General features: G+C 37.3%; 8 protein-coding genes, 2 long non-coding RNA genes and 1 pseudogene across 24 annotated transcripts; 5 read left to right on the forward strand and 6 right to left on the reverse strand.

The window, feature by feature from the left end:
* Positions 1 to 33,236: 33,236 nt before the first annotated feature.
* Positions 33,237 to 54,026, forward strand: pdzrn3a (PDZ domain containing RING finger 3a). The gene is made up of 10 exons (XM_059527428.1): positions 33,237 to 33,962; positions 35,588 to 35,677; positions 37,202 to 37,309; positions 50,499 to 50,761; positions 50,884 to 50,974; positions 51,247 to 51,336; positions 51,490 to 51,552; positions 51,640 to 51,741; positions 51,965 to 52,072; positions 52,191 to 54,026. The coding sequence occupies exons 1-10, from the start codon at positions 33,252 to 33,254 to the stop codon at positions 53,676 to 53,678; spliced, it is 3,114 nt and encodes a 1,037-aa protein (XP_059383411.1). The 5' UTR covers positions 33,237 to 33,251; the 3' UTR covers positions 53,679 to 54,026.
* Positions 54,027 to 54,159: 133 nt separating this feature from the next.
* Positions 54,160 to 62,570, reverse strand: ppp4r2a (protein phosphatase 4, regulatory subunit 2a). Its single transcript, XM_059527429.1, has 9 exons — positions 62,395 to 62,570; positions 61,543 to 61,624; positions 58,624 to 58,794; positions 58,445 to 58,538; positions 58,297 to 58,334; positions 58,120 to 58,194; positions 57,820 to 57,957; positions 56,857 to 57,143; positions 54,160 to 55,655 (listed from the first exon to the last, which is right to left on the reverse strand). The coding sequence occupies exons 1-9, from the start codon at positions 62,426 to 62,428 to the stop codon at positions 55,300 to 55,302; spliced, it is 1,275 nt and encodes a 424-aa protein (XP_059383412.1). The 5' UTR covers positions 62,429 to 62,570; the 3' UTR covers positions 54,160 to 55,299.
* A 1,468-nt stretch (positions 62,571 to 64,038) lies between these two features.
* LOC132118004 (RING1 and YY1-binding protein A-like) lies at positions 64,039 to 85,365 on the forward strand. Its single transcript, XM_059527476.1, has 5 exons — positions 64,039 to 64,199; positions 74,896 to 75,021; positions 80,510 to 81,070; positions 82,026 to 82,118; positions 84,098 to 85,365. Exons 1-5 carry the CDS (start codon positions 64,174 to 64,176, stop codon positions 84,345 to 84,347), a joined length of 1,056 nt encoding a protein of 351 aa, XP_059383459.1. The 5' UTR covers positions 64,039 to 64,173; the 3' UTR covers positions 84,348 to 85,365.
* A 1,450-nt stretch (positions 85,366 to 86,815) lies between these two features.
* On the forward strand, positions 86,816 to 92,766 carry eif4e3 (eukaryotic translation initiation factor 4E family member 3). Its single transcript, XM_059527477.1, has 7 exons — positions 86,816 to 87,179; positions 88,305 to 88,377; positions 88,695 to 88,789; positions 90,293 to 90,353; positions 90,499 to 90,565; positions 90,652 to 90,807; positions 90,977 to 92,766. The coding sequence occupies exons 1-7, from the start codon at positions 87,004 to 87,006 to the stop codon at positions 91,021 to 91,023; spliced, it is 675 nt and encodes a 224-aa protein (XP_059383460.1). The 5' UTR covers positions 86,816 to 87,003; the 3' UTR covers positions 91,024 to 92,766.
* Positions 92,767 to 93,197: 431 nt separating this feature from the next.
* Positions 93,198 to 151,729, forward strand: LOC132118006 (forkhead box protein P1-B-like). The gene is made up of 17 exons (XM_059527478.1): positions 93,198 to 93,447; positions 115,906 to 116,057; positions 118,816 to 118,902; positions 127,335 to 127,472; positions 127,708 to 127,797; positions 128,060 to 128,183; positions 131,264 to 131,429; positions 137,830 to 137,934; positions 139,423 to 139,510; positions 139,778 to 139,861; positions 139,951 to 140,158; positions 140,930 to 141,006; positions 141,160 to 141,261; positions 141,334 to 141,455; positions 141,540 to 141,603; positions 142,995 to 143,158; positions 150,401 to 151,729. Exons 2-17 carry the CDS (start codon positions 115,920 to 115,922, stop codon positions 150,543 to 150,545), a joined length of 1,902 nt encoding a protein of 633 aa, XP_059383461.1. The 5' UTR covers positions 93,198 to 93,447; positions 115,906 to 115,919; the 3' UTR covers positions 150,546 to 151,729.
* A 279-nt stretch (positions 151,730 to 152,008) lies between these two features.
* Positions 152,009 to 153,514, reverse strand: LOC132118007 (uncharacterized). Its single transcript, XR_009425871.1, has 2 exons — positions 153,459 to 153,514; positions 152,009 to 153,037 (listed from the first exon to the last, which is right to left on the reverse strand). It is a non-coding gene; the product is annotated as an uncharacterized LOC132118007 (long non-coding RNA).
* A 471-nt stretch (positions 153,515 to 153,985) lies between these two features.
* Positions 153,986 to 203,389, reverse strand: LOC132118000 (tensin-2-like). Of its 12 annotated transcripts, none has more exons than XM_059527462.1 (30): positions 203,053 to 203,139; positions 186,940 to 187,005; positions 186,668 to 186,773; positions 185,756 to 185,793; positions 173,603 to 173,641; positions 173,480 to 173,509; positions 172,528 to 172,566; positions 171,855 to 171,904; positions 167,432 to 167,615; positions 167,282 to 167,332; positions 167,058 to 167,180; positions 166,028 to 166,092; positions 165,795 to 165,878; positions 165,603 to 165,715; positions 165,303 to 165,363; positions 165,007 to 165,082; positions 164,755 to 164,884; positions 164,190 to 164,255; positions 163,865 to 163,981; positions 161,793 to 163,241; positions 161,458 to 161,602; positions 160,194 to 161,167; positions 159,721 to 159,852; positions 159,023 to 159,121; positions 158,258 to 158,335; positions 156,810 to 156,887; positions 156,564 to 156,732; positions 156,370 to 156,438; positions 154,534 to 154,563; positions 153,986 to 154,319 (listed from the first exon to the last, which is right to left on the reverse strand). In XM_059527462.1, exons 2-30 carry the CDS (start codon positions 186,994 to 186,996, stop codon positions 154,178 to 154,180), a joined length of 4,794 nt encoding a protein of 1,597 aa, XP_059383445.1. In that variant the 5' UTR covers positions 186,997 to 187,005; positions 203,053 to 203,139; the 3' UTR covers positions 153,986 to 154,177. The 12 variants fall into 12 exon arrangements, with proteins under 12 accessions (XP_059383445.1, XP_059383446.1, XP_059383447.1 ...); XM_059527463.1 differs by lacking the exon at positions 203,053 to 203,139 and adding an exon at positions 195,626 to 195,695; XM_059527464.1 differs by lacking the exon at positions 203,053 to 203,139 and adding an exon at positions 190,146 to 190,294.
* LOC132118008 (uncharacterized) lies at positions 198,821 to 210,495 on the forward strand. The gene is made up of 3 exons (XR_009425872.1): positions 198,821 to 199,047; positions 208,718 to 208,845; positions 209,762 to 210,495. It is a non-coding gene; the product is annotated as an uncharacterized LOC132118008 (long non-coding RNA).
* A 9,462-nt stretch (positions 210,496 to 219,957) lies between these two features.
* On the reverse strand, positions 219,958 to 238,381 carry LOC132118003 (eukaryotic translation initiation factor 4B-like). 4 transcript variants are annotated; one of them, XM_059527472.1, is made up of 15 exons: positions 238,274 to 238,381; positions 236,445 to 236,585; positions 231,847 to 232,052; positions 230,438 to 230,554; positions 230,149 to 230,203; positions 229,884 to 230,027; positions 229,490 to 229,618; positions 229,192 to 229,359; positions 228,856 to 229,093; positions 226,608 to 226,696; positions 226,191 to 226,434; positions 225,226 to 225,263; positions 224,764 to 224,896; positions 222,891 to 222,963; positions 219,958 to 220,911 (listed from the first exon to the last, which is right to left on the reverse strand). In XM_059527472.1, the coding sequence occupies exons 1-15, from the start codon at positions 238,284 to 238,286 to the stop codon at positions 220,834 to 220,836; spliced, it is 1,866 nt and encodes a 621-aa protein (XP_059383455.1). In that variant the 5' UTR covers positions 238,287 to 238,381; the 3' UTR covers positions 219,958 to 220,833. The 4 variants fall into 4 exon arrangements, with proteins under 4 accessions (XP_059383455.1, XP_059383456.1, XP_059383457.1 ...); XM_059527473.1 differs by lacking the exon at positions 222,891 to 222,963; XM_059527474.1 differs by lacking the exons at positions 222,891 to 222,963; positions 224,764 to 224,896.
* A 17,960-nt stretch (positions 238,382 to 256,341) lies between these two features.
* Positions 256,342 to 257,150, reverse strand: LOC132118665 (keratin, type I cytoskeletal 18-like; annotated as a pseudogene).
* Positions 257,151 to 261,455: 4,305 nt separating this feature from the next.
* Positions 261,456 to 265,224, reverse strand: krt18a.1 (keratin 18a, tandem duplicate 1). The gene is made up of 7 exons (XM_059527430.1): positions 264,701 to 265,224; positions 263,182 to 263,264; positions 262,925 to 263,081; positions 262,646 to 262,810; positions 262,417 to 262,542; positions 262,051 to 262,271; positions 261,456 to 261,942 (listed from the first exon to the last, which is right to left on the reverse strand). Exons 1-7 carry the CDS (start codon positions 265,136 to 265,138, stop codon positions 261,828 to 261,830), a joined length of 1,305 nt encoding a protein of 434 aa, XP_059383413.1. The 5' UTR covers positions 265,139 to 265,224; the 3' UTR covers positions 261,456 to 261,827.
* Between the last annotated feature and the right edge of the window lie 23,134 nt (positions 265,225 to 288,358).

Raw genomic sequence — 288,358 nt, forward strand, 5'->3', positions numbered from 1 at the left:
GGTACTTTATGTATTCGAAGCTTGTTTAGCAAACCTCAGATAAATAGTTGGGGTTTTATTTGTCCCTTTTCCTGCTGTGCTGGACTGCGGCGCAGATTCTAGGCCACTCACCAGATGCTCCTCAGGGCCTTTATCAGCTGAATCAGATGTGTTTAGGAAAGTTTTTGCTTACCCAGTAACACTCAAATTGCTTTAGACTCATTCAGTCCTGGTAATTAAAGGAATAGTTCACCCAAAAATGAAAAATTGCTGAACATTTATCCCACCCCCTCACACCATCTGAAATATATATGAGATTGTTTCTTTGAGAAATGTAGCATTACTTCACTTTCTCAACAATGGATGCTCTGCAGTGAATGGGTGCCGTCAGAATGAGAGTCCAAACAGCTGATGAAAACATCACAATAATCCACCATTAAGGTCTTGTATGACTTGTGAATTATTGTGATGTTTTTATCAGCTGTTGGGACTCTCATTCTGACGGCACCCATTCACTGCAGAGGATCCACTGGTGAGCAAGTGATGTAATGATGAATTTGATGAAGAAACACACTTGTCTACTTCTTGGATGGCCTGAGGGTGAGTACATTTTCAGCATTTTTAGGTGAACTATTCCTTTAATTATTATGCTTGTGTATTGCAATCCTAAAATAAAATGTGGTCTAAAACGTTGCTGTCGAAAGATAGAAACACAAGAACACTGAAAAATTGAGAGCCATGATCTGAAAGAACATGATTTGACTGATCTTTACCGTGATGTAGAAGCCATTAAACCGCACTAATAAATTACAGTGAGCCCTACAGTGGCTTTTGACCAAATCTGCAAGGGAATAATGGTTATTAGCAGAGGCGAAGACAAGATGGATGTGAGATGAACAGCATGATGAGCTGTATCAGGACTGTCCAGACAGCTGACGAGCTTTGCTTTTCGTTCTTCTGTTTCTCCTCACGAAAGGGACGTGGCCACCTTTCTGTGCCATTTTTGGATGGCCGCACTCAAAGAGCCTGTACGACTCTCACTTCTGCACATGTGAGGAGACTCCAGGGTGTTGTTCAAGGCCGCCCGCACACTCGGCCTTGGTTTTGAATTGTTAGGTCAAATAGGAAGCAGTCTGAAGTGAGAGGAAATGAAAATGCTCTCTGAGTGAGAAAAGTCGCATTGTCCCTACAGACTTGCCGTACAATATAGATGTCACATCAAATTCTGTAGAAGCTCTTGGATGTTTTTGTGTCCGGGATGAAGGCTGCTGCATGATTTTGATTTAACCTTTGATTATGGCTGCTGACATTTAGTTGCCTGTTGGGACTTGTGTATTTTGTTCTGGATTGTCAGCCCATTTTGTGAATATTATTCATATTTTCTCTGGAGTTCCTTCGGAGTACTTCATCTGAGATCCTTAAGTGCTTATTATTAATGTAAAAAACAAAAACAAACAAAAAAGAAAATCATTGGTTTATGTGATTGTGTCTGAAAAAGGTGAAGAAAAAAAGAAGTGTTTTGTATTTTGTAAGTATTGTTTTGTTGTTTCAGTTTCATGACATCAAACTTGTAATGGCTTTTTTGTTAAAGGTCAAGTGTTGTCCTTTAAAAGTAAAGTAATTTGATTATGGCTGTCACAGATCGATTTGTGGAAAGATTATGTCGTGGAATGCAAGAATATATTTTGTTCCTCTTTGGTTGAAATGTTGACGAGATCAAGATTTTTCGTGTGTTAGATTCAAATAGATCCACCTTCCATATGAATACATGTAACAACACTTAACCTAATGTTTTGATATTTCTGTATTAATACATTGTTTATTGAATACATCTCTGTGAGATGATGTACTGGAGCTGAATACCGTTTTCACATTGAAAAGAATTAGATTGTGTATAGTAAAGCTGTGCATGTTGATTGTTTAATGTGTGTACATTTTCTAAAGCAAATTTAATAAAAACAACTTACTGGAGATTTACCTCCATAACGTCAAGCCACTGGGTCCTTTTATTCTGAAATTATTTTATAATTATTATATATATTTAAGCATAAATAAAGGCAGCAAGTAGCAGGATGACAAAGCCTGCTGGTAAATACAAAGTTATGTCATGAAACTCTAAACTAGATGGTGCAAGCTAATAGGTTCTAACTCAATCTGACATGATGACATCATTATTCACATGGCACAGGTCATTGGTTTCTCTTCACATCAGTAGACAATGAGCTTGCTGCTCAATATTCAAACACCTTTCTAATACTTATTATAGCAGTTGCAACATGCTTCTGAAACCCTTCTCCTTCCCCAGCTCCACCTGTATAGATCTGCTATAGGGTAATGTTATGTATGTAATATATGGGGGTAATTTCATATCTGCTATATGCTCAGCAGCAGTATTTCTTACATGCTCACAGCAGCATGTATGTGGATGTATTGGCAGTAGTAAGTCTATACTTTTTTTATACCTTTGCATTCTTATATAGTATGAGTCCTCACCAAAAAATGCTTTACCAAGTTTGACCAGTACCTAATTGTGATCATACTGCCTTCTGTAACATCAAAATCAAACCATTACCTTAGTCTAAAATCCACAGACAGACTATAACATTATTAGCTCATCCTAGTGTACCATTTGCAGGATTTCACCCTAATTACATTACGAATGTCAAAATTGTGCGTATGCTTTCAATAATTAGTTTGTAAGGGGAAGTAGTTTTGCACAAGCTATTTAACTGTGCTTAATATTGAAATACCTGTCACAAAAGCTGAATTATGATAACTCTTCCATTTCAAATTTGTCCTGTGTTCTATAGTCCCACTATTAAACCAGTTAGAAATAATGCATGAGCTGTTTAGGCCTGTTACATGACTAATAGGTTTCAGTGAAACTGCACTGTTCATCTTAGCGGTTCACTGACAGCCTCTAACCCAGGGGTGTCACACTCATTTTAGATCAATAGCTGGGCTGGATTAAACCGTTCTTTTTTATTTTTTTTTACCTGGTGTGCCCATGCTTTACTCAGTCTCAGTGGAGGCTTGTAAACAATTAGGAAATTAACTTAAAACCATTTTTTTCTTGTACATGTCTGTATTATCATGATCACAAATTTGGTTAAATGAGCCAGGCTGCCATGGGACAGTTGTGCTACCCACTGATCCAGTTTCAGATGAATAGCATGATATAACTCCACTGCTCTGACCTGAATTAACAGCTGATTTTGATTATAGGGCATGTGAGAGGATAACTGAACTCTGAAATACAAAGCACACACAGGTCATTTCTGATGAGTTTCATGTATTCTAGTGGTTCTGGATGAGAGGAAGAAGGGATAACTGCAACACGTTTTGTTTTTTCAGCTTTTTGAAATGTTTCCTCTAACATCTCTATATTAGCAATTACCAGTGTCAGATAAATTAATGTCTTGTTTGGGACTGATGCTGTTAGACTTAGTTACATGAAGGCCAATAACACCCATGTGGTATAATTTTCATTGTGATAAGCAATAAATATATCAGTAAATGGAGGAAGCTAATGTGAAGCGGCATGTATGTACGCTACACATTAATGTCAGTATTTGGACAAACCATTTCCTTCAACATGTACATGTTATTAAAGACAGGCTTTAATAGTGACATCGAAATACATGTAATCAAACAGCAAACACGATACTGAAAATAAATAAATAATGAATGCTATTAGGAGCCATTCACATAGAGCGAGTTTTTCAAAAAAACATGTTTTGTGCGAGTGGCCCCTAATAAAGATCATTATAAAGTATATTGATAAAAAAGCAGAAACCATTTTAACACAGAAATTGCTAGTAAATTTCACAAATTTCACATAAAAATAACTAGTATTTTCTTATAAAAATCTCTCCAGTAATCAGCGTCAAATGTGTTTTTTTTTTTTTTTTACAATGTATGTATAGTAAATGTTAGACACAAGCAGTCAAATGGGAAAAACCACAATGCTGCATATTATTTATTTAGTGAGTGGTCCTATAATAAGTGACAGAGGTCAATCCTGAAGGGCTTTATTTTGTAATAATAATGGGTTGGCTGTACATGAGCCTACTTAAACCCAATACAAATAAATGACTACACCAACAGTCAAATAAAAGAGTATTTTAAAATCAGGCCCTCATCTACATTTGAATATTTAGGCTACAGATATGTCGGATGCTTGTGTGATGGTGTATTTGTTTATTCACCATTTGCTGGACTCATTTCCACTGGCCTAGAGGCAGCCATTACATCCATACAAACAGAAACAACACAGATTTTTTGTAATTGCATCCAAATTGGGCACAAAACAACAACCAAATATATATTTCTTCTTTACCTGTATCAGTCAATACTGAAACTGTCCATTACTTTTTGGAGGAGGGCTGAATTGTGCTTGCTTGTAGCTGGATATGGCCATTGTGAGCGGATTGTGCATTCGATGTTATTACCGAAATTTATTGAGCATTGCAATCATTCCTGCTCGCGCCCTCTGAGCTGTTCTTGAAGAGACTCTATTGGTGTCTAAAGCCGTGATGTGCAGAAGGATTTACTGCAGTCCATTCCACATGACTTTTTATGTATCTTGGGGTGAACTATATTTTTTTAAGTGTTTTTTTTTTCCCCTTTTCTGTGCCTTTGCTTTGGCAGTGATTCATGCCGTGCCTTGCAAACCAGTAGCCCCTAGAATTGCTCTCCTGGCTATGGCCTGGCTCCCTCTGTGATGAATGCTGTATGCTCTGTGCTCTGTCTATGATAAACTGTCCATAGTGCCCTCATAAATTGCTGTGTGGTCGAGTCCGAAACAGCTGTCACGGGGAAAACAAACAAACAAATTCCAACCGTCAACCACTGTGAAATGCTTTGCGTGTCAGCCAAAAACATGCCTCCCATTTCAGCCAATCTGTTTGCTTCTAATTTGCTATACTGGAGAATTAACACATTTTTGAGCACTGGGAAATATTGAATGTCACGGGCCTATTTTATGCTAAATGTTATTACAAAATACGATTTTTAAAAATGACCTCATTATGTATGCATGTGCATTTCTATTTCCATCCAATTAATTCATAACAAAGGCCTATATGAGGAAAAAGCCTTGAGGGTTTATTGAAGAGTCTCTCTAAATTTAACAATGACAGCGGCCTCTAGAACCACCTGGCATTTAAGTAAATCTTTCGGATCGATACCTCTAGTGAGTATTTTACAACCTCTTGGCTCATGTAGAGGTGATTTAAAGGGAGAAAGCCAGCGGTGCACAGAACCTTATTAGATACAATTTTTCAATTAAAAGTGTCTGCTGAGTCCTGATCTAAACGACCCATGGCTTTAATACAGCCGTTGCCATGCACATTTTCCTTACGCTGTCCGCTTCACTTAATAACTTCAAGATGATCTCGTTTATATGTGAAACACATGCAGTTTTCATGTGTCTAGTGTGTACTGTAACACTGTGTGTTTAAGTGCATGTGTTGGTATTCATAAGTGCTATAATGTGTAATGGACCTGAGCGGAAGGAAGGAAGATATGATATAATCTTGCGTTTTATGTTTGTTTCTCAAAATAATGTTTAATTCAGCAATTTCAATGTGATCATCATAGAAGTGATGCATGTATTGTATCTATCTAAGTAAAGTTAAGATTATGTCGATCATTGCACTTTATGTATCAGTTACCTTTTAAATGTATTTTTGAAGGAATTTTTAGATCCAGACAATTATGATAGATCACAAAGTCTTTTTTCACTGGTGATTAATACAGATAGATCAGGAACGTATTAAATAGAGTCCGTTTTGATTTCATGTTGACTCTAAAGCTGACTAAGATAGCAAACCCTGGAGTATATTTGGACAAGAATCCAGTAAAACTCGTGGGACACTTTGTCATTCCTGAAGAAACAGGATAAAAATACAGCCCCTACCTCAGGGGAATGTAGTACTAGAATAAAAACATCCCTTGAGAGCAGTATTAGACACGACTTTTAAAGTTAACACGCAGGAACTGCCAGGAAATAAATTAGAGGTAAGAAAAATGTTAGTTTATTGTTATATTATCACATTATACATGTGTTGTGTGGGTTTCCCAAATGTGTGTTAGCACCAGATCCTCAAAAGTAACCTGCCTTTGGGGAATTTAAATATCATTGCCATGACAACACATCCACATAAGCACAATCCCAGAAAGTTTGGCTGTTCGCTGTGTGGGATGATGTGTGTGTGTGGGGAAGGGGTCTAAAAACACTGCTTTTGACAGTAAAGTTTTGGAAAAATATCAGATATAAATATTTCAGGACAATACAAGAGCCAATTTACTGTCCAATGCCTTAACAGCAGTGTTGGGAAGGTTACTTTGGAAATGTAATAGGTTACAGATTACAAGTTACCCTGTTTAAAATGTAATAGTAGTGTAACTTTTTCAATTACTTTATTAAAGTAATGTAACTAATTACTTTTGAGTACTTTTTGATTACTTTTCTAATTTTTTGTGAAAATTAAAGAATAATAAATAAAAGCATATACATCAACTTAAATACAGTTATCTAATAAGCATGTGACGTATTCTGTGTACTAAACTCCTGAATCATTGGTGTTTTTTTGAAACTGCTGTCTCTGTATATGATGATAGTTTTCTCAAAATAAGTAAAATGCACATGAAGTGACACAGAGCAGTTCTAGAAATTATGTTTATGTGCTCGTGTACTCCTATATTGAGGCGTTGAGGTTGAAAACACTGCGAGCTTCAGTAGGCCTATGTGTAGCAAATGAAACCATGTCTTCGCCATTAATTTACAGGAGGGGCGGACTGGGAAAAAAATTCAGACTGGAAAATTCTAACTCATACAAACAAATTCATGGACAAAACTATTTTTTGTATGGACCTGACATAAAAAAAGATTTAAATCTTTAATTTGGGGACATGCAAAATAATTAAAAGTTCTCTCCTGAACTGCACCTTCACTTCCTTTTTTCTCTTCAGTCTCTTTATTTTGCCCTGTTATCCATCTCTCTCATGACTTTAATACTCAAGATTTAACAAAACTATACTTTACAATACAATACTCTACAATACTACAATATCTTTATAGAAAAATCCTAATACTGTACACGAGTCATGTTTTTCCCTTACAAAAATTAACCTTGCTTTTATTAGCCTATATAAAAGTACAATAACCTTGTTTTGTTTTTTTGCAAATTTGTATTTATTTTTAAATAAATACAATTGTAAAATAATTTTACATTTTTGGTTACCACATTTAAACAATAGTAACCATTTTCTCTGGATTTATAGTTAAATATTAAAATGTTAAGGGTTGTGTTTGTCTGTCGTAGCTCCCCCTAAACCTTTAAAAAAATCAAAAAAATTTTCAGATAAATTACTACTGTAGCATTAAAACTGATAATAATGATGTCCTTTATATAGTAGGCTATTTTGAGTGATGACTTATGAGCAACGTGCTGCTGCTTGATTAAATAAAAAAAAAAAAACAAAGACAAAAAAGCATCTTTACAGATGAAACTGACCTGAAACCCTGAACAGTAGTTCTGCTTCTCTGCTCCAGCAGTCCTCTCTCTGTCTCTCTCTCTCTCTCTCTCTCTCTCTCTCTCTCTCTCTCTCTCTCTCTCTCTCTCTCTCTCTCTCGCATTGTTTACTCTGAGTCTGATCCAAACCGTTTGGCGGAGGCGCGGAGAGCGCGCGAGTCATGCCTAACAATTCATGATTTATTAGAGATTTAATTATCAAATGGCGGATTCGCAAATGATCGCTTTAGTACATTCGGCAGACAATTATACAATAGTGATATTAAATAGTGGAGCAAAATCGGCTGCCAGGCCACCGGGAATTGTCCCGGTTCTCCCGGTGTCCAGTCCGCGCCTGATTTCCACAGACACGCAGAATGTGCAAGTCATATAGGCTATTGCATTTTTGGGGCTTAATATTCACAGACACTAGTCGATGTCATGTTTTGATTCAAGTGTACTGACCTACTTTTGATTTAGTCATCCAAAATGTGGCATATTCCGTCCGCGTTAGGCATTTTGTTTTTATGACTGGATTCTACGAACCAGACTGTATTTCCGCATCCCGGAAATTATTAGGGCGGTATGTCTCAGAATAGTCAGTGCAATTTGGGAAAGGAATCAGTTAAATCTGTATGTGGATGTGTGTAAATATTCAAATGTAATCCCCTTTGTAATCGTAAAAAATTTCATAAGTAACTGTAATTTAATTACTCATTTTTTCGTAGTAACTGTAATAAATTACAGTTACAATAATTTTGTAATTAAATTACGTAACGCCGTTACATGTAACTAGTTACTCCCCAACACTGCTTAACAGCATATTATATTGACAAGAATTGACCCTTCGCAAAGGCCCTCCTTCATTACTGTTGCTACTGTATGACCAATAAGCCATGCCTCTCAGATAGCAGTTAAAACCAACAGATCACTTTAGCACCTCAGTTCAAGCAGCATATGAACCGATCAACTCTCCTTCTTTACGAGTTGTAGCATGAAATAACAACCCCAATCTCATGGCAAATACGTACCTCTGGGTACTTTTCTGCAACACTGGTTTTTCGTACCTTACTGATCATTTTGCTACAATTTCAAAGAGAAATGTCAACTGAGTTGTAAAACACAGGTTCAATATGTGAACTCCCTGGCACATTTTATTACGTTTATTTAGGTACGTATTGCTGTGTTTTTATTACGTTGCATCTGGTACATATTATGGCGGTTCAGAATTCAAATATCCAGGAACTGTCGCTAAAAGTTAATGCTCTATCTTGCTGGAAAAATACCAAACCCTAATCCTACCTGATAGTGTTAACAAATGCAAAACTGATTTGAAAACGCATTTGTTGATGCAACAGTACCATTTCAACTTCCTTACATGCAGATTTGAACTGCTTTGTCGAACTGTGGTCACACAGGATTCAAATTTGAGCACCTCGCCTCTGAAGTCCGTCTCCGTACTCCGTGAGCTACCAAACAAACCTACTGCCCCTGAAAACCCATAGATATTAAGCTGGATATGTGCGATGCTAACGTTCAAAAGCATCAGTTTTCAAATCTCCCATCATATTTATATTGTTTTGAAGTCATAACATGATATTCTTAAGTAATTGTGCAAAAATTAGCTTTATTAAACTAAACTCTGTAAATATTCATTAGTCAGTGCAGAGAAAATAAAATTTTCAGCATTGAAGGGTTAATTTTTGTTTAGCCAGGGCTGCAAAGACTCTGCTGAGGCGTTCATCATGACTCTCGGGGGTGGGCCCATGGATAATCACATCATCCAGGTAAATGGCCACCCCCGGTATACCAGCCAACACAGACACCATGATTTTTGGGAAACAGCTGGGGCAGAGCTGAGTTCGAATGCCATATGTGTTTAGTGAAACACACCTACATATGTCACAATGACTGTGAGGTTTCTGCTGTCGGGGTGGAGAGGCACTTGTAAGTAGCCCTGTCTGAGATCTAGTTTAGAGAACACAGTTGAGCCATGGAACTGAGCAATGAGCTCTTCTGAGATAGGCAAAGGGAACGCCCCTGATTTCTTCTGAGCTACCACCAGGTTTGAGACCCAGGGCGACACATCCACTGGTTATATAATGCCAACGTCCAGCAGCTGCTGAAGCTCAGCCAAGACACCATCACGGAGAGCCAAGGGAATGCATCAGAGTGGTTGGATGACTGATTTAATGGCAAGGTTCAGGAGAGGTTGATGGGCAAAAGCAGTAAGGCAGCCCAAGCCTTCAAACAGGGATGGCCAATTTTCCTGCCAAGGCATGGAAACTGTCAGGATCACAGCTCCCTTTGTTTCAACAAGAGAAAATCCCTGACCCGAGACCAAATCCAGACCCATCAGGTTGGCCTGCAATGGGTAACATGGAAGGTAAAGCTGGGCACCATCTTGTTGCCATATCCAACAGTGACTTGCAGGGAACCCACTAAGTCAATCTTTGAATCACCATAGCCACAGAGTGAAGCAGAAGGTGCCCAAAGTGTCAGTGCACCAAAAAAAGCTTTTCAGTTGAGACACACTTGCACCAGTGTCCAAAAGCAGTGGGATACACACATCATTTAGGCGTACTGAACATGCTTTAAATGAGACTGGCCCAGAGTAGACATAGTGAATGATTATTGGTGTTTGGGCTGACACAGCTGCAGACTGAAGCAAAATGATTGCGTTTACCACAGTTGCGGCATATTTGACCACGGGCTGGGCAGTTCTGTGCTCTAGACAGATGAAATGAAGATCCACAGTTATCACAGGGCCTGTGTCATTCTGGCTGGGTTGTAACATCGATGATGGCATGGCGGATGGGGCTGAGCACTCCATGATTGTTTGCTGTTTGGTCAGAGCCGACGCACATGCAGCTGCACTCTCTATTCATAATGCAGAGTTTAACGCACTTTGCATCGTTAGTATGTTCAATTAACTGGTCGCGAATCATTGCAACGCACCTAACTTGCATGTGGTGGCCAATCCCAACAGGCTGGCTACGTACTGTTACACAGACTCACCAAGAAGCTGGTGTCTTTGACGGAACAGAAAACGACTCAAACACTCCCAGCACGTGCTGACCCTCGGCTCCCAAGCAATGCAGTAACAGCGTTTTTTTGCGGGCTGCACTCACATCAGTCAACCCCACTGCCAAGATGAAAGTCTCAAAGGACTGCAACCAGCTAGTTCAGGGAATCGGAGGCTCACCGGGTAGAGCGAGGAAAGGAGCAGGAGGTGGTAGTGCGAAATAAACATGAATGAAAATCAGAAGGTATTGTTTCAACCACGAAAAGATGTCAATGCACACCATTTTTCAATTTCAAGTCCAGTGATGTAAATCTACTCTTCTGTCTGGTTTGTTTGTTCAACAAAATGGCAAATTCAGCTTTATTATTGGTCAGATCGCCTGTCAATCAAACTCTCAGTGAAGGGTCAGCTTGCTTCCTTCTTTTCTCAAAGTCAATCAAATCATTTTTTTTTTATCTGAAGTACCTTTACAGATGGTGATTCGCTGTTACTGCGTTGACCTCAAGGGCGGACTGGCCATCTGGATATTCTGGAGAAGTCGGCTGGCTGGTTCATCTTCAAAGAAAAGGTGTCAGATTAAGTGATGCTGTGACAGCAAACAAAAGAGGGCGCTAATACAAGCAATTTTTCCTTATAATAAACCGAAACTGACGCAAAGTAAAGTGAGCTCATGATGGCAAGCAAAAAATATGATGATAAAGGCACTTGGGAGAAGCTAAAATAAAAAAAGCGAACAGTTACATCAGGTTACCTTTGCCCGTCTCTCTCACTATAGAGCATGTAGCCTGTGAGCACTATAGTAAAATCCCAGTACACCCCTAGTCTGAACATCCACTGCTATTTATTACTCCACATTGTCTGATGTGAATATTCCATTCATTCATAATGAGACAGCAGAGATTTCTAGATTCTAGGTTTATGTTTATTATGTCATATACATTTTTGCTTTTTGCTTTTTTATGTAGATTTGAAATATTTTAGTTTATACAATAATACATTTATTTCAACCCCCTGCTGAAAAACATAAAAATAATAATAATTTTTAAAAAACTTAGAAACCATCAATAGAATTTGTAAAGGTTTTACTTGGCTTTACTTTTAATGGAAAATGTCATGGACCCTGTTGGTCTCTACTGGTAATTGGTCACCTAATATTGGTGGTTTTTGTTAAAACCACTAAATCCTAATGGAACATGTCCCAAATACACACTACAGGAAACCATTATTTAATGGTTAAAAGCTGATTGTTTGTAATGGTATTTCTTGTGGAAACCATTAGATTTTCCTACCTGGTCTCATGGCATAAATGTACCTGGGTGCACTTTTTTGCGAGATGCGAAATACGTACCAATAATTACATCACTTCAGTTTCCAAAATAAATAAACCCTTGAGGCAGTAAAACTCTGAGACCTTTTATTTCTTTTTACACAAATTTACAGAGTTTCGAATAAATAAAGCTAATTTTCGCACAATTAGATTTGAAAACTGATGCCTTTGAACGTTAGCATCACACATATCCAGCTTAATATCTAAGGGTTTTCCTAGCTGATAGCTTTGTTCGTTAGCTCATGGAGTACGGAGCTGGACTTGAGAGGCCTGGAGCTCCAATTAAAATCCTGTGTGACCACGGTTCGACAAAGCAATTCAAATCTGCATATAAGGAAGTTTAAATTCCACGGTTGCATCAACAAATGCATTTTTATATCAGCTTTGTATTTGTAGGGTAGGTTAATGGTTGGGTTTGGTGTAGGGCATATTTCCAACATGATAGAGCATTAACTTTTAGCGATAGTCCCCGGATAATTAAATTTAGATTTGCCGCGATACGTACCAGAAGCAACATAATAGAAACACAGCAATACGTTCCTATATCAATGTAATAAAAAACGTGATAGGGTTCACATATTGAACCGGTGTTTTAGTGCCACTCTTCTTTTTTCTCTTTGAAACTACGGCGAAACTTGCCGAAAGGTGTATAAAAATGGTGTGGCACAAAAAGTGCACAGAGGTAGCCTACATATTTTTATGAGATCAGGAGGAGATTTTCTGATTTATTAATTTTTTCAGCAAGGTCACAATGGGTTTTGTGATGTTATTTGCCGTAATTGGGATACATTGATTGCTGTAGTATTGTGAGATGGTAGAGGCCGTTTGTTGTTGTGGTGGGCCAATTTGGGAAGAAATTGTTTTTTTACTCTCAGTCCATCCCTGATTGTTCTCGTTCAAAGCACCTGGGAAATGAAAAGTATGATTGTCTATATCAGTTTGTTTCCTTAGATTTTAGTCAAAGCCTGAACGATTAGTACCAGATAAGAAGAAAAATTGCTTCATTTGCTCTCAAAATAGATTCTACAGTCTTAAGACAGCCAGCAAGGCTCAGGTCATTAAAGGAAGATCCTTGTCTTTCCTCAAAGAGCTCTTCTCCTGTTCTTCAACCACTGTCCTTCCAAATGAGTGACTTCTGTGTTTTTACTCTCCACAGCACTATTTGAGAAGCATTAAACTCTAATTCCAGTGGAGCAAAAGGAAGAAAAGCATCAACTAGCTGAATCGGAGACAGAGGGGGTCATTGTGCTGTTTGGTTGAGGTTTTCGGTCGGCGGTGACTTTTAGCAAGCGAGAGGCACTATGATTTAATTTGCCTGAGCTGTGATTCTTTAATATTGGCGTGTTGTCTAACATCCATATCCCCAGCCACTCTGAAAGAGTATGCTGCTTATTGCTTTTTAGAGAAGAATTCAATAACGTGAGATTTGGATCTGAGGGAATAGTGACACAGAAGGACCTTGCAGGTCATGGACTAATGAATGTATCTCCTCTCATCTTGAGGGCTGTAAGTGCCTCAGCACCCTGCTAAAACTTGTTATCTGTCTGCACAGTCAGTGCTCATGGTTCAGACCTCCATTGCCCGACTCAACTGCTTATCTTGAACCGCTACAGTACATCTAGATATCATGGTGAAGTTTGAGAGCTAACTCTGGTTTTAGGCAAAACAATGAAAAATGTGAGCTGTAGATGCTTTCTTCTAGTTAATGTACTTTCATAAGCCAACATCCGGCAACCTGGTATTGTGCTAGTTTTGCATGGGCAAGTGTCACTTGCAATAAAAACGTCTTTTTTTTTCTTTGTGGTATTAGTATTTTTTATTGTCCTATCAGCCGGGATGCGCTAGTCTCATCTTCATCTGTATCTGTTTAGAATGGAAAATAAATTGAGTGCTGAACACAAAAACACATTTTTAATGTCAAATACATGTGTCGAAGAAGGTTTCAATATTTGTTTTATGATAACAACAAGGCCAAATACACATATATGACTAAAAGAAAAGATGCGTTGTTTTCTATCTTTCTTTTCCTTCTGAAGCACACCCATGCATTTCATAGCAGCCATATTGGATTAAATGCCTCTAATTTAGTGAGGGTGCAATAATTTTACATATTACGCTTTATGAAACCAGCAAAACTGTGACCAAAATTTCACACAAGAGCAAATGTGATGAATGGCACCACAGCTTTCGATGATGCCTAAGGCATATATTTAAAAAAGAATCATATATAAATAAATCATTTTTTCAAGTCTGTAGTTTTTCGAGTTAGATTTAAAGGTATTTGTAAGCATAAAAATATGACAATTGAAATATGCAGTTTTTACACATTATTTTCTGGAATTATGATCACAGAATTTGAATGTGACTGCATTCATTATTAAATCATTTATCATCACAGTGAATGTGTTGAGATGGGGTCCAAAACTTTGACGCCACTAGTGACAATGCTTTTAGCATTTTTCTAATCTAATGCACTTTTTATTATCATAAATGATATTATTTGTATAATAGCTTCAGTAAAAAGTAAACATGTTCTTAAGAGTTTTTGCACCACTTAATATTTGCTAATTCATTTTACATTTAGAAAATTGCCATGTTTTATTTATTCGATTTTGAATCCCAGATTCTCCATTTGGACAGAATCTTGTAGGATATTTGAAGCCAAAATACACTTGATTTGGTTTAATTCCTGTAGCATGTTTAATTTGGCTTAATTACAGTAGTGTGCTTATTTATCAATTCATTTCTAGATTCTAAATTCCTCCTGGCTTATTTTGACATCTGATATTGAGTGCTGACATCAGATGAGTTTTATGGCTCTCACACAGTGCAAGACGAATGTAATATAAATTGTTGCACTCTCCAAATAATATGCTGACACTATGCCAAAGTAGCAAGAGGGTTGGCACATGTTCAGAGCCGACACAATTGGCCATTAAAGCACTAATGACTCTCACTGTAAAAACAAAAGGGATATTTCTCCATCTCTTTCATCAGGTGCCTCGCTAGACTGCAGAGTTCCAGCTAATCCAGCTCTGGAAAGTGTGTGTGTGTGTGGGGGGGGGGGGGGGGTCGATGCAATCAATGCATGATGCTCCGATGCAATCAGAAACAAGCAGGACCTGAGCTCCATGCTCTTTAAACACCAGGGAGCTCTTTATGATTACACTGTCTGACAATGACTGTGACAACTCACTGCCTATTAGCCAGCAGCATCTTAGCATGTCTGTACTGTCCCACAAGACATGAATGAGTCCCCCACACTACTACAACAAATCAATCACAGGATAATCAAACAATCATGGGATAACACAAATTCATTGCATAAATCAGAATGTTCTTTTGTGTTTCGCTACAAACTAAATAATAATAATAATAATAATTTACCGTATTATATTAATATAAAGGAATTATTTTTTCTTGATTTATTTATTTATTTTATTTTTTATTTTTTTGCACTGCATTGTGTTGTGTTTTAGGGTTAACAGAAAATACAAAAACATTTTTACAATACTCCAAAGAAAATCTGAGTGGTATTTACCCATGCATAATTGTTGTGCAGTTGCAGAAACATTGCTTGTACTCTTTGTGGAGAAGTCAACCCTGCACTGTGCTGAGCTGAGCTAAAAAAAATTAAAAAAAAAAATACACCTTCATATTGGTTTAGGCAAAAGAAAGTGCCTAGCAATACAATAAAAAACTATTATCTTAAAAATTTAATTAAAATCTATTAGTGTTATTTTAATATTATTTATATGTTACTATGTTTTTATGAATATTTTGTATTAGCTTTTTTTTTATATTTTCAGTTTTCATTTTAATTTTAATTTAAGTTTTAATCCATTTGTTATGTGCTTTTGTCATTATTATTATTATTATTATCATTATTATTATTGTTGTCATTTTTTCAATATTGCTTTTTAGGTTTTATTTATTTTATTTCAGTTTTAGTTTTAGTTGACTTTCAGTTGCCAAAACATTTTACTAAAGTAAAAATACTCCTGCTATATATTTTATGCAAATTAGTTAAAAGTTAATCATGCTTATTATGTAAATAGTTTAAGGGTTTAATAGTTTTATTATATAGAAAAGGTTAATATTGTGTGTTATATATTTTTATTAATAATATCAAGCCGTTAGCTTATTATTGAAATTAGCATTCAAGACCTCAAACATGAAGACATTAAAAAAGAAAAACAGAATGTAACCTAAACCCGTGAATTTTATCTGGGTAAATGTCACAGAACATTCTCATTCATTCTCTCTAAATGGAAACTATTTTTCCTATAAAGTAAGATGTACTGTGAACTACTAGTCTTTTGTACATTATTCTGCAGAAATCTCAAGGAATCAGATAATAAAAAAATAAGCAAATCAAACCAAGAGCTCTTTAGCATTCACCCAGTCCCATGAAACACTTCAAACGTGATCAAGTCAGTCAGTGTTTATTCTTACAAAAGTACAATGTCGTTATCTTAGCAACATGCTAATGCCAGACTCAATTCCTGACTGAACGGAAATCAATTCCTCTCCTCAACAAGCCGCATGATCTGAGGTAACACTCATGTACATAAAACAAGCAGTGTGGGAAGTTTAATTCTTTTGGGCATTTGAGCAAATAGAGATGTCTGCTTTAGCAAAAAGCACTAATTATCCTACATGATAACACTGTCTCACACCACACCAATTATTTTTATTTGGCATCACAGCAAATAGTGCTGATAATTCGACAGTGTATCAGTGTTGTAGTGGGACAGGGATGTTCTCACTTCATCAGGGCCAGTGTTCCATCATGATGCCAGTTAATGCATTTTCATTTGAACGCAACGTGCATTCCTGCTCGGCTGCAAGATAAGGAAATGAATTAATCTGGGTTTGAGGCACGTCATTAACGGAGGTCCTAGTACATATTAAACCTGAAACATATCTTAGCTGAGTGACCCAGGTGAGATGAGGCACGGAAATCCATATCTCTCTCCGTCTGAAGTTAACAGTGCATGGGCCCTCAGGGTCTCTGCTTGTAATGAAGAGCCACTCTTTATCTTCCAAATCAATGCAGAGACATATTAAAATGTCTGGTTCATGCACTCTGTCGTGTAACTCATGATTGGAAAAACTCTAAAATGTTCTCTTCAACGGTGCTTTTGTTGTATTTAAGATTTTCTGACTTTTTCTGTGCAATTATTTTGTTGTAATGTCATATATAATGTATATAATTAAATAACTACACAATTCTGTAGACTGTAAAATGGTTTTGTATATAAACATTATTGGAGTTCATTATAAAAGCAAATAATTATTTTAGCCTGTCTACCTCACTTTTGCATGTAAAATTCAATGTGTAATTTGCCATTTTGTAAATATATGTGAAATTTACTAGCAATTTCTGAGTGAAAATATGTTAATATCTTACAGTCAAATAAAATAATAAATATGACCTCACAAATGCTATAGAAATCATTTTCATTTAGAAATTGTTAGTAAACTTCACAAACAATTATTAAATAATGGTAAGTAACCCTGAATTAAACTTGAAAATTTGAAGAAGAAAAACAGAAAAGTATTTTCTTGCAAAGCCTAACAAAGGTTGTTTTTATTTATTTATTTATTTATTTTTACAGTATAGGTTGTATATATTAACATTAGTAACATCAATAATTAACCTGAACCAATGATGAACGATACTTTTTATTAATTATTAAATGAAAAAAATATAAAATGCATTATCTAATTAGAAACTTGTAAATCCTTTGTGTTACCCATAATATATATATATTATATATATATTAATCTAGATTAATCCCACCGTAATCTAGATTAATCTAGATTAAAATGGCTCATTTGAATTCTGCCAAAGGCATTCAGAATATGTGTGCTACCCAAATAAAATAATGACTAAGACTTGTTCTCGCCCCCTACAGTGCAATTCGGTCACACTGCACTTTTCGTTCCATTGACTTCCATTCATACGCATGCAAATGCGTCAGACCGGAAACGCAGGCTCATGCGAAAAATTTCGCATTTCGCTGCGTTCAAAAGTTCAAGTTTGGTGAACGCTGACCTGCGAATTCGCATCACGTGAAGTCGTGTGACCAGTAGATGATCGATACGTCACTGCGTGACCTCTCTGTACAGAAATTAAAAAATGAAGGAAGTGCTAATTTTAGCCGTAGCGCAGCATCCTATTTTATATAATACATATTTAAAAGATAATAAAAAAAGAAGCTGCATGGTTCGCAGTGTCAATGGAAACAGGACCAGATGGTACATTTGAATGAGGACACGTTCTATAATTTTCGTATTGTTTAGTGTGTATATATAGAGAGAGAGAGACGGAGAGTACAATATAATAAGACGCTTTCGACGCCGTCGCAAAAGACACAGTACAAGCACAGATTAATCCATGTTGTAATAACTGAGGGGAAACCGTTATATCTTACTCCCGCCCATATTAGCAGTGGCGTCCGAAATAATTTCACACGTTCAAAGGCTAGTGTGACCGCCCCTTTAGGCATACATCCGCGCCAAAATATCAAGGTATATATATATATATATATATATATATATATATATATATATATATATATATATATATATATATTAGGGGTGTAACGGTACGCAAAAATCATGGTTCGGTACGTACCTCGGTTTTAAAGTCACGGTTCGGTTAATGTTCGGTACAGTAAGGGAAAGAAAAGCAAACTTTAAACTGCAGGTTGTTTATTACTATACACTTTTTTTTTAAAAATACTTTTTAATAAAATATATATAAAATAAAAAAAGAATAAGAAATAAAATACTGCTGCAAAGTTCTCCACTAAATAAAATACTCTCAGTCTCAAACCAATATCATATAATAAAATATAATGAAAAATATAAATAAATAACTATGATTACAGTGCAGCATTACCAATCCCAGCTTGTAGACCTGTTTCACCAGAACCGTGCTGTGCCTGCTGCTGTAGGTGACAGGGAGACCGCCGACAGACCAGGCTCTTGTCTTCATGACAACAATATCTATACTTCATGTTGAGCATAAATATAAAGCCTACTGATAAAGGACACCGTCAACAGTATTGACGGCAAAATAGACTATGTTTGACAGGTGCAATATTTGAAAATCGATAATTAATCTTTTTTTTTTTAAATTACATTTATATCTGAATTTATGTCAACCTATAGACATTCAAACATCAAAGTGTCATGAATTAATATGTATTTGTGTACAAAATGACATATAAACATATTTTCCTATTCTATTTTGCCTTCCAACACGCTTGCGTGTCGCGTGAAACATAGGCGTCGGTTCTATTTCTAGCAAGCACGCGTTTTCCGTGCGGCTCGAGCCGCGCCTGAGATGCGCGTCTCACGCAGGCAGTCTGCAAGCTCTAACCTGTTAACATGGGAGCCGAATTAAAAACGGACACGCCACGCAGCTGAGACGCTTGCGCCACACATCCAGTGTGTCGCCGGCCTTAGAATCATCTGCAGGGCGGGATTTGCGCTAAACGCGGACACTTCCGCCACTTAATATGTTCGTTTGGAAACACGAAAATGTACTTACTTATTTATTTATTTATTTATTTTTGGGTGAATTAACCCTTTAAATCACACTTAAAAATGCCTGAGCTGTAAATAAAACAAAGATTATTGGATGTTACATTTACTACAAATTTGTGAGTGAAAATCGTTTCCAAGGGCTTTTTTTCAGTTGTAGTTTTTTCAGAAATTGTATCATTTTAAATCCAAATGTTTCTAATTAAATAATTCATTATTCTTAGACTGACTTTTTTTTACATGAAATAAATGCCTGTAACTTCCCACAAGCAATAAATCACAGCTATAAATCATGATTGATGTTTCATATCATCAGACAACGTACTGACCCCTATCACCAGGAAATGTATATCTCACAAACTGGTGAACATTCTTGTTCAGATAAGCACTTCACTGTCAAGATTCTGCAGCAGAAGAAAACACTATTTGATATATAAATGAATCGCTTACCCTTTGCTGAAGATAATAATCATACTTGAGAAATGACCAGCATTCTAACACCAACCACAGATACTAAGATAATGTCCCGCTGGAGGCTTTGCTATAGCAGGGACTGAAATTGATCTTTGAGTCATGATATACAACATTCAGTCCCAATGCAATGCTGATCCTGTGATTCAGAATAATAATAGACTTCATTGTGTGATGGTAAATTCACAGACTTGCATCCTGAAATGTTTTCAGATTAAACTGAGGGCAACCTCAAGGTCCATGCTAAATTACTATTGATTGCCGCTCTCCGTTTCTTTTTAGCTTTTGTCTATTGCTGCAAATTAACAGATGTTTGATTCGGGAGAGAAATTAATAAATAAATAGACTACATTTTAGCATTCAAGTTATTTTTAGTACATGCCTCCAATCTCTCTCTCTCTCTCTCTCTCTCTCTCTCTCTCTCTATGAGGTGTGATTTTCTGGCAGAGTGATCTGCTTGGTGGATTAAATCTGAGCCGAGCATCTTGTTCCACAAGCCTGTCGCTTTATCACCTTTCCGCATACCACATTTCAAGTCTTTGTTCCAGATTTTTAGCTGCAGCAGTTAATTTGTACAATCAGAGATGACAACTACTTCAGAGCAGGCAGTGGGACGCAGAGAAGGGAGAAGCTTAGAAACTCCTTTGTTGCATCACAGGAGCACTATTCAGATATCAATGGCTGTAAGCTCTATTGTAAAGCCGTAAATAAGAAGTAGGCCTAATCATCTCTATTCTCACACCAGGGCTATTCTTTGCCCAGTGCTGGTCTTGTAGAACCAGACTTTTGAGTATCAGCGTAAAGTCTGGTCCACTTTGCAGCTTATTCTGTCCAAGAACTGACCATTTTTTCAGTAAAGCAGTGTCAAAACTTCCAACAAATATACATAGATTTTCATATGTACATCACATATGCACCCACAGAATTATATATAAAAGATAACATGCACATAGTAAATTAATTGTAAAAAACACAAATACAATTATGCTGAATATGTTAATACTATCAATACTTGAAAAAAAAAAAAAAATCCTAAATAAAAAAAGAAAAATGTTAATAAATGCACTACAAATATTATTAATTGATACCTAATGTGTTATTTAATATTTTATATATTATCCTTAATAATAAAATGTACACCAGCAAAAGATAAATGAATTTATGATTTTTCTGTGAACTGTTGTCATGATCTGGTCACTGAACTGCCGTTAATTCACCACACAGACTTTCACACTACACAGTACACCCTGGACTACATTTCCCATGATCCACCAATCGCAAGTTCACCTGATAACAATCACACCGTGCACCTGAGATCAATCACACACACACACACACATCATCAGACACGCTTTATAAGCACTGGACTTCTTCTCACGCACTGCCGAGTATTGTTCAGCACTTATCCCTCTCCAAGCAATAGCTGCAATTCCGTGTTTGTTTTCTCAGTCTTGTTTAAGTTCCTGGTTTTCACAGTCTTGTTTCAGTTAATAGTTTTCATATTCTTGTTTAAGTTTATAGTTTTCATAGTCTTGTTTAAGTTTATAGTTTTCATAGTCTTGTTTCAGTTTATAGTTCTCATATTTTAGTCTTTTTTTTTATTTTTTTTTTATTTTTCTTTCCCTGTTTCTTGTGTTTTGACCCTTTGCTCTGGATTCTGGATTACCCCACTTCCTTAGCCCTCTGGATATTGTTTGCTGATCGGAGACCCTTGCTTCCCCTTGGATTATTCTTGTATACCTGTTTGCTCCTGTTTGACCCATGCCTGTTATGACAATGTCTCTGTTTTTTAAAAGCTCGCACATGGATCCGCACATCTCACGACTCGTCAGCCCCGTTACAGAATACTCGGCCACACAAGGATCCAGTGGCTTTTCTAAGGGACCCTGGCCAGGTATGGACCCATTTGAGCAGCTGCTAGACCTGCAACAAGGGAGTTTGTCCATTGATGAGTATGTTACACAGTTTTGCGATCTGTCTTGTAGGGTACCTTTTGGTGAGGTCTCATTAAAAGATATTTTTCGTTTCGGACTAAATGAGCCCATAAAGTTATTGCTACCCAAGGGGAGGTTTAATTGTAGTCTGAATAACTTTATAGACTATGCTTTGCTGTCTGCTTGCTCTGTGTTCATGGTGGGTTTTGCTGAGGAGAACACTGTGCCTGTGATCGCAGACGCACCAGTTCGCCTGCACAAAAGCAGATTCTGTTCACAAAATGGCAGTCATGGCAACGCTCCATCATGTCACTGTGTCATTCATGAGTCAAGTCAAGTCACTGTTGATCTTCCAGAGTCAAGTCAAGTCACCGCTGACCTTCAAGCGTCAAGTCTTGGTTGATCTTCCTTAACCCAAACAAGTCTCAGCTGAACTTCCAGAGTCTCGTCTCGCCTCCACTGATCATCCAGCGTCTCGTCTCGTCTCAGCTGATCATCCAGAGTTTCGTCTCGTCCCAGCTGATCATCCAGAGTCTCGTCTCGTCCCAGCTGATCATCCAGAGTTTCATATCGTCTCAGCTGATCATCCAGAGTCTCGTCTCGTCTCAGCTGATCATCCAGAGTCTCGTCTCAGCTGATCATCCAGAGTCTCGTCTCGTCTCGTCTCAGCTGATCATCCAGAGTCTAGTCTTGTCTCGTCTCGTCTCAGCTGATCATCCAGAGTCTCGTCTCGTCTCAGCTGATCATCCAGAGTCTCGTCTCGTCTCAGCTGATCATCCAGAGTCTCGTCTCGTCTCAGCTGATCATCCAGAGTCTCGTCTCGTCTCAGCTGATCATCCAGAGTCTCGTCTCATCTCAGCTGATCATCCAGAGTCTAGTCTCGTCTCAGCTGATCATCCAGAGTCTCATCTCATCTCAACTGATCATCCAGAGTCTTGTCTCATCCTGTCTGTTGCATCCAGATATTTAAGGTCAGTCCTTCGGTATCCCGGTCTGGGTTCCAGTGTGAGGGATACACCGCTGGTATCTGCACGTGCAGCTGGTATCCCCAAACCCACTCACTCTAACCCTTCTGTTCCTGAACTAACTCTCCTGTCTGAAGCTCTTCCCATTATGGGGATTGCTTTAGGTTGCATTTGGGCTGCGTACATCACCACAGCACTGCCTGAGGTGGCAACGTCCACTGTGATGTCTCCAGAGGTGGCAGTACATGCTGCAGAACCTGCTGAACTGGTGGTGCTTGCTTCAGCTCCTTGTATGGTGGTGGCGCCCAGCAATGTTCTCTCAGCCTGTTGTGTTGCTGTCAAGGAGACTGTTACTGCTGTGGAACCTCCAGAGGCGGTGGCAACTCCTGCAGAACCTTCGGAGGTGTCAGTAGTATCCATCCATGGACTCTCATCCTGTCCTGTCATGGCTATGGAGGCCGTCTATGAACTCTCGTCCTGTCCTGTCACGGCTATGAAGGCCGTATATGAACTCTCATCCTGTCCTGTCACGACTATAAAGGCCGTCTATGAACTCTCGTCCTGTCCTGTCACGGCTATGAAGGCCGTCTATGAACTCTCGTCCTGTCCTGTCACGGCTATGGAGGCCGTCAATTAACTCTCGTCCTGTCCTGTCACGGCTATGGAGGCCGTCAATTAACTCTCGTCCTGTCCTGTCACGGCTATGGAGGCCATCTATGAACTTTCGTCCTGTCCTGCCGCGGTCACGGAGGCCGCTCATGAAGTCTCTGCCTGTCCTGTCATGGCCACAAAGGCCACTCATGAACTCATTGCCTGTCTGCTCCGCCCTGGTGGGCTCCAGTGCCATCTGCTCTGCCCTGGTGGGCTCCAGTGCCGCCTGCTCCGTCCTGGTGGGCTCCAGTTCCACCTGCTCAACCCTGGCTTCCTGCTCTGCCGGCTCTGCCTTGGTCCCCAGCATCTCCTCTTCTACGTGGACCTGGCCTTGCATCCCTCTCCCTGTTCCACCTCTGCTCCACCCCCCCTTCTAGATTGTTTAAGAGTGTCTTAAAGCCGCTCTTTGGGGGGGAGGGGCTATGTCATGATCTGGTCACTGAACTGACGTTAATTCACCACACAGACTTTAGCGATAGCTGCAATTCCGTGTTTGTTTTCTCAATCTTGTTTAAGTTCCTGGTTTTCATAATCTTGTTTAAGTTTATAGTTTTCATAGTCTTGTTTCTGTTTGCCCTGTTTCTCGTGTTTTGACCCTTTGCTTTGGTTTCTGGATTACCCCTCTTGCTTAGCCCTCTGGATATTGTTTGCTGATCAGAGACCCTTGCTTCCCCTTGGATTATTCTTGTGTCTTGCCCATACCATACCTGTTTGCTCCTGTTTGACCCATGCCTGTTACGACACGTCTCTGTTTAATAAATGCTCACACATGGATCCGCACGTCTCACGACTTGTCAGCCCCATTACAACTGTGATCAATTTCTGAGCCATTTTATTTTTCAATTATTTTTAATTAAATGATCTCAAGATAATTTTTTGTGGATGGATGAAGTAATATTCCATCAGGTTCACACAGGTGTTTTAGGAGAATAACCCCTGGTGTAGTTAATTAAAATGTTTACATGTTGAACATATAATGTATATATAATATAATATAATATAAGTGGGGAAGTCGTGGCCTAGTGGTTAGAGCGTTTGACTCCTAACCCTAGGGTTGTGGGTTTGAATCTTGGGCCAGCAATACCACGACTGACGTGCCCTTGAGCAAGGCATTAAACCCCCAACTGCTCCCCGGGTGGTGCTGCATTAATGGCTGCCCACTGCTCCGGGTGTGTGTTCACAGTGTGTGTGTGTTCACAGCTCTGTGTGTGCACTTTGGATGGGTTAAATGCAGAGCACGAATTCTGAATATGGGTCACCATACTTGGATGAATATCAAATCACTTTTTTTTTTTTAAATATATATATATATATTTCAGTGTTTTTGCTATTTCTTTTCAGCATTTATTTTCTAGTCTGCTTTCTAATTTAGTTAAACTCTAATAAACCCTGAATTGTATATTATGATTACTCTTGGCTCTTTGATTAATTGTTTTTGTTCCAGATTTAAGTCAATTTTTTATCAAAATGTCTGCTAAATGCATTCATGTAATATATTGGTTCATATTTTGCAACAAGCTTAATTTTGTGAAATGTTTTAATACAAAAGTGTGCTTGTGCTATGTTTGTTTAACATTAAAGAATCCTGGTTTATATTCGGATGCAAATACATGTATACATTTTAATTGTTGCTTAAGTTTCCAAATAATTTGGGACCATTGCATGTTGTGGGAAACATACAAATACACAGGTGATTCTGTATGTGTATTTTAATGCAATATATAATTTTAATGCATGTGTTATATGAGCTTGAATGTGAAGCAGAAAGCAAACTTAATATCATTAGTGCATTTTTGCATTAAATTTCAGATTGTACAGTTTTGCATTTGCGGACACTTAAGGCATGACTTGTGTAAGTAGCATAAAATATTAACTGTCTAACAAATCATTTAATGAAGATGAGAGATCTTTAAAAATGTATTAAACACTACCCTATGGGTAAGATAATTGTTTGATAGCTCCAAAATTCACAAACCTGCTTTAGTTACACAACATTCTGCCTCCCCAAAAAGAAACAACTCCCCTGTGAAAACTTTAGCACCTCCAGCATCTCTTTAGTCTTAATTACTCCTTTTACACACACAGTATACTGTGGTTAATGGCTGAACTGTGGATGGCTGCTGGTCTTTATGTCCACCTGTCTGGAAGATGAATACAAGGCCTTTAATCCACCCATGTCTCTTCCTCTAACTGAGTCAGCCTGCTTTCAGAGAGGAGAGACCACGAGGGCTGCTGAGGCCGCATATTCACTTTTTTTTTTTTTTGTGTGCGGTGTACAAGCTTTGACACACACTGTCAGATCACATCCTCTCTAATGAGCTCTGGACTGATAGCTCCTGTAACACTGCTCCTTTAATTCAGGAGAAACTCGCCCTATCATTGGCTTCATAACTAAAGCATGGTGTCATGGCCTGCTGAAAAAAAATCAAGATCTGCGAGATGGACATCAAGATTTAAACAGAAACAAGCCAGCCAGGATATCACAACTTGGGCTTCACTAAAGTTTGAAGGCATTACAGAGCAAAAAGTATGTCTGCTTGAAATAAAGTACCAAAAAAAGCCAAAGTGATCAATAATCTGCTTTTTTACCTCAGTCAGACGTCTGAAGAACTAGCCTTGCCTCAGGTTTTGTGTCCATTAAGGTGTTCTGAAAGGTGAAGTCTCAAATATTTAGGAGAAAATGTGGCGATGTGTCCAATTTCCTGCAGCCCACGGTCCAGTCAGGCAGGTGACAGAATGATGTTCTTGCTGATGAGAAAACGGTTTAATGAGATTTCTTCTCCAGCATGCTGTAATAGCGATGATCAGTTTTGGACAATAGACGGTGATGAGAAGTAAATAATTGATTATCCTGCAGGCACAGAAGCAGAAATGATGGTTTTATGTGAAGGCCAATAGAAGGACACTGGATGGGAGAAGCAAGCTGGATCAGCCATATTAATCTGAAAAGACTAGGAGAGTCTTTATTGATTTAGAAGTTCCTGGTGTTTCCAAGAGAAGTTAATTATTTGGGGCAGGTAGTAATGAGTGCATTCAGAGTCCTTGAACTAATCAAATACTGAAATCTTAGGACATGTAACAAGATGTCATAACCAGGGGCGATGCAACAACCATCCAGAGACAAGAAATAATTCCAGACTTTGTCTGGTGTCCTAAAATATTCAGTTGCACTGGGTGAAGCATACATGAATCTTCATCATTTTCCTGTTAAAGCATTGAAATTCTGTAAGAATTAGATCTCCCAGATCACAAAAACCGTCTTCAGACAGGCAATTAAATTTAAACTGCAATCTGTAGCAGTTTCTAGATTGTGTTATGTGTGATAAGATTACAGCAATTGATTTGCTAGGTATTGTTGATATGCTCCAAATGAGCCAACAGTCATTTAATATATATATCTCCATAGGCGCACACAGTGTGTGTGTGCGTGTGTGTGTGCTCTTGTTTTTGTGACATATGAGGACACAACTGTGTATAATGACAAAAACAAACGTGTGTGTGTGTGTGTGTGTGTGTGTGTGTGTGTGTGTGTGTGTGTGTGTGTGTGTGTGTGTGTGTGTGTGTGTGTGTGTGTGTGTGTGTGTGTGTGTGTGTGTGTGTGTGTGTGTGTGTGTGCGCCTATGGAGACATAAACAACTCTTTCATTTCATGTTTTCACATTTGTGAATAAATCTGTAGCGCAGAATCAGAATCAATATCCTTATTCATCAAAATGTGCCTACTCCATTCAGTAACTTTAATATTTGCATTTGACATTTACAATAAATGTACAATACATTACATTTATATGTTAATCCTATAGAATAGAACTTAAACAAGTAACTTGACCAACATGCATTTTATAGTTTCACATCCACTGATTCACATCAGAAGGACTTTGTTCACATTCACATTTCAAAAAGAAAAAGAAAACATATGACAGTATGATGACCCATACTCAGAATCCATGCTCTGCTACAAATAATATGTGTTAATAACTTAGCTTACACCACAAAATCAGCTTGACTGACAATGTTTTAGGTCTCTTTAAGAATTGACTATAACGGATGTTACATTTTAACCATTAATGCAGCTCACTATCATAGAATATTGTTAAAAAGAGTACGAATGAGAAATATAAGAATAGTAAATAAAACAGAATAAAATATACTGTATGTCAAAATTCACTTCCAAGTCACGTATATATAGATGTTTCTTGGTTGTCACATGAGACCTGAGAGTCATCTTACAGAGTCTTTAAGAGTCTTTTTAACAGGGTTCCTGGGCTTAAGCCAATGTAAGCTTGACAGTAAGTTAATGACTGGACACAGTGACACCTCATCAACAGAGCTGACTACTAAATAAAGAAGCATCACTCAGAAGAATTTCACAGCATTACAACCTAGCATTAACCTAGAAACATGTGCAAGTACTGACACTCAAACTATGGACAGATTACATACTGAAAACAGGATTTCATTGTTATTATATATTATTATAAATTTTCCTTGGGAATAAACAAAGTTTGAAGATTTTTAAAAGTTTACCACACAAACATAACACCACAAATTCATGCAATGTCAAAAATACCGTATTGTTCATGTTCTTGTAGAAACTCGTAATCACAATTTGTAAACTCTACTGTACATGTTCTGAGCTTTGTTTTGTACCACCTGACTGCACAGCATCATGTGAAAACACACCAAAGCAGCTTCAGCAGTAAATTGTAAATAAGTCATTATTTGTATTTTTTCTGTTTAATAATTCCTATAATTGATTATCATTAATGTCTTAATGCAAGAATAATCTGAAAATAAACAACATATAGACATATAAAAATACTAGCAAGGATTTAAATTACTATCAAATTACACAGATACATTCTTGCCTTATAGTGTTGCCATAGAAACACATAATTACAAGTCCATGGACATGAAATACTCTGTCCAGGATGCCATCTAGTAATCTCGGTAATTACGACGTGGCATGAACGCAGAATATTTCTAGGTCACTAATCAAATTAGTAACTTGGTGACACTGAACACGTGACTTACTGTATAGGTGCTCAGATTGCTCAAAACTCTCAGATATAGCTCAGATAATATGCATATATTTTAATAATAAATATATGTCTGTAAAAAATAGAACAATGAATAAATCATTTAGAAATTCAATCATTTAAAAGGCATTCATTTCAGTTCTGCTGTCAGAAACATCTGATCTGTTTTGCAGTCCAACCTATAAAAAACAGCTACCTTGATGAAAAAATTAATATTAGCATTCATATTAGGCAATTTAGTTGTAATTAACAACACTTCAGTCAGTTCTTGCATATATGATTTCCTCTCTGGTGCTGTTAGTCACTCCTCTCTTTTGCCAACTGGTGGATTTTGAAGGTTTTTAGTCTAATCAAGTACTTATTTGGAGATTAGTTATTTTTAATGAAGCTAAATTTGAACCCAGGCTGATTAATCAGCTCAATTACAGAAGGTTTAAGTGTGCTATATTTTTCTACCATGAATTAGGCCGAGCATCAGGCATATTTGGTTCAGTTAAGAAGCCGCTCTCACTTTGATCATGCTTGGGGTCTTGAGTGTCCATGTGCAGTCTTGTATGTAAAAAGTGCGGGGTGAACTGCGTATACTCACCGATAAATCCTGTTACTGCCTCAGCAAGTAATATGCTAGGATGGGTTTCAGTTCAGGAGGCCTCTTTTGGGGGGTTCTGCTTACCCTGACACTTCAGTCTCACCTCAAATGGATGACAGCGTGACAGTACTTTGCCATTGTCCAAAAAATCAATACACTTTTGAAATCTGCTCCAACGTGTGTTACGGACGATGAAGCTAAAACTTTATGATTTATAGCTAGGCTTCTGCAGCGAAAATGTCAGCTTTCATAGCCTGAAGGTTGAGCGAGACAAGGATGAGACAGCAAAGAGACATAGACGAGATGCTTTGCTGGTCTGAGTTCTCAGGGCTTTATGAAAAACAACAACACTATCTATTCAAAAGATTATGCAACAGACAGGCAATCATGTGCCTCATATTCACGTAATGTGCTTTGGACAGTCACGGAAACAAGTAGATTTATCAACTAATTGAAAAGGAATACAATACTTTTATTGTTACATTTATAGTCTGAGAAGTCAGTTTAGTCAAATTAACCGGTGACAATATATAGCCAGCCTATAAGAGGATGTGCAATGCTAAAGTAAACAAAATATGAAGAAAAAAAAACCATGAAGCTTTTCACACTGAACCTGAGTGCTAAATCAGTTGAGAACCAAGTGTAGTACTACAAAGCAACATAAATGCTTTTGTCAAAAATTTTTTGAAAGCATTTGTATCATTTGCATTTGGTACAAAAGCGTGGAGATGAAAACAAAATATCTGAGATTAAATCTCACTGAAGCAGAACTTTTGCATGCTGACATTTTAATCACAACTGTTCGACGGACAGTTGGTTGAATAAATAATAGTGGAATTATACAAAGGCTGTCACTGCCATATGTACAAAGAGAAAGACGGCACTGATCTCATGTTTCCCATATAAGCCTGGGGATTCTTGATATGTGAACCAATGATTTGCTGTCGGAATAAAACAAAGCAAATGTTATTTTCTGCAGCATGCATACAGGTGACAGTTGTTCATGCTGATATTTAGCAAAACAGTGCCACCCAGAGTGTGTGATGGGAATTGCACCTACTGTTGCGACTTCAATAGATGGCGCTATTGCACGGAGTATCCGGTCAGTTACTGCTCTGGAGGAGGACTGAAATGATCTCATCAGCACTGTCTTTTAGAGACCTCTACACGTGTTTTGTGAAAGACAGGAAAATTGGTTATCTCGGTTTAATTCAAGCACCCAGTGCATTTAATCGGCAGGGTTTGCTGTATAATCAGGAGCAGAAATTATCCGAGATAAGAGCCGTAAGAGAAAAAAATACCATCCTCAAGCATTTGAAACTGTTAATTTAAGAAGTGCACTTGTGAGCTCTGCAGATTTTTAGCCTGATTTACTCATTCTAATGGGCCTTTAGGGAACTAATTGGATCTAGAAGCTTAATAAGGCCTAAATAAAGCCCGCCACTTCAGATAACCAGAGATGCGGTAACCAGTTTTTCATCTGCTCAGAAATGGAGTTTAAAGAAAAAGAGTGCGTGTGTGTTTTAGAAAATCTCCTTTCACAGCCAGATTCATATTCTTTCTCTGTTTTTGTTGTTTCACACAAAGCATCGGTCACGAGTGAGTGACTGCCTGTAGATGTGATGGATAGGCCTACATTGGTTTGGCTGTAAATCAAGGCAGAGGATTTAATGTGTGGTAGCTGATGTGAGTCATCAGGTCACACAATAACTCAGCAGCTGTTTCCTCTTGCGGATGTAAATAGTTTGCCAAACATTAGCCTGTGGCAAGAATCTCTCCTTGACTGCGTGCGTCTCTGTATTCATATGTTACATTTGTCATATTAACAATGGCATTATACAGAAAAGCATTGCATGCTCTTTTGAGAGGGCAGGACACAATGGTATTGTCTTTATGTTGAACGTATTCCTATTTCCAATATGTCTGTTGATTATTAAAAGGATGGTCCATCCAACCAACCAATCAATCAACAAACAAACTAAATAATAGTATTAATTCTCAGAATTTCCAAGCTTATTTTAAACATGTAGAGCAAAAAAATTACTTCCTTCCTTTTTTTAGAATTCATTGTGTTTCTCACCTAAAGCTATTGTAGAGACTTAGAATATAGCATACAGTATAATGCTTCTTTGTTGTTGTTTTTGAAACCTGATCAACTATCATTGTATAAGAAAGTGAACTTTATTAGAAACCTCTCTTTTTGTATTTCACAGAATAACGAAGCTCATATGAGTTTGGAACTTGAGAAAAAAAAATGACAGGTTTTTTTTTTCTTTCGAGTTAACGATTCCTTTAAGGCATAAAATCACACTAATGAGGTGACAATTTAAGTTGTTGCATGTTTCCATTTTTGTCTATCCTGTCATGCAGGCTTCATGCAGACAATGACTTGCGATGCCTGTTCATTTTCACTATTAGCTGTCAGATGTGGTCTGTTGTCAGTTTATTTTTAATCTTTCCTAAACTTCATTTAACACAGTCCCTGACAATAACATGAGAACATGAAGCAAAACATCTGCAGTCTGTACACACTAGCTTTTTAGCCAGTTTAGATTGAGCAAATATGAAGAAAAAAGTCATTGTAATTTCTAACAATTAATTTATTTTAATGTCAAACCACTCTGTCTCTGGCTTGTAGTGTGGCAGATACATTACTTTCACTATTTCTAATGAGCAATAAATGTTTGGTTTGGTTTTGGTTCGTCTCTTTTAAAAATTGCTCCTAAGACCTCACCGCAACAGTGCATGCAAACTAGATCCAGATGAGTGTTTTAGACCTCAGTATCGTTTATGTACAAGGTAAACTGTCAGATGGCCTGTCTGAGAATCACATAAAACTAATAGGTTGAGATAAATGCTGTTTACCCATACATGCCTTTAAACAGCGCCCTTTACCTCCCCTTTAATTAGGTGCTGAAAAATAATGAGATGTTAATGAATTGTTCCTTGTAGCCAATGCCTAACAGATAGCCTTTAATTATTCTGCACTCTTCCATCTTCCTTTTTCCTCCAGCAAATAAGCCAGCTGTCATGTGAGGTACTGAAGATTTACCTTCCAATCTTTAGGAGTTTGATAAGGCTGTAACACATCGCTCTCAAAACACTTTTTCTATCATTTGACCCTGTGCTGGAAGTATATTAACACTGCTGTGTCTGCACGGGGTGGGTCAATCAAGTGCTGATGCTTTGGAAATGTAGGCCTGATAAGAGGCAGTGCATGCTTGACATGAGCAGGCCACAAACTTGCAGCTTAAACCAACATCCAGCTGGCTTAAACATGCTCCTTATTATTCAGTGGGCATGTGATGCTGAGATAAAGCGTGTACAGCTTTATCTTTTTACATGTAGTTGTGCTATATGTTGAGATGTGCTAACTGCAACATTTCTGAAACGTATTAAATAAAAAAAATTTAAAACAAACAAAAATGTAAAATTTATGTTTTGGCTAACAGATATGGTTAATAATCAATTGTATACAATTATAACATTGCACTGATAAAATGTGAGAACCTGACATTAATAAAAAATATCACAATTTTCCTAAAAATGTAAATGTTTATATACGTTTATACATCTGGACTTTCAAGACTACCTTTTCCCATTCTAATTAGTGTAATGTTTAAAATATTATTAGTGTAAAGACTTAAATGTCACAAAAGATTTTTATTTTAAATAAATTCTTGCTCTTTTGAACTTTCCATTCATCACATAATCCTGAAAAAATATGAAGCAGCGCAATTAATAATTAAAATCAGAATATTAGAATAAAAAAACTGAGCATCATCTAGAGTAAAAACTGTTATTTATCATAATATTTCACTATATTAATGGATTTAATAGTATCAATAAGAACAAGAAGTTAATTTTAATCATATGATGCCAACATATTACTTAAATTTTTGGTTTCCCATTACCATTTTTTTTTATTAAAAGTTTTATTTTTATTTATTTTTTTGTTTTAGACGCTACTCAACACCCACTTCATCATCTCCATTATTGAATCGCGCACTCATCACACTGCTCTGCTCGCTGAGTGTTTACGGTAGCTCGCGCCTCTCGTCCTGAGTGAAACTAGTACTTTAATCGCGCATTTCGTGAGCGTGGGTTAATAGCTCTCTCTCTCTCTCTCTCTCTCTCTCTCTCTCTCTCTCTCTCTCTCTCTTTGTTGCTGAGTCGTCCAGAACTTCACGTCAGGATTATGGGCTTTGACCTAGACCGTTTCGAAGGTCCCGTGGATCCGGACCTAATCTGTAAACTGTGTGGGAAAGTTCTAGAGGATCCTCTCAGCACTCCGTGCGGACATGTCTTCTGCGCCGTCTGTGCGCTCCAGTGGCTCTCCAAAGTCAGCAGCTGCCCTGTCCAGTGCCAGAAGATCTCCAGGAAAGAGCTGAACCACGTCCTGCCACTAAAAAACCTCATTCTCAAGCTGGACATCAGATGCGACCACCGTCAACGAGGCTGCAACCGGGTGATGAAGCTCCAGCATCTGCCAGAGCACGCGGAGACCTGCGAATTCTCTCCGGTCAGATGCGGGAATGAAGGATGCGACGCGGTGCTCAGCTTGAAGGATGTGGCTTCGCACATGCGGGAGGGATGCGAGCGCAGGGCAGTGGAGGTCTGTAAGGACGGGTGTGAACTCGCGCTGACCCTCAAGGAGAGGTCCGAGGACCACAGCTGTCTCCAAGCTCTCAAGACACACAGCGGTCTCCTCCAAAGCAAAGTGCTGAGTCTGGAGAAGGAGCTGAAGCGCCAGTCGCTGAGCTTCAGTAAGAGGGAGAGATCGCTCCTCTCCAAACTGTCCGCGCTCCACTGCGAGCTGCACATCACAGCGCTCACATTTCAGAAGAAAATCACCGAGTACAAGAGCAGGATTGACGCGCTGTCAAGCAGCTGGATGCCCCTCGAGAAGGTCAGTGTGAGTTGTGAATTGAGTGAACACTGAACAGTCAACAGTGTAACAAAAATCAACACTCAAAGACTGGAAGCTTCAGTTTAAATTTGTAAGTCAAATCAAAGTGACAACCTGTAGCGCAGTTACCTTGAGTTGAATTACTGATCAAGTTGAATCTGTGGGAACTCGAGTAGACCTGAAATCACTGTGACAACTTAAATCCAGGGGAGCAAAGATATTGTCAAAACACGTGGTAGACATTTTACTCAAGAGTGCAGATTAATACTGACATGGCCTGCTATGAATGTTTTGTGGGAAACAGAAAAAAGGTGGAGAAGATAAGGTTAATTTAACGCTGAACTGTAGTGTGCCATGTTGTGACTGTCAACCAGCTGGCACTTTTTTGAGCAGAGTAACTCTTTTGAAATATGCAATATTTTATATATATATATATATATATATATTTTATATGAAGTATTTTTATATAATAAGATATTTCTGTTGATTGACACACACGGAGATTTCTCTCAAGACTTTTTCTCTCTCTTCACTGTCACCAAGCCAGCACTGTCAGTTCATTATCATGTCAGTTTAAAGCATTCACACTTGAATGATCCAGATCTGAACAAGAGAAACATAACTTGAACGTCCTTCATTCTGTTTTCAAATGCTTTCACATAATTACACCGTCTCCCATCGTTTTCAAGCAATCTGAATGGTCTGTGAAACAAACAAAATGAAGATTTAAGTCTAACTGAGTTGTCAGGAGGAATGTCTTGTGGACTTCAAGGACATAACATCTAAACAAGAGTCCCTTCTTGCTCTTTGCGCTCTCTGTGGTTGAGTCAGACACTAATCGAGAGCTCATGATGCTGGTCTCACTCATTGTGACAGATTTCCATTTCAGCGGGGGATGCCACTGCTGTTTGATAGACAGCTTACTTAAGTTCAGATATTTTAAGGCTGTCTCAAATCTGTCATTCTTGAAAAGTCACAGGCCCTGCCTTGATTTTCACTCGGCCACATCTGCCTCATGACAGCTGATCAACCCCATCTGCTGAGAGATTTTTGACGTCTGTCATGGAGGAGTATTACAAATATGTACTTAACTTTACTCGCCTATCTCTTGTACATAACAAATATGATTAAATAATCCAATTAAAATGCATTTAGGGGTCTAAGATAAACCTAATCACACCTGCTGATGACAGCAAGTGAATTTACAGACCGGAAATTCTCTTACCAGCAATAAATATTTATCTTTTTGCCCTGATCTGAAGGAAAGCAGTGTGATTTAATTCCTCAGTAATTTCTTCTACACACTTCACCGTGTCCTGAATGCGGTGAACACCTGGCCACACGTTGATAAATTATTTTCAGACATTTATAGCACCTTGACTGTGATTTTGCCAGGTGTCTCTGAGGGTGTGATCTGTCTCCACTGCTTGATATATGATAATTCCCTGAATCTCATGTGGCTTTGCCGTTTCATTAGGTAGCTAATGGAGGGAGCCCTGCTTCTTAGGTGAGAGATGGTTAGTAGGGTCAGTGAAGCTGGGTTGAAACCTGCTGTAGCAGTCTGTTGCAGCATCTAAAATATGTCATTTGTGTTTCTTTCTTTCTGTCCTATCTATCTAACCCAGGGTGAAGAAACAAGGAGCCTCAAAATCACCCTCCACAGAACATCATCAGGATCTCTTGGATTCAGTATCATTGGAGGAAGATTGTGTGGGGTATGTAAGCTGACTGTGCAAAGATCTACCATGTAAGATTCATTTAGATCAAAAATGTACATTTTTTAAATTATCAAGAACCAAAAAGGGTACAAAGCACCTTAAAAGTATTATAAAAGTAGTTCATATGACTTATATACACTATTTCTCAAGTCTTCTGAAGCCATTTATTAGCTTTGTGTGAGATAGCTTGATTCTTTGAAAAACATGCTCACCATTTACTTTGTATGATATGAAATCAGCTTGGACTGGGACACTTTTTGCCATAGAAATGACTGGGGAAAGGTATCTCATTAACCCAGATTAACTTGGTTTATATTTAAATGACAGAAATAAAAATGTAATGCTATGGAACCCATTTGTAAATGTGGGTTAGTTCATCTTTTAGCCACAGAATGCACTTGCACAGTCTTTCCTAACTCAACCAACCCCGCCATTGTAAGAAAGAAAAACAAAATCAGCAACTGAGCCACATGTAAAAAGATAATTACAGATTGAACAGTTTGAGCTCCACACATTTCTCTCGAGTACATTGTGTGAAATGCGAGCGTGGGAGCCATTAAATTCTCACATAGATTGTGTCCAAGTGGAGAGAAGAGAGCAAGCTGTGGGTTTGGCTTTCGCTCGCATCACATTCTCTTCTCTAATCTAGTGAAGAATCACCACAGGCTGTTTACCACCTGTTCAGTCTTAATGGACAGCCATCTTAACCTTTTTTCAATGCATGTTTATGCATGTTATACATACATTTATGTATAGAGGGCTTGCCCTTGAGTCAGACTCATGCTTCATTCAGAATTAAGTTGAGAGTGCATTTTATATTTCGATGTAATTGCCAGAATGCTCTAATTCAAGTCTCCAAAATGAAGCCGAACAACATGAAGAGGCTTACAAGATAACAAAAAAGTATCTGTTCTTCTCTTGTTAAACTAATGGAAGTCTTCTGTTGTGTGATTGTTTTAAATTTCGTTGAATTACAATTTATGATTTTATAATTTTATTTCATTTATTATTGCAATTTAATATATAATGAAGAGTTTTATTTTATTATAATATTTCATTTATTATTTCAAAGGTTTATGTTCGAAGCCCATCCATATATTTTGCATTTAATATATCGTATTTCTGCTATCATCGTGTAATAATGACAAAGCTACTTGTTTTCAAACTTTGAAATGTTTACAGTTACATTTATGCATTTAGCATTATTAATTTAGTATGTTCCTCAGTAAAAACAATAGTTATGGATTTTGTGTTATTAGTTATTGATAATTTGTTTTTTTAGCATTTTTAATTCAGATATGAGTTGGATTATTTTAATATATTAGTGATATTTTTACTTAAACTTTACATTCTTTAAATGTTACATTTTTGAAGACTTTTAAGTCATTCTGCAGCCACTTTGTGAATCTGCTGAAGCCCTCAGGTTGAGAAACACTGTTATGAATATCTAACAATGTATTGATTTTTTTAAACTTTATTTTAATTAACTAGTCTAATTTTCAACATTTGCTTCTATCTAAGGAAACAGAGCAGCATGGGGATTTCAGTGATGGCATCTATGTATCCAAAATAGTGGAAAACGGAGCAGCTGACAAGGGCGGACTGCATGTTCATGACAGGATCGTTGAGGTTTGTCAGTTGATTTTATGGATGCAGAACTTGCTTTTAAATTGAAGGTGCAAGCTTTTTCTTAGACAGGATGAAGACTAAAATGCTGAAGGCAATCAAACTCCACACTGTGGAAGAAAAAGGTCACCAAGACAATCACTAGACAGATGAAAGCCAAAGGAGATAGACATCATACCACTAGTCTGAGCTGCTCAACTGGTGCCAATGTTTTCACAGTCTGTTTGTTAGATTTGTCAGATCCAGTCAGACTAACAATGTTGGCGCCATTGTAGGTTGATTTCACACTGGGCAGACTTCATTAAAAAGGGTGTTAGTCTGTATATCCGGCAGTACTGTCTCAAATAAGAGGAACAAAGTGTTTCACATATAAAAGAGAATGCTTTCTATAAGGGCACATAACAGTGACAACACAACATTGAGAAATAGTAGCTTGTAAATATCTACGAAATGTGACATCTGTGCCCATCCAGAATGCTGTTAAAACATCAGCTTGTCGTTAAGTGTCTAAGAAAAAACCCATGTTTTCATTGAGTGGCCCCTTATATGAGCAGAGCAGACCATGATGATTTCTTTCTCGACTCACTTTGTCTCATGTGGACTCTACGCTGTCTGTCTGACGTGATGAACATAACAATGGCAGCAGTGCCTTTTGAAATCTGTGCATCCCACTCAATTAGTTCCCCAAAGAATGCATGATACATCTGCTGGTTTCAAAGAGGAAGTCAGCCATGTAGCTTTTGTGGTGGTCTCATGGCTCACTTTTATAAACAGAGAAGGTACAATTGGGTCATAGATGACATTTTAAAAATGTATGGTTTTTTTTTTTTGTTTTTCATGAAGCACAAAAAAGAGAAATTATAAATTATAAGTAATTAATATGACTTCTATGGTGTATTGCAGGTTTTCTTAAGTCTTGAGTTTGGATTTTTTTAGTGATTGATGACTTGAATTCTGTTCTATTATACAAAGTTGTTGTGGTACATTGAATTCTTGGAATATTGCTCACAATGTCAAATTCTGCTTTCTTCTTTTATGGTATTTTTTTGTCTTTTTGGGTATTGATAGTCATGATCATTATGAATATTAGACTACCTAATTTTGTACTGTTTATGCATGACTAAGTTAGCCATTAGAAAGATTAGCAGGGTTCATGGGCAATCAAGACAGGTGGAGCTGGGGGAGGTGGAAGGTTTCAGAGGAACTCGCAGCAGGACTAGCTTACAGTGAACACTAAACCAGGCTATTTAAGTGTTGAAAAAGCAATCTTATTGGCTGCAGAATATGTGTCTAACTCCAATCAACTTGTGCCATGTAGTAAACTATTTGATTGCTAGCAGATTGCATGTTAAGGACCTATCAGTCTGACCAGCTAGAGTTTCAATGTTGAACTAGATATCTATATTTAATATTACATTTTATATTTAATAAATATTTATAACATTTAATATTTTCATATTTGATTCAATATTTATATATGATTTATTATTATACATTTTTTCATACATACATTTAATAATTTCAACATATTTTAAACAGCTAAAGTCTTAAACACTTTTGATTGAAAATGATGGCTTACATTTAAACTAACATTTAAACTTTAAACTAGTTAATTCTTCTGGACAAAACCTCATCAATGCTCAGATAATTTTACCTAGTCAACAAATTTTAAGTGTTGACAGTAGAGTGTCTAGCCAAATTTCACATATAAGGCCAAAATATGTAATTTTTCAAGTTATAAAAATGCATGTACATAATCCAAAAATGTGAGCTTTGACGCCAGCCTCTTTTTTGTTGATCTCTGATGAGCAATTGTTTGTTCATTTCTTTTTTTTTATGTTTCTTTATTTATTAGCTGTGTGGTATAGCAGGAAAATCTGCTTGCCCTGTCATGTTGCACTGACATTTCGATGTGTTTGTGTATGGATTAACTAAAGGCTTTCCTGAATATGCTAAAAGACATACCCAGGTGAATCACATACATTAAGCATGTTTGTGACATCTTGTAAATCTGGAAAAACAAACTATTTTCTCCTGATTTAATATGCATGGGCAGGACAGCTACAAGCACACTATTTTCCTCCTTCAAGTTGTGGGTTTACGAAAGCATTCCTCCGCTGATACTTTCATTAAGCGCACCAGTGTGTGGCGAAAACAATTGCTGTGAGCCAATTCAGAGGTTAAGACCACCAGCCTGGGAGGTCAGTGTCAGCAGGATAGCAATGATATTTTAGCCTGCAAAGTTTATAAAACGTGCTTTGAACTCATATGTCGCACTAGGGGGTATGTTGCATCCTACAGGAAAACTAGGCTAGAAGGCAGTGATCTGGGTCGAAGCAGTTTTGGAAGAAATAGGAAATATGTTTGAAGGGAAATTCTTTCTAGATCTTGATTTGGTTTTCAAAACAGCCATTCTCAGGCTCTCTGTAGCTCAGGCCTTCTATATGAACCTGACAGACCACAAAAAAGTCCCCTCAAGAAAAGAGATTCAGAAGAAAATCACTCCTGTGGCAGTACGTTCTCAGAAAACTCAGATTATTAACCATCAGCAAAAGCCTGTGAGACCAAAAGGACACTGTTCTCATTACAGAGACAAGGATGTGTCCTTGTTAAGTGATTGTCTAATGTTTTGTTTATGACATGGGCGCTTTATATAGAGGTCTACCTCAGTTTCTCCCTTTCCATTTGAGAAAAGTGTTGAGACAGACTCCTTTGATCACGGTTTGCTGTTCATGCGAGTTAAACCCTGAAACCGCCTTTTCCGACTTCAAATCTCCAACTGCTGCTGAGAATAATCACAACACGTGGTGAATAAAATTAAAGATACAGAGAAAAACATCAGAAAGGATCATGGAAAGATTAGAGGAATGAGGAATTAGGGCTCTGACAATGGTCACTGAGCTGAAAGCAAGCTCAGTGAATGAAGATAATGCAAACTCTGTTGTGCCTTAGGACTAAAAAAACTGGGGTGTTGTACAACTTGTATGTTACATAATGCAGTTGCTGCTGGTATTTCATATCAGTGGTCTTGCCACATTGTTCCTTTTTTATTTTTACACAGATTTTTATATTTTTGGAAGACGTTTCTTAAGCTTATCAAGTCTGCATTTATTTGATTAAATAAACAGTAATATTGTTAAATATTATTTGTCACGGTTCACTACTGTGCTGGAACAAGGAGGGTGGACACAAAGAATATGACCATGAACAGGCTTTATTATCTCACAAGGAAGGAACACACACAGAATGACATTTAAGACTGAACGCAGGGCTTAAATACAGGAACTTACTGAGGGAATTAACAAGACACACCTGGAATCAATAAACACAGTTAGGAACAGGAACAGGAACAGGAACAGGAAGGAAACCAAATAAGGGCAGAAGCTGAATTTTCAGCATCATTACTCCAGGCTTAAGTGTCACACGACTCTTCAGAAATCATTCTCAAATGCTGATCTGCTGCTCAAGAAACATTTCTTACAAGTATCAATGTTGAAAACAGTTTTGCTGCTTTTTATTTGATTTTATTTTATAAACCGTGGGTCCGGATTTTTTTTAGAAGAATTGAAAGTATAGAAGAACAGCACTTAAAGTTTGTCAGTTAATATTTTCATCAGTGTGTTTACTCGTAATATTAAATATGTTTTTTTTTATTTTTTTTTTTTACTAATTTTGTTATGATCTTAGGTTGTAATTAAGGAATACTGTACTTTAAGATGCTAATTCTTGTGGCTGCATCGGATGCTTTATTGCAGAAAAAGTTCAAAGTATATGGCTTTATTCGAAGCATATGGTCCATACTTTAAAGCTGTTTCTAATCAAGTCATGATGACTGTGAAATGTTCTTATCATATTCACATGCAATACATTTACAGTAATTATAGTTAAGTGTCTGTGAAACTAATGAGATTCATTTGAGGAATGCGTTTCAGTAAATGCACATTACATGACAGTTTTCTTGAGAACTGATGTACAACTCTACTCAGCCACGGCACAAGATTCATTAGTCCCTGGGAAAGGAACAAACAGCAATTCATTGGTTCAGTTCAAATGCATGTTTTGGACTTATATCATTAGAAACATCACAAGGATGTTAAATGTGGGTGCTCTGATGGGCCGTATGAGGATGTGCAGTAGCTTTGACCTATTTCACACTCTAATGTTGACAGCAGCACATTTAACACCAGCATTTACACTGGAATCAACCTTAAGAAGTCTGAGATTTTGGAGTCTGAATTGCATGATTTGACTTATACCTTATGATAATGGCAGCAGGCATATTTCAGGGCAGATCTCACCACGCCTGACAATGGTCATGTGCATTGTTGTTCATAAGTGCTTAAGACCAGATATGTATTGGCTAGTTAACAACGTCATAAAACAGTAAAATGGAATGAAGATCAGAATTTAGTAATTTGATACGGTAATCTCCAAACAACCATTAAAAAAACCAGGGAGATGAGTTTCCCATCAGTCAGCATTCTTCAGTCTTTCAAGCACATCTATTTAACATTCCTCTAGCAATATATCATCAAATTATGCTAAAATTATGTTTTAGAAGAGCAATGTGAAAATAGGCTCTGTATTTAAAGGATTGTTTCAAACATCTGCAACTAAGGAAATCATTGCCTAACATCTCACCCCAACATTTACGGGTTTGTCTCCTATGCTTATAGAAACGTCACCCTAAATTGTTGTTCTGTACGTGTACAATATACAGTAGTGAAATTACTGTAGGATGATTCACACAGCTTTAACCATATAACCACATAACTGTATACCTAGATACTAAAAAACTTGGTGGTGTGATGGTAATTTTAGACATGCATTTATAGCACCAGAACTGTAGGCTTGGCAAGCTGACTTTTAAAAGTCTGGAACAGAGAAGCTCTTGTGCTCCACAGATTTGACTGCTTGTGCCTCTCGGGGAAGGAAAAATGTGAGAAATCCCCTCAGTGGTGTACAGAGCAAAGTATTATAATTAAAATTCTGCTAGAAACCTAAAAAGAGACTCAGAATTCATGATTTGTGAATTATGTAGATTATTTTATTTGTAGATTATGACAGCGTAAGACATGTTTGAAAGATTAATAATGGTCGACTGATATGGATTTGTGTCTAGACAAAATATTCAAGAAAATAGGAAGTGATATGTGATTAAGGCTAATGAAATAGCCCCAAATTCACAAATATTGTCTAAATATCAGCGGGTTGTAATATTAATTTATGAGTTGTATAATATAGACGTATAGACATTTTATCTCTATTTTGCCTGAGAGACTGAATAAAAAGCATCATGTATTGGGCAGCCAGCCATTCATTTGCATTAATATGTGTGCATGAGTTCAAATGCCTTCATTACTTCTGAATTATAAACAATGTTTGATAAGCAATACAACCATCCAGATGTTGCTGATTGCACAAACACTGTAGAATTCTGAATGTATTCATTCTGAAATTAATTAAGAAATTCTATTGATTGAATTGATGAATCTGGACTGACCTTGCAAACACAATATAGATTTGGTCTTTGAATATGTATTTAAGGAAGTAGAAGGGAATGGAACTCTGAAGTTTAGTTATAGTTGTACCTGTAATTTCTTCTTTTCAGCCATTCTTGCTTTAAAAAAAATATTGAATCACTTTGTTTTGCAACTCTCCTCATATGTCTCAAAAAATGACTCTAATGAGACTATTTTCTCTCACAGAAATGTATAGCGGTATGAAGAGTTGTGAATGCAGATGACTGTAGATTCATCCATTTACTACAGGTTAGAGTGCCCAGAAGATCTTCTGCATTCATCTCCGTGAAATGGGACTCTGGTCTTAAGTTCAGCCTTGCTTTTCTTGGCATCATCCGTTCTCTTGTAGAAAGAAGGCTGAGCGGCTCTTTTGAACAATTGTTTATTTCCATTGTTCCTTTCAGGCCATTTTAAAACTTGAAAGCACGATTAGTCTCAAAGGAAGTACCTTCTCTTGAACTCTTGAATGTGTGTTATTTTAGGAGCACTGAATTGAAAGGCATGTCTCCGCAAAGCAAACCGCTACAGCACTCCCCTGCAAGTTTTTTCAAGTAATAAAGGCATGTTTTCATGGCTTAATAAAGACATGCAGCACCTCTTTTCCTTCTCAAAGCTTGTAAGGTCATCTTATATAAATAGCCAGAAAACAGACCAGACCTGTTTAACTACAGCATTAAGTTAATTTACCTGGTGTTAACAAATGGTGAGTGGAGCATAATGTACATCCTGTCTGTGTACAGTACCTTTTATGTGCACAATCAGTAGTACATTAAAGGAATGAATAATCATTATTTACTCTCCATCATGTTGTTCTGAACCTGTATTACATTTGTTGTCATCAATAGTGAACCAGCACCTGTATAGGTGTATATAACTGTATATAACTGCTACTTTTCTGTTGCTGAAGATAAAGTTCCCTTTAGCACAAGTAGAGCCAGCATTTTAAATGTTACCTTGGTAAACCAGACGGATAAAAAAAGTCTGTTTGTTCTTTGTGTCTGTGGAGTTTGTATTAAAAGCAAGGGGTCAGCTGTCAGTGTTTGAACAGGTGTTTTTTGTTTTTTTTCCATTATTATATAAAAAAAAAACTCCAGGATTTATTTCCAGAAACATTTATGCTTAATACTGCAAGGCAGCTATGTAGAATACTGTGTTTAAAAGCAGCTGAAGCCCCGGTCCTGGAATCTAAATGGGTTTATTTGTGGTTGTTTTTCTACGAGTTGTCCTAAAAGTGCACAACAAAATGTCAGTGGGGCAAGTGCTTTCATGTCAGGATGTTGAAAACAGGTTTACAGGTTTGTCTTCTGTGGAAATCCTGAGTGAGTGAGTGCAGTGCGACTGTGTTATTATGATAATTGTCTTGATGTGTCGAAAGAGTATCTCATGATGAGGTAGAAAGTGATTGTGGAGAGTACAGCACCTTAGCAAGCAAGAATCACGATTCACTAAATCATGATTCATTAGAATAAATGCAATATACCATGAAAGCATGAGTGTTATACTGATTTTACCACAGTTAAGAGTACAAAGACATCTCGAATCAAAGCCATGACCTTGTTGTTACTAGTTCCATGCGCTACAGTTTTAAATACAGGAAACCTACATGGATAATAATAATGAGCCTTGAGTTTTTAATTGTTGTTGCACAACTAATATAAAGTTTTACAGTTCAAAAGTTTGGAGTCAGAAAGAAATTAATTGTTTTACTTAGCTATAGTGCATTAATTTGATTAAAAAGGTAAAGACATAATGTTACAAAATATTAATATTTTAAATAAATATACTGTTCTTCTGCACTTTCTCTTTATCAAAGCATCCTCAACAAAAATGTATGGTTTTTAAATGGTTATGCACCAAATCAGCATATTAGAATGATTTCTGAAGGATCATGTCATGCTGAAGTCAGCTTTGCCGTCATAAGAATATTATATCATTTTACATTTTATTTACATTTTTAAGTCTTTCACACCATTACAGTTTTGAATGGTATTATCTGGGGCCTAATAAAAAAGAATAGGGTTTGCAACACTTTCATATAACTGTCCAGATGGTTTAGAATAGAACAACAGAATAGAACAGAAGTGTGAGTCACGGTTTTCCTGAGATGTTCAAAAAAGACGGAGCTTCGCTCTGCACAGTCACAAAAGGTGACTCAGTCCTGACACTGTTTTTCCACAAACTGAATCATCTCTGCTCAGTTTACAGGCAGAAATAGGAGATAAGACCACAGTGAACTACAGCACAGCTGTCCAAAGATGTTACAAATCTCTACAAAGCACAGAACTGATAAAGCTCTCTGTTTCTGTAATGAATTAGTTCAATTATGTGCCAGCTGCAAATTTCATGAGAAATGTTCTATATTGATTCCACACTGGAGGTTCCTGCAACTGAATTATTTTTAGAAGTGGAGTGTTTAATTTCTGCAGCACTTTGCAAACGTAATTGCAAAAATAATGACTAATGCCATTGGTTGAGAAAGTGAAAACCCACACTTCATCTTTAAGTTGGCTGTATGCACTGCGGCAGACACTGCAGCTCAGTGATACACAACCTCAAGCAGAGATTTTCATTAGCCTGATGGAGCACTGAGCCATATGAGAGGATTATATAGACCCTGAGGAACAGCTTAATGATATCTGGATATCAGTACATTTAAGTGTAAAGGGACATTCAACCCTTTACTGCTGCTTTTACCATGTGCTTCCTCACTGTTTGCATACATAATTATGTATGCCCAATACATACTGCATGCAGTCAGTGATCTGGAAGGATTGAATGTTGCGTTTTCTTCCCTCAGAGAACACCATGTGTCTGGTTGTCCTGTGTGTTTGCATGGCTGTTTGCCACCAAGAATACACAGCGTCTGTTACACTGTTAGTTTTCTTCCCTTTCACTAAGCTTTACCAGGTGTTTTCATATGTAAATGTGTATTTTCACCCTTTTTATTTGTAGAATATTGGAGATAGGACAGGAAATGATGAGGAGGGTTACAGGATCCGTAAACATCACGTTAGATTCAAACTCACATCACCCACATGAGCACCAGAGCTCAATGTGTCAGAGCATGTGGGCAAATTCAAATGACTCTTATGAGCTGGATCTTCTAATGAATCATGCAAGAAGACTGGTTAAAGGTTTGAATTAGTCAGATGAAGCCTTCACTAATGTTTACACAACATAGGTTTCAACTAAAAATGCAGAACGTCTGCATTTTGCCATTCATTGAAAACAATACGGATATCGTCTCCTTGTAAACTATGAAAAAGCAAATTGTAATTACATGCGTAATACTGTACGTGTTTGCTTTATAAGTATGTGTGTAGATGCATAGTTTTTCTTCACAAAGTAATATCGCCAACTACTGGCCTGGCATGCATAATACAGCGTTTTTAGTCATTTTTGTGGATGGAAATAGTTTTGACAACATTGTCGTCTGAACGCAAATCTTTTTGAAAACACAAATGTAAATATACCCTAAATAAACTCACTGAATCAATCTGCCTCATGACATTTTGTACATTTAAAAAGAAAAATACTTAATATTTTATGATAAATGTACATTTGTATATTAAAATATAATCATTTTACACTAAACCATTAAAAAGTTTTAAATTTATATGATTTTTAACGTCTTTGAAAGCTTCGTATGCTCACTAAGGCTGCATTTATTTAATCAATTACACTTCAGTGTTGTGAAATATTATAATAATTTGTAAAAAAAAAAAAAAAAAAAAAACATTTTTGCTTTCTATTTGAATATATTTTAAAATCTGATTTATTTCTGTGAACAAAGCTGAATTTTCAGCATCATAACTCCAATCTTCAGTGTCACATGATTCTTCAGAAATCATTCTAATATGCTGATTTGATGCTCAAACATTTCTTATTTCTATCAGTGTTGAAAACAGTTGTGCTGCGTAATATTTTTTGGAAACTGATATTTTTCGCATTTATTTTAAATGGAAAACTTGTGTAACGTTATACATTCCTGTCACTTTTGATCAGTTTAATGCATCCTTGCTGCATAAAAGTATCGTCCTTTTTTTTTTATCTTACAGACTTGATGTAATTTCATCAGTATGTTCTTGTAGAGTTCTGAAACTTTCAACTCCGGTTGTTTTTATACTACAATAACTCGAATAAGGAAATTTTGGTTTCTCATACCATGAACCATTCAAGTCCTGTTCATTTCTGCAGTAATGTGGTCCGAGTCAATTAACGCATGATAACCAGTAACCTTCACCCTGTCTGTGACATGCCACATTACATCACATGCTGAGCATTCGTGTACTTTCGGAGGAATAACAAATAACAACAGCCTCCAGTTGTGCTCATACCACTGCTGAGTGCTCTGACATAACAAAAGCTCATTTTACTGCTGCAATTTTCCTATCGACGTGCTCATGCCAGTAATTGGAGAAGTGAGCTTTTTAATTGGCCCCCAACAAAACATTTTCACGACTTGTTTCCGCACATTACGAAACAGCCTCTTTTGCGCCACACCTGAGGAACATGGTTATTATAATCTTTGGTAGTGTTGATTACGGGTTTGAATTGTTTTTATGATCAGAAAAACAACATAGTTGAGAATACAGACAAGGCTTTCCTTTTTATGAGAGGGGGAGAGGGCTGCTGTGAATGGGAGGAGGGAACAAGCTCTCACATGCGTGGCTTACAGACACAAACACAGTCTCACGCTGGAGTTGTTGTGTCTGTAAGCCTCAGTCTCTTTTGTGATCACATTTTGGAGAAAGTGTGCTGTTTGCTGATGTGTTTCCATCATGGGCTGCAGTCTCTGTACTATAAAGCCGTCAGATGAGCACTACAAACTACTACGAAGCACGTGTCAGGTAAAAAAAAAAAAAAAAAAAAAAAAAGATAGTTATGAAGTTGTGTTTTGGTTGACTTGTCCGAGTCATTTTGGTTTGTTTATTCCTCATTTACATACGCTGGGAGTAATGGCTTCATAGTCTGATTAAATTCAATTTGATTAAGAAATGTCATTAATTTATTATTGAATTAATCACAATTTGATTAAGACCATTGAATGAACACATTTCGAATGCCTCACGCGGTTTGTCTCTGTGGGTTGTTGTGCATGCTAAAAAGGTTGCGAAAGGTTATTATGCCGAAGGAAGGAATGTGTTTCGGAGACAGTGTACATTTGACAGGGTCATGAGAGGGTCACACGCTACTGAAGAGAAATGTTTGGCGTCTCATCAAAATACTTAATGAATGTGTGTTTGTTTGTGTGGTTTGGTTTATTATAGATCAGTGACGTTCCCACCATCCTCGAGTAATTAGCTCCCACTGTAATTTACCCTCCAGATGACCTCCTGTATGGCTGAAAGAGTCAACTGAACTCTTTAAAAGAGGCTAAAAAAGGAAAATTGAGGCTAAATGCAAATATTAAAATGCAACAAGCCATATCTTCGCACATATTTAGAACTGTGAAATAACTAGGCTTATTAACTTCAATCCAATAAAATTATATTTTATATGTTTGTGCATCACTTAGCAGAAACTAGCAATATTCGGCAGATATTAATATTTATACACTACATTTCAGTGTTTGATTAAAAAAAAAAACGTTTGTATTTTGATACTGTGTAAGCCTGTGTAAAAAACAAAAACAAAAAAAACCTTGAAGTTTTAAATATTATTTACATTTTTTGAGTACATTCGACAAGAAAATATTATTTCAGGCCTTCTACTTAAAAATTTTGTGTTATATTCAATGTGTTACTTGCAGTTTCTTTGTAATTATTTCTGCAATTTGCTAGCAGTTTTTAAGTGAAAAGTACAGCCTACATTGTATGAATGAGATAAGTAGGCAAACTATAGAATGCCTTGCTTTTCAATGAAAAGATGGAAATAAAGTCTCTGATTTATCTGATTAATTCATGAAAAAAAAAGATCAACAGGTTAATCGGTAAACAAACTAGCTGAACCATTACATGCAGAATGTGTATTGCTTTAATGCAACTTTAAAAGTGGCTTTAGTCAGGCAAAGGATGTCTCGTTGAATTAAACTCAAGTATATGCAGTGAATTTTCTGCCTTGTGTGCCAAAAGCTATAAGAGAAACAGTGTGAGTGAGTGAATTTAAAGTAGTTTGTCAGCTCACACATGAATGGGCATACTGACAAAGTTCCCATGTGTGTTATTGCCACTGCAAGATTCCAGAACAGACAGCAGATTGAGTCGAGGTCCCTGAGGACATTAGCTTTGAGATTTGCGTTTTACAGCGCTTTGATAAATTAAGTTCTCTTCCATTAGTTTACTGGCACATAGCCATTTCCTTGTGCAATTCAAAAGCTTTTACACACCCTGTTGGACTTCAATCAATGAATGAAATCTCACTAACTGTGTGATAATGTTAAAACCGAACTTCCGGTCATAAATATGAACCAGCTTTGCAATGTTTAGCCAAATTAACAGTTTTTAGGTCAAAAAGTCAGTGTGTCATATGACAACATTGGCCTGGAGTCTTTCATTAACTTGTATCTGTTCTTATGTGTCTATATATTTTTCTCACTTCAGTCAGCTAGAAATATTTATAAGCCTAGTAACTGAATTAACAGAGTTGAATAGATGGCATTAGATCTGCTTTGTCTTTCTGTACCATACACCTGATTGTTTATAGTTTTAATTTTCAGATTTAAACCAGAGAATTTTATTATACATGATTTAAAAAACAAAATTCTAAAAAAAACAACCCTGAGCTGTCCCACCTGCTATGATTTACCTGGAATCCTGAATCCCCTCCTAAGAAATCAGCATGTTTTTGGATTTTGACCTTAGATCTTGTTTTAAGGTTAATGTACAGCCAGCCACACATGGCACTCAAGTTCAGTATTCATTGTTGGAGTTGGGACGACAATGCATACAATTAAAGTGACATTTTAAGTGTATTTTCAAAAATATCAATGCTTGGTTTGCATTTCATTTCAAGTATATATTAAGAGTTTTGCTCCTGACATTATGTAGATCTACTGCCTGTTGAAAGATATACAGATATACAGATATCATATAGAATGCAAAGTCTTCTCAACTGGTGGAGCATGTAAAAGCAATGTCAATGTTATGGTTTGGAATCCAATGGAAAATGCATATTGATGTACTTTGTATTATACAAATAAATTTCAGCAAAAAAGGAAACATCCCTTTTTTAGGATACTGCATTTTAAAGATAATTGTAAGATTCTAATATACTTTTAAAACATTCATCGGAAAGGGTTTTAACAGTGTTTTTCATGCTTGTTCAGTGAACCATCAATAATTATTGCAAATGTGACCAGAGCAATAACTGTTTGTATTATAAGACGCCTCGTTCTACAGTTCGACGGGAAGGGCAGCTGATCGTCCTCACAGTGTCAAACCACATGTCCCCCATGTTTTAGAACTTGCAAGTGGCTTGCTGGAAGATTGGAGTAACATCTTACAGCAAGAACTAGCAAATCTGGCTCAGTCCATGAGGATGAGATGCACTGAAGTTCTTAAAGCAGCTGGTGGACACAAGATACTCACTTTCAGAGCATGGGTCACCAGACGTGACCACATGTCATGTCAATTTAAATTTCTGTGAACTTGTTTAGTTTATGACTCAGTTATATATTTGATTTTCATACAAATGTTAAATTAAAAAATGTCAAACTCTTTATTCTGTAGGTAAATGGAAGAAGCATGTCTGTTGCCACCCATGATCAAGCAGTAGAGGCTTTCCAAACTGCCAAAGACCCTATTGAGGTTCAGGTACTGCGCAGGACAGCACACAATACCTGCAAAACTCTTGACCCAGCCCGAGGAATGGACAACAGTACTCAGACCAACATCATGCTGAAAACCTCGAACCAAATAGAGACTTTGGCCAAGTTACCATTACCTTCAACACCATGTATGGCTTTGCTGGACAGTTTCCGTTCACCTTCACAGTAAGTGCTAACCAATGATTCCTGTATCAAAACAAAGGATCTTAATAGAAATCTTCATATTAAAATGAGATTTATTCTGTCAACGCGGCATCAGTTAATGCTAATTTTTCATTGTATTGAAGGCATCAAATGGCAAGACGTGACTCACCTTACCCCTCAGACTTCCATAACGGTGTACAGAAAGACAATGAGAGTAGAGGACTGGAATACAAGGTATTGTGTTTGCATAGACTATTCACGCACTCTCCTGAGCAATGCACATTTAAATCATGTTTAATCTGTGTGTCTTCTGAGGTCATTTTAATTTTGATTTCATATACCGGCTTATATTTTGCCAAGACCACTTTAATTACACATGGATTTACCATGCAAATGAATCATCATCTATATAAGTGCAGGAAGCACTACAAATTCTCAGACTGGCTTTGGCAATGACTAAAATGTTAAATCTTTGTCTTCTAAATCAATTACCTGTGTTTTAATAGGTGGATCTGCAGAGGAAAACCACTCAGGATAAGCTTGGCCTGAAGTTATGTTACAAGACGGATGATAAGTCTGCCATTTATATCAGCGAGGTAGGGTTCTGCAGTGGGAATTTCTCAGGACAGTAATTGTTAAGGCAGTTTTTCCAACAATTAAATTTATGATTTAGTTCTTGCTTAGTGTAGCTCTAGGTTCTCAAGTCTATTCACAGTTAAGGCTAAATGCATTGTTCTGACCCTGCTTAGATTGATCCAGAAGGAATTGCAGCAAAAGATGGCAGAGTCCAGGAAGGAGACCGGATTATCCAAGTAGAATTTATTCTATTGGGTTTGCTTTGAATATATTGTCTCAAACATAAAACAAAGCTTATATGATTTATTTTTCACACGCTGAAGATCAATGGAATGGACATCCAGAGCCATGAGATGGCAGTGACACTTCTTACCAAGGTGGAGAGCAAGAATGTCACCCTCCTAGTGGCTCGACCAGGAAGTCAGGTCTGCTAACTGTTCTGTGCACTTGCAGATAAAGATTTTGGTCAATTACATTTGGACCACTGTAGGTCTGTAGGACCACTTTTCTGCAGAGCTATGCTCAAACACAATTTAAACACCTCAACTAACTGGAACAAAATTGTGCATGAAGTGGCCCTTCTGTATCAGGTTTGGACATCCATGATTGACGTAAAAGAGTGACATTGCATTTCTGTATGGGTTGCAGGATGTTAGCTGGTTGGAAAATAGAAGCACCTTAGATGACTTGCACTTGGGCACACTGGAGCAGCAACTTCAAAAGGTCAAGGAGTTCACTACAAGTATGCTGCAGCAGGTAAGTTAATAAGGGTCAAGTCAACAGTGTATTGCTCACTTCATCCAATTAAAGGAGCTATTCTTACTATTAAAGTGATTTGCAAGCTATTAACATATCTTCCCACTCTATTTAGCAGAGCACAAATGAAGAAGATGGAGGCACTACAGATACGGCTACTTTACTGTCCAACCAGCATGAGAAAGACAGCGGTGTAGGCCGCACAGATGAAAGCACTCGTAATGATGAAAGCTCAGAGCAGGACATCTTGGGGGATGACCAGAATTCCCTCTGTGACACACTCCCAGAAAGCCACAGGAAGTACATCTATAATCAGGAAACTGTCGAAAGTGGCAACATGCACCTAAGCAATGACTCGTTCCTTTCAGCTGACAATGGAGATAGTGGAAGCTTCCTTGGTATACCTGGCACGGCATGTGAACATTTCTGGAAACTGCTTGAATTGAAATCTCTGGTCAATGGTAACAGTCCTCAGGGATTTCTGGAGCATAATGCCACACTGTATGGAAAGGGGGTTAATGTAGACTGCGATGATCGGGAGATTCAGATGCTTAATGAAGAGTTGCTTAACATTGAGCTGGAATGCCTGAGTATCATACAAGCACACAGGCTTCAGGCTGAAGGTGGTGGTCAGCAAGCCAAAAAACCTAGTGCCAAGGACTTTTCTGAGCAAGTCCATCATGACCTCATCAATAACCAAGTGGATAATGAAGGCTCTACTAGTGCTTACAATACTGGAGAGAGCTGCTCGAGTTTACATCCTACTCTGGAACCAGATTCTCTTGAATTCCAAAGAATGGTTGCTGGAGACATGGGTAAAGGTTCTCCAATGCACAGACGCAACTCAACAACAGCATGCTCCAAACATAACCTCTCTCCCATTCAGGAGATCAGCCCTACCAAGAGTTTACCTGGAGATCCAGAGGTTACAAATCAGGGGAAAAGAAAGAGTAAGAAAAAGAACCCAAGGAAGAGTTTTTTGACATCCTTGCGTCATTCGTCATACAAGAATACCTACATCCCAGCCCATGCACAACATTACCAAAGCTATATGCAGCTTATCCAGCAGAAGTCAGCAGTAGAATATGCCCAGAGTCAAGTCAGCTTAGCCAGCCTGTGCAAGAATGCAGAAACCACCTCCACAGAGTCCAGGCTCAAGAGGGGATGGAAGGTAAAGATCCGTAGTGATGGAACAAGATACATCACCAAAAGGCCTATCAGGGACCAGCTTCTAAAAGAGCGAGCCTTGCGCATTCGAGAAGAACGTTGCAGTGTGACTACAGATGACGATGCAGCCAGCGAACTAAAACTGGGTCGATACTGGAACAAGGAGGAGCGCAAACAGCATGCGGCACGAGCCAAAGAACAGCGTCAACAGCGGGAACTCATGAAGCAGTGCTGCATAGAGAGCAAAAAACAAGCAGGAGCAATGGACAACAACAAGGAGCCTGATATTATCCAACTTAGCCGTAAAAAGATGATGAAGAGGAGGAACAAGAGGATATTTGATAATTGGATGACCATTCAGGAGCTGCTGACACATGGCACAATGTCCACAGATGGTACAAGACTATATAATTCCTTTCTTTCTGTGACTACAGTATAAGGGATTGCGTGGTTTAGGGCACATTACTAGTTTACTGTGTAAAATTATGTGAGGGTTTGTGGGGGAAATCTTGCCTCATTTCAAGAGGTGGGTCATATTGGGACTTAAGTATGAAAGCAATTTGTGAGACACAGTAGTTAGAGTACATATCCGTGATGATAAATTCAAGCAAACAACAGATTTCCTATCTTAATACTTTATAGAACTTGAGGGTGCACTAACATTGCAGTTTGTACTGAAATATTTTATTGAACGACTCATCATAGTTTAATGTAAGAACAGATGCAAATCTATTTTATGTGAAATTCTGGCTCTTATTTGCAGTTCACCCACTTATTTATTGTGATGGCTAGCAAATATTAGGTTTCACTTAAACATTGTGGTGAAAATGAATTGTGTCTATGACCTGATATTCCAAAGAGTTTTATTTAGATATGTTAGAAATTTCTCTCGTGTTGCCACAGATTAAGCATACCACTGCTTTTAATGTGAACATTTATTGCTCTTCAGGAATACGGCTGAAATCCCAAGCATTCAGTTCACATGATGGAGATCATACAATTTTCACTTTTCACAAAAGCAGTGAACACTTATAATCTACAAAATCTAATTTAAAAATTCTACATATCAAAAAGGAGCTGTGGAAATAGGTATGTGTAGAACAGCCTGTATACAAGTCTGTAGGAAGCATGAAAAGTACAGTTTAAGAGATGGTGTTGACAGTGTTGCCTATTTTAACCTTTTAACAAATGTTTGCCATTGTTTGATGAAACTAAATGAAAATCTTATAACAAATAAGGATGGCTCAATAGTGGTTAAGCTCAAGTTGTCAGTCGAAAAGACAGGCTCACTATATTAAGTTACATTGCAACCAACAGCACTCAACCATCTAGTGCATGGGAAATCACATTAGTCCATTTTAGAATCTATTTACCAGCATCGGAGGATTAATACATGTCGGTGCTATGCTGGGAAGGCAGTTAAAATCAAAGGATCTAAAAATAAAAGAAAAATAGCAAAGAAAGGAAATCGGTCTAATGCTGCTATTGAGCACTTTGTGCTACAAGCCAGCAGATGAATGCAGAAGGCAATATGAGGGGAACGGGGTGTTCTCCTGGAATGTTTAGACACTGGTCTGCCGGTCAACAGGAATCCTGAGATCATCCGTTGACTGGACTAAACTAAAGGAAGTGCACACACACCCCTCACCCCTACAAACATATGCACACATTCACACAAACCAAAGATTTGCCACGTTTTCACTCTTAGTAGAACAGGAGAGAGATGAAAGATGTTTTACCCAACAGCTTTAGAATGCGTTTATGTAGAGTTGATGGCTGCCCATGATTAGAACAGGATTACAGAAAACTGCTATGGACACAAGGCATTCGAGTTAGTCAATGGCAAACGCTCCGCTCAACCACCAGAAAGATGAGCTTCCAGTTTTTGTTCTTCAAAGAGCCCATATTAAGAGAAGGGTCATAAGGAGTGGATGTGTCACAAGAGGTCACCAGAATGCCCTCCTCTCCTGGTCTATAAAGGATCTGCTAAACTTGCAGGATAAGTGATTTTAGGGGTTTTGTACAGTAGAGTGTAAAAATCAATAATGTGCGATCAAACTTCAGTCTTGCTCCATGGTGTCATCTGCAGTCTCTGAGCTGTCCGAACTGATTTCTGCAGTGGTACTGCCCTCTGCCGTCAGCTCAGTGGAACTGCTGGGACATGCAGATGGAGTCTCTGCACTGGACACTCCCTCGTCACTGCTGTTATTGCTGCTCCTGCTGCTGCTACTACTGCTGACTGGGTCATTTCTCTCGTCCGTTTCCTGAGCCTCGGCGCTCTCGTCCCTCTCCGACCGCTGTTCTGATAGATCTGATTCACTGCCGGTCGCCTGATTGTGGGAAGGGTCAGGTGAATCTTCCGAAGTGGATTTGCCAACCCCGTTTTCTACGACCTCTGACTGTGTACTCGAGGGTTCTGCAGAGAGAGGAGCAGAAAACGTAAATGTATGCAAACAGCTGCTGATATGCAAAAATATGCAAATATTAGCACAGCAGTTACTCACATGACCAAACGAGTTTAAATAAAACAAGAAAAAAATATATATTAATGGCTTATTTTACACTGACTGAACCCAAATTTTATGGTCTATTATGATTTGCAGTCAACCACATTCTTTGCACATCGAGGAATGTACAACATGTAAAAATAAAAAAATACACCAAGTTAAAAGTTTGGACACACTTGACTAAATGAGACGTCTTTATAAAACCGAAGTTCAACAGAACTAATAAAAAAAGAAAAAAAAAAAAAAAAAAAGTGTAAAATATTAACAACCAAGTTGTTAGCTGGTAGTTCCTGAGACCATTAGCATTTATTACAAGCATCTCTTTGTTAAAAACATTCACTGCTCATCCAGTTGGCTTCATCAGCCATCAGATATAGTGGAGACGTCCCTTTTTTAAAACCTCCAAAGAAAACAAAGACTAGACATAAAAAAAGCCTGATACAGCCTTCATCTAGACATGCTAAATCTCCCATTTAAACATCAGACTGACTGGCAGAGGGGGACGAGTACATTTTCTGAATGACGCCGCTTACCAAACCTTCAAAATGGGATTGTGGGACGGAGTTTGTGTGAACTCCAGGACGGCATGAAATTAATCTGGTTTATTTTGTGGAAGCCTATTATAGTATAATGCATTTTTCATTGCTGCTCATGTCTGCAGAAATGGTCTTCACCGTGCATGTTAGGATTCATTTTTGTCAGCAAAGGAACAAAAACACGAAACAGCACTTTCCATTTTTGGCATGTTCCCCTGAACAGTTACCTAGCTCCAGTGGTAAACAGCTGCCTCTAGTACTCGGTGGTATTAATGTTGATAAAACAAATGCATTGTGGATGAATCACATAATACAATATTAAAAAGACCTTTCGGGGGCATGAGATTCAGGTTTGACCAAACAAGCAGACCACATGCGAAAACAGCCTGGGAAAAGCAGCTGACAGTCCCAGATGACAGAAATAACCTTCAATGAATGGGCAAGGTCCAGATGCTTCAATTACAATTGATCTGAGATTCACAATCTCAGTCCATACAAGATGTTAGAAGCAATATCTCTATGTGTATGCCAATATCCTCTCAACATAGTTCTGCTGGTAGTCAGTGCACTGTACCTTGGTCTTCAGAGACGGGTTCTTCAGGTTTATTATCCTTCACCTCCGCAGTGATGTCTGAGGAAGACTGCGGTACATCCGATGAGCTCTCTGCTACCGATGTGCAGGGCGACTGCTTTTCATCCAGCTCTTTCTCCATTCCTTCCTCATTGTCATCTTCCTCATCTTCGAACTTGAGTCTCTTTGCTTCATGAGTCTCAGTGTTTGTACCATCATCGTCATCTTCAAGATGTTTACATTTCACTGGACCACCGTGTGAACCGTCTGCTTCTGACGCTGAAGGCTCACTAAATTTTTTTTTTTTTAAAAATTGTTTTTAAACTCTAAATGCACACTTCTATAGACCTTGAAATCATAATTTGAGACATGTCAAGCTTTGGCATAAATTGAAGGTTTTTTTTTTTTTTTAAACTAACAGGTTTCAGCTTTTTATGATATGAAGGGTACATTAAAACAATGGAATCTTTATTATGCCTTATTTTTTTTCCTTTCAAATGCCTTTCAAGTATAGATTTTTGTTGTAACATTTTGATCAAACAATGAAAATCCAATAATTCATTATAATCTTAAATAGCGAATTAAACCAAGTGAATAGTCATTATGTGAAAATTATCAATAAAATTATTGTCCCAAAGTTGTGGTGTCATTTCAAACAAAGAAAAAAGGTCGCAGTTTTTTTTTTTTCTCAAAAGCTAAAAGTATTTCTTTACCAATGAGACAACAGTGTCAACGAGGAGCTTAAATGAAATGAGAAACTATGAAATGTGTGGAAAAAAATAAGGTTAATTGGTTAACATGAACTTAAAATGAACAATACTTCCACATCATTTATTAATCTTAGTTGATTTTAATTTCAGCATTGTTGGTGTTTGTTAAAATTAAATGCACAGTGAACTAACACGAACAAGCAATGAATGAATATTTTCATGAACTAACATTCACAATAATTAATTTTGTACTCACTTGACCGTTCTGTCTGATTGCTCTGATGCTTGTTCTTTGCTGTCTGTGCTGTCAGGAAGGCCGTTAGTAGCTACGCTGCTGGACAGGGAAAGTTTTGGTCTGTTCAGTGGCCTGTGTGTTCCTGGACCATTCACATTTCTATCACAGACAATCAAAGACACATCAAACCATCAGACAGTAAAACAAAGTCCAACCATCCTCTCTTTACAGAGAGCACTAACATTTCAAACTGGATTGGTTTAGTGACCCATGAGGCCGATATCAAAGTTTCCACAACGCTGGTTAAAGTGATAAACTCACCTATCAGGAAACGCTGAAGTGTTGCCAGGGAACATGACACCATTCAATCTGTTCACACAACCTGATCCTTTCTTCCTGTAAAAAATAAGAGATGCATTAAAGAACAGTTTACAAGCGTCACTGAAAGCTGCCCACTCAGAAAACAGTCAAATAGAGCAGAGAGAGAGTTTAACTCACTCTGAGGTAGGATACACACAACTGACCACCATCACATTCTGAAAATGACAAATATTTCATTTAGCTCAGTGGAGAGAGTTTAGAAAAACCTTTAGAAAACAGAGCACAAATAAAATCCATTCCCAAAGTTTCTTTGAATACAACATACCTTCTCCACACCCCTGAGGAACTTGTCTGTTCCCGCGTAGTTTCTTTTCGGCTCTGTAAGAAGCTCACAGAGACGCTGAATAGTGAAAGGAATCCTGAAAAAAACATAAAAAAAATCGATTGAAATGCTTTAAAAAAGGGACTATGGAGGAACTGTGGAATATGCCTGGCGTCCCTTACCCGTTGTATCCACTGACGATTTTAAGAATCCTCTGCTTCATCTCCTCAAAGGGAATGTACTCCACATTTGGATTGGCAGGTCCCCGCTGCTCTGGACATGAGGCTTTAAAATCATCCATCACTTTCTCCAGTTTAAAGAGGAAGTAACCTTTAAACTGAGACCACTGAATCCTGGTGATGAAGAGAAACATGATGAAATAGAAACATCTGAAACTTCACATTTACATTTCAATTGTAGGGATGCATCAAGATGAAAGTTCTGGGCTGAAAGCCAAACTGCTTTGTAAAGATTTTATTAAATAATACAAAGTAATTTTGTAAGACTTTTCAATTTAACACAACTTTAATGATACTGAATTTAAAAAAACAACAATTTTTACTGACAGTAACACTTTAATAGTTAACTATTTTAGTTAACGTGAACAAATAAACAATACTACTTCAGCATTTATTAATCTTAGTTAACGGTATCTTCACATTTACTAATGTATTATTAAAATCAACCGTTGTGCTTGTTAACAGTTAATGTACTCTGAATTAACATGAATTAACAGTAAACTGTATTCTCATTAACCAACGTTAGGAAAGATTAATAAATGCTGTAATAAATGTATTGTTCATGTTAGTTAATAGGCTACATTCACTTACACTAACTAATGGAACCTTATTGTAAAGTGTTGCCTTAATATTAATTGACACATTATCAGAGAAGAGACATCCTTGCGAGGGGAAGTTAACGCCTGGTAAAAAAGGGCACATTAAAGCTAAAAAAAAAGGCACAGATAAATCATGCAGTATTTCTTTAAAAATATTAGAACTGCCAATTTTGATTTGATGTTTGAAACTCTATAAAAGCCCATTTTTTTGTCTTAGAGGAGAAAAAAAATTTTACTTTTGACTTTTAATTACACAATTCTGACTGAGTTATGTTAGTTTTTAGTTCTAAAAATTTAGTTTCTCTCTATTAAAGTGTGATTATTTTGTGGATAAGGCCATCCTTAAAAATATTCTTGTTTGCCGTGACCCAACAGACCCTGTCAATTTAGGACCGACTCAAATTCTTTTTTTTTTCTGCTTTTAGTCCGACCGACTTGTTGGGTTGTACATTTGCGTTAAGACCGACCAATTTTTTTTTTTTTTAACTTCTCAAACAACTAATACAAAAGCAAGAAAATTATCTTAATTATATTGTAGTAAGTATTGTGAATATATAAATTGCCTAGGCCTACATACAAATGAAGGCTACGCTCTTTTTTTTTTAAAAACCCGTGACGTCATCTATGTTTACACGGATGTCACACTGTGGCCTGTGCGTTCGCTTCGTCTCATACTCTCTTTCACTGTCAGAGTCAACGGTTCGCGCTTGGTAATGATGGCTACGGCTGCAGTAAACTAAATGTTCGCGGTCACTGTTCAAAGTCATACGGGTTCGGGCACCATAATACATCTAAAACATTCATTAAAACAGCTTGACACCGCTTTAACTTTGCAAGAAGTTCTGGAAAAACTGTGCCCAGATCTTTTCCCATCCCTTCTCCCGTCTAGTCTAAAACCGTGACCGTGTCGACTGTCACTTTATGTTCGAAAATCTATTGCACGAATGAACCAACACAAGTTTAGAAAACAAAAATAGGAAATTGATTTTAATGACCTTCTCTCAGAGCGCGACCAGGTTTTTTTTTTGGAACACGCGTCACACAGCAACTTCAGCTTTGGACACACAAGCATATAATACTTCTGCACAATGTTTCCCTTTTTTTTTTATAACAGAAATGCGAATTCTGCCGGTATTCAGACAGTCTCATGCATACAGATACAGATTCGGGCTAGAATCGCCGTATGCGATTTGTTGTTGTTGACATTTCTAATCGTAAACACAGCCATGTTGAAGCCTGCAGTAAATGTTTTGCATTATGGCAGTTCACTCTGCTTATCGTTTTTCGAGAATGTTCTATTCCTGTTTGTCATTGTGCACGTTAACTTCAAGCCAATAAATCATCAGAAATATTGGTCTTTACCAATACATTGAATCTTTACATTCATCCTGCCTATTGTCGGTGGATTTACCTATATTTGGTGTTATTTGCTGTATAAAATGCATCTAGACATGCAAAATCAATTTTACAATCGATTCAATGAACACTTTTTACTCAAATCAAACAGGATTTTTTTTTTTTCACAAAAGTGACAACCCAAGAAAGCAAAGTAAACGGTCTCTCATTTGTAGGTTGCAAAACAGTATAACAATACCTCATTTTTCTTCTCACCTGAAATTCATGCAATAAACATGTTTTTGACAAAGATTTAAATTTGTTTGTGGCCTATGTAGCCTGCATCAAAATGAGGTTTGCAATGATGCGCCCGAAGGCACGGGTTGAAGACCCAGTCAGTGACGTCATGATATGCTAATTTGTTTAAACTCATACCTACATCATCACCATCACCAAAATTGTAAAATAATTTTTTACATTGAAACTTGAAAAAAATATATAGACCTACCTACCGACCCTTTTTTAATTTTTTTTTACCGTTACTGCAAACCAAAATATTTTTAAGGATGGCCAAAATGGGTCTGTGTGGATCAGAAAAGGTTTTTGCACATTTCTTTCATGTTCATATTAATGCACAAAATCAGATATTACATTCAAGAAATAAACATTTTGTTCAAAGAATATATTTTATGATCCATGCAGACACTTTCAATTACACAAAGAAAAAAAACTGAATTGTGAGATATAAACTCAAAAACTGCAATATACAAACACAGAAATGTAAAACTAAGTCAGAATTATGTGATGAAAAGTCACAATTACCTTTTTTATTCCGAGGTTTGTCTTTGAAATAAGTGTGTGTCTATAAAAGCAATATTCTCTGTTCAGCAGCATCTGTAGAATCTATGTGTGTGAGAACTGAACTTACATGGTCTCTCCTGTTTTTGCAACATGGGACAGAAACTGATCCAACATGGGGCAGGTTTCCTTTTCTCCTTTCTTCTCGAAATCTACAGTGAACACCAAAGGAAATAATAATGCTTCTTGTAGAAATTATTTTTTATTCTATTGCATATTCAGTTTAACATTACTGATACCTTACTTTAGTGTTATTGCTGACAGTGCATTCATGCTTCATCAATTTTGTTTGAAGAATGCCAATGGAGCACTTAGAAACTGACATTTCTGAAACGGTGCTTGAGTTGGAGAATTTACATTATGATCATGGACAAGAAAAAAAAATGGATTATGGATATGTAGAAATATTTGTATACAATCTAATATCTTGAGCTTATAAACAAAGTCAGCATCAATGATCTGTGACAGTTTCAAAGCATCACTCAGCAACTTTGGCTCCTCTGTAACTATTATATAATCCACTCACTCTTCTACAAATTTATGCCACACAAATAAGAGCAAGATTATTTTTTTTTGTTTGTTTTTTTTTTAATTAAAGTTGGAAGTTTCTGACAGTAACGTTAAACACGCGATTAAGCCACAGTAACAGCAGTGTAGCTCACAGCTAGCCGGCTTTCTGTCTGTTGCTGGGTTAAAGAGCACTTTATCAACTTCTGACCAGGTACATCACCAAAATCAAGTCAAACACATTTTCTGTGTGCTGTTAAGAACCAACCGAAATCGATTACTCGTGATATTTAATGTTTCCCGCTGGATCAGCATCTAGCATCGGCTGCTAGTTTGAGTTCCTAGCTTAGCTTACAAGCTAACGAATTCACCAAACATTTTCTGTTAACCGTTTTTCAGATGGTGTCTGCAGTACCTCTAAATGCTCCCAGAAGTGTATCGATTTCCATTGTGGAGGTATGTGTGCTACTCTCTGGTCTCTCCGAGTCCACTGGAAACAGAAAGATGGCAACAGCGACACGGAGAAAACAGCAACGGATCTTTAATATGGCGCCGGTGACGTCACTACCTGCTTGCCCACTGCTGTGCGCATGCGCGAGGTCTATGGAGTTTTTTTTGTGTCCATAGTGGTCTCCGTGTTGACGAAAACACTTGACTCTTGTGTAGAGGAGCAACAAACAATCGCGTCTGGTTTATATATCAATCTGTGAGACTTGTGCTTCTATCTTTTACTAAAAAAAAAGAAAGAAAGTTTAATGTAAAATTTCAAGTTGAACATGTAACATATTTAACTGTTTAGGTAGAGGCACTGATTTTTCAATCCAGAAAACGCATAATAAAACAGTTCTGGTTGGTTCTGATGCTTTATGTCTTGCTTGGGATTGCATTGAAGTAAGACTTATAAATAGTATTTAATGAAGAATGTACTAAAGAATAGCAGAATAATAACAAAGAAATTTTTGAACTCAGAACTTATCGGGAAATGAAGAGCAGGGTTGTAAACACGAACGGATATGTAATGAAATAAAACTGAATACGTTTGAATATGTCTGAATATATTTGCAAGATACTATAAATTAATAGCTATAATAACCATAGGGAGGCAGTGTATGTACGTAAAATAAATTTATATTTAAAAAGTGGCTCCTCCTTAGCTAACCGTAATTTGAAGTCTTTCTATAATTTGTTCCTTTTTGATTGCACAAATAGAGCTTATTCATATATTTTAAACGGTAACGTTAAATGTAAACTGGCTCTGAATTATCTAAGGGTGTGTGTGTGTGTGTGTTTACGCTGCATTGTGGGACACTGTAAATTAAAAGCTAACCAGAGTTAGGCAGTGTGACTTGTCCTATGAAGCATGTCATGATTTATTTATTTATATTTTTTGCTATTTTCTTCACAGGCTATATTAAAGGTATGCCATCTGCAGTGGTCAGTTTCAAACCCGAGCGGCAACCTCCCGCTCTCTCTAGTGAAGCCAATAAGGAAGTGACTAAAACTGCAATTCATCGACTGGCCGCTTGAGGCTGGCTGCAAAAGAGAGTCAATCCCATAGACTCCCGATGTTAAAATGCCCAACTTTACAGCAGAAAAAAACATGTTTTCAGCCTGGTGCAAAAAATGATTTTGGTCTATATAGCTAATTTTGCCCTACATGACAACAGTGAGGGGGTGATTTTTTTTATAACTCATCCGTTTAAATTATATTAAGCCTTAAAATTATGCATAATTAAGGGCGTGGCCACGTGAGTGACAGGTGAATTGCCACTGCTGTCACAGCCGTCGCGCTAGGTGGGCGTGGCTTTAGCAACCAGCTCCCGCCCTTTTGCCCATTTTCGATTGTACGGGAGAGTCGCGCGGTGACGCGCTGCCAAGATGGCGACGGCTCGCTCTGCACACTTTAGGCTTCAAAAACTCTCTTCAGGAGTCTACGGGTGACGTCATGGACACTACGTCCATGTTTTTATACAGTCTATGTTTCAAACGCGCACATTTCTGTATGAAACATTAGACTTTTAAATGTGTACGAGTTGTGATTGGCTCAGGGCGAGGTCACGTGACGGAGCGACGCCAGTCTCGCTGCAGCGGTCAGCGAGTGCAAGTGTGTGATAACAGCAGCAGCGGCTCTGTCTGGAGCTCACACTGTACATTACAGAAGCCCCCTCCTCTGGAAGACGGTGTTTCTCCCATTATGGGCGACAAGAAAAGCCCATCCAGGTATAGAAACATCTCATTCGCTCTGTATTTTCATTAAGCATCTTGCGCGCTTGTGTGCACTTGCGTATAGCCGCGTAATGCGGTTGAAGTCTACTTATTTTTCCTGGTCAGATTTAACGGGAAAAAAGCGCAGCCATGGCGGATACGGAGCCTTGCCTGACTCCCGGTATCGAGCTTTAGACAAAGGGAATTTAGGGAACGCCTCCACTCTTCTTTTCTCATCGCCTTTTTTTAACAGATAAAGCCTTAGGCATGCAAAATCGTCAGATTGCGGGTGCGGTAAAGTTGGTTTTATTTTGGACATTCGTTAAACATTCGATCTTTACTTAAGCATTAATTTATATGCAATCACATAATAGTCATGGATCATGCTGTATCTCGTTCAGATCACATTTAAAAGCATAATATCAAAATTAATAGTAACATTGATGATGCAATTGTTTAAAACCTCTGAAGTGAAAAAGTCCTCACAACGGTCTCCGCTTGCGCATGTCCAGTTAGGGAGCATCTCAAAAGTGCAAAATCCACAATAAACTTGATTAAATATGTGCATTATTCCATGAAAACACTAAAACCATGATCCTTTTACATGGGTAGTTTATGTTGGCAAATAGATTATTTTTAACTTTTAAATGATTATTATATGTTATAAATATGTAAGTAAACTACATGTCTTGCAGTGGGATGCAGAGCCAGTGGTGGTTTTGTGGGCAAACATTAATGCCTTAAATTTTATGCAAGCAGCTAATAGCAACCAGTGCAAATTAATAAACAGAGGTGTGACGTGTGTTCTTTTCGGCTCATTAAAAGTAAAATTTTCAGCGGCATTTTGGATTAATTGTAGAGGTTTGATAGGACTGGCTGGAAGACCTGCCAAGAGAGCATTGCAATTAGACTTGCGCCGGTATTCGGTAATGCGATATATTGCGGTGATTAATGTGCACGATATTGTTATCGTGGGCACTTCTAAGTACTGTGAATAAATATACATTAAAAATTATTCAGAATTTGGAATGCATTTTAAGAATAGTATTCCCATCAGCTGCTTAAAATGCACAACATCGCTCTATGCTGCTTGAAAGAGCGCATGCGCTCTGATGTAAACAAGCACGCATGAGAAGCACATGGAGGAACACGTGAGAGACGCGCTGAATGAAAGCACATTCACTCTCTGACAGCAGATGGCGCTAAATGCAGTCCTTACCCTGTAAACACAGTAAATAAAGCAGTTGTTACTTTCTAAACCATATTTAAATAATCTTAAATAACCATTCAGATTTGTGTTTTCCCTATGGTGTTTATAATATTATAATAATATTTTACTGCTGAAATATTTAGACTTAATAGGCTATTTATCTTCAAACATTCATTTTTTTTTAATCTGGACTACAAATGCCCTAGATATTGTTTGAAAGTGTTTTGATCTTTTATTGTTCATTCACACTTTACATTATGGCTTCATTAGTTAACATAAACTACCAATGAAAAAATTATTCTGAACATTCATTAATCTTAGGTATTCCAATATTTAATAACACATTGTTAAAATTTAAAGTTGCAACTGTGTTATTTAATTTGCTAACATCAACTAAGACTTGTATTTTTTAACAAAGATTAATAACTTCTATAGTATATGTAGCTATTGCTCATAGTTTAGCTGTGCATTTATTGAATGAGCACTATGCGATTTCCGAACTGATTACACTATATTTTATGTATTGCACTGTGTTTTATGTAAAATCTTTTTCTATTTTTAAACTCTTAAATTCATTTTAAGTCAATTTTTAAATCATTTTCATTTTCAAGTTCTTAAATTGCTTGTTTTATTTTTGTGATTATTTTTCTTCATTATTTTTTTTTTTACTTTCTTTTTGAATTACCATTGTGTACGAAATGTGCTATATGAATAAACTTGCCTTGAATGTTAATGCATTAACTAAGGTTAACTAATGAGGTCTTATTGTAAAGTGATACCTATTGGTTTTTATAGTTCTTTTGCACTTTAATGTGTAAAACATTTAACTTTTATATATTTTTCTGTATTGCTTTATTGTTTTAAATGTTTAGTTATTTTTGTTATAAGAAAAAAAGTAATTTAACCTGTAATACTGTATTATGACCACTTTTTTAAAACCAAATTTCAATACCGCGATAATACCGTGTACCGTGATAAAAGCATTATCAATTAACCGCAACAGGAAAATTTGATACCAGCATATCCCTAATTGCAATAGTCCAGCCTGGAAAGAACAAGATTTTGAACAAGGAGTTGTGTTGCATGTGTTTAAAAGAAAGGGCCTGATCTTCCCAACGTTGTATAAAGCAAATCTGCAGGACCAATTCAGCTTATCATCAATCACAACTCCAAGATTTCTAGCGGTTTTTGAAGGAGTTGATAAGCCTAACTGGATGGTGAAATTGTGATGAAGTGATGGGTTTGATGGAAACACAAGCAGTTCTGTCTTAGCCAGCTTGAGTTGATGGTGATGGTTCTTCAACAAGAAATTTCTGATAGACATGCTGAGATGTGAGCAGCTATCGTCGGATCATCAGGATGGAATGAGAGGTAGAACATAGCAGTGATATGAAAAGCCATGTTTCTGAATGACAGAACCAAGTGATGCCATGTAGACAGAGAAGAGAAGTGGTCCAAGAACTGAGCCATGAGGCATATTATTTTAATTAAATAATAGTAAATAAACTAAATAATAGTATGTGATCAATATTATTAAAAATAAAAAGCAGTACTAGTATTAAATACAAATGCATTTATTTTATAGTAAATAAACTTAAAATTAAAATGCTAATATTTACTACTACTTTGTTTGTTTGCCTCTTTAAGAAGATTCGCTTTATGTATTCCCCAATTTTAAGTCACTTTGGAAAAAAGCATCTAAAAATAAATAAAAGCGTTTTCATCATATTCAAACTTAAAATCAGTAGGCTTTTATTTTGGCGGGTTGTCGGCAAGTAAGTATACACGCTTCCGGATTTAGCGCTGCTAATTAAAGAGCGTCAGTGGATGAATGTCACAGTTTTATATTGTGCTTTGAAACGGTAGGCATAGCCTAGATTTATGCTTTCAGGTTGAAAAATAAAACTTAAATAGTACAGTTTGTGATCTAAAATGGTAATTGTGCATTAACAGCTGTCAGCCATGTCGGTACGCAAATGCGCTGTTAGAAACATATTTATATAACGCATTTTTTTATTTTGGTCACGCATGCGGTCCTGCGGACCACTTATGTGCACCCCTGTTTATACGAGCCTATCTAAATGTTGAGGAAAAAAACACCAGTGTGAATGGATGTGTTAGCGATGTGAGTTAGTGCAGGTACAACAGCAGGAGAAATGACTTGTAGGAGATGAGATGGAATAGGATCAAGCGGACAAGTAGAATGATTGGAAAGGGTGAGTTAAGAGACTTTCTTCCTCAGAGAGTGGAGAGAAAGATGAAAACGAGTGTATGTTTGCTGGTAAGATGTGTTTGACAGTTTGTGGTGGGGTAAATTGTGCACTGAGGTTTGTAATTTTATTAAAGAAGAATGTGGCAAAGTCGTCAGCTGTCAGAGTTGATGAAGGAGGGTGAGGAGAAAGACAAAGGAGGGAGGGAAATGTTTTAAAGCGCATGCCAGAGTTAGACAAAATGTTAATTTTGTTGTGATAGTCTTTTTAGTAGTGGAGACATTAGCAGAGAATGAAGAGAGGAGTGATTGATACACATTTATAGGGATAGTAGTAGTGATGCACCGAAATGAAAATTCTGCGCCGAAACCGAAAATTTAGGATGCACTTGGCCGAAAACCGAAACTGAAGCCGAAAATGGCTTCTTTTAAAAACGTATATATATATTGCTTGGATTTAATGGATCTGAATTGAAAAATCACAATATAATAATCAAACTTTTATTAACAGTTACATAACAAAACATTAAATATTTTTTACAATAAATATAAATAATAATTATTCTTCAAGTTTTATGTTCCATCAAATAAAATAGTTTTTTAAAAATTAAAAAAAAAAAAGAGATTTTTGCAGAACAAATGTTACATATTGCAACTTTGGTGTCCTCTCATATAGGGCTGTCACTTTTGTGAAAAAAAAAATCCTGTTCGATTTTTGAGACATAGGCAAAGTGTTCATTGAATCGTTAGTAAATTGCCTATATTTAGCGTTGATCCGTTTTTCAACGCTAAATATAGGCAAATCCACCGACAACTAAACAGGCATTAGGGCGAACGTAAAGAGGGCGCTTGAGACGTGCACAAGTCAGCAATGTGGACTGCCATAACATCAATGAAAAACATTACTGAAGGCTACATTGATATTATGCACTAATAGGCTCTGTGTGTGTGTGTGTCAGAACCTGCAGTTGCTGTGTGACGCGCGTTCGCTGTGAGCGTATAGTGACGAGCTGGACGCGCTCCGAGAGAAGGCCGTTAAAATTGATTCCCTGTTTTCGTTTTCGAAACTTGTGTTGGTTGGTCCGATGGATTGTGCAGCTTTTGTGACAAGCTTTTTTTGATTGTGACAGCCCTTTGACATGCTTAATCTTTGATAGGCAGACGCGTGATAACAGCAACACCGTGAGTGAAACCTAAGCGCTTGCTCATGGATGGGAGGGGCGGGTGACATTCATTTTCGGTTTACGTTTTCGGCTGTTTTTTTTATTTCGGCCCGAAACCGATAATGCCATTTCGGCCGAAAATTTTTGGCGGCCGAAATTTCGGTGCACCCCTAGATAGTAGGATTTTGTGATTTGCGCCATACTCTTTACACAATAATAATATCTTCTATCTAATATCTACATACAATCCTGACACATGTCATACACGTCTTGGATTTTGGAAATATGATTTTGTGTATTTTTAATGGATTTTTCAAATAAAAATCTTGGTGACATTGGCACAGTTCTTCTGGATTGAGTCTGTCTCAGTTTGTTCTGTTTCTTCATGTTATTCCAGACAGACTGATGATGATGAGATCAGATCTCTTTGTGGATTACTGGCTGCTGTCAGACAAAAATCTCACTGGATTATTACAATTAATGGCAAAATGAATGTTTGGAAATGCAAACTGATATTTCCTGATATATTCCAGCAAAAGATACAAATAACTGACTTAAAACCATATATATATATATATATATATTAGGACTGGGACGGTTTGCCCAAAGACGCACGGTTAGGCATGCGCTAGGGCCGCGGTTCACCTTAAATCTGGCAACGCATCTGTATTATGGTTTCTTATAAATAACACGAAAAAAAAAAAAAGGGTTTGGCTACTATGTTTCTGTTGAATGGATGTGCATTCTGGCTTCCCAATACATTACAACAACAGCGATGAGAACCATTCATCTTGTTCAGTGCGAATGCCATATCCTGGAATATGAGCAGTCATTTATTCCGTCATCACCCGGGTGCTGATAGCTTTTGCAAAGGTGAGACCTGAACAAACCCACGCCTCAGAACGTGCACAGATATTAAACTCAAAATGCCCATCTTGGTAAGTATCCTATAGCAGACATAGCCGGCTGAACGTACTGGTTTAGTGCATTCTCTTAAAGTCTTTATATTAATCGAACATCAACAACAAATATCACTCACTGCTCTTGATCAAATAGCTTTCGTAACTTTAATAAAGATTCATCTTTAATTTATACAGGCAAATATGCAATGGTGTAGGGCTGCACGATTCTGGATAAATTGAGAATCACGATTTTTTTTGGTCTCATAGAGATCACGATTCTCCTACAATTCTTTTTTTATTATTATTACTATTATCATTATCACAAGTATATAAATTAATACTTTTATTTTGCAAGGATTCTTTAAATTGATAAAGTGTGACAAAGACATTTATAACAAAATATTTCTATTCCACATACATTTTGTTCTTCTGAACTCTCTATCAAAGAAACCTGAAAAAAATCTACTCATCTGTTTCAACAACAACAATAATAATAATAATAAATGTTTTTTTGAACAGCAAATCAGAATATTAAAATAATTTATGAAGATCATGTGACACTGAAGACTGGAGTAATGATGCTGAAAATACAGCTGTGCATCACAGAAATTAATTACAGTTAAAAATATATTCAAGTAGAAAGCAGTTATTTTAAATTGTAAAAATATTTAAAAACTTTACTGTTTTTGCTGTACTTTGGATCAAATAAATGCAGGTTTGGTGAGCAGAAGAGACTTTAAAAAACATTACACATCTTATGGTTCAAAAACCTTTGACTGGTAGTGTATATATAATACATTTAAAACCCCAGTTTTATATTAAAATGATGAAAAAGTTGTTTAAATCACTGATTCAAGACTCACTCATAACCTACTACACTTGTTTGATTATGAATCAGCGTTTTTGAACGATTCTCTTGAATGAAAAATTCACTCATTGAATTCAAATCCATTTTTAAGACACTTGTCGCCACCTAGTGGTGAAACAATGCCATCGACACGAACGTTATTTGAAGCGCAGTACTTTCAAAAGGGGATTTGTTATATTTTGATCGCTATAATATAGACATCAATGTTTATATCTGAACTATAAACTTTATCCCAGTATTCATGTGATAATATAAATGACTATTAGACAGAAATATTACTGTGTAGTTGAAAAGACCGTTTGTGAAGATGTTTTTTTAACCAAACATGCTAACTGCTCTCTCTGTGTTAGCGGCAGTGCGAACACCGATCTGAATGATCCGGTAAGACTTTTCAAAGGTTTAACAGACTCGGGGAATCGTTGTCATTTAGAAATGAGATCGAGAGGGTGTCTGAATCAAGATCGCGATCTTTTAACGGTTAATCGTGCATGTCTACAATGGTGTATTACATATGATTACTTTATTGAATTTCTGAACTTAAAAACTACAGGTGCATTTCAATAAATTAGAATGTCGTGGAAAAGTTAATTCATTTCAGTAATTAAACTCAAATTGTGAAACTTGTGTATTAAATAATTTCAGTGCACACAGACTGAAGTAGTTTAAGTATTTGGTTCTTTTAATTGTGATGATTTTGGCTCACAATTAACAAAAACCCACCAAGTCACTTTCTCAACAAATTAGAATACTTATTAAGACCAATAAAAAAAACACTTTTAGTGAATTGTTTACCTTCTTGAAAGTATGTTCGTTTACTGTACATGTACTCAATACTTGGTAGGGTCTCCTTTTGCTTTAATTGCTGCCTCAATTCGGTGTGGCATGGATTCTTGAATCGATTTTGCTTGACGGTCCTCTTAAGGCTGCAGTTCTCTCTGTTGGTTGTGCATCTTTTTTCCCACTCTTTTTCTTTCCACACAACTTTCTGTTAACATACTTGGATACAGCACTCTGTGAACAGCCAGCTTCTTTGGCAATGAATGTTTGTGGCTCCTTGTGAAGGGTGTCAATGATTGTCTTCTGGACAACTGTCAGATCAGCAGTCTTCCTCATGATTGTGTAGCCTAGTCAACCAAACTAAGAGAACATTTTGAAGGCTCAGGAAACCTTTGCGGGTGTTTTGAGTTTGATTAGCTGATTGGCATGTCACCATATTCTAATTCATTGAGATAGTGAATTGATGGGTTTTTGTTAAATGTGAGCCAAAATCATCACTATTAAAAGAACCAAACTTAAAACTACTTCAGTCTGTGTGCACTGAATTTATTTAATACACGAGTTTCACAATTTGAGTTGAATTACTAAAATAAATGAATTTTATTGAGATGCACCAGTAATGCTAGCCTGAAAAATCACTGTTTTATTTTATTTGTATTGTTTTATTTACTTTGTTACTGTTTTATTTATTTTATCTTTAATCTTTTGTATTTATTTGTGCTGTTGCTTGTAGTTAGATAGAATATTCTTATTTTCATAATTTTTATTTGAAAGTATAGTTTTTCTATAAACATAGCACATACCGAACCGTGTCGAAATCCGTGATTCTAAAACCATGATACAAACCGAAACATGAAAAAGTTGAACCGTTCCACTCCTAATATATATATGCTCGTGGGCATACCACCGGTGTTATGGTTTAACTAGTGGTGACCGTGTTATACTGACCTCACATTGCTTCCAAATGCAATTTCTAACTACCACATTCCTATTTACGATCATTCTGGTAGGTAGCACGTGAAGGAAGCATTAGTGAAAACAGGCAGAGACAATGGTAGCTTTAGCAACATTAGCCAAGAAGCTCTTTCGGAAGCTCTTTTGGAAAACAAAAAATTTGATGCGTGATGCTTACTTTTTTTCTTTTCTTTAGTCTGGATGATTGCGCATAAAGCGTTGGTATCAATACCTCTTTCAGAAGCAATCTTTGCACAACTCCAGCGCTGAGCTGACCCTCGTTTGTGAGGCAGTCACATGCTAGTAAAATGCTACTACAACCTGGAACTGCCCGTGTGGAGAGACTGTTTATTGGGATTATAAAACAAAGAATGGGTGGATTTTTTACCATTATAGGCTGGTGGTTTTCAAACACTGCAGCCAAACAACTGTGTTCAAACACCTTATAAAAGTGATTTTTGCATTCTATGGCACCAAAATTGACATCATGAATATGATATTTAGCTAACAGGAAAATAAGGTTTATGAAATAAATATCACTTTTCTTTTCATAATCATGAAAACCAAAAAATTACATTTCTATTCATAAGTTTGATTTTAGGATTCATATAATATTTGATAAAATCGAGAATATCATCAAAATGTAATTGTGTGAACAATTCCCAAATAATTAAAAGAGGTTTCAGGGTTCTCTAAACAGAAAGAACAGTTGTGATATCATTATCAAAGCTTATCCAACTTTTTCTTGTCGTAAAAAATGGGCACGGCCATTTGTACATTCATGAGTCTGGTTTCCAGTCTCATCTGTGTCCACTCCGTCCAGCTATTTTTAGCTGAACAAAACCGTTTTGCTGCTTGATATTGAAAGTTGGTGTGTCTTATCGTATTATGTATTATCTTAATTATGAGCACATTTGTTTGTAGTGCAAACAGTTTTACCATTTACTTCTCCCCGTTATTTACCTATGAACCAAAGTCTCACCCATAGGCTTACTTTCGCATTGAAGAAAAAGGTGGATAGGAGAGCTCTTATCTGCATAAAATCTTTGAATCAACTTAACCCTTCCATGCATGAAATATTAAATTCATGCATGAAATATATAAGTAATATTTTTTTATATGTTTCTTTTTTAACTTTTAAACAAGTAAAAATTCATGCCAAAAACGTTTTTGTCAGTATATTTTATTTTGAGGGAGTTACAAATCTGTTCACTGTAGTGGACAACATGCATCAAAGGTATAAAAAGTGAATCAATAGAATTTAATGTGTTATCTTTAAAAAGCATGTTTTTCCCCCTTTTAAAAAAAAATAAAAAATTTACTACAAGCAAAATGTATGAATACTCCTAAGAACGTTTAAATAACAACAAGCAATGTCATGACAGCACGGAAAAGTGAAGTGTAAAAAACTAAAGGTAAGAGTATGTGTGTATGGGGCAGGGGTGTGTGTCTGTCTTTTTGAGAATAAAAAGATTTAACACTTATTACTGATCTTCTTGGCATATCTCCTCTTCCATCTGCCTTTTTAAGCAAATTATGCAATATCTCAAAACAAAAGATACAACGACAACAATTAAATCCAATTGTAGACAACACTTTGGGGGTTCGCAGTTGGTGGTGGGGAAATGGTGCTTAAATGGTTCAAAATGGCTTTCAAGTATCTGTCCACCGTAGTGGACACCATGCATGAAAGGGTTAAATGTACCATTTTGTTATCAGGTATTTGCAAGGTAATGACTTACTTCCCAGGGAATATCACTTACAAAACCATTCCAGTTGGAGATGACAAAAGTCACAGGTATAGACTACTTTAATTTTCTTATTGTTTTTGATGATGAGAATCAGTGTTTACTTATATAAATATTTTGCATAGATCCACTGAGTGAAAAGCATGAGATCTCCATGTGGCACTGCATCAGCAGCAGTTGCAAACTCTTTTAGACTAACAGGAATTTCATGCTTATCTAAGAACACAGAACAATTACAGATTGAACCATTTTGATTTGATTAGGGATCAGAGACCAAATAGATTACAGCTCATTGATACAAGTCTTTATACAATTTATTTTAAAGGTATGATGTGTATTAGGATTGTGTGAAGATATTACTGGTATAACTGGTGTGACATCTTTGTGTCACATGGAAGTTATATAGATTTTAATAATTGAAAGATTCACCAATAATACACAAAATCATATTTCCAAAACCCAAGAGTTACTGAATATATTACAGATGCCATATCAGCTCCTGTTTCTAAAAGTTAAAAGTAAATGTTGGAATTCAATGTAATAATTCATAGTGAAAATCCGATTGACATTTTAAAAACATGTATTAATGTTTTTCCACTTAATTCACATCTTTACATTTTATTTGCATGATGCTTTGCATCTTTTTTTATTATTTTCATGCAATTTTGAGACAGTCCCTTAATTTGCTCCGCGAATGTCTAACAAATGTCCAATATAAAACCAACTTTACTGCAACCAGATTGCAAGTGTAATAGTGTGGTTGTGGAGGACGGCGTCTGAAAACAGCACGTAGAATTAGTGCACATGATGACATTTGCACTAATTAGGGTGCAGCATGTTTTTTAAATACCCTAACCAATTCTCCCTTTAAATCTTGTAGGCCAAAAAGACAAGCCAAGCCCTCTGCAGACAACGGATTTTGGGACTGTAGCGTCTGCACCTTCAAAAACAGTGCAGAGGCATTCAAATGCAGTATATGTGATGTGCGGAAAGGTACATCTACAAGGTAAAGTGACACTGCAGCTTATAAGAGGGAGCTGTGCATTCATAACCATCATAAACACAATGCACATGCATGCAGTGAAGATGTCAACATTGATATTTTGTCTTGTTGCTGTGGATTGTGTCTTTGTCCACACTGACGTCATATGAATCCTGTAGAATTTCAGTTACACTCTTGGACAGGCGGCAGGATCCGGCTGGATCCCCATTATGTGAGCCTATAGGAAATGGGAAACTGCAAGATGTAGGCTTTAACTATCTCAGATTTGCTAGTGTAGCATTGTTGTTTGCTTACGCACACTGTGCTGTTTGTTGAATACTGTGCAAAATATGAAACACATGGCTTGATTTATTGCTGCTGTCACTAATGCACTGATGTTATCTTATTGATGATGTTATGTGCTAGAATTTAGGCTATTATTGGCACCTATGGCATGCAGCCATAGTCTCTGAAATGATAAGTGGATTAGATAAGGGGTCTGTCCGTGACAAATTAAAGATATATAAGCCAATGGTGAAAAATAATGCATTTTTTTGTAGTAGATATTCAGTTTGTTCATTGCTGTTTTGCAAAAGCACAGCACAGATGGTAGTGTATAATTATTTTAGCCATTTAAGATTTCCCAAAAGTGGATTATGGGATACAGCAGGGATATTTCTGACACAATTCTAGGTCACTAATCAAATAAGCACATTTGTGGCGTTGAATTCTGTACAAAATATCAGATGTTTCCACCAAACATCAGATGTTTTTTTAAGGAATTTTAAAACGGCTATTTTCTTTTTTTATTATGAAACTTCAAAATTTTTATACTTGATATATTTATGTTAAATTGTGAAAATTAAAAAATTTAATAAAAAGGATTCACCAGTGGTCTCAGACGTTTGGAGTACAATGTATATGCAAAGTGTTTAATCTTTCTTTTCTTTTTTTTTAAACGGTTTGCTCTTGAAATTGACACATAATGGAAGAAACAAAATATCCTTTTATGTTTTGCTCCACTACCTGTTTTCAGCCAGATATTCTAGTGGGATGAATGTGGCGAGTCGAGTGCTCACTGGCTTTATCGCAGGTGTTCATATCTCTTTTCATGTATTCTGTAAAGCGTGAAGTATACAGGCATCTCTCTCGGCGTAAATTGCATGCTTGAATGTGGATTTTCTGGCTTTGTTAAAGCAACAGGATCAGTCCCTGCTCTCTCATAGAGCGGTTGTTTGATGAGGCCAGGTTTATTACGCCATTCCGAGGTGTGCTTCTGCTGACTTGATTGAGTGTCGTCTGTGTCTGGCCACTCTTACACACCAGAGTAACAACAGCTGAGGGAATCAGCAGGGCACCACATAGACAAACACACAAACAAACCGGCACAGAAACCCTTTCTCCGTCTCGCTTTTAAGCCATTCTCATGCTGTGAAGTGGACCACACACTTATAGTAATGCAAAAAAGTAGTTTTTCCACTTGTCAAAGAGGATTTGTGAGTAACTCAAAACTGTGGTAATACTCCATAATCAGTTAATTGGTGCAAAACAATGTAATGTTTCCAGTCTAGGTGTTGTAAGAAATGAATTGTGCTTGTTTATGATGTTGAAGCAAAGTGAATATGATCATTTGTATTTATTTAGCACAACTAGACTTGTGCTGGTATTCGGTAATGCGATATATCATGGTAATGAATATGCACAATATTGTTATTGTGGGCACTTCTAAATACCGTGAATAATCATATATTAAAAATTATTCAGAATTTGGAATGCATTTTAAGAATAGTATTCCCATCAACTGATCAAAATGCACAACATCGCTGTATGCTGCTTGAAAGACTGTGCGCTCTGATGTAAACAAGCACGCATGAGAAGCACAAGGAGGAACACGTGAGAGACGCGCTGAACGAAAGCACATTCACTCTCTGACAGCAGATGGCGCTAAACTGCAGAAAATGCAGCCCTTACCCTTGAAACACCACAAATAAACCAGCTGCCCTACCTTCTAAAACAAAATTAATCATTTTAAATAGCCAATCAGATTTGTGTATTTGCTATGATGTTCATCACAGTGCCAAATACTTAAGTATTAAGTCTTAATAGGCTATTTTAATCTAGACTACAACATGACATAGAAATAGTTTGAAAGTGTTTTGATTTTTTGATTTTTAATTTACATTTTACATTAGGGCTTCATTTTTAACAATAGTTAATTCATTACTTTACATAAACTGCCAATGAAAAGTTCTTCTGAACATTCATTAATCTTAGGTATTCCAATATTTAATAACACGTTGATAAAATCTAAAGTTGCAACTGTATTATTTAATGAGCCAACATGAACTAAAACTTTTATTTTTTAACAAAGATTAATAACTTCTGTAGCAAATGTAGCTATTGCTCATTGTGAATGTTAATGGTGAACCAAAGAGATCTTATTGTAAAGTGATACCCATGGGTCTTTATAGTTCTTTTGCACTTTAATCGGTGCAAAACATTTTACTTTATATATTTTTCTGTATTGCTTTATTGTATTTAAATGTTCAGTTATTTCTGTTATAAAAAAACAGTTTTTTTACCTGTTATACTGTATTATGAGCATAAAAGCATGAGCAATTAATCGCAACAGGAAAATTTGATACCGGCATATCCCTAAGCACAACTGTGTTCTTTTAATTAGATTAGGGGATGGTGATTATGTTCTGTCAGTATGAAGTTAAATCTGGAACAGATAATGTAAATAGAACATCATAGAGAGCCGCCAATCAAAGACCTGAACTGTCAGCAGGGTGTTGTTAACTCAGATCCACATGAATTTACTGTGATTCTCCAACTGAAATTGACTCAGAGAGGTAATGTTTTAAACCCAGAATACTCCCTTCGCTCATAACTTTAAAGCATCTCTCAATGCTTTCAGCTGTGCCAGTATGAAAATAGTATTGAGGACATTGAGGCATGAACTTCATGTGTTTGAATTATTGATAGACCAAATGTATCATCCGAGTTATAGCCATTTTGGTCATTTAACACCATTTTTCCAAACCTCCAGAAGTAGTTGTTCCCCCTTGCATTAGTTCATATGTAATGACAGTCTTTAAAAAGGGCCAGTACACATTTTAATACCCCAAATAAATTACAGCAAAGTTAAAAGTTTGGACATGTAATTTTTTTCATGTTTTTGAAAGTGGTCTTTTGTGCCAACCAAATTTGTTTATGTGGTCGTTTGCATTTATTTGAATGCTTTTCATGTTTTGAAACACTATTACAATTTAAAATAGCTGTTTTCTATGGTATTCTGTTTTCTTGCCTTGCCTTGATGCAAAGCATCAGTATATTTTTTAGCATCATTACTCCAGTCTTCAGTGTCACATGGTTTTTCAGAAATCATTATATAATTCCAATACATTCATTTGTGTAATTTCATAGTTTTGATAATATGTAATATAAACTTTACTATCAATATTAAAGGAACACTCCACTCTTTTTGAAAATAGGCTAATTTTCCAACTCCCATAGAGTTGAGTTTTACTGTTTTTGAATCCATTCAGCCAATCTCGGGATCTGGCGGTAGCACTTTTATGTTAGCTTCAGAGATGTATAAAGTACTAGAGACCCAGACTTGAGTAAAAGTACAAGTGCTCTATCAAAAAAGTGACTTGAGTAGAAGTTGAAGTGCTCTTTAAGCACCACACTTAAGTAGAAGTACTAAAGTATTCAACATTTTTTGTACTTAAGTATTGCAAGTAGTCTATTTGAAAATTTGCTACTCAAGTACTGAAAGTAAAAGTACAAGTATTGTGTTATGTAGTTATTAAAGAAAGTAGTCAAAAGTTTGAACATATTGTTTTTACTATTTCAAATGATTAACCTAAAGGACAATCACAATTCCTTTGACTGTAACTTTTTGTAAACAAAAAACAGATTAAAGGGTTAGTTCGCCCAATTTGAAACATTATGTCATTAATAACTTACCCTCATGTTGTTTCAAACCCGAATTTTGAAGCATCGAAAATACATTTCGGTCCAAAAAATAGCAAAAACTACGACTTTATTCAGCATTGTCTTCTCTTCCGTGTCTGTTGTGAGAGAGTTCAAAACAAAGCAGTTTGTGATATCCGGTTCGCGAACGAATCATTCGATGTAACCGGATCTTTTTGAAACAGTTCACCAAATCGAACTGAATCGTTTTAAACGGTTCGCGTCTCCAATACGCATTAATCCACAAATGACTTAAGCTGTTAACTTTTTTTAATGTGGCTGACACTCCCTCTGAGTTCAAACAAACCAATATCCTGGAGTAATTCATTTACTCAAACAGTACACTGACTGAACTGCTGTGACAAGAGAACTGAAGATGAACACCGAGCCGAGCCAGATAACGAACAACAGACTGACTCTTTCACGAGTCAAGAACACTGATCTATATATATATAACTTATATTATAGATCAGTGGTCAAGAACCGTTTCTGTCAGACGTGTCCGATTCGAGAACCGAGGAGCTAAGAAACTGCGCATATGTGATTCAGCGTGAAAGCAAACCGACACACAGAGCGTCTGAACCGAACTGATTCTTTTGGTGATTGATTCTGAACTGATTCTGTGCTAGTGTTATGAGCGCGGGTAAACCGAAGGCTTGCAGTCAACGCCAATGACGCAATTACGTCGAGCGCAAAAGAACCGGTGAACTGTTTTCGTCAACTGGTTTATTGAATCGAACTGTCAGAAAGAACTACTGGTGATTCGAAAACCGATGCGACCGGTTCTTGACTCGTGAACGAGTCATTATCTGGCTCGGCTCGGTGTTCATCTCTCTCTTCACACCAGTTCAGTTAGCACGCGCAGTCTTCTTAATCGCTTGATTCGCTCAATGATGTGCCAGCTTCATCAAACCTGCCATCTACAGTTCTGTTTGTAATGGAATGATTCGTAACATTTTTATAATTGTAACGAGTAACGATGCAGCACATAATAAAAATATCGGAGTAAAAGTATTAAACTCATCGAAAATATGTACTGAAGTAAAAGTGGAAGTAGGAGAAAAAAATAATACTCTAGTATAAAGTACAGATACCGCCTTTTAGTACTTAAGTACAGTAGTGTTAGTAGAAGTAGTTCTACTTCGTTACTATACATCTCTGGTTAGCTTAGCATAGATCATTGAATCTGATTAGACCGTTAGCATCTCGCTCAAAAATGACCAAAGAGTTTCAATATTTTTCCTATTTAAAACTTGACTCTTCTGCTAAGCTAAAAGTGCAACCGCCAGACCCGGAGATCAGATGACGGTAAAACTCAACTGTTTAACTCTAGGGGAGTTGTTTTTTAAAAAAAAGTGTAGTGTTCCTTTAAACATTTTGTCATCCTAACAGCAAACAGAGCACTTCATATTGGAATAAGAATTTCATCATTTTTTGCTCATCCCCCTCAGAATCTATGGTGGTTAAGGCTATATAAACTGACATCAGTACTGACAAAGCACTTGATTTCTGGTAACATTTTCTTTTCTAGAAAACCTAGGATAAACTCTCAACTCGTGGCACAGCAGGTCGCTCAACAGTACGCCGGCCCACCTCCAGCCAAGAAAGACAGAAGGGAAAGGACAGACAGAGACCTGCCTGACGACGACCACTTTGACATGGACAACTCCGACTCGGATAGACTCAGCAGTCTCCACCCTGACTCCGACCATCCCGAGAGATTAAGTCTGGATGGAGGTCAGTCTCACAAGGATCAGAGACAGGAGCGTGGTTTAGACAAACCGCAGCCGCTCCATACAGACAGGAGGCCTGAGAGAGCAGGACTGACCCCAGACCTGCTGCAGCAGCAGCACAACAGAACAGACAGAGAGCACACAGACAGAGCAATGCTGGACAAACTTCAGCCTCTCAGAGAGCACATGGATAAAGATCATCCGCTCACAGCAGGCTCTGGGATGCAGCCGGCAGAGAGGATGGGTGCAGAGAGAGAGGAACTCAAAAAAGGAAAAATAGAGAGAGCCATGATGGAGAAACACAAAGAGAGACCTAAAAGCCTCACGCCCAGTAAAAAACCCACTGCTAAGAAGATGAAGTGAGTGTTTTTATGCAGCCATGCCCTGCAAGTGGTCTTCTTACTTTTAGATTGATCTATCAAAGTTAACAAGCATATACAATTAATTAATTATGCCAAATTCTTTTTATTCTGGTAATGCATGTATTTTTATTTTACTTTATAACAGTGGGGTTCTGGAATTAAAAATCCCATCAATTTTCTCCACAGGGGAACTGAGTTTTAACAATAATTTATAAACCCATAAAGACAGTCCAGCTGTGAGCTGCGAGTTTGTTAATAGATGCTATCACGTAATAGTTGGTATGCCCACCTTGCTCTCTAACTACTTCAATATTTTCTATAAGCGACATCTTAAAGTCAATAGACTCTCCGTTTTTAATTAGATTTTTATTTGCAATGCTTCATGGGATTGTAGTTCTTTCCCTCATTAAATCCATTAAGGCTTGTACCTTTGTCTTTTTGTAAGATTTTTTTATACTTTAGTTTTAAATGTTTTGACTCCCTTGGCAGCTGGTTGGCTTGGTTCATAGCTTAGAATTCTTAAACAGAATTTTTTTTAATATCCTTATGAGAAAATGAATGGTAAAAATAGAATGAGAAGTAGATGGCCGCTGTTGCACTCTATGAAGATTTTATTTCTGTTATTTCTATTCAGAGCTGTTTAAAACAGGAGCAGTTCAAGTATCACACACAAAAGTATTTTTTTATTGGATAATTAATTAAAGTAATAACTCAACTGGTTATATTTTATTTGCTAATCTGCAATGAGAAATGCGTGTTCCTCATTTCTAAATCGCTTTGGATAAAAGCTTTTGCTAAAAGCTTCTGCTAAATGAATAAATGTAAATGTTAAGTAAAACACCAGTGGAGAATTGCTATAAAAATACATTTACATATGAATGATTAAGTCCATAGAGTGTGGGGAAAGTTGTATGGTAATAGTTATTAATGCCATATTGAATTTTATTTACAGGCCCAAACTGATTCAGAAAGGTCCAGCTGGGGAAAGTAATGGCATGAAGGCTGGCAAGTCTGTCACAAAGAATAACAAATCTATAATTTCACGGTAAGTTCAGAACTGATCTGCATAGTCCATGGGCTCTTTAACTTGCTGCAAAGCTGACAGCTAAAACTGGATGATCATATTCAGACCGTTGGGCTGAATTAAGCATTTAAAGATACACTCAGTAGTTTATTCCTAATGAAGTGAAAAGTACTTCTGACAAAAGCGTTATGAAAGTATGCACTTACATAAGGTAAAGACTCATATAGTCATATTAGAGGCCAAGAAAAAGCTGTTGCATTGCACACAAGAGAGCCCACCACTTATAATGGATGTCATCACATGAAGCTGAATACTCTCTTCATCCTGTTAGTAAGAGACACATTTGTTTGTAGAGTAAATTAATGATTGGCTACAAAAATGTCTGCTTTTGCTTGATGCTGCATCACATCTTGAAATGGCTGCCAGTGCTTTTTGGAAAGATAATTTGGCTGTCTTTATGTAGTTACAGCATATACTACATCTGCAGCCATAGATTATTTGTCGCACCTTTTAACATTGCTAACTTGCTTTATATTTAAAAGGTCAGTTCACCCAAAAATGATAATTTTGTTATGAGTTACTTCTCAAACCCACAAGACTTTTGTTCATCTTTAAAACACAAATGAGAAAATTTTTGATGAATTCTGAGAGTTTTCTGTTCTTCCATTGAATGTTCATTCAAATGTGATGGTCCAAAAGACATTAGAAAGATTAAAAAAAAGATAATTTCACATCAAGCATTTACAGAAACTCAACTGTACATGCAAGAACAAACCTGATTGGTTCTCGTACATCAGTCAAGCACATTTGAGCTTTAGTTGACTGTATTCAATGTGATAGTTTTGGTTGAATGAACTTTCAGTGGAGGGACAGAAATTTCTCAGGTTTCATTTTACAAATAGCTTTATATGTGTATTGCAGATATGTTTTTTTTTTTTAAATAGTTCTTCAATTGTAGTTATTTTAGTATGTTAAATTAAAAGATATAAGAAATGATTCCTTGGCAACCAGCTGAAATAATGTTTATTAATATATATATATATATATATATATATATATATATATATATATATATATATATATATATATATATATATATATATATATATATATATGGTTTTCATTTTTTTTATATATATATACACAGTACAGACCAAACGTTTGGAAACTATTACTATTTTTTATGTTTTTGAAAGAAGTTTCTTCTGCTCATCAAGCCTGCATTTATTTGATCAAAAATACAGAAAAAAAAAATTTATATTGTGATATATTATTACAATTTAAAATAATTGTTTTTAAATTTATTATACTTTAAATTATCATTTATTTCTGTGATGCATAGCTGAATTTTTAGGATCATTATCACATGATCCTTTAGAAATCATTCTAATATGATGATTCATTATCAAAGTTGGAAACAGTTCTGCTGCTTAATATTTTTTCAGAACATGTGATACTTTTTTAGGATACTTTGATGAAAAAAAAAAAAAAAAAAAAAGAAGCTATGTTTTTAGAATATAAATTTTTTTTTGTAATAATGTTACATGTGACACTGAAGGCTGGAGTAATGATGCTGAAAATTCAGCTTTGCATCACAGGAATAAATTATTATTTTTTAAGTATATTAAAATAGAAAACTATTATTTTAAGTTGTAATAATATTTCACAATATTACTGTTTTTTTCTGTATTTTTGATCAAATAAATGCAGGCTTGATGAGCAGAAGAAACTTCTTTCAAAAACATTAAAAATAGTAATGTTTCCAAACTTTTGGTCTGTACTGTATATATATGTATATGTATATATATATATATATATATATATATATATATATATATATATATATTAATAATATTAACACTGTTTGGAATGACATGAGGGTGAGTAACTGATGATCATTTTAGGGGTGAACTATCCATTTAATAGTTTATGCAATGAATGCTGCAGTAATAAATTTGATGTGCAATTCTTTCTTTCTCTATTCCTCTGTTACACTTCAGACCTAAACTGAAGAACGTGGACCGGAGCTCAGCTCAGCAGCTCGCTATAACAGTGGGCAATGTGACTGTCATCATCACAGACTTTAAGGAGAAGACGCGCTCTACCTCCATCTCCTCCTCCACTGTCACCTCCAGCGCTGGCTCTGAGCAGCAGCACCTGAGCTCCAGCTCAGAGAGCACAGACAAGGGGTCGTCCCGCGCCTCCACCCCCAGAAGAGACCATTCTACTGGGCACAATGAGACCATGTAAAGGGGAAGAGATTCAGACACCTCAATGTCACTTGGCGAGGCCAGGAGCTCCTATAGCCAAACTTGTAACTGTACATGGAAGAGGGATGTTTTCAGCCCATTCAGACAATGTCCATCTTGACACATCGGCAGAAGTGTACCTAACGAAAACCCTCGTGGAGCACCTTGTAGATTGATGTGTTGATGTTCACGTGAGTCACTGTCAGGCCGAAACCCACTGTATATTCTGTGCCCTACTTTTTTGTGCACCATGGAAATCAGCACTCCCAAGTTTGCATTATTATTGTTCATTGTCATTAAATCGTGCAGACTGCAGTTGTGACTTTGTGTTCAGAGCGTAGAATCGTTTATGCTAAATGTACAGTATCTGAGCTCAATCCTCAATCTCTCAGCCAGCTCTGATTCGATGATCTGTTGCTGCGGCTGTTCGTAGAAAGTGAGTTCTCAATGATAAGGTCACGCTAGACCACCGTGTACAGGGAGATTTGTTCGCTTATTATCTCATATGACAAACTCTTATGTGTTTACATGGTAGAAACACAAACTGTGATGATGTGAGTTTACAGTATTATAACTACAAGGCCAACTTTGAAATCCATGCAGTGTACCATGTATACATGTTTTGTGGTTCACAAGATGATAAGAGAGAATTTAGAATATTGTTCTTTATCTTGCTCTGTTTTTAGTCTTTAAACCTTTGCATATTTCTTGTAAAATTATAAAGAGATTCACAGTACTGTCTGTTATTCAACTTCATGGCAACGAAAGTGTGGAGAGAGAGAAAACGGCAGTTGTTGGAGTATGAAGCAAATTATCTATTTGTGAGAGTTCATACAGTATATTTATGGTTTACCAAGATCTCTACTAATAATTTGGAAAATACTCCCAATATAGGATTGTGTTGAAAAAACTGGTTTCTTCTCGCCCATAAGGACGATTTGCACAGGTTTACACATTCGTTCGGAACTTTGTAAAACATCTAGAAGCTCATGAAGCTAATAAAATACTTCTGAAAGTCATTACATCCATTTGATCCTCTGTTTTCTGAATGCATGCTGTTGTTATTATTGGGAACAAATCATCAATGCATATGTGTTTTTTAATTATTTTTTTGACCTCATGATGTTTACTCACAATATCTTAACTGGACCTTCCTTCTCTCTGGTGACATATGCAGGACCTCTTCATTTAGTCCCACCACTGCAAGCTCATGCTCAACTGCATCCACATCTCAACATCCCATCAGGCAATCCCCCAATGCTAAGCCCCTCCCAAAAGTTTTTCTGTTTTGACAATCCGTTAAACTCATATACGTACATTACAATATAGAAGAAAAGGTCTGTTACTTTTAGTCTGTGACTTTAAAATGGGTGCATATATATAAACCCGATTCCCGAAAAGATCGGACACTGTACAAATTGTGAATAAAAACAGAATGCAATGATGTGGAAGTTTCACATTTTCAATATTTTCTTCAGAATACAACATAGATGACATATTAAATGTTTAAACTGATTTTAAATTTCATGGCATCAACACATCTCAAAAAAGTTGGGACAAGGCCATGTTTACCACTGTGTGGCATCCCCTCTTCTTTTTATAACTGTCTGCAAACGTCTGGGGACTGAGGAGACAAGTTGCTCAAGTTAAGGAATAGGAATGTTGTCCCATTCTTGTCTAATACAGGCTTCTAATTGCTCAACTGTCTTAAGTCTTCTTTGTCACATCTTCCTCTTTATGATGCACCAAATGTTTTCTGTGGGTGAAAGATCTGGACTGCAGGCTGGCCATTTCAGTACCTGGATCCTTCTACACAGCCATGATGTTGTAATTGATCCAGTATGTGGTCTGGCATTGTCACATTGGAAAAAACAAGGTCTTCCAATCTTATACTTCAATATAATAAAATTAAAACTAAATAAATAATAATCAAAATTGAAAATCAAATTCAAAATAACTTAAAATAATCCAAATAGTTACTTATATTTAGTTTTATTTTAATTGTAGTAATTTATGCACTTTTACAATTTCTTACATATCTATTTAGCTTTAATCTATTTTAATTTTATTTTAGTAATTTTGTGCACTTTTGACATTTTACGGTTTTTAATAGACTGCATATGTCTATTTAATTGTAACCTTTTTTTTTTTTTTCAGTTTAACATACTTCACTGCCAAGATATCATTCACTGATTTTAGTTAGTAAATTTTAATTGTCACTTAAAAGTTTTCATCTAATATTTAGATTTTATTTTATTTTGACTTATTTCAAGTTTTGTTAACAATATCAACACGGTTTGACGCCGATACGAAATGGTCTACAAGCAAACGCCAGCAGATGAATCAGCTAGATAACAGATTGGTTTCTCACCAGTGGTTTGCCTGATTAAAATCTCAAACCTTTGAAATCGACACCACTTGTTTTAGAGCGCGTCTGAATGCTTTTATATTGAAGTGCGGTGAGACGGGGCGCGCTGCGTCTGACGTCACCCTCTCCAGTCCGACTCTGTTGTTGTTGTTGTGCGGTGACGCGGCAAGTCCAGCCGGCCGATCGTCAAATGAGTCAGCATCAATAATCTGCCTATTTTTGGATGTGGAGATTATTATAGATCTCCCAGCAAAACGCTCAGACATCGATTAGCGGTAATAAAGCAAAAATGGCGGTTCCTGCAACCCCAAACCTGCAGCTGAACACGGCGAGACAAAGCAGCCCTGTGAACTCTACGGAAAACGACATCCACATCGACGAGAGAGAGCTGGAAAACATCACCAACCACATCGAGGACGGCACCTCGCTGCCGCTGCACTCCCCGTGGACCTTCTGGCTGGATCGGTAGGCTGATTTTGCTATATTACTGTTAATAAGGATTCCACTTTCTATATCCACGAGCCTGACAACAAAGGCCCAAGATTGGTATTTCTCTTTTTTTATATAGCTAACCAACCTTACTATTTTCAGTTTCTAAACGAGCACAGCTAACACTAGTAGATGGTTCAGGTGCTTGTATTAAGTGTTTGTAAGCTTTAAGAGTGTCATAACGCAGAGCTCATATAATAACTTAGTAAAGTAGGTCGAGTCACCTGTGGGTCATGGTTGTTATTTAATATCAGATTGCATGTTCTTTCTGGAGCTCTGTAACTCAGCAGAGTAATATGGCAAGGGTGTACATCAAGGCTTTGTCACGAGCCCATTTAAGTTTTGTCTGCGTTTTTAAAATGTAGGACACAGTTAGTATATAATATATATCTCACTTAGTCTTCTTTTTCCTTAAGCTTCTCTTCCTTTAAAATCTTCTCTGCAGTTTTTTGGCAATGGTTTTCAAAGGGTTGAAGTCCTGTTTACCATCAGACTGACATTTGGTTGCCATAAGGATTGTGAAATGCTTGTGTTCTGTGTCCCATGGCACTATCACAAGCACTGAATTGCACTTGGCATAAGACTGAGATAACACCCCTATGAATCTATGGTTTATGATACAGATATGGATGATGTGCCAAGTTTAGCATAGTGTAGAGATGTCTTGTTCAAAGGTATAGTTCAGCCAAAAATCTGTCTTTATTTACTCACCCTCATGTCATTACAAAATTGATGATATTCCTTTACTCATGGAACACAAAAGAGGGATTTCTGAAGAATGTCTAGATTGCTTTTTATCACATAATAAAGCTGTCAAGCTTCAAAATGACTAAAAGGACAGCACTTCAAGCAATCATTTGTCATTTTGAAGCTTTACAGCAACAGTTCACATTCACTTTCATTATCTTAGCCACTATTTTGATTTATATTACTAAGAAATTCACCTTTGTTCCTCGGAAGACGTAGAGCCATAGAGGTTTGGAATGACACGAGGGTGCGTAAATGATGGCAGAATTTAATTTTTTTTAGGTGAATTATTCTTTTAAATCTATTTATTAGTGTGCATTTTGTAATTTATTTTTAATTCTTTATATCTTTAAGGTCATTACCAGGTACAACGGCAGCAGAGTGTGAATCAAATCTCAAAAAGATATACACTGTCCACACTGTACAGGTAGGTGTTGCACTTTTATTAGAAGTCATTTTGTAATTAGAATTTTATGTTTTGCTTGATCAACCTGAAAAACTAGTCATTTGATATATTAATCAAGATTTATTCATTTTAAATGAATTAAATGCATCTTTTCAATTCATTATAGCTTACATTTAGATTTGTATATGACTTAAATGAAATTAGGCACCAAAATATTGTAATGGACAGTAATAGTGTTAAATAGTTTTTTAAGGCAGCAGAAAAAAAGTTTACCGTTGCAGTTGGGAAAAATATTGTTGCTAATATATTATGCATCACCTGTTTTTCATAACATAAAGAGTTTCTGGAGTGTGTACAACAACATTCCTCCTGTGTCCTGCCTCCCTCTGAGGTGTAGCTACCACTTAATGCGAGGAGAAAGAAGACCACTGTGGTGAGTCTTCAGCCAATTCACGATAAATGTTCTTTTTTATTTTTTATTGTTAAAAGAAATTAATACTTGTTATCAACAGTAATGCATTGAATTGATCAAAATTGTGTGTAAAGACATTTACAGGTGCTTCTCAATAAATTAGAATGTAGAGGAAAAGTTCATTTATTTCAGTAATTCAACTCAAATTATGAAACTCATGTATTAAATAAATTCAGTGCACACAGACTGAAGTAGTTTAAGTCTTTGGTTCTTTTAATTGTGATTATTTTGGCTCACATTTAACAAAAACTCATCAATTCACTATCTTAACAAATTAGAATTTGGTGACATGCCAATCAGTCAGAGGCATCTTACCTGGGCTAAGGAGAAGAAGAAGTGGACTGTTGCCCAGTGGTCCAAAGTCATCTCTTCAGATGAGAGCAAGATTTGTATTTCATTTGGAAACCAAGGTCCTAGAGTCTGGAGGAAGCGTGGAGAAGCTCATAGCCCAAGTTGCTTGAAGTCCAGTGTTACGTTTCCACTCTCTGTGATGATTTGGGGTGCAATGTCATCTGCTGGTGTTGGTCCATTGTGTTTTTTGAAAACCATAGTCACTGCACCTGTTTATCAATAAATTTTGGAGCACTTCATGCTTCCTTCTGCTGACCAGCTTTTTGAAGATGCTGATTTCATTTTCCAGCAGGAATTGGCACCCTCCCAAAGCACCAAAAGTTGGTTAAATGACCATGGTGTTGGTGTGAATTTAGGCAGTAATTAAAGCAAAAGGAGCCCCTACCAAGTATTGAGTACATGTACAGTAAATTAACATGCTTTCTAGAAGGCCAACAATTCTCTAAAAGTGTTTTTTTTATTGGTCTTATGGATTATTCTAATTTGTTGAGATAGTGAATTGATGGGTTTTTGTTAAATGTGAGCCAAAATCATCACAATTAAAATAACAAAAGACTTAAACTACTTCAGTCTGTGTGCACTGAATTTATTTAATACACGAGTTTAACAATTTGAGTTGAATTACTGAAATTAACTTTTCCCCGACATTCTAATTTATTGAGAAGCACCTGTATAATGTTACAAAACTTCTATTTCAAATAAATGCTGCTCTTTCAGACTTTGTATTCATCAAAAAATCCTGAGCAAATCTGTTTCATTTAAACTGTTAATAAAAATGTTTCTTAAGCAGCAAAGATTTCTGAAGGATCATGAGACACTGAAGTCTGGAGTCATGATGCTGAAAATTCAGCTTTGCATCACCGGAATACAAAATATATTCAAATAGAAAAGTTATTTTAAACTGTAATCATATTTCACAATGTTAAAGATTTTTACTGTTTCTGATCAAATAAATGCAGCCTTTTTGGGCATAAGAAACTTCCTTTAAAAGCTAAATATCATGACCACAAACCTTTTAACTGGAATGTGGATCTGTCCTTAGCTTGGGAAATGCTTTGGGGCAATTAATATAAACCATTTTGTTTAAAAATATTTTTTTATTTGTCTACACAGGGAAGAGGAAAGCAATGCCAAGGGAGGTGTTTGGAAAATGAAAGTGCCAAAGGAGAGCACAGTAAGTCTGCTACTCTTTGACTTGTAGACTGACTGCATAATGTAAATATGTTAAATACATACACAAATTCAGCATTTTCCCATACATTCTGCTGTGTGCTTTCACTGCCAAAATATAGTTTGTCCATATCTTTTTTTTCTACCAGTTAGCTGTGTGGAAGGAGCTGCTATTGGCTACAATTGGTGAACAGTTCACAGATTACTGTGCATCAGGTGAGCACAGAAATATGTTCTATGAAATTAAGTTTATTTTATTGCTAACATTTAAATAAATAATTCAATCTCTGTTTGTCTTTTAGAGGATGAGGTGGTAGGAGTAAGTGTCAGTGTGAGAGAACGAGAAGATGTGGTTCAGGTCTGGAATGGAAACGCCTCTTTTGCCAATGAGGCCAACGTTTTAGGAAGAATCTACGAACTTCTTCCACAGATATCTTTTAAAGCAGTATTTTATAAACGTAAGTGTCAGCGGTTTACATTCTTCTCACTGCAAACCCTAATGGCTTGATACAGTGTCATACATTAAATTAATTGTATTTATAGATTTGGTTTAGGTAATTTAACACATTTTAAGTGCAAAAACATCATAGAACTGTAATGACTGATTCAAATTGTTTTTTTTTTCAGCACACGAGGAGCACCATGCATTTGAAGGTGGTCGCTCAAGACATTAGCAAGCTTTGTACATTCACCGCAGTTATCCCTGTTTTTGGACTGATCCTAGAAAATGGACTGAAAACGGAGAAAGAATCCCTCCTGGGCGAACAGAACACTTTGGTTTTGCGGTCGTTTCATATCACTTAGGGAATGTTACAGCCCTGTTTTTAAGCTGTAAGCATTTTAGATAATCCCTCCATGCTTTTCATAAGGAGTTTTCTCATAACAGATATTTAGGCAATATCAATAAAGCTCATATAGCCAGTAGCACATGTAATATAAAGCACGATTGAGCAATGCCCCCCATTTCTAGGTTTATTGATCAAATGTGCAGTCCAGTGACAGTTGCTGCTTGTCAAAGTACATACTCATTGCGTTAGAAATCCATTAGGATCAAACTTTTTAGGGCTGTTTTTCCTTAAATGGTCTAAAAAAAGGTCTAAGGCTAAGCTTAATCTGCTTCTGGGAACTCTTTTATGCAAAAGTATTGCACATTTCTCCTTAGGAAAAAAACTCTTTGGCTTGGAAGTTATTAATGATTTCAGAGCAAATGTAAGTGGGTGTAACAGCCTTGGTTATAACCTTAAGTATACAGCAAAATGCATATGCAATTCCACGTTTTCACCCCCTAAATTTGATATTTACGTAAATTAAAATAATTCTGTATTAATCACATGAGGGTAAATCCTTGCATCTTGCAAATGGCTTTGCTTTTATGATTTAGAAAACTGTATCCAGACCTCCTCCTGTAGTATTTTATGTAAGTCAAAGCTGTTTTAGAATGGCGCCAAAGCACTGGTGAACTTTCTTTTTTGGGTACTGCCTCGTGGTCGATATCCTGCGTTTTGTTCTCTGTGTTGCTGTAGGCGCTTAGTGTCTCGTCTTTGTCAGAATAGTCCAAATGTTTCGTATTTTCATTGTCTGAAATCATTAAGTCTATTTTTCTTAACTTATGCCTTTGCTTCTAACTGCCTTTTTATTCACTGTAATCACACTGTGTCTTGTTATTGTTGTAGTTTGTTTTGTGTTTGGATGGATGCTTATGTTGGAAAACCTCTGAGTGGAGGGGAGCTAGTGTAGATATTGTCAAATTATGAAACTGAAAATGACCTGTGTAATCATCAGAGCATATATTTTTTAGTTTTTCAGTACCAAAGAGATTTCCTTTCTGTTTTCCGGTGTTATAATTCCTCATCGTCTGAGATCTGCACGTGTCTGCGTCTTTCTGGACTTGCATAGAGAGAGTTAAAATCATGTTTCTCATGTTCGTCTTTACTGATGTCTTTTCCATTAGCTCACTTCCTGCTGTGGTGATTTTATTTAGGTTTGTCAAGACTGAAACTTCAAGCCCAAAATGAAACTGAATCATGAATCAGGTCCTTTAATGCACTAAAAAGCACAATTATGATTTTGTCCTTCATGTGGGCAGGGATGTGCAAAACAACCTGTACATGCAGCTGACCTTTCATATTTCAGCCTTTTCCTACCTATCACCGATCTCTCAATGAGATGCAAATACTGAGGTGGATTATTGAGTTTATTTTTAGGAGCATTTGTGTCGGTTTTCCAAGCTCCCAATCAGGATCTGAAACCTCAAACTGATTGTCAATCTTCTGGAATGGTGCCTTGAGTTCTCCCGGGGCTTCACTCACAGGATGTTTTGTTTATCTCTATGTATTTAATCAGTTACATTATTTTTTTTTCTTTTCTGTTGCTTATAGGTTTTGAAATATTGAATAAATACAAAGCAGAATCCGAAATTCGACTACTGCACTTATTTCAACAACAAAAAGTATTTCATTTCAACTGCATTGCACTTATGATATAAAATACTAATGTAGTAACCACTAGGTGGCGCTGCACACCCTTTAAACGCAATCTTTAATGTCTTCACTTGTCTGCATCTCCAAACCTTTTATTTAATTCACATTTCACCAGATTAGCTCCACATATCTTTCCCGCTAGTTCGTGTTTAATATGATATTGATTAATCCCTCATGGAATGAATCATATCAGGTCTAGTGCGCAACATAATTTTCCTCGCGTCTTTAGCGACGACGCACTACAGCCCTCAGCAGGTGGACGTGAAGTCACGCCCCAACAGCTACTCTGCTCTCAAACTCACCTTAAAAACTCGGTTTTGACATAACTAAATTTATCAAATTAATCTTGTTTATCGTTTACAATCCGACGCTTGCTGTAAACGGTGCCGTATGCATGCGAATTCCAGTCGCGGGGTCCGTGAAGTAGTCCCTGGGACGCGCTTCGCGGAAGAATACACTTGTTTACATTGTGCAGCACGCGGCAGTGTGGCGGCCAGCGCGCGTCTGCGCGAGCTTCATGGGAGACAGACGTACCGCACATTTCAGCTCGCAAAAGTTCCTTCCAGGGTCACTGTTAAACTTTTCATTTCTGTCTGTTGAGAAACCACTTCATCCCCGGTAAGTTTATTCTTTTTTTATCAAGTTGCATTCTCTGTGTTTATTCGCAATTTACATTGCGAGGTTGATTTGCTAGTTATTAGCCTTATCAGAACTAACGGCAGCGCTGGGGAGCAGACAGGAGGAGCAGCTAATTCAAAGCCCTCCACACTTTTATCGCCATTTATCTAGTGTTTTATAACATGTCATTTACCTTGAACGAAGTCTGTGGCTTTCGTTACACTTAGTAATTTTCGCAGCATCCCATTTAAACCACTTATGGGAGTGTTAGCTGGCTAACATGTGCCTTTGGTTCAGTTCATGTGGATAACAAAAACAGCCAGAGTAACTTCTGTACAAGAAGTCCGACGTAAATCACGTCTAACCTCCAAAACCCCACAGTTTTTATTATTTTTTCATTATTAAACCGTTATGATTATAAAACAAATATTAACAACACAGCATGTACTAAAAGAGACATCATACGTGTACATAAATAAATACAATCCACAAAAACATACATTATTGGACTGTTGTTCATGCTATATATATATATATATATATATACACACACACACACACACACACATATGTATGTATGTCCTTGGAAGTTAATCAAGTAACTTAAATGCACTTTTGCAGTCGCCCAATCATACATTTAGGCTTAAAATAAAAATTTAGTAATCATTATTTGTTTAAATCAATTATTTTCTTTTTGAACAAAATCTTTACCCTATCATTTTTTATTTTTTTTATTTTTTTTGCACCACACTACAATTACGCAGCCTGTATTACAATGTTTGTCAGTGGGCATTAGTCAAATCTCATTCAACTGAGTGTTAATCCTAGCTGGGTGGTTTGATTTTGGTCAGCAGGTTTAAACAGGGACTCTGCATCCTCTCATAGAGGCGTGTTACTTTGGTTGTGTCTCATAGCTGACAGAAGTGTCTTATTTTAGGGCACCTATGAAAAGAAGTGCTGCCTAGGTAGGTTGGTATATCTCTAGGTTTTCACAGCCAGCATTTGTAGTGTACTTGGTTTGCTGAGTTTCATAATTGTCTAGTTGGTTTGACAAGTTTCATGATCCTTCATGAGTGTACTAAAGAGTAAAAAAAAAAAAAAAAGAAGTTCTCCTTTAGTTTCATTGTTTGATTTTGAAGTTGTTGAAACTACAACAAACACAATAAAGCTGCACCCCTTGACTGGTTTCAATCCTCCTTTTTGCCTCTGAGCATTTACAATTCAGTTAATCATTTGTTGCAGCTCTTTGCATGCATCCCATTCCGTCTTTTTTTTTACTTTAGTTGTCTAACCACCAGGTGTTACCGGCCTTTAGGATCTGGTTCCCTCACTTTATAGTCCATTGTGAAGATCTGTCCATTCAGCACAACTGGAAAACAAATTCAGTAGAGCGTTAAAGAGGATTTTATTTGTTAGTACCGAGGGTTCCCAAATTATTATTTTTTTTAATGCCGAGTACCCCTCTGAGATTTTTTTAGTAATATTTAAGTGCACAATCTACAATTCCTTTTGAGAAGCAGATTGTGGATGTCTTCAAGCTGATCATGATAGAAATTTGTCAGATCACCCATATTTAAAATCACTCTTTACAAGAACAAGCTAACACTATTGGTTGATATTGGGTTTTTGACAGCTGATGCCGATATCTTGGAAATCAGGGGGCGAAATTAAGCCGATATAATTATTTATTTATAAATATTTAAGAAATTTGAAATCATTTGACAATGGTTTAAATAAATAAATGTGTAAAATAAACATACTTTAGATGACAAAGTATTTTTCACAAATACATAAATATTTAATAAAAAATATAATTACAATGGAAGTAAAACACTGTAACCAATAGCGCACTCAGTATTCTGTGAAGTTTGTGTGCATTTGGGAATCATATTTTTCAGATAAAGCCAGGGTAACACTCATTTTACAAACAGCACACAGTGATAATTATATATGATAAATGATAATATGACCAGTGGGCAAATGCATAAAGCGCAACATAATTTAAAATGACGAGTTTAAAGTTTTAAGCATTGCTCACACGGACCGACCATCACACAGAGAACACGTGATCATGCAGGTCACATGCACACTTCACAAGATCTCACAGCTGGATTCGACTGAGTTTGCAAGGTTTGTGAAATTAAATGTTCATTAGTCATTCAAAGATTTGTTGTAATGACATAAATGCGTATTTGCTTAGTGCTGACGGCAAACAAAGTATTATAATGTTTGCCTTTCTATTACTAATAATATAAAAGCAATCGTTATAATACTTTTTGTATACATGAATTCCTTGGTTTAACCGTTCTATATGATTATTAGACAGATTTATTTCCGTATTAGACAGAACTGTTAACGACGACAGCAAACAAGAGAGAGTGTGAGCACTGTGTTCAGGCGCTGCTGTTCTCAGCGCCGTCAAAATAAGTCACATTGGCCAAGAAGAAAAACGTATCGGCCAATGCCGATATTTGAAAAATATGACAGCGCATGATATAATTTTCGACAACTTTGACGATAAAAAAAAAAATTGTCTACAAATATTTTTGTTGTCGAGTAGTCATCTGATCTCATATGACCTAATGTAAGTGCCTGCAATAATGTGGTTTGACTAGTGTGGCACTGTAGCGCAAGACTGTAATTCAGCTCTCCTGATGCAATTCAAGAGAAGACAGCGCATGATAGGGCTGGACGGTTAATCGAAACCGAAATTTAGAACCTCTAACCGACGTAATTTTCCCATGTCGGTTATTTCGGTTATTTCCTATTAATACTTCCCCCTTAAAAGTGTCTGTAGCCACATGACTCTGCCCCGTCCAGTCAGTGGCATAAAAGCAAAACACGGAGGTGAAGGCCGGTTCAACACAGTGATGGCGCGCGAGCAGGGGGGTCTTCACTAAACTTTGTCAGTTGTATTTGTTTTATGGTTTGGACATTAAAGCGATTAGACGATCGGATGTGTATTATTATATCGAGCTACCATGTTCGCAAAGCTGCATTGTGGCACGAAAACTCATAGCTGTGAAGATCGCGCACACAGAGGAACGCAGTTGTCAGCGCTGTCCTGTGATTTATCACTAAAGTATCCTAGAATCTCAAAACTTATTGTAGCATATTTTTCTACTTTTGAAGGAACTAGGCTATTTACAACCCCCAGCTTCACAATAATATAAAGACGGTATGACTAATTCACACACGCAATCACTCGTACTGGTACTGTTTACCTTTAATCTTTATTTATCTCTTACACCAAGCAATAATATGTAAGAAATGTTACGAACATAGATAAAATAACTGCTGATAGTGAGCTATGATCATTCTTTCAATAGGAAAAAATATCCCACCTTTAATAGTCGATCTCAACCGTCTGGCTGAGGCCAGTCTAAAAAGACGCTCAGGACCGTTGACAGAACGCTGCTGCGTGTCGTCATGAAAGCGTATCATTTTCACGTGTTATTAAGCCTTGCCACTTGCAAATGTAACCATTCAAAAGACTTTAAATCATTCAAACACAAGACGCGGAAAAGCTGAACTGAGAAGCTGTTTACTCGCGCGCTGTGCTCGGTGCGCACGCGGAGAGAGAGCCGCGTCTCACAGACAGCAACACTGAACTGAGCTCTCATTTGCAAAGTTCTCCTTAAGTTCCTCCTGCACCTGAACGAAAAAACAAATCGCAGTTTAAACAAACAGAAAAGGATGTGTAAGAGCCCACTTCAGCACCGCAGTGTTCTGGTGTTCAGGGCTCACGCAGAGAGAAGCGTCTCAAAACACTTGAACACAGAATTTGCCTGTTTTTGCTCTTGTACCGACAAATACATAAAAACATATGTGAAAATACCCGTCTTGGATAGTATGTCCGAAAAAACTGTCAGTTATGTCTTAAGTTAAAGTAAACAGTTGAGAAATAAATTGTATGTGTATTATATTGGATGCATTCATTGTCTCTTAAAGTGACCGTGCCTAATAGGGCTTGGGTGCCGTGTTGCATTCAGGGACGTGGCGGGCATGTTGATGAACAAATAAACAGAACGAACATATAAATTAAACACTTTCAAACAGGGCCCACTGGTACAACCTGAAACCGGGGCCCCGCAAACCCCAACTACGGCCCTGTTTACAGTACAAACCTTGTAAGTGAACTATGAGGGCAAAAAAACAAAACAGAAACAAAATAATCGTTCATTAATCGTAATCGAGGTAAAATGTTCAATTAATCGAGGTTTTGACTTTATCATCCAGCCCTAGCGCATGAGTTCAGACTCAGAGCAAACGCAGCCAAACCTGAAGCTGCTGAGTGACGTTTGGATGAATGTATAAATATATACTGTGCGCTTTCTCTCAACTGAATTCAAAACTGAATGGTGAGAAAGCATCTGATTTGAGCAATGTTTGCACAAGCTCTGCACTTCAGTTATTTACTCCAGAAAAATCCAGTCACGTCATGTTTATTTGTTTATTTATATAGTACTTTATGCAACAGTTACCCTTAAATCTAGCGGCTTTACCATATTTAACATGAAAAACTCATGTCGTTTTCAGTTAGAATTACAACTTGATTTTCTGTTATAAAGCAGCTCTCCAGTGTGGAGCTATAGCTAATGATAAAATCTTTTTTAATAGTGGGGGGAAAAACATTTTGTTAAAAGTTATAGGTTGGTTTTCAGAGATCAAAACTTGATCCAGCTGAGGACTGTTTTGATTATCATAACCCTAAAAGGTTTTTTTTTTTTTTAAGAAAGATTATGTTGCGAATAAAAAAAGTTTATTCAAAAGTAAAACGTCTTATCACAATGAAGTCATTCAGCTACTTTCTCATGTAGCTAATTAAATAAGTTTCTTTGCCATCTTATTTTGTGTGCCAAATATATCTATTTGTATAAATTAATTGTTTAATTGTAATTACATATGACTTTCAAAAGCTGAAGTGATTACATTTATTTGTTAGAATAAGTATAACTCAATATTTTAACTAATTTCAAAAGCTGAATAATCATGTCTACTGATTAATCAGCAAAATAATCTATGATTAGTGGGATAATCGTTCTAATAATCGTAAGATTAAATCAGTTATCAAAATAATCGTTTGTTGCAGCCCTACTCTCAAGCTTTCAACATGTCAAATCTTCAAGCTTTTATTGTGGTTTAATATTGGCATGCTGTAAACGTCTGTCCACAAATGTTGGCAGTTCTGCTTATGTGAATTTATAAAAAGTCAAGTGAACCTAGTGTGCATTGATTTTCCAAATGAATTCCCCTTTCTAGTTTTGAAAATTACGCAATATCGCGTTCATTATCACAGACAATTTAATTGCGTGATAATGAAAACGAAGATATAATTCTGCGATAATGACAGCCGTTTGCGTAGTTTCTCAATGAACTATGGCTCTATGTAGTAAATGCTGCTCCATCTGAAAGCATGTGAAAATACCACATTTAATAAAACGCTTTTACTTCAAACTCACTTCATAACGTCAGTCGAGTGTTTGAAATAAATCCTTATGTGAGATGATGTGGCATTTTAAACCGAAGGATTTATGAATTAATATTAGCTTCCAACTCATAAACCCCTGTTTGGGAAACCCTGCATTAGTACATTCTTCTTTCAGATCGTACTCCTTCAGGCGTTTTTCTGTATCCTGGAGCTTCGTCATATTGTTAACAAACATGTGATGGCCTGTCTTGTGTTTCACAACTGTGTTATTGATAAAAAGTTATTATCCTTTAAATAGTGTTTATAAACTGCCTGTTTCTCTCTGTCACTTTTATATCTGCCTGAATAATGCAACGATTGACAGATTTTGCCCTGGTTGCTTAATAACCGCTTTAATGACTTACACAAAAGTGATGCCTTATTTCTTAATGACATAACTTCCCCCATCTCCTGCTACACAGTGAACAAGATAGTCAGGAACCGGTAATGTCACTGTCATAATCGGATTAATGATTAACAGTTTTCTTGACATGTCTAGATAAACACCTTTATGGCATATCATACTCGGACGTCCTGCTGTGATGGCTGACTGCCTAATAAACAACAGTGTAGTACATAAATTGCACTCTTGAGACGAATGATATTATAGTTGAAGGGAGTGCCACAAGCATGAGAGAATGTAGGAGTAAGTGTAATGTGGTTTGTTCTTTCTGAGGAAGCGGTACGTGTGGTGCTCCTAGGCGTGGATGTATAGATGAACAGATATTTCCTTTTTAGGGTTGCCTTGAACCGAACACGATTGTTCCTTTTCCCCACTCCCCAACTGGCCTGCACTCATATTGCACTTTAATGTTCTGGGCCAGAGCAATGCATTCACGATTCAAATTTTTGTTTTTTAAAAAAAAAAGGGGGGGAAGAAAAGCACTTTCGCTAATAGACTGCCTAATAGATTTATAATTTATGCCGTGAAGTGATTTTGACTTGATTGCGCTGCACGTATCAGATGAATATTACGGAGGCATTCAATTCATTCATTCATTTAATTAAATTAATTGGTAAGTGTACTGTATTAATAGAAGATGTGTGGTACTATCAGAATGATGACAGTAGCGTACACAAAATAGTAGCTGTTCCGTGCTCCGGCGCGGATAGCAATCAGACTACATGCGTACCGTGCCTGAGCCCAAAGGAAACGTGTTCTGGCCCACCTCTTCCAAGTGAGCCAGGGACAGCCAAACAAACCGTGTCCTGGCACAGTAAGGAGCGTTCACACTATTCTAACAAACTGGGCTTTGGGGGTCAAATGTGCTCGGGCACGGTTCAGATCACCTAGTGTGAGTACACCCTTAGATTCTGTTTCCCCTTTCTTATGTTCTGGCTTCACCAAGGGTTTCCCCTTAACACTGAGCAAACTTTGTCGTGGTGAGGAAGCGTAATGGCTGGTGGACAAGTTGACAGGTTTGCTTTTGGTTGGCGTTATTCAGTCACTATTTTTTCCTGTTAACATTTGGCAGAGTCAGTAAGCCTAGTCCTCTGTGTGGGTTAATTTTTAAGTAAACGAACACCTAAAAGAGTAAAAGACAAAACGAATAGCTTGTGTGTGCGTAGTAATCAGTTTCTGGTAAATAAGCATGAGTTTACTTTGTGGACTGGGAAGGTGTTGCTGAAGAGTTGTGAAAGAATTGCTTGTCACACCATGCTGTCTATTGGTGTAATCTATATGGAAATGGGGATAATTCTGCTGCCCTATCTCAACTGACTCGCACACCTATTCAACTATTCAAATCTTCTGGAACAGTAAAGTGTGGTTGAACTATCTGTGTTTGCCATCCTGGAGAGTTTGAAGCATATATGCTTCATATAAGATTATTCATTTCTATGAATTTGTTTTGCTGGAGGTTTACAGTGGCTAATTGGAAATAGTGTAGGTTGCATATTTAGCAAGTCTCAAAATGAATAATTTTGTGATACCTAAATTCAGCTGTATCTAACAAACGAGATTAGCTTTTCAATCTAAGTTTTTATGTAAGCTACTGTTCAAAAATTTGTGAACGGTAAGATTTTTACTTTGTTTTTGAATTAGGGATGCACCGATACTGGTATCGGTATCGGGCCGATGATGAGCTCCTGTACTCGTACTCGTTAAAATGCCCTGATACCAAATGCTGATACCACACAGCATGTGATAAGTGCCATATTCAGATAAATAAACACCAATAACAGTATGGAATTATTAGAGATTAAGGATGTCTACGAAGTATATGTATGCAATAAATATAATGTAAAAAATTCAGTATTAATACCTGTACAGCTGACGTGTGCAAGGTGATAAAGCATGCTCAGTGGATTAAGCAAGCATCGGCTGAGATGCGCTAGCTTGTTTAGGCCATCCTTAAAAATATTTTGGTTTGTAGTAACAGTAATTTTTTTTAAAAGAAGGGTCGGTAGGTCGGATTATTATTTTTTTTTTTAAGTTTCATTGTTAAAAAAAAAAGGAAATTTTTGGCGATGGTGATGACGTAAGTATGAATTTAAACAAATTAGCATATCGTGACGTCACTGACTGAGTCTTCAACCCGTGCCTTCGGGCGCATAATTGCAAACTTCATTTTGATGCAGGCTACATAGGCCACAAACAAATTAAAATCTTTGTCAAAAACATGTTTATTGCATGAATTTCAGGTGCAATTTACTAATTTACTGTTTTACTTGCATCCAATGCTACGTATCAATGCAACCTACAAATGAGAGACCGTTTACTTTGCTTTCTTGGGTTGTCACTTTTGTGAAAAAATCCTGTTTGATTTGAGTAACAAGTGTTCATTGAATCGATTGTAAAATCGATTTTGCATGTCTAAATAAGTTCTATACGGCAAATAACACCAAATATAGGTAAATCCACGGACAACAGGCAGGACGAATGTAAAGACCAATATATCTGATGATTTATTGGCGTGAAGTTATGTGCACAATGACAAACAGGAGTGCAACATTTTCGAAGCAGAGTGGACTGCCATAATGCAAAACATTTACTGCAGGCTTCAACATGGCTGTGTTTACGATTAGAAATGTCAACAACAACAAAAAAATTGCATGGGCGATTCTAGGGCTGTCAAAAAAAATCGAATAAAATAAAATAAAAAATGTAAAATAAAAATCCACGCATTCGAATTTTAGGTGTGCATTAAGGAAGCTGCCTTATGAGCCCCGGTACTTCACAGTCCGTGTTCCATTCCATCTCGCCGCGCACAGCCCTGTCTACACAACTTTCAAAGGCGGACGAGCTTGAAACGCAGTATCTGCTTTCTCATCTTTCACCAAGTGTATGCGCACCGTCTGCGCAGTCTCAAAAAATGCCCACACGCGGATGATGAAAAGAACATAATGCAGAGAGTTTGCGGACGGCCAAAGTATACTTGATCTTTATCAGTGGCGCACGAGATGCGATGACGATGTATGTGGCATTGCATTATAAGGTTATGTTAGCCTATCCAGTTGAAGCCACTTAAAAAAAAGAGAGAACATCTATGTGGAGAAGATCTTGTTTACATCAAAACTGAAACCAAGCCGTTCACACAGAACGCATATTTCTTGCATTTTCTAGAGGGACACCGTTGGACTCGCGTCTCGCAGAAGAGAGCCGCATGTTTAGAAAGACATGTAAAATTAATTAATTTAATTAAGTTTTCTAAAAAGATCTCGAGACTTTGTTGGGTTTTTGCTCCCCATCCCACTGCATCTCATGTTTTTAAATGGAAAAAAATGTATCCTGTGTGACTGGTTTTCCCTTTTTATTTATTTAAAAATGCATGCATACATGATGCTGTTTTGTTTATAGTTCTTTAAGCAACTTAATTAATAATTGGTTCATAAAAATTATTTTAAATATTATGTTGTTTTTTTTCACAGTCATATATTCTAATGCTTTGAATAAATGTGCAGTAATATTTTGCTCGATGCGCTATCTTGAGGCCTCAGAAGAGAAGCAAAAAGCTTTTCTTCACCCTAACCGAAATTATGCATTTTAAATTCGAATACAATCATATTTAAGTAAAAAATTAGAATTTAGTTTTTCAGCTATTTTGACAGCCCTAGGCGATTCTAGCCTGAATCTGTATCTTTATGCATGAGACAGTCTGAATACTGTCAGAATTCACATTTCTGTTGTAAAAAGAGAAACATTGTGCAGAAGTATTATTTGCTGTTATGCGTGTTTGTCCGAAGCTGCAGTTGCTGTGACGCGTGTTACAAAAAAAAAAAAAAACCCTTGGACGCGCTCCGAGAGAAGGTCGTTAAAATCAATTTCCTATTTTTGTTTTCGAAGCTTGTGTTGGTTGGTCCAATCGATTCGTGCAATAGATTCTCAAACATAAAGTGACAGTCGACACGGACACGGTTTTAGACTAGACGGGAGAAGGGATGGGAAAAGATCTGGGCACAGTTTTTCCAGAACTTCGTGCCAAGTTAAAGCGGTGTCGAGCTGTTTTAATGATTTTTTTTTTAGATGTATTATGGTGCCCGAACCCGTATGACTTTGAACAGTGACCGCGAACATCTTGTTTACTGCAGCCGTAGCCATCATTACCAAGCGCGAACCGTTGACTCTGACAGTGAAAGAGAGTATGAGACGAAGCGAACGCACAGGCCACAGTGTGACATCCGTGTAAACATAGATGACGTCACGGGTTTTTTTTAAATTTAGGAAGATAGCCTTCGTTTGTATGTAGGCCTAGGAAATTTATATATTTACAATACTTAAATATAATTAATATCATTTTATTGCTTTTGTATTAGTTGTTTGCTTGTTTTTTTTAATGCAATATCATTAGAGTTAAATTAAAAAGTCTTACAAGATTAATTTATATTATTTAATATAGGGCTGCTCCGATCACGATCGGCCGATTGTTATGCCATCTCATCAGTAAAGCCGGTTCTCTAATCAGCGGTAAATTCCATCATTTTTCCATAAATTTTTCCATAAATTTACCGCTGATTAGAAAACCGGCTTTTCTGACGAGATGCGCATAACAATCGGCGCACCCCTAATTTAATAAAATAATAAATAATCTTACAAAGCAGTTTTGTTTTTTGTCCAAGTGCATCCAGAATATTCGGTTTCGGCCCAGAATTTTCATTTCGATGCATTCCTAAAATTTTCATATATACATAAATTAAAAAAACAAAAAAGCAATACAATGTATTAAAAGATAATATCACCAAACTACTGTCCTTATATTTATGTCCTTCAGAGAGAAAAAAAAAAGTTTCAGGCTTGACTTTTGTTTGTAATCTGCACACACTGTTAATGAAGTTTAAAAAGTTTGAATGAACTCAAAGTCTAATGTTTGACACCCTCATATTCACTCTCTATGTGGAAACCACATAATTTCCATCTCAGTGAAGTGTATTTACATAGTAGTACACCTGAATGAAAAGCAGGCACTATAGCAAACTGCTCTCTGTACTAAGCCTGTCACACATTTTCAAGATTATATTGTCGGACCCTGTAATTTCACTGATGCAGCCTAACTATCTTTTCCTTGGCTTGTATCCGTACAGTGTGGTTTTGTGTATCTGCGTAATTTGTCATGTGTTTGTAGCCAGGCTATGAAATGTGATATTCTATGAGGGCTGCCTCTTCCATTATCTCAGAAACCTCTCTAAAAATAGATCCATGCATCCAGACACCATGCTGTAGCCTACTATAAAGTGCCATTAGCCCCTTCTTTCTGCCAACTGCTCTCATCAGCCTTGTCTGGCTGACAGAACCTGGCTGAATGAACTCATGCTGCCGATTTTAGTTGTCTGCCCATTCAATAATGATTCTTAGACAGGTCCAGCAGTATTAAAGTGCCTTGAATTAAGTGAGACTTGTACACAATTGTCATAAACCACAACTCTCATGAGTGTTGGAATTTAGCCTTCAAAAATAAGTCTGTACAGGTTACAGGTAAATGATTGATGGCTTCATAAACTTCAAGGAATATGAATGTAATGTGAAGCACTCGGGTAGTTCTGCTAGCAGGCACCTGCTTGAGTCATCTTGTATGTTTCTTCACTGCTTGTCTTAAAGGGACAGTTCAACCAAAACTAAATGTTGTCATCATTTATTCACCCTCATGTTGTTCCAGTAAAGGTTAAAGGGGTTCAAAACAACACTAGACTGTTATTATTGTTTGGAGGGAAAAAGTATATTTATTTAAAATCACTTCTTTGGGGGGTGCACCAGTTGTGTTATGACAAGGAGAGCAAATGCTGACAAAATTTACATTTTTGTGATTATCCCATTAATTAGTTATTCTTTTTTTTGCTGAAACCTAAATGGTTTCCATTAAACCAGAGAGAGAGAGAGAAAGAGAAAAGTAATTTAGTCATCAGAGTCAGTAATTACATTTGGGTAATTAGGTACTTTAATTATCTGCTGTTTATTAAGTTGTGTTCTCAGGTGACAAATAAAGCTGATTGATGTAAAGTTAAGGAAAGAGACACATTTGTAATATTTCAGCTTTTAAATATTGATACTCTACAGTGCTCTACAGTACCCTTAGACTCCAGGGGGTTAACAATAAGGCCATCCTTTAAAAATATTTTGGTTTGCAGTAACAGTAAAAACAATTAAAAAAGGGTCTGTAGGTAGGTCTATAAATTGTTTTTTTTTTTCAAGTTTCAATGTAAAAAAAAAAGTAACATTTTGGTGATGGTGATTACATAGGTATGAATTTAAACAAATTAGCATATCGTGACGTCACTGACTGAGTCTTCAATCCGTGCCTTCGGGCGCATCATTGCAAACCTTTTTTTGATGCAGGCTATATAGACCACAAACAAATTGAAATATTTGTCAAAAACATGTTTATTTGTGTGAATTTCAGGTGAGAAGAAAAATAAATGAGGTACTGTTATACTGTTTTACTTGCATAGCCTGAATCTGTATCTGTATGCATGAGCCTGTCTGAATACCAGCAGAATTCATATTTCTGTAGTAAAAAGAGAAACATTGTGCAGAAGTATTATATGAGTGTGTGTTCGAAGCTGCAGTTGCTGTGTCACGCATAGGGCTGGGTATTGTTCAAAATTTTTCGATCCGGTGCCAATTTCGATACCTCAGTTTCGATACCGGTTCCTAACGATACTTTTTCCGATACCATATGTTTTAAAATCCATTTCAGCATCAACACAAATACATTAAACACAAAACTTTTATTTTTCACCTTAATTAAAACAAATTCTGGTAACGCTTCACACTCAGGATAACATTATTAATACAACTGGTTGTGCTTTTTGGATAGGGGTGCGCCATTCAGGGGCGGACTGGGAACAAAAAGTGGCCCTGGACTTTCTGGCCCACAGCAGCCCACCACATCATAACGCCCTGTTTTGATGTCATTTATTAATTTAATATTTAAGTAAACAGTTTGGGGATTTTAACCAATAGGGCAACTGATCCTCCGTAAAAAAAAAAAAAAAAAAAAAAAGAACAGCAGCTGTTCATTTAGCGACTCCTAGTGAGCGATACATGCTCATCAAGACACAAACATTCTTCTAGAACTCACAACTTTGCATTCAGTTAGCAGATCCATACGAATCATGCATGAAATAGAAGTTTATAAACTCAAACAATAGCTTTATGTGCTTTACAGATGAACTTGAAGTCTTTATTCATTCGAGATGTTCAATAATAGATAATCTTTGGCTCGGTAATACAAGTTCATGATACGATTAGAACCGATGATTCTTTTGAGTCAATCTTTTATAATAATAATTTATTTTGTTTAACGAAACCAGTGTGGAAACCAGTGTTTCACAAACTTGATAGATCTGAGGTGCAGGGCTCACAAAATCGTTAGCCCCATGTCCCGGGGCTATTATGTTTTCCAGTCCGACGGGTTATTGTGAATAGTGATGTAAAATTCCTAACTTGATTCGCGTTGTTCACTCGCTTGAAGGGGTGAAACGGATCATAGTTGATCGTTTGCACTTGTTTCTGAATCCTGCTGATTCAAGTGTTTTAAACAATTAGCGCTTTCGGAGCTTGTGCTCACTCATTCAAAGCACGCGCTGCAAGCAGCATTTCAGACAATGCGCGTACAGAGAATGAATTCATCTTTCGCGTATCGTAACTTCTGAATGAACACATACACACACAGTTATATCAAAATAATTGTCTCTGCAAGTATTCTCGTAAACACAGTCAGTTATGTTTTAAGTGAATGTATACAGTGGCCTGCTGCTCAGAGAAATTCGCTGTACCGGATAAATCTGTCTCTTACTCTGTTTTTAGACGACGTGAAAGGGGGCGTGTTTCAAGATACGTAATGGAGTAGACCAAACTAAACAGGGAGGGAGGGAAAAACACTCATCGAAACAAATGCTTCATTAAATTGGTGGTATTGCCGGCTTTGGTTGCAATACTCTTATCGCATATGTTGCACTTTGCTGACTCTGCATCCACTTTTATAAAGTGTAGCCACACTTTAGACCTCTTTGGCATTGTAAAACGGAAACGTTTTGAGAAAAAACAACTACACTTGTGAGTGTGACTGCGAGTATCTTCAGAAATCCTCCCCATCACGTCACGTGGTGGTGGACAGCCAATCACAGCGAATTTAGGTCCTTACTTGCACGTATGCTACAAGCTCACACAGACACAGCCGCTTGGCAAAAAAAAAAAGACGGCTGCTTGGCTTTTTGAACCGAAATTTGGCACCGAAAGATAAATAATTTTTCGATACTCATAGTATCAAAGTTTTTCATTCGATACCATAAAGGCATCGAAGTTCGGTACCCAGGCCTAGTCACGCATGTTCCAAAAAAAAAAAAAAAACCTGGACGCGTTCTGAGAGAAGGTCGTTAAAATCAATTCCTTTTTTCGTTTTCGAAACTTGTCTTGGTTGGTCCAATCGATTCGTACAATAGATTCTCAAACATAAAGCGACAGTCGACACGGTCACGGTTTTAAATTAGACGGGAGAATGGATGGGAAAAGATCTGGGCAAGTCAAGTCAGTCGGACTAAAAGCAAAAAAAAATAAACAATTTGAGTCTGTCCTAAATTGACAGGGTCGGTCGGGTTACGGCAAACAAGAATATTTTTAAGGATAGCCTAAGGACTGCCCAACAGCCAGCGTGAACGATGCTTGGGACAGTTGACAGAATTGTCAGTGCCCCGACCCATCCAGTGATAAATCTGTGTCAAAAGTTTATTTGTATGTGTTTTTAAGCCATGCCAATTTTAACATTCAAAAATTTTAAAGCATGACATTGTCGCTTTCATAATAGTAATTTAATAATAGTAATGATAATTTAATATTAGCAATTGAAACGCATCGCTGTTTACAAAGATCTGTGAAATAATGACATTTGAGGAGAAACAATTTGTAAAGATGGTGTAAAGACTTGTTCCCTTTGACGCTTTTTACTTTCTTTAGTGTTCCTTTCCTTTTTATAAGATTTTGATTCAGAGCATATAACACTTAAAATAACAGTCCAGTCAGTAAGATAGTGTGCTGTCAGTCAAGCCTCATCTGATGGAAGTACAAATATCATATTGTGACTTATTAGTCAAATTTATTTAACTAGCAAAACATTATTTAACATTATTTAAGTACAACTTCTAATATAATATTTCAACCTTTTATTCATTTTTTTCCAGTATACAGTATTTTTTTTCCAGTTTTTACAGTATACAAAAATAAAGAGGCAAAGAAAATTATTTTACTATGGCAAATATGAGTTAACGATAGCGTTTATAATTAAACCACAGTAGCCACAAATTTACAGTTGTCTGAGACTTCATGAAATGTTCTTTAGCATCTCAAACCATAAAATGTAGTCAGTGTTCTGCTATGGTTTATTTTCATAATAGGTAAACACAGGTTACAAGTTAACACGATCACATTTCCTTGATTAAACAGCTGCAAGAGGTGCCGCCGAGAGTCCTGTCTTGAATCCAGAGATCTGGAGTTAGTTCGGTGTAGATCGGTGGTTTGTGACTGTTGTCTTGCGGCGCGCCATCTTTTAACGCATGTTCAAAACCCGCACCAACACAGACTTTATTTTTTTATTTTTTTGTTTATCCTACTTACTTCAGCCGCTACAGGTGATCATACCAATAATTTTGAATCTTTACAAGAGTATCAGAACCATGCAATGAGCAAGTCTGCGTTTATTAGACACTTCATAATATCACAGCAGTTTGTGCTTTTAGAATCGCCGAATCTGCTGCGGTCGTTGCATCACATCTGCAGCAGAGACCTGAACCAGGATAATACGGTAACCAGTTAAACCGTAACACCGGAGAGCGGGAGAATGTTTTCTTCTGAGGTGCTCGTGCATCACAGTTGTGCTGCCGTCGTGCACCATATCGGTTTTGCAAATGGAACAAAGGACCATTTTATTTGGCCTCTGTTTAAAGTATTCCCATACTTTTGATAACAGTGGTCTCTGTTTTTGTGATGGAATGCAACTTTCTACATTCCCAGGAGCAGAAGCCGCCATTACGCAAAAATTTAACACTGTGACGCGTCGACGCATTTCACGCACGTTGACGTATTTTTGTAGTGGACGTAATCGATGACGTCGACGCGTCGTTGCATCACTAATTCATTCCTAGACTGCGCAAAAGTTTTTTTTTTTTTCATTGTAAATTTCTGAATAGCCTGAGGCTGCCATTGATGAACTGGTTTTTAATTTCCATAGCTGAGGTGAAAAACACACAGATACGTGCTATTATGGAGAATTAATAGGTAGACTGAGGTTGATGAATGTTTTCTTTGTATCATTACTTGGTGTAGCGAATTGATTAATATATGATCAATACCTAGAAGTAAACAACATTAAACAGCCGTGCCTGGGCATATTAATTGTCCAGTTGAATGTTCAGTTGCATTATGTGTGATAAACCCCACCATCCTCAGAACTAGTCATAATTACACAACAAACAACAGTTTTGTTGTTGTTCTTGCTAACGTAATTACTGTAACTCAGTTTAAGAGCCACGTATTGATGCTGCATCACATTAAGCACCTTTAGAGCTCAAGAGTGTGTGTTTACGACTTTGCTTTCCTCCCTCTTTGTGATATGTATCAATATCTCCTCAATGAGACTTCAAAGGCATTCCTTCAGGTAGGTGTATGTTTTCCCCTCCTTACAGTTGAAGTCCTCAGAGGCTTCACCTCTACCCTAAAATCTTCATGTTTGTGTTGCTTGTCAGCTAAAGTTTGTGTCTATGGGCAAATGAGGCATTAGGAATGCAGAGAAACATTCGTGAGATGAAGGCCTATCATCTGTAAAAATAGACCGATGCCAGTGTATGTCAAATAAACACGCTCAAAACATTCTTCAGCAGTTACACTGTTGTTGAGCTTTTGTTCCCTTTCATGTTTTTGACGATGTAAGAACATGTAACCCAAACAAACTTCCATTAGCGTTTCTTTTAATCAGTCAAACAGGCCAATACTGGTTCAGATTGGCATTTTGTAGTTGTTTCTAACACATCTATTTACAGCAAACCTGCCTGGTGTCAGCCTATGACAGAATGACACGGTGTAACTCACAAGATTTGTGCATGGTTCACATGTAGGCCTGTTTTTCCCCCACATTTGTGGACAGGTTGCATTACAATGTAATGCTCTCATTGTATGGTGTTTGTTTTAGTACATTTTTGTCATGTTTTTTATGTGCACAAATGTTTTCTCAGTTGTTGGATATTTGTGCAGTCTACGTTAGATGCCGTTTTGCTCCAGATTTCCTCCTCTGTGGCATGTTATTCTTGCATGGATTTTCTGCAAGTGCACATTTTTTCTTATATAAACAGATAGTAGTTCTGGTCCTGGATGCTGATTGGTCAATTCAGCATTCAACCGTGATGTGAAACATCTGTTCACCTAGCTGTTGTCAATGTGCAGCGCCATTGACGCCAGCTATTCAACTAAATGCAGTGGAAGGATGGAACTTAATGAATTGAATAAAGTCATGATGAAATGGAAGTAGTGACAGATCTTTTCCTCTGTATTGTGATCTGAGTGAAATGGATTAGCGAAAATTAAAACAAAAAAAATGTAGGGTGGGGGCTAGGTTCTATCCATCTTTTGTTGATTGTATAGAGGCAGATCTTCATGCGAGCTTAACGTCTATTGTAGGAAAAGGGCAAAGTTTTATGAGAACTCAATAATTGGAGAAGTTTACCTATTCCTTGTTTGGTCCATATCTTCCAAATTTTTTTTCATGGACTTCAACAACATGTATAAAACCCCACACCAATCTGAAACTTGTCCTTCGTTCTCAGTGAAAGTGCAACTGTTTCTCTGCTAGCAGAAACAGGCAGAGGCTGAGTTAGCAGCACTAAATAACAAGCACTCAAATCCCACGAGCTCTGTTCTGGTTCACATTCATGTCAGGAGAGGGGTTGCTTGTTTGTCTAGAGATTTTCTTCGCTGTTTACTCTAGCTGTGTTGCTTTTCGAGCCGTTCCCCCGCCCTCCTCAGCTGTTTACATAAGGCCCTCCCTGTGTATTATTGCACCTGCCAGATCTGCAGATTATACCACCTGGTTAATGTTAAATTGCTCCAGAAGGAAGATGTGTTTGTTAATAAACACCAAACCTAGGGCCCCAGTGTTTACTGTAGTCATGGTGGCAATCAGTTATTTAACAAATCTCGCCCCCCCCTTGTGTGGGAGAGTGTTTAACTATGTAAGAACCAGAGAAAATGTTCAGCCAGACAAGGGAGAGCTTTATTAAGCATATAGGGCTTAAAAATTCGTTTTATTAAGTTAAGATCTATATTCTTTTATAGCTCTTGAGTTTTCGTATGACCAGTTCATTTTTAAACAGCTGGTTTCTTGCCATCATGAGAATGGGATAAAAAGAGAACTGTAAACATGTCATCGTTTTTCAACTGTACACACAGCCCACGCAGCTGCATTGTCTTAAATGGTTTATTTTAAGCTTCGTGGAAGGCAGGTAGATAGGTTATACCGATATTCAAAAGAACCTTTCTCTTACAATTATCCTTTCTGAAACAGGCATGCTTCAACTTTTTGTTTTATGTATTGTATGTCAGTATTTACTGAGAATGAAGACATTATTCAAAGACAAAAAGCACCTTTAGAATGCTATATTGTTAAATAAATATATTGTTTATATGGATCTGTATTTATGTAGTGCTGAAAAATGATTAATCGCGATTAATCCCATTCAAAAGTTTGTTTACATACTAAGTGTGTGCAATGTGTATATTTATGTATAAATACATTTATATAAGAAATATGCACAGTACACACTAGTGCTCTGCAATTAATCGCATGCGATCGTAATGATGCAACAGTATAGTGCTGGGAGGTAAATTGGTTCATACCAAATACCCGTGTTTATTTTTCTTATGATATACATTTTTAAAATACTGCAGTACCGGTGTCATTTAAATAATGTTCGGAATGCTTTGAGAAGGGTCTCTTTTCACTTGCATAAAAGTTCCAAAACTGAAGCTGTAGAACTAGTAGAACGTGATGACAGATGAACTCGTCCACAATATCCAGTGACCGCCACACATATCCACCGCCCGCTGCCATCAGTTCCCACGCCTCACACACACGAGCGCTATATTTAGCAAACCTCAGACACTTTTAGTGGCTTTTTTCCATAGAATATATATACTTACAAACCTAGTAACTTTTATTGGATAAACCTTAGCTATGATTCAGTTGGAAGATGTTGCCAGTGCTGCCCCTCGAGATGAGGTCTGACTCTCCTGGTGCAGTGTCGTCTCTCCTGGCGCAGTGTGTTCTGTGCAGTGAGCAGCAGAGAAGCATCGCTTTCCGCTGGCCGTAACGCAGCCGACTCGTCAATAAATGAGTACAAAACAGCGTTTCCAAGCACCTGTTGCTTACTGACTGTTTGGAATTATAAATATGAGCATAATTTGTCTGTTAATATTATGCATTTTTTGTTGGTTGGCCTTTTTTATTTTTTTATTATTATTTTTAATTTTTTTGTTACTCAGGCGCAGTCACTGCGCTGCATGAGACAAAAAAAGTAATATAGCCAAAACCACCGCATAGCCGCTCAACATGCATCTACTGTACATGCAGAAGAGTTTATTTAAACTTTAATTTAATTACTTAAATATTAATCTGTACCTCACATGGAACTATGGAACCGCTTCAGAACACTTGAAATATAGTGCACAAAAAACATTTTGGTGCTTTATCGTGTTTTTGTGCCTTACATGGGGCTCAACAATAACACAGAATATTATTCACACAATATCGAATTTGGATCGGTCTCATCTGATAAATACCCAATCTGGCAAAAAATGCCAGTATCCGAAGCTGATACCGATACTGAGATTACTTAATCTAATTAATCACACATCAAATTTGGAGAAATTACTCTAAAAAGATAATTTAAAGTCACTGTTGTGCAAAGCATCAAACAAAAGTAGGTTCAGCAAGAAATATTTTGTTTGTAGAATTTATTACATATACTCTTTTGGACCATGTGAGTAAATGATAAACTATAACTTTAAAAGTTTATTTTCTTAATTTTATTATTATTACTATGAAAATATAAAATTATTTCTTTAATGAAATGATACTCTAATAAACTAAAACTGCCAGTAGGTGATGGTAAATGTCTTAATAATTAAGTCATCAAGTCATTTATTCATTCATTTGAATCGTTCAAATGGCTGATTCATTCTGGAGTGAAGTAAATGGTCCTTTATGAATGGTTGATTAAATCATTAGGCTTGTTTGACTTGAAGCGGGTCATCACCATCAGACCGATCGATGTGTGACATCAAAGTACAGCAAGAGCTTTAGAGAGCAGACGACTCCTTGTGCTTTTGAATCACTCTCGCTGTACTTTGATGTCATACACCGATCGGTCTGTGCAGCACCAGAGACAATTTATAAGAGACATGCCACTTCCTCAATCCTCAATACAACTATATAAGGGAAAACCCGTAACGACAAAGATGGCGGTTGTATGCACATGTCCCGCCCCTCCCGCTGGAAAGCCAATTATCTGCTTTTAACCGTCAAGCCGGGAAACATTTAATCGTCTGGTTTCACTGACGGAATCACACAGTTCAGGAACCCTTGCACATGCGTAGTAAAAGTATAACCTGTGGGGGAAAAGGCATTTTAAACCTTATTTTGAGGCAAAGTCATAAAAATTTTTCAGCGATTTTTTATAATATTTTACTGCTGTTTCTATATATGCAGTTTTTATGTCCCGGTGACCAGTGAAAGTGCAGTTCTGACTCTATGCCCATTCATTTAGATAGGAGCCTGGTCTTGTTAGTCCGAAATAGCTGCCCGGAGGTGTTGCCAAGATGGCGGCCGAGTGGCACGACTTGCCTAAAAGGACTTTGGCAGCACCACTTAAAATCCAACACGACTGGCCAATGGTTCAATGCACCAAATGGTTCACTCAATTCGTTCAAAACGTGGATTAAGAAATGAAATGCCACTGTGGGTTGCTCAGGGATGAACAGTTCTGATTTGTCTTTGTTTTAGTTGGCAAAATTGAGCAAAAGAGACAACATTGTATGAAAAATAACACAATATTAACTTCTTAATGAACTGTTGTATAACACTCAGTATCACATTCACACTCGTGTGATGTTGCACTTAGTCTACAGCAAGTGTGATATTTCTTAGCTCTGTGATGTAAATATGAGACGAAATGTAAATATGAGACAAAACGGGAATTTTGCCCCATATCTTGAATTTTTGTGACATTTTCTATGCTCCGTCACACAGTAAGTTGTTGCTCTGCCTCATATTAGTCATCAGTCGATTGTATGAAATGGCAGATGATCCACATAGGTCTGGGGCGGGGCAAGTGCGTTATATGCGTTAATAATTTTAGCACGTTATTTTTCTCCATAATTAATCTAATTAACGCGTTAACTTACCAGCCCTAGTGGTTATAAATGAGAATTGTTAATGATATTGCCAATATCAACACAGCTGACAGCTTTACCAGTTGTAGTTGTTGCACGAAATAGATGCTGCTTTTCCTCACTTTCTCTTCTTACGTCTGTCAGTTCGATCTCTCTCACGCTGCACAATTGAACTGTGTTTATCAGGTGTGTGTCAGCGCTGCTGTGCTGCAGAGATGAGGACTGTTTGAAACTCTTTTTTTACACTAAAACTTTGATGCGCATCGTCAAATGATGCAATCGCAAACCAACCAGGAAAAAAGGCTAATTTTAAATTAGAACATGTAAATTCATGCCTAGTCACGAATGGCGACCTCAGCAAAAACTTCACTCACAATTTAATACTTTTGGTCGCAATTTTTTTAAGATGTAAAACCATGACAGTGTACTTGATCTGGCGAAGAAAAATCCCTTACGGAATTTGCAGAACGAATTAGGATCGACAATTAATTACGTATTCATAATTGCAATAATTAACATATTAAATTAACATTCTAAACCAGCATCATCAACTCTGATACTGAAAGTGAAGAACAGTTAGAGCTCTTGCCTTTCTCTTTCCTGATTGTATCGGGCTATGAGGAATGTTGTCTTTTTATTCGTGTTAGTTTTATGTAAACACTCTGATGTGATCAGCCTGTTTCACACAGATGTTTGTCGAATTTAAGAAAGGAAGATGGAGGATATTGATTGTTCAAGAGAAAACAGATATTTATCTGATTCCAAAGGCCCTTTACAAAGACAAGGTGCATAAAGAAGTTTTGATTTGTCTTATGTAAGATTTGTCTTTCGAGAGTGTTTTTCTGTTTTTGGCATTAACATGTCAGTTGGCATTAAATGCTTTATTCTCAGAACTGTTTGTTTATAATGCGGCCATCATATTTGTGAACAGTACAAACACAAATGTTTGTGTTGTGATGTCAACTCTGCTGGCACGCATGATTTGTCATGATCTATTCTTTGGGCTTATGTGGGGGCAGAAAGAAAAGAAAGGAAAAGGCTTTCTAAAACATGCACTTCTGTGTCAAAAGTAATTTGTTTTGCTGGCAGCTGTCTTATTTTTCCTCCTCCTGTGTTTCAGGTTGTCATATCGACATGCAGGAGTCCAAGACCGATCAAACAACCAATAGCAGTCCAGCTGGGCAGGAAGGTCAGAGCTCAGAGAGCGAGAAGAGAGTAACCAGAGAAACATCTTCATCCCCGTCAGCCACAACTCAGACACTTCAAACACAGGTAAGATCTTAAAATATGTTAGCTGATGGTTTCTTGTCATTTTGTTTCTTTTCTTGCATTGAGACTACTAAAATTTCAGAAGCCAAAGTTCAGTGTCAGTTGCACTGAGCTGCACTTTCCAAAAGCGTTGTGAGCCAAGTTGATTGTAGAGACCATTAGTGGCAATGGATCTACAGCCCTGTGCAGTTAAAGGTTCATCAAAATAAAATGTAACTGAATCATACTTGACTTGCTAGTTTCTTATTTGTTTTTTTTTGTTTTTTTGGTATGTTCAACTAAAAATGGAAATTGTCCTAATTTACTCACCCTCCTGTCATTCCAAACCCATCTTGGGACTGCAAATGAAGATATTTTTAATATTCTCATTTCTTTTGTTCCTTCAGTGAAAGTCTGTGTAACCATCTTAAAAGTCATCCATATGAATCATGCTGTGTAATCAAAGTATTTTTGTAGAGACTTTATATGAACAGATTTCATTTAGGCTTTTATTCAGGCATAAACCGTGATCATTGTGCACACATACAGCTCATCGAATATGGTAAATATTGTATAAAGCTGTAATGGTAAATTTGCTACTATGTTGATTTATGTAGTTCAGTGGAATAAGAAAATACTAAAAGTAATGTGTTTCAAAGGAAGTCATATAGGTTCAGAACAACGTGTGTGAGAAAATGACATTTTGTTTTATTTTTGAGTGTGTTAACTCACAGAGAGGTTCGTGTCGAATTGAATCGAAATTGCAGTTAAATCGGAAGCGAATTGTGAAATCTGTGCTGTACATGAGACTGACATGTTGAAAGTGTTCCAGGAAATACATTTTCAAAGTAATGACGCTTTTATTGGTATGTCAGCATTTGTTACACAATAGGCTTGTTGCTTATTTGAAAAATTGAGCAATTGTATGACACACCCATCTTCATTTAAAGCATTGATGTGTGCTCTGTCTCTCAGAAATAGCCTTGTTGTCACTAAAAATCTTTATGCATGCTTTTATCGGCACGTTTGTGTGTGTAAAATGAATACACATGCTAAAATTGTAACAGCAGTGACAAAGTCCTGCAGATTGATGTTGAGAGAGACCCACACATTGTCCCGATGCCCCATGTTCAGATTCCAGATGTGTGATGTCACCTCTGGAATATCGGCCAGACAGCTGTGGGTTCAGGGAACCGTCCTGTATTAAAACAACGAGAGAAGGCTCTCAAACACTCCTGTGAATGCTTTCCCATGTTGTTTTCATCTCCCAAGGAGTACTGTGTCATGATCTGACTGTTTTCCCTTTTCTGTTCACACTTCTCTGTCGAAGTCTCCCATATCCGTTTGCTCGTCTCCTCCACCCTTCTTTTTGAGAAGGGGAGTTCCACAGGGCCAGATGTGTGACCCTTCAGAGGTGTAAGAGGTCAGATCCGAGAGGATGGTCCCAACGCTGAGGATATTGTTCGCTTGCACTATTTGTATTTCTCTTTCCTTGATTTCTATCTGGAGGGCCTCACAATGGAAAATAAGACAAAAGCAACAGAGAGTGAGAGAGACGGCCTTTCAACAACTTTTGGAGACCTCTCATTGTTTTGACACAGCTGGGCTATTTACTTTGTGGCTGTTTCCTCCTGACAGCTGTTTTTTTTTTTCATTTCAGAAGGTGTATAATGTTCTGGTTTAAATAAAGAACAGGTTTAGATTGTGTCATGCAAAGACTTATGCTAATGTTTTTTCAAATGTTACCATGTGATAGTCTTCAGAGGAATGTGTGACATTATCCAATCACCAAGGGACTGGGGCTGTTAATAGAGCCAAAGGTTGAATCCTCTGCACCTTATGCACTGGCCGTGTGGGACTATCATAGCAGGATTTTCACAGGTTATTATTATTATTTTTTTTATGTTGCACAATCATCACTTAATTTGTTCTGTGAGGACTTGTCAAGAGACTTCATGGCTGTGATCATTTTTATCAAACCCAAATCAATCCCATAACATAATTTGCTTGGATATATCCAGTGGAGTTGTTCTTAAAGGGATAGTTAACCTAAAAATCCAAAGCTGTTTGTATTTTTATTTATTTGATCAAAATGCAGTAAAACTGTACTTTTATGGAATAAAGATAATTATATAGTGTATTTATATATTTTTAAAATATCATTTATTCTTATGATGTTAATGGTGATTTTTTTTTTTTTTACAGTCTTCAGTGTCACATGGTCCTTGAGATTATTTTAATAAGCTGATTTGCTGCTCAAACATTTCTTATAGTTATCATATTCTAATTGCTTTTTAATTTTTTTGTGGTTACACTTTTTTAATACGATTCTTTGAGTCAGAATAAATAATAGATACACAGTTATAATAATAATAATAATAATAATAAAACAGCATTTATTTGAAATTCAATCTTTTAGCATCTTTACTGTAGCTTTGAAACAGTTTAATGTTAACAAAAGCATTCATTTAAACACTGACGAAAGAGCATTAGTGGAAAAATGTTGTATAGTAGTATCTTTTGTGTTTAACAGAAAAAGAAAGTCATGCAGGTTTGGATTGACATTGAGTCAGTAAATACTGACAATTTCCATCGATGAATTTCCTTTTTGTTTTCCTTCAACACAGTTTTCCAAAACAACTTTCACTTTTTTATCAGCCAGTCTTGATTACGAAATATGCTGCCTTTGCCTCTGTGTTCCTGAAAACAATGTGAATAGTCCTGGGAGAGCAGAGCGGCTCAGAAGCCAATCAGAAACTTATTGTTTTTTTGGACTCTTCAGGTGCTACAAGTTGCTCCACAACATCTGCAGCAGCAACCGAGTGGTGAGAAGTCCCCCAAGAGCACAGAAAAGGAGGCAGACGCACAGGTAGAGCAGTATTGTCCTCCACCCACAGCACACACATACACCTCCAGAGAACCATTTTGTTTACACTATTACACAAACCGACTTGTTTATGCTGCCTTCAACAGATCATACAGAGATGGGGTGATCAGGGTGTTTTATTATTACACACTGTTACGATGGAAGATTACAAGTTCACTTTTATTGTGTGTAGCCTATTGTAAAAGTATTTTCTGTCATGTCAGTTAACAGATAAGGCTATATTACTGAAGAGAAATAGACAGCTGTAGAGCTTTAGCTGCAAACAAACACAATATATGCTACCCAGTGCACAGCTGCCTTTATTTATTCATCATGAATTGAATGCTTTATGCATGCATCTCGTGTGAATGTGCATGCAAGTGGTGAAACGAGGGTTCAGATAGTCAGTAATTCAAATCAACATGCCACTATGGCAAGTGCAAGGGGTGGGATTACTAGCCCGAGCCATGTGACTGACTTGATGGTAAGATTAGGTTTAGGATCCTAGTGAGAGTGTTATTGGAGGTAGTGGGTTGGTCATCGGCGGTGAGTAGGAGGATACTAGTGTTCTCTCTAGTCTTCAAACATTCTGCACCGCTCTCTGTTCCTGCCGCCCATGGAGCTCTCAAGGTCTGTGAGTATTGAGATGGAAAGGGCAAACGATATAATGTTTGCTTTAGTTTGTTCAGGTATTGGATGTCTGTTTGAGTTTTATGAATGTTTTTCAGGCAGTTTATTAAATAAATACAAATTTTCAGTTTCCCCACTGTGCTTTTATTTATTGCATTTTTTCGTAAATTGCTGTAATTTTCTTTATGGTTTAACTTAGAGATCATAAATTTAAAATGCATTGTTCATTTGTTGAAGAGTCATTCTTAATTTTTTCTTACTTTTTTGTATCATTTGTTGCTGACACTGTAGAAGAGTACTGTGTTTCAGAATTGTTCCAGACTCTTTATTTTCTATCATAAGAGGGAGTGGTTAATGAAGTGAGTGACCACTAGGGTCCGTGGTATCTGATCTGACAAAGGGCTGAAATGAATGGTCACTGGAACCTTATATTTCTGTGACTCACTGTCTTTGAGCTGTAATTTTATTCCCTGAATTACTTCTCTGTCTTTCTAAAGGCAGTGTTCACAGAACTGAGCTTTTTTTTCCCCTCTTGTTTTTTTTTCTTTCTTTCTTTTTTTTCCTTTGCAATTTATATTTACCCAGATGCACAATGCAGGAAAGAATGTTATTTTTACTTTGGGCGGGGAACCACACCAAAATTGTTCAAGGTATTGAAGGGGAATAACAACGGGCTCTATTTGTTTTGGGGCTGCTGAAGCCTGTTGATTTATGGCTTGTGTTTTCAGAAGCGATCTCTTGTTGACATGTACTCACTCACGGGGAGTTGGTTCTCTGACACACTGGCAAGAACAATAACAGCAACAAAACAATGTTTGGACTTGTCTGTTGTCTTGGAGACAACACTCATCAGTGCTTACTGTGCCACCGAGAGAGAATATTTACATTAATCTGCTGGCATGCTTATGTTCTTCTCAGACTTTGACATTTAAAATGTTTAGACTGTGTTGTGACTCGAAGGCATAGTAATTTTTCTTTTGGAGCTTTTTCACAAGCAAATTTTTCATTTGTCTTTAGGCTGTTTTTTTTTAAGTGCAGTACTTATGAATATCAGTTTGTTTAAATTTGTAAAATATACTGGTGCTGTTCCTTCAGTAAGATATTTTTATGGAAAATCTTTCCCTGTGATGTGTGGTTATGTGTACAGTATAGACATGCGGCATGTATACAGCATATAGGCTGCCTCTTAGCTTCTGACTTTGCGTTCACACCAGACGCGACTTGCACGAATACATTTTGAGTTTATTTGCTTCACTCTAGGGATGGGCGTTTTCCACAAATATCACATTCGAATATTTGAGCTCACAAAAAACGAATATTCGAATATTCGTTTATTTAAATTAAGTTTAATGAGTCAGACGTTATTTTTCAGCAACATTTGTTTTCGTCATTTTGAACAAGCTTACAATAAGCTTGAACATTACACATCGTGTTTTGTAGCTGAAAACCTTTAACAATGCGTGCAAACAAAAAAAAAGTACAGATTAAAAGCAAAAAAAAAAAAGTGAACAAAGAAAAAACGTAAAGCAGCCTGCAGCAATTAGGCTATTGTACAGAATGTAGTTTACACTTAACTTTTAAACTGTCAGCAAATCTTTTTTGCTTTTTTTTCTATTGTTTCAAATGTTCTTGTTAAGAAATACGGGCATGTAAACATGATCGGGGGAAAGTCGGCTCCTTAGTCTGTTAACAATAAGGCCGGCCGCGGAGATAACGCGCTCTGACGACACAGACTTTGGCGGGACTCACAACGGTGTGCTAAGCGAATACGTTTTGTGAAGCGGTTCGTGTTTTCGTTTCACCACTGAATGGGATCCTCATCTGGTGGAATACATGGCTCCAGCAAGAACTGTTCCCACTTGGCATTGCATCTTCTTCATCGTGGCGACTGCATCCGCACCACTCGCATCAAGGAAAATGTTCTGATAATGTTCAAAAAAGGTTTTCTTTCTTACTTCTCTCATGTTTTCATCGAGAAACCTGAGATGTTTGTGCCGAGGGTCTAGGGCAGACGCGAGAAGAGGAGTTTTCACTGCATTCTCCAAGTTAGCAGTGTTTATTCGTTGCTTGAGAGATGCTGCAACAATGTTCTTGGATCACTTTCTGTGATTCTCCACGGCATATTTGAAGTACTAGAAGACCGCAGTTCTTTTAGGGGGCGTTCACATATCGCGTCTTTTGCATGCTCAAGTTTGTTATTTCCAATATAGGCGCGCGGTATGCGCGCTCATAATGGAAGCGACGCGGTCGCGATGCGCACGCGGTGCGACGCGGTCCTGTTTTTTCCAGGCGCGTCCGAACAGCATCGAGTTAAAAACATCTCAACTTTCAGAATGCCGCAAGCGCACCGCAGGTCATGTGACAAGAACTAATCATTCAGCTTCATCCTTTCCTGTAACAACGTTGAAAGCTCAGCCAAGATGAAGGAACAGCTGATCATAGCTGTATATGGATTGCCATTTTTAAATAAATTTAGTAGCAGAGCTACTGAAAGCGATTTTTTTTTTGTGCTGCAAATCCATTTATCCTTTGCTGAAATTTCCGCGTCTTCATGGAGAGAACGCGTCGCCTCAGGAGCGCTTCTGCCCGAGCGCTTTGGAAAGAAGGAGAAAGCGGAGCGCATAGCCTTTTCCAAGCCTTATTAGGCGCGATATGTGAATGGCCCCTTAATTATTCATTAATTATTTTTTGCTTGCATACACCTTCAAATATGCCGTGGAGAATCACAAAAAGTGACCAAATTAGGTTTTGTGAACTTTTTTTTTTTTTTTGCGAAATTCGAATATCATTTTTATTTATCGAATAATTAGAGCAGAACGAATATTCGAATGTTCGACTATCCGTGCACATCCCTACTTCATTCATGAGTGAAATTAACTTCGCAACAGATGCGAATTCGCATCATGGAGGTGGGGGGTCTGCCAGTTGAGTTCACACAGCATTGTGATTTCAGCCACCATTTTTACTCTGATAATTATTAAAATATTACTGTTATCGTGTCATGAAATGTAGTTTTTAAAGTATTTCAGGAGAGAATGTAGTTGTTTTAAATTCAAATATACAGTTTATTTATAAAGGCAGCGTCTATTTAAAAATGTGTTTCGCTGATTTCGGAGACGAGCTCCACACGATCAGCGAGAGCTCAGTCCTCATGTATCTGCCGAGAGCAGTCTCAACTCGGCTTGTCCTTCTGACATTCACCGCTGGTTCTGATGTCTCTTTAGTGGTTCAACATAAAATATAATTTGTTTTGGGTAAATTTAACAGGTAATCTTTGGTCTTTATTCAATTAATCTATTTCTTCCAAGTAAGATCCTTTTTATTCCTGCTTCTGTAAAAGTATGAAGAAGTATCATACAGCTCCGGGTATCCACATACAGTGACGATGACTTTGTCCTCCATTGTTGTTTCGGATTTTCCCTCCACTCACTAAGTCGTAATCATGTCACTACTAGAGCAAGCTCCTGATTGGTTAACGCGGCGCAAAATTTCGGCAAAGTTCAGATTTTTCATCTCGCGCGAATCACGCGTTTTGTGCGTCAAACGGTCGAAACGCTCAATTAGTGTGCGTCATTCGTGCATATTGTGTCATTCGCATCACCTCATTCGCGTTAATCACACCGCAAGTTGTCTATTCGCGTCTTTGCATTGACTTAACATGTAAATCACTCGTGCTTCATTCGCGTCTGGTGTGAACACACCATTAGAAGTGTATTCTTCTGCTGAAGAAGAGGGAACACTGTTTCCTGCACCACTTTGCAAGGCTGGCAACGGGCCGCCACTGAATCCAAAGTACCACGACAGAAAAAAATCATATTTCAGTGGAGTTGTGAGTTAGGAATATTCAAATATTACAATAGCAACAATAAAAATAATCACACTTTGGTTGCATGCAGCACATGGCCAACCAGGAAAGCACTCATGAATCAGTTGCAGCAATTACTGAATAAATCTGACTTGCTTAATGAACCGCAAGTCATTAATTTTAGTCATGTTTGACTTTAACTGATCAAGAGCTTCAAGGGCCTACTGGGTTTTGTGTTTTTCATGAGGCAAAATCATACTGGTTCTTCTTATGACAACATGTAATTAAAGATACATTCTAAAACAGTTTTTTGAATAGATAAATAGTTATGATTAAGAAAAATATATTACCATAAATAATATTTAGCTTTTATAAATATTGAAATTATTTCAGTTTTTGCATTACGTTTTATGTCACCTTTGTACTGTTAAAGTCTGAAAACTAGAGGTGTAACAGTATATTGTGCCGCAATATATTGCAATATAATGGCTACAATTAGTATCAATGCATAATACATGAAATGATCTCATAACAGTGCTGGTTAGATTACTTACAAATTGTAGTCCATTACTGATTACAAATTACAAGATGAAAATTGTAGTTAGTAAAGTAATTTTAGGTTTTTTTATTCTGCCTGCTTTTTTATTATTATTACTTTTAAACTACTTTTTTGTCCAACTTGTTTTCAACTTAACATCAAACGTAACACATTGATATAAAAAAGTAAAGAGAAAGAAAATATATTCCATTTTGTGATATCAACATTATAAAATGCAATAAAGGATAAGTTCACTTTTAAATAAAAATTTCTTGATAATTTATTCACCATCATTTTATCCAAGATTACATGTAACCCAGTTAATACCCTCCATTGTCTCATAATTTGGCAACAGACTGCTAGGTGTTTTAGTACTTTTCAGGAGAAAATATTTGGAAATAAATATAATTTTGTATTATTTAATAGAATTATTCATTATAGAACAAGTGTAAATTCCTTACAGTTCACAATCATCTGTGAGGATGAGAATCTGAGGTCAGTGTAATGTAATTGTGCCAAGTAGGAAAAGAAGAGTGTAAACATTCTGCTATCTATCTCCTTTTGTGTTCCATTAAATAGAAGGTTATAAAAGTAAATAGCTTTTGGGTGAACTATTTTATAATTTTTTCCAGATTTACAGCCATGATCAACCCTTGTACATGCACACACACAGTGTATGGGAAATCTTGTGAGTACAAGAGTCAGCTGTTATTGTTCTCTCATAGTTGCTGTATCTCAGTCCAGCAGTATGTTTATACGAGTCTGAACACAGACTTCTTTACTGGAAATTTGTGTTTGTTTGTGTTTCACAGACTTAATTATAATGCAATCTCCAGTTTTGTTTTTACAGTTGCTGTGTACCCCAGTATGTATTATTTATACGAATCTGTAAATGTGACTTGAATTATTCTGTTTATGTTTACTGTAAACATCTTAAAAGCTGAGATTGTGTGTGTGTTTGGCTTGAGATGTGGTAATTGCTAGAGGCCAAATGAAGCATGGTCTAACGCATTGTGAATCCAGTGCATTTACATTTAAAACACTCGCCTCTGTTGTGGGTATTTTTGTTTGTCTGTTTTCGTTGGTAGCATTTTTAATGTCGGTGTTTGAGCTGCTGTCAAATGAATAATGTATTTGTCTTTTTAATCTTGACTGGTTGTTTGCTTCGGTTTATGGGCAAATTAAATGGAGATAACTGAAATGAATGCTTGTGAGAGACGTTTTTCTATGGAAGCATATGGGTAGCAAAATTCATTTTGACAATGCAATATGTAAAATGGCAATGTATATCTGTATTTAAATGTGCATTTTCCTATAGCTCCTCATGACTACACCATATTGTTCGAGATGCTGCAAAAGACACAGGCGAAAGTGGAATGTACAAAACATGGTGACATTAAGTAAATCTAATGGGCAATATATTGCGTCACCAAAAATAATTGAGGTCATGTACATTTATTGTGCGATAAGTCGATATATTGATTGTTGCGCCAGGCCTATTAATGGGGAATATTGACCTACTGTGTGTCTTGTTTCTGAGCCCTGCCTTGAAATAATGAATGACAGGTTGGGGGCGTGATCAGCTCAGAATGCATTTTCAAATCCACATTGACTAGTCTACACTGATCGCATTATTGGATTGAGTATTGAATGAAAATGCAATTCAAAGTGTCAATGCATTTGCAAGAAAAATAAAATACATTTAAATCACTATTTTTGCTACCATTACATTTTGAAATTCACACTGCATTTTGCTACAATTATCACATAGCATCTCTATGACAATGCAACCCAATGTGTCGTTCCTGCAATCTAAATAGATTTAGGAAAAATTGCATTTAAATTATAATTTTGCTACATTTTTTGCTTGGACATGTTAAACATATCTAATCAATTTGAGTAATACTATTTGCTTTGAATTTTGCAACTTGTAAAACATTAAAATATATTTATAATTTACATATTAAAACTAGTGTAGAAAATGGCAAATGTAAATTATATAATATAATTTTAATTTTGCACTAAATGTTGCACATGTATAGGAAAATGTACATTTAAATACAGAAATACATTGCTATTTCACATATTGCATTGTAGTTTTGTATATTTCCTTTTCAAAATGAATTTTGCTACCCATGTGCTTCCATACTTTTCCAGTTGTAGGCAGACGGGTTTGTCCTTGCATTTTATTAAGGACTGTAAGCATTGTGGTTTTCAAAATTGTTTGTGTATTTGTTTACTTGGTCTTGTTGATGTTGACTGTCGAGGCCCAGAGGACTTGGAAACTTTTCCCTGAATGTCTAAACAATAAAATATACAAAGAGGTCTGGCATAGTCCTACTCTGGTATCTGTTTTTAGTGGTTCACTTGTTTTCAAAGTGTTTACTATCCTTGGGGAAGATGATTGAAATTGGGTTTGTGGAAAGCCCTTTATTCTTGGATTTAGTGATGTGCTTTTTTGTTTTTTTGTTTTTTTTTACATCACAAGGTGTGCAGATGAAGTCATGTTCAACTTGAAGTCTGTCAAAACCATTTTGAAGAGGCTATAAAAAAATTATTAGTATGTCATCCTACATCTTGACATTGTCCATATTGCATCAGTTTCATAAAAACAGTGACTTTGGTACCAAATCAGTACTTCAAATAAAAAGATAATGACACCTAAAAAATCTTCATAGTGTCTGACTTCATTCAATAACTACACTCTTATTTATCTATTTCCGGATGCACACTCATACCTTGTGATAATCTGGCTGTGTGTACGGATGATTAAAATGTGTGTCTTGTTATTAGTGAAAGCACAGTCAGTGTTGTCTTAAGTGAATATAAATGAGTGTTACAAAACCTTAGGTGTTTGTCAAAATATTGGATTTGTACTTAATATCTTGCAGTGAAAGTGCAGCCTAATTGACCTGCTGCTGTACATTGTTGTTAATATTAATTACTGGAAATATTTAAGAATAAGAGGCAACTGTTCCCTGCACTTGTCTGGATACATTTATTATGGTAACTTTATTAATACAACATTACGAGAAAAAAAAATGCACAGCTAAATTTAATCACAGACCTGCTTCTCGGTTAAATTCTGACAGTGCTAAATTAGTAATATATAAAACATTATCACTAATAATTAAGACTACAACAATAATTTCAGTAGTTTTTCACATTTGATTACTTTTTGGTAATTTACTTTGTTTATTCTTCTTTATTACAGACTGTAAAATTGGAAAAGCTTGAATCAATGTTTTTTTTTCCCTTTTTTTTTTAAAGTATTTTAATTATTATTTTACATTCTAATAAAAGCATATTAGTTTTTGTTACGGTGTCATGATAGTCCTGAAATTTCATTGGTATTGGTATCGGCTACTACATTTTTGGTATGAGGACAAGCCTAATAAACAGTTACTGCATGGTAAATAATGAAGTGGTTGTGTGTGTGTGTGTGTGTGTGTGTATGTCTAGGTGGCTGTATCAGTGGGGATGATCACTCCTCAGGCCATCACCCCTCAACAGATGCAGCAGATCCTTCAGCAGCAGGTCCTGAGCCCCCAGCAGCTCCAACTGTTACTGCAGCAACAACAGGCCCTCATGTTACAGCAGGTACATACACATATTAGTGCGGTGCAGCTTCGCATCTGCAGTACTGCAACGACAATAAAATATCATTTAGTGTAGGTAGTTACTAAAAGAGACTCAGGGCTGTGGTCCTCAGCTCCCCTCCCATATAATCTAAAAATGTTAATGCCCAGATTTCAGATTATTAATCAACCTGGTCAATATATTACTCCCTCACTAGTGTGTAAAATACTTGTTTTCGGTGTAAATGTTTTCTCAGCAACAGCTTCAGGAGTTCTATAAGAAACAGCAAGAGGAACTCCACCTGCAGCTCCTGCAGCAACATCATGCTGGGAAACCCAGTAAAGAGGTAACAGCATCACAGTATAGCCCAGAGGACCATCTGAGCCATTTATTGCAATCTGTGCCAGATTTCCACTTGCCACATTTATGTCTTTTGTTGGCTTTGTGCGACTGTACTGCGAGTGAGTGAAGACTCCAGCTGTGGAGTCTGCAGCTTTACTCACTTGAGTGAAAGTACCAGCTGTGCGACAATGCTATGAATGAATGAAGAGACGGGCAGTGACTGTACTGGGAGCGTCAAGTGTCTGTCTCTGTATTTCTTACAGCAGATGATGGCCCAGCAGATGACTATACAGCAGCAGTTACTCTCCGTTCAACAGCAGCACCTGCTCAACCTGCAGAGACAGGGCCTGTTGTCTGTCCCGTCCGCTCTCACCAGCACACTGGCCCAGGGTAAGAACCCCTTACTTGGGATGCTCATTTCAGATAATTTTCCTGACCGATAACCACTGTTCATTATCTGTACATTAACTGTTAACTGATGAGATTACATGTGAGGATCCTGCAGGTGGTGGATCGTTTATAGTCTTTTCTCACAGCAGCTAGAATAATTAAATGTATCATTTTGATGGCGTATTGTAAACCAGTAAGGACTATGTGTTTATGAAACGCATGTGAATTAAATTAAATTATATTCCAGTTTTAAATGTGCTTCTGATTAAAGATAGCCTAGGATTACACAAGATGTGTATTTTAAAGGCAACCAGTATTAAATTATTAATTATTATATAAATTATAAAATTCGAATGGTATGACAATTAGGGATTTGACTGTACAGTAGGGATGGGCATTTTCCGAAAATATCACATTCTAATATTTGAGCTCACAAAAAATGAATATTTGAATAGTCGTTTCTTTAAATTAAGTTTAATGAGACGTGTTATTTTTCAGCAACATTTATTGTTTCCGTCATTTTGAACAAGCTTACACACAATACACATCGTGTTTTGTAGCTGAAAACCTTTAACAATGCGTGCAAGCAAACAAAAGTACAGATTAAAAGCAAAAAAAAAAGTGAACAAAGAAAAAACAAAAAAAAGTGAACAAAGAAAAAACTTAAAGCAGCCGGCAGCAATTAGGCTATTGTAGAACGTAGCCTACACTTAACTTTGGAACTTAAACTGTCAGCAAATCTTTTTTTCTTTTTTTCTATTGTTTTACTTGTTCTTGTTAAGAGACACGGGCATGTAAACGTGATCGGGGGAAAGTCGGCTCCTTAGTCTGTTAACAATAAGGCCGGCCGCTGAGAGAAAATGCTCTGATGGCACAGACGCTGTCGGGACTCTTGGCTGGACTCTGTAATCATCGCTGAAGAACTGGCTCAGCCTTTTCCGACGACTGGGCAATGGGCATTGCATCCTCTTCATCGTTGGTGGCGGCGGCTGCATCCGCACCACTCGCATCAAGGAAAGTGTTCTGATAATGTTCAAAAAAATGTTCATCGAGAAACCTGAGATGTTTGTGCCGAGGGTCTAGGGCAGACGCGAGAAGAGGAGTTTTCACTGCATTCTCCAAGTTTGTTGCTTATTCGTTGCTTGAGAGATGCCGCAACAATGTTCTTGAATTCGGTCACTTTCTGTGATTCTCCACGGCATATTTGAAGTACTGTAGAAGACCGCAGTTCTTAGGGGCCGTTCACACATCTTTTGCGCGCTCAAGTTCGTTATTTCCAATGAAGGCGCAGTATGCACGCTCATAATGGAAGCAACGCGGTCGCGATGCGCATCCGTTTTTTTCCAGGCGCGTCCGCACCGCATCGAGTTAAAAACATCTCAACTTTTCAGAATGCCGCAAGTGCACCGCAGGTCATGTGACAAGAACTAAACATTCAGCTTCATCCTTTCCCTTGACAACGTTGAAAGCTCAGCCAGAGCTACTGAAAGCGATTTTTTTTTGTGCTGCAAATCCATTTATCCTTGGCTGAAATTTCCGGGTCTTCATGGAGAGAGCGCGTCATTGTTGCTAGCGTTTTCCACGCATTTTTACGCATGAACGGCCCCTTATTCATTCATTAATTATGTTTTGCTTGCATACATCTTCAAATATGCCGTGGAGAATCACAGAAAGTGACCAAATTAGGTTTTATTGTGAACTTATTTATTTATTTATTTTTTGCGAAATTCGAATATCATTTTTATTTATCGAATAATTAGAGCAGAACGAATATTCGAATGTTCGACTATCCGTGCACACCCCTACTGTACAGACATTAAAATCTACAGGCTGATACACACTATAGGCAATGCTGATGTTGTTAACATTAATAATTTGAGAATAAAGTATAACAATAATAATAATTAGCATGGTTTGATGTGATATGAGCTAATCGATCGTTCGATTAAATCACCATTGGTAGTACGATTTATTGTAATTCTTTTCTCCTCAGTTGGTCATAACAAACATGGCAGACTTGTTACTTGTTCAAATGATGATATCCGATGAAAATTTTTAATTGGGTTATATATTCCAAGAAGTAGGCTAGAATCTGTGATTGCGAAGTAAAGTAAATATCCACCCCTGTGCGGTGACTGACTGCCACACATACTCCTGAAACATCAGATTCATCCGCGTGGGAGCCGTGCCGGAGTACAACCCACACAACAAAGATCATTCCACAAACAGCTGCAATTTCAGTTGGCAACAACGGCAAAACTTACGTACTGCTTTAAATAAAAATAGAATGGTTGAGCGTATGTCTGTGTGTGTGACCCGTTAGAAAAAGAAAAAATATATATATCTTTTTTTTCACATGTTTATTTTAACATGCAAACAGCAACAACAGAATCTGGATTTACCCATCGTCAAGTTATCACGCACCTGCACCGCTTCGGAGAACAGAAAAACAGAATTAAATAATATAAATAAAAAAAGAATAAAATAAATAGGCCTACACTAAATATTTTTCACTTAAATAACAAATTAACATGACAAAATGAAAACACACCAACAACTTCTATGCCCTTTAAAAAACCGTCAGTCTTTTTTCATCAGACATAAGAAAATGAATAGCAGGCCTACCTCAGTGCACGTGTCTAGTTTATATTTAACTAATTAACTAACTAAATAAATAACGTTCTTAATGGAGAGTCTGTAGTACAGCTCTGCATGGAAATATTTCATAATGCTCCTCTTATTTATTTCTGACAATTACCACTTGCTCCCGCAACGTGTGTTTTGTGCTCCCGTGATTTTTGTGTCCGCTCACGCAAAAATTTTGTAATATGTATAATACTGTGTATAATTTTTGTACATCAGGGAGCCGCTATCAATATGTGGGATATTGAAATCACTTTGAGAGCTCGCAGTTCACTTTCACTTCTCGATTTCGAGATCAGGCGCACTCTGTCAAGCACCTCTTACAAGTCACATTGGTTTCAGAGGTTAATGGAACATTGAGTGGAGAAATGAAATCATAGATATAGAGGTCTTATTAGTTTTCTAGTGATCTAATGAAGGAAATGTCTCACTCACAGGCTTGATCCCTGCTGAGCTTCAGCAGCTGTTGAAAGAGACGGCAGATGCACGACAGGAGGAGAAGAGTAGAGGAGACAAATCCCCTTCTCCTCCCAAAACTCAGATCCTCAACCACCACTCCAGCACTAATGGACACCATGTGCACCGACCCAGCCGGAGAGACAGGTACTTCATCATCGTTAAACTTTATTTTCTTTTATTGCATTCAAGCATGTGCCATTTATTTAGGTCTTAAAAATACTTAAAGTCCCCATGAAATCACAATTAAAGTTTTTGGGTGTTAGTAACAATATGTTTGTCTTAAGGTAATCTGTTTTGTGCTACAAAACAGTGACAAAATTCGCATTAGTATATATAAGCAGTTCGTCACTTCTGCCTAAATGGCTCAACGATTTTTTTGATGTCTCATCGTACTTCATCTTCTCATCAAATCTTCTGACCATTCAAATGCTCTCTAGAATCCGAAGTGCCCGCCCCCTGCACTACCGTATTTTTCGGACTATAAGTCACACCTAAGTATAAGTCGCATCAGACCAAAAATACGTCATGACAAGGAAAAAAAACATAAGTCGCACTGGACTATAAGTTGCAGTTATTTAGTACCAAGAGAAAACATTACCGTCTACAGCCGCGAGAGGGCGCTCTATGTTTTCAGTGTAGGCTACAGGAGCACTGAGCAGCATAGAGTGCCCTCTCGCGGCTGTAGACGGTAATGTTTTCTCCTGGTTCATGTCAAATAAATTTTTATAAATAACTATAAGTCGCAGGACCAGCCAAACTATGAAAAAAGTGTGACTTATAGTCCGGAAAATACGGTATATATAGATGCTGAAGTGCAGGCTGAGATCGGTCACTTGTTCACAGAGTGTAGTATTTTCTGTACAATGGCTCATAGTGCACAGTGTAGGTTAGTGTTGTCACTGTACCAAAATTTGAGTATTCGGTACCGATACCAGTGAAAATCCACGGTTCTCTGTACCAATTTCGGTACCAAAGCAAAACACAAAAATATTCTAATAAAAAAAAAAAAAAACTTTTTTATCACTAAAAATAAAACCAATACCATTCTTTATACTTATTTACAATTATGTTTAAAGTTTTTCTACAAGTAATATAATTATGAAAAACAGTAAATAAGTTTCACCCAAATTTAATTTGTATTTTAATTAATGAAATGTAAACATTTAAATGTTAAACATGGAAAAGAATTTTGTGATTTATTTCTTTAAAAAATAATGTTTTATTAATTTTTTCCTCAGTAGTAGCAGTACCGCATACATTCTACCAAATAATAGTAATATCTAGCACAATGCCTTTATGTAAAAATTTACTTTTATTTTGCCAGGCTACTTTTATTTTGACACTTGTTTTACTCAGATGAAACGGTAAAATGCTTGTGAAGTGACTCAGAACAGTTCTGGTGATGTTGTTTATGTATTTATGTCCTCATTGAGACGGCAGATGCTGAAATTACTGCAAGAGTCACGCGCTTCAGTCCATGTAGTAAACAAACCCACACGTCGCTGCCATTCATTCATTCACACAGAGACGCGCAGAACATGCAGGATTCATATTTCAACCAACTTTTGTGGCTTAACATTTAAAGATAATGGTCCATACGGAGATTTGATTTGATTAATATATGCTAACTTTGACACATTCCGTGATTGTCCATATTAAAATGTAAGTTTCATTATCAAGACTGGATTTTGAGATTCCGTCTGCGTTTTCTGCTTCGCGGAAATCATAGCGCTGTATGTGTCAAGAACCGGGTTGAGCGGGTCCTCGGTACCACCTGTACTTAAAGAAACCTGCTACGGTCACATTAAAACTTTTTTAGTACCGACTTGGTACCGAAGTACCGGGTCTTTTGACAACACTAGTGTAGGTGATAGGGAACGATTCAGACAGTGTAAATGAGTTTTCGATTGGTGCAAATGAGGTCTGCTTTCATGTTGTTTCACGAGAACCGCAGCAGCGCTCACAGTCTGATCCGGACTTTGGCTCCGGTCCAGAGACGCGGTGCGATCATATTCGTGAGTCGGCATATATTAAAAACTTTTACAACTACACAGCCTCAGCATGATTATGACCACTATTTCGTTTTACTAAGAGTTTCATATTGATTCTAGGGGGGTAATCTATTAGATTGTGGCTGTCAAATGCGGCTTTACTGAGCTCAACGGCTCTATCCCGAGCAGATATAAACAAAACGCTATTGGTTATTTTAAAAAGGGGGGAACTAAAACTAAAAGTTAGATATGTCCCACCCTCACTTCCTGTTTCAGTTGAAATTACTTCACCACATAGAATAATGCTGGGTGTTTCAAGGCACTTCATGGGACCTTTTAATATTTGCACTTGATGCTCACTCGCTCCTAATGGTAAAATTGGGCATACAACAGTGAATGAAAAACAGGAAACTGAAGCTCTTCGCTCGCAGGTTAATTTACTGACCAAACATATCCTATATTAGATTAATCGGATATGTGCACAACATATACATCATGCATCTGCACAAAAAAATCCAAATGCACAAGTTAAATTGAGCGTGCTAGTCAGAATGAATAACTAGTTGTGAATGCATTCTTCCTGTAACAACACGCTGAAACACCAGCAAGTAAAGCACAAAGAATTTACCACATTCTGTTTCAGTAGTGTTCTCGTTATTACTTTATATTACAGATTGACACTGCACATTTTACACAAACTGAATTTTACTTATCAAAGTGAATCTAGGCATCACTGCAGTGCAGACATTCAAAGCCATAGTTTTAGAGCATACCAACCAATAAGACATCAGGTACAGCCAGAATGTTAGCTCAACCAATCAGAAATAATGCGAACCAGTAAAATAATTGTTGTTTGAAAGAAATTATTACTTTTAAATCAACCAAAAAATTTTTTTAAATAAGACAGCAGACATTTGGTTACAAAACATTTCTGTTCGCATAATGCTCTTCTTTTAAACTTTTGTTTATAAGAAATATTAAGCAGCTGTTTTCAACATTGATTATAAGAAATGTTTCTTGAGCAACAAATCAGCATATTAGAATGATTTCTGAAGCATGACGATTAATGCTGAATATTCCGGTTTGCATATTCATAGTATTTATCTCACTGAAATGTAGTATTTGATGACTAATCAAACCAGTCAGTTTGTGGGAGGTTCCTAATACAGTATGTTGTATTGGAAGAATACTGTTGACAAATGTCAGGTGTCTTTAAAGGCATTTGTCTTTGTGGCTGTGTGAAAGGTGGCAGTGTCAATGCATTCCCTGTGGGCCTTTCTTCATATACACACTTGAACACTCTTCCATCTCCATGTTTGTTGAGGTCTAAACCTGTTTGTCTATATGTTTTCAGGAGCTTCTTGTTTGTCAGAAGCACTTGACATGTTGTCAGTCTTTAAACACTCACTGTGTGAACATTGTTGCTGCATGTGGATATGCTTGAACTTGTTTCCAAAAGTGTGTGAAGTGGAGAAATAGGGGTTAAGAACCAGCAACCTTCTAGCTCCCCAGCCCCGAGTCTTAACCACACTACACTACACTACCCTGTTAACAGTAAATGCTCAGATTACAGTAGGTGCCATTGTGTCCTAGCATTGCATTGATTTGGTCTGTATTGTCAGCAGAGCTTTTTTTATGGCCCGCCTGTGATTGTTTGCATGATATTGGTGGAGGGTGAGAGCTCAAGGACTGTGTGGTCAGTTTCATGTGTCATGTAAACTCCTGGCCGCCAGAGAGACGCCTGCAACTAAAACCTTAAGTGCAGCCGCTGGCACCAGAGAACAAACCCTTCACCCCTTCTAGAAGACCACAACATGTGGGCATTGTCTATCCGTCTCTCCTTCTGGCTTACTGAGTGACATGCAAACACACTTTCCCACTGATGGATTGAGGGTTGAAATGTAATCAATCCTTTATAAACCATCCATGCACCATTTTGATATCTATACTACTGTAACGCTGAGTGCTTATTCTCGAGAGGTGAGCATTTGACATTGGGCTGGGATCGTCAGAGCCCCATCTGCAAGAACAAACGGTTCATTGCTCATATTTGTTTTATTGTGTCTGCTTGCTAGCTTCTTTGGTTGTTCAGATTCTTATAAGGATGGAAATAACAAAGTATGTTTTAATTTGTTAAATGTGAGTCATCTGCCTAGACTGGGGTTGTGTTCAAGCATTGAGAGAGAAAAGATGCCCCACTGTTGATGCTTTCTCTTTGTTTTGGTGTAAGGGAAGGAATCTGCTGGCAGAGACACACAGGGCTCTCTTAGGCAACAAAAAGGAGAAGGTCTGGGGTCAAAGGACACAACCTTGCCTGATCCCAAACAAATAATGCATTCTTGGGATTTTTGTAAAATACAAAAATAAATCACTTTCTCAAACAGTCCACTGTTTGATACAAAGTCCAGCTAGTTTTTCAGCTGCTTCTGACCGAAGAATAGAGCTTTATGAAAAATATAAAAAAATGCATTAAAAATACCACACTAAACTACAGTTCGAAAATAATGTTACAAAAGATTTGTTTCAAATAAATGCTGTTCTTTGAAACTTTCTGTTCATCAGAGAATCCTGGAAAGAATTTATCAAGGTTTCCACAAAAATGTTAAGCAGCACAATTGTTTTCAGCGCTGGTAAAAAGAAATCAGTATATTAGAATTAGGGATGGGACGATATTGATAACCGTGATAAAATGTGCTGAAGGTTAGTAATATCGTTTAAAAATGAATTATCATTAAAACCGTGTTTGATTATCGCGGTTTTAATAACTCACTATTAAATCATGTCCAGCCAGCAACAGTCTGACGCAAGCGCAGCGCACAATGTTTTTTTTTGTTTTTTTTTCGAGAAGGAATGGCGAAAGTCAGTGACTTTTCTATGCTTTTCTATGCTTCTACACTTTTCATTGTAAGGAAGGAAATGCCACAGAATTTAATCTTTCTTTAAATTAAGTGCATAGAGTTGCTTGTTTTATTAGTTTTTTGTTGATTATTAAATATAAAACTTGCTGAAATGTTTTCAGTGTGAGCAACTATTTTTGAACACTTTCATCTCGTTTCAACAAAACCGTGATAATATTGATAATCGTGATAATTTTAGTCACTATAATCGTGATATTAAATTTTCATACCGTCCCATCCCTAATTAGAATGTTTGAAGGATTGAGACACTGAAGACTGGAGTCACAAGAATAAATTACGTTTTATAAATTAGACATTTTGTATCTGTTTTTGATCACATAAATGCAGTCTGGTGAGGATGAAGCTTCTTTCAAAAACACTAAATCTTGCTGATCCCAAAAAGTTAGTGGAAAAAATACCTTAGATTTACAAAAAAATAAAAAATAAAAAACAATCGGCTGTACAACAAATACTACGATGTGGAAGTTCATTATCGTTATTTTTATCACATCATAGTGATTATGCTGCATTAATAATGCAATCACAATGCAAACAATCTAAAATAGAGCTGCATGACTAGTTCTTTAACGATACTGCACACTCTGTGATTCATGCCTCACAACAAGATGCATCACAATATCGAAATATTGTAATTAAAAACAAGCCTGCCAAGTGGAAAGAGACACCGTGGAAAGCATGAATCTGCAGTATCAGGTGCAGTCTTGCAGTTTGCTTCATCTTTTTTTCCATAGCTTACTCTTAGAAGCATGTCTGACCACAGTGAGAAACTCTGGTTTCAGAATGTATGCTAATTTTCTTCTTTCTTTTAAAGTAACTGTAGGAAATATTTATTAAAATAATGCAAATACCTAAAAATCTCAATTGCTGTATTGAAAGGCTGATGCAAAAAGAGGTGAAAGATGGCAAACGTTCTAGACGGTAGAGAGAGAGAGATGGCTCAAGAACAAATGAAAATGTAGTAGTGTGTTTGGGTTGAAATGGAAGGAGCAGAGCCCTGTGTGTCACATATGGTGCTTTTCCATTGCATGGTATGGCACGGTACGGTTTACTTTTGGGGGGTTTTCCACTGGGTACAGCTGTACCATTACTAAAATGTGTCGTGTAAGCCCTGCTGGTCACTGATTGGCCGGAGAGAATCATCACTACCTGCGTCATTGAACTTGTGATACGAGACACCAGACCTGCTAGATTTAAATCAGCACAGGCAGCTTATTATCTGACACAACTTTATTTATTTTTTTTGAATGAACACAATTGATTTGAATGAGCGCACCTTTTTTAAACAATCAAAACATGGCTGCTTCGTGGTCTGTTGAGGAAGTACAGATGTTCCTCTCGTTGATAGCCGAGGAGTGGATCCAGAGAGAGCTTGATGGGGCAGTGCAGAATGAAAACGTTTTTCAGGAGTTCGCTCAGCTCTTGGCTGCGACGTGTATAACACCACCCACTTAAAGTGGTACTAAACTGCAGTGAAAATGCAAGCCATGCCAGGCTGTGTCATACCACGCAGTGCAAAGCGCCAATATTTGCACAGTATCACAACATTGTCCAGCACAATACTGTACTATTGACCTTAAAAAAAGTACATGACAGGAACGCTTCAGACTGTGCATTTATTGTCTGTTTTTGCTTCAGTTCTCAGGAGAGTCATTCCCAGAGCACCCATCCTTTATACAGCCACGGCGTATGCAAGTGGCCAGGCTGCGATGCCGTGTTCGGAGACTTCCAGTCATTCCTCAAGTGAGTCAGCAGCTCTCATCCTCTGCGTTTTATTATGCTGTTTGTCCTGTTTGCAGATCTGAGGAGGAGCTGTAAGCAGCTGTAATCTAATTATCATTTCTGAGTGTGCTTGCTGCCTTTTTTACAGCTCATTTTATGTGGTTCTTTCCCTTTCACTCTGTTCACTTGTTTGTTTTTGTCCTTATTCACTCCTTCCACTGTCTCAAACCTCCAATTACTTGTATATATCTATATTCCGCCCATGTCTCTTTATTTTCTTTCTGTTTTCTTCTCTCTTTCCTTTCTTTCTCTCTCCCCCGTGGCGGTGCAGCCGTGGGGCCCCTCAGGGTTGAACTCAGTGCACTGATAAACAGAGTATCCATGGTGATCCTGGCCATCCCTCCCAAAACAAACAACAGGAGGATGTTTATCTGTGCCCCCTCCAATGACCCTGACCCCTGCTCCCAGTCCGAGGCCCCGCCCTGTCTATTGCCACAACACTGCCTTTGTTCCTCAGCTCAGGCGCATTTGCACTATTAACAACATGTTCCAAACTACCACATCACACTGAGATTCACGTGCCGCACCTGAGAATGAGGCATGTAGCCTTTGTGAATAGCATTTTTCATTCATTCTCAAATATGATGATGCTGTGATCTGGAAAACTGCATTACTTTAGTTTTTCAAATCGTCAGAATCTCCCTCTGTTTATTCAATAGTAAATACAGTGCTGTATTGCCAAGGAGACTATTTATTGAATGTATGTTCTCAAAAGCAAGGTTTGAGTTGGAGGGATAAATCATTTTTTTGTTGTTTATAGATTTTTTGTTAGAGGAGGAGTTGTTTGAGGAAGTTTGATTTGATGAAAGCCTTGCTCAGATTTTCTTTGAACACAGCGCCCTCTACTTCTCAGTAGTATTATTGCATCCTGTACATGTATGATATACGATCAGATCATTCTTTTGAATTCGTTGTTTTTAAATATTTATTCAAACTCGTTCACATTGCATGTTTGGGAGTAAAAATCTGAGGTGATTTTCGTAGCAATATCCACTAAAAGTTTAGATGTTAAGTTTTTTTTTAAAGAAATTAATATATTTCTTCTGCACTGATGCATTACAAATGCTATTACTGTGTGTGTTTTTTTTATCAGTGTAATGTTACAATAGTTTTATTTCCAATAAATGCTGTTCTTTTAAACTTTAATTGTATTCAAAGATATACTATGGTTTCCACAAAAAAATTGTGGTTGCTCAAACAGTACAATTATTTGCTTAAAAGAATCCAACTATATAAAAGTAATATTGCAGTATTCTCCTGATTAAACTTAGTGTTGGCAAATAAAACTATACTTATATTCTTAGTCAACTTTGGGCAGGATAAGGCAAGTTTATTTATATATCACATTTCATACACAGTGGTGATTCAGAGATCAAGAGAAAAAAAAACTTGAAAGATGTGTTTTAATGACAGTAATGAACGTCTGTATATGTGTGTTTTGTTTTTCAGGCATTTGAACAGTGAACATGCTCTGGATGACAAGAGCACAGCACAGTGCAGAGTTCAGATGCAGGTGGTTCAGCAGCTGGAACTGCAGGCAAGGCTTTACAAACACAACACAATTGCTTTTGCGTCCGAACGGAACGCAGTTGCGGTTTTTGATATGGTGCATTTAATTCTGATTAGACTGAAGACATGTTTGTTTTCTGCTTTGCATGTAGTTGAACATCCTGCTCTAATCTGAGCTCTAATCTTTTTCCTGTTCTGTATGTACACATAAAGAAAAACCATGTGAACGCTAGACAACAGACAGCTCCAGTTTTATCAGTGGTACATCTCTGTTTTCTTTGTGTTTGTCAAACAGCTTGCCAAAGACAAAGAACGTCTTCAGGCCATGATGGCCCACCTTCATGTCAAGTCTACTGAGCCCAGACCTGCCCCTCAGCCAGTATGTCTCTTTATTTGCCATTTGTTTAGTTCTGAAGATACACTTAACATTGCTGGTGAAATAATACACTTTTTTTTGGTTGTTATTAGGTGAATCTGGTGTCCAACCTCACACTTGCCAAAGCAACCGTTCCCAAAACCAGTCCCTCTATGAGTCTTTCCCAGAGTGCCACAGCCCCGTCTACACCCCTCACATCACTCCCCCAGATGCCCTCTGTCATCATACCCACCAGCCTGCACAGCATGGGACCCATCCGCAAGCGCTATTCTGACAAATACAACATCGCCATGGACCAAGGTGAGATCCGTGACCTCTGACCCACAGTCAGTGTAGTGCAGTGATCCGGGCTCTACTATAAGAATGACCCCAAATCAGTGTGAGAGAAATGTGTGCCTGTGGGAGTGTCACCTGGCTAGTAGGGTTATTTCAACTTACAGAAAAGGAGGATCCTGCGCTCAGTCCACATGTAACATGATTTCAAATTACGCAATTATTTTCTCCAAAAGAGTAAAAGTACAATACAAAAATTAATTTGCTGTGTATGCAGAAAGGTATAGGTCCTGCACGACTGTAATAAAGTATAATAACTTAATAATAACTTAGTAATAAAGTAATGTAGTAATAATAATAATAATTTGTATTAATAAAAAGATTACTAGCATCTCGGCCTATGATCTTTAATTTTTTGGATACAGAACAAATGAATTACAAATGACAAATTAGTTTTTAATCTTTTTGGAAGAATTTATTTCAACATTCATGCATTGAATATTTCTTCGTAAATTCGATTTTTTGTTTATCTATCTGTCTATAAAATGCATGTAATATGTATTTATGTATGCATTAAGCTTAAAGTTACTTCTTAGAAAGTTGCTACTTAAAACAAACTTATATTTTAAGTTTAGAAACTCGCAGCAAAAAACTGTTTCCAACCTGTAAAACAATTGCACAAGCCTTTCTTTATTTTAGGTCCGCATACATGGAAAACCCTATAAAAATAAAAAAAAAGACAGAATTGCTTTGATAAATGAAGTGTAACTGACAGCACCTTTCTTCTGTGTCTCATAGATATTGTGCAGAATAAGGAATTTTACCTGAGTGCTGAGGTCCGGCCTCCTTTTACATATGCAGCTTTGATCAGGCAGGTAAGAAACCATCATCGAGGTCTGCATCATTTTTGATAAGACGGCCATCAAGTAGGATTTCTGAACAAACTGGAGATGAAGTTTAGTTAGACGTTTATTTGCATCTTTCATCAGCTGCCATATGAGATATATGTTCCCCTTTTTAATTTATAGGCCATTTTGGAGTCTCCAGAAAAACAGCTAACACTAAATGAAATCTACAACTGGTTCACACGCACATTTGTATATTTCAGACGCAATGCTGCAACATGGAAGGTAACTGAAAAGATGGTCTTGAATGATTTCCTGTGCCTTGGATCAGTTTGTTAATTTATTCTGTGATCTCAGAATGCAGTTCGCCACAATCTCAGTCTTCACAAGTGTTTCGTACGAGTCGAGAATGTGAAGGGGGCCGTTTGGACTGTGGACGAGCTGGAGTTTCAGAAAAGAAGGCCACAGAAGATCACTGGGTAATTTCAAATCTCATTGCAGTGATTTAATTTGCACAGATTGCTCTGAGGTCATTGTTGTTAATGACACGGATGTTTCTTCAGATCACCTCTGGTGAAGAACATCCAGTCCAGTCTGGGGCAGAATCCCGCCCTGTCTTCTCTGCAGGTATGGAGTCATTCATACACAAGCTACTGTTTTAATAGTTTGAGATTGGTAAGATTTTTAATATATTATAAAATGTAATTTATTTTCAGCATCATTACTCCAGTCTTCAGGGTCACATGATTCTTCAGAAATCATTCTAATATGCTTGTTTTACTGTCACACTTTTGATCTATTTAAAGGGTTAGTTCACCAAAAAATGAAAATTGTGTTATTAATAACTCACCCTAATGTCGTTCCAAACCAGTAAGACCTCCGTTTATCTTCGGAACACAGTTTAAGATATTTTAGATTTAGTCCGAGAGCTCTCTGTCCCTCCATTGAAACTGTGTGTACGGTATACTGTCCATGTCCAGAAAGGTAAGAAAAACATAATCAAAGTAGTCCATGTGACATCAGAGAGTCAGTTAGTTTTTGAAGCATCGAAAATACATTTTGGTCCAAAAATAGCAAAAACTACGACTTTATTCAGCATTGTCTTCTCTTCCGTGTCTGTTGTGAGAGAGAGTTCAAAACACAGCAGTTTGTGATATCCGGTTCGCGAACGAATCATTCAGTTCACCAAATTGAACTGAATCGTTTGAAATGGTTCGCGTCTCCAATACGCAGTCATCGCCAATGACGCCATTGCGTCAAGCGCAAAAGAACCGTTGAACTGTTTTCTTCAACAGGTTTATTGAATTGAACTGTCCAAAAGAACTACTGGTGATCCGAAAACCAATGAGTCAGTCTTTTGTTCGTTATCTGGCTCGGCTCGGTGTTCATCTTCAGTTCTCTCTTCACAGCAGTTCAGTCAGTGTACTGTTTGAGTACATGAATTACTCCGGGATATTGGTTTGTTTGAACTCAGAGGGAGTGTCAGCCACATTAAAAAAGTTAACAGCTTAAGTCATTTGTGGATTAATGCGTATTAGAGACGCGAACCATTTAAAACGATTCAGTTCGATTTGGTGAACTGGTTCAAAAAGATCCGGTTACATTGAATGATTCGTTTGCGAACCGGATATCACAAACTGTTGTGTTTTGAACTCTCTCTCACAACAGACACGGACGAGAAGACAATGCTGAATAAAGTCGTAGTTTTTGCTATTTTTGGACCAAAATGTATTTTCGATGCTTGAAAAACTAACTGACCCTCTGATGTCACATGGACTACTTTGATGATGTTTTTCTTACCCTTCTGGACCCTATCTTAAACTGTGTCCCGAAGATGAACGGAGGTCTTACTGGTTGGAACAACATGAGGGTGAGTTATTAATGACACAATTTTCATTTTTCAGTGAACTCTAACCCTTTAATGCATCCATACTCTATACTTTGGAATGGTAGTATATTTAACTTGTTTGTAATGTCAGTGTTATTTTCAGTGGTCTTAAAACATTGTTTCTCTTCAGGCAGCGATGGTGGACAGCAGTCTGCCCCTATATGGCTCGGCGTCCATGGGAGCGTCCAGTCTGAAGGCTCTGGCCAGCGCACTGCATGAGGACATGAGTTCTCACGATCATGACGAAGGCTCCCACAGCGACTCCAGCCTGGAGCTCTCTCCTGTGCCCACACTGTGAGTCCACTCTCCTGCCTGTCCGACATCACTCACATAAACCCTGAGAACATCTATCAGCCAGGCTTATTCAAAGATTAAAAAAAGGCATTGAAGTTATTTTTAGATGGGGGAAGATGCCCCTTAAGGTCAAAGTGCATTTACTTTTAGAATGTATAGTTTAGCATGTGCAGGATGGTAATGATGCATCAGCCTGTCTGTTATTAGGGGAAATAAATAGAAACATTTGCTAAATGAATTGTCATAGGACAAAATTAAATATGCATCGATTGACTGGCCAATAATCGGAATCGGCTGATTTTTCACATGACCTTGCTGACTGCGAGCCGATCCTTTTATTATCAGCGATGCCAGCAATGACGTCACAGCCATGCACGGACATTTTCATTGCATTCTGTGTGAATAGTGACTGATGATGTATTTATGTCGTGTCAAATTAGGCTTGCACAGTCTGAGTGTGTGAGAGAGAAAGCACACACAAAGTATCTCACAGAAATGTATAGATGCATACTGTGGTTAAAAAAAAAATGATTTTTTATAAAATATGATTTAAGTAAGGTACATTTATACAGCCATGATGTTTCCCCGAATATTAATATCAACACAACTGCAATGTGACACTGTTTTATAAAAATTATTTCAGTAAACAAGAAGTTCAAATTATAAGTGACTTAAATTTTAGACAAAATATTGATTGTTTTTGCTCATTTTGCTCATTTTGCGGAGATGGTTCAAATCGAAGCCCCAGCAGAACTGTTGTCTCTCTGAGCAACACACAGCGGTGTTTCCTTACTGAATAAAGCCACGTTTTTTGGACAAATGGAGTGAGTCAATGATACAGTGGCCCATTCATAAAGACAGCACTCACTTGCCTAATTTCTGAATGATATAACCATTTGAATGATTCTGTTGAATGAATTAATAATGACTTACTCATTAAGACAGACATTTGCTGCCACCTACTGGTGGTTTAGTCATATTTAAAAGTATTATCACATTTTTTTTTACATTTATTTGTATGTTTAAAAAATGTGTAAAACATTAATCTTATAAAATTATATATGCATTTGAAATTTTGCAGTGTACATGCATTTATGACACCTCAGCTTCATCAAACTGTGAAAATGCATCTAATGCCACTTCAGATGCAGCTTCTGTTTCCTCAGCAGTGGAAAGAGAGTTTGTTGATACTAATTTCATTTGATTTGTAACAACTCTACGGTTTCTTATTATTCTAAGTGAATTAATTGAAGCAAAGTGAGAAGTGGATGTGAAAGATGACAGATTTAATAAAGTTAGGGGGAAAATTACAGTTTATAAACACAGTGGGTTTTGTTACATACATCAACTCATTTTAAGTGAACCATTTCTTCCTCTTTTTAGTCACAGAGCACTTTTTTTTTTTTAGAGTCGTTTATGTGAGAGAAAATCTGTAACTTAGTCCAGATAGGGGGAATTGTAATGTTTAATAATTTGTTTTATTATGTTAATCATTTTTGCATTGAAATTTTCATAGATTTTTGTTTGTATATGCTGTCAATAATAGTTCTTAGAAAGAAAATCTGAATCAGAAAAAATCTATATCGGGAGGTCACACTTCCAAAAAAATCTGAAATCGAAATTGGACAAGAAAATTGCAATCGGTGCATCTCTAGACAAAATTTTAATTAAAATAAAATATAAAAACTGGGGAAGAGGAAAATACCTGGAACAAGAGGAAAATAGAAATTAAAAAAAATAAAACTTTTGATATATAATTATTATCCATAAATATCAAGTCATTAATGTAGAATAATAAATCAAATATTTAAAATTGTTTTGATAATTTATTTGAATAATTAAATGATCAGTGACAAAGAAATTAGAATCCCAGTAAAAAAAATATCTGAAAGGAAAATTTATTATATGACTTACATACAGGCAAATTAATATATACTTAAGCTGCCTATATTTTAACTGAAGATATGTCATAATGGCAACACTGTGAATGCAAAATATTTTCACCCAATTAACCTGTTTTTTTTTTTTTTTTAATGTCTGAAATGTTACTTTAATTTATGGAAAGATTGAATAACATCTCCATTATTGTGGGGCATCATCTTATCCCAAAGGTTTATTTTTACCTTTTTTAAAAAAATAATAAATAAATGAAAAATAACTCTTCTTCCCCAACAGTGTTATTATAGTTGACTTAAACATTTTCATTATTTAAATATTTACTGAAATATAACATTTAATAAAACATTTTAATTTCAGTAATCTCATTGTAATTTAATTTTCATGTATTAAAATAACTAAAACTGAAATACAAATTAATAAGAACTATAAAGATAGAAAAATAAAAACTAAATCACTAAAACTTTAAATGAAAGTGGAAAATGTAAAAATAAAATCTGATTCAGAATATTAATAAACACTAAAATAGTATCTCAGTGATACCGAAATAACATTACTTCACAAATATAAAAACTGTGATCGATTTTTTTTTTTTTTTTTTTTTTTATAAATTATATCTATGGTATAATCTCTCTCTCTCTCTCTCTCTCTCTCTCTCTCTATATATATATATATATATATATATATATATATATATATATATATATACAGTACAGACCAAAAGTTTGGACACACCTTCTCATTCAAAGAGTTTTCTTTATTTTCATGACTATGAAAATTGTAGAGTCACACTGAAGGCATCAAAACTATGAATTAACACACGTGGAATTATTTATGGAATTATATACATAACAAAAAAGTGTGAAACAACTGAAAATATGTCATATTGTAGGTTCTTCAAAGTAGCCACCTTTTGCTTTGATTACTGCTTTGCACACTCTTAGCATTCTCTTGATGAGCTTCAAGAGGTAGTCACCTGAAATGGTCTTCCAACAGTCTTGAAGGAGTTCCCCGAGAGATGCTTAGCACTTGTTGGCCCTTTTGCCTTCTGTCTGTGGTCCAGCTCACCCCTAAACCATCTCGATTGGGTTCAGGTCCGGTGACTGTCAGGTCTGAGGCCAGGTCATCTGGCGCAGCACCCCATCACTCTCCTTCTTGGTCAAATAGCCCTTACACAGCCTGGAGGTGTGTTTGGGGTCATTGTCCTGTTGAAAAATAAATGATGGTCGAACTAAACGCAAACCGGATGGAATAGCATGCCGCTGCAAGATGCTGTGGGAGCCATGCTGGTTCAGTATGCCTTCAATTTTGAATAAATCACAGAACAAAGCACAGATTTCCACTGGTTTAATGCCAATTCCTTGTGTTCTTTAGCCCAAACAAGTCTCTTCTGCTTGTTGCCTTTCTTTAGCAGTGGTTTCCTAGCAGATATTCTACCATGAAGGCCTGATTCACACGGTCTCCTCTTAACAGTTGTTCTAGAGATGTGTCTGCTGCTAGAACTCTGTGTGACATTGACCTGGTCTCTAATCTGAGCTGCTGTTAACCTGCGATTTCTGAGGCTGGTGACTCGGATGAACTTATCCATCGCAGTAGAGGTGACTCTTGGTCTTCCTTTCCTGGGGCGGTCCGCATGTGAGCCAGTTTACATTACATTTTACATTTATAAGGCAAGAAATCACACTTATTAAACCTGACAGGGCACACCTGTGAAGTGAAAACCATTTCAGGTGACTACCTCTTGAAGCTCATCAAGAGAATGCTAAGAGTGTGCAAAGCAGTAATCAAAGCAAAAGGTGGCTACTTTGAAGAACCTAGAATATGACATTTTCAGTTGTTTCACACTTTTGTTATGTATATAATTGTGTGTTAATTCATAGTTTTGATGCCTTCAGTGTGACTCTACAATTTTTATAGTCATGAAAATAAAGAAAACTCTTTGAATGAGAAGGTGTGTCCAAACTTTTGGTCTGTGCTGTATATACACTCACCTAAAAGATTATTAGGAACACCTTCAGAACTGCCTTAATTCTACGTGGCGTTGATTCAACAAGGTGCTGAAAGCATTCTTTAGAAATGTTGGCCCGTATTGATAGGATAGCATCTAGCAGTTAATGGAGATTTGTGGGATGCACATCCAGGGCACGAAGCTCCCGTTCCACCACATACCAAAGATGCTCTATTGGGTTGAGATCTGGTGACTGTGGGGGCCATTTTAGTACAGTGAACTCATTATCATGTTCAAGAAACCAATTTGAAATGATTTGAGCTTTGTGACATGGTGCATTATCCTGCTGGAAGTAGCCATCAGAGGATGGGTACATGGTGGTCATAAAGGGATGGACATGGTCAGAAACAATGCTCAGGTAGGCCGTGGCATTTAAACGATGCCCAACTGGCACTAAGGGGCCTAAAGTGTGCCAAGAAAACATCCCCCACACCATTACACAACCACCAGCCTGCACAGTGGTAACAAGGCATGATGGATCCATGTTCTCATTCTGTTTACGCCAATTCTGACTCTACCATCTGAATGTCTCAACAGAAATCGAGACTCATCAGACCAGGCAACATTTTTCCAGTCTTCAACTGTCCAGTTTTGGTGAGCTCGTGCAAATTGTAGCCTCTTTTTCCTATTTGTAGTGGAGATGAGTGGTACCTGGTGGGGTCTTTTGTTGTTGAAGCCCATCCGCCTCAAGGTTGTGCGTGTTGTGGCTTCACAAATGCTTTGCTGCATACCTCGGTTGTAACGAGTGGTTATTTCAGTCAAAGTTGCTCTTCTATCAGCTTGAATCAGTCGGCCCATTCTCCTCTGACCTCTAGCATCAAGGCATTTTCGCCCACAGGACCGCCGCATACTGGATGTTTTTCCCTTTTCACACCATTCTTCGTAAACCCTTGAAATGGTTGTGCGTGAAAATCCCAGTAACTGAGCAGATTGTGAAATACTCAGACCGGCCCGTCTGGCACCAACAACCATGCCACGCTCAAAATTGCTTAAATCACCTTTCTTTCCCATTCTGACATTCAGTTTGGAGTTCAGGAGATTGTCTTGACCAGGACCACACCCCTAAATGCATTGAAGCAACTGCCATGTGATTGGTTGATTAGATAATTGCATTGAGAAATTGAACAGGTGTTCCTAATAATCCTTTAGGTGAGTGTGTATAAATATATATATGTCTGTGTGTGTGTGTATAATATATGAAATATGTATATACAGTGCCTTGCGAAAGTATTCGGCCCCCTTGAACTGTGGGACCTTTTGCCACATTTCAGGCTTCAAAAATAAAGATATGAAACTGTAATTTTTTGTGAAGAATCAACAACAAGTGGGACACAATCATGAAGTGGAACGAAATTTACTGGATATTTCGAACTTTTTTAACAAATTAAAAACTGAAAAATTGGGCGTACAAAATTATTTAGCCCCTTTACTTTCAGTGCAGCAAACTCTCTCCAGAAGTTCAGTGAGGATCTCTGAATGATCCAATGTTGAACTAAATGACTAATGATGATAAACAGAATCCACCTGTGTGTAATCAAGTCTCCGTATAAATGCACCTGCACTGAGAGATAGTCTCAGAGGTCCGTTTAAAGTGCAGAGAGCATCATGAAGAACAAGGAACACACCAGGCCGAGATACTGTTGTGGAGAAGTTTAAAGCCGGATTTGGATACAAAAAGATTTCCCAAGCTTTAAACATCCCAAGGAGCACTGTGCAAGCGATAATATTCAAATGGAAGGAGTATCAGACCACTGCAAATCTACCAAGACCTGGCCGTCCCTCTAAACTTTCAGCTCATACAAGAAGACTGATCAGAGATGCAGCCAAGAGGCCCATGATCACTCTGGATGAACTGCAGAGATCTACAGCTGAGGTGGGAGACTCTGTCCATGGGACAACAATCAGTCGTATACTGCACAAATCTGGCCTTTATGGAAGAGTGGCAAGAAGAAAGCCATTTCTTAAAGATATCCATAAAAAGTGTCATTTAAAGTTTGCCACAAGCCACCTGGGAGACACACCAAACATGTGGAAGGCTCTGGTCAGATGAAACCAAAATCGAACTTTTTGGCAACAATGCAAAACGTTATGGTTTGCATAACAGCAACATAGCTCATCACCCTGAACACACCATCCCCACTGTCAAACATGGTGGTGGCAGCATCATGGTTTGGGCCTGCTTTTCTTCAGCAGGGACAGGGAAGATGGTTAAAATTGATGGGAAGATGGATGGAGCCAAATACAGGACCATTCTGGAAGAAAACCTGATGGAGTCTGGTAAGAGATGGAGATTTGTCTTCCAACAAGACAATGATCCAAAACATATAGCAAAATCTACAATGGAATGGTTCACAAATAAACATATCCAGGTTAGAATGGCCAAGTCAAAGTCCAGACCTGAATCCAATCGAGAATCTGTGGAAAGAACTGAAAACTGCTGTTCACAAATGCTCTCCATCCAACCTCACTGAGCTCGAGCTGTTTTGCAAGGAGGAATGGGCAAAAATTTCAGTCTCTCGATGTGCAAAACTGATAGAGACATACCCCAAGCGACTTACAGCTGTAATCGCAGCAAAAGGTGGCGCTACAAAGTATTAACAGGGGGCTGAATAATTTTGCATGCCCAATTTTTCAGTTTTTTATTTGTTAAAGTTTGAAATATCCAATAAATTTCGTTCCACTTCATGATTGTGTCCCACTTGTTGTTGATTCTTCACAAAAAATGAATTTTATATCTTTGTTTGAAGCCTGAAATGTGGCAAAAGGTCGCAAAGTTCAAGGGGCCGAATACTTTCGCAAGGCACTGTATATGTCTTAAGTTTAAAGTTACTAAAAGATGTTCAACTTTAGTTTTACTTAAGCTCAATTTTAAGTTTAGAAACTTGCAGCACAATCATAATTTTGTTTAACTTCTGATGCTTAATTTTAAGACAAGCTGCTTAAAATGCCCATACTGTATATGTAGCTCAGGGCCAGTGAAAATAAAATGGCATGTAAAAATCTGAACTACAGTTGAAGCATCTTGATTTACTTCTTTGTTTCTTTTATTTTCATTGTTTCTTCACTACTGCTTGTAAATGTTCAGATGTTTCTAACCTGTAAAATGATAAACTATAGCACTATTTTTGTGAGAATTACATTTACATCAAAATTAGATCAGTTGACCTCAAATCTGTTTTGACTGTCAAAGTCTCACAGATGTTGATATTCAGATTAAAAGACGAAATTAAAAATAGCATAGCGATTCATAAGAAGTGATGTGATGAGTTTTCTTACTGTACTGTTGAAGTCAGATTCTCGGTTTGATCCTGGCTGACGTGAGCGGTCTGTGTTCACAGGCATCAGTCTCAAATCAAAGAAGAGCAGATGGAGGCCGAGGACTACAACAGCTCCATGTCTCCAGAGACAGAAGACCAGCACAGTCCAGACACCAACCACCACGAGCCGGGGTTCTCCTCGTCACCTCACTCGCTCCACTGCTGAGATCATCCTCTATCAGACTCAGAAAACTGACTGCAGCTGCAACTTTTCCTTTTGGGAACAACCATTTATTTATTGTTTCGATGTACCTGTTTCTGTTGTATGCAGTTTGACCTCACTGGTACAGAAGGGCTCCTCTGTGTTTAAAAATGTGCTCCATCAGCATGCAGAGGACAGAAGAGGGCACTGTAGACAACACGTCATCTTCGGTTTGTATATTAAACACTACAGCACCTGAACTCCAACAACAACTTAAAGGGAAGATGGTTTCCCTTTCAACTGAGGAAAATGAATTTTTAAGGTGTCTATGAGATATTTAGCTTTCCACAAAATCTATTCAGTGCAGCTGTGAATGCTGAATGAAAAGCTCTTTATTGTTGATGCAAGTTTGAATCACCTCTGCCTCAAATACTGTAGGGTTAGTCACCATCAGGGCCGTCGCTTGAGGTCACGGGGCGCTGATGAGATTTCGATGGGCGGTCCAGTGAGGCTGTAACATAGAGGACCTGACGATGGCCCCGGTAATGTGTGGCCTTAAATTTCAGACTGCTTATTGGTAGAATGGAAAATGAAATTGTGAATGTCTTTTTTTTTTTTTTAAGATAAAAACAAAACCAAAGGGGAACATTTTATAACCAGCACTTGATGATGAATGTGTTTGATTTGTTTTTCACTTAGTGTGTACAGAAGGTTACTGTATTTTCGTTATCCAAAACATTTTTTATGCAAAGGAAATTCACAACAGTCCCAATCATTCGGTTACTAGTATAGCTGAACCAAACGTTTTCTTTAATATTTGAGTTCTTTATTTTTTGGATACGTTTTTCGCTGTTGTAGAAAGAATCAAGTTACCAAAGATTGTGAAAGATGTTTTGATGTTGTGTACCCTGTTTACATTGTCCCTTTTAATATGGCCAAGACTAAGAAGTCTAGGAAGATGTGTTAAATGTCACACTTGTGACATTTTGAGCATTTTGTAATTGTAATCATTTGATCTGACAACTAGTTATTTTACCACAGAGAGAAAAGGTGAATGGAAATAATGCATAATTGTTGAATGAGTAACTTGTTACACGTCTGAAAGAAATAGATGACATCGGTTTCAAATCAACTGTCAGTTTGTTTAATAATTCTGAATAAATGGCCTTATGATTAATAAATTCTTGTATGAACATGTGAAAAAGTTATATGGTGTCAGCTTTTTCCATTTTAAATCATTCTAAGTGTATAAATTCACTTTTTTCAATTGTTTATGCAATTATAAATATATTAACAGTGCATTAAAAGCACAAAAAAGGGTACAAAATTAAGTCAAACATTAGACCAATCCAATTTGAGGTGTATGAATGTGTATAATACACACACACACATCGCTCTGATTTAAAGTACAGTATAATACATGATGATGGTGGTAAATGAAAAGAATAGTGCATTAGAACTGAAATAATCCACATCATGCATTCAGATTTGGTACCATGACTTTACATTTATTATATTCTTCACTTGTTCATATACTGAAAAAATAACATGGTAATAATAAAAAAAACTTTTCTTATCAAAATCCTTCCATGTAGTCTTTTTTTAACTTTCCAAGTCAGCTGCATGTGTGAAAATATATTACTACATAAAAAGATCAATAAGAAAATACAGAATACAATATATTAAAGTCATAGACGTGTCCTACTATCTGTCAAAAACAGAAATAACTTGATAAAGCTAAGTAAAATAAATGGCACAGTTTAAAGTAACTGATTGAGTACATGGCCACGTCTTTGGTTATAAACAGCTTCTGGAGATCGTTAAATCATGAAGGTGGAAACGTCCACCTGTCCAATCAGTTTAAAGACTGGTTACATTCCAATATAATGTTCTACTACACAATATGGTAGGCAATGATACAGCATGATGCGTGACGGTCAGTTGACAAAGCTATGGGTTGTATATGATGTGGATTGTTATGAACCACTGTTTGCCCTATTTTAAATTCAATTTATGAACAGTGCATGAAATAGACAACAAATGGGGGAAAAGTAAAGTTCCTTCCTACCAAATTCTCTCTGGGTAATTATCACATGACCATCATCCTACATGACATTTAAATCTTCCTAATACTGAAACTCCAGCAGAGCACAACAGCTGCTCAGCGTCACTACAACGCCATGTCTGGTCCTCAATCTGTTTCTCCATCTCAAACGCTCCATAACTTTCCTTATCATTCGCGGACACTGGGCCAGAATCAGAAACTATGGAAACTTGTTCCACCAAAGGATTGAAAACAGGTATGTTTGTCACACAATTTGGACTTTTTCTCTCAATTCTGAGAAATAAAGTCAGAATCGCAAAATGTAAACTCAGAATGGTGAGACATAAAAGTCAGAATTACAAGACAGAAACTCGGAACTGTGAGATATAAACAGAATTACAAGAAACATTTCAGAATTACAAGACAGAAACTCAGGATTGTAAGATATAAATGCAGAATTGTGAGATATAAACTCAGAATTATGAGAAAAATTCTGAATTACAAGATATAAACACAGAACTGCAAGATATAAACATAATTACAGGAAAAGTGTCAGAATTTCAAGATATAAACAGAACTGTGAAATATAAACAGAATTACAAGAAAAATGTCAGAATTTACAAAATAGAAACTCAGAATTGTGAGATATAAACAGAATTACAAGAAAAAAAGTCAGAATTACAAGACAGAAACTCAGAATTGTGATATATAAAAGCAGAACTGTAAGATATAAACATAATTACAAGAAAAAAGTCAGAATTTACAAGATAGAAACTAATTACAAGACAAAACTCAGAATAGTGAGATGTTAACTCAGAATTGGGATATAAACAGAATTACAAGATATAAACTCAGAGTTGTGAGATACAAATGCAGAATTGTGATATAAAAACAGTTATAAGAAAAAGTCAGAATGTACAAGATAGAAACTTAAAATTTCAAGAAAAAAGTTTGAATTGTGAGATAAGTACTCACAAATAATTTTTTATTGTAGATGAAATAAGTTTCCAATAGAAACCATGGCACCTCCTTTCCAGTTAAAAAGGACAAAAACCACACTGAAATTTGGCTTTTGAATAAAATAAACATGTTCAACCATAATTTAGTATACGTCAAAACTCAAAAACCAAATTGACATCAGTATTTCTAAACTGATGATTGTCATACTGCGGAGACTGTTATCTGAGCAATTCAGTTTTGAGTACATATATATATATATATATATATATATATATATATATACACACGTGTAAAATTAACTGATTAATTTTATTCATGGGTCAATAACAGTGCTTTATATTTTTGAAAACCCCTGCTGCCAGGGTTGTTTAACAATCTTAGATCTTGTATTATAAGTCATTTACAATCCTATGAGCACTAAGACAGCTCTACAAAGGCAAAACCACAACAGACTGCTGGCTTTTAATTTGGTTACATTCTGTAGTATATTTTGGTTTTTAATTTGTTTTGGCATCATGTTAGTCAACAGTAAAGCCCTTGTCTTTTTTTTTTTTGGCGAAAAGTCTTAAACTTGACAGAAGGTGCAACATTACAGTCTTGTGGTGTGCGGCAGTGTACATGAAGATAAACCATCCTCCTCGTCCCCGGGGCCCTAGCGTCTCTGTGGAGCCAGCATTACTTTGTTAATGAAGTTGACGATGGCAGTCGCGGGCTGTTCAGGATCCAGCTCTGCAAAAAGATGGCACACATTCTCCGCCACGCTTCCGGGCTTCTTGGCAACAAAACCAAACACTCTGAGAGGAGACAGAGAGATACGAGAATGAGCCACTGGGGATAAAATATCAGTCAGGCTTGCAATCCAAATGAAGAGGGAATGGACAGACAGGATGATTGGGACTGTGGTAATATAAGAGTAAATTAACATGCACATAATCAGTTTCCTATCAGGAGCAACACAGAGGAAACAAGCTGAACAGTCCAGACGACACACTTATCATTTAGACTTACTTAGAGGTCGTGCTGTCGGAGTTAGTCCACCTACGGCAGCAAGAGGGAGACAGAGACAAGACTGAGGAACAGACTCTCTCTCTCACACACACACAACACTCTCACATACTGGACGCTGCAGCCATGCACGAACATGCTCTCAATCTGAGGACAAATACATTCTCTACACAAGTACTGACTGTGTATGTTTAGTGTAATCTTGTGGTTTTAATATATTTATGCTGCATGTCAATTCCATTCTGATACATTTCCTATTGCAATGTGAAATCAAGCACATGTAGCTACTTACTTGTGTAGAGTATGCTTTGGATGTAACACACAATGCTTTGAGGCTTCATTTTTGAGGTCTATGTCAAATCATATTTTGTTAATTGTAACTGAGAAGCTGTTTTTAAAGGAATAGTTCACAAAAAAAAACAAGTTTCTGTAATACATCCATAATTAAAATAAAACATCTTCAAACCATTGCTTCTGGCTTAAATATGAGTACTATATCTATAATATTGCTTTGGCCAGTGAAAAAGTTGTGTTTTCTGAATCAGGAGAGAAATATGCACCAATGTTTCTGTGGATTTTGATGAGAAATTTTCACTGGAGGAAGGGTTATTTGGGATTATGAACCCATATTTTGGTGATGTTTAAAGTTAAAAACATCTTGATGGGTTTGTTTCTTATAATTTTACTCTTCACAATGATAGACTGGAGTCATGTGGATTATTGTGATGTTTTTATTAGATGTTTGGATTCTGATTGGATTCACCCATTCACTGCAGAGGACCAAGAGAAGTAATGCACTGCATGTTTCTAAAAAATCTATTTCCATGAAGAAACAAACTCATCTACATACTGGTTGGCCTGAGGGTGAGTACATTATCAGTACATTTTCATTTATGGGTGAACTATTCCTTTAAGTTTGCTCAAAGGCACATACATTTTTTTGGGCTCATGCAAATAAAAAATGCTCTTTCCTTTAACATCTGGTTTAATGTTATTGCCTCAAATTCTTTAGATGCAAGACTGGTAGCTGTGTGCCATGAAAGAGCATTTACAAAACAAAAAAGAGCCCATACTATTTATAGGGATGGTTTAAGAAAAGAAAAGTGTTCTGTATGCACAGGGTGGGTTTGCATTTCAAAGCCACAAAGCTTGTTTTACATAAAACTGGAAATATAGACACATAAATGAGTAAAAAAAACATTTATGCACATACTGCACACACAGACAGAGCAGCCCACAATGAATCATGCACTACCTGATTAAAATTTAGAGCTACTACTTGTTCTAGGCAGGCAACTGTTAATAAAAGGAAATAGAAAAAAGAAAAGCTAAAACAAAAGAAAACAAAACAAAACATAAAACAAAAACAAAGCAAAACAAAAAAAAATAAAATGTAGAGAAAAAAAACTTGATAACAACAAAAGAAAACAAAAGCAAAGCAAAGAACAAAATAAACCAACAAACAAACAAAAAATATTACACAAAATAAAAATAAGATAAAATTAAAAGAAAAAAATACATCAAAACATCAAAATATCTGATATCAAAAGCAAACAAAATAAAGAAACAAAAACCAAACAGAAACAAAATCCTCCTATATCTACATATCCACATCCATATTCCTTTGTATATTTGCATTAACGGTTTAATTAATGTTTTTTTATTGCATTGGATGTGGAATGCACTGCAAACTTTGCATACTGTTGTACAACACACTTTAATATAAAATAATGTAATAACAAATAACTACGTTTGAGAAAACATAGAGTAGCTATATAAACCACACTTGTACACCAGGTCCTTGTACACCAGTTTGCATTTTTGCCACCGCAATCTCACCTCCTGTCTTGTGGGTCCACACTGCTGAAAGTCACGCTGTTGATTGGATAATGTCTCCTGAAAAACATCCTGAAAACCCCAACCTCTCATAGTCAAGCTCAGTGTGACAGTCTGTACTCACATTTCTACTGCTGAGAGAAAACTGAAAAATGTTATGAATGCTTATACTTATAAAGAGAGACGAGTGGGCGTACCTGCGCTGACTGTCTGTCAGTGTAATGCCCTGGGCTGACACCTTAAAGTGGACCACTGTCGCAGAGGGCCGAGGGCTGCGTGACATTGAGGCCCCTGTGGCTTTAGCGATAGCCTGGGGTCCCGTGAGAGACTCGGTCTCAATGGAGTTCAGGTACAGCACATTGCAGGCTGAGGAAAACATCCGAGGTTATAGATGTTACAGTTAGACGTAGCAGATGAGGACAGATGTGCTGGTTCACACTCACCTGCTCCCTGTTTCAGAAGGTCTGCAGCTGTACTCATGTTACTGACTGGCTGAACCTCCACGACTTCACCTATTGGGTCTGAGAGTGTGACATCAGGATTTATAGACCAGTCTCTGAGATTCAAACACTGGAAGTTGCTTAAATACAAATCTTGTGATCATATCTGTTTTACACTAGGGTTAAAAAGTGTGGGATTTGTTATTTTTATTTATTAAGTCTCTTAAGCTCAACAAGGCTGCACTGATTTGATAAAAAAAATACAGTGAAAAATTAATATTGTGATTTTTTTTTTACAAATTATATTTGTTTTCTTTTTTAATATATTTTAAAATGTAATTTATTCCTGTGATGCAAAGCTGAACTTTCTGCATCATTACTGCATTCTTCAGTGTCAAATGATCCTTCAGAAATCATTCTAATATACTGATTTACTGCTCAATATATTATTATTATTATGAATTTTTAAAACAGTTATGCTGTTTAATATTTTTTGGTAACTGATACATGTTTTAGGTTACTTTGATGAACAGAAAGTAAAAACAGCAATTATTTGAAATATATATCTTTATAACATTATAAATATATTAACTGTCACCTTTGATCAATTTAATGCATCCTTGCTATATTAAAATAATAAATTTGTTTTTAAAAAGCTGTATGTATAATATACATTATATATATATATATATATATATACATTATATATATATATATATATATATATATATATATATATATATATATATATATATATATATATATATTGTATATTATACATACAGCTTTTGGAGCTGTATGTATAGTATAATGTACAGTACTACATGGTAATGTATGTATAATATTGTGTATTGAGTATGTGTTTGTCCTCATTAAAATATTACACATTCACTACCATTTAGTCTATAAATAATACTGCGTATTTTACATACAGCTCCATGTCAATATATATATATATTTATTTCAGCTGTCTATATAAAAATAACTGCTACAATAGACAATAAATAAGATGAAAAATAGATAACACATTATGTATATTATCTATAACTTATAAATTAGCTATAACATTCCAATGCAAAAAAAACATACAGTCCAAGCAATGTTTCACAAACATGATACATATGAGTGGTTTTTTGATGAATCAGTCAAAAAACAAAAAACAACCAACCTTCGTTCAAAGTATAGTTGAATACAGTTACAAGGAAGTAAAAATTTAAAAAAATACTGTTTTGTTCAGTATGTATTAAGAATTTTCAAAATGCAGAATATTATGGAAACTGTTCTGTTTACTACTGTTACTACTGTTACTTTGTCTTTTTTGTTGTTTTAAAGCATTCATTTCTTGCCTTACAACTCCTTATAAACTCTAACCCCACAATGAGCATATGTTGTGTCTGTGCTTTCATTCAGTGATATCTCAGCGTGGTGTTAACGTGTGGCATTTTGTTTACCTTTCTCTGGGATGCAGAGGGCACAGGGCAGAGAGATAGGTGTAATCGAATGCTGATACACCAGTGCTGAAAGACTCCCTACCAATGACAAAACACACACAGAGGACCTCAATACTTAGCTTTCATAACACTTCAACTTTATTTATCTTTAAAACTGATGTGCCAGATTGCAAAAGCCCCAGAATTTAGCCAGACAGCAACTAATTGCAAGCATAAAATAACTTTTTGGCATTCTAATATAGAAAAACAAACGCTACATCAAAGATATGAGCTTTGTCTCTACTTCTACAACTCAAGGTTGTCATTTGGCTCTTTTTATGAAACAAGTGTTCTGAACTATTTGGCATATTCAGCACTCTGCTAGAATACATGACGGAGATATCATGGAGACTGGACAGTATTGCTGTCTGAATACCTTGCATGCATTGAGCAAACTGATCCCCCCTCAGATATCTCAGGAAAGTGCGAACTCATTTTCACACTAACCTAAGCTCAACTTTCAAAAATCTTTATTCTAGATGGCTGTTCTATTAACTCCAACTTTGTACTCAGATATTGGTCTTCCAGATCAGGTTTAAAACCATAAGAACTTTCTAACATCTTTATAATAAAATGTCAGGTTTTGAATGACATGAGGGTGAGTAAATGATGACAGAATTATAATTTCTGGGTGAATTATCCTTTTAAGCTAAACCAGGACTAAGCTTAATCAGTTTTTGGCGAGCCAACCTGTAGACTTTCATACAGGATTCCTGGACTGCTCACCAAAGTAGGGTTCATTTTGACAGCCCTTAATCTTCACTCCTCGAGGCCCTGTCTCAATCAGGAAGTGTCGAACCAGCTGTTCCAGAGGGTCTCCTCCTGCTAACAGACAGGAAATTATACAATTAATGCAGACTAGGATGCTAATTCTGGTTATATGCCAAATCATGACAACCTTAGATAAACATATATCACTGTTTAAAGGCAAAAGTCACAAAACATTTTTAAAACAGTTCTCAATGCTTTGTCAACTAAATATTTAGTTGAACTGTACAAAAATAAACAGTGCACTTGGTCCACTATTAACCATGACAATAAAACATTCAAGACAATGAAAAGCTAAAATTCTAATCTTTTCATGACTTTGCTTTTATAGCTAAAAAATTGTCACAATTTCACTGAATTCATTTTAATTCTACTTGCATTTACATTTGAATTGCACTTCTACTTTGTGTTTGTTGCCTCAATTCCAATTGGCAATGCCATTCTCAGTTCACATCTAAATAGAGCACAACCCTATTTACCAATTTGTTTGTTCAAAGACAATTTATTAAAAAACATTATTTTTGAATTTCTGATTATAGCTCAGCAAGAGTACTTCAGGTGCAGTCGTGTGTTTCCTGTGCAGACAAAGAGCTTTGGGAGCAACACTGAAGCAAGATAAATGTTTGTGTGAGGAAATGCCTGCAGATGTGACGTACCTTTGCTGCTGTGGTTATTGACGTTGGGGGGTGGGCTGGCAACTTTCAGGGCCAGACCGTAGGCCCCCTGGAAAGAGTTACTGTCTCGGATGAGGAAAGCCCCTGGCTCTCGTTCTTTCAGTGCAGCTATAGCTGTTGAACAGGGACAGAACAATTTAATGAGACATCACTATTTAAAAAAAAGATCCAAGCATATGGAGCAATAATCTGTTGCAGCGTGTGCAAAAACACTACAGCACAAAAGTAAGCATCATTATTAGTATCGCTCATACTAAGGGTTATGAAAAGTGCAAGGATCACCAATAAGACATCAAAAGTCAACTCAAAAGCCACATTTTGCCATTATTTTGGAGTATACTGCACTTATGTTTTACAAATGCAGATTGTTCTTATTATCAGCTGGTCATGAAGGCATCTCTAAAGTGCATTTAGTTATATATAGTTAAATTATAAGACAACAGTGGTTGTCTCACCTTGCTCTCTGGAGATGCCAGGTTTATACCAAAATCGAGAGCTGTCCTGCACAAATTTCACACTGACATGGCTGCCCATCTCACCCTCCACACCAACTTCTCCCTGTTCAGCGGACATAGTTAGTTCTCCTACTGAAGGTGAGAATGTAACGTGGTGTTGACCAGAGGGCTGATGACTCATGGATGCCCTCAGCGTTCCAGACCTCCCATTTGGTGATCCTGGCAGGCCGGATGGGCGGCGTTTCTCAGGGAGGGGAGGCTGTGGCACAGAGATGGCTAGGCTCCCTAAGTAGGAGCCTGGTGGAGGAGATGGGGTGCAGCAGGCTGGAGAGTTGGGAAAGGTAGGAGTGGAGCTGGGGCTGCCGTCCATACTGTGTCCTGCAGGAAGTGAGATTCCAGAGCCCAACATCAGCTTCCTACCCAGTGTCGCGAAGCCAGGCACTGGAGGTTCAGGGGAAGAAGAGCTCTCGTGTTCGCCAGTGGGTTGCTGAGGGGACGCAGGGGTAGAAGAGGGGGTGTCTGGTTCAGGAGATGGTGATACTCCATTGCTCTGCGAATGATCTTGGATGGACGGGGTAGGAAAAGAGGGACCTGGTGAGCATGCTGGTTTAACAGTCTCAGTTGACTGTGGTACCATTTCCCCTGTGGGTGATACTGTAGCAGCAGTAGGTGAGCTGTTTGTTTGTGAGTGGGTGGATTCTGATGAAGGGGTTAAAGGGGTGGAGTGTTCTGCTGAGATTTGAGGGGTGGAAGGTGTCGTTGGTGAGGAATGTGCAGAGAGTTGTTGGGCAGTGGTGGGTGTGGCCGGAAATAGGTGTATCTCAGGAATCTCTTGACTGGAAGAAAGTACAGTTTGCCGAGACCCCAGACTGGTACTGGTGGACTGTGGGCCAGGTGGGTGTGTCCTGTTGTGGGAGTGGGCTGAACTGCTTTCGCTGTTCACCTCTCTTGACTCACGGATACTCAGGCTAGGACTAAAAATGGAAGAAGAAATCAACACAATGTTATCTTAAGTCATTAGGTAAAATTTTCATATACTGTAGGAGTAGCCAACTGTGCTCCTGGGGGCTACCAGACTACAGATCTCCAACTCCACTCCAACACACCTGCTGTTATGTTAAGGTAACCCTGACCACCTTAATTAGCTGGTTCAGTTTTGCTTGAAGGGTTGGAGATTAAGCTTCAGGTGGTTTAGGTGTGCTGGATTAGGGTCAGAGATAAACTCTGCAGGAGTAATCCCACCTCTAATTATAAACGCAGTTACCTCTCCTGGGTTCGCAAGGGGCTGCTTGTGTGGACTGGTGTTGGAGGTCCTGAAATATCCGAGGGTGTTGAACATGGGGCATGTGGATCTCGATGTGTCCGCCGCAGGGAACCATGGGTAATGTGACTACGCCAGCCTATGCTATCTACACCAGGCAGCATAAAGGATAATGAACAAATTTGATCATGCACAGATGAAACTGAATGCAGATGAAGGACATACACATTTCTTTAATATAAGGTGATGAAAACTTGTTTGCAAAATATTCTAATTTAAAGACAATCCAATACACTGTGATAAAAGACTTTAATTGTACCTGTCAAGTCATTTCTCACCTGTATTTGTATCAGAGGTGTACTGCTGAGGGTGGGAGTCTGTTTGGTTATCTATAGGTCTGCTGCCATGGTGCACTGGGCCAGGGCAGGAGGTGGAGGGAGGTGGAAGAGGGGATGTGGACTCAGACTGGTAACCCGAGGCATAGCCACGACTCTCTGAGGGTGACGGCTGGTAGGGGGAGCAGGGGCATGTCTGGTGTGGTGTTTGGTATCCACTGGAACTGCTGCTGTATTTGAGATCCAGATGGGCATGAGAGTGGGACCGGGAGGGTTCAGGGTATGCAGGATGGCCTGCGGGAAGTGGATCAAAGTTAAATGCTGGTAGTTCATGACTGTGAGGCCCGTAGGGGGCTACGGTAGCCCTTTTGTGCCAGTATTCAGCCTCTCGTTCTCTCTCCCACTGTAGTTCTGCTTCTCGGTCTCTTTCCCAGTGCAGAGATATTTCTCTGCCCCTTCTTAGCCCTGCCTCCCGGTCCCATATCGCTGCCCCTCTTTGCATATCAGCCTCTCTGCCCCGTCTTAACCCAGTATCCCGGTGAAGCTCTGCCTCCCTCTCCCAATGTATTCCCTCCTCTCTGTCCAAACGGAGGGTGTGGAAATCTTCTCGCCGCAGACAGCAGTCCCGACAGGGGCAGCCAGGTGTCACTAGGCCATCTATTATCATGACATCGTGGTAGGGTCCACCGGGTTTTGGGTGGTGTGGATGACTGTGGTGATGGTGGGGGTATGGAATGTACTCGTCCGCCCTACAGAGCAGTCGGGGAGACAGACTATGTGGATGGGGACTTATCTCTTGGGATGGATATGGACACAGGTGGCGTGATGGTCCGTCAGAGCAAGTGCGATGTAGGTAGTGCTGTGGACCTTGTTGGCGGTCCCAGAGCAGATCTGGTGGTGGCAGGGGTTGGTGAGGATGGGCACTGTGATGTTGGCAAAGCCCTACAACAGATGGCATCCCTGGAGAGGGAGCCCCTGTGTGTCCATTAGTGGTGGTGGGACGATCAAGGCAGTACCCATTAGATATGTGGTGGAGTCCATCGCATCCAGGCTCAGCACAACGCTGGGATCGGTAGCCTACCCGACATGAGCATGAACGTCCCAACCTCAGTGACCCAGTCCTTTCAGGAGGCAAGGAATCATCATCCAAAATGGCTGTTTCTCGGTCACGATCCCTCCCTCCATCACCTTCAATCCCACCCAGCAGGCGCTCAAGCTCCTCTCGCTCTTGCTGAGTAGGCGGGGCCTGTCGAGTCGGCTCATCGAGCCGGTCAGGTGGGACGGAAAAATGTCCAGAATCAGTGCTAACAGAGAGAAGTTGACTTGGACGCTCCTCAGAGCTTCTTGCAGGGCTCCCATTGGTGGACGGCAAGGAGGTGGAGCATGCAGCTTGGCGCTTTTTTACCTGAGCGTACAGGCTGCCATCTAGAGGCCCACGTGTGTGTGCGATATCTGGAGGGATTTATGAGAGTTGTTTTTTAATCAATGTTTAGTGCAAGAAAGAATATAGAGGTCCATATTTCGGCATTTTATATTTCCCTAAAGCCCATTTAAAATATTATTCAAGGTTTGGAGCAAAAAAGGTCATAATTTAGTTTCAGATTAACATTATTTTCCTTTTACAAGTTACATATATTATGCAATATTTTATGTTCTTAGTTTTTTTTTTTTTTTTTTTGTTTACATTACAGCACTTGAAAAAGTAACTCATGTATCATGGTGAAAATTCTAAATGCAAACAGCAGTCTTATTAAATAAATTGACATATGCTCATTTGCTGTTGAACAAACACTGGTTATGATAAAAAAAACACCTCTGTCAAGGTGTCAATGTGTAAACCTGACCATTTGTTAATGTGCTCATGGTTGTGATGGTTCCATGTTTATTTCTGAATCTCGATTTTGCCTCTTAGTTTCAATATTCTGATCTGGCAAGATTTTTTAAACATTGTAGAGAGTAGTATCAAATTTTTATTTAAAAATAAAAAGGAAAGTCCTGTTTAAAATAATACAGAATGTTTCCTTTGAAGGATTGAAAAAATACCAGTCTGTGGATGTATGAATGAACAGTTGTACCCTCTAGGCTGTCCTGATGTCTCTGATTGAAGTTCTCATAAGAGTCCCAGCGCACCACCGGATCATTTGTATTATAGTCCACGCTGACAGCTGGATCATTCCTCTGGCTTACCCTCCCTAGATCAAACACACACACACACACACACACACTGAGAATAAAATTACAACCAAGTACATTTCCATTATAACACAGCACCCCGCTGTTTCAATGGCAAATGTCAGCTCAAGAAAGAAAATTGTGTTTGTCAAACAATTTCATGGTCCCTTAAACTGCAAACAGTTAGTAAGAACTTTATCTGCAGTTTGATTAAGTATTTGATGTTACCTTTTATTTTCTCAGGCCCAGATGAAAACACAAATTCCACTGTGGCATCAGAGGGAAATCTGTCATCTACAGGAAACAGTGGGAATAGAGATTGTTAATCATTGGGAAAACAGAAGACCCTTGCCAACTAATAATATTTGTCATTAATAATGGGCATTGTATATAATATTATTTCCATACTACACACTACATAAATGTTTTTGATTATAACAATGATTATTGTCTAGGAATTTTCCCAGAGTTTTACAAGCAATTAAAGTCGCCTCCCATGCTTGTATCTAAGCCCACAGAGAATATATTGTCATGTGAAAATCTGTATCTCATCTCAATTCCGCAGCTGTGGTGCACAGGTGTAACCCAATGGGAACGAGGGTGATAATTTACAGCACGGCTAAAAGAACACAGACCACCGAAACAAAAATCACATCGTAAAAAACCAAGCTCAGCTGATATCCCAAGGCCATTTCAGCTCCAGGCGGTCAGAGTTGCACAGATGGCTCTGGTTTTATTGTAAAAATATATGAACTTGGCATATGATTGTTGGCTTGTTTCATTAAGAATGTACCTGAACAAGCTTCATCCAGTTCCCCTTTGCCAAACCAGAGCTGAGCTCCATGAATGGTGCAAGTATGAAACTGTAGTCGAAACACAGAGTCCCTCTCAGCAGACTGAACCCGCCTGTGATAACACTTTACCTACAGGAAAGACAGAGAAACAGACCATAAAAGTGACAAGAGCGAGAGAAAGAGACTGAAGTGATGGAAATGCCTATGGTTTTGACACTTGTAATATATCAGATAAAACCCCCTCCACATACCATGATGTCTCCTTTCAGCAGCAGTGCAGGCTCAATAGTAACAATCAGCCGTCTGCTCCCAGACCCCTGTAGGTCACTACAAAAACACACACACACAGTTTGCAAAAATACTCTTTAAACTAGATTTATTATTTATTCATTTCCTGAAGAAGATATGAAGGATTAAACACCCCACTTTATAATGCCTGGTAATACTTAGTACTTCATACTTAGAACAGCATAGTGGTGCCTGCCCTAGCAAACACCATTATTTGTGCTTTAAATTATGTAAATGTATCCAATAGATCCACACTCACTATATGCCAGAAGTGTAGACAAGCTGCATGGACTGATATATCTTCAGGAAAGGGAAGAAACCTGTCAAGAGAGTGAGGAAAAAGTGAGATATGAAAGAGGAATTGGCGAACTCCCTGTGTCTCTCTCTTTCTCCTCCACTGCAAAAGATTAAAAACAAACTTGAAATGTGTGTGAATGTGAAGGAGGTTTGCTTAATGAATACATATGTTCTCACAGAGACACATATTACCTCAGGGACCTCATTGAGGGCTTATGCATGAATGAAGTCAGGGAATGACGTTATGAAAGTATTCACTCACCTCCATCTTCCTGGAAGTTGGGGATGGTAGGAATGAGGACCTGATGGAGGAAGAGTGGACTGCTGTTCATTTTGATGGCCCCTGAGAGCAGCCCTCCAAAGTAATAGATATACCTGCAGAGACATCAGTGTAAATAATGCAAAAAAAAAGTATGTAAAGATCACAAAGATGAATAAATCAAAAGAGATGTACCTGTTCTGAGAGGGTTGGAGTGAGGAGGAGACTTTATCTTCACAAAACTTCCTCATGGCCAATGTGCTGAGAGCCTGATCTGCCCTGTGTGCACAAATGCAGTTAAGAAAAAACACCAGAGACAGATGCTTGTTAATTAACCAGAAAGCCCCCCATAATGATCTGCTGTAATTACGTGTAACAAAACTCATTTATATAAAATCTGTGTCCCATTGCTATGTTGAATGGCTTACCCCGCTGATATTTTGCTGTAATGCATGTAGGCAGCAATGATAACACCTGTCTTTCCTTTGTTGCCCTGAAAAACAATCAATACTAATCAATACAACTGCTACAGATATGATTTGCACTTAAGATCTGTTTCAAATGAAGACGACATTCAGACAGTCAGGTTTTGAAAAGCTTAACAATTTGAGTGAAAGCTAGGTATGTAACGATGCGATGCGATATGATACGATTCATGATATTGATTCCACAATAATACTTTCTCGTGATTTTTTTAACGAAATGAGATTTATTATTTTGCAGACAAAATGCTGCACATTTCTTTTATGAAATTAAAATATGAAAACAAATCCCGAACAAATAAACAAATAAATAAATAAAATGTAATAAAATAATACAAATGAAAGGAATTTCTTGGAAATCTGAATCTAAGGTGTTGCATACGTGCAGCATGAGCATGTTTATATGGAATTAATTTAACATCTAAGCCAAATTATTCAACCGCATATTTTTTATAGACTTTCAACTGTTTTGGGTGCATCATTACATCCCTATGAAATCTAATTTAAAAATGAACATGCTTTTCACAATAAACAGTTTTTTAGCTTGTTTTCAAGCAGCTGCTAGGGTGGTTGCTTACATATTTTGGCATGTTCCCGTCAGCAAGTTTGTGTAAAAACCGACAATGATAATCCAAATTGAGCTGCAATGGAAGAACATCTGACGATCTGATCATTTCTTTGTTTTAGAATATAAAATGTTCTAGAACGCTGTTTATTATTTTGGGTCCTGCTAAAGATCCAAAACAATTCAATATATATTGTGCTTTCTCATCTCTTACACTTTGCTTTTTAGTTGCTGTTTTAAACATCTCGCATAAAACGAAAAGTCTGCCAAATCAGGACATCCTCTCAGATCTGGCTTCATGTTATCATCTGTGGAAATTTTTTACAGGGTTGTCCTTAAGGGTCACGTCAGCACACTTCAGTAACCTGTGACCCTGACATGAACCGTCCAAAGACTACAATGGCCTCTGACCTTACAGTGCAGAACAACCACATGCTGGGGGTCAGAGTTCAGCCAGTTCTCCATGGCTTTGCACATGGCACAGATCTTATCCAGAGGAGGAGCGTGCATATCTGGCCAGCCGAAGTCATGAACCTGAGAGAGACAAAGAGAGACTGTAATCTTGGGTGGTGTAATCAGGTCTTTAAAGTTCAGCCGCAAAGCAACTAGCAACTTTGTACAAAGTGAGCCCCTACCTTTGGGTTTAAACGGGTGATGTCATGCCTCCGCTCAGAAAGATTGAATAACTGTGGGAGGAAAATGGACCGGAACAGTGAAAATGCCTCTATTACAATGACATAAGTAAACTTCCCTTAGATACAGTAAATACATGCTGAGTCACTTACCAGAAACTTGTCCTGGTGTTTGGACTTGAGCATGGCTGCCACCTCCCTGAGGTTGAGGCGGTACCGCTGCTCTTCCAGCAGAGGAGGGAAAAAGACAGAGATGATCCTCTCTGTGATGTATGTGAGGTCGAAATCATAGTGCCTCTCCATCACTCTGTCCATCACCCGATCCACGCTGAAGCTCCTGAGAGAGAGAGGGGGGGGGGACCAGCTTAAATATTCTGTCAAATGATGCGAAAAGCTAACAGACATAAAATGAAACATCAGTTTTATGAATCTTTAAGGTGGTTCTTTACAATTCTTTACAGTGCTCATTTCCTTTCTTTCTATATTTTAAAGGGGTCATATGATGTTGCTTAAAATAGGGATGCACCGGTTGACCGGCCATGAATCAGAACTGGCCGGTTTTGCTTAAAATACGCGATCGGCAATCGACCGGTTTTTGGTCTTTTTTCGGCCGATTTTCCGGAAGTGCGCCCGCGTGCACAGACTACATTGTAATCATTCACTGTGCCATTTGTGTGGTTGTGGAAGTATTTCGAAATCTATGCGCAGGACACAGGCAGCTGTTCAGCACTGGAAATTCAGAGCTTCATGTCTGAGGCACAGATAGCAGGAAGCGATCAGCCGTTGGTGTACTGGCGCACAAATAAAAGCCCCTTTCCTGCGCGCACTGAAGCTGCGCGAGCGTATACTGTACCGGTCCGCGCCCTGAACACGAGTACATAGACCGTGAGGAGATGTTCAGCTCAACGTCTAAACTGTGACAAAAAACTAAATGTTTTTTTTTTTCTTTCGTAAATTAGAACTTGCATACACGTTGCATACAAGTAAACATCAGTTCTGTATAGGATGATTATTTTTATTTTACCTTAAAATTACATAGACTTAATTTGATTTAAAAATCACCTGCTGTAGCACACTGAAAAAAAGTGTTTCATTCATCCAATTAAAACATTTTAGGGTAATGATTCACATCTATATTTTTTTACTTGAGACAATAAGTTATTTATTTTTCATTGGCTCAAGTAAAAAAATATAGATGTGAATCATTACCCTAATTTTTTTTTTAATTGGATGAATGAAATACTTTGTTTATTTGTTTTATTTGCACCAACACTATTTGATTTTAGCATTTTGGAATAATGTATTTATTAGGGCTGCACTGATCACGATCGGCCGATCGTTAATGCGCATCTCATCATTAAAGCCGGTTCTCTAATCAGCGGTAAATTCCATCAGGTGCGTGATTTCACATAGAGCAGCTGTTACTACACGGAGCCATTGTTAACTGAGAAGATGCGCAAATCCACTTCATTTTCAGCGTTTATTTGCGCATCTTCTCAGTTAACAACGGCTCTGTGTAGAAACAGCTGCTCTATGTGAAATCACGCACCTGAGGGAATTTACCGCTGATTAGAGAACTGGCTTTACTGACGAGATGCGCATTAACGATCGGCCGATCTTGATCGGAGCAGCCTTAGTATTTATATAGCATACTTTTATTTAGTCTCACTCGTAAAGACCTTTTTTTTAATTTAAAACCAAATTTAAAAACTAAAACAAATACTGAAGGCTGATTAAAAAACCTCTTATTGAATGTGTGTTGATTGTGTTGCTTGGACTGTAGAACTATGCAGTTGTTGCTTTTAATTTCACATGGTTACAGTTAATCTTTTCATTTAAGGCCAGTTCTATGTAGTTTCAACCCAATTCTAAAAAAAAAAAAGCTAAATGCTGATGTCTGTACCATCTATGTTTGTATTGAATGTAGGCTACTTACTGTGCAGTTGCTGCCGTTAATTTCAGATGGTTACAGTTATTGTTTTCAATAGCCAAAAGCCAGTTTGGCCTATTAAATACCAAATAAACATCTTGTTTATGCACACTTTCCTTCTTTCTTGTTTGTTGCTTAAAGATTTTTAAAAAATCGGAAATCGGTATCGGAATCGGCCAGTTTGCTTGTAAAAAATCGGTATCGGAGTCGGCCATGAAAAATCATGATCGTGAATCACTAGCTAAAAAGAACATTATTTGGTGTAATGAAATGTGTTTATGTGGTTTAAGGTTAAAAAAACACATTATTTTAAACATACTGTACATTATTGTATCTCCTCTATGCCCTGCCTCTCTGAAACGAATCTATTTTTATAAAGCTCATCTCTCTGAAAAGCGAGGTGTGCTGTGATTGGCCAGCTATCCAGTGTGTTGTGATTAGCTGAATACCTCAAGCGTGTGACGGAAATGTTATGCCGCTTAACATATTGTGATACCCTGTCCGGCCGGATCGATGAGACATAAACATTAAACCCCACTATAAATGTGATAGAAACATGATTTCTGGTCATGTCCTCTTTTGGAAGGCCAAACAAAGTAGTTTCGCTTTCTCAAAGAAACAGCATCACACGCTGCAGCTTTGCGTGAGCAGAGGCCGGAGGCCTAGAGTGAGCCGCAGTCTAGAGTGAGCTGCAGTCTAGAGTGAGCGGCAATCTAGAGTGAGCCGCGGCCTAGAGTGAGCCGTGGCCTAGTGAGCCATGGCCTAGAGTGAGCCGTGGCCTAGAGTGAGCCGTGGCCTAGTGAGCCATGGCCTAGAGTGAGCCGCGGCTTAGAGTGAGCCGTGGCCTAGAGTGAGCCGTGGCCTAGAGTGAGCCGTGGCCTAGATTGAGCCGCGGTCTAGAGTGAGCCGTGGCCTAGAGTGAGCCGCGGTCTAGAGTGAGCCGTGGCCTAGAGTGAGCCACGGTCTAGAGTGAGCCGTGGCCTAGAGTGAGCCACCATCTAGAGTGAGCCGCGGTCTAGAGTGAGTCGTGGCCTAGAGTGAGCCACGGTCTAGAGTGAGCCGCGGCCTAGAGTGAGCCGTGGCCTAGAGTGAGCCGCGGTCTAGAGTGAGCCGTGGCCTAGAGTGAGCCGCCATCTAGAGTGAGCCGTGGCCTAGAGTGAGCCGCGGTCTAGAGTGAGCCGTGGCCTAGAGTGAGCCGCCATCTAGAGTGAGCCGCCATCTAGAGTGAGCCATGGCCTAGAGTGAGCCATGAGTAAGCCGCGGTCTAGAGTGAGCCGCAATCTAGAGTGAGCCGCGGTCTAGAGTGAGTCGTGGCCTAGAGTGAGCCGCGGCCTAGAGTGAGCTGTGAGTGAGCCGTGGCCTAGAGTGAGCCGCGGCCTAGAGTGAGCCGCGGTCTAGAGTGAGTCGTGGCCTAGAGTGAGCCGCAGCCTAGAGTGAGCCGTGAGTGAGCCGTGGCCTAGAGTGAGCCGCGGTCTAGAGTGAGCCGTGGCCTGGAGTGAGCCGCAGTCTAGAGTGAGTCGTGGCCTAGAGTGAGCCGTGAGTGAGTCGTGGCCGAGAGTGAGCCGCGGTCTAGAGTGAGCCGCGGCCTAGAGTGAGCCGTGGCCTAGAGTGAGCCACCATCTAGAGTGAGCCGTGGCCTAGAGTGAGCCGTGAGTAAGCCGCGGTCTAGAGTGAGCCGCAATCTAGAGTGAGCCGCGGTCTAGAGTGAGCCGTGGCCTAGAGTGAGCCACCATCTAGAGTGAGCCGTGGCCTAGAGTGAGCCGTGGCCTAGAGTGAGTCGTGGCCTAGAGTGAGCCGCGGCCTAGAGTGAGCCGTGAGTAAGCCGCGGTCTAGAGTGAGCCGCAATCTAGAGTGAGCCGCAATCTAGAGTGAGCCGCGGCCTAGAGTTATTATTTAAAATTAAACAAATTATTCAGTATTAATTAATTTTGTATACTGCACATTAATATAGATAAAATAGATTTTATAGATAGATAGAGTTTATAATTTACATTTTCCCCATAAAAAATAATAAAGAATTTTAACATTTATCATTTAAAATCGTTAAATGCAATATCCAGCAATTATCTTAATAATTTTTTATACTGCACATTTTAAAGTTGGGATGCCTAAATTCACAAAAATTAGCATTCAAAATATATTATTTTATTTATTATTTTATTTATTTATTTATTTTTGTCCCACGTAAAATAATAGAGAATTTTAACATTTGACATTTAACATTTAGCATTTATAATTATTACATTGTCCAGAATTTCAATGTTAGTGCATACCTAATAATAAAAAAATCAAAGCTTCTCCGAAACAAAACTGCAGTAAATGATAGTCCAGTAAATGATATTTTATTGGATAACTAGAGTTTGATTGGACACAGCTGAGCTGTAAGTGCTGTGCAGCTAAACTAACCACGCTCCCTGACACATATTAGATCTCTGCTCCTCACCACACTACGGCCAAAGGGGATTTTGACTTTTCACATCAAATCCAAAGGGAAAAAACCCTGCTGAGATGCGGTAACTTATCTGAGATAAGTAGAGATTAGCTGAGGAAATAAAGTCTCAGAACTCAAGCATGCTCTACACTCCTGCAGCGATCGCTGAACTTCATAGGTTGGGATTTGATTTGATTTTTTTCAGACAAACGTACCTCGGGAGAGTGTTTCTCTGTTTGGTGTAGGTCAGAGACTTGGTGGAGCCCTGGGAAAAGACAAAATAAGATTATACCATTGTGTTTGGACACAATAAACTCAGTAAACTTTTGTCTAGTTGACAGTGCCAAACTCTTGGTACAAAAGATTGTCTTTTTGGTTTATTTCAGAAATGTTTGTTAATTTTTTGTTCTACTCTTAAGGAGACACACATGTGCAATATATAAACAGAAAAATGCCACTAAAAAAACCTTATGAGTGAAGTCTAATGATATTGATTAAATAATAAACAGTGGACTTGAGTCAGAACCACAGAAAGATCCTGGATACAGAAAATTAAATAGTGATTCAATTAATTTTGACGTCACAGCTGAAGACTTCAATAAAATAAAATAAAATATATTGTTTTTTTGTCTTGATTTATGTCCTAATTGATGACTCTTGAAACTACAATTACTTGGTGCAAGATTCAACTTGCTTGAGCTGAAGAAGACACTTTAATATTGTACTGTATACTGTAAATCTTACTGAAACATTAACTTAAAATCTTAGGGGGTACTTCACATTTCAATTAATACTTAGGTCAAAAGGGCTGACCAAAAAATCCTGATCTAGAGGAAGATCCATGTGCCAGTTAGTGTGAGATAATGAAAGAGAGGAAAAAGTTCTCACCAGATGCTGAATGTGTCTAGAGGATGACGTTCCCCTTCGCTGCAGCAGATGAGAACACAGATAAAGCATCATAAACAGAGTCACAACAACAAAAAAGGATCTTATTATATCATCATTACTTATAGAAGCATCATGCAATGAGTAGGTCTTAACTGAACCAGCAGTGCCTCAAAAACATACATGACAACCCTGCTTACAACAACCACTACTAAACTAAATTAAAGAATGAGTCTAAATGAGATTAAAGTTCTCTATCTAAACATTTTTGGCCATCATAGGCCATCACTGTGTTCAAAAGCGCTGGTCAGTAGGTTTTGAGACACTCTCTAATTCAGCTAATGATTAGTGCAAGAATATACTAATGTACAAAAGTTTGGGGTCATTAAGATATGTATTCTTTAAAGTAAAAAGGATGCATTCATTTGATCAAAAGTAACAGTAAAGACATATGATGAGTCAATTTCTATAAAAAATGTATCAAAGTTTCACAAAAATATTTAGCAGAACAATTGTTTTCAGCATTGATAATAGTAAGAAATGTTTCTTGAGCAGCAAATCGGTATATTAGACTGATTTCTGAAGGATCATGTGACTCTGAAGACTGGAGTAATGATGCTGAAAATTACATTTTGCAATATATTCATAAAGAACACGTTTATTATAATTGTAACAGTATTTCACAATATTACTATTTTTACTGATTTTCTTTTTAAAACTCAACATTGGTGAGCATAATACACTTCTTTCAAAAACAAAAAAAAAATCCTAACAACCCCATACTTTTGAACAGCAGTGTAATAAAAGTTTTGATTAAAGCTTCAAAGGATTTTCAAATTCAAAACATGCCAATAATGTCATTTTTACCACTTTTTACCACTAGCTAGTGAGCGAATGAAAAAGTGAATCAATGAATAAATAAGTCAATTAAAAAGGAGGTAATCAATGACTGAACCAATGAGAAGCAAAGAGATCCTGCTGGTATCTATGTTAGAAGTAAGAAGAAAAATCAGATGAGATGCACTGAGTGAAAACAACAGGAAAAAGGAAGGAGATAAACAGATAAACAAAGTCTTACCAGTTCGGAGGGCTGCGCTGGGATGCAGGATGTGTTGATCTGAAACAGAGAAAAGAACCATGACTCAAAATCTGCATCACCTCCACCGTCCAACACAGACACATTCGCTCAAAACCCTGTGGTTGTTCCCAGCTCCGTCCCAGAACGAGGGGAAAGGAGTGGTGAAGAGGGATCTGTTGGGATGGGGAGAAGGAAATGCTTCCCCAAAGCAACAGATAAGCAAACTATCTGCTGATAACACTGAGACTGGAGAAAAAGTGAGATGCAAGGGATTATGGGTGATGGGCAGTAACCGAACACATTAGTATGCACATTCCTCTCACATGATCTCGTACAAAACAACAAGACACCACAACATCAATTGTGGGACAGTATGTATATGACAGACAACCCTCACCCATCCAAACAAAAGTGTTTACATGTTTTGACATAAAGGGTAAAGGGGCGGAGCATCTTTAGCGTGCTTACAGCAGGCGGGAAAACGTGTTTGTGTGTGTGTGTACAATGACATTCATGCTTATGTAACATGAAGTGCCCCCCTCCCCTCCCCACACATCCGATCCCCTGCCCTGTCCTGCCCTGTTTGTTTGGTCACAGGAAAAGGGCTGAGGCAGGGAGAAACGCATAGACGCTACACTAGGCCTTGACCTATGACTACCTGTGTGTGTGTGTGTGTGTGTGTGTGCGTGTGTGTGTGTGTGTGTGTGTGTCTAGGGAGTGAGATAGAGAGTTATTAAAAGACTATGTTTTTGTTCAACAAAACAATGAAACATAACATCTGAGGCTCTGGTGGATGGAGGGACTTGGGGGTTTGGTATTTGTGTCTCCAAATATATGCCAACACTGGAAGTTGTGTGGCTTTTAGCATGTCTGTTAGCATTGAGCTTATCTATATGCTAACGTAGCTATATGTTAGCATGGCTAAAAAGTTAACTTTAAGCTTATATGGGGATTTAAATTTGACCAAAAGTTTATGAATGGAGCACCTGGATGACCAGCTACAGTACATTGGCTAAAATGTGCAATACACAATATAAAGTATATTCAGAGAGTATTATAATTACATAAGCACAGTATTATTCGAATGTACTGTAAAAAGTTGTAAAAAAAATCCATTACTTTATTATATAATTGTTTATACTCACCAAATCAGCATTTATATGTTCAAAAATACAGTAAAAACAGTATAATTGTGAAATATTATTTTAAATAATATCTAAAATAAGTGTTTTATATACATTTACATATAGACAAATGTAATTTTTTCCTGTGATGGTAAAAGCTGAATTGTCAGCATCATTACTCTAGTCTTAAGTGTCACATGATCCTTCAGAAATTTGCTGCTTAACACTTATTACTATAAATGCTGAAAACAATTGTGCTGCTTAATGTTTTTTTTGTAGACTGGATTTTGTAACTTTTGGTCAATGCATCCTTTTTGAATAAAAGTATTCATTTATTTAAAATAAAATCTTATAGACCTCAAACTTCTGAACATAATGTTAAACTTTGCATTAAACTTGACCCTCTTCTTCCAGTTTGATGAATACATCTGATATATTGATTTCTTTCTTGACTCTTTATAAAAGATTTTACAGAATTGAATTCAAAATGTAAAATAACCATTTTTAAGCAGTATCCAGTAGATACTATGCAGTAAACAGCACACTACCAAGTAAGCTGTGATTGTTCACATGATGTTTTGTGAGTTGCTACAGATAGGGAGGATCCCATTATGATATTAAGTGTCCTTTTTTCTTGACTAAAAATCTGCCATTGCATTTGAAAAAAGCTAATGATTATGTCTCAAAATGCACTGTGTACAGAACTCATATATAATATTTCACTACACTGGAAAAAGAACACCTTCCCCATGTATACAAAGACAAGAAGTGAAACACGGTGTAACTATTTTTACCAGGTGTAAAAGATATCACTGCCTCTGTGTTAAAGACATCAGCAGCTGAGAGCCAATTACTGACCCTCACACACACTCATGTTCTGTCACTATGAGCAGATGTTTCTTCTTTAATGCCCCTCCCGCTCTTACTTTTTTTTTATTCCCTGGGAACATTTTCCTGCTTCCTCTGGTAAATTTCCCCTCCGCTTTCATTCCTTTTTTCCTCTGCATGTCAATCATTCCACAAACATTTCCTCATTCATCCTGTTCATGTTTTCATGCTCCACTCATTCACCCTTTCTCTTGCTCTACAACTGTGGTTTGGTCTTCACATACAAAAATGTTCCACAATTTCCACCAAAATACAGTATCATTCAAAAGTTTGAGATGGGTAAGTGCTATTTAATTTTTGTATTTTTTATGCTCAGCAAGGCTGCATTTATTTAATTACAGTAACAAGAGTAACATTTTGAGATATGGTTATAATGATAAAAATATCAGCTTAATATATTTTATTTATTTATATTTAATGTACAGCCATTAATCCAGTCTTCGGTGTCACACGATCTTTCAGAAATCATTCTAATATACTGATCTGCCGCTCAAGAAACATTTATTATTATTATCAATGCAGAAAACACTTGTGCTGCTTAACAATTTAAGAATAAATTGTTTGATTGTAACATAAGTTACAAAAACAGGCGTTTATGTTATGTTATGAAGGTAAACAGCTGGGAAAGAAATCACATTTATATGAGATCTGTGTATTAATTGACAGCAGCGTAATATACAGTAACCATACCTACTGCTGTTTACGCTGTTAATATGATGCCAACGATAAAATAAATGCACACAATAAAAATAACTCACTGCTCTGAACTGAATAACATCTATAGCTTTAATAAGAAGACATTTCTTACTTAACTTTCGTAATGCTGCTTTTAAAAGCTCTAGCGTGAAGAGATACATGGCGGGTTGTGTGTGGCTCACTCACGGCGGGGTCTCTGCTAATACAGCAGTGTCCTTCAGCAGTTGTGGGTGGAGCTTGTGCAGAGTGACATCACATTGTACAGATTCTGCGAACAGCTTGTTCTGAGACTGCTTATGATTTATGGGGATTAAAACATCATTATAGGTTGGTTGTGTACACACACTGTCACACATTTATGTTCAAATAACATATAAAAGTGAATTTTGCATATTAGGTGGCCTTAAGGAAATGTGTCATTTGCCTTTACATAACTGCCAGTGGGTCACTAAGGTGTTCTGATTATTTTTTTAGCACGATATCGCTATGGGTGGTGCGTTGGATGTTCTTGGTGGTTCCTTACGGACCCCATAAAAAGAGGCCTCCACCCAAGTATAGATATGTGTGCTTATGGGATATTTTTCAGATGTTTCATTGTCTAACTGTCTATCTGCTGAGAAAAGTATCACATCTCTTCCAAACAATATTTGAGGTATCACTCATGTCCACAGCACAAAAAGTGCTGGACGAGCTACATGCCAAAGTTTAATATGCAGGATTATGGGTTTGTTCAGATCCCAAAGTATGAGCAACAACCACTAATAAGTGTAGCGACTATGCTATTTTGGTGGAAACTATGGTTACCACGGTAAACTTTTGTTTGAGTGTTTCTGGCTACTTCTCGCTAATCTTTTTCCTCCTTTGTTTCTTCCCGTATGTAACCTTCCTTCTCTCCCTCTCACTCGCTCTGACTTTCTTTCTCCTTATCCAATCCACACTTTCCGCTTTTCATTTTTCCCTCATTTAACAAAATGCCTCCCTCAGACCGGCCGGCCTGCAGCCAGAACAAACTCTGAATTCCATCTGTAGGGCCAAATCATACCAAACGACTCCTGCAGCAGCCTTTCATCCCGCTTTTATAATCCATTATTCTTTCTTCCCCAACCCCTCTCCTTATTTCCCTCCCTCCATCTGTCTCTGAAGTAACAGCAGGCCCCTGTTCTGTGCCCCTGTGTTCTGCTGCGAGCCCCGAGGAACATGTTCCCACGTGTAATGGGACGTTAAGGGTGAGGAGCGGTCCACAAGCGAGTACACGTGCCAAATGTAATACCACTGCAGTAGTAAGGAAGGTTATTTATGCGACAGGGATGTGTTTTGACTCCACCGAAACACGACTGAGCTCATTACTGACATCACACTATTTACAGTCACACAGCAACATTACACAATCTGTAGCATGTTTAAAGAAGGGACGCACAAAATATATCGGTACAAGATCAATGATCGCTGATATTGATGATTCTTCAATGTATTGGTATTGGTCAGAATTTAGTTGTTCTCCTTTCTGCTATTTTTTGCATTTAGATGTAAGAATGACATCATTCAGCACTCCCCCTGCCCATATTTAATATTCTAAAAGAAAATAAGAAATTGAAAATATGGTACTGTTTCATATATGTGATTCATTTTTGTCATTTTCTGCAAATTAGGCAAACAATTATTAGTAAATGTGTGCATATTTAAATACTTTTTAATGGTATATATATATATATATATGCAAATAGCAATTATATCAATACTAGAATTAAACCTTGCATTTCCTGCACTGTTTAATTCCTTCAGACTGTTTTAAGAAGCCCCCCCACCCCAAATGTTCAAGATGTGGTTATGACTTGCTTTTAATCTTTAAATCCATTTTTTCCATATGATACATTTTAATATTGTAATGCCCAAATAAACTTTGCATTTAAAATGTTTTATTTCAGCTTTCAGCATTTTTTTTTTAATTTAAATTCATTTAGACAAAATATTATAGAAAATGTGACTTTATTTTTGTGTGAGTACACTACCATTCAAAAGTTTCTTTAAAGGAAATATTACTTTTATTCAGCAAGATGTGTATAATGTTACAAATTATTTTGTTTTGAACTTTCTATTAATCAAACAATCCTGAATTATTTTTTTATCACACTTTCCAAAAATATTAAGCAACATTATTTTTTACATTAATATAAAAAATAAATATTTCTGAAGGATCATGTGACACTGAAGACTGGAGTAATGATGCTGAAAAATTCAGCCTTGATCACATGAATAAATTAAATTTTTACTGTATTTACTGTATTATTGATCAAATAAATGCAGCCTTGGTGAGCATAAAAAACATATTTTAAAAACATTTTATTAGCCATTTTACCAAAAGAAATGTACTAACTCCAAATTTTGAACAGTAGTGTATATGCAGTAATTTTAACTGATTTCTCCTGACATGGACTTTGTTACTGTCCTCTCAGTAGCAGCTGCTTCATCCGCTCTGCACTCGTTTCCTGTTCATAGAGGTGTGAGGCTTTTTTAAGAGTTCCTCGGAGGCAGAGAGGAAATGTTCCCTACTGCTCTGTGTGCATGTACACGTGTGTGTTGGGGTCTGGAGATGTACATAGAGATAAAAACGAGGCTAGAGAGAGGAAGTGCAGATCAGAGGATGGTTAGAGAAGGATATGTAACAGGCAGTCACACTGTAACCAGCGCAGGAATACAAGAAGGGTGGAGATGAACATGAGAGCAGAGGAAATGGAGGAAGGAGGGGGAGAGAGATGGAGGGATGTCAGAGCGGTGGAGGAAGCGTGGGAGGAGAGCAAGGCTGGATGGTGGGCTTGGGTGTAAACAGTGTAATTACTGCGATTAGTCCGAGCAGAATACAGGGGTCTCAGGAGAAGCAGATATACTGGCTTTCACTAAAGATGAAGAGAAACAGCCTTAGAAGAACAGTGCAATCAAAAATCAACATTTTGTCATCATTTACTCTCGTTCAAGTCATTCCAAGCCTGTATAAGTTTCTATCTTATGTTGAAAACAAAAGAAGATATTTTGAAGAATTCTGAGGAAGCCAAACAGTTGGTCCCCATTGACTTCCATAGCAGGGAAAGAAAATCTATGGAAGTCTTTAATGTTCAACATAAGAGAGAAACTGGAACGACAGGAGGGCAAGTAAATGATGACAAAATGTACAATTTTGGGTGAACTATTCCTTTAATGAATTCTTCAATAGTGAGTGTTCATCTCAAGAAACATAACAAAGTCCAGGCCATATTTCAAGAAGAAGGTCATATTTCTTAAAAAATAATAATAATAATAATTCCCATTACTGCAGTGCAAACAATTAATGTAATGTGAAAATAATAATGGTATATTAGTTAATTAATCTTGACTGTAAAAAACAACAGTACTAATCATCATTATTATTTTATAAATTACCATTTTATTTTTTATAAATGAATAATAATACTAAAACATTAAAATTAAATAATAGTATTATACATTTTCCAGATATTTTATTTACAATAATAATACAATTAATTGTATAGAATATATACTATAATATAACAACAACAACAACAACAATAATAATAGAAAATAAAATATCTAAAAAAGTAAATTAAAAAAAATAGTATTTAACTATTTTTACATTTCTGATAACAAAGGATATTTTATATAATAATAATAATAATAATAATAATACTTACTACTATTAATATAATTTATATTATTTATAATAATATAATATAATATAATATAATATAATATAATAAAATTATAATATAATATAATATAATATAATATAATATAATATAATATAATATAATATAATATAATATAATATAATATAATATAATATAATATAATATAATATAATATAATATAATATAATATAATATTTGTGTGCATATGTGAGTCATAATTATCCCTAAAGCAGCATTAGACTCAAACAAAATGGAGCCAGTATGGATGTAATATGACAGGGGCCAAGGAATAAGTGCATATATAAGAATTATATAAAAGGAATAATTGCTCTTTTGTAGATAATAATACAGAAGCATCTAAATAACTTACAAAATAAAAAGATACACACCATACATATTTGTACAAAATAAGGTAATACCAAAGTATGTTGCAACCAAACCAGTTAATTAACTATAAGACATTAGCATGAGACAAATGTCCCTTCACTCTCTCTAACAGGAGCTTCAGTATTATTTCACCCCTTCTATTGTCTTACTGCCAAACTAAGCAAGAGTCACACATGACACAACCAATCAAAAAGATAAAACATGAATAAACAGAAGTAAATACATTCCCTCCGAATGAAAACAAACCTAAACAAGTAACAGAGCACAATCAGCAGGTATCAGCAATGGAAAAGTCCCACCTCTGCGAGCATGGCTTGTGTAATCAGACAACGACATGCCGCAGTTGTTCTGATCTCATGTATTTATACAATCCTTTATGGACGCTATAAATACAAAAGACGTAGACATATTGGAGAATGTACTGATGTTATAGATATCTTTCTTCACTTCAAAGTTATGCATACGGATAGTTTCCATATGGTGTCAATTACACGGATGGCAAAATGCAATGGGAAACTCAAGGCAGTTTGACTTTTTTTTTTCTTTTCTTCTTTTTTGGGGAGAATAAGAAACACTAATTTAATTAGTTCCCTCAGAAATAGTACAATGACAATACCCTTATCTTTCATGTCCTATAATAATTAATTCAGTATATATATATATATATATATATATATATATATACATAGATAGATAGTCAATCTTCTAGGCTATATTAATTCATCTATAGGCAGTGTAGAAGTGTATGCAGTTAACAGGGATCTCCTCTCAATTTAAGACACTATCTACATTGCTTATTCACTTGTACCATGATAGACAGATGCAATACTGTAATGAATACTTAAAACTGTGACAACTGAAAATGTTTAACTGACTGTGCACAATGTCAGATTGATGTTTAATATGAGTCATCAGATGCATAGTGAATCATCAGTGTGTATCCTCATCTATGTGAATCTGTTCAAACAGCATGTGCCAACACCTCAGCTGTAGCCTCAGATCAACCTTTGCTCTTCAGGTTTCTATTGGAGTCATGTTTTAGTTCTTCAGTAAAGAAAATGTATCTTCAAAATTACTGTTATAACTCAAACAGAAGTCTCGCAAGTCAGTGGACGACAGAAAAACTAATGTTTTGCTTAAATGGCATGACAGGGCCCTAGGCTGCATCCACGGTGGATTCCTTCATGGTGTTATACCCTTTTAGCTCTTTTTTTTGTCATATACCTCTCCTTGTTACCCAACATTAGGAGTCGGATGTAATCCAGACCTCTGAGTCAGAACACCAACCTCTAAATGATGCAAAACGAAACTAGCACGGATTTAGACAAAGCTGAGACACACATAGTTGGATTCATATATAAACACTCTCACTCTGGCCTGAGGGAAGCTTGGGAAACACATGGCATTGATGAGCTCATAAAGAGGGGTGATGAAATGAACCATTTACTGGAAGAGCCCACCCATTCACTTCCCTCTTTTATACCAGTTCATATCCCACTTCAGCCACCAGCACCATGGGAAACAGGATCCCTTTTTGCCCAGAAAAGAGGCGGAAATGACTCTTCCTCCATCTGACGGTCTACTCTGCCATCTATTCCTCTCGTTTTTTCCCCTCTCTGGCCCCTTAAATATTTTTCCACCATCATCTCTTTTTCTCTACTGACTGAATTTTCCACTCTGGCACATAGATAAGATCCTACCACTCACAGGATGCATGGGGGAAAAAAACAAAAATACAGTCAAGTTTTGACTTTATGTGCCAAGACAGCATGCTAACGGTCATGGACACTCAAGAGTGAGGGATCTGGAATGCTCTACATACACAGCACAGCAGCTTCACTTACCACACTACTAGTGCTCTAGACTGGCATACTCAACTAGCAATTGTCTTAAAAAATAGAGTTTTTGTTAGCATGTTACTAAGTTAAAGCCATGTTAATCTATAGGCACAAAATCCTTTTTTATTTTGTATTAACCTTTTTCAGTATTGAATGATGATCATCTCTTCTGCCATTGCAAATTATTTTGAGCCTACTGAAATGCATTATGCAACTGAAATTTCAAACTTTAGTCTAGAATATGACATCCTCCACAGTTGTGATGTGAACATGAAACAGCAGATTGTGACTGTTGAACTGTGATTTGTCATGCAGGGTCAGCTTGACTCAGTGACAGCTAAGGTTCATCAAATGCTAAAGCAAGTTAAAGATGAGTCAATTGTTGTTAGTGGGCTGGAGGTTATTTCCTGTGGTTTAGGGTTGTAGACGAGGTTGTATCACACCAGACAGACACACAAACAAAGACGGCGGTACTGACATTAATTCCCTTTCAGCTTTGTTTTCAGGAAATGCATTTTGGGAAAAAGGAGCTGTGGTATTTCCATGTGGGTAAAAGTAAAAAAAAAAACATTAACAGACCAGTGAGGTCTGAAACTATTGGTCACCGTCACTGTAGGCTACACACAGAGTAGGTTAAACTATGTTTTTATTGGTTACAGACCAGACAGAGCCAGCTCATCTCTACAGTATGACTCAAGTGAATAGTTCACCCCTAAAACAATTACGGATATAAACAGAATATATCTTAAATCAAAAGAGCAATGAATCAGTCCAGATAAACACCATCTGCTGCCAGCTGTTGTCCTGGGGAGGCCTGAGATATTAAGGACTGGTTGGAGATATATATATATCAAATCTCTCTTTATTTTATTTTATTTTAATAAATTATTGGTATTATTTAACAGTTTTTTTCCTTGTATATTACTCGGATCAGTGCAGGTCATTCTATCACTCATAGATTGATATAAGTACCAGTCTCCAGCACTGTGAATCTTAATTTCTCACAAATCTGTTGACTTGTTGTGATATTGTTCCTAATATATGTTCATTTTGGTGGCTTTATTTGAGTGTTATTTAAATGTCATCTCATGGAGTTCTGAACCAAAAAAAGCATATAAGGCAAATGTATGGTGGTATATCATTAGAAGATGCTTGAGTCATGACAGATGTTTTTTAAGAAATATTCATGATTAAACAATAATAATCAACATGTTGGTAGGTGCATGACTTCCCTGGCCAATCCCTATTTCACCCTATAGCAACAAACTACAACACTGTTTATTGAGAAACTGCCATTAAGACATCACACCTCAAACTGTCATCACACTGTACTTCATAAGGTACTTCTACAATTAGAGTAGGAGTTTAATAAGTCCCTCATGGCTCCTGAAGTCAACTAGCCATTCGTGACTGAGAGTGCTTCCTCTATTAAGTATTTTCCTATTTCTATAGTACACATATCTGTATTTCTAACATAACTGTTAGCTTTCACATATGGACATTCCCATTCAATTCACAGATGAAGCTATCTAAGTGTGCAACTCTAAATCTGTGTAAAATCCAATAAGGCCAGTGCTATGAGGAGGTGAATAAAAAAACATTCACATCTAATAATGCAACAGAGCCCAGGAAGGGAACGAAAGCTTAAGAGAGCAACATGAAACAGCTGAATGGTGTTTGAGTGGATTTTCTATATTAAAGAGCAGCAGAGAAGGGCTTATACTGATTTCTGCGGCACAAAATAAAATAACTGCAGGTTATACTCTGAAATGAAGTACTGTTTAGGGTCAAACACAGTGTGTAATCAGTTGAAATGTGAGATTTGGGTTGCAGGAGTGTTCAGGTTTTTTTTTTTTTTTTTTACACAAAGCTGTCTAACATTTTTGTAATAGCACTTTAATATGGAGCAAGAGTTTGCCAGACCCTCCTTGAACCCATGACTTGGACCGATGTCGTGGCACTGTGACCAAAGTGTTCTTGAAATTTGTCTTTGTTGTGTCTTGCGAGGTGCTAAGAGCGGGGAGGCTGGTCAATGTTTCTAGAGGGCCGGTGAGGTTTTCAGGTTTTTTTTTTTTAAAGGTCATGTTCTCTAGAGAGGGTGGCCACTCCCCACTATGACAAAGCTGATGACTATCACAGTCAACATTAAGGGTTATGAATGGTCATGCCTGGAACAGGAACATTTCACTGAACATATAAAACTAAACTAAACAAAAGATTACTTAAACATGCTTTAGATGGGTAAAAAAACATGTGTAGTACCCTGGAAAATCAGAAAGCAGGAGTCTGGGAAAAGAGGTTACCAGTGTATATCCAATCTGTCCCCATACTGCTCTTGAGTTCTTGCACAACATTTAATCTACCAGATATCTGAAGAAAAGTCTATTTATGCATGAATCATGACAAATGATCAGTTAACCATTCATCAATCTTTAAAATTAAGCAGTGGGACAAATAAATGATAATATGTGATGCAGTAACAGATCTCACCCAGAACTGTTATAGCCTGCTGTGGGATTCAAACCTACAACCTTTGGTTATACACTGAAAATTATAACCATTTACGCTTTGATCATGCTTCTGCCTTGATTCTTAAAATTCAACAGTTCATGAACATCATTTTATGACTTAGCTGAAATTATGAAAAACAAAAGTAATCATCAAACTGATTACCGTTTTTGGGATTCAAAATTACAACCTTTCAGTTCCCAGCCCAGAATTGCAGTTGTACCACACTATTAAAATTAGCTGCATTGATTTTTGCAATCTGCGATGAAAATCAACTAATCAGCTTTTAAAGCTACAAAAAAAACATATAATTAGATTTTTATTTTATTATTATTAAAAATACATATTTATGTCAAACTAGATTTTTAAGTGAATTCTGTCAGGTAAAATGTAGATTCTGACACCTGATTCATGAAATGCACATAATCATTTAACCTAGTCATTATAGGAACTCATGCCTGAAAATGAACCTATTCAGCCAGTGAGGTCAACTCCAAGCATGATACAGCTCTAGACAAACTGCATGCTCTCTGTGTCGTAAAGAGTTTCAGTGGGTTGCGATTTGCTGATTGAATAACCATGTGGCATGTTAAAACAGTCACTGTTTCTTTGCACATTGACCAAACTTTTGCCAGTGCCAAGTAGTGACGAATAAGGTTATAAAACACTGGGCATCACAGTAGTTACTCTATACAAGGTCAGCAACTATGAATAAAGCTTTACAGCGTTGCTTGGGACTCTACATCCCAGGGTGCTCCCCTGGAGCCATGCCTGATATGGGTGTGCCAGCGCTGGCATCCATTGGTCTTATCAATGAGTCTTTCACTACAGTTTTGTGGTGCGGGGGTGCGGCTGCCAACACTGCCACCCCAACACAGGGAGGCCTTCAGTGCAGGAAACACAGAGAGAGAGCTTGCCTTTAAATACATAAACTACCATTTTATACACCCATGTTAATCTGAAGAGGGAGTGAAAGAGGCATTGATAAATTCATTATGATGACCTGATGAGAAATGGGAAAAATGTTCTTACCTTGGCTTCGCATTTCTTATGAGTGGCTGTTTTGCAGACTGTGGGCGGTAAAGAGAGGGAAATGTGTTGGTCAGGGAGGAATACAGGGAATACAAGGGAACCCCCTAGTGAACTATAAGATGCAACATAATTTAATAATTTGGGAGTTTGCATCAGGGATGAATAGTATTAAAATAGCATCTAAAATCTTTCTTATAAATCTTTTTTTCTTATGATTATAAAAAAATTCAAAGTTTAGAAAACCATTTATTCATAAATAAAATGTGTAAAAGTCTAGAACTCCATGGAATAGTGTTATTTTAGAAGTATATAAATACAAATGTAGTATTTCCTAATATTTTAAATGTTTTATTTCTATATTTTAAATTTTCATTTTATTTTTATTATGTCATTTTTTTTGTTTAGCAATTTTGTATTTTAATATTTCTATATAAATGTTTTTTTTTAATTATTAATTCAGTTTTACCTTTCAGTTTAACAACATTTTTTACTTCAACATAAATTCATTACATTTTTATTACAAGTTTTTCAGCTTTATTTCCATTACTGAAAACGATTACTAATAGTTTAATAGTTAGCAATAACATCATTGGCTTGAAAAGATGTTTTAAGATATGTTTTTAGGGCTGTCAAAGTACACTGTAAAACTGGATTAGGATTTAGTGTGAAAAAATAGAAATACAAATAAATAGTACTTTTTTTTTTGTACAGTAAAATTATTTTTAATTTCATAATTTACATGTTTTCCTTATAGTAGCATGCTTCTTTTCAGTATAAATTGTGAGAGATACATTTTTTATAAATAAAAATGTCACAAGGGGAACCTTATATTTGTGGGTCCTTTGCATCAAAAATGTAAACAAAAAAAAAAAAACACTGAGATAAAGGCTGAAATGGTCAGATGTTACTCACCTCGACAAAAAGAGCCCAAATTCTCCACGTTCTGCCTGCATACCCCACACTGCCGCTTCTTTTTGAAGGTCTTTTCTTTAAAGACGTGGGCCTCGCCCTTCCCCGTCTGGAAAAGACAAACACAACATTTTTAAAAAAGGCTTTGTATTTGACGCTAAACTCATGCTTCTTTCTCTATCACCATCTGTAATCCTGTCATTCTGCCATTAGTTCACTGTTTCTCCAAATAAATCTCTTGCGTTCCGCTTTTCTGCCCGGTTCCCTTCACTGACCTGAATTCTCCTCTGGATGTCAGGCCTCTGTCTCTCTTTCCATGAACAGCAGCTCATTTTTCAATGCTGAGAACAAAAACAAAAACCCGAAAAAACCTTTTATCTGAAAGTGGCACATCTTGCGGTTAGAAACTTGATGAAGACACTGTGGTTCACACAAACAGCTCTACAAAGCAAGCCCACTGTGTAGCGCTTGACTACGAAATACCTGTCAGCCACATATCATCCTCAAATACAAATTTGTATGTTATCACTTCTGATGAGGCTCAAAACTAACAACAGACGGCACAAACTCATCATGCAGCATGTTTGTACACTGGGTTTGGTTATGTTTTAACTCTGTATGATGTCCCACAGCAGAGCAGCATAATGCAGCTTTGTGTTTGGATGTGCGTTTTTCCATTTGGCAGAGAGGTAGAGGGGTTTAGCACTCTCTCTCTCTCTCTCTCTCTCTCTCGACCCTGTTTGGACAGCTGGCGAGAAATGCAGCATATGCCCATTAGGTGCCATAACCACAGCTTCAACAAGCTAGCACCATCACATATAGCCACTGGAGTTCCTCACTCTACAACCATTGTATTCAGGGACATTGGGCATCTCTAGTGAATATATTCCTACAGAACACAGTACTTATGAAGGCCAAGATAGAACACCACCTAGAACAGTGGTTCCCAACCCTGGTTTTGGAGCTACCCCAAATTGCACCCAAACTGCACCAAATGTGCATTTTGCATGTCTCCTTAATCAAACCCACCTGATTCAGGTCATCAGCTCATTAGTAGAGATTCCAAAACCTGAAATTGGTGTGTCAGAGAAAGGAGACATGCAAAATGTGCAGTGTGCAGCAACCACCCAAAACATCATAACACACAGCAACACCCTAGCAACCACCCAAAACATAACACACAGCAACACCCTAGCAACCAACCAAAACATCATAACACACAGCAACACCCTAGCAACCACCCAAAACATAACACACAGCAACACCCTAGCAACCAACCAAAACATCATAACACACAGCAACACCCTAGCAACCACCCAAAACATCATAACACACAGCAACACCCTAGCAACCAACCAAAACATCATAACACACAGCAACACCCTAGCAACCACCCAAAACATCATAACACACAGCAACACCCTAGCAACCACCCAAAACATCATAACACACAGCAACACCCTAGCAACCAACCAAAACATCATAACACACAGCAACACCCTAGCAACCATCCAAAACATCATAACACACAGCAACACCCTAGCAACCACCCAAAACATCATAACACACAGCAACACCCTAGCAACCACCCAAAACATCATAACACACAGCAACACCCTAGCAACCACCCAAAACATAACACACAGCAACACCCTAGCAACCAACCAAAACATCATAACACACAGCAACACCCTAGCAACCACCCAAAACATCATAACACACAGCAACACCCTAGCAACCAACCAAAACATCATAACACACAGCAACACCCTAGCAACCACCCAAAACATCATAACACACAGCAACACCCTAGCAACCACCCAAAACATCATAACACACAGCAACACCCTAGCAAACAAACAAAACATCATAACACACAGCAACACCCTAGCAACCATCCAAAACATCATAACACATAGCAACATCCTAGCAACCACCCAGCACATCATAAATCATAGCAACACCCTAGCAACCACCCAGAACATCATAAACACATAGCAACACCCTAACAGCCATCATATTCTACACTTTCAGAACCACATAGAAATGCACTAAAACCTTCTATATACGCTTTATTTCATAAGCATACTGCAACTATATAGTTCATAATAGTGATCATGTTTGATGTTAAATACATTTTTTAAAATGGTATAATAAATAATTGGTTAAATGGTATCAGCTTTGGAACATCACTCGATGTCCAATGTAAAACCTGGGTCCTGAAGTAAAAGTAAGTGAGAAGCAGAGGAACATTTGTTAATGGTGTCACTTTAGACTGTCCTCTCCTCATTCATAACTGCTTGTTCTTTGACTGTACTTTGACATAAGACTTCTTCAGTATGACGAAGGAGGTTGAGAAATCTTAATAGCTGACTATATTCATTTAATCAGAGAAAGTCTTTCATTCACTATGAACAAACATCAGGATCAGCTGCTTCAGACGTTAGCAAATGCCCTTTAAAAGTGACCCATGACAAACGTTATGCGTTATGCATTAAAGCATCCCATTTAAACATCCAAGGTTACTAAGAAAGCCCTCTGTCACCAGATCATCTCGTGTTATCCCTCTCTCAGAGATCTCAGCCAGATCAAGCTGATTTGTTTGGCTGCTCCAGGAGTTAAGTTTGCCCACCCAAATGGAAATCATCAGCTGCTTTTCCCTTTCTCTTTTACAGCTCCTTAATGCTTGGATTTCCTTTCTTTCTTCTAATTTCAGCTTCTAGTTCCCATGTTCACTCTATTCATTTTCCTTAACTTTAGCCAAGGGTCAATGACGTATAAAAGTGTCCACGATAAAGAAAATAAAAACACGTGTGACAAGCTCCCAGATGTACTTTGTATTCATGCTGGTTTCAACTATTTTTGCATTTTATACATTTAATGGCAGATATTTTTCAAATATTAATAATTCAGTAATCAGTTTTGTTACATGATGTAATAACTGATGTGTAATTATATAGTATATATAGTATGTATGTATGTGTGTGTTTATGTGTAATATATATGTAAAACAATTAAATTATATATGTAAAAAATGTTTGTTACATATTCTGGTAAATAATCAACAGGGGAAAAAAAGCAATTAATCAAATATATTGATATTTTCTAAAAAAAAAAAATTAAATAAAAATTAAAAATCCCAAAATTCAGATAATACAAATACAATGCATTACTCTGGCAAAAGTTGCTTTAAAAGTCCCATTTGTTTGATTTATGTATACCATTTAACATATTCACTGATCTACAGCACTCTGTCTAATTAATTGTACTACAGTTATATTCAACTAAAAGTTGGAGGTCCTTCAACTAACATGAATGCAGAATAAAAAGAAACTATGAAAGCCACCTGACAGAATCCAAATGTACTTGTCCTCTAATTCAAGTCCTGCAATGTTTTTGTAATTTAGCTCTATTAAGCATAAAAGTGACCTTTCTGTGCACCCTAATTAGGTGAGCATAGAACGTACATTATAAAGCTTACCTTTGCACTGCTAAAGTCCACAAGGGTCAAGGGCCCAAATGAAGAAATAATCAGCTCTCCATTACCTGCACAAAGTAATCACGCCTCCTTTAACGGAGTGTGCAAGATCACATCTCACAGGTCCAGCGCTCTCTGAGGTGTGACTGCAACACCCGTCAACAAACTAACTCACTCCCCAGCCAACAGTGTGCCAAGAGAGGCTAGTCAGGGTAGGGACGGCCCCCAGGGCACGGAGCAGAGACAAGGAGGGACTGTTCACTTAATTTTAGCCACCCAGAAGAGCATGCCAAGACTCTCCAGCAAAAAAGGAGAGCCTTTCAGAAACAGAAAACCCTTCCCTTCAAACTCAAAAGAAAGAACAGAAGAGGAATTGAACAGACAATCTGGATATAAACAGATATAGAAATGACAGAAAGCGAGTGGCAAGTCCGTATTTTGGGATAAACGCACACCCACGTACCAATTTTCCCATGATTCTTAACCTCTGCACTCTCTTCTCTTCCATGAATAGCTCCAGCTTTAACAGATCCTCACATTGTGTGCAATATCCTGCAATGAACCGAACTTTGTGTTCCAACTCAACTCAGTAAATGCAAACTATGAATGGAAGCCCAAGAAGAACATAAACACCGATTGACATTCAGGAGTCAATGACATATAAGAGTGTCCAGGAAAATGAAAAATTAAAATATTTTAAATCTAGCTTAAAATGTGCCAAGTTGATAGAAAAGTGCTCTTTGTATTCATGTTTGTTTCATATGGTATTGAAAAACATTTATAACATTTTCAAGAAAAAGGTTTGAATTAAAAAATTAAGTTAAATTAATAAATGTCATGTGATGCAATTTTAGCTGGAATTATATATTTTTATACTTTCTGCTTTAATTTTGGTTAATGTTTTATTAATTTGTTTTAGTGTGTTGTCATTTTTAGTTGTTTTTTAATGTCTACATAATTTTTTATGAATTTTTATTTAAGTTATTTTAGTACACCAAATTAAACTTATTCAACATCTGAAATGTTGCCTTGATGACTCGATGAAATAACATAGGGGTTTATATATTTTATTTTAATTTAATGTTTATTTTTACTTCTTCTCACATTTTAAATCTTCAAAAATATTTTCAAAACATATTTTTAAGTAAAAAGTTTTGTAGAAATAGCTGATAAATTAAATATAATTTATAATATATATATATATATATATATATATATATATATAAGTTAAATAAATATACATGTAAAATTTATATACATTAGGTTATATGAAATTTTGAACTTGTTGCATAGGGGTCCTCTTTAAGAGAACTCTTTTTTTTGTCCAATAACAATTCTTTAATTGAGCTTTTTTCTTCATTGTATAATCTCTCCATTATTATTTGATATCATTTATCATTTTACGCTCCTCCCAAAAGATTGATATAGCCTACAGTATGTTTTAATAAAAAGAAACATGCCAGTCATATGAGATGGTATTAAAGTCATTGTATTTTTTTCTCTCTTTTTAAGTATTTGTGAATTCATATAACAAATAAGAATCACATCACTGACCATAAGACCAATCGAAATGTGCCACTGAGACTCTGTCCCTGTAGTTGAAAGATCAGACTCAAGAAAGAGAAACCACTGCAGGCTTGGTGGTGGTGCTCAGATCTCCATCCTGCCTATAGCCACAAATGTTCAGCATGGCATTAATGTCCAGGGTGCCCCAAGAAGACCACCAACAGATGCTACCAAATAGGATTTCAAATCATAGAGACAAAGAAACTTCTGCACAAATAACAATTCAAGAAAAAACTAATCTAACAGACAATTCAGAAGAATAAACATCAGTGGAGCTGGAAGAAGGGAACGGAGGTCTTGGATATCAAACTGTCCTCATGTGATGATGAGCCAATAAGGAAATATGTTTACTACTGCTATAACCTACACTTGCTGAAAAAGTGCTTTTAATGCCAGAAGAATTATCTTTCCTGCCCCAAAAATTCGTTCGATGCAATGGCCCTAAAAACCTGCCATTTTTTTTTTCATTGCAGATTGAAGTCCACTAGATTTTAACATTTTCTCTCTGCGCAAAATGCACAGCCACAATAGAGGCCAGTTGCTATGCAGTTACTACACTGTCAAAGTATCCTGTTCAATTTATGCTAAAAAGCACAGCTGTGGCTGCCAGAAATATATATTGTATATTTAAAACTTAAGACTGTATATTTCATTTAATGATCAAATGTTAATTTACCAACCTGCTTGAATGATCAAAATCCACTTTGTACCTCAAAATGTATTGATAACCACAAAAATAATACAGGTGATAAAACAAAACCAAATAATGAGTTTATCACAATAGGCCTAACTATTAAATATGAAAAAATAATATAGATGTTTCAGTGCCATACAAAGAGAAAAGACCATCATGGTAACACACATGACACTAAAATGCAATAAACTAATTAAATGCCATAAAATAGAAAACAAAACACCCTAATGTACTTTAGAGACAAAAAACAAATATTATTTGAAAATTCAGTGAGTCGTGTGACACAGGGACTTCTGGGAATGACTTTTTACTGTTTTTTACTGGAAATGATATGGCAATTCATCATTTAGCAAAAACTTACATTTATCAGTATTGTACAGCATAATTACATGTAATGCGATGCCAAAAACATTTTTCACCATACATATTCCAATATTTTTTACTGTAGCATTAGTACAGTACTGTAAAAGCATTGCAGATGTTTGTAAAGTAATAGCTTTCCATCTAAAGTCAAAAAAATATTGTCCTTAGTCAAGTCATACTCCATTTTCAATGGGTCCCATGCATGTTTTAATACCTGATTGCTTTGAAAAGTAAAAGCACATCTCTTTCCATCACAGTTGTAGGCCTCATTCACATCTGCAGCTCAGCATCCTGCTGAATGCACCAAACATTTAGGGTTAATAAAGAATGAGTATCTCAGCTGAGGAGTATAAAAAAGTGTTACAGGCCGTTTTCTTCACTGAGGGGTGGTAAAGGGAAAGCAAAGGAGCCATGTGTGTGAATACGAGTGTGTGTTTATAAGTGTGTGTGTGTGTGTGTGTAGGGTGGGACAGGCAGTGGAAGAACAGAGACGGCCTGTTCCAGTGATGAAGTCAGCATACTTCCTGCACTAATCAAATACGTCTCCATGACAAACAAACAAATGCACAAAGATCAAAACACAACACACGCAGCATTCACATCAAACTATCAAGCAAAAAACCAATCAACTACTAGAACTGGTCGTCAAAAATCAAATGCATTGAATACGGGATGCATCCCGTTCCATGATGGTCACAGCCCTGCTCCATCCTCAGGAAATTACGAGCTAATCTGCACATCCTATTGTGTGAGTTATTATTTGCACTTCCTCCTGTAAACCCGTCACACACTAAATCACACAGCAGTCCATTAGTGTCAGACTGTTATCACTGTTGTTGTTACTATATATAACCCAAAAGAAAGCCAAGGGACAGTCAGATACTTTAAGGCAGTCCGATATGAAATATAAAGATAAAATACAATAACGCCGACGTATGTCCGATTACTCATCAGGAATTCCTGTGGTGTGACCTTTACGTGAACCTTCATGTCAGTAAACGTTCGCACACTATAATCTAACCATGGCGGTCGATTACAGATGGTTTTGATTGAGCTTTTCAATATGATGTGAAACTTGAAACTTCAGAAAGAACCAAGTAAAACACACTAATCAGTGACCACACTCATTTTATGACTATACATAAATGGCTCAATATGCTTGTAAAGAAATCCCCCTGATTATAGCTTATATCACATAGTAATTACTTGCAACTTTTTTACTGCGCTAAAATCAACAGCAAGAATTATTACAGTGTGTTGCTAGGTAGCACTTCTATTGTACGGCTCTCTTACACATCTATAACTCGTTCCCTGGGCTTTGCTATAAGTTAAACAGCATGATTCTCTTCAAGCAGACCAGTTTATAGACGAGTGTGATATAATAAGGTTTGCATTACATCCGTTTTGTGTATTCAGGTGGATACACTAAGCTGAAATAATCCATGCGAGGTCCGATATGAAGTGACAGCTCATAGAACGTGCACGAGAGAGAAAAAGAAAGAGAAGTAATTATAATGTAGGTGGCAATTCATATCAAATATTTACTAAGCTATAACAAGCAACCAGCCCACTGAAAAATAAAGCCTCTCTTACATTCTCCAAATTGTGGTCATATTTAATGGCTGTTTAGCTGTATTCAGAGCTGTACAGCAGAAGAACATCCTTTAACTGATGATTATATTATATCCTCTGATTAGAGTCTTCTTTTGCATTGCATTTTGCATTCTCTTTATTCTCACAATAATAACAGCACACTGATATTTTTGTACCTACTTCAAAACATACAATAATGCTGAAGTACCTGTAGTGCATATACAAAATGCATGATATTACCATGGCAATAAACCATTGTAATATGTTTTCAACAGCAATAACATTTAAAAATGTGTTTAAATAACAAATTAATACAAAATATTATTATCATTATTATTTTGGCCACTACCGTGTTGAAAGAATGTGAGAGCATTCCTTTACATTACTGAAGTTTGTTAGAAATAATATAATTGAAATTAATAGTACAGGTTTAATAGATTCTCTTAATCGATCCACCCCAAAAAGCTGTCTGGGTAGTAAGCTCACTGTGTTTTGAAACACAGCCGTAGTCTCTAGTGAGGCGTTTAATGCATGATGACGCAGTAACTATTAGTTACCAGCTCGTGAAGTCATATGATGACTCTTTCTTTCTGCTCCAGTTTTCAGCGCAGTTTCACCCCTGGCAGAGATTGGGGAAAACCAAGGGACGCATTTTCTTTCATCGACGACATAACGCAATAAACACACAAATTCAAACGCTGGTTTTGAATTAGTTCTTGCCAGACTTAATCAGCAGAGTGATAAAACTTTTAAGACTTTATGAGGTTTTCATTAGTGGTTCTGTAAGGCAGAGAGAGAACGAGACTTCGCTCATGCAGTTATCCATCTGACATGTTTCATGCCATGATAGAGAACATGGAAAGCGTGGACACTGACACAGCAGCACCAATGCCAGCTTTTTCCATTTAAAAGCACACTATATATCTTATACAAGAGTTTTTATTTACCATATGGGACAACCGTGTGTTGTAAAGCTTAGATAAAAACTTCTGCATCATATTTACAGTTAAAAACAGAAACAACAGTCACTTTTTTTCTCAAGCACTCACCTCCAGGATGCTCTAACACATAAAAGAGGAAAACTGCATATCAGATTAATGTTACTCCTAACATATTACTTGCGTGACATGCATACAAAAGCATTTAATAGAAAGTATTTTAATACATTAAAGAGATCTAATCACATCTAATTTCAACCATTTTATGCCCATTTGTTTTACATTCAGGACGTCTAGACATGTATCAATACTGAATGAAAATACTTTACCTTGCTCATGTTTTTGGACAATATTCCAGCTAAAAAAAGGTTTCCTTAAAGATTTCATGGGCTACATTCCCATTGAGTCAATAGAGTGTCACTCGACTACTGAATACTGATGGAGTTCCTTTCTTTGCTCTCACTAGACTCAGAGTCTGGCAGTGGGAGGAGCTACAGCGGGAAAAGAACACTGTGGAATGTTGTTTCTGGAAGCAAACTTTTCTGATTGGCTGCATCCTGACGAATCGATAGCTGATTGGATGGAATGCAAATGAGAAGCGCCTGCCTTTATGAATGTAGCGCTGTTCTACAACATATCTTTCAAAACCATATGCGTTTAAATATTTAGCTCAGTTTGCTTTGAATATTTAAACTTATATTTAAACTATTAATTAAGAATTAATTCTATAATCTACATGCCATTTTATATAATGTTATATTTTATTATGTTTTCTTTTATTCAACAGGAAACTGTGGCATTAACATAGTTAGCAATATGCAAACAAGTTTAGTTAATTATGGAATTAAGTTGTAGCCTACATTACCTTGTTTCTGATATGCATTAGACAGATTTTATTTATTTTTAATGTTCATTATATAATTACTGTCTCTACAATAATAAATAATTAGCCAGAAATTAGACTGACAATCAGTGTAATGCATATTTGTCCGCCAAAGAAACTTTAAAAGAACTATTGAAAGCACAATAGCGACATCTACTGGTCATTTGTGGAGTTACATCTGCAAGTTTATAAACGTCCTAAATGTCGCTTTTGATACATTTTTGAAAAGATGCCAGTTACAAACACAATAAAAAACGATAAAGCACCTTGAGCTAGGCCTCGTATCAAACATCCCAGACTTAATTGTGAAGCAGACAAATTTGTTCCTCATTGGGTTTTGTTTTCGCCAATTAAGAAACATTTTCAAACACTACAACATGATTATAACAAATGGCCACAAATCTAAGTGATGAATGCAGTCCATCTGTCCACGAGCAGAATAAACAGAAATGTGCTCTGTGGAATTGCACAGCCAACTAAATGTGGCTTCAAGCAATGAAGTCCCGAACAAACACCATGAGATGTGTGCCACTGATTAATGCATTCATGAAACAAGTTCAGTAAAAACACAGAAAACATTAAGCCTGATATCTTAACCATCCAGACGAATATAAATCAGCAAACAGAAATGTATTATTGAATGATTATTTGAACTACGTAATGAATGTTTGTGAAATGTCTGAACTGGAAACAGGAAATAAAATGCAGAATATTTATATTTATATATATATATATATATATATACACACACACACACACACACACACACACACACACACACACACACACACACACACTTAATGCATGCAATCTTAAATTAAAAAAATAATGTAATTCAATATGCAATTTATTTATTTTATTTTTAACACCGACTGGATCATTTCTGACCATATAATGCACAGCCAAGCGAGAAGAAGAAAGAGAACAGGACAGAAAAAGCTTGAGTATCAGGTGGGGAGGGGAAATGATACAATCCAATTAAGGAGAGTGAGAGAGGGAGGCTTGTTGAGAAAGGGTAAAGAGAGACGTGTGTAGGACACACAGGCCATGTGCAGACAGGATGTGGAAGGCACATGGTTGGGGAGAGAGGGGCCCTCCAGCAGGCAGACTGTGAACATTAGAGAAACACGTCCCGTCCCACTCACCAAGCCATGTGCATACAAATTAATTCTGTTTACAGAACCAGAGGAGAGAGAGTTCTTTGTCTGGAACTCATGTTTAATAATTAAAAATAGAACTGCATTTTATCTGCATTTCCCATGTGCATGCGCTCTCTTTTCCATCTCTCCCTGTTTTCATATTTAAGGTTTGGGATTTAAACAAACCCACAGCACATTACATTTTGGCAAGTAACTCATCCCATATGTTGGTGCTATGAAAACGAGAGATGCCTCAAATCATGTGGCTTGTGGAGGAGAGTGTTATTACTTAAATCAGACGTATTTTCACATGGTTTGAATGATTTAACAATTTAAAAAAAATATTTGAAAAAGTTTGTAACAAGTGTAAAACATTAAATTCTATGCACATATAAGGCATTTGAAAAGTAGTAATAAATAAATTGTAAAAATCACAACTAATTAAACTCAAGGCATTGTATCTGTCGTTTCCTTACAAAAAAGCTGAAATCTTTAACTTAAATCAACTGATTTTATAAAAATGCATTTAAGAAACTCCTTATATTTACTTTTATAGAGCTTAAGTGAAAATGACGCAGCAGGGGAAATTTAGTTTTTTTAGGGGATATTTACCTTGACTTTTCTGATATTCATTCTCTAGCTCTTCACATTGGCAATGTTTTCTCCTTAGTTAAGAAGCAACTAACTTTACTGATGTTATATGGTGTTATAACAAAAATGTCAACAAGAGATTAATACATTTAAAATATTTAAAACAAATTATACGACAATACAAATGATTTCTGAGGTCATTTCACTCTGCTTTAATAATCAGTTTTAATGCCAAAAGTAAAGCCATTTTATATGATTTACATTAGAATGATTTCTGAAGGATCATGTGACACTGAAAACTAGAGTAACGAAGCTTAAAATTCAGCTTTGCATAACAGGAATAAATTAGATTTTAAAATGTGTTCCTATAGAAAATATTTATATTTAAATTGTAATATTATTTCAATTACGTACTGTATTTTTAAAATCAAATAAATGAAGCCTTAGTAATCATAAAATACTTTTCAAAAATCCTAGACTCCCCAAACTTTTGTGGACAAAAAGTGAGAAAGGAGTGAAAAAAGGTGGTTCTGGAAGAGAGCTGGCCATGGAGAAATGATCATAGCAGTGTGGGGTGAAATGGAGCAGGATCATTACTCACACACAGCACCCCCAGCTGTGGAGGAGGAACTGTGTGTCAATGGAGCCATGTTTCTGCAGTATAACTGCAGCACCTAAATCACTCCCGGATATTTACAAACACCTGTGGCCAAGTCAGCACACACACTTTTACATCTTAGGCCCTATTCAAATGAATGTGCTTTGGAAACACATATTTGTTGTTGGCTGATGTAATGTTGACCAACAGTTTTGGATGAAAGTTTGAGGGACAACACAAACATTATTTGAAAAAGAGGACGATGCTGAGAGAGAGAAAGAGAGAGAGAGAGAGAGAGAGAGAGAGATGAGAACATGCAAAAAGAGGAAATGGAGGGAGGGGTGAGCGCAGGAATGATTGGGTACAAAAGAGCCAAGCGTTGATTAAATACAGCTGTGGAGGGAGCGAGGGAGAGAAGTAGATGACGGAGATAGAGAAAGAGAGAGAGACTGAGGCAGGATGGTGAGGAGGACATGAACTGAGTGTCGGGGGGTAGAGGGATTCAAAGAAAGGTGTGTGCTAGAGACGAGAAAAAGAGAGGTAGGTCCTAATTGTCAAAATTGTTATGATGGAAATAGAACAGAGGAAATAAATAATAACAAATTTATAAAAAATTTAAAAATGTAAAACATTTTTTTTAGATAAGTATCAGTTCTCATTATTTAAAATGTTATATTTTAGAATGGATTTCAATATTTTATATTACCATTTTTACAATATAAATATTTAAATATATATATATATATATATATATATATATATATATATATATATATATATATATATAGATATATATATATATATATATATATATATATATATATATATATATATATATATATATGTGTGTGTTAAGAAGTCTGTGTTTGAGACAAATATAAAAAAAATGTATGCATAAAGGCATTTTAAAACAATAAAAAAAATTTAGCATGAAAAAAGCTGAAATTTTAATACAAAAATGACTGTAAGGCAGAAGAAACACACAATATTTAAACAGATTTTTATATGTTTTATGAAATGCTGAATCATGTCCCTCTTCTCATTCTCTGCCCATTTCCCAACTCGCTCCCAAAATATTTTCAGTGCTGCACAAACTCTGCAGCAGGCAGAATTCAGGGCGGTGAGGAAAGGAAATAGAGCGCAAAGAGAATTCAGGGAAAATTTGTTTTTATGACCCCAGCAAACTGGGGCTTTGATAAAGTGGCACGGAAAGGACAGGGATGGCTTTCTTTTTCCTTTCAAGTGTTTCCAGTTCACATTCCTCATTGCACACTCGATTTTTCTCATGTTCCCTCACTACACACACATCCTCATGCTGTCAGAGTAACACCCTGGTGTCTGACCATGTCCTCTTGAGAATATGCAGATAGTTACACCACGCTGTAGATATGTGAATGCATCCAAGCTTTACAGAGCTTGATTTCATATGAGAATGAGGGAATGTGATCAGTGCTTCCAGAATTCCAATGTATCCAATATGAGAAAAACTTATTATGCAGTTACTAGGGTGTTCTGGGTGGTTTCAATTGCCTAAATTGTAATTCAGATTGCTCAGAAATGTAAAGGTTTTTGTATATTTGTGTTGATGTTTTAATATTTATGTGCATGTTGGGATCGGTGGAGAAAATAAAAACATGTTTATGTCCCAGTATGTGCTTTAGCAGCATGCATGAGTGTGTGTTCCTAAGAAAAAAACTGCCTATTTATACACTGACCAGGCGTTTTCCTGTGTGTTGTTTATAGTGGATGCCTGTGGATTATGGCTGCAATAAACTAGCACTTGTTAAAGTTTCTGCCATTCCATGGATATTCTAGGAATATACCATAAGTCACAAAGAGCAAAGATAAACAAAGAGCATAGTTTGTGAACAGATGTGTTTTTAGACTGCAGAGAAGAATGGAAATTCAGATGCATCATAATGCACATCAGTTTGCTGAATATTGATTAGAACTAGTGATGGACTAAAAATAAATCTCTTAATAGAAATTCTATCATTACTAAAAAAATAAATAAATAAAAAATAAATTGAACATTTGGAAAAAAATGCTGAAAGGAGGTTGTCACAACTTTTAAAAAACAAACAAAAAACCTTTTTGAAAACAAAACAAAAAGACAAAACAACTCAAACGAAACTAAACAAAATAGGATAAAATAAAATGAAACAAAAACAAAATGTAAATATCTATAAATAAAACACAACAACAAATAAAACAAACAAGAAAATAAGAAAAAACAATAGATAAAATAAGAAACTTAGAAACAAAATAATTACAACAAAATTAAGGATAACAAAACAAAACAAACTAAGCAAGACAAAAAACAAACAAAACCAAAAATAAAATAAAATAAAATAAAATAAAATAAAATAAAATAAAATAAAATAAAATAAAATAAAATAATCACTGGAACAGATACTGGCTTTAGGGCTAAGACCTAGATATACCAAAGTTCATATTCACCAAACCCGAGTTCTGTTGCAGGTCAAAGTGACCATCCAGAAGTATAGCTCTTCCTCAGAGACAAAGAAGAATGACACAGAATGTAAGACAGCCTGGAGACCTCACAGATTCTTACAAGACTGGAATGAAGCCTAGGTATTCGTCACACTAAGACAATAGCAGCTCAGTGAGGACAAGATTCTGAGAGGCTAAAGCCTCTCTTTGTTAAATTACAAAAAAACAAAACAAAAAATAAATAAATAAATAGCCAAGACCAATTCATAATGCAATATGTAATGAAAGAACACAATGATTGATTTGGTGTGACGAGTAAGTAATGCATCAGTGCAGCTTAGTGGTTAAGGATGAGAAGGGTCGTAGGTTCAGATCCTGCGAGGGGTTGATCTATGAAGCCCTTGACTAAGACAACAAAAATTTGGTTGCTCCACTGGGGCTTAGAAAGCATCAAGCTAAATGTCAGATTGCTTAGTTAGATAGCATCATAAAAGAGTTATATGCTTGCATAACACAGTGTTTCATTATAGTCTCATCAGCAGACCAAAATCCTCCTCGACGTGACATGATCATATACTGATTTAGGAGTATTACCATTAAACTCTGCAACCACAGCAAAAGAAAAGAAACCAGCCTGGTATTAAAATGAAAAATGTCTGTAAAAACAAACATTATGGTTACAATAGTAGGAGGAAGCATTTAAAATAAACAACGGACTTATGCAAGTTTGCTATTAAAATATCAACAGGACAGTGGATGGACTCTTTTACAGTCCCATAGTGACAAGACTAAAATGTGTGTGTGTTTGGCCACAAATGACGGACTTGTGGCAAAATATTAAAGTGGCATGGCTGAATAACTGCTGTGAGAGATGTATAATGATTCCCAGGCCTGCTTCACAGGATCAGCTACAACTTTGTGACATCATACATAGGGCTCAAAGTTCCCACGCTGCATTACACGTGAACGAGCCTTGGGGACCAGACCATTACAGACTTTCACTCTCAGGCATGTAAACACACAATCAAGCCCTCCTCAAGTTTTCCAGGCCTTCTTTGTCAGTGTCAACAATCAGGGAGACTTTGTTACTCCAGAACACACATGCTCATCCTCACATAAAGATCTGAACAAACCCCTAATCCTTAGCATTCAACTTTAGCGTGTAACTCATCCCACACACTGTTTGTGTTCAAATCATGCTGCTTTTTGAGGAAAGGTGTGATATTTATTTTCCAAGTGACCAGACTTTATTGTAAGGTCTCGTTCTCACTAATTACAATTACTTTTGTCTCAATAAACTCCCAATTTGCTGCTTATTAATAAGGTAGATTTTAAGTTTAGGTATGGGGTAAGATAAAGGGATGGTCATGCAGAATAAGTCATTAATATGTGCTTTTTAAATACTAATAAACAGCCAATATGCTAATATTACGTTATAATATGCATGCTAGTTAATAGTGAGAATTGGTTCTTAAAATAAAGTGTTAATCTTGATTTTCAAGATTAATAAAACCTTCGGTCAGCTGAAGACTCAACAGTCTTCAGAGAACTGGCCCAACAGACATATCACAAAATTTGCTAAAAATATTTATCTAAAATTAGAAATAAATATTAGGGAACTTACACTGGCTTTCAAAGAGCAACAATTCGAAATAGAATAGCAACCACACAGAATACATAAACGACCACCCAGAACACCTTATTACTCATTAAGAATACCTTAGCTACCATGAAAAATACCATAGTAACCCCCCAAAATACCTTAGCAAGTTTCAAAATGTGTACAAATCTATTTTTAATAACATGACAAACATGAAAAACAAACCAAGCATAAGACCCTCCATATAACAAGCATGTAAATCCACAACATATATTGTACGTAGGCTAATTGCAAATGCATCCTATCTGATGCTGTCCTGCACTACAAGAGAGTAACTTCAATCATAACAACAACTTTCATAACTTCTTACTGACCCCAGCTCCTCGCGTGGGTTTCACCACAAACAGAGTCTTCATCTTCCTGCATTAAGGCACACAAATAAACATGTTCTCTGAAATATTCACCTGTAAGTGAATTTTGAAAGTACCCACCTTGGTCAGCCTCATGTTTCCCCTGGACTTTGCTCTCTCCCTCCTTAAAGACCCTCTCACGGGTACCGGATCTGGCTCGTCCTCACAGCTATCCGCACTCAGGGCACAACCCATATAGAGATCTGGACCCTGCTGGTCCGTCTCTCCACTGTCGCTCTCTCTGGATGAGGTTTCCCAAGCACAGAAGAGCAGCTGTTTTTGTCCGCTCACTTGAGGCTCTTCCCCTTTTCCTGGCTCCCATTCAAACACACACACATGTTCGCCAATTCACATCTCATCTCCCTCTTCTAAGCACAAATAGGTGAGAATATTCCCATTAAATCAAAAGTCTAATAGTACTCTTAAAAGAGCATGCGTACGGTCAGCCAAATGTACACAACTCACAAGCCAAGAGGATATTCAGCCCCCACCCCCTACTTTTCCCAGAAACACACACACCATTGTGCTCAAGTTTTCTGTCTTTCAGATTGTAAACAGACATAAGCTGACTTCTTCTTTTTTTCTTTTTTTTTTACCTTCTTGAGATTATGCTATGCATTTTTTCCTTAATTGCTTATTTTTAGTGTTAGGAGAACATTAAAAGATGCCTCGAATCATGCAGGCTCTGAAAAAAAAGTGTGCTAGTACTTTCCGAAAGAACAAGATTTATTATTTTCATCAGGTGGACGATAAAATGGGGAAAAAAAGTCCTATAGATGTACATTGAAGCCATATATAGATAGCATAAAATTACAGATTTATCATCCACAAAGGACACCCAAGTGATCACTTAGCAACACCCTATCATCCACACAGGACACCCAGGCGATCACTTAGCAACACCCTATCATCCACACATGACAGCCAGGCGATCACTTAGCAACACCCTATCATCCACCCAGGACACCCAGGCGATCACTTAGCACACAGCAACACCCTATCATCCACCCAGGACACCCAGGCGATCACTTAGCACACAGCAACACCCTATCATCCACCCAGGACACCCAGGTGATCACTTAGCAACACCCTATCATCCACACATGACAGCCAGGCGATCACTTAGCAACACCCTATCATCCACCCAGGACACCCAGGCGATCACTTAGCACACAGCAACACCCTATCATCCACACATGACACCCAGAAGATGACTTAGCAACACCCTATCATCCACACATGACAGCCAGGCGATCACTTAGCAACACCCTATCATCCACCCAGGACACCCAGGCAATCACTTAGCACACAGCAACACCCTATCATCCACCCAGGACAGCCAGGCCATCACTTAGCACACAGCAACACCTTATCATCCACCCAGGACACCCAGGTGATCACTTAGCAACACCCTATCATCCACACATGACAGCCAGGCGATCACTTAGCAACGCCCTATCATCCACCCAGGACACCCAGGCGATCACTTAGCACACAGCAACACCCTATCATCCACCCAGGACACCCAGGTGATCACTTAGCGACACCCTATCATCCACCCAGGACACCCAGGTGATCACATAGCAACACCCTATCATCCACCCAGGCCACAAAGGCGATCACTTAGCAACACCCTATCATCCACCCAGGACACCCAGGTGATCACTTAGAAACACTCTATCATCCACACATGACACCCAGGCGATCACTTAGCAACACCCTATCATCCACACAGGACACCGTGATCACTAAGCATCACCCTATCATCCACCCAGGACACCCAGGCAATCACTTAGCACACAGCAACACCCTATCATCCACACATGACACCCAGAAGATGACTTAGCAACACCCTATCATCCACACATGACAGCCAGGCGATCACTTAGCAACACCCTATCATCCACCCAGGACACCCAGGCGATCACTTAGCACACAGCAACACCCTATCATCCACCCAGGACACCCAGGCGATCACTTAGCACACAGCAACACCCTATCATCCACCCAGGACACCCAGGTGATCATTTAGCAACACCCTATCATCCACAAATGACAGCCAGGCGATCACTTAGCAACACCCTATCATCCACCCAGGACACCTAGGCGATCACTTAGCACACAGCAACACCCTATCATCCACCCAGGACACCCAGGTGATCACTTAGCAACACCCTATCATCCACACAGGACACCCAGGTGATCACTTAGCAACACCCTATCATCCACCCAGGCCACAAAGGCGATCACTTAGCAACACCCTATCATCCACCCAGGACACCCAGGTGATCACTTAGAAACACCCTATCATCCACACATGACACCCAGGCGATCACTTAACAACACCCTATCAGCCACACAGGACACCCAGGCGATCACTTAGCAACACCCTATCATCCACCCAGGCGATCACTTAGCAACAACCTATCATCCACCCAGGACACCCAGGCGATCACTTAGCAACACCCTATCATCCACACAGGACACCCAGGCGATCACTTACTGTAGCAACACCCTATCATCCACACAGGACACCCAGGCGATCACTTAGCAACACCCTATCATCCACCCAGGCGATCACTTAGCAACACCCTATCATCCACCCAGGACACCCAGGCGATCACTTAGCAACACCCTATCATCCACCCAGGCGATCACTTAGCAACACCCTATCATCCACCCAGGACACCCAGGCGATCACTTAGCAACACCCTATCATCCACCCAGGACACCCAGGTGATCACTTAGCAACACCCTATCATCCACCCAGGACACCCAGGCGATCACTTAGCAACACCCTATCATCCACCTAGGACACCCAGGCGATCACTTAGCAACACCCTATCATCCACCCAGGCGATCACTTAGCCACACCCTATCATCCACACAGGACACCGTGATCACTTAGCAACACCCTATCATCCACCCAGGACACCCAGGCGATCACTTAGCACACAGCAACACCCTATCATCCACCCAGGACACCCAGGTGATCACTTAGCAACACCCTATCATCCACACATGACAGCCAGGCGATCACTTAGCAACACCCTATCATCCACCCAGGACACCCAGGCGATCACTTAGCACACAGCAACACCCTATCATCCACACATGACACCCAGAAGATGACTTAGCAACACCCTATCATCCACACATGACAGCCAGGCGATCACTTAGCAACAACATATCATCCACCCAGGACACCCAGGCGATCACTTAGCACACAGCAACACCCTATCATCCACCCAGGACAGCCAGGCGATCACTTAGCACACAGCAACACCCTATCATCCACCCAGGACACCCAGGTGATCACTTAGCAACACCCTATCATCCACACATGACAGCCAGGCGATCACTTAGCAACACCGTATCATCCACCCAGGACACCCAGGCAATCACTTAGCACACAGCAACACCCTATCATCCACCCAGGAAACCCAGGTGATCACTTAGCAACACCCTATCATCCACCCAGGACACCCAGGTGATCACATAGCAACACGCTATCATCCACCCAGGCCACAAAGGCGATCACTTAGCAACACCTTATCATCCACCCAGGACACCCAGGTGATCACTTAGAAACACTCTATCATCCACACATGACACCCAGGCGATCACTTAGCAACACCCTATCATCCACACAGGACACCGTGATCACTTAGCAACACCCTATCATCCACCCAGGACACCCAGGCAATCACTTAGCACACAGCAACACCCTATCATCCACACATGACACCCAGAAGATGACTTAGCAACACCCTATCATCCACACATGACAGCCAGGCGATCACTTAGCAACACCCTATCATCCACCCAGGACACCCAGGCGATCACTTAGCACACAGCAACACCCTATCATCCACCCAGGACACCCAGGCGATCACTTAGCACACAGCAACACCCTATCATCCACCCAGGACACCCAGGTGATCACTTAGCAACACCCTATCATCCACACATGACAGCCAGGCGATCACTTAGCAACACCCTATCATCCACCCAGGACACCCAGGCGATCACTTAGCACACAGCAACACCCTATCATCCACACATGACACCGAGGCGATCACTTAGCAACACCCTATCATCCACACAGGACACCCAGGCAATCACTTAGCAACACCCTATCATCCACCCAGGCGATCACTTAGCAACACCCTATCATCCACACAGGACACCCAGGCGATCACTTAGCAACACCCTATCATCCACCCAGGCGATCACTTAGCAACACCCTATCATCCACCCAGGACACCTAGGCGATCACTTAGCAACACCCTATCATCCACACAGGACACCCAGGTGATCACTTAGCAACACCCTATCATCCACCCAGGCGATCACTTAGCAACACCCTATCATCCACACAGGACACCCAGGCGATCACTTAGCAACACCCTATCATCCACCCAGGCGATCACTTAGCAACACCCTATCATCCACCCAGGACACCCAGGCGATCACTTAGCAACACCCTATCATCCACACAGGACACCCAGGCGATCACTTAGCAACACCCTATCATCCACCCAGGCGATTACTTAGCAACACCCTATCATCCACCCAGGACACCCAGGCGATCACTTAGCAACACCCTATCATCCACCCAGGCGATCACTTAGCAACACCCTATCATCCACCCAGGACACCCAGGCGATCACTTAGCAACACCCTATCATCCACCCAGGACACCCAGGCAATCACTTAGCAACACCCTATCATCCACCCAGGACACCCAGGCGATCACTTAGCAACACCCTATCATCCACCCAGGCGATCACTTAGCAACACCCTATCATCCACCCAGGACACCCAGGCGATCACTTAGCAACACCCTATCATCCACACAGGACACCCAGGCGATCACTTAGCAACACCCTATCATCCACCCAGGACACCCAGGCGATCACTTAGCAACACCCTATCATCCACCCAGGACACCCAGGCAATCACTTAGCAACACCCTATCATCCACCCAGGACACCCAGGCGATCACTTAGCAACACCCTATCATCCACACAGGACACCCAGGCGATCACTTAGCAACACCCTTTCATCCACCCAGGACACCCAGGCGATCACTTTGAAAAACCCTATCATCCACCCAGGCGATCACTTAGCAACACCCTATCATCCACCCAGGACACCCAGGCGATCACTTAGCAACACCCTATCATCCACACAGGACACCCAGGCGATCACTTAGCAACACCCTATCATCCACCCAGGACACCCAGGCGATCACTTAGAAACACCCTATCATACACACAGTGTTAATTTTGTCAGCTATTTTAATTTTAGTCTTAGTTTATGTCCCATGCTAAAATGTCCTACTTAGGTTTATCATGTTTAGTCAACCTTATCTTATTTAGTTACCCAGAACAATGTATGGCTTTGAAATGAAGTTAAATAAAAAAGTAATGTCCATGGGCCACAATGAGGAACATGCAAGTCTTACAGATTTTCCTATGGAAACATATGGGTAGCAAAATTCATTTTGAAATGTAACATGCAAAACGACAATGCAATATGTAAAATGGCTTTGTATTTCTGTATTTAAATTGACATGTTGCCATACATATTTGCATTTAGTGCAAAATGAAAATTCAATTATATAATTTACATTTGCCATTTTCTAGACTAGTTTTAATATGTAAGTTAAAAACATATTTCATATAAACATCTCTGGATTCCACTCATCTATTTACTAATTTTTCCTTGCATATTTTCCCAGCATTCTCATGGACCAGGCCAGCTGAAACCATGACTATCCACCAGGAAATGAAATGGCGTATGAGACCACAACAACTATTGCTGGGAAGTGAGGGAAGCCGCAGCTCTGCAGGGCTTCAGGCTAAGCTGGTATGCGAGTTGGCAGCGTTGATGTGTAGCTGCCGGGCTTAACTGAGAACCTGTGTGAAAAGAATCAGCCCTTCGGAGCCGATTTACCCTGACAAGGCCTCCCAGAGTCAAACTCTCTATCTCTGCCTCTCTAAGACAATTTTTAGCTGCGTGTTTTCAGTTTTTCAGAGGACCTTTCTTTTTTTGAAGGACGATAAGAGATGTAGATGGAGAGGAAAGGAGGGGGTTGGGGTGACATGGTGGGACTATTAAATCGTTCCCCTTTTAAGGCAAATTCCACTCGTGCCTCCTCGGCCCCTTCGTTTCCCTCCCTCCTCTTTTCCTGTTCTCTCTCTTTCTCTGAATGCACACATAAACCAACTCTCTGAACAACAATATCAGGTACAACCATGTTGTTGTGACTTTACAGGTGCCCATGCAACATGCCTGGAAACATCATCTATTGAAAATTCTGGAAAATAACATTAACACGTCAGTCATGTAGCATGTTTACATGCAGCATAGAAATCTGTTAGGACTTGAGGCAAATGAAATTTTAACCTGACTGAAAGAGGTAATGCTACAGAATTATTATTTTCTTAATTCTATGATTAATTGCCTCATTGTTCCAAACCTGTATGATTTTAATTGAAAAATTTTACCAATGTTGCTATATGTGCCTGCTCATACAAACAATTGCAACAGACTAAAATTGCACATTTCACCATTAAATTCACACAGACTCGTTTTATAAGATAAGCTCAGACAATAGCTACACAAGCACTTTTTCCATAAAACTAAGTGCAAGGAAAACTAACAGATATATTTAAAAAAAGCAAAGCCAGGCATTTTTAAGAGTAATACGTCACATTGTGCAAATAGAGAACTGAATGATCTATGGACTGATCCTAATGAAATGTGTTTGTCTGATACACAGATTCTGGCACCTCATGAAGTCGATGAGCCTAGCATATAGCTCTCAGTAAGAAGCATTTTTCAACACCTGAAGTTATCACAGCAGGAAAATGCTCCAGAATGATATCATCTAAAAAACAGCCAGCTGCCAACATCTGCCAAGCAATTTTTGGCAGGGACCTAGGCAGACATAATTCTCACTATCTGCTAATAGTGCAGGGACGCTTTCAAGCAGGGAAACAGAGGGCAGAGAGACAACACATTGACCAGATTCATTATGAACTGAGTGGAAAAGAAAGGATTTACATAGGATTTAACAGATGTTGTCTGGACTTTTGAACCTTTTTTTATTATTCGGATTGCTGCAAAAAAAATAAAAAAATGGTAAGCAGGAAGGAAGAAAGGAGTCGTATGAGAAAAGCTGAAGAGACTGCTTAAAATAGATAAAGAAAACAAAGACTGCAAGGTAAAAAAAAAAGAGGAACGATAAATAGACAGACAGGGGAAGATGAGAATCTTAAGTGCACACTTGGTCCTGCATTGGCTTAAGCAAAGATACTACAAGCAATTGCAGATGAAAACAAATTAACTGAAATTCTTAAACAACAAACAGCAAAGTCCACATTCCTGCTGTTAATACAACATGTAATTTATGTAATAAATATTGGTTAATATCCCAAGAAAGCACAACTGGTCCTTGCCTCTGCAAAACGATACCTGAAGTGTTGAAAATAGTTTGCAATACATTTCTATGTAGTTGCCAGGATGTTTTAGGCAACTCTAGGTGTTCTACGGCGGTGGGTCTCATCCACATTCCTGGAGCCCCCCAACACTGCACATTTTGTCTCCTTTGCCTGACATACCAGGTCTGGGAGTTTCATGAGCTAAATCAAGAGTGTTTGATTAAGGAGACATGCAACATTTGCAGTGCTTGGTTGGGGGCTCCAGGAACGTTGTTGAGAATCACTGTTATTGTGCAAGAACGTTCAATCCTACTCATGGAGGGCCAGTGTTCTGCAGAGTTTAGTTCCAATCCTCAGAGACACATCAAACATACAGTACCTAATCGAACTAATCAATGTCTTCAAGATTTCTAGAAAAACAGGTGTGTTGGAGCAAAACTCTTGCCCTCTTGGAGCAGGATTATTTAACATTCATCACCTATAGGAAAAGACACAAACATTTAGCCTCAAAGCCTTCCTCAGCGCACACAAAGGAAGACTTTGAGCTAAAATGTTTGTGTCTTTTCCCATCAGTGATGAATAAGACTTAAAAAGAAGACTGTTCTTGTAGGATCATAATTTCCTATACTAAGTAATTTAACAGAAAATAAAATGCACCAAAATAAAAAAATATAAAGTAACGGAAGAGCACAGTGCAAACGGCGTTGTTGAGCTGATTTTACTTTCTTATAGTTTATATCAATTCCTAAGACATTTGTGGTCATTGAACTTTGTGGTGCACCTGCATCTGGCCAAAAGACTTGGACTAAAAAGATGTTTATTATAACTCCTGGAGTTTCTCCAACCCTAATTAAATACAACTGAACCTGCTAATCAAGGTCTTCGGGATATAATTGAAATTTCCAATGTGTATGCATTGGGGGAAGCTGAAGATAAGTGCTATAGGACATTAACCTCTTCAGGAGAAGGATGAGACACTTCTGGATTTACCATTTGAAATAGTCTTGCCAGCTCAAAAGTATATAACCATGATTCCCTTTGAGAACGAGATGCTGTGTCGAACGCTTTGGGAAAACCCTGGTGATACCATTTTCTGAAGCATGTGTGAAAGCAGTTCAACAGTGAAGCGAGACGTCATGAGTTGGGTGATGTGAGCAACCAGGAAGCATAAAGGCACATCTGGCAAGCCCACATGTTAGCTTCTGTGGAAGTGAGTGACGGCAGGGATGCAGAGAGTATGGCAGGGAAATGCAGAATCTCATTCCCTTTGGGGAACCATGGCTACATATGTAACCTCAAGACATTTCCCTTCAGGAACTTGAGCTGCATCGAACGCTTTGGGAATGAGAATACCCACCGCACCATACAAACAAGTCCCTGTATGGTGTGTTTCTGGCGAACACATAAAGATGAGAGAACTTGGGACCCTGGGGTGATGTCAGGTCCAGAGTGTAGAACCGGACGAATGTGTGTGGAGAAGACCAGCCTGCCACAGCACAAACATCCTGAAGGGCTATGCCCACTGATAAGGCAGAGTGCACTCTGACCCCTATAGGTGACACCAGCCAAATGACTCATAGGCCAGTGTGATGGTGTCAACCACCCACCGACTCAGGGTTTGCTTGGTTGCTGGAGCCCCTTTCTTAGGTGGACCAAAGCAAACAAAACTGATATGCAGTACAGCAGGCCATAAGGTATCACATTGGATGCGCCTGCCATCAGACCCAACAGTCTCTCAAACTGTGATTGACCTTTTCTCACTCCCCTCACGGCTGTGAGAATCACTTCGATTTGAGCAGGAGACAACTATGCCTGCATCGTTGATGAATCCCAGACCGTGCACAGATAAGTGGTTATTTGTAGAGGAGAAAGCACACTTTTCTTGACATTCAACCATAACCCCAGCTTTTTCATATGGGCGAAGACGACATCTGCTCTGAATGAACTAAAATCAACTAATTGTTGATGTAATTCAGTATGCAGATGCCCTGGAGTTGCAACGAAGCCAAGGCAGCATCCACACACTTTGTGAAAGTGCGGGGTGAGAGTGACAGGCTGAATGGAAAATCCCATACTTGTATGCTTCGCCCCCAAAGGCAAACCTCAAGAACTTCCTGTGTTGAGTAAGGATGGATACATGGAAGTATGGGTCCTCAGACCTGATTTGAAACACTATCTGTTTGATAATAAGCATCTTGAACCGAGATCATTTTATAGTGCAGTTCAGCAGACACAGATCTATAATCGGACGCAACCCCCCATCCTTCTTCAGAACGATGAAGTAACGGCTGTAGAACTCTTCTCTCTCAAGAGGAGGAAGACATTCTATGGCCTCCTCAAGAGAGTTTCTACTTCTTGTTCCAATACCAGAGCCTGCTCGGGGCCAAATAATGTAGGAATATCAGAAAGTCTACTAAGGGAACCAGTCTGAGTCAGGCTGAGGTATGGTTTCTACCACGATCTTGACGCCTCGGCATGGAAATCAGGGGAAAATGGAAGGCCAAGATAAAGGTTGTGATCTGGCTTTAAGGAAGTGCTCATCCAGTTTGCTTTTGATAAGAGCGTCCTGTTTCTTGGCTGGCGAGTCGATGTTGAGCTTGGGCACAGTGCGAGTCACAACCTCCACTAGCTCCAATTGTTGACGCTCATCCCATCCACCCACTCAGAGAAAGATAGAGGAAGCACCTAGCACTCTCTCCAAGGGGAAGAAACCACGGGGCAGGCTTCTGATCCCTGATAAGAATTCATATAAATTATATCATATATAAATATATTTTATAAACATAACATATTTTTCTTAAATATATCTGTACCTGTGTTGCCCTCTGTCATAAAGGGACATCAGGTAGAAGTGGTTACCCAGTACAAATATTTAGGGACTGTACTTGATGATAAATTACAATTTGAGGCAAACACTGATATTATTAGAGGAAAAGCTCTTCAGCGTATGTATTTTCTAAGGAAACTTCTATCCTTTAAAATGGATGTTTCTTTCATGAAAATGTTTTATACTTGTTTTATTGAAGTGGTTTTAAGTTTTTCTATTGTTTGTTGGTATGGTAATCTTAATGTTAAGAATAGGAGGAAGTTGTCAAGCATAGTTATAATGTGCAGTAAGATAGTGGGGATCGAATTAAGGACTATCACACAAATTTATGAGCATAGGACGACTAGGAAGGGCCAGTTAGTCCTTTCCGATGTCACTCATCCACTGTGTGTTGATCTTCAATTACTTCCTTCAGGACGGAGATTTAAACTCCCCTTGTGTAAATCAAATAGATATAGAAATTCATTTATACCTGCTGCAATTAGGTTTTTAAATGAGTTATTGTAATTTTAAAGTTAATGTGTTGTGTTGTTATATGTATGTGTATGTGTATACTGCTGTCTACACAAAGAATTGCCCTTGAGGACAATAAAGTTTAATCAATTAATCAATATATACATGCATGTGTGTGTATTTATCCAACAAGGAAGTGACTAAAACTGTAATTCATCGACTGGATGCTTGAGGCTGGCTGCAAAAGGGAGTCAGTCCCATAGACTCCCCATGTTAAAATGCCCAACTTTACAGCAGAAAAAAAAAACATGTTTACAGCCTGGTGCAAAAAATTATTTTGCTCTGTATAGCTAATTTTGCCCTTCATGACAACTGCGAGGGGGTGAGTTTTTTATAACTCATCCTTTTAAATTAAATCAAGCCTTAAAGTTCTGCATAATTAAGGGCGTGGTCACTTGAGTGACAGGTGGCAACGGCCCGCTCTGCACACTTTGAGCTTCAAAAACTCTTCAGGAGTCTACGGGTGATGTCACGGACACTACATCCATGTTTTTATACAGTCTATGGTATTTATATATATATACAGAGTACACATATATACTATTTAAATGTAAACAAAAACTTTTATTTTGGATGCGATTAACAATTAATTGTTTGACAGCACTATTTACAATTTTTTTTTACCACAAATGATCTTCATGCATTAGCTCTGCGATCCGCATCTTTACACATTTCGTAATCATGTCATTAATCATCAATTTCATAATCAATCAGCTCTTCATCTGCGTACTTCAGTTCAAAAAGGTTGGGCAAGGCGAAAAACTCCATCTTATGTTCTCCTCCAACTTCAAAATCATCTGACATCATTGTTTTACCATTATATAGGGCCTTTGACTTTCTTTGCAAGTTCACTTTATAAAAACTGGGTCGGTGTTTCCACCTACATCACGCGTCACCTTTCTTATGTGATTACACAAGGCGTGAAGTCAAGCTAGTGAAAGATGAGCATTTGTAGTTAAAAAGTATAGAATTCTCTATTTATTTTTAGGAAAAGACTGATCATTTCGAGACACTTATTCATCGGCTAGGATCATGTAGAACCCTTTTAAGCTGCATTGAAAGATCTTCAACCCATTGTGTCCCATTGAAGTCCAATATAAGGAGAAAATCTTGGAATGTTTTCCACAAAAAAAACAGAATTTATTTTTGGCTGAAGAAAGAAAGACTTGAACTTCTTGGATGACATGGGGGTGAGGAAATTAGCAGGACATTTTTATTTTGGAAGTTAACTAATCCTTTAACTCTAACTAACACCAATACACTTGCTATGAAGTTTCTAGGATTTTGGAAGACCTTGATTAGCTGGTTCAAGTGTGTTATTTTGAATTGTGGCTAAACTCTGTGGGACAGTGGTCCTCAATCGTATCCTTAAAACTCTTTAGAGGAAGTAAAACCGCAGGGTGCTTGAAATTCTTTTTAAACTTTTAAAGCCATCATTTAACCCTCAGCATGTGCTGTAATGCTTGAACTGATCCACTAAATGTGGATGATCTCACAACACATCCCACCTACAAAGGGTGTGTGAGAGACGGAAAAGGCCACCTATTGTTTATACAAAGCCATGACCTCAATACCCTCAGAGTTTAAAAGAAAAATTCTAAGTTTACCACAGCATATTTCACAGTGTCCCCCAAAACAAGTGGTCAGTTTTCACATACTGTCCTGCAATCTTCCAGGGCTTGGGCTGGTTCTTTATTTTTAGACCTTCACACTCTTGAGCATGACTGACTGAGAATGAAACCAATTGTGCCCAAACCAGGGTGGAAGCGAGATCTCTAGGACCATAATTTAGTCACTTTTCCATAAACAAGGGAGACTTGGAAATCTTGCCAAGTTCTAAGAAATGTTGCACCACACACCAATGCCAAATAAAGCAAAACTAGTCAGGCTTTTCACCACACAACAATAACACAGTCTCAAATGCAACAGAAGTAAATCGTATTTTATGTTACTTCAATTGTTTGGTTTTTCATAGGACAAGAGCAATCAGACTAAAACTTTGCATTTCTGGTCACTATAACAAAAATACAAATTGCAATAAACGGAGCAATTCCAATAATACTCCCTCTAGAGCTTCCAGTGTTTAAATAAATGAATGCTAGGCTAAAAATAGACTGAAAGAACAATAATTTTTAGCACTTAAAGATATGGTCTTGTGGTTTGAGGGAACTTAATCTAAAATGACTTGAAAACAGACCTGAGTGCCAGGAAGGAAAGGGGAAAAATAGCCATCAATACCCTGTCACTAAAGCAGAATACAAAAGATGCGTTGTGCTCCGACCCAAGGGTACAAAAGGAGGATGTGTGGCAATTAGCTATTAATAGTGGTTTACAAGAAACGTGTATCGTGGCAGATGTTGAAATGCTACAAACATCCAGTATATGCACATGTCCACAATCAGAAGTATGAGTCGTTAAATATTAAAAAATTATTTTAAAAAGTTTTTATCTCTGGAATTACGTACACAAGAACCATTGCAATAAGACCAGGAACATATATTAGGTTTAATTGTAATTTCTTGTTGACTTCAACCCGGCTCAATAAGCACATCTACTGAAAGAGAACCAGGCGGATGTTCACCAGAGGAGAAACTTCACAGATCAGAATAGAATGATATAAAAGGCAGAAACCTAAAGATGCTGAGAAAATGTCAAAGAGATAGACCACATGCGCAGATGTTCTGAGAACATCGGGTTCCTGTTCTCCCGTCCGCATCCCACGGCCCTGTCTGCTTCCTGTCAGGGTTGCTGTCCTAGGAACAGAGATGACCCTTTGGGGCTTGGGCTCAGTTAATGAGGCCTGAAAGGCCGGGGTGAAGGGCACATTCTTTGGCCCCCGTCCAGCAGAAGGTCATAAGATAAAGGGGGTGTTAAAGGGACGCACAGCATGAGTGGAGTAGTATTTATAGTAGTTTGATGCATGACTTTGAATGGTTCCGAGAAGCAATCTGTCCAAAAACATTATTTCAGCATAACTTCCTGTTTTAACTCCCTTCAGTTAGTAATTTAACCATGTAATTAATTAGCCAGTGTAAAAATGCACCAACTTATTTTGAATGAAGTACTCAGTTATGCTTCAGGGTGGACTGTTCATTTTAACATCCTTTTCCCTCTTTAATAACATCCTCATAATGCTGGGATTAATGACACCTCATTCCACTGGAATTTTCATGGGAAATGAGAATTGTCAGAAACTCCAGCCTTCCAAGCTTGTATCCAGGATATACACACAAACACTAAGTGCTGGTTTTGTTTCAGACGTCATGGCTTGTAGTATCAAGGCTCTGGGTCCTTTGAACATAGAGGCAGGCCAAAGTCAGACTGAATGATTGCTGACCTTTGACCTCAAAATTATACCAATGGTCCAGGAGACATAGAGCTTCGGGGGAGACCTCCCATTAGGGTCCAATACTGGGAATACTACCCAAGTGCCAAACGAGTAGAAATACACTTAAATTTGAAGTCTGGTTGATACACAAGGAATATTCTTCAAATAAAGGATTAAACATTTAATAATGCCACTAAAATTTGTCACAAATATTTAACCCACAACTAAAATTTTGGACCCTAGTGATACTACTAATAATAAACATTTTCTGAGCAGCAAATGAGCATATTAGAATGATTTCTAAATGACCATATGACACTGAAGACTAGGGTAATGATGCTGAAAATTCAGCTTTACCATCACAGGAATAAATTACATTTTAAAATACATTCAAACAGAAAACAGTTACTTTAAATTGTAAAAATATTTCACAATATTACTGTTTTTACAGCATTTTTGATCAAATAAATGTACTCTTGGTGAGCATAAGTGGCTTCTTTCATAGAATTACAAAAAGTAGAGCATAATGCACACTTGTAAGTTAATCTTTAAAAGCATGCATAATTAACAGTTAAATATAATATTTAGCAAATATTATATTCTTAATACCGGCCATATATATCTATAATTGGCTGTATGTATATATATATATATATATATATACACACACACACACACATATACAGCACAGACCAAAAGTTTGGACACACCTTCTCATTCAAAGAGTTTTCTTTATTTTCATGACTATGAAAATTGTAGATTCACACTGAAGGCATCAAAACTATGAATTAACACATGTGGAATTATATATGGAATTATATACATAACAAAAAAAGTGTGAAACAACTGAAAATATGTCATATTGTAGGTTCTTCAAAGTAGCCACCTTTTGCTTTGATTACTGCTTTGCACACTCTTGGCATTCTCTTGATGAGCTTCAAGAGGTAGTCACCTGAAATGGTCTTCCAACAGTCTTGAAGGAGTTCCCCGAGAGATGCTTAGCACTTGTTGGGCCTTTTGCCTTTTGTCTGCGGTCCAGCTCACCCCTAAACCATCTCGATTGGGTTCAGGTCCGGTGACTGTGGAGGCCAGGTCATCTGGAGCAGCACCCCATCACTCTCCTTCTTGGTCAAATAGCCCTTGATGCCTTCAGTGTGACTCTACAATTTTCATAGTCATGAAAATAAAGAAAACTCTTTGAATGAGAAGGTATGTCCAAACTTTTGGTCTGTACTGTATATATATATATATATATATATATATATATATATATATATATATACACACTGAACAAAATTACAAACGCAACACTTTTTTGCCCCCATTTTGCATGAGCTGAACTGAACTCAAAGATCTAAGACCTTTTCTATGTACACAAAAGGCCTATTTCTCACAATATTGTTCACAAATCTGTGTTAGTGAGCACTTCTACTTTGTCGAGATAATCCATCCACCTCACAGGTGTGGCATATCAAGATGCTGATTAGACAGCAAGATTATTGCACAGGTGTACCCTAGGCTGGCCACAATAAAAGGCCACTCTAAAATGTGCAGTTCTATCACACAGCACAATGCCACAGATGTCGCAAGTTTTGAGGGAGCGTGCAATTGACATGCTAACTGCAGGAATGTCCACCAGAGCTGTTGCCCGTGAATTGAATGTTAATTTCTCTACAATAAGCTGTCTCCAAAGGTGTTTCAGAGAATTTGGCAGTACATCCAACCGGCCTCACAACCGCAGACCAAGTGTAACCACATCCCACACCAGCCCAGGACCTACACATCCAGCATCTTCACCTCCAAGATCGTCTGAGACCAGCCACTCAGACAGCTGCTGCAGCAATCGGTTTGCATAACCAAAGAATTTCTGCACAAACTGTCAGAAATCGTCTCAGGGAAGCTCATCTGCTTGCTCGTTGTCCTCATCGGGGTCTCGACCTGACTGCATTTCGTCATCATAACCAATTTGGTGGGCAAATGCTCACATTTGATGGCGTCTGGCACTTTGGAGAAGTGTTCTCTTTATGGATGAATCCCAGTTTTCACTGTACAGGGCAGATGGCAGACAGCGTGTATGGCGTTGTGTGGGTGAGCGGTTTGCTGATGTCAGCGTTGTGGATCGAATGGCACATGGTGGCGGTGGGGTTATGGTATAGGCAGGCATATGTTATAGACAATGAACACAGGTGCATTTTATTGATGGTATTTTGAATGCACAGAGATACCGTGACAAGATCCTGAGGCCCATTGTTGTGCCATTCGTCCACGACCATCACCTCATGTTGCAGCATGATAATGCACGGCCCCATGTTGCAAGGGTCTGTACACAATTCCTGGAAGCTGAAAACATCCCAGTTCTTGCATGGCCAGCATACTCACCGGACATGCCACCTATTGAGCATGTTTGGGATGCTCTGGATTGGTGTATACGTGTTCCAGTTCCTGCCAATATCCAGCCACTTCACACAGCCATTGAAGAGGAGTGGAACAACATCCCACAGGCCACAATCAACAACCTGATTCTATTCTGACCCCCCAATACAATAAAACTGCACATTTTAGTGGCCTTTTATTGTGGCCAGCCAGTGCAATAATCATGCTGTCTAATCAGCATCTTGATATGCCACAGCTGTGAAGGTGGATGGATTATCTCAGCAAAGGGGAAGTGCTCACTAACACAGATTTAGACAGATTTGTGAACAATATTTGAGAGAAATAGGCCTTTTGTGTACATAAAAAAAAGTCTTAGATCTTTAAGTTCAGCTCATAAAAACAAAAGTGTTGCGTTTATAATTTTCTCTCTCTCTCACACACACACACAATATTCTGAGAAGCACTTTAATTCACAATGTCCTCCAAAGCATAACTGTCTCAGTGTAGTCTTTTATTGTTTTTGAGATGGTATACAGTTTTAATCATTAAGCAATTCATGTCACTACCTTTAAGATATAGGCTCAATCCAAAGCTGCAGCAGTCTCTTTTGTAGAAATATTGAGATTCAGAGGAATACGTCAATTCCTATTGCACATCAGTCCAAAGGAGTGGCTTAAAAAAGTCCTCAAAAGGATAAGTGCCAAAATGGGAGACTCCTGCTTAAAGCAGCGCAGAGAAATATCAAACCAAAACTAACAGGTTCTGATCCGTTGCTTGCCGTTATTCAGCGGCTGTTATCCCTGAATACAAATCGTCAGACCTGTCGGCCAATGCCAGTTTAAGACATAAAACCAAAGTTTTGAGATTTATAACCAATGGATGAACAATGCAGGTCACGGACCCCTTTACTTGACCAGAGATCTCGGTAAAGCAACTGCTGTAAACATTCTTTCAGAAAGCTCAGGAAGCCCTAAAGTTCAGGGAAAACATTCATCTTGTGGCACTTTTCCCCTGATTCTACACTTTCCCGCCACTCATCGTGCAATCAAGCTACCGGGAAATGCACTCAACTTATGATGTATGCAAGAGCAGGATCCCTTTCATGTGAATTTAAATCCCCTCCCCCAAACAAATGTATTAGTCATAAGCATTCATCCTTCCACACTTTTTTTTTTTTTTTTACATTAAAAACGAGTCCTGTGTTTTTCCACTAGATTTTCGGTTCAGTCCTTAAGAGGAAGGGATTGCTCTAAAATAGGTTTTTGCTCTCAAAGGGCTCATCTGGGTCCTTCAGTGCTGCATGAAACAAAAGCTGTAGGTTTAATTTGTAATTCAATTTAGACTCGTCGTCCGTGCAGTCCATCCACCTCCTAATCTCCACCCTCCTCGTCGTCTCCCTGCTCCCCGTCCATCAGCAAGGCCGCGTATTTACTGGCTGAGCTGAATTTCTGTTAAAACAAAAAGGGGATAGTAAGATGTAACCAAAACACTGCTGGTATTTGCGGTTCATATGAGATTTATGGTCTCAAAATCAGGTGATTTTCATTTGAATTGTTTTTTAAAATTAGCTTTTAGGAATCAAACTTATATTTGTGATGGTTTTAGCTCATAACTGGTGCAACAAGTGAAACGAAATAATCCCCATTTAAACTCTCTGAACATTTACCAAGGAAACAAAAACCATATGGAATTTTTCTTTTCTACAAAATGAATTTTAGTTTAGTCTTCAGAGCAATTCCTTTAGGGGGAAATATGGGTCCAACTTGACATTAGGTGTCTTTTAACTACTGCACTTAGATCAGATCAATAATAATGAACTGTTTGGTACAATGTACTTATTGTGTTCACTTTTGCTGCTATTAAAGTGGGTACTGGTAAGGTTAGGGACAGATTTGGTGGTATGGTTAGGTTTAAGGGTGGGTTAAAGTGCAGGGTCAACAGTGTAAATACAGAAGCAACTAGAGAATTTAAATACAGATGTAGTTGCAGGTATTTTTAATTATCAGTATAATGTAAAAACATGTTAACAGTAAGTTTGTTGCATCAAATAATTTATTTAAATTTAGTTGTAGTTATTAAAAACACTTAAAGTGGGTGCAAAAAAATATAAGTTAAATATGTAATACATTTATATACGTAAATGTCTGAGACAACATAATGGGGGGTGCTTGTTAGCTAACAGTTAGCAATTTCCCAACCAGGTACCATTAATCAACAAATTTTTTAGAAGTGGAAGCACTATTTTCTGCGAGACTTCTGATAAATAAAACAAAACAACAAATAAGATAAGTAAACAGACACAAATCTAATGCTTATAACATGAATGTCTCTAACATTATGTTGATTTATAGGTAAACAGCACAATTACAATGAGGTTATGCAGTTTTTTTGTCATATGTTGCATCAAAGAAAAGAAAAACTGTTTTTGGAGGACAGTCAGGAAGGCCCTTAAACATACCTTTCTAAAAATAATATATTAGATATTGAAGTATAAGATAAATAAAATTAGGTCTGCTCTATAGATGTAAATGGAAATGTTGTCTCCCTTCGACCAAAACACATCTTAATACCGTAGCAGGGGTAGCAGCGCCTCTTACCTCCATGTAGCTAGTCAAAATTTTTACCTTTTTATTCCATGTCGATAAATCCAGGACTACCAGGAGGATAGACAGTCCTCAAAAAGACACTGTTCACCAGTAAACTGGGCTGAAAAACTAGTTCTTTAACACCTGGTGTATTTTAAGGTCTGCTCCATCTGGTCCATTGATTAGGTTCATTTTGCTTACCGTGAAAACCCCTTCCAAATCAAGTTCCAACTCTATGTGTCTGTTTGAAAAGTTCTGACATGGTGAAACTCCAGATGGACTCCAGTGTGCAAACAGACCTGAATGGATCTCAATTACATTTTTTTTTTCAGAAGCTGCTGCAAATGATGCAACAGATACTGATATTGAGGACTTTGTTCATTTACAGATGCCACACGCATTCAGAAAATTCAAATTAAGCATGAAAAAGGATTTGAATCATCTTTATAAAATAAGGCTGGTTGATGTGCCATTGCACAAACAGCTTGGAAGGGGGTGTCAAATGTAGTGCTTTCACACACAAGCATGTACTGGAGAGATCTGCATCAGTATTCTCTTTTCCGTTCTATACTACAGCTATAATTCAATGCCAGGATCAAAATTATGTGTCTAGACTCAAATAAATATTTACATTTTTCAAGTCATATATCTTTTAAAAGAGGCCTACAATTACAGTCTGTGACCAACATTGTAATTTCCATGACACAGAGTGAAGCATCTAAAAAAGGGACTAGAGAAAACTTTCATTAAAGGATTGGAGAGCAAAGAAAGCCAGAAGTAAAAGTAGAGGGAGCGGGGATCATGGGTTCACACCCACAGAGAGGGTTAGCTCTGTCACTCACAGGACTGGGAGGCTCCTCAAATTTCTTTGGCTCTGGTGCTGGTCTGAGATCTCGCTCTCTTCTTGCATCCTTTCTACAAGTAATGCACAACACAGTGAGACAGAGTCTCACAAGAGCGTCTACACTCATTCAGAAAAACACTCAGGAGCAGGGACATAGACCCCGAGGGGAAAACATCCTATTGGCAATATTGCAATCAATATAGGGCTGCTTGATCATGGCAAAATCGTAAGCACAACTATTTTGGTCAATATACGCAACCAGTCAGAAGTTTTTGAACAGTAAGATTTCTCTTCTGCTCACCAAGCCTGCATTTATTTAATCCAAAGTACAGCAAAAACAGTAACGTTTTGAATTTGATTTGATTTCTTTTTCAATATATTTTAACATCTAATTTATTCCTGTGATTTCAAAGCTAAATTTTAAGCATCATTACTATAGTCAGATGATCCTTCAGAAATCATTCCAATATGCTGATTTGATGCTGCAAAAAAACATTATTATTATTATTATTATTATTATTATATTGAAAACAGCTGAAAAAAATATTTTAGGTTTCTTTGATGGACAGAATTTTCAAAAGAAAAGCATTTATCTGAAATTAAAATCTGTTGTATTATTATAAATGTCTTTATCAACACTTTTGATCAATATAAAGCATCCTTGCTAAATAAAAGTATTTACATAATTTCTCTTTACAGTATAATGTTACAAAAGCTTTTTTTTCAGATAAATGCTGATCTTTGGATCTTCTATTCATCAAATGATGATGAAAAATGTACTTAACTGTTTTAAATATTGATTATAAAAAATGTTTCTTGAACAGTAAATCAGAATATTAGAATAATTTCTGAAAGATCATGTGACACTGAAGACTGGGGTAATGATGCTGAAAATACAGCTTTACCATCACAGGAATAAATTACATTTTAAAAGATATTTAAATAAAAAGCAGTTACTTTAAATAGTAAAAATATTTCACAATTTTAATAGCAGGCTTGGTGAGCAGAAGATAATTTTTTATAAAACATTGAAAATCTTACAGTTCAAAAACTGGTATACTGTATACAGTGCTATACCTCTCAGAAATTAAAATCTAAAATAAAAATTGATTAAATCACACAGCCCTAAATTGAAACTGTAAAATGCAGTTTGTAAAAACTCCTTCTATTTAAATTAAATTAAATTTATGCATTTAGCAGACACTTTTATCCAAAGCGACTTACAGTGCATTTAGGCTGTCAATTTTTACCTATCATGTGTTCACGGGGAATCGAACCCTGAACCTTGCGCTTGATATCGCAAAGCTCTACCACCTGAGCTACAGGAACACTATTTGATGTTGAAACGAGATGAAGTCCCTGCTCCGGAGCCATACACTTGTTTCTCTTGTTCCTGAGGCCAAATGCATCTTGCCCAGAGATATTTGCTATTACTATTGAGCTGAACCATGTTTAAACTGTTGTTTTACACAACAATTAGTTTCAGTCATTAAATATAATTGGTCTTTTTTTTTTACTGTTTGTATCACTCCAATCCAAATTGTCAATCTGCGTGTTGAATTTCTCAAGTGACTTTTTCCTCATCACAAGTATCTGATTTTATGAGTGAGTCACTGAATTATAATTCAACTGATTGAAAGAAAAAAATATCAGTAAAAAAATGTATTTATTTTTGACTGGAAAGATGCAAATGGACACAGTGTTCTACAGGCCAAACTAGACAAGAAACACATTTGTCCAACCACCACCTTTATAATTCAAAAATACTACAAAATCTAATAAGAACTTAAAGAGTATCTTAATATGTCCTTCCAGAAGGAAAAAAGATCTCTCCGCTTCTGAGCAGTACGGGTGCCATGAGAACAGCTAACCTGTCTCCTGTCTCCTTCCTTCGGTCTCGGCTGGCTGCTTCTCCACGCCCCCTGCATGCTCCAGAGCCCGAGGCCCCACCACGCCCCCGAGAGGGGCCCCGGTCCCGGCGCACCCCATCTGCTTTGTTTTCATCTGTAAGGAGAGGACACTAGGACAACTCTACTAATAAAGGAGCTGCATTAGGCTGTGTGCTTCTGTAACATCTTTGAGCAGTTAACTGCTTCTTAACTAAACATCTGGAAGAGGCTGTTTTTAGGAAGAGAGGCTACTGGACATTTTCTCTTGCCTGGCAACTGCAAAAGACAATAATCCCGTTGTCAATCCAATATGACTTTTAAGGGGTTTCCAGTTGTGACTTGTGTGTAGAAAAAAAAAAGAATATATGCTTTGACTTCTTCTTTCACACCTTCCACCATTATTGCTTTTCATGGCTCACTGGATTTGAACACCTATAAGCTTACCTTTATTTCTTTGAGGAGCATCAGCTGAGCTTGCTGCACTGAAACATAAAGTACATCAAAAATACTGAAGTCAGAATAATTCTATATAGCTCTCTCTCTCTCTATATATATATATAAATATATACACAAACTTTCAAAAGTTTAGGGTCAGAAAGTATTTTTTGGGGTCTTAAGAAAAAAAATAGTACTTTTATTCATCAAAGATGTATTAAATTAATCAAAAGTGAGAGTAAAGACAACTATAATTGTTAGGAAAAACAAAAACCTTATTTAAAATAAATGCTGTTTTTCAAATAATCCTAAAAAAACAACAACACAAAGTTTCAACACAAATATTAAGCAGCACAACTGTTTTCATTATTGATAATATTCAGAAATATGTATTGAGCGGCAAATCAGCATATTATTATGATTTCTGAAGGATCGTGTGACACTGAAGACTGGAGTAATGATGCTGAAAATGTTTTGCATCGCAAGGAATAAATTACATTTTACAGTTTATTTAAATAGGAAATATTTAATTGTAATAATATTTCATAATGTTAATGCTTTTATGGTAACATTTTATTTTTACGGTGTCCTTGTCACAATTTTATAGTAATAACAATAAAAGATGCATAATGCAACTAACCATAAACCAAACCGCATCCTAACCCTAATCACAAAGTAAGTGCATGCAGTTAATTAATATTACTTAGTACTTAAAGTAGTTAATATACACTGTACCATAAAGTGTAACTGTTTTTACTTTAGTTTTTTAAACACATAAAAACAAAAAACCTTACAGACCCCAAACTTTTTATGTAGAGTATATATATATATATATATATATATATATATATATATGTGTGTACTAATTATATGATATTTTAGAAAATATATTTGTAATAATATAGTACATGTTGTACTGAAATATTTTTTGGATAATAGCTATCGATATATAACACATCAATCCAGATGGAAACCTTTTGGGTGGCGCGCTACTGCTGGGAGAGACGACAGGTTTACTATCACTCTCGCTGGATCCTGCACTCATGGTGCTCCTCTTCGCCCAAGGGTTCTCCTTAGGTGGAGGCGCTGGGACAACTTTCAGCAGCAGCCCCTCCTGCTTGGAAGGAGCAGTCTGGTTTCCATGTGAGGATGAATCCTCGTCACGGCTGCTGAAGACCTCGTTTTCTACAGAGCGCTCGCTCTCCCGACGCCTCGACACTGTGTTGAGAGATGAGAATGATTGGAATCTGAGGGTGTCTTTTTAATAAATCATTGCATATAGCGACGGTGTGATGATTATGTATGTGTCTTATGATCAGTTCCTATAAAGCAGTCTCTGTTAATGTTTTGTGTACATCAGATCTGTGTATAACTGGTCAATGATCACTTACCCCTGCTCGATGTGTTTCCTGTTTGTGATGACTCACTTCCTGTTCGTGAGCGCTCGGTCGCTTGGTCCTCACTGCGCCAGCTGGGATGCCTGAGCGTTTTAGAAAATGAAAGTGAAAACACTGTTTAGAAAAAGGGAAAGCATGTGAAAGTATACCCTAAGTACTATGCCACTAAATATCATAATTAGACAAATTAAAATTGTTAATATCATCACATCATCATCACCCAGTTTTTTTTTTAGTGGGGGTGTATTCAATCATCCATTCACAAAACCATATTAATATGCAAGAGTAAATTGAGCTACAGGTCATTATTGCAATTATATAAATGTATAGTTAAATTTGAGAATATTTATATAAAGGTAGCTCAAGTTTAACAAAGTTAATGAATAGTTAACCTCCTAGTTATGAACAAATGTGATACATTTAAAAAAATATTTCTTTAAATAATATATATATATATATATATATATATATATATTTCTTTAAATAATATATATATATATATATATATATATATATATATATATATATATATATATATATATATATATATATCAGTGAATCAGTGATGCCGCGGGTCAGTGTACAAACAACCCGCACCCGACCGACATTTTCAACTAACCCACCCGCAACTCGGACCGCTAAAATAGAAAAAGAAAATATTGTAACCGACCCGCTTCCTGCCCCGTATTTTTTTAAAGTAGTAAATGCTCATCGTAGCGTCATTGGGCCATGACAAAGCCAGCACTTTGGTTATCATCTTTCATTATTTCGGCAAACATCTCCCACACTTTGCTCTTTCTATTTGTGTATTTGCAGAGCTTCCACTCCCCAGTCTTCACCTTTTCTCTTGCCGCCTCCATCTCTACCTGCAGACTGAGTAGTGATGTGTCGTTCATGAATTAATCGTTCTTTTTGAACGAATCTTTTAGGTGAACGAATCGTTTTCGTTCATGTAATCCACTGACTCATATTTCTCCTTCAGTGAAATTCCTCCCTCCACAGAAGCGCGGCGCTATTAGCAGCGCATGCGCAGCTCGGTGAACCAGGTATCTGTGAACTGCTTCATCCTGACAAAGAATTACTGAGCCTCGAGCCAATAGCCTTCAAGTATGAGATGTGTTGGAGCATCACATCACACATGCCCTTCACTGAACGAGTTTCATGAGTCTGAACGAGATCGAGAGATCTTGTCGTTCGTGAATGAAATGACTGAACTGGTACACATGTCGGTCGTGAACGAGTTGAATGATTTAGTACATCTCGTTCGTGAATGAAATGACTGAACTGGTACATGTCGTTCGTGAACGAAATGAATGAGAGTATACCGGATCAGTCGGTCATTTAGCATTTTAATCTCGCAAAGCGCAGTACTGTGCACATACGCTTGTTTTGATATTTAGCATACAGAACATAACTCCACGTTTAATCCCCGATTTCTGAATGTGAATATATAATATATGAACTGTCTGACCAAACAATTAAAATAATTATGCAAGAAAATCTCGTGCTTTGTTCATCTGAACAATTTATTTAGACTTTATTTATTGAATGCGATCATGCACACATTTTAATAAAGCCAAATCAGTTTTTGTCATAGGTGAATACGTTCGTTGACTTAAGACATAACACATAAGACACTCTTTTTCGCTACTTGCTGTGGCGTATTTCGTGTAATATGAAGAAATGGTCACTGAACAAATCAGTGAACGAATCTGAACGAATCATTTTGGTGAATGAACTGAAAATGAACGAATCTCTAAGAATGAAAATTTCCACCACTAAGACTGAGCTTGTGCATCATCTTCGCACCAGTTATTCAGCCAATAAAGTGTAGGCCTATGTATTTCAAAATTGTGTCTAGTACTATATAAATTAACCACCCAACCGACCGCGACCCGAATATCATAAAAAATATTTTTGGATGACTCGTAACCGCGGGTAACTCATTTTGGATCAACCCATGCATCACTGATATATATAAGCACCCAAGAATTAAATGAACTTTTTTCTTAACATATATATTTATATACACACACACACACACACACACAAACACAACTTTTTGTTAGTTACCAATATTGTTCAAAATATCTTCTTTTGTGTTCAAAAGAAAAAAAGGAACTTGTGCGGGTTTCGAAAAAAATGAAGTAAATAAAATGATGACAGAATTTTCATTTTTGGGTGATCTCTCTTTAACAATAAAATTCAACATTTAGGTAAAATGTATAACAATGTCCTGTACCTCTCTCTGGGCTTGCGTTCAGGTCCTCTGTTCTTGTCTTCCTCCAGCTGCCTCTGCAGTCTCTCCTGCTCTTTCTTGAGCCTCTCCTCCACCTCTCTCTCTTTAGCTGCCGTGTCCACCGGTTTGGCTCCTCCGAAGATGGACGCAGCTCGTCCCGAGGCTGAAGGGCCACTGCTCTGGTCTTCCTCTTTGGGAACGCTGCGGGGCTTCAGGTTCAGTTTAGGCCTCTGAGGTGGACCTAAACACAGACACAGTCCAGTCTGTTTAGATGACCTGATTAAAGACTTCTTTAGGTTTGGTTCCTGAAGTGACCCAGATAAATTAAATGCACCATACCACCTCTGTCCTCACGCCTCTCATCCCGTCTCTCGTATCTCTCTTCCCGGTCACCATATCGGTCTCCATAGCGCTCCCCGCTGCCCCGTCCATCGTCCCGTCGGTCATCATAGTCACGCCGAAAGCCACTTCCAAATGCTCGACGACCCCCACTGCGAGAATCATAACCTGAAATAAGGTTAGGTAACACTAGGTTAAGAAAGATCACCAATGTAAACAGCACAACTGTTTGCAAAAATATTTCTTAAAGGAAAACTCCAGATTTGTCAGAATTATAATGTATGAAGGTGTTATATACCTCTGTCATAGTCTTTGCGCTCTCTGTCATCATAACGTTCCCGGTATCTGTCTCTTCCTCCATCATAGCGGTCACTGTCCCACCTCTGGCCATCACGGAAACGGTCCGATTCATAACGATCTCGGGACCCTAAGAAGTGGATGGTAAAACTCCCTCTTCAGTGCTGACCAATAACCAAATAACTAACTAATTAACTAATAACTAATTCATTTACATATTATATTTTATTTTAAAATACAATATAATCTTACAATAGGTATGTTTTGTAGCTTGACATGTGGCTTACTAAATTAACAAGAGAAGAATTTTTATTTGTATTTTTTTAGAGCTTCAAAGTAGTGTCCTCCTATACTCCTTTTCCAAAAAATATTTGTCACATGAAATAATTGCTTACGCTCTCCAAAGGCGTCGTCTCTGCGAGGACCGTCATCAGAGTCAGATTTAGGCCGTGCACGCCAGTCAGAATCGGTCTTGTCAGGGCCCATGTCTCGCTCACTACGGTTACGATCCTGTCCAGATGAGGAGCGCTCATCTCTCTCTAATCAGGAAAAATACAAAATGATTGTGAATTTGCAAATATATATTTTTTTTGCTCCAATAAAAAAGATTTACAACTGCATTATGGTACATATGAACAGATCAGTTTCTCGGAGCCACACCTTTCTCATTGGACTGGTCAGCGATGTCTACACGGATCCTACGGTTTCCAAGGTTCTAGAAAGAGAGTAAGAAGAGTAAGGTCAATTACAGAGCTGAGAGCTTTTGTCTTCATTTTGGATAAGTGAAACAGACAACTAGCGCCACCATGTGGCTAAAATAAAACTACCAACAACAGTGAGTTCTATAATTCAGGAGCACACAGGTCTGTATGTATTACTGACAGACACACATACAACAACAAGGTGGATTTTAACACTTTTAACACCAATACTACTGATGGGATCTCACCTCTTCATTGAGACTGAGTGCACGCAACAGAGAATCCACGTCATCAAACTCTGCGTAGCCGAAGCCTTTCAGCCGTTCTGGGTTACTGGGCTCCCTTGGGAGGCGAACTGCACTGATCTGTAGGAATTAAAGAGATATAATTACAGTTGTTCATATTTCTTATGCTTTACGCTATGGGCTAGAAAACGGCGCTACAGTTTTACACACAATTGCTCCTGTTCCGTTAGCAGTGTTATTTTGTCTGTTTTTCCAGCATCTAACACTATACCTTGCATTTTTTTTAAATGGAGTGTAAAGTTACAATTTTTAATTTAATTTAAAAATGGTAAATTAATTAAATTAAAGTTGAGTCCAAAGGCTCCTGCCTTCTGATCAATTGCATTACATCAGTTCTGCACCATCTAGCTGTTTTGAAATCTGTTTTTTAGGGTTTATGCTGATTTAAACAGTCTGCATTTTCCTTAATTGATCAACCGACCAACCGACAGACGGACGGACAGATAATTTATTAGACTATTTGGTAAAACTTTATTTTAAAGTGTCCTTGCTACAGTGTGTAATTAATAATTTAAGTAACTGAGTAACATTAATTAATGTAACTAATGTACTTACGATAAGGTTGGGATTAGGGTTACTTGCATGTAATTATGCATAATTTATTGTTGTTATAATAGTAAGTATATATATAAAGTGTGTAACAAGGACATCTTAAAATAAAGTGTTGCCAACTATTTTTATTTGAATATTTCTTAACATTTTTTAGCAGTCACTACTCTAGCCTTCAATGCCATTATCAAAGTTTTTACTGTAACTTTTAATCAATTTAATGCATCCCAGCTGAATATATTAATATTAAATAATTAATTTTAAATATATATATATATATATATATATATATATATATATATATATATATATTCAATGGAAGTGTAAGTAACAAAAAAATAATGATACACAATGCAATATTGAATAAACAAAATATTAAAATCTTTATCCACTATACTAGAACTGACACTTTACTAATGCGGTAAAAGAACAGTCAAAAAAGTTGTTTAAAAATTAAAACTAGTGTTTTTATATGAAATGATTATACTAAATTAACCTATTTTCATTTTTATTTTGTACTGCTGAACTTGAAATGGCATGTGAAACACTACAAAAAATTACAAATGACCTAAGAATTACCCCCCCCCCCCCCTTACAGAAACACAATGAAACTCAGCTGTTCTCTCAAAACATCTTGAAAAATAATTTTCTTCATGCACTATTTACCACAAGGTGTTGTGAGACATGCAAAACAGTACAAGTCTGAAAACCCCAGCGGGTGCTGTTGGGCAGAATCCCTGTTAACAAAGTACAATGCATGTGAGAATTCCTTCTGCAGGCTGACAGGAAGAGGAGACACTCACATTGAGTCCACGGAAGAAGTTTTTGATGGAGTCCTCACTGACGTCGTAGGGGAGGTTTCCCAGGAAGGCAGTGTAAGGGGGGCTGCGGGGTAGACGGGAGCGGTCGATGTTGGGCTCACGGGCGGCACGTGGAGCTGTCGGCAGAATGGACCGATCGATGGCCGGCGCACGATACACGTCATCTTCTGTGTGCCAGGATGTAGTAACTATAAAAGAAGTGAAGCTTGATTAGGGACAGTTCATCCCAAAATGTAAACTCTCTTATAATTTTCCCTAATGTCCTTTATTCCTTTAACTCAATAGTTAAGAAAGTTATTATATTATGTTATGATATTGCTCCTGTAATGGCCAGTAAGAAGATTGGCAGAAAGAAATCAACAGCAGTACAGAGTTTGAAAAAACAATGCAGAAAAGCTGAGCAGTGTGGCGGAAGATGAAACTTGAAATTCACTATACTATAAAGATAGCCTTTGTGCTTTCAATGTGAAAGTCGCTACAGCTACACAGAGTTTCTTCTTAAACCTCATGAACAGTAACTTCACTCAACAACACTCGCACTCTTTTTGCTACTGTTGAGAGACTGACAAACCCAAGTCAGATTCCCAGTGAAATGCTCTCCGACAGCAAATTCAATTAGTTTGCTTTCTTTTCCGAGAAGATCATTAATATCAGGAAGGGGATTCGCACATCCTCAAGTTATGCAGAGGTCAGACAGATTTGGCTGCAATATAAAAAAGAAGATACTGTGTCTATTTTTAAAGAAATTGATAGCAAAAATTTTGGAAGAAATTGTGCAGCACCTAAAATCATCAACCTGCTATCTTCACACACTCCCACATCTTTTTTCAAAAGTGCTTAACTGTTTAGAAGGAGATCTCTTAGAAATTGTGAATGCCTCACTTCTTTCTGGGACTTTTCCAAACTCGCTGAAATCTGCAGTTGTTAAGCCCCTTCTGAAAAAGATCTTGATAACACCACTTTGAGCAATTATAGACCAATATCTAATCTTCCTTTTATAGGCAAAATTATAGAAAAGTTAGTTTTTAATCAGCTGAACAAATACTTAAACTCAAATTTATACCTGGACAATTTTCAATTTGGTTTCCAACCACTTAACAGCACAGAGATAGCGCTCATTAAGATAATAAATTATCTTCAATTAAATTATGATTCTGTCAAAATATCAGTGCTGGTATTACTAGATCTCAGTGCTGCGTTTGACACAGTCGATCATAACATACTAATACAGAGACTGAAAAACTGGGTCGGGCTTTCTGGGATGGTACTCAATGGTTCAGGTCATACGAAGAAGGGAGAGGCTATTAAAAAGTGATGTGACATACATCCGTCACTTTTTAAGTGACGTGACATACAGCCAAGTATGGTGACCAGCCCATACTCAGAATTTGTGCTCTGCTTTTAACCCATCCAAAGTGCACACACACACAGAGCAATGAACACACACTCACACTGTGAACACACACCCGGAGCAGTGGGCAGCCATTTATGCTGTGGCACCCGGGGAGCAGTTGGGGATTCGGTGCCTTGCTCAAGGGCACCTAAGTCGTGGTATTGAAGGTGGAGAAAGAACTGTACATGCACTCCCCCCACCCACAATTCCTGCCGGCCCGGGACTCGAACTCACAACCTTTCGATTGCGAGTCCGACTCTCTAACCATTAGGCCACTCATTATGTGAGTATAAGAGAGCATAAGTCTAAGTGTCCATGGACGTCCATGACATGCAGAGTCCCACAAGGTTTAATTCTTGCACCGCTCTTGTTTAGCCTGTATATACTCCCACTAAGTCAAATAATGAGAAAGAACAAAAGAACAGAATTGCCTATCACAGCTATGCTGATGATTCCCAGATTTACCTAGCCTTAACTCCAAATGACTACAGCCCCATTGACTCCCTCTGCCAATGCATTGATGAAATTAATAGTTGGATATGCCAGAACTTTCTTCAGTTAAACAAGGAAAAAACTGTAGTCATTGTATTGGGAAACAAAGTTGAAGTTCTCAAGGTGAATGCATACCTTGACTCTAGGGGTCTAATAACAAAAAAATCAAGTCAGGAAGCTTGTGTGTGGTGTGATTCTGGAGACAGACCTTAGTTTAAGTAGCCATGGTAAAGGAGTAACTAAATCAGCATACTTTCATCAAAAAAAAAAATTCAAGAATTAGATGTTTTGTTTCCAGTCAAGACTTGGAGAAACTTGTTCATGCCTTTATCACCAGCAGGGTGGACTATTGTAATGGGCTCCTCACCGTAGATCTAGATTAAAAAATCTCTTTTAAACTGTTTTAGCTGTGCATTTATTGAATGAGCACTGTGCGATGTCGGAAATGATTGCACTGTATTTTATATTTATATTAAGAGGCATAGTGCCAGGTTTGCCATGGAAAACTGCTACTTCTTGTATTGAATGAGCAGAAATGGAAATTACATTTGAAAGCTACAGTGGAGGGGAATCTTATCAAATATTATAATAAATACCATTACTAACAATTGGAATAAGTAATAAGGTCTACTTTATTTGACCTTCACAGCCAGTAGTCACTTGATGCCTTTATTGAATGAGAAAGTGCAGCATGAACATTGTGCAAAACATCTAATTTAGTTGTTCACAGAAGAAATAAACTTAGAAAGTTTGGAATTTAATGAGCGTTGTAATGACAGTATTTTCATGTGAACTGTAACTTCCTTATTTAACCTTCGGCTTTTTCATAATACGCGTCAATACTAAATTGAGCCTCTACAAAATGATACAACAACAAAACTTAAAGTTTGTCTTAAATAATATAAACTTTTACACTTCACTGAAAATGAAAACATTTCACCCCAATGACAGCTATACATCCATTTTTTATTCCCTTTTTAAGCATGTGCATTTCCCTAAAGTCTGTGAAACACCAAAACAAAACCAAAGAAAATAGTGGTGAAACTATCTATATCAGCAGGTATCAATAGTCTTTATTTGTCATTCAAAAAAGGGAACCAAAACCAGGACTGCATATACAGGGAAGGAAGAAGAAAAAAAACAAAGAAACAAAAACAAAATCAGGCCACAGAAAAAAAAAAAACACTTTATCATTTCAGTCATGGTCATGTGTTTATGTCTCATCTTTTCTTGTCATTATCAGCATTTTAATCCATCTTGTAGATGTCCATGGAACTAAGCTTCACTTAGAGTGGGAACAAAACATCTTTCCAACTTGCGAACTATACAGTCACAAAGAGTTGTTTATTACTCAAAATCTGTGGTAATATCGCCAACCATAACTATGTCAGCATTACTTGAGGTAAATGTATTGCGTGGCATTGTTTACTACAAGCTTTACACGTTTTCATCAGTTTAAAGCACTGAATAAGCTTTTACACAAGACATTTCAGTAAGATGTACTGTAGGCCATCTTATAAAATTACTTTTGATGTTCATTTCGTACTAAAGAGAAAGATATGACGGGATCATGTGCCGCATTGTGGAGCATCATAACATTATTGTTTATGAATTTGGCAGAATTTTAAACCTGATAGCCTACTTTGTTCATTAAAAGGTAACAAAGCACAATGCTTACTGTGATTACTGGACAGCAAGTGCGCCACAATTTCACGCATTAACAGAAAACACAGCATATAGAATAAAGATCTTGTCAACAAGAAGCCATAGTACCAATTAAAAACGAGAATTGTTAACGATATTGTTAATATCCACACAGCTGACAGCTTTACCTGTTGTAGTTTGTTGAAGTTGTGCACGAAATAGACACTACTTTTCTGCACTTGTACTTTGCACATCTCTGTCATTTTCGATCTCTCTCATGCCACCACAAGTGAAGCTGCTTTGAGCAGGTGTGCCATCAGCGCTGGTGTTTCGGCAGAGATGAGGACTGTTTGAAAGCCTTTTTTCCACTAAAACTTTTATGTGCATAGTCTCAGTTTAAGTCAACATAACAAAAGATGTGATCACAAAAAAGCAGGGAAAAAGGCAATTAGTGCAAATTTTTAAGTCATAACATGTACATTTATATAGTCGCCAGTGACAATCTCAGCAAAAACTTCACTCGAAAATTAATATTTTTGGTCCATTTTAGCCACAGTCTGGAGTCTTGATATAAACAACCTGTAAACGAAGCAGCACTTGCTTACCATTTTGAATATGAATACTGTTAAACATCTTTATGGAAGCACCACCACATTTGTACGTCCAAGAGCACACGCTCCGAGCACAGTATAACAGCTGACAGGACAGCAAGATTTAGTTTAACTGACAAATGGTCTGACAACATCTCATCTGACTGCAGTTCACTGTTGAAGCTACTACTGAAGCTCCTCGTCACCTGTAACGGTTTTCGATCGTTTGACTCATGCCTGACACTGAGGTTTTTGAAAGCACTATATATATATATGTCATTTTAATCAGCCACTGAATACATGTGGGAAGTAAATTGTTATGTGCTTTATACATTATCTGTGCAATTCTGAAATCAAAGAGAAGTTATCGAAATATGAGAAAGATTGACAAAGCATATTTTAAAAGCAAAGCATCTACAATTCAAATGTGGTAGATGTTTAATCCCATATCTGAATCTCACCTTCTCCCTCCAGGTCATCGGTCTCGTCGGCCCAGCTTGTGGGCTTTGGGGGCGTATAACTCGGTGGAGCATTTCCCCCGCCGTCCTCCGCTAAAAAGTCAGTCAGGGTAAGGGTCTTTCCCTTTTTCTTAATTTTTTTACCTGTCAAAAAAAATATGAAATAAATAAATAAGCACACACTGAAAACAGCATGAAAGGTCTCCAGAGCTTGGACCATTAAGCTCAAAACCACGATGAGTCATCATCTATCTATGAAAACAAACGGACTGTAAATATAAAAGTCTGCGGTGGCTTATGCATGCATTTGCCACTGGATGACAAAGCAGAAGATCGAACAATATGCAAGTTAGGGTACTTACTCTGCATTTAATATAATTAAGTAAATGTAGACTAACCAGTCGTACATAATTTGCATAGACAAACTGCTGCATTTGGAAGAAAAGAATATCTATTTTCAGGCCAGACTGACTCTCGTCTGTTGTGGACCGATGCGGTTAACATGTGGAGAGAGGCATTGTTGTGAGCTACTACACACTTCTGAGCTCTTTGTGAAGAACTGCACTGTCAGGACATTCCAGTTCTGTGCAACCGAATCAGTGTTTACTGTAGGGCTACGACACCCTGCTGCAAACCAAAACAAAGCCCCCAAGTTCTGACAACATTATCCTAAAGCTCAGTGTATGTGCAATGACTCAAGCACACCAGCTTTAGAGTAGCAGTGACCTGTGGAAGTAGAAGGAAGAGTCTCCTGAATTATGATCATGCTATATAGTAGAAACTACTAAATCCTAGAAGAGGTTTAATGCTCGACAAGATGTGTATAAATGTGGTTTTGTGCCATTTTCTCTTAGGACTGCTGCATGGGAATGATCTCCATTAGAGCTACCATTTTTCAGCACCAGATAGGGCTTCCGAAAAGCACCTAAGATTAACATATGAATGCATGAGAGTTGTTCGTTCTGTACGATTTTAAAATGCTATCAGAAAAAAAGTCTTAAAGTAAATGGCATTGTCCCTTCTCATGCTAAATGTCTATTTGTTTATATGCCGTCAATACGGTAGCTTGGCTGACAGTTAAGAACTTAATTCGTCAATTCAAGCCATGTGCAGATCTCTAATTGAGTTATCCTGAGCGTTTGTCCTGGGACAGTGCAGAAGACCAATGAGAGCAGCCCTAACATAATTGTTGTCTTATCAATGAGGTGGTTAATTTTTCAATTAAACAAGGGACATGCACTTAGAAACAAAAAGTGTTATCTATTTACACTCATGCAAGGCGATGCATTTTGTAAGATAAACGCGGGAAAGTGCAAGGGGACTGTATGAAGTTAAAGCAGCCCCTCCCTCAACTCTGCGCGTGCGCTTACACAACTATTCACACGTACACGCGCTCGAGCCAGTTGTTTATTTCGGTCGTGTCTTGTAAACAAAACAATAGTGAATTTATATGTGGAAAAACAAAACAGTGACAATGCCATGACAACAACACATAACAGCAAGCATACAGACACGGGCTTGTCTGTATGTGTTTCGTTTTCTGTCTGAGAAATGCGCAGAGGACAATTTCGCCGTTAATACATGTAAACATCGCTTCCGTATTGTGGGAACAGAAAGTAAACAAGCTGGTCAGTGTGTTCTTGTGCAGTTTCTACGCAGCGTCCCTTCACAACTCAAGATCAAGCTTTTACAACCAGCCCTCGCCGCTAAATCGAGGTCATCAAGGGTGCGACATACTTTATCTGCCACCGAATGACATTTCCCGGACACTAATGACAAGTCGCACCCAAAATTTCCCAACCGGCCCTGGCACAAATTTATAAAACCCTCACCTGCAGCCGCCATGCTGGAGAAGGAGTGCGTGTCACATCCCCGGATGGGGGCGTGGCTTGCTGCGTGACGTCGTCACGCATCTAGCGCTGCGCCCACTGCGGTTTGGGTAATGCAGTCTTTATGGTTAGGGTTCAGTTTAATCTTGTTGTCAATGCGTGTAAACAATGCTCCCTGAAATATTTGTGGACATATACCGTCTTTGGCACGAAGTTCATTCCATTAGATAATTATATAACTTGAGAGCATACTTGTGTTTTGTTGTATTTTGACCAGCAGAGGGCGTCTTGAAATCGTGTCAGCATTCTGTCATCATCCTTTAATATTTGTTTACTCAAGCTTTGAAGAAAAAAAAAACTGCAGACAACAACTGCAAGAGTGTCTTCATCATATCCTCGTTATCACCTTCAAACACATAACTAAAGCGTCTTCGTCTGCGATTGTATACATTTCAATGGTTTTTACAACCAGATCTGGTTTGATAACCTTACTGAAAGTAATTTAAGAAATACTCCTTTATTAATAATATTAACGCATGAACCATCTACTTAACATAGAAGCTTTTGTTTATTCAACAGTATTAGCAATGCAAAGTTAATGGGCATACTGTATAATTTTAGATCATTAATTCAAATACATTTAAATGTTTAGAAACGTCATAATATTATTTCATAACATATTCATATTTGAAGGTTAATGAACTACTAAACTGTTAATCCAGCGAGTAGCTTCTTTTTATGGCCCTATTTACAATATTTATTTATTCCTTCAACTCTAGATTCTGCTTATGCTTCATGGGAAAACAAAGACCTTGTAAATTTTTATGATATATTTATTGATGTACTGTATACTGTAGATTGGATTCGGATTGGTGGGAGTTAGCTGCTGGTAGAGTTAACCTTTCTTCATCCTGTGCTAGACTGAGTCTGATTCAATTTAAGGTTTTAAATAGAGTTCATTTGACAAACGTCATATAAGCTGTTTCCAGGTGTGGATGCCACTTGCAATAGGTGTTCTCTGGCTCCTGCTGATCATACCAATGTGTTTTTTTCTTGTTCAAAGCTGGAAGAGTTTTGGTATTCCTTTTTTGATACTTTTTCTGAAGTTTTGAATATTTGAATGAGCCCTAATTGCTATTTTTGGTCTCCCTTCGGATTTGAACAAATACACAAAGTATGGTAATGTTCTTACCTTTGCGTCATTGTCAGCTCGCAAATGAATTTTACTACACTGGAAGTCTTCTAAATCTTCTCCCACTTATTCAGTTCAAATGATATGAGGTTGAATACTTGAGGACAACATTTTCATTCGTGGGTGTGCTGTCCCTTTAAGAAAAGTTCATTTTAAATGATTTTAGAAGTCAGTGGCATGCCACATAAAACTGCATTTCATTTCTACATAAAGCACAAGGTGGCAGTGTTGTCACTGACCAAAAAGAAAGTGGAAACCCACACCAAATCTCATTTGTGCTTTCCGGAAAGCCAAGGCTATAAAGCACATGTGACACACATAGTTTCATGGTGGAAGTGTAAACCAGATGCTCAAGTTAGTGAAAAAGTGAAATAAGTGCCTGTGGTAGGTGCTGAATCGACACGGTTTTATATCATGACACCAAACATCTTCTCTTATCCTTTCACCAACTCAAAAGTCTTTAAGATTAGGGAAAAAGAAATCAATTCAGAATCATATTTCATAATTTTTGCAACAGGAAGCTGATGCCACATGACACCATGCCTCATTCAAGTGTAGAAATAAGTGAGGGAACAGCAGGCATGACTGTAAGGCTTTCCCCCTTTTTTTTCTCGGGTTGTTTTGACCCAAACTTCAGAGCGGTAACCATAGATACAACCTCTGTGTTAAATAGTTCACTGAAAGGCAAGGCCGGAGCACGTGGGAGGATTGGGAGCACGCCAAGTTTCAGAGAACATCCCACAGTTCAACAGAGATGAGGCGGTGGGAGGCAAAGGTGATAGCCACATCTTATGCATTCATCTTTTTTCGGTGCATAACCTCAGAGGCCGTGTCTAAGATAATGACCAAACAGCTCAGTCTTTATTTTGGCAACAGGGATTTCCCCCTCAAACTACACACCAGCTGCGTCACACGCACTTGTAGAATCATTGATTTCAGAAATGATAGTTTACTATAATTGTCTGCTGGTTGGTTTCACTTCCATTCTTACCAGTTGGGTCCAGTTTTAAGTGATGAAAGTTTCAGGCTTTTGTTTTGATATGGTGTTTGTTCTGATGTCACTGCGTTGCCAGGAAGAGGGGTTTTTTTTGGATAAGAGAGCCGTTGATGTGATCTCTGTGTGATTATATGCAGTCTGGAGAGGTGGAGCCATGCAAATACTGTGCTAATTTCAATATTGACCACAGTGCTGCATCTTCTCTGCCATTCAGTTTCTCTTACCTGTGTAGTCATTGGCAGTAATTAGTGGAGCAAAATAATTTCTAACCAAAACTCTTTATTTATTTTTTTTGATATTTTGTCTGTTTTTATCACTTCATAAAGCAGGAAATGAAATGTTGTGTAAAATCCGACATGTTATATATGAACAAACCCTCTAGAAAAAGCCTGTAGTGTCTTGCCTTAAACTTAATTATTTCAATCAATGATTTTGGCCCTCCAAAAGTATTTCTTTCAAAAGTATGTAGAAATTATTGTTTATTATATTAGCTGTAGTAGTAGTAGTAATATTAGTAGTTGTTGCTATTGTTGTGCAAAAGGCAGAATATAATTCAAAAGAACAAGCCTAGTGAGCCTACAGTTGCTGAGGCATAGGAAATCTGGGAAGAAAGTGCAAGCTTGTTCCTATTAAATCACAACCTGCTGTGTTGGATGTTTGGTTGTCAGGTTGTGTTATGGTGAGTCAGTCGACTGTTGACTCTCTGGGGTTTGTTTGCCCACCTGAGTGCTTTATCAGCACTGATGATGGGAACTATAGACCGGATCCTTTAGAACAGATGACAGATCAGAGAATAAAACTCTTGTCTATCACAGCCTCGTCATTAACACTCATGTTTTTCTGTGGCGGATGAATAAACGGAAGCCTTTGAGAGGACTGACAAGAGTGAGGTGTGTCTCACCTGGTTGGTGACCTCGGTGTGTATAAACAGCTGCAAGTCTATTTGGCTTCCATAAGGAAAAGCGTGCTTCAGTAGATCACTCCCTCTTTAGGGTCCTTTTTACTTGCATGCTATTTTTGCTGTAGTAGAATGACACAAAACCTTTAGTATTGGAGGATGATGAAACGTTAATGACTCCAACACAACCTGATACATGCCATGTCTGTAAATATGGTAATACTGGTACATGATTTGTGAACTGTGTCACTGTTTTGTAATGGTTTTAGTTAACTGGTATAACCCTGATAGGAGTGGTGGTTGTCTTTATTGATCATTCACATGTGTAGGTGACTTTACCTAGACCTTATCACTTATTTGACAAAGTTTATATCTTGAAAGTGAAATAGGATCTCCTTAGATGTCAGTTACACAACAGTTTTATAACTCACCTACACATTCTGTTAGAAGCAATGAGTGAAGCAATTTATTCACACAGTGATGATTTAGATGCAAAGACAAAGATAAGACATAAACCATGCACCGTCTTTTATCTTTGTCTCCCTGCATTTCTGATAAGCTCTCCTGTCAGCACATAAATCTGCAATTTTCTATGCCCCCTCTTCACATGAACCCTGATTCACCATTTTACTCCAAATCTGCCTTAACAGTTGATAAATGTAGTTACATTATAAATGACCCAAACCTTCTTTTTAGTGGCATAAGTGATTAACGAGTTTGCCTCAACCGGCGTTATTCACGACATCTCTATATTCTTGATAAACACAATGATTAAAATGTTTCAGATCAGTAACATTTATTGATTTATTTTGAAATAAATTCATATTTTATTCAACAAGGGTGTATTTAATTCATCAGAAGTGACTGTAGAGACATTTATAATTTTACAGAAAATGTATATTTCTAGTAAATGCTGTTCTTCTGAGCTTTCTATTCATTAAAGAATCCTGACAAAAATATATCATGGTAACCTTAAAATATTAAGCAGCACAACTGTTTTAAACTGATATTAATAAGAAATGTTTCTTGAGCAGTAAATCAGCACATTAGAATGATTTCTGGAGGATCATGTGACTGAAGACTGGAGCAATGATGCTGGAAATTCAGCTTTGCATCACAGGAATAAATTACATTTTATAATATTTTCAAATAGAAAACAGTTATTTCAAATGGTAATGCTATGTCCTTTTCATAAGTATGAAGCTTTGGTGAGCATAAAATACTTTTTTCAAAAACCTCAAAAACTTTTAAACAGTAGTGTGATCATTTTTAGCTTTGTAAAAACGTTCTACACTGGCAAGCTAAAGAAATCTTTCACCTCCAGATAATGCTTTATTTTCCATCGAGGGCTTTTCCCATGATCTGCTATTTGCTTTTGTAATGTTGTGTCAACATTGTAAAAGTTGAAAGTCGACTCAATTAATAGACTTACATCTCTATCTCATACATCTCTCTCTCTCTCTTTCTCACACACACACACACCCACGCACACACACGGCCAAACAGCTCCTATATAACTCTGCAAACATAAGGCACAGTGTACAGCTTTACTGTCAGTATACATACAGTATGATTGCTGACTGTTTATCATCAAGTGTAAAGAGGATCCTCCCCGTCCCGCTTTCACTCGGAGGAGTGTATTTCTAAGCTGAATTAAGTTTTAGGAGAGCTATTTATTTTTATTTCCCAGAAATAAAATATATAGATATATAATAGAAATATATTTTATTTCCCAGAAATATTTTTTTCATATTTAATATGCATAAGGTTTATATTAAATGAGAGTATGTGTAATATTTATACTTAAAAGTAAAAATTCACACTATAGCACCACTTATAGTTGACTAGTGAAGGTAAGGTGGTGCTTAAAGTTGTCAAAAACTCAAAGGTCATGGTCACCAGTTACAGGACAAAACTTTCGTTTATACATTTCTAAACTGCATTTCTAACTTAAACTAGTGATGTTGCTTAGAATATATACAGGTGCATCTAAAAAAATAGAATATCATGAAAAAGTTATTTTTATAAGTAAAACTTTCATATATTTTTCAAAAGTTTTTATTTTATTTTGATGATTAGAGCTTACAGCTCATGAAAGTGAAAAAAGTGTGATTGTTTATCAAATATAAAAAAATATTGGCGCATATGCTGCTCAATATTGACACACGCGGAAATGCAGCAAAGAGAATAAAACAAAACAACAATTACTAATTAGAAGTACAAAACGAGGATTTATAAAGAAGAATGTCTGAGGACAAAGAGATATGCTATTTTAAAATAACTCCGACTGAATTCGTCTGAAAGAAGAAAGTCATATACACCTACGATGACTTCAGGGTGAGTAATTTATGGCCTAATTTTTATTTTGGGATGAACTAACCCTTTAATATGCTTTGATACAGCACTCTGTGAATGACCACCCCTTTCAGTAATGACCTTCTCTGACTTACCCTCTTTGTGGAGGGTGTCAGTGATTATCTTCTGGACCATTGCCATTTATATACATATATATATTTATCATTATGCACCAGCTACCTATTGAATCCTTATCACCAGTCTTGCCGTAAGAAGTAAACGTCTCTGCAGTAAATGATGGAAGGACAAATTTCGACACGCCACCGACACCGCTGTCATGACACAGGCACGGATGTATTCGGTGAGATCACGCTTCACACCCTTATTCACAACAGTAGGACGACTGTAGCTCTCTAAATAACGTTAAACTGAAGATTTTCCCATTGCAACACTTTACGTCATTGTGTCTCAATTGTCAATGAATCATCTACCGCCCGACAGATTTGAAGAAACCAATGATGTCATGATATCGGATGTTGACATAGCATACTTCAAAATACTTCTTGCATGATCTCATTGAAACACATAAGAAATCTTTTTTGTGCAAGAGAGACATCAAGCCCAAATGTCCCATTATTGTAAATCCAGCTCAGGATATCAATTTGAATGATTTATGTTTGTTTAATGGGTGTTTACTGAATACAAACGGAAACAGTTATATGCACGTATAATTGACTTGGCACCTCATCTGACAGCTGAAAACCACACCGCGAATACGCTTAAAGGAATATTCTGGGATCAGAACATGTTAAGATCAGTCGACAGCATTTCCACCATAATGTTGATAACCACAAAAATTCGACTTATTCTTCCTTTTATAATAGCCAAAATAGTTGTTTTGCTTTGTAAGAAACAACATTATGCCACAAGATTTATTGAATGACTTGAATATCAGCTTGTTCTGAATCTGAAATATGTCTTTAATCCTCTTTTTTGTTGTGGTAATTTTGACGTTTTTTTACGTTTTTTTTTTAAGAAAATGCTACTTAATGTTATTGAATAGGACTAAAACATGCTTTTCTCACAAAGGACATGACAACTATACAAAAAAACTAAAAAAATAAAACAATAATAATAATAAATTTACTTTTTAGGATTGTTGTCCCCCACCTTGTTAGACTTTGTGTTGGTCAAAAATAAAAATAAAAATTGCTTATAAATCTCTCACTATGCTATATTATTAAGAAATCTTAAATCTTTTTTTATCATGTTGATTTCTCTCAATTAGAACAAGTTTTTTCTTTCTTTCTTTTTTTTGGGAAATGAATGTTCATAGGCCTCATGATCTAATTTTATATGCACCTCTGTTTTTGAGTGACCCAAATTGACTGAATACATTTTTTAGCACAGCACAAAGGTTAAACTGCTTTATGCACATACACCCTGATCTTGAAAGTGATCCCTGCCTCATTCATTTGATAAATACAAGCTGTAATCAAACCGTTTAGTGTATTTTCTTTTTCTTTTTCATTTGGCCTTGCATGGAGAGCTATTTCTAAACTACAGCACCCTGATATGAAAGAGTAGTTTAGCACTCGACTTGCAATGATATATTAAACAAGACAGTGCCCTGAGATGGTTTGTTTAACATTAACAGATATTTAAGATAACATGCCATGGCCTGTTTTCTAATTCTTTCATGTGTACCGCTACTTTGCAGAACACCGAACTGGCACATCATTTTTTCCCAACCTTCAACCTAACACTTTGACAACAAGCCAACAAGCCTGACAAAACTGAGATAAAGCACGAATGGCAAGCTTCTAAAAAGAGAAAATTTTTAGTTTACAGTAATCTTAATTTTTTAATGACTGAGAGATTTGTTTTCTCATCTTTATCAGTTTTCTCTGTCACATTTTTGCAGTTAGACTTAATTTTTCTCATAAATTCAACCTCTCATTATCTTCAGCCCACATTATTTCTTCATGGGAAATGCTCTCTTACCTTAGTCCTGTTATGCAACAAATGAAAGAGAAATGTCAAGCATTATTTGGTTAATTAGACATGTATTTGCCGATTTGATATAATCAAAACTCAAATGTTTACGAAATTACTCCTGATGGTTCGATGGACTTTTACACAACCAAAGCACTGACAGATAAACATTTGCACAGATGACTCCTAAAATGTACACATTTCACATTCCCACTGACCACAAATAAGACACACATTAATGATGACAGAGCCACCTGGCTTTGAGATCCGTCCTTCTGCATCAGATTGTGAAAGCTGAGTTTGACGCAATCACACTGAGATTGATATGTCCTTGATGGTAACAGACACATCAAGGCTTAGACCTTCCAACCAAAAAGCCCTCCCAGCTGAATGTAGCTCAGTGTGAATGAATGTAATGAGAATCTCTAAGGGTTTATAGTATTTGGCCTGAGACATACCAGCCCAGCTATGTCATTAGGCTAGACGGCTTGTAAGCAGGCACACTGTAATTACAGAAGAGTGTCAACATGATCATAATATTCAGTAAGTAGTAAGTAAATATTTAGCAACACATTGCCCAAAACAACATGCAATACGCTTATTATAGGGACAAACATTTTAAGCAACCTGGGTTTGATGTTTTGCACAATAATGGCAGTTCATTTCTTGAAGAGACGAAAATATGTTTGTGTACTATATTTATATTTACCATTCAATTTTTTTAATATATTAATTTCTTTTAAAATATTTTTCTGACCCCAAATTCATGTGAAAAGCACTTATTATAACAAAGAGAAATATGAGATGCCTAAAATAACAGACAACAAAGGCAACACAATAAAGGCTACATTTTGTAATTGATTTGTAGATGTAAGCAAGCTAGTTAGTGTAATTAGCATATCCATACTTTTCATTGCAATTTTGTTCATACAGTGGAAAATTATATACTTTAACAATGTATTATATTATTTTCTATATTTCTACATTATATTTTGAATATAGTATATATAAAATATATTAATATATGAGTAAATATATATAATTGTATACGAAATATCGATAAATATAAATAAAATGATTTTATACATTATATATATATATATATATATATATATATATATATATATATATATATATATATATATATATATATATATATAATGTATATATATATATATACATGTATATATATATATGTACAGTGCCTTGCAAAAGTATTCATATCCCATCAATTACACATTCACATTTTGTTACGTTGCAGCCTTATGTTAATCTGTGGAAATTACTATTTTTCCACATCAATCTACACTCCATACACCATAATGACAAAGCAAAAACAGAACTGTCACAAATTTGTAAACTGATAAAAAATAAAATTCTGAAATTAGGACATTGCATAAGTATTCATACCCTTAACCCAGTACTTAGCACCAACATCTGCACTCTTTTTGGGTATGATGCGACAAGATTTGCACATCAGCATATCTGCCATTCTTCACCTCACCTGTTCACTTCTCAAGTTCTGTCAGGTTGGATGGATGCCGATGCACATTTTCAGGTTTCTCCGGAAAAATTTGATTGAGCTCAGGCTCTGCTCTGGCTGGCCCACTCGAGGACATTCACAGAGTTGTCTATAAGCCACTCTTGCTGTGTGCTTGGATCATAGTCCTGTTGGAAGGTTCTTCCTAGTCTGAGGTTCTGAATGCTTTGTACAAGGTTTTCATTAAGGCTATCTCTATATTTTGGTGCATTAAGCTTTTCTTCTGCTCCGATGAGTTCCTTAGTTCCTGCTGCTGAAAAACAGCCCCAGAGCATGTAGCTGCTACAAGCGCGCTATACTTTTAGGATGATACTCTGCAGGTGATGAGCAGTGCCTGGTTTCCTTAAAGAATTATGCTTAGAATTGAGGTTCATCAGACCAGAGAATCTTGTTTCTCACAGTATGAGTATCCTTTAGGTGCTTTTTCGCAAATTCCAAGTGTGTTTTTATGTGTCTTCACTGAGGAGAGGATTGAGTTTGGCCACACCACCATAAAGACTGAATCGGTGGAGTGTTGCAGTGAGGTTTGTCCTTCTGTAGGTTTCTCCCATCTGGATATATGGAGCTCAAGTAGAGTGACCATCAGCTTCGTGGTCACCAGTCTAGACCAAGCCCTTCTCCATTAGTTCTCCATCAGTTTAGCCAGTAGGCCAGCTCTAGGAAGAGTCCTGGTTGTTTCAAATGTCTTCTATTATGGATGATAAAGGCTACATGCTTTTGTCAACCAGTAATGAAGCATAATTGTTTTGTGAACTCTTCCCCAGATGTGTGGCTTGACACAATACTGTTTCTGAGCCTACAGGCAGTTCTTTGACCTCAGGCCTTGGTTTTTGCTCTGAAATGCATTTTCAGCTGCTTTTATTCAAATGTATGTGCCTTTCCAAATCATACGCATTCATTTGAATTTGCCACATGTTAACTTCACTTGAAGTGTAGTAACATCCACCCCCCCCCCCATACCCACACACATTCACTATATTATATAACATAAATACTGATATACCTAATTATGCTAATAAATAAATGGAGATGTTGAAGCACCTTGCAGGTATTTTATAAGTGAATCTGTGAAAATAGCCTATTGAAGAGACCAGACATGAGCTACTCCCACAACTATTCCTACAGTGAAAAGCATTTATAATAACAAAGAGAAATATGAGATGCCTAAAATAACAGACAACAAAGGCAACACAATAAAGGCTACATTTTGTAATTTATTTGTAGATGTTAGCAAGCTAGTTAGTGTAATTAGCATATCCATACTTTTCATTGCAATTTTGTTCATACAGTGGAAAATTATATACTTAAACTTATTTGTTATGAATGCTAGTGTCACATGTATGATCTGTTTTAATTTAGTTTTCTATGTCTCCGTTACCCTGCCTAGTTAGTTTCCATGTCTTTTGATTGATTAGCTCCACACCTGTTTCTGTTCTTACGTTCCCAGTATTTAAAGCCTGTGTTCTTCATTGTTCCTTTGTCTACTATTGATGTTTATTCATTTGGATTTGTGTTCGGTTGTGCCTATTTTCTCCTCTGAATTATTAAAAGAACTGTTTGGTTATACTCTTTAGTCGTGCGCTTTGTTTTCCACAACACGTGACAGCTAGATTATATAGTCATGGTCTTTTTCAAAAGACATTAAGACACTTTTTGGCGAATTAAAATCAAGCAGTAATGTAACTGAAATTAAAACAAAATTATAGAAGCTTAAATTTATTGTAAAGAAAATGAAATAAAATTAAATAAGCAGTTAACTAAAGTAAAAAAGTTCCACGATGTCAGTGTTGCCAGCTAAGATGTTCTAAAAAGGCTATTTCAAAATACTAGGTACATAAACATCACGGGCTATTACACAAGTCATTTACTTGTGATTTTTACCTCTATATTGATATTTTTCTGCTCCTCTTCTTTGTGTTGCTTCCTGCATTGTGCCTCTGATAAAAAAAATTTTTCACTCATTTTTTTAAAATTACATTTAAGAGCAAATAAATGGCAAAACTATTTTAACTGCGTGGGCCATGCATAATTAATGCATTATGATACTATTACTATTACTGTTACGATAATATTTTCCTGCAGCGTCCCCCAGTCATTTTGCACCCTAGGCAATGGCCTATATTGCCTATGCCACGGGCCGGCCCTGGTAACATCTACAAGCAGTATAAATGCTCCTGAGCTGAATTTTCATTGTCCCAGATAAGGGGTTGAATACAATGCAATGGAATCATTTAAGTTATTTTTATTTTTAATATATTTGCAAAGATGATAAAAACCTGTTTTTGGTTTGCCATTATGGTGTATGGAGTGTAGAATGATGTGGGGAAAAAGTAAAGCAATTTAACATAAGACAGCAACATAACAAAACATGAAAACAATGAAGGGGTATATATATATATATATATATATATATATATATACATATATATATATATATATATATACATATATATATGTATATATATATATATATATATATATATATATATATATATTCTCCTCCACTGTCTAAATGTAGCCATTGGTAATAAACCTAGGAGACTTAACAATATCTTTAATTTTTATAAATTATTCTTCAGTCATACTGCACATCCCAGAATGCCTGTGCAGATAAGAGTAAGGGAGTCTGTGCATATTCATGCCAGGCCAAACAGGGAGAGATTCTCCTGTCTTTTCTTCAGGACTTAGATGGTCTCCCTCTGAGAATTTGTGCTCTCATCAGTATTTGTAATAAAAGCAATCTGTATTTGCAGCATTCTTTCCCTTTGCCCCATTAGGAGTAAGTTATTTCATTTTGCCTCAGAGTGCTGAGGGCGGAGCAGAGGGATTTGCAGTAGCACCAAAATGCCTTTTTTGGTCATATCTGTGCTAGGCGAGATCAGAGGCCAGTGAAGACTATGAAGTTGTTCACATCAAATCATCACAACTGTTCGACCCTCAACCTTGTGCTGTATGGCTAGCGCCTCTGAACGGCCTGGAAATTTTAGTTAGATCAGGGCCCAGCAGAAAACTTCTGAAATAAACCTGATATAAACCTCCTACACAGCTTCTGCTTGTTACATCCTCTTGTTATTCGTGTCATGAGGCTGTAAAGTTTTCCAGAGGTTATGTTCTAATTAAAGTGTAGTCTTAACGTATTTTTATAACCTGACAGAACAGAATTGGCTTTTTTTGCATACTGTACAGTAACTCTAGCTCATCTTGATGACCCTGGTCAAGTCTATAAAGATAACACAATCTCTTTTTTAATGAAGATATACATTGAAGTTTTCCATAAAGTGCCATAGGCAGCCAATGAAATAGAGAGATGCATATGTGTAAAACGATAGATAGATATATAGATATTCAGTAAATATTTACAATAGTAACTGATAATGGCCTGGAATTGAAATGAGGATGTGCTGACAGCTTATCAACACCACAGTTTAAACACAAACCTCATGGGTCAAGCATTTGTAAAGGAGGTCACTGTGGGGTAATGGACACTTGTGAGACATGAAAACACTTGAAGAAAAATGAGGAACTCCAAACGACAGCTATTTATCATTAACACCAAGGAGGTCACCAAATATTTAAGACTCAAAGGGGGTCAAATGTAAATGTTATTGGAATAATTAACCCAGTACTGATATTTCTATCATTATTTGCTCCAAACCCAGGCTGTAATTTCCTTCTGTGGAATACAAATGGAGTACTTTTGGAGAATCTGAAATTACAGACAGGATTTTCTTTTTACAGAAAATGCTAGTTAATGTTTTTCTCAACTTCAATCTTAAAATAGGTTCTTCATTGGCATCAATGGTTCAATAAACAACCTTAAACATCCATGGAACCTTTCAAATGCAGATAAGTTTCTTTATAGTAGAAAAAACATATTCTTTGAATTTCGAAAATGGTTCTTAGGAGCTATTCACTGAAAGGTTTTTTAGGGAACCAAAAATGGTTCTTTTATGGTATCACTGTAAAAATACCCTTTGGGAACCTTTATTTTTAAGTGTTTTTTGCCAGACTATGAAAAAATATAATACATTTCTTGCTACATAATTATATTGGATTAAATCTTCAATCGCAACTCATTTTATTTCAATTAGCACAAGTTCTCTATTTCTTCTTGGAACTCATTGATCGTAGACCTCATTTGATCTATAAGCTCATGAACATTATGCATACCTGCCAAATGGATGTAAAATATAGCAATCATTTTTTACTGGGAAAAGCAAATTATGTAAAGGGTTTTCAGCACAGCAAGGTTAAGAATCGGTCATTGAAACATGATCAACCACTAATCTGACCTAATCCTGCATGCTTAGTTATGTCATAGGGTGCCCATATGAAGGTGAGTTGAAGTTCATGAGGTCAATTTCTGAAGCCATTCAAAGAAAGCGGCTTTTATTTTGATGGGTGATGGATCTGAATGACGCAAGTTAAACAGAGTCAGTAGTTCAACTCTGCCACCACGCTATCAATATGGGCAGCTAAAATAGTATTGTCATCCACCATCATATTTGTATTATTAAGTAGGGTACTGCGATGCTATAACTTTATGCTTTTTAAAACTTTAGATTGAAAGATGTGATTCATATTACATGACGTTATTATATATCAGGAAGAAGCTATAAACAGAAAAGAGCAGATTTTTTACATTTGACTAATGTAAGACAGTTTGTCAGATTTCTTATAAAATAAATTAAGTGTTAAATCTCCTAACCCTTCCTTATTGTTGCCTCTGTGGCATTGAGGGCTGTACAAACACAAGCCTGGAAAGCGGATTTTTTTTTATCTTGCTTGTTGTTAAACCATATTTTTATTTTACCCAAGAGCTGAATCAAAATTATTATTATTATTATTTTTTTTATATATTTTCTGAATTGAATTTGAATTAGGTCTGAATGCCTCACCCCCAAGCTGTAATAAACAGTGTTGCATGCCTAAGCAAAAGCCACTAGTTATTTTTAGATTTCCTGGGCTGTACAAAACATTAAGAAAAATGAGTTTTTGGGGTGTGTATGTAGACTATGCAACTTAAATTAGGTTACCTTAGACATGTGAACAGTCCATTCAGTTCTCTTTAAATGAGCATATTTGTACAGCGCTCTTCTTAATGATTTTAAGGCAGTGCAGCTTTATATGACGATGACAGGAAGCTGGTCAAACTGGTCACCTGAGACACTGATTACACAGTGACCTCTCATTAACCCTGTTTTTTTTAAGCCCTTTTATTGATGCACCTGGAACTTCCCCACACCCATTAAAAGGAAGTCTTCTGTGGAAAAGACCCATCTCAGCCCTTTTTTTCCATTGTTAGAAGCAATGGTAAAACAAACTATAAAGTTTCCACACAGATCTCAGAAGTAACAGTGCATTCCACCACAGAGGCTCTTAATATAGGGGGCAGGAATTTAGGGTAACCTGTGTTGTCTTTGTGCATGCATGTGCAAGTATTTAGCATTAATAAAAGTAGAAATAAAAAGTAGTAATATATTTAGTTATAACATTTATATTTGAAAAGAGTCCTAAAGAATAATTTAAATATTTAAAAAAAGAATTGTTACTTGTCACTTCTTTTTTTTTCAGTGTATTTATTTTCATTTATTTTCTTTGTAAGCCAAATGAGTAAAGGGTATTTTGTGTTCTTTTGATAATTTTGGCTTATAACCAAGAATACAAATCAAGAGCCAACATCTGTTTATCCCAGAGATTTTATTTTGCAACTGTAAACTAGGAAATTAGATTTTATAGTTACTGCAAGTTGTAAACTCCCTCGAGTGTGGTTACTAAAATGCTGTATAATAATCTCAAGAAAATGAAGTGTAATTCAAATGATGTGTAATTTTGGCTGAAGGGCTCCTCCCACTAGCGTTTTATATATAGCTCTGAATGAGCTCAGTCTTTCTAAACTAGCATATGCTGACTCGTATACGTTTGCCAGAGTTTTGTTTCCATGTCAACACAGTCTAGTTTTGATTTGTTTTTGGTTGCCATGGCTATGCTGGTTAAAATTCCATTGGGTTTTCCCCCTAAATTAAAAAGGGAGGTTGCCAAGATGGTTGGCTGCATGCTGTTTGCCAAATTATACTCTGAATCTTAAACACACGTGGAAAAATCTAACGACCATCTTCTGGTCTTTCATCAACTAATTTTTTCTTAACTTGCTCCTTTTTTCTTAAATACTTTTTGGAGATTTCGAGCTGCCCAGACCTGATACTTATCATAAGTATTTGCTTCAGACCAAACTCACAAAAGGAGTATCAAGAATATTTCTGCAGTTCTTAACTGTTTATAATAATTTTTTTGTTTTGTTCTGAGACACTAACAAATGAAGTTTCAAACCATTTTGACCATTAAACAGATAAAGTATACGCAAATATACCATTGGGTACCATCACATATGTATTTAGCATCTTTAAGAATGGTTTAAACAAAGTCTACTTTGGACTAAGAATGGGGTAATACCCCCCCCCCCCCATCACACAAAAGGAAGCGTATGTTCAGGAAGGGGGAGTGTTGCTCAGGTTTTATGAAAGCCGCACCTGTGAGGGATATCTGGAGGTAATCTCCTGTCTGAGGAGAGCAGACATGAGGAATGGGAGTTATGTGGGATTCAAAGGATCATATCCCTCTTTCTCTCTCTTTATTGTTTCTGCTATGAACTCTTTCCCTTTCCTGCTGTTGTTTCCTTCTTTTGACAGGAGCCTCTTTTAGGTACAAGTACGTATGAAAGAAAGTACGCAAGCAGTTAAGTGACAGGCTGTGTGAGTTAAGATATATCTCATAACTGGTCTTGTGAAATCGAATCTTTAATTAGTGATGCTCGGTAAGGAAATTAAAATGAGTGGAAAAAAATCTCGTTGAATTTTACTGAATGATGCACCAGAGCCATTTTTAGGGACTAAATAACATAGAGACATGACTGTGGGTACTTTTAACTAGGGATAGTAAGAAAGAAACCAGCTTGCAACCATCCAAAATCCATAAGCAACCAAATGAATGTATTAGCAACATTATAGCAATATGTTCAAACACATTACCAATAAGCAACCAGAAATTAACGACATCACAACAAACTAGCACATAGTTTTGCATGGCCAAGCATTACTGTTTCTATAAAAATGTATACTATCCAGTTAATTTGTCGCACAAGACTATAATAGCTTTTTTATGCAGTGACCACTTTGAAAATCTAAGGGGGTGTAATGGAAATAGAAAATACCCGTACAAGGGCATTTACGTGCATTCCAAGCACCCTGGGAAGCAAAACAAACAAATATTGATGTGCAGTAGTGAGTCATTGTTCAGAAGGAATGCAAGACCTTCCCAGAATTATGGGATAACGGAGGATGTCCAATTAAAATGGCTAATGCAAAAGGGAAAAAAAGCATTAGACTGTACAGATTTGGTACCAAGATTTTAACACACTCAAGTATCATTCTATATAATGACTGTATTGGCGCTGATTATATTCTGTATTGTTCAGTTGGTGTTTTGCTGAAATACAGTGGCAACAAAAGCATTTTGTGTAACTGTCTGGACAGAATAAAAAATGAGTCTGAGTGGGCAGCACACAGTGGGATTCTTGTCATAGCATGTGACCTTAGCAAAGTCTTTTTCTTTCATCTATTTAATAAGGCTTTGAAAAGAAAGACATCAGTGCACTGAAGTACAAAGAATTACTTCAGACTGTGCATGTAAATTAAGCTGAATATTTTTGGAACTCTAGATTTTGATTCAAAGGCTTAGACAGCTTTTTTATTCTCTACTAGTGCAAGTTTGAAGAAACTTTTGTATACTTTAGAACTCCACAGAAACTTCATCTTGATCATTTTGGCGTGCCAGGATCATTTTGCAGCCCAGCTCCACTTTTCCATCCACAAATGTCTGCGTTGACATCGTCATCTGCAAACCAACCGCCTTTTCCTCTGAATAGGCTTCTCCAGCCGTGACGAATGAGGATTTGAGTGGAAACAGTGCTTCACAGTTAGCCGCAAATTCCCGCTTTTACAGGCCCACAGTGGAACATTCTATACTTAGTCCCTGTTCACTGCTACTTGGTCTTTTCATTTTCAGATCAGTTCAAGGGGTTCACTTCAATATATCGGTATAAAACTGATACTAGCATGTCCAAAAAATTGTAAATAAGTGGATATTTAATATTTAACATGGCATGAAGCCTGGGTTATCAGTACCACACATATTGGTAATACCTCCCTGCTAACAAAAAAAATTATAGTCTGTGAGAATAGTAGATTACCATGCCAATAGATAAGCCTTCAGGCTTTAATGCCAAATTGTTTTCTGTGTTTCTTCTAAATCGCTCCCCAAGAAATCTGACCCAATGTGTCTTAAAGGTAAAATGCCGATAGGTTCCAAGAATTAATATTGTTTAGTTTGACAGCTTTCCATTTCTCAATTTTAGATAGATTTCCAGGAAAGATTACTTGTCAAGTGTATGTTTGAAAAAAAGATAAGGGTAATCACTCATTTCTTTTAACACCTAACTAGAAAAAAAAAAAAAAACTTTAAGATTAGTGTAATCAACCACAAAAAGAAGGCCTGTCAGGACGGCTTCGTTTCTATATTTATTGTTGGTTGTTAGTTGTTAGTTTGAAATACAAAATATTTTCATTTTGCTCTTTCATTATGAATGAGTGTTGGAAAGTTTTTGTGAAATCGGACACCACTTACTGTTTTCTTTTATAGTGATGACATGTTGAAAATGCTTATTAGATCCTAAGGGTCCAGTTTGTCATAACATGAAAATGAAACTTTAACATTGCTAAAACAACAAAGTTTAAGTAGAGATACACTGTATGGGTTGAATTAAGAGAGTGGTGCTTTCCACATTGAGATTCAAAGGAAATACTATTGAGTTTTAATTTGAATTTATTCAAAATATTCATAGTTTTTTTTTTTTAGATATTGGCTTGTGCTGTTGTTTTTCATGAACAGTAATGATCTCATGTTTCTTTACATCACTTTTTGATAGTACTCAAGCTGGATGACACAGTTTTTCAATCCACTAGGGTCTGAGTGGCAGTCTGTAATGTTGTTCTAATGGATTCTTTCTCTAATTTGTAAAATATTTTATTAACATTAAGATCAAGTTTTCTAAAGAACAGAACAGGCATGGTAAAAGTGTATGATGCAAAAGTATAGCTCACTCTCGTTCTTCTCCATCCAGAAGTCTCCTGTAGGTGGCTATCTAAGCTTCAAGCTCCATCTTGATGTTGAACAGGGCCTGATACTCCAGTCTCTGACTTTGAATGTCGGCACGCAGCTGTTTAAGCTCAGATTCTCTCCGCAAAATGATGCCATTGTATTGCTCCACCTGCATCCCATATCGCAACTTTGTTTCATTAAGAGCTTCTTCCATAGATGCTCTCTGTAAGAAAAATCTAAAATAAATTAATAAATGCTCATGAGAAATTTTCAAAAGTGGAGCACTGCATCAAGGTGACTGCAGCTCTGTTTCCAAAATCTGCCTGCTGCTCACGCTGACTTGTGTTTTGGCTTCTTTCAGTGCTTCTGCATTTTCTTCTTTACAATGGTGATCTGTGCAATAAAAATAAAAATTTCTTCAGAACCTGGATGGTTTTCACCTCCAGCTCAATGTTGGCCTTCTCCAAGCTCCCAACTTTCTCCAGGTATGAAGCAAGACGTTCATTCAGGATTTTCATGGTAACCTTTTCATTTCCAACATTTCCAGCAGTCCCAATTTGTACATTGGTACACTAGATCCAAAGATGTCCTTAGAATAGGAATCCCTGTTCCCTGCACTTCTCCAAGAGTAAAATGTGGGTCATAGCATATTGAGATCCTCTGAGGTCATTCTATATATTATTTTGTTCTCAATGCTTAAGTTTTGCATTTTGCTCTATTTTCAAGAGGGACCTTTAATGAAAAGGAGATCAGATGCAACTACTGGTTTTGAAAGAGTATGAGATTTTTATTGTTTTGCGATTCAGAAGTAGTTGACACATTTCTATTATCTTTAGACTTTGGACTTCCACCCTACCCACTGCTTAGTGTTATTAACCTGGTAATGAAACTTTAACTTTAAAATCTTTAGAAGATTCTTTGAAAAATGCTAATCGTTTTTTGTTAAATCTGTCCATAAAATGAAAGTCAGTTCAATCTGAGGTTCCACAGGGTTATATTTTAGGATCCCTCATATTTGTGAGCTGTACGGAACTTTGGACAAAACAGTGCTATTTTGGACAATCATTGTGTGGACAAACATATTGTTACAAGTATTTTCTTTTGTGTTCTGAAGAAGGAAGAAATTCACACATATTTGGGACAATATGAAATACAAACCCGATTCCAAAAAAGTTGGGACGACACCATTGTACAAATTGTGAATAAAAACAGAATGCAATGATGTGGAAGTTTCAAATTTCTATATTTTATTCAGAATACAACATAGATGACATATCAAATGTTACTGAGAAAATGTATAATTTTTTTTTTTTTTTTTAGTTTTTATTGACATTCTGTAACAATTGTTGCATGTACATCCATCTTAAATATTAATCAGAAAGTGTCAACATGAATGACCGTTTTCCAGAAATAAAGAACATAAAATACAAAAAATTAAAAATAAACAAAAATAAATAAAAACAAAAACATGAACACTTAGGGAGTGAAGTATGGTTGCTCCTACATATACAAGATATAATCATACCAGGTTAAGCAAATCAAAGTCCGGCCTGTGTGATGTTATATAATCTATCCATTTCTTCCAACGTAAAACAAATAAGTCCTTCTTGTAGTTCAAGTCTGCAGTTAATTTCTCCATCCTGTATATATCCATCGTGATGTCCATCCACATGCTCAATGTTGGACTCTCCTGTGAAAGCCATTTTTTTGTGAGTGCCTTTTTGCCTGCAACTAATAAAATACTCAACAAATGTTTGTCTCTCTTTGTCCATCCATCTGGCATGAGTCCAAAAAAAAGACTTTGCTTTGCAAGGGCAGGTGGCTCCCAAAAATTTCTTGAATTGCTTTATGTATTTCCTTCCAATACGTTTTAATAACCTGACAGTCCCAAAAAACATGATAATGATTTGCATTCATATTTCAACAATTTCGCCAACAGGCTGGGGAGTTACCTTTATAGTGTGATTTTTGATAAGGTGTAATAAAATACCTTATCAGGCTCTTCCAGCCAAACTCCTTCTAACTCAAGTTTCAAGTTTCAAGTTTTTATTTATTTATATAGCACATTTAAAAACAGCAAACAGGGCTGACCAAAGTGCTGAACAATACACAAGATACAAAGCAAGGACATAACCACACATTCATGACAAAAGCTCACAATGTATTAAAAGCTAAAGAAAAGAAGTAGGTTTTAAGAGAGGATTTAAAAACAGTTAGAGATTGAGCCGCTCTGATGTAAAATGGAAGGCTGTTCCACAGCCTAGGGCCAGCAATCGCAAAGGCTCTGTCTCCTCTATTCTTTAACCGTGATCTGGGGACAGACAAAAGTTTCTGGTCACCAGACCTCAGATTTCGTGTGGGATTATGTGGACAGAGAAGCTCGGACAAATAGCTTGGTGCCAGATTATTTACGATTTAAAAACAAAGATAAGAATTTTAAATTCAATTCTAAAATGCACTGGTAGCCAATGCAGCGATTTTAAAATAGGTGAAACATGATCAAATTTGTGTTTTCTTTTGAGGAACTTTGCAGCAGCATTCTGGACTAATTGGAGACGAGCAATAGAGTGTTTGGGTATGCCATAGTAGAGGGAGTTGCAATAATCCAACTCTGTGAGCTGCTACATTTCCATTGATATTTCCAGATTATTTCCCATTCCTCCTCTGATAGATCTATTCCTCCTTCCCTTTCCCACTTTGTTTTGATGTATAGGGTTGAATGTGCTTTCTTGTTTATAAGCCCTTTATATAGACCTGAAATAATACCCCTATCTTTGTTTGCATCATAAGCCCTTTTAAACATATCTAACAGCTGATTACTTGATTCAGATACATACTTTAACTTGTCACTGATAAAGTGTCTCAGCTGCAGGTATCGATAGAAGTCCTGTGCCTCTAGAGTATATTTCTCTTTAATTTGTTCAAAACTAAGGAGTGTGTTAACCTTTATTATCTTACATATAGCTGTTACTCCTTTATTTGTCTATTCCTTAAATCTCGTATCTAGAGAAAATGTATAATTTTAAGGGAAAAATAAGTTGATTTTAAATTTCATGGCATCAACACATCTCAAAAAAGTTGGGACAAGGCCATGTTTACCATTGTGTGGCATCCCCTCTTCTTTTTATAACTGTCTGCAAACATCTGGGGACTGAGGAGACAAGTTGCTCAAGTTTAGGAATAGGAATGTTGTCCCATTCTTGTCTAATACAGGCTTCTAATTGCTCAACTGTCTTAGGTCTTCTTTGTCACATCTTCCTCTTTATGATGCACCAAATGTTTTCTATGGGTGAAAGATCTAGACTGCAGGCTGGCCATTTCAGTACACCGATCCTTCTTCTACACACCCATGATGTTATAATTGATGCAGTATGTGGTCTGGCATTGTCATGTTGGAAAATGCAAGGTCTTCCCTGAAAGAGACGACGTCTGGATGGGAGCATATGTTGTTCTAGAACTTGAATATACCTTTCAGCATTGATGGTGTCTTTCCAGATGTGTAAGCTGCCCATGCCACACGCACTCATGCAACCCCATACCATCAGAGATGCAGGCTTCTGAACTGAGCGCTGATAACAACTTCGGTTGTCCTTGTCCTCTTTAGTCCGGATGACATGGCGTCCCAGTTTTCCAAAAATAACTTCACATTTTTATTCGTCTGACCAAAGAACAGTTTTCCACTTTGCCACAGTCCATTTTAAATGAGCCTTGGCCCAGAGAAAACGCCTGCGCTTCTGGATCATGTTTAGATATGGCTTCTTTTTTGACCTATAGAGTTTTAGCCACCAACGGTGAATGGTACAGTGGATTGTGTTTACCGACAATATTTTCTGGAGCCCATGTTGTGATTTCCATTACAGTAGTATTCCTGTATGTGATGTAGTGCCGTCTAAGGGCCCGAAGATCACAGCCATCCAGTATGGTTTTCTGGCCTTGACCCTTACGCACAGAGATTGTTCCATATACTCTGAATCTTTGGATGATATTATGCACTGTAGATGATGAAACTACTTTCTGATATTGCTCCCCTATTTTTCAACGCAGCATTGGGGGAATTGGTGATCCTCTGCCCATCTTGACTTCTGAGACACACTGCCACTCTGAGAGGTTCTTTTTATACCCAATCATGTTGACAATTGACCTAATAAGTTGCAAATTGGACCTCCAGTTGTTCCTTATATGTACATTTAAGTTTTCCGGCCTCTTATTGCTACCTGTCCCAACTTTTTTGGAATGTGCAGCTCTCATGAAATCCAAAACGAGCCAGTATTTGGCATGACATTTCAAAATGTCTCACGTTCAACATTTGGTATGTTATCTATATTCTATTGTGAATAAAAAATATAATTTTATGAGATTTGTAAATTATTCCATTCCTTTTTTACTCACAATTTGTATAGTGTCCCAACCTTTTCGGAATTGGGTTTGTAAGGAAATGATGACAATTTAAATTTTTGGGTGAACTATACCCTATTTACCTGACCTCACTTGGTAATTTTTGAGCAATATGTCTTTTGGAATGCATTTCAATTCGGGAACATCTTATTTTCAGATAAGTCCTAACATGGACAACCTGTATAAAATTATTATATTCATACAACATCGTACAGGAGCTTATTGACTGCTGTCTGCCAGAACAAATTATCAAAGTCAGTCCTCTTTTTTCTGTTCTCACGATATCACGAATGACTCAATGACTCAATAAATATAAAAAATGCTGACTTCCACAGTAAAAGGTCTTATCAAAACTGATATTATTTAATAGTCAGTTATAAAATCTGGTTGTCTTTATTTCTTGCTGACCCAAGCAGCATTTAGTTCTGCAGAGTTTCTCATCCAATATTCATATAACCACCAATTACATTTTATTAACACACACACACACACACACACACACACACACACACACACACACACACACACACACACACACATATATATATATATATATATGTTTTATTTATGCAACTTAAGTACTTTCACCTCAGTACTGTTTCCCCCCCTAAAATTTGTGCCAAGAATGATGGCACTTGACACCCAAAACTACCTTTGATCAGACTGATTGAATTGTCATATAACTTTAATGAAGAAAAGACAGCAAAAGATTTGATAAAAGTGTCTTTTATTTGAAAGGACAAGACATGATGACAACAACACAACATAAAAACAAAATGGGACAATTGATGATCATAAACAATTATTGTCATTACAAAGATATGTAATAACGCATCAATTGTGTTCTTTGACCTTCAGTTTTTTTTTTTTTTTTTTTATTAAATGTTCAATTTTTATTACAATTTTTAAGTTAGTGTTGAAATGTGCTAGTTAAATCTCATTGCATATATGCTCTAAGACACTTACAATAAGGCACTTTGGACTAAATAAATATCTAATGTGTTAAGTCCAGCATGTCTTTAGATCATTTTATCATTGGCCCATGAGGTTTTTCTGATGTGTTGTGGAGGTTGAACTGGAACTTGATGTTCAAAGATTCCTCTCCTTGGTTTCTGTACTGGAAGACACCACCTTCCCATCCACCAGCGTCTGCGTGACCGTCATCACTTTTACCTTCTTTTGCTCTTCAAGAGCATCCTGGAGCCTGTATGAAAAAACATAACTATTATCCACCATACAAAACAAGTATGACTATATACACAAATGGTAAACTGCTGTGTAAAATCTCTATATGCTTCAGAAGAAAACTTACTTGAAGTCTCCGCCATCCAGAAGTCTCCTGTAGGTGGCAATTTCTGCCTCCAGCTTCATCTTGATGTTCAGCAGAGCCTCGTACTCCTGCGTCTGATGCTGGATGTTGTTGCGCAGTTGTGTGAGCTCAGCCTCCAGTTGCAGGAGGATGGTGTTGAGACTCTCGATCTCCATGTTGTAGCGCATTTCTGTGTCCCGCAGAGTGGCCTCCAGTGATCCTTTCTGGAAAATGAAACCAAGAGAACCCAAAAGTTTGAGCAAACTTCACTGAGACAAAATCAAGATACATTAAATAATACAGCTAATTTTATAAAAGGATTAGAAAGATCAATGGAAAATGGCAATGGCTACAAGTAAACGAACTCACCAGGTTCTTCTGTGAGTCCAGCTCGATCTCCAATGTCTGAATTTGTCTGCGCAGTTCGTTGACTTCTGTACGTGCACCCTGGAGGGCCTCTGTGTTCTGTGTGACTTGAACCTGAATCTCTGAGATCTGGAGAGAGCATAAAATTTGACATTATCCCAAAAACAGTGGTACAGAGGTGTGACACTAACAAGACTCGATTTCAAGAAAGTGATTGTCTTTTGGAATATACCTGAGATTCGTGCCAGGCCTTCAGCTCCTCCTGGTTCTTCAGGGCCATCTTCTCATACTTGGATCTTATCTCCTCCATGATCAGGGCCAGATCCTGTCCTTTAGGAGCATCAACATCCACCTGCACTCCTGACTGGGAGATCTGGTTACGTAGCTCCATTACCTCCTGTTGGGTGGAGAGATCATAAAATAAGTCTTAAAGCAACACCCATAATAGATTCTGAGGTTGAGAAATGTTTTCAGATGTGCTAATGTCCAAATGTGCCAGATGTGCACTCACATTGTCATGGTTCTTCTTAAGGAAGATGAGCTCTTCCTTGAGGGCCTCAATCTCGCTTTCAAGGTTCATGCGGTTCATGTTGGTGTCATCGATGACCTTTCTCAGGCCGGCAATGTCAGCCTCCACACCCTGGCGGATGGACAGCTCGGATTCATACCTGCAGGCACAACAAAGGTCAATGGTTCGCTCTTCTAGGACACCAGGAAAGTTCCCATGAGGTCAAAATATTTGTTTTAGTTCACAGTTTTGTTACTCACTTGACTCTGAAGTCATCAGCAGCCAGACGGGCGTTATCAATCTGGAGCACAAAACGGGCGTTGTTTCCAGTGGCATCAAAGATCTACAACCAAAACAGAAATCTCTTGATTGAAACCACCATTGAACAATTTAATGTGCAATTATGACACATAAAACCTCACCTAACTTTAACTGTTTTACAAATGTGTGTGATCTATAATGTGTATATCACATGGTCACTCTGTACCAAGCTGCAGTACCATCTTCTTCCATAATGTCTTATTTTGATTAGATAAGAGGTACTGGAGAACAAAGTTCATTTTACAGTCTGTTAGATAATCATTATCCAACAGCCATGTTGAGAAAGCAGCTGGTGTCTGTTTGATGGTTGTAAATTAAGCCGTATAGCAAGAAGAACAAGCGTTGAGCTGGATTTCCTGTTTTTTTATTATTTTTTTTTTATCCTAAAGTTTTGTAAATGCTTTCCCTGTTTAAAAGCCAGCACATCCTGGCATCATGGAAAAGGGTGGAGACATAGAATAGTTTAAAACTAGTTAACGCAACATATTTTCCATATGCTAATGGGTGTTGGCTATGTATCTGCACTAACACTTATCTTACTTATCCTAGTTATATTTTATTATACATCTTTTATAATTTACTGAACTTTAAACTGTCTTTCTTATCCTAGTTATATTTTATTATACATCTTTTATAATTTACTGAACTTTAAACTGTACATTTCTTTTCTTTAGTCTAATCTCATGGTTAATCCTATTTGCTTTTGTGACTGTAAGAAACCCTGATGAATAGGACTTTAATTATTTTAATTCAATCTACCTGTCACTTTACTGCATAGTGAGCGATGAATGAAAAATCAATCATTCTGATAACACTGTCTAGTTATCAGTGACATATTAGCTTTAAAGTTCGGCTTCAAGATACAGTTGGTGTGAAACTGACTCTAATTAGTATTTTATCTGTTTTATGAACTTCTTTTCAAGAAAATGTAGAATAGCACTATACAAGTAGCTATAATATAATATAAGCTAGGAATATCTCTGCCAAAGTCTCACAGCTGGTCAGATTTTGCACCGTCTGAACTCTCTCGACTTTTCCATTTCCCTTATGACACAGACAGACGCTAAAACATCTCAGATCTCAGAGTTTCCATCCACAGGGAATAAACAAGCAAGGATGTGTAACAGGACAAGAACAAATACAGGATGGAAATGCTTATTCACCGGAATACCGGCTGTAAGTTACGACTGCCGTCCCGCTGAAGCTGAGCCTCCCTCCCCCATGCCTTCCCCCTGTTTTAGTTTCACCCATGGTTTCTCTTTTGGATCTCTGCCTATCAGTGCTGGCCATCAGTAAACTCTCATTCAGCTTTAAATGACAAAGAAATCTCTCTGTTTTGTTAGTTTCTGTCCTGAAACCCAATAAATGTCCACTAGACTGTTAATAACCACAAAGCAGCACAATTAGACTGTCACAGTAAGTTCTTTATAGATGCTGTAAATGTTCATTCAGACTCACCTTATTGCGCAGATCGTCAATGATGGGCTGGAAGCGGCTGTAGTCACGCACATCAGGACCTCTTTTCTCCAGGGCCTCGCGGATCTTCAGCTCCAGCTTGCTGTTGGCCTGCTCCAGGGTCCTCACTTTCTCCAGGTAGGAGGCCAGACGGTCATTCAAGTTCTGCATGGCCATCTTCTCATTGCCCATGATCTCACCTGTGGCTCCAGTGGCACTCACATGGATGGAGCTGGACATTGAGGGAAGTCCAACTCCACTGCGGACACCTGAGTAGGAGGCAGAGGAGATTCGGGTTCCTTGACCTCCAGCGCCGCCGTAGATGCTCGCAGCCCGGTAAGTCGGCACGTTGGTGGTACGCTTGATGGACATCTGGGACATCTGGGACACCGGCACCTGGGAGGTGGAGGAACGCACGCTGTAGCTTGATCTCAAACTCATGGTCGCTGAAGTGAATGAACAGATGAGTGATTGATGGCCTGGAGAGAGGTAGAGCTCAGTGACAAAGCCAGAAGAGTGCACGGGGCATGAGGGACACTCTCAGGCTTTATGAACAAACTGCTCACAGAAGTCCTGCCCACAAGCCCCTCCCTTCAGCCAATCACATTCCTCCATGTCTAGAGTGTGGTTCTGTGGGTTCCGTGACTGGATTCCTTTAAGAACTTTGTTATGACAAGTGGCTCCGTTTTTCCTCTCTGAAATTAGACAAAAATGTTCTTGACATCTGGAATTTTTTTTTTTTTTTAAATCTGTCTTATTATTAACATTTTAATATGTAATATAAGCAGGAAACCAATTTGGTAGAGATCTGCTAAACTAAAAAGAACAACTTTACATTACAAACATAACATTACAATAAGGTTTTATACCTCAGCATTAAGAAATCCTATGATTAACAAAATATCAATGAACAATACTTTAATGCTTTTATGAATTTAGGTTAATGTTCAATTATAAATATACTACTTTTTATGCTTTAGGTTGTATATATGAATATTGCTTAATGAAATATGAAAAAACCTAAATTAACAACGACCAATAGTTTATTTGTAATTAACATTCACCTACGGTACATTAATGCTGCAAAAATGTGCAAATTGTTAGTTTGTGATACTAATACATTTACTAATATTGACAGTGTTACCACTTAGTCACACAACTTCTATTTAGAAGTAAATCAAATTTTCCTATTAGAAAAAAAGAAAAAAAAAAAAAAAAAAAAAAAAAAAAAAAAAATTTTATATATATATATATATATATATATATATATTATGTAGTACAGAATTTGCTGGTGCTATTGAGTAACTCCTCCAGAGAATCCAAACCTGTTAGACACTCATATTGAGAAATCATTATATTTTGCAATTTGTCGACTCCTTTTTTTTTTTTTTTTTTTTTACTGTAAATAAAGAAAGCGTTTCATGTTGCAGCTGGCTATCTTTCTTATCTTTCTCATCTTTTTCACTTAACCATTGAACTGGAAAAACTGGCAAAAATGAATGAACAGAGAAAATAGGATTAGCCTATCACGATTTTCTAGTGGTGATATCCGATCACCGAAAGGATTTTCCTGACTGCCACGCCTGCAAAAGGATGTGTGAACCGACTCCTTGGTACACATACATGTACGGACAAAGAAATGAGCTAATCACTGAAACCTATTTGGACCCCAAGTAGTTTTAAACCATTCACACATTGGATTAGATCCATACCTGTTTGAAATAAGCTTCACAAAGATGAGTTTCAGAAGAGGAAGCTGATACTGTGACCACATTCCCAAAAGATTTCCTTTGGGTTTGTAAGTTGTATTTTACTTTATTTTGACAGAAAGAAATTGTTTACCTTGGAAATACATGACAGATTTAAAGAGTTTTCGAGTAAATTCATTCTGTGGAAACTTTATGATCTCACAAACAGCCCTAAAACTGTGCCAGGCCAGTCTGAATAAAGCAAAGCTAGATTGTGAGAGTTGATGGGAAAGAATGCAGATCAATGTTGTTGAGCCCATTTCACTGGCAGGCTCTCAGTTTGCTCAGTTGTTGTCTATTTATTTGTACAGAAAATGATTATTTTTTTGTGTGTCAGTTTTTAAAGAGGCAATAAACTCCATCATGGATGAAGCAGTACTATTTTATGAAGTTATTTAAAAAAAAAAAAAAAATATATATATATATATATTATTATTATTATTATTATTATTATTATTAATAATAGTTTTTCTGAATACTTTATAATACATTTAGACTCTCCTTGTATGGTACTCTTTATAATGTGAATCACAGTGTAGTGACTTTTTTTTAGTTAGCTAACATTTTACAATAATGTCCCATTAGTTAATGATAATGCATGCTTTAACTTACATTAACTAACAATGTTATACCTTTTTTTAAGTATTTATTAATATTTAGTAAAAAAATTAAATGGTTCATTGTTAGTTCATGATAGCTTTGGTCCAATAAATAATATTAACATATATACAATTTTTTTGATTTCAGCAATGTATTGGTGAATATAGAAATTAACATCTTATAAGAATAATAAGTATTCTGAACAAATTGAATCTTATTGTAAAATGTTACCAATATTTAATAATGTACAACCATTCAATTAATGTTAATACATTTATATTGCTCTCTTTCTTATTGAGGTTGTGTGTGATCATCCTAAAAGCTTTAAATTCTTTTTTTCAAATCATAATGTAATCAGTGCTGTGGGTTGCCAGATCCAGCATGTTCAAACCTTGTGGATGATTATGAGATTATTGCTTTTAAGTTATGATGCAGGCATGACAAAACAAGAAGGTGGTCCCTTCATAACTCATCTGGGATATATTCAAGCTTTGTTCTTCCAAAAAAAAAAAAAAAAAAAAAGAGCAAACATGCATGCACTCTCTCACACAGTTCAAAATTTTGAAAGACATAGAAATGATTGCCTACAACATGAAGGAAAAGTGATCTGTATGTGCATTTCGAGACTCATGGGAATCATAAGGAAATAAAGTTGCTTAATCTAATCTGGGCGGGGAGGGGAAGGGGTTATATGAGCACTGATAAAACTGAGTCATTTTACTATCAGGTGAAAGTATAAATGCCATATATGGGCATGTTTGAAATGTTGAAATGTTTATACATCCGTTGACATTGCACCCATGAGCAAATACAGGGCTTACTATTCATTTACATAACTCAACAAAGCAAACTTAATTCAAATAAAAACTGATGCTAATGATGTCATTTCGTTATGTGCCACATTGTATGTCGTACTAAGTATAGTTCAAGAAAGTGCCTTTACAACATTGAGCAGGTGGATCTGGCCTAATTATTGGTTATTAATGCTGTCAGATAAAGTCTGTTGAGTTATCATCATCTGAATGATCTTGGAGTTTGTCTGAATGAACTTGTTTACCTAATGCTTTCAATCACAACACAAAGGATAGACAGTAACTGCTGCTTCTCCCAATCCCTTGACAGCTCATCCAGAATCACAAAACCAACACAACTTTATTTGCCGTATTACCGTAAAAAAAGAGGAAAAAATAATGCTTTTATTCAATTGATAAAAAGTGACAGTAAATACATTTATAATGTTACGAAACTTTGTTTCAAGTCAATGCTTCCTAAAAAATATATCACTGTTTCCACAAAAATATGAAGCAGCACAACTGTTTTCATTGATAATAATAAAATATGTTTTTTTAAGCAGCAAATCAGAATATTAGAGTGATTTCTGAAGGATCATGTGACACTGATGACTGGAGCAATGATGCTGAAAAGTCAGATTTTACATCTCAGGAACAAATTACATTTCAGAGAGCAGGTTGGTAGGACTGAGTGTCATGGATTGTATAAACATGCGAACTAATGAACTAACACTGAACTAAAGAATCTGTCATTTTGATCCAGAAGTTTATCTTCAAAATTATTTGTTTAAATAAAGACTTTTGTAGTTGTTTTCTTAGCCCTCAGCTCCAAAATTATGTGAAAGACCTTGCAGTGGTTAGATTAAAGAAATCTGGTTGTTATCCAGAGCTAATGAGTTGCATGTTCAGCACATAGTGTTTGGTTTGATGACATCATGGTGGAAGTTTAGACTAGGTTCATAAGTCAAATGATGGTCAGAAGACAGTTCAGTCCTCAAAGCATCTGCATGTGAAATAAACTGGGCTCAGCGCCGGTTTTCATGCATTTCTGATGCCAGGAGAGCATAAAAAAACTCCAGTCACAGTCAAAACCATTTATGAGCAATATGTACAGTACCATCATCCAGGCTGGTTGGATGAAAAACATGATAATTTTACCATGAAATCAGATAATATTTTCCTGTCTAGGCAGATGGTTTTCGCAGTGCACACAGAGGGTGTGGCTCTTACCAAATAGTTTTTTTTCCCAGTACCTTATCAGCATGCTCAAAAATCTGTTTGGCGGTAACATTATTGTGTCACATGAAGTGTCACACACTGAGTCAGGCTGAATCCAGTAGGTGTGGCATGTCTTCATTTTCTAAAATATCCTTTTCTAATTTTATTTTAACCAACATTCCTCTAAGATTCTAATGGCGCTAAGTACCATTATTTTGTCTTGCAACCTGAAGCATGAAATCTTTCCTTGTGTCAAACTACAAATGCCACAAAGAATGACATGCAGTTTGGCGTCACTAGAGCTGGACACCTGACCTTGCTTTATATTGTACACATTCAGGCGTGGACAAGAAACCACAAAATGCACAGAATGTTCCAGATGTGAAGGCACCTGATTAAACACATGGCAGGTGTCGAACACATTCCTCAGATCTGACACAGCACAGCAGAACAGACAGCAGTCAGTCAGAGATGGGGGTGCAGACTGATCAAAAGAAGGGGAGGTGTTGGGAAAGGTGGAGTAAGAAGGGTGGGGGCACTTACTGGATGTATGATAGTGTGAATAAGATGCATTGATTCCTACACAGTACATTCCAGTACAACTCTTTGTTCTGCTTCTCAGTAGGATCAGATTTGGGAGGAGGAGAGTGAGGGGAAATGCTTTGTGTGTGGCTCAGTCATCCTGTGTCTCATATAAAATCCTTTTGCACTTTGAGCATGTTAGATAACGTGCAAAAATGCATGTAAATCCCCATTTGCACACATCAAATGTACTGATGATCTGTTTATATGTACACTAGTTTAGTTCTGCGTATGTGTGTATACAAACCAAACTCCACATCCACAGGTGTGCCCACATTAGTTAAATTTCAGGGAAATTTCATAAACAAAAAAAAGGTCTGTTTGTCAGTTGTCATAGTGTAGATGAAACATAACTCACAGCTTGTGTTTTTTAAGAAAGCAAACTTGAACTTATTGTGAAATCTGCATTAAGGAAGTATTTTACCCCCTTTACAGGTTGCATGGATCACTACTGAAATGACTGTATTTTAACTCTGAACATTTTCAGAAAAATTATAAATGCAACCGCACCTAAAGAGTTCATTCACATAGTGAATGTGTTTTTGTGTAAAATGCAGGGCAGTGTTGTTGACATGAAAAAATAAAATAAAATAGATGAACTTTTAAACATTGAACTTTTATAAGACAAACAATGAAAAACAAATAAAAAAAAGCAAAGCGGAATGCAAAACCAAGAATAATAACTATAACAAAAACAAAAACTATAATATTTTAATAATCAATCTAATTTTAGGACAATAGTCCAGAGCACAGCTCTAACAATAACATTACAAAGAAACTATATTATTGGAATCACTTTCAGAATTTTTTTTTCTCAAACTGATGAATGATTGAAATATTAACAGCCAATCAGAATCCACTCGAGTTTAAAGACCTCGAGCATTTAAATTGGCAGACAATAAACTGCAGCATGCGTTATAATAAATAGAGCAGTATTGTGCACTAGTAGTTTTCTTTATGGTTATTGTTTATGGTTTCAACAATAACGCTGTTGCTGTGGCTTTTCTACAGCTGTTGCTTTGCATTTTCTCTCAGTGTTTATTGATATACAGTTGCTAGGGTGTTCTAGGTTGTTGTTTACTGGTTAAAGTCCAAAGATCCCAATCCAAAGTCTTTAGGATATTCCCGTCCATAGATATGCATCAGATTTCTCCTTCAGTGTAAGCCTGTCTTTTATCACCCACCAAATGGAAATCATACATACACTGATTTAGCAAATGTCTGTAAGCAGCACAAAGTGCAAATTCAGGCATAGAAAATCACACAGCAATTAGTGTAAAACAAGTTCCAGAAATACATTCCCAAGGCAACAGGAAACAACTTTCCCTTTCATGCATACTTTTTTTCTTCTTTTTTTTACCACGCCACCCAGCTCTTGGCGAGTTCTTGTGAATTTTACACACCACATTTCATAACGGTGTCGGCCCAACAGCTGGAGCGCAGAGGTGCTGGCTCATTTACAATGTCCAGCATACTGAGACCGAGCTTTTACTATATAGACCGAACAGACGAAGGGAGCTGCGAAACACTGAATGAAAAGAACCACTGTGTTCTTCTCAAAGGCCCACAGCAGCTCACTCACACTCAGTAGCTCTTAAATTAGGGAAGACTATGTGTGTGTGGATGCATGGAAAAACGTGTTGACTTATGAGTGAGAGAATATTTTCAGCCTTTGTGCTGAATGATGAATTAGAAGCACACTAGGAAGAACTTTTCATGCACGGCTGTGACATTTAGGCGAACAGTGGTATCTTCACCATGTCTGGATTCTTCCCTTTTTATAAGGTCATAAAAATCCTGTCAGATGATTCAGTGTTGCATTCATCTGGCCGGGACCCCACAGTCTTATTAGCCAGCATTCTTACAGAGACCACTGCATAATGATGTTTGACAGCAGCAGGGCATGGGAGACTCCTTTTTTATTTAGCTGGAATGATTCATCGTTTGGTTCCAGACAGTGACAACAGACACACATTGTGCTGCTTTCACCACTTGTTCCTGCTACATTTTATGTAGCGCACAACATTTTTGCACCGCCACAATGCTACAGTGTTCTGGTTAGTTGCCAGGGTATTGCAGTATGGTTGCAAATATGTTCTACTGGGCTTTAAGCACATTGCAGTGCAGTTACTATGGTGTAGTTTACTAGCAAACGAGCCCGCACACAAGTGTCTACAGTATAGGCTACTTATTGCTAGATACTGCTTATGTCTTTAACTTGTTATTAGTAAATGTTTTTTGTTTGTTTGCTTGTTTTTTGTTTTGTTCTGTTTTTCACATCAGGGAAAAAATCATGAATTGCATATAAAATTTATTGCATGATTTATTATATATACATATATATATATATATATATATATATATATATATATATATATATATATATATATATATATATATATATATATATATATTACTCAGTCCTGTTTGTAGAGCAATTTAAAGTTAGGTTTATTATTAAATTTGTACAATTCGACCACTGGCTGTGTCTGGTATTCAATGCCTTGTAAACTGACATGAACAAACAATTAACAAGTGTATTTTTCATAAACAAACGTTAATAACAATGAATAAGTATTGTAAAACCATATAGATTTTTATTAATACATGCTAGGTTACGCAATTACTAATAAAGAACTTATTGCTACACGCTATTTTTAATAACTGAGTAATTGTCTCACAATAATGCTTTTAGACTGTGTCCTTGTGAGAAACATCAAAACCAGGCCCAGCCTCAAATGCTCTCTCAAAAACAGATCAAAAACAGACCATTTGAAACCAGCCATTATGGGGACTTGGCTTTGATCTGGCAACCCCCATGACCTCTTTCCTCTGCCTCCTTTGCTCATGGCTCTTTCTCTGGTCAGAGAAATACCTCATGTGTTTGTGGAGAGTGGCACAGTAGTATGAAATTGGATAGACAGTGTGAAGACCATGTATCAGCAGTGTATGTCTTGTCGGGAATGAGCTGAAAATTCTACATGACTCACAGTAGAGCACTTAAGATCAATATGTGTTTGGCTGAGGATGCAGTATTAGGATCTAAGCTGTAGTAGTTGTATTGTATTTCTTCATTCACTCTCAATCACTGTCTTATTATTAAAGCCAGAAGGCCAAGGTTTTATTCTGCCCCTTTGTGGGCTTGTTGACTTAAAAACATAAATACATGAAGATAGGAGATAACCTCTGAAATTGGGTTCATGTTAATGTTTTTGCCCAGCTCTACAGGAAGTTCCACCACAGCAAAAAACAATCCAGACTAAGTCTTGAGGGCTCTGGGGTCAGTGATAAGGAGGGGCTATCACCATTTCTTTTCAATACAAAAATATATCAGTGCCAGTTCTGTGTATAATAATGCTTATAAGGAAAGCATACAAGATAAAATGAGTAATCGTAGCATTTAAAAGTTGGTGATAATAGGCTGATATTATTTAAAATTTCTTGACAACTGAACTTAAAGGGCTAGTTAACCAAAAGTTTAAATTCTGTCACTAATTACTCACGCTCATGTCGTGCCAAACTCGTAAGACCTTCGTTCATATTCAGAACACAAATTAAGATACTGATAACATTTTAGAGCTTTCTAACCCTACATAGACAGCTTACATAGATAACACAACTACCACATTCAAGGGCAAGAAAAGTGGTAAAGACATTTTTAAAATAGTCCATGTGACATCAGTGGTTCAACAGTAATTTTATAAAGCTACAAGAATACTTTTTGTGCAAAATTTTTTTTTTTGACTTTTCATAATTTCATAATTTCAAAAAATTATGACTTTTCACAATTTCATCTCTTCTGTATCAGTCTTAGACCATCTTAGCATTCACGACAGTACTACGACACGTGTGTGCAATTCTTTGCCTTCAGAAAGTATTTTCGTAGCTTCATAACAATAAGGTAGAACCAGTGATGTCACATGAACTATTTTAAAGATGCCCTTACTATCTTTCTGGGGCTTGAACGTGGTAGTTGCATTGCTGTCTATGGATTGACAGAAAGCTCTCGGATTTCATCAAAAATATCTTAATTTGTGTTCTAAAGATGAACGAAGGTCTTGTGGGTTTGGAACAGCATGAAAGTGGGTAATTAATGACAGAATTTTCATTTTTGGGTGAACTAAACCTTTAAAGTGTTATCAAACACACACAAAAATTAGCCTAATGTATGTCACATAATTTACCTTGTTTGTTATTTAGTGAAATTAAATATGTAAATACTTATTCTGTTAGCATGATCAATGTTTGTTGCACTTTTTAGCATTTATGAGGAGAGAAAGTTTCTCTGTGTTATATGGTTTGCTCTCAAATAATTTTTTTTTTCTTGGACGCTGATTCATTTTTATGTTCAACAACTAAAAATAAACTAATAAAAATACGTTAATGAATGGAATTTACAATAAATAAGAATACAGTAAAAAAATCTAATAAATAATAAATGTACTAGTATTAAAACACCTAGAATCTATATAAATGAGGATGGATTCGTCCATCCAAAGTGATTGTTCACTTTGTGGTGCATAAAGACACTACTGAAAAGAACACCTCTGTCTCTTTAGCATTAGTTTTGGAGCACATGGGCGTATTTTCCATTCACTACACGTTTTGCCATTCGTCCAAGTGGTTTCACAGAGGAGATCCTCAGGAATTTGACCTCATGACACCACAAAGACCGCTATGCCGTGTGAGCCAACACCTTGACGGGTGAGTCATGATCGCTACATTGGGGTGAAACTGCAAGGTTAACAAAAATCTCCACTGTTCTACAACTGATTAAGCTGTTTAAATGTGCTAACAGACATTGGTCAAAAGCCAAGGGTCAGATAGCACTCAGAATTCATCAAAAAATATCTTAATTTGTGTTCTGAAGATGAACAAAGGTCTTACAGGTTTGGAATGGCATGAGGGTGAGTAATTCATGACCGCATTTTCATTTTTGGGTGCACTATCCCTTTAACACCATCTGTGTATGAGACCCTGCTGATTCACTTGATCTTCAGACTTGATTGTCCACTTTGGCATCAACAAAATTAAAACATGAGAATGTTTTTGTGTAAACCCAGCCGCTGTTATTTCAAACATGTTTGTTCAGGTTTTGCTATCAGTGTTTTGTTAGGTTGTTTGAGGAGGTGGGTGTTCAATCAGTGATCAAAGATAAAACCAAGACTTCCAGACTTGCTCTCTAAGCAGCGGTGACCTCTGACCTGATAGAGGATTTGACAAGCAACAGCGCTGGATTTTGTTAGAATAGAGAACCCAAAGCCTCCCACTCATTCTCTCAAATCCCTCCCGCTCTCTTTGTGCCACTTTACTTGCCCCTGGAATGTGCCTGAATTTGCGCAAGCTAACATGAGAGAATAGATAACAGCAGAGACTCATGGGTAAGGATTCTTATGCAAGCTTATGCTAAAACTAACAGGCTTTAAACCACACTCCTGCCTGTACACCCCTTCTGGGTCTATTTCTCTATCTTGTTCACATTTGGTCAGTCCCACTGTGTGCGCTCATTTGGGTAAATTAAATTTTTCTGTTGACAGAAGGATGTTGGAACATGAGGTTCTTCTTACTTGACTTGGCAGTGGCCTAAGAGAAAATATAAAACAGGAGTATTCAATTAAAGCACCTAGAGGGTCCAGTCTCTAATGTTCTTCCCAACACAGGTCCAAACAATCAAGCATCCAAATAAACTATGGCTAAGCAAATTTTGTTTTGGGAAAAATTACTGTAAAGTTGGCAGCCATAACACAATACTATACATTGTTTATTCCCATCTATGGAATCTATTTTTAAAGTGGAAATAGTTTCTGTGGAGTGATTTAGAATTTAGAATTATTCTTTAGAATGTTCTCTTAGAACTGTTCAATGAAAGGTTCTTTGGGGAATGTCTTTATTTTTAAGAGTGTGTTAAAAAGTGAGAAATAATAAAACCTAAAAGTAGTCAAAAAATCAAAATGTATTATCATTTTACAAAATGTATATTAAAATTATGATTTCATTAATTATACAATAATTATAATTTTGCATTTGTGAGAATTAATGAATCCAAAAAAGGGTCAAAATGTCAAGTTCTCTTTTTTTTATATATATATAAAATGAATACAAAAATTATTATATTATGTTAATTATATAATTAAATGTGCTTTATGTAAATAATAATATAATACAAGAACATTTCTTCCCTTACTTCCCATCTGATACCATAACTTTAGCATGAACCTCCACAGTACTTTTATGTCAGACTTTTAACTTGTTTCTTAAAATCTAAATATGTTTAATTACACAACTTTTTATTTATTTTAGTTCTTTTTATTTTAATTTAGTTTTAGTTTTTTCAATCCCCTTCATTTAAGAAAAACCTATTTTTGGGGCATTTCTAGTCTTTACCCTTTCATCTTTTGATTGATAGTTCAGATGAATTTTCCTGAATTGACACACACACACACACACACACACACACACACACACACACAAACACACTCTTTGGCAGTAGTTTTGCTGATCCATTCCTTTGTTGATGGATGTTGCCACTGTTTTGCATGCAATATATTTTCTCTAAACAGTGAAAGTCATTGCTGACTGAAAAGTAATCAAGCTGTTCTGTGTGACTATGCACATTTGGTGCTTGAGAGCCCTCATTCTTTTTATGTCTCTAAACTTTCATTAGTCTCTCCCCATTCCAAGAAATGGAAATAAACCAGTGAATGAAGATTTTATGACTAGGGCCAAATGATCCTTGTCACGCTTCCTCCAAGTAAAACAAAATCCAGAGTATGCTTTTGGCAATGCTCAATCAGTCAGTGACCCAGAGGTCACAAGAGTGTTCTGGGAATGGCAGACTATAGTGCTCACAGTGAGAAACCATTTCAGTTGAACTGCTTCATTTGCAAACACAATGAGTCACTACTTTAAATTCTCACAGTGACCTCCAAAACAACCCTCCTTGATTTGTTTAATTTTACCGACTGGTTGACCAGTATTTGATTGGTCTGCAGACATTATGAACAAGTGATGATTGGTGGATAAAACAGGGTCATTAGCTGCTTTGTCTTTCACTCTGGTTTGGACTGTGATCCTCAATCACTCCACTATACATGTATGACTAATATCTTCCCGGCACTGACTGCACTGTAATATTCTAGATACTTTTAACCCTGCAAAATTAGATAAATGTTAGAGGTTCAGTCCAATTATATTTCAGTCCAACACTGTTGTTGCATTAAAAATTTCACTTATGCATTTTGAGAAAGATGAGAACTTGTAAAGAGGTGTTTTGTGGGGATTGTTAAGATTTTTTTGTTCTTTTCTGGGGTTACCATTGTTCTAAAAAGTGACAGTTCGGCTTTATTTATATTTGTGTAACAACAAAGGGCCACACTTTATTTTAAGGTCTAATTCTCGCTTTTAACAAGCCATTAACTATGACTTTTGCCTCAATAAACTAATTTGCTTCTTATTAATAGTTAGTAAAGTATTGGATAGGATTAGGGATGTAGAATATGCTTTATAAGCACTAATAAACAGCCCAAATGTTAATAATAGGCATGCTATAGTAAAATGTTACCCAATAAAAGTAACATTTTGCATGCTAGTAGTTAACTTGTTAGAGTTTAGTTTTTACTTACTCAGTTCCATCTCCACTAAGGGGAAGTCGTGGCCTGGTGGTTAGAGAATCGGACTCACAATCGAAGGGTTGTGGGTTCGAGTCTCGGGCCGGCAGGAATTGTGGGTGGGGGGAGTGCATGTACAGTTCTCTCACCACCCTCAATACCACAACTTAGGTGCCCTTGAGCAAGGCACCGAACCCCCAACTGCTCCCCGGGCGCCGCAGCATAAATGGCTGCCCACTGCTCCGGGTGCGTGTTCACAGTGTGTGTGTGTGTTCACTGCTCTGTGTGTGTGCACTTCGGATGGGTTAAATGCAGAGCACAAATTCTGAGTATGGGTCACCATACTTGGCTGAATGTCACTTCACTCACTTCACTACACAGAGTACACATATGAATTTACATGCCAATGTTATGTTATGTGGGAAAACCACTGCTCACAATTGTGTCAGGTTAAACTAAAAAAAATTTCTGCTGCTGCTTTAAAGAAGCCAGAAAGAAAGTTGATATGAAGAACCTTTAACAAGAACTGCTTTAGGCTTCAAAGAACCATATATTCAAATCATAAACCCAACAGAACAAAACATGGTTCTTCAGTTCAATTTTAAAATGTCGAACTAAATGTAAACGCCTCACATTCTAAGTCAAAGTGCAACACTGTTTCATGTTCTACTAGCTTTCATTTTCAGAGCAGTTTGCAATCAATGATTACTGCGCATTTAGTGGTTATTAATGATCTACTTGATATTAATTACAGTTGGACAGTAATAGTATTTTATTGTAATACGCTGTAGACAGTTGTAAGAGTGCATATTTTATCTCCTTTCTAAACGTTAACAGCTTCTCTCTGGGCCGCCTTGTCACAGGAAGGAAAGACAATGAACATTATTTAACACAATTCAATATATATATTTTACTAATATCAGAAAAAAGTTTGCATGATATTATGATCTCATTTCTTGCATGATCTCATGCACATTATATCAGCAAAATCCAATATTGGTAGAGCTCTAATCAGTATGTATTGATAAATTAGAACATAAGCCTATATTTAAACCCATGTTTTAATTGTTTGTATACCTTTATCAAGGTAATATGATTGTGCATTCACGTACACATGCATTATTACTGTAAATAATCGTGATTGCCCTCTGGTGGCAATTAATTACACTTCCCATTTAGTACAGTAGAGGGCAGAAGTACAGTTTGCAGGTAAGCTACAGGTAATTTTCATCCTCTTTACTTCTCCTTCACCTCTGCCCTTCTTTTGTCCACAAGATCACAGTGAGATCATTTTCGTCATGGTGACGCCTCATGGTTGTGACATCAGCATGGACCGAAGATGAGTGAAATCAAGCCCCCCATATCACATGCCCACCTGCATACCTAACAAACCATGTGTGGTTTCCTAAACAACCGGGAAAAGTTAGGGAGGGGACAGCAGGAAAGGCAATCCTCCATGGTGGCCTGAATGCTCCGGACAGCTGTTATCAGAACAGTGCACACTCAACCCACTTCCATCTGCATTCCTCTTTTTCTATCTCCTTTTCTCTGTCTTTTTTCCATCCTGGCCTTAAAACAAACAAATTACGATGTCTCTTCCTGCTTATCGGATTTTTGCTCTCATGCACTCGAGGTCTTTCACACATTGTTGCACTTTTTCACTCTGTCTTGCGTAACCCAGTCTCTCCTCTTCCCATTTCTCCCCCACTCTCCTGCGGGGGATTCAAGGCCGCCAGCATATTTAGTAAAATCTCCCCCTCGACCTGCGTCTCTACCCCCTTTGGCCCAACGATATTATCCTCTCGGACTCACAGATGCCTCGCGTAAACAAAACAAAGCTAATTCGCAAATGGTTCCCAAGTCACACGACACAATCAAACGCTCCGTCATGTGTGCTCTGCTTCGGTGGATCCCACGGGAGTAAAACTAGAGTAAATACTATCAGCATTAGAGACCTGGGCCAGGAATAGTGTTTCATTAACAATGTCTGTCCGGTCGTCATTGGAGCAGATGTGCAGCTGTCTGAATTGTGGGTTTGGCACAGCATGAATAGAAATGAGGCTTGAATTGAGCTGTTATCACTGGATGAAATTCACAGGTGTCAGTAAAAGGTGTGGTGCAACAGCATGGATCCAAGCACATTCAGCTTTATTAATAATGCATCTCCATTAATAATGACAGATGTATAAGGGTAAACAATGCCCCAGACATTTAGAGTGGGGGTAGTTTAATCAGTGTATTTGTAATAGTAAAAAAAAAAAAAATTTTTTAAGCAAATTTGTAAAAAATAAAAATAATTATAACTATACTTATGGGTGTATCACATTAGAATTTGTTTTTTAATGTTTTTGAAAGAAGTAATTTATACTCACAAACATTTTTATTTATTGGATAAAAGTACAGTAAAATCAGCAATATTGTGAAATATTATTACAATTTAAAAAAAAAAAAAAATTATATATATTTTTAAAAAGTAATTTATTCCTGTGATTGCAAAGCTGAATTTTGTATCACATGAGCCTTCGGAAATCATTCTAATATACTGATTCTTATTAGCATTATTGAAAACAGTTGTGTTACTTTTTTGGAACCCGTGATACTTTTTTAATGATTAAAAATTAAAAAATGAATAAAATAAATAACATTAATATGAAAGCATTTTTTTTAAATATAAATAATTTGTCGCAATGTCTTGGGGATTATTGGATTATATACAGTAGTGGATATAATTACTGGTTACTAGATGCCAGAATATTTTCATGATGATCTTTCATCGGGGGGTTGGCAAGATTTTAGGTGACAAATCAGAAAAGAAAAGGTTAGTTATGCAATCCCCAAAAAAGAGCTAGAAAGAGAGATTAAGAAGCAAAAAAAAAAAATGGAACGTACAGTCTGGATTTGGCAACACAATGATTATCTACTCAACACTCCTTGACTATGACCAATACTAACCATCTAAAGCACACTAATTTTAACCATTTCCATATGTTAGAATGTATATAAATTGAGGGTTTCCATCTCCTGTCTTTTCCAAACACAGATGGCATTGCTGTATAATCAAATACAGTGGTTTACAATGATGGGCCACAACCCAAAAATGGATCGTAGATTTATGTTAAATGCAAAAAGATTAAACTGCAGATAAGTATTTAATCAAGCATAGTTTAGATAACAAAAATAAGCTCATGAACGTTTTAAAAGGTTGGAGAAGATGCTTAACATATCTTTTGTTTTTGACATCAAAGGCCTTGAGGCCAACTGGTATTTGGCACAAACTCAATGGGTCCCTCAGTAAAAGCTAGTCAAATTAAGCAGATGCCAACAAGGACATTGCGTGACATGCTCTCATCCTTGAAAAAGAATGTAGGAGACTACATTAAAGAGATAGTTCATCCAAAAATGACAGAAAAATTAAAAAAAATGATGTAAGAAAAATTCTGACAATGTATTACTCTCATGGCATTACAAAACCGCTAGTTCACTTATTTGGTCCGGACCAAATACAATGTTGATCTTTTTGTTGTTGTTGTTGTTGTTGTTGTTGTTGTTGTTGGTTGGTGCGGTTCGCTTTCACATTGCCATATTTGCAAGTGCACCAGAAACTTTAAACAAAACCACACATGTGCTTAAAGTCATCCATTCATTGGTTCATCCATTCAACCATTCCAGAGGTCATTTCGAAGTGGACCAAGACCACCTCTTCAGCTGGGTCTCGCTATGGTTGTTTGGTCCACACCAGAGTGCAATTGCTGTATTCACACCTGCACAAAAGATCTGCACCAAAGGGGGAAATTAACTTGAGTTCAAATCATTCAAACCAAACAAGACAGGTGTGAATACACCCTTAGATTTGCAAAACATAAGAAGATATTTTGAAGAATGTTGGTAAGCATTAACTTTCATTACATGGACAAAAAAAAACAACGGAAGTCAGTATGACCCAAAACAGTTCTCACTTTAGTTAGGGGATCAATTCTACAGTGGCCCAGTAGTGCACAACACAAATTTAGTTAGCTGAGTTGTGACTTGTTTCCATTGTGTTGCGATTTGTTTCCATTGTGTTGTGGCTTTTTTCTGTTGTAACTTGTTTTCATTGTGTTGTGGCATTTCTTCGTTGTGTTGTGGCTTTTTTGCAATGTGTTGTGGCTTTTTTCCATTGTCTTGTGATTTGTTTCCATTGTGTTGTGGATTTTTCCGTTGTGTTGTGACTTGTTTCCATTGTGTTGTGGCTTTTTTCTGTTGTGTTGTGCCTTGTTTCCATTGTGTTGTGGCTTTTTCCATTGTGTTGTGATTTGTTTCCATTGTGTTGTGGCTATTTCCGTTGTGTTGTGACTTGTTTCCATTGTGTTGTGGCTTTTTTCTGTTGTGCCTTGTTTCCATTGTTTTGTGGCTTTTTTCTGTTGTGTTGTGGCTTTTTTCCATTGTGTTGTGAATTTTTTCCGATATGTTGTTACTTTTTTCCATTGTGTTGTAGCTTTGTTTCATTTGTGTTTTGGCTTTTTTCCATTGTGTTGTGAATTTTTTCCGTTAAGTTGTTACTTGTTTCCATTGTGTTGTAGCTTTGTTTCATTTGTGTTTTGGCTTTTTTCCGTTGTGTTGTGCATTGTTTCCATTGTGTTGTTGCTTTTTCCGTTGTGTTGTGACTTGTTTCTATTGTGATGTGGCTTTTTTCTTTGTGTTGTGCCTTTTTTCCAATGTGTTGTGAAATGTTTCCATTGTGTTGTGGCTTTTTCCGTTGTGTTGTGACTTGTTTCCATTGTGTTGTGGCTTTTTTCCATTTTGTTGTGGCTTTTTTCAATTGTGTTATGACTTGTTTCCATTGTGTTGTGACTTTTTTATGTTATGTTGTGACTTGTTTCCATTGTGTTGTAGCTTTTTTTCATTTGTGTTTTGGCTTTTTTTCCATTGTGTTGTGACTTTTTTATGTTATGTTGTGACTTGTTTCCATTGTGTTGTAGCTTTTTTCATTTCTGTTTTGGCTTTTTTTCCGTTGTGTTGTGAATTGTTTCCGTTAAGTTGTTACTTGTTTCCATTGTGTTGTAGCTTTGTTTCATTTGTGTTTTGGCTTTTTTCCGTTGTGTTGTGCATTGTTTCCATTGTGTTGTTGCTTTTTCCGTTGTGTTGTGACTTGTTTCTATTGTGATGTGGCTTTTTTCTTTGTGTTGTGCCTTTTTTCCAATGTGTTGTGAAATGTTTCCATTGTGTTGTGGCTTTTTCCGTTGTGTTGTGACTTGTTTCCATTGTGTTGTGGCTTTTTTCCATTTTGTTGTGGCTTTTTTCAATTGTGTTATGACTTGTTTCCATTGTGTTGTGACTTTTTTATGTTATGTTGTGACTTGTTTCCATTGTGTTGTAGCTTTTTTTCATTTGTGTTTTGGCTTTTTTTCCGTTGTGTTGTGAATTGTTTCCATTGTGTTGTGGCTTTTTCCGTTGTGTTGTGACTTGTTTCTATTGTGCTGTGATTTTTTTCTTTGTGTTGTGCCTTGTTTCCATTGTGTTGTGAAATGTTTCCATTGTGTTGTGGCTTTTTCCGTTGTGTTGTGACTTGTTTTCATTGTGTTGTGGCTTTTTTCCATTTTATTGTGGCTTTTTTCCATTGTGTTATAACTTGTTTCCATTGTGTTGTGTTTTTTTTACGTTATGTTGTGACTTGTTTCCATTGTTTTGTAGCTATTTTTCATTTGTGTTTTGGCTTTTTTCCATTGTGTTGTGAATTTTTTCCATTATGTTGTGGCTTTTTCCGTTGTGTTGTGACTTGTTTCTATTGTGCTGTGATTTTTTTCTTTGTGTTGTGCCTTGTTTCCATTGTGTTGTGGCTTTTTCCGTTGTGTTGTGACTTGTTTCCATTGTGTTGTGGCTTTTTTCCATTGTGTTATGACTTGTTTCCATTGTGTTGTGTTTTTTTTACGTTATGTTGTGACTTGTTTCCATTGTGTTGTAGCTTTTTTTCATTTGTGTTTTGGCTTTTTTCCATTGTGTTGTGAATTTTTTCTGTTATGTTGTTACTTGTTTCCATTGTGTTGTAGCTTTGTTTCATTTGTGTTTTGGCTTTTTTCCGTTGTGTTGTGAATTGTTTCCATTGTGTTGTTGCTTTTTCCATTGTGTTGTGAAATGTTTCCATTGTGTTGTGGCTTTTTTTCCGTTGTGTTGTGAATTGTTTCCATTGTGTTGTGGCTTTTTTCCATTTTGTTGTGGCTTTTTTCAATTATGTTATGACTTTTTTCCATTGTGTTGTGGTTTTTTTATGTTATGTTGTGACTTGTTTCCATTGTGTTGTAGCTTTTTTCATTTCTGTTTTGGCTTTTTTTCCGTTGTGTTGTGAATTGTTTCCATTGTGTTGTGGCTTTTTCCGTTGTGTTGTGACTTGTTTCTATTGTGCTGTGATTTTTTTCTTTGTGTTGTGCCTTGTTTCCATTGTGTTGTGGCTTTTTCCGTTGTGTTGTGACTTGTTTCCATTGTGTTGTGGCTTTTTTCCATTTTATTGTGGCTTTTTTCCATTGTGTTATGACTTGTTTCTATTGTGTTGTGGTTTTTTTACGTTATGTTGTGACTTGTTTCCATTTTGTTGTAGCTTTTTTTCATTTGTGTTTTGGCTTTTTTCCATTGTGTTGTGAATTTTTTCCGTTAAGTTGTTACTTGTTTTCATTGTGTTGTAGCTTTGTTTCATTTGTGTTTTGGTTTTTTTCCGTTGTGTTGTGAATTGTTTCCATTGTGTTGTTGCTTTTTTCCGTTGTGTTGTGACTTGTTTCTATTGTGATGTGGCTTTTTTCTTTGTGTTGTGCCTTTTTTCCATTGTGTTGTGAAATGTTTCCATTGTGTTTTGGCTTTTTTTCTGTTGTGTTGTGAATTGTTTCCATTGTGCTGTGGCTTTTTTCCATTTTGTTGTGGCTTTTTTCAATTGTGTTATGACTTGTTTCCATTGTGTTGTGGTTTGTTTATGTTATGTTGTGACTTGTTTCCATTGTGTTGTGGCTTTTTTCATTTTTGTTTTGGCTTTTTTTCCGGTGTGTTGTGAATTGTTTCCATTGTGTTGTGGCTTTTTCCGTTGTGTTGTGACTTGTTTCTATTGTGCTGTGATTTTTTTTCTTTGTGTTGTGCCTTGTTTCCATTGTGTTGTGAAATGTTTCCATTGTGTTGTGGCTTTTTCCGTTGTGTTGTGACTTGTTTCCATTGTGTTGTGGCTTTTTTCCATTTTATTGTGGCTTCTTTCCATTGTGTTATGACATGTTTCCATTGTGTTGTGGTTTTTTTACGTTATGTTGTGACTTGTTTCCATTGTGTTGTAGCTTTTTTTCATTTGTGTTTTGGCTTGTTTCCATTGTGTTGTGAATTGTTTCCATTGTATTGTGGCTTTTTCCGTTGTGTTGTGACTTGTTTCTATTGTGCTGTGGCTTTTTTCTTTATGTTGTGCTTTGTTTCCATTGTGTTGTGAAATGTTTTCATTGTGTTATACTAATTTTGCTGTGTTGTGGCTTGTTTCCGTTGTGTTACAGCTTTTTTTCTGTTTTGTTGTCCTAGTTTCATTGAGTTTTGACTTGTTTCCATTTTGTCCATTGTGTTGTGCTAATTTCATTGTTTTGTGCTAATTTTGTTGTGTTGTGCTAACTTTGTTGTGCCTCAACTTGTCTATATTCTATTGCATTCTGTGGTGACATAATCACTAGGGGTGGGAATTGCAGGGTACCTCACGATACGATATTTATCACTTCAGAACAACATGAAGCTGAGTAAATGACAGAATTTTATTTTTTTGGGGTTAACTATCTCTTTAAATATGGTCACCACTGGACGCCTAGTATAAAATATAGGTCCTGAAGCAGAACTGGCAAAACCACATATTAAGCATATTCATTTTCAGGCCTCAGTTCCGTGGTGAAGTCAAAGCCAAAAGCTTCTCTTTCTCTCTCTCTCTCTCTCTCTCTCACTCTGTCTCTCTCAAAAAATTGAGAGAGAGAGAAAGAGAGAGAGACAGAGAGAGAAAGAAAGAAAGAAAGAAAGAAAGAAAGAAAGAAAGAAAGAAAGAAATGAAAAGTTGTTTAAACTCATTTCGAGGTGTGCCGTTTATTTTCCAGCACCCATGATTCCTATCAAATCCCTTCATTTTATTCTAGATTTACCCAATTGCTTCCCACCCAAACAGTTACTCAGTACTTCTGAGTGGTTTATTGCACCGTTTACTAGTTTATTTTAAAGTGATGCAACACTTCTCCTTCATACACAGCCTGATTTCAGGTTTCATTCATGTTTACAGCACAAACACTGCAAGATGGGTTCTTTGCAGGATCATTCAAATTTTTACAATGCTAAAGGATGCATTGCTCTTAACTGATTTTGTTGACTAACTTCTTGACCTCAATCCCTCCTGTTCATAAAAAGAAAGCAAGTATGTTATGCATTCGCTATGAGGATTACATTCCCCAAAAAGATTCGAGACCACAGAGAGAGAGAAAGAGAGAGAGACAGAGAGAGAAAGAAAGAAAGAAAGAAAGAAAGAAAGAAAGAAAGAAAGAAAGAAAGAAATGAAAAGTTGTTTAAACTCATTTCGAGGTGTGCCGTTTATTTTCCAGCACCCATGATTCCTATCAAATCCCTTCATTTTATTCTAGATTTACCCAATTGCTTCCCACCCAAACCCTCCCTCTTTCCTCCTCCACTCCTCCACTCTTTTGCCCTGTCCAGAGCATTCCAATCCTCTGCCATCATACCTGCTGTTACACGCTTCCCCAACTGACCAATCATGTGCAGACCTGCTCACAAAGACCTTCGCTGTTACCAGACAGTTCTACTGCAGAGGGGGATGAAAAAACAAGTCGTTGACAACGTCCAAAACAGGAGGAAAATATTAACACAAGAAAACAGGGGAAAAGGGGCAGAGTTTTCCTCTGGACCATTCAGGGTTTTTCGTAAAGTTGGCTGTGGGCCAGTCTTTCCATTTGTGTAAGAGTCTGTGGCCAAACAAAAGTGCAACTTTCACAACGAGCCCACACCCTACTCAATTCCCCTCATGATAAGACAGACAGACAGATGACTCGTGCCAGAGGAACCGCGAAATGGACACCATGGTTACCAAAATTAAAGAAACACCAAAAAAAGGGGAACTCATTCCAACATCTGCTGGTCACCAATCATGCACATGCCGTCTCCAAATCTGTAATTTCCTTCTGAGTCTGAGACAAAGGCTTGTTTTTGTTCACTATAATCAGAGCTGGTGACTCACGCAGACCACTAAAAAGTGGATTTTGGTTGATTTTGATGCTACTGCAGTTTAAAGGAGAAGCACATAGCAAGTTTTAAACTGGACTTGTACTTTTGATGAAGAAAAAGTGAGTGCTGCTTACCCATGTAGAGTGTTGTCTGTGGTTACCAAGGGATTGCTATTCCACTGGCATTCCGAGTGTTCTTTCTGCATGTTGCTATGCACTTGCTAGGTGTTGTTAACTGAGCACACTAGGTGTTCTGTGTAAGCTGAGATATTCAGAGGTTTTTACGTTGCTGTTAGTTTCTAGGTGTTCAGAGTAGCTCTTCATGCTACTATGCGGTTCCTGAGATATATTCTGAAAAATGTTTAATGTTTTTATGCAGTTGCTAAGACAATCATGTGGGGGGGGGGGGGGGGGGTTCTCTATGTTGCTATGCAGGTGTGAGTATTTTTTTCACAAATCATTAAGCAGTTACTCAGTACTTCTGAGTGGTTTATTGCACCGTTTACTAGTTTATTTTAAAGTGATGCAACACTTCTCCTTCATACACAGCCTGATTTCAGGTTTCATTCATGTTTACAGCACAAACACTGCAAGATGGGTTCTTTGCAGGATCATTCAAATTTTTACAATGCTAAAGGATGCATTGCTCTTAACTGATTTTGTTGACTAACTTCTTGACCTCAATCCCTCCTGTTCATAAAAAGAAAGCAAGTATGTTATGCATTCGCTATGAGGATTACATTCCCCAAAAAGAACTTTTAATTGAAGCAAGATCAGCAGATACAAATGTGATAGGGTGTGCGGAAACCACATGCGTGTGTGCTTCAGTACAGACTGACTCACTCCCAACCACAAGCTACTAATCTACACCAGAAATGTCATAAAATCCTTCAGTTACAGCTCGCCGAGTCTCTCTGAGGTGTTTGCTATCTGACAATTACTACATTAGTGATGTATTAGATTGTGGGCGAAATGACCCCAAGCGTTCCTTTGTTTTTGCCATGTGCACATTTATACTAAATGACTATACATAGCCTTAGGAAATGTTGTGGCCGTTAATCATGTAAGATGACACTAGAGCCACAGAGACAATGAAAGGAAACAGCAAGTGTTTGTATTTCTCTTTAAAGGTGAGCTTTAAATTCTTCAGATGTTTCACTAATGGTTTTTAGGAAGGATAGAACACTGAGCCAAACTGCTTTTCAATGCATACTGTATCAGTCGACGTCCAACCAGACAAAGCGTTCTGCTACAACTCACTCAACACTAATGCATTAACACTGTGCCAACATGCAGGCAGACAGTTGAGCATGACTCTTGTCTTGTGAGTAGTGTATACAGACCTCACACTGATACGGATGTGTTTTTTCAGAGCTGCCTGGCACACACATACACCGACAAACACTCTCCGCCCACTATAACTAGGTCATATTACAGAGTGAATATGTTAAGAGAAACATGGCTGCAATAACACACTCACTCACGTTTGGCCATGAAAAGTGATGAAGTTTCATTAGCACTTTTACAGGCTGCATGTCTGTGCTCATCTCAGCAACATATGAGCAAATATTATAAATCAGTTTGACTGAGTAGATCTGTTAACTATTCATATGGGTGTGTGCTAGGCTGGAATGCTATAGACTCGAACCCTACACTGAAAAAAAAATGAACGTTACTTTTCTTCATCAGCATTTTACCTCTGCAAAACTGAAAAAAAATATATATATATTTCTTAATGCAGATTAACAGGGTTTCCATCCTTCAAAACACATTCAAAATTGATTAAAAATGCATTACGCATATGCATGCAATGACTTTAATAAGCTAATTTTTTACAGATTTATGCCTTAAATGTTCAAAACATGCTCAATCAGTCATCCACTAAAGTATTATTAGATTCATTACTGCAATT

Source organism: Carassius carassius, chromosome 37, assembly GCF_963082965.1.
Source record: "Carassius carassius chromosome 37, fCarCar2.1, whole genome shotgun sequence".
Classification (NCBI taxonomy): Eukaryota; Metazoa; Chordata; class Actinopteri; order Cypriniformes; family Cyprinidae; genus Carassius; species Carassius carassius.

Bases quoted from the DNA above. Each gene is read 5' to 3' on its own strand.
- LOC132118000 (XM_059527456.1), bottom strand. From the start codon at position 203,166: ATGGGTTGTGCCCTGAGTGCGGATAGCTGTGAGGACGAGCCAGATCCG. The intron at 163,982-164,189 runs GTAACATCAAAT...TGTTTGATCTAG, and splicing joins TGGGCCTGAGAAAATAAAAG to GGAGGGTAAGCCAGAGGAAT. The intron at 156,439-156,563 runs GTACGCCCACTC...TGGGGTTTTCAG, and splicing joins CTGACAGACAGTCAGCGCAG to GATGTTTTTCAGGAGACATT.
- pdzrn3a (XM_059527428.1), top strand. From the start codon at position 33,252: ATGGGCTTTGACCTAGACCGTTTCGAAGGTCCCGTGGATCCGGACCTA. The intron at 35,678-37,201 runs GTATGTAAGCTG...CTTCTATCTAAG, and splicing joins TTGGAGGAAGATTGTGTGGG to GAAACAGAGCAGCATGGGGA. The intron at 50,975-51,246 runs GTATTGTGTTTG...GTGTTTTAATAG, and splicing joins GTAGAGGACTGGAATACAAG to GTGGATCTGCAGAGGAAAAC.
- LOC132118004 (XM_059527476.1), top strand. From the start codon at position 64,174: ATGGGCGACAAGAAAAGCCCATCCAG. The intron at 75,022-80,509 runs GTAAAGTGACAC...TTTCTTTTCTAG, and splicing joins CGGAAAGGTACATCTACAAG to AAAACCTAGGATAAACTCTC. The intron at 82,119-84,097 runs GTAAGTTCAGAA...GTTACACTTCAG, and splicing joins AACAAATCTATAATTTCACG to ACCTAAACTGAAGAACGTGG.
- LOC132118006 (XM_059527478.1), top strand. From the start codon at position 115,920: ATGCAGGAGTCCAAGACCGATCAAACAACCAATAGCAGTCCAGCTGGG. The intron at 118,903-127,334 runs GTAGAGCAGTAT...GTGTATGTCTAG, and splicing joins AAAAGGAGGCAGACGCACAG to GTGGCTGTATCAGTGGGGAT. The intron at 139,862-139,950 runs GTATGTCTCTTT...GGTTGTTATTAG, and splicing joins CCAGACCTGCCCCTCAGCCA to GTGAATCTGGTGTCCAACCT.
- eif4e3 (XM_059527477.1), top strand. From the start codon at position 87,004: ATGGCGGTTCCTGCAACCCCAAACCTGCAGCTGAACACGGCGAGACAA. The intron at 88,790-90,292 runs GTGAGTCTTCAG...TTGTCTACACAG, and splicing joins GGAGAAAGAAGACCACTGTG to GGAAGAGGAAAGCAATGCCA. The intron at 90,566-90,651 runs GTGAGCACAGAA...TTTGTCTTTTAG, and splicing joins CACAGATTACTGTGCATCAG to AGGATGAGGTGGTAGGAGTA.
- krt18a.1 (XM_059527430.1), bottom strand. From the start codon at position 265,138: ATGAGTTTGAGATCAAGCTACAGCGTGCGTTCCTCCACCTCCCAGGTG. The intron at 263,265-264,700 runs GTGAGTCTGAAT...TTTTGGTTGTAG, and splicing joins TTGACGATCTGCGCAATAAG to ATCTTTGATGCCACTGGAAA. The intron at 262,272-262,416 runs GTGAGTTCGTTT...TTCATTTTCCAG, and splicing joins TGGACTCACAGAAGAACCTG to AAAGGATCACTGGAGGCCAC.
- ppp4r2a (XM_059527429.1), bottom strand. From the start codon at position 62,428: ATGGAAATCGATACACTTCTGGGAGCATTTAGAG. The intron at 58,795-61,542 runs GTAAGTTCAGTT...CTTCATCACCAG, and splicing joins GCAAAAACAGGAGAGACCAT to GATTCAGTGGTCTCAGTTTA. The intron at 57,144-57,819 runs GTGAGTACAAAA...AAAAAAATTTAG, and splicing joins CAATCAGACAGAACGGTCAA to TGAGCCTTCAGCGTCAGAAG.
- LOC132118003 (XM_059527472.1), bottom strand. The intron at 229,360-229,489 runs GTATATAACACC...ACCTTATTTCAG, and splicing joins GCGCAAAGACTATGACAGAG to GTTATGATTCTCGCAGTGGG. The intron at 224,897-225,225 runs GTAAGCTTATAG...CTCTCCTTACAG, and splicing joins TGCTCCTCAAAGAAATAAAG to ATGAAAACAAAGCAGATGGG.